Source organism: Schistocerca piceifrons, chromosome X, assembly GCF_021461385.2.
Source record: "Schistocerca piceifrons isolate TAMUIC-IGC-003096 chromosome X, iqSchPice1.1, whole genome shotgun sequence".
NCBI classification, from domain to species: domain Eukaryota; kingdom Metazoa; phylum Arthropoda; class Insecta; order Orthoptera; family Acrididae; genus Schistocerca; species Schistocerca piceifrons.
Window position 1 is genome coordinate 785,558,343 of NC_060149.1, and position 288,358 is coordinate 785,846,700.

General features: G+C 41.6%; 1 protein-coding gene across 3 annotated transcripts; it reads right to left on the bottom strand.

The window, feature by feature from the left end:
• Positions 1-650: 650 nt before the first annotated feature.
• Positions 651-238,038, bottom strand: LOC124721148 (cullin-5). 3 transcript variants are annotated; one of them, XR_007006279.1, is made up of 18 exons: positions 237,209-237,797; positions 236,461-236,670; positions 231,111-231,293; positions 206,885-207,026; positions 205,441-205,661; positions 159,427-159,520; positions 119,767-119,897; positions 105,111-105,278; positions 96,422-96,556; positions 66,160-66,284; positions 65,947-66,077; positions 51,395-51,567; positions 47,371-47,532; positions 41,145-41,263; positions 25,600-25,723; positions 9,245-9,453; positions 7,100-7,182; positions 651-2,028 (listed from the first exon to the last, which is right to left on the bottom strand). XR_007006279.1 is itself a non-coding variant. In XM_047245967.1 (17 exons), exons 1-16 carry the CDS (start codon positions 237,908-237,910, stop codon positions 9,259-9,261), a joined length of 2,322 nt encoding a protein of 773 aa, XP_047101923.1. In that variant the 5' UTR covers positions 237,911-238,038; the 3' UTR covers positions 651-2,028; positions 9,245-9,258. The 3 variants fall into 3 exon arrangements, 2 of the variants coding, with proteins under 2 accessions (XP_047101923.1, XP_047101922.1); XM_047245967.1 differs by lacking the exons at positions 7,100-7,182; positions 237,209-237,797 and adding an exon at positions 237,902-238,038; XM_047245966.1 differs by lacking the exon at positions 7,100-7,182.
• Between the last annotated feature and the right edge of the window lie 50,320 nt (positions 238,039-288,358).

Here is a 288,358-nt window from a genome sequence, read left to right on the forward strand (position 1 = left end):
TTATCAAATACTAAAACCTGCATCCATTTCAAATTCATACTGCTCACTGAGGAGTCAAACTGGTTTCTTGAATTTCGTAATATAAGACTTCAGTTTTCCAAAACATTTAACTGTCTGAAATTTTGAACTCTGCACAAAATCTAAGTTTTTCTTCAATGTTATGGACACTGTACCCTTCCTTTCATTGCATACATTTGAAATGACGAGTACAATTTTAAGCAGTGCATGATGTCTGTCTTACACTGATCCGTTCAATTATTATTTATTGGTAATAATGACTGGCATTCTTCTCAATATTTTTGTTTTGGAAAGTAATTGTACTTATATGGTGGCACCTGTGTGTGTGTGTGTGTGTGTGTGTGTGTGTGTGTGTGTGTGTGTGTGTGTGTGTGTGTGTGTGTGCGCGCGTTTCTTTCTCTGAAAAATGCTTTGGCCAAAAGCTCACTGTGAGTGTGTAACAGTCTTTTCATTGAACATGTGTGCAGCTCAATGTGTCATCTTTACAGTGAGTAGCAATCTATGCTTTTCATAATTATAGATATAAGAAAATTTATTTTGCTGCACATAGTAGGATTACAAAATAACAGTAAACAAATGATGAATAATGTTTACACATATTCTTTATTAAATAACAAATCAATACATGCAAACACTCACATAATGCTCACTTTCCAAATGACAAACATGGAACATTGTCTGATGAGACTCATTGTTCTTTGTAAAGATATTCTTATTCACACATACACAGTATCTAAATCGAGATAATGTAGAACATCCATCACGAAACAAACCAAAACAAAATTTTTGAGTAGTACCCAAAAATTTCATCCATTGCATATTTTTCAAATATATAGTGACTTCTTTTAAAGCTGAAGCCAGGATACCACAAATACAAATTTCAGTGCATGTGATCGATATTCACGACAATGGCAGACCCCTGATACCACTACTTTCACACAATATTTTAAAAGTATTTTTGGTAACTATTAACATTTAACAGAAGTATTTAATGACTGCAAATGTGTGGCAGGAAGCCATAGCACAAAAAATGGTTTTTGCATGCATCTTAAATCTCACATTAAAAACACAAAATAATATTAAATTACCCAAAAAATTATATAATGTAATAGCACCTGATGTCAAGCAATCAGAAACTTCTGAAATTTTGCCTTAAACATGTGGAAAAAACTCTGAAGAAATGACCAGCTACTACAGTGACACTTGTTGGACAAAGGAAAGACAGTTGAGAATGAATTATGTTCATGTAGGAATGGCAATATAAAGAAAGCCATGCTCGCAATAAAGATGTGAAGATTCTCTGGGTAACACAGAGTCTTCAGGTTAAATGTTACAGAGTTGCATTTCAGATTTGAATATTATGCATAAGGATTGGTAGTGGAAAAAGAAATGTATTATTTGCATATTGACACACAGTTACTACACAGTGACACATCGACTTAAGTTGCAAACAACCTGCACACTGACGCAGTCAATAAAGCAAGATGATTTTATTACATTATGACCCCTACTGATGTATTCATTGGCCATTATTTGGTACAGTACTTCCATACTTATGAATGCAAGCACAAACAGTCATAATTCAAGTTCATGAGAGATTCACAACACCCATGAAATATTGGGATGAGTGCAACAAAGGAGCGGAAAGGGTTAAGATCAAGGAGCAGCAACACCCTGTCTCCACTTCATTCATACAACCATAGCTCTTTATAATTATGTCTGACTGTTTTTACACATTTTCATGTATTTATTTCTCACTGAGTTCACAAATAAAGTCACAAATGAACAAAACACTGATTCACTATCACAGAGTCATGTAGTCACAGGATATGAGCTAATAAAAAGTACGAGTCTTCATTTTTAATGTTCCCACTGTTGAAGAAAGGGAGACTCCCTATGCAACTTTTTGCACACGTCTACTCTCATTTTGATGGGAGCTTAATTCAACTAATGATCCATATATTTGATATTTGTTTTTCAAAGTTACCACAGGATGCCTTCGGACAGCACCTGAAATAAACAGTGCAAAGCCATTCTTCAATTGATCACACCCTAACTTCTCCTGACATTTAGCATTTACTTTTTTTCTCCAGGTTTCTCCTAGGCACCCACACCAAATGCATGAAGTAACAGTGGAAATGTTTTTGACAGAAATTCATAATTCCATCACCTTTTTTGTTTCACAATGTCAAAGGAGGAAAATTTATTTGACCTATAGTTTTTCATCTTCTATTTTACACATATTAGCTCCTCCATTTTCAAGTAGAATTTTATTTTTCCTCTCCATTACAGTCACATTTTCTGACATTAATTTACAGTATTTAGTTTAAATTTAGCTGTTTTTTCAACTGTACTTTTATGTAAGTGTTATAAAAGAATAACCTGCTACTAGAGTTCGGTATTTTTGTGCTGTGAGGCACTTTTGTCAAATCTATTTTACTCATACAAAATGTTATATACAGCTACCAAATATATCAATCCTCAATCATTGTTAAGTTTTGTTTACGTCTATTTCACCGTAAATTTCATCTTTAGCTGTCACTTAGCTTCCAATGAGTGTGGTATAATGATCTCCAGATTTGGCTAATTTAAATATGCAAAACAAACAACATTTATTTATCTAAAATAAACATTAAATAAACGTAACTGGTTCCAAAGTCTCTCAAAGTTAGGACACAAATTCCATATTTGCTTTAGACCAAAGCTCTTGTGCAAGGTCAACTGGTACACTACTGTACATGTGTGATACACATAGCAAGACCCTTTACTTCTTTAGCATAACTATTGTGATAGAACTGGGTGTTGGACAATATATCACAGCAGAGTGTGAGGTTATAGAGGAAACTTATTAAAGACAAAACAGGGATTAAGAAGTCAAGTAGGGGGGAGTGCAAAGCATGTGGAACTTTTTCTATTCCTCTGTGGTGAGAGTTTTCAAAAAATATACTCAATTTCCAGAATGAATCTTTCATTCTGCAAAGAAGTTTATGGTGTTATGGAATTGCCTGACAATGTTGTAACAGTAGTATTTTTAGTAAACTTTTGAAATGGTTCAAATGGCTCTGAGCACTATGGGACTTAACATCTATGGTCATCAGTCCCCTAGAACTTAGAACTACTTAAACCTAACTAACCTAAGGACATCACACAACACCCAGCCATCACGAGGCAGAGAAAATCCCTGACCCCGCCGGGAATCGAACCCGGGAACCCGGGCGTGGGAAGCGAGAACACTACCGCACGACCACGAGATGCGGGCAGTAAACTTTTGAGTATTTGATAATGTAGGCGAACAATAATACTCTTTCAGGTCAACAGTTCTGTCAAAAGCGCGATTTTACGCACATTGGGTGCATTTTTTCTCCATGTTTCAGATCTGATAGCAATGCCTGACAGATATACTGTTTTTGAATATTTTCCTACAACCATTATAGGAACTACTGGTGATTTTAGTACCAGCATCGTTATTTCTTTAAGTAAACATACAAATTTTGCAAGTCAGTCATACATGAAACACAAAGGAAATGGCTTAATGACCAAGAGCTGTGGCCTTCTGTTTGGTATTTGCAACAGACTGGAAATACCTAATCTGTCCTACTGCATCTGGTATCTTACAGAATCTGTGTGCCATTTGCAATGATATATGTATTCAAATTTTATAGTCTTCACTCGTTAAATGATTCACTCATTAAAGAAAGGGTGTTAGACAGACAGAACCGAGAGGCCCCCATTTTTTACAATAAGTTTTTTTTTTGTTACAGAGAGATGGTGACCACACGTTTTGATGGTCATCATTTCAGTCCAATGATCTCCCAACCTACAAATAAGGGTACAGTTTTGACAAAAGTGCAAGCACATACTAACAAGTAAACAACTGAAACTGTAACTATGCAACAAGAAAATTGTTAGTTTCATGAGTTTCAAAACACATAAGCCTGTTTACTATTGAACATGCAGAAAGTCAGATGTAACTACAATCAGGTTAAATGTGACTGTTGCTCACAATGAAGTAGACGAGCCCCAACAAATAGTGCATTTACTGTAACCCACTACCCTGAAAACTGTACCCTCTCTTTAATTATTGCCATAGATTTCACTGATATTGTTTTCTATACATTATTTCAGTCACACACAGCATATCTGTCAGTACTGACAAATAAAATATTTACACCTGGGCCTAGAAAGACCCTATTTCTTCTCATTTATTTCTTCTCATTTATTTTTTCCCAAAACTTTCATTTATATAAATTTTTCCATCAGAAAGATAGACACTGATTATAATTAAAGTTAAACTTTCAAAACGCTGTAGAAATAACATCACTGGTCAGAATGACATCAAATTGCAATGGAATATTATCAGAGAAGGTGGAAACGTATAGCAGAAGAAAAAAAATAGTGTGAAAATTGATCAATAGATGGCACTGTATGTCAGAATATGTAAATGAAAACACCTGTCATGCGCATCACCCATTGAAGTTGATATAAACTCGCAAGGTACACGGCTTTTCCTCCTTTCGTGTCTGCGACATTTACCATGACTGTCTCAATGCAGGATCACGCTCTGCTTGTAAAGCTGTATTACAAGAATGATGACTGTGCATACATCGCTCTGCAGAAGTTCTGGCCACTGCAGGATTTGAAAAAAGGCGTTGGCTGATGACTGCCATGGGTCTGGAGAAAATGATTAAGAAATTCGAAAAGACAGGTTCCTTTGGTGCATAACCTGGTAGAGGGAGGAAATGAATTGATTCAACATCAGTGGCCACAGCAATGCAGGGGGAGACGAGTGGTGGTACGCAAACGTGTAGTGCACAGAGAATTGCCCGAACACTGGACACAACCGTGAGCACGGTGTGTAAAATCCTGCAAAACATCCTTCTTTGCTACCCATTCAAAATTCCCCATCACTACGCGCTTCCTGTTGACCTGCCAGCAAGAGACCTCTGCTTTAGAATTTCTTGCTCACATGGAAGTGGACAATGATTAGATGCGGAAGATTTTATGGACAGATGAAGCCCCACTTCCATCTGACAGGATATGTCAATACACAGAATTGCTGAATATGGGCAATGGAAAATCCATACGCAAATCAACCAGTACCACTTCATCCTGAAAAGGTCACTGTGTGATGCGGGTTTACAGCATCATTTATCATAGGGCCATATTTTCTCGAAGAGACAGGTGCTTCCGATCCTTTTACCTGTACTGCCACTGGTAAATGATATGAGTGTCTTTTGTGCAACCACGTCATCCAGCTCCCCAACAGTGTGGATGTGCGGGTGGGATCATTTTTATGCATGATCCAACTATGCAGCTGCTGAAGCGCCATTTCGGAAATGCTAGAATTATCAACTGCTATTTCCTTACAGCCTGGCCGTCCCGATCACCTGACCTTAACCTACGTGACTTCTGGCTGTGGGGCTATATGAAAGATGATGTGTTCAGTGTTCTGATTGCAAACTTAGCTGCACTGAAGGCATGCATTGCGCAACACATTCTGAACATCTCACTGGAAACGCTTTGATCAGTTGTGCAGCACGCTATTTCTTGATTTCAACTTGTTGCAGGAAACAGTGGACAGCGTACTGAACATGTTTTGCGCCAGTCACACGGAAATTAATAATCTGATTTGGCTTTGATTCATGCTTGTTTTTGGGCTCAGGACAATTAAAAACAGATTTTTTCCATCCAATGTGATACGACCTTGCTGTGGTGGATGGGCTTACGTAACTAACAGTATTACACCTGTGCACCCATGCACACTGAGTACTACAGTTTGTTTAACACCTTAGGCATCGTTGTATGATTCATTTATCATTTGTAGTCGACCACTATTAAATTGTGATGCTTACAGCGCCATCTACTGCTACATTTTGTAACTATTTATCTTTCTTCTGCCATACGCTTTCCCCCTTCTCCAGTAAAATTCCATTGCAATTTAACGTCATTCTGACCAGTGGTGTTATTTCTCCAGCGGTTTGAAAGTTCAACTTTAATTATAATCACCCCATACTTTTGAGTGACAACTGTGGCTAATTGCGTTAAACTTTGCAAGAACCTGGATTACTTTTTCAGTGCGACCCTTAGTCTGGTACATCTATTACTATTTTTGATACTGAAATGAAACCAAATTAGGCTCAAAAATAAATGTGAGTGGTGAAGAAACGAGAGTGTTGTGAGACGTGTGGCGGTTTTGTGAGCTATGGGAAAATTTATCTCCCACATTCACAATCATTTTTAAAATGCACACACGTGTAAGTCACATCCGTGAGGTATTTCGCCTTCCACTGTTTGGTTTACAGAAGACAATTGTGATTTGGAAAGTTGAAAAGCATTCACTGAAAATTTCCTGAGAAAATCATCATTTACAATAGCTTAGATCTGTATCAAGACTTAGATAACCTCTGAAGCCTTTAGCAATTACTTTTTACAGTCAGTTTGCTCTCTCATATTTTACATTACCACCAATAAATTGATACTCTGAGACCAACAAGACAACAATAAAATATACCTGCTAAGAATTAACTAATCTTGTACTGTTCACAAAACTGAAATGTACAATTTTTTCAGCTATTTCATAATTACATCTTTTGGATCAGCACTGATAGCTCAGTGCGTAAAATTTCCAAGGAAAAAAATTACTTTACAACATGCATTATGTTTAACTGCACCTGACTGTTAGTAAAATTATTGGTAAAAATTATTCTGGAAGCAGCTTTCCATTTCCTCTGCGGCAGCTAAACAACTTTTTGCATATTGTAACTTACATAATAGTCTCATTTCCTATCTGATTAGCACCTGTTGTCATGTTAGAACAGTGCAACTTGTTTGCTAGTGAGTGATCTCATGCAATGGATAAGCAGTTCTTCCAAGAAGTGATAACAACTTACGAGGTACATTTGAGAGTTGTCAATGATAAACATGAAAGGCACTTGGATTTGAAACCATCTGGTGAAAATACAGTTCTGCAACAAAATGCTGCCATGTGCTTTTGTATCTGCACGAGTCCCACTTTTACAAATGTGCCACTAACAAAAAGTGCTTGATAACACAAACCATACTTCTGAGTTGCTCGACACACCTTTCTTAGGAATCCGGATGAAGAAACTTCCTCTTCTGTTGAAATTTCTCCACTTTGCAGACAAATACTTCAATGGCATCAAACTATTCGAAACACAAACAATTATGAAGTATATAAGATTAAATACAGATCATTTCATATGCTACAATAAGTTCATGATCATTGCTGTGGCTCTGAAACAGACACCTTGAATGAAGCTAATCTATTCCTTTGAAGAGTAGAAGATACGGAATGAAATTTCATCAGTTATGGTAGTCAGTATTTTGAGAAGGAAATAACATGCCAAATTCTCAAGGAACATTCACACAACTTTCTTGGAAATGGTTTATGCAGTTAACTTGACAAGTGATACACTAGTCCAAAATTTGTCAACAAATAATATGCTGGTTTTGTCGGCACAATGCAGTTGCATACATTAGAGTTCCCTAATTTCAGAAAAACTGAAGAAGGGAGAATAAATAACAGCATGCAGATACAAGGTCGACTTTGAAACTGAATGACAAAGTATATCCCAGATCAGATTGATACTATCAGACTTTTATCACCATTTATTGTAGGTTGTGTGTTTCAACACATACCTCCTGTGTAAAAGAACATAGTCAGAAAATATCAGAAAATAAAGACCAATTAATTTCACCAAAAAGTTGCCTATGTCCTCTAATCTACAAGACACATCCAATTGACAAACACGGTGTAGACCGAAAGTGACACGTCTTACAGGCAAATATTTTCCAGACTTTTACAAACACAATACATAAAAGACGAACAGGAGGGGTCGAGTATGCAAATAAAGTGCCTGTTTGGTACCTGAAATGTAGAGTTTGTGTGCAACACAAACATTTAAATTTTTTCACACATAGTATCATCTGTAATTATGTCAAAATAAAACATTTTTCTTGAATTCACCATAACATTGGTTTGTAGATTAAGAAAGTTTTTTGCGCATGCGGGAGGTACTTCATGAGACGACACCGTTCTCCACTGAGGGAAAATATAAACTTGGTTATATTTTTGCACACAAAATATTCTTTTATGGGATAAGGAACCACACTGGCGTTTGCCTGAAGTGATTTTGGTACACCGATGAAAACTTAAATCACAATCAATAGACAGAGAGTTGCTCCTCGCCACTTTTATAGTGGAGTTTCGGAATGTGCTCTTAACAGTTTTGAAACGGCAAGACCTAAAATGAATAGTTTGAATAAACTGAAACTTCAACAATTTACAGGAAAACATATTGTCAATAAGTGATTACAACTGCAGAGAGACAGCTAGTAGCATCCTCTCTCGTGAAGCCAGAAAGGTCTGTGTTATAACAAGCTCTATTACTGACAAGCCACTGAACAATGTGGAAATGTGAAAGCAACATTAATGTCAAAGGATACAATACAAGCAGGTGAGTTCAAATGATACAGGATTATATGTCTATGGGAAGTAACATGACACACTGATTCGTACACGATGTGCTGCCATGTCAGGGATGCAAACACAGATCCAGTAGATAGCTGAAGTGTAGTGAAAAGATGGGACTGGATCACACAGTGTGATATGACTGTCACTTCATATGAACAGCCATCATAAATGGAACAGCTTTGCCCAGAGGTTGATCAAGTCTCGAGTACTGCAATGAGTACAAATCTCTCAGAGAGAGTTCAGCACTGTTTGCTGTAATCTTGACTGCTGACACATTTACCGCTGTGGTCCAAAACAGCAAATACTTCAAGACACATGAGTTCAAGAAGGTTGTCGGTGTGCTCATTAGCAAACAGCAAGCAGGTGTGTGTTTGCTTGCCAGTCACAATATATAACATAGCCAAACCAAAATCAGTAGTACTGCATTTAATGCACTATGCCCATTTTATTGACATTTCTTAATAATAAGTAACTTAAGACATCTACCGAGGATGGCACAGTTGTGCAGAAATGTTAGTATTAAATCAACAGCAGAAGAGTGATAGAGTGTGAAATAGACTGTGTTTCATTGGTAGAGAAATCACCCCTCAGCACTTATTTGGCAATAATAGGAACCAAATAAACTGCACAACTCCCTACTGCACTAGTACCAGACACAAGGACTGCTGTGAAACACAAGCACTTAGCAATTTTCTGCAATAGCCATTCGAAAACAAACTATGAAATACATACCATTACATTTTCTTTCATGCCATGTATATGAATGTGTTAATATCGTCTTCATCTCTTCTCATATATTTGTGTTCTATAAGCCATTCTATTTGCTCTTTGATCATCTTCTTGCTGGGTAGAAACATATTCTTCAAGATATCTACAAGTTCTGTTTGAAGTTGGACATTTGTAATTCGTTTACGCATTTTCAGAATTTTGATAACAGCCTCCTAGAATCAGAGTAATAATAGTTAACACTCAATAACTAAATGTGACTAGAAGGAGCAAAAACAAATAAGCCAGGGAATGTGATTACCATGCTGGCTTTGACTAACACTATTCACTATTCAATAACAATGATTAGCACAAGCTTCAGAAGTGAATAATTCACCACAAATGGAAAACAATATGATAATCAATCAATTAATTAAACAATGGGAAATTTGAGATGGAATAATGACAATATTATGAAAAGTATAGAATGCTGCTACCATATAGCAGAGATGCTGAGTCACAGATAGGCACAACAAAAAGACTGTCAAACAAGAAAGCTTTCGGCCAAAAAGGGCTTCATCAGAACTAGACAACAACCCCCCCCCCTCCCCCCCCCCCCCCACACACACACACCCCTCGCGTTGACAGTCTTTCTGTTGTGCCTACCTGTCAATCAGCATCTCTGCTATGTGGTGAGTAGTAATCTGTACTTTTCATAATCAATTAATTACCATTTCTCAATATTCCCACAATTCATTCCCAGTCCTCTACAAGAGTAGGATCAAAAGTTGTAACTGAAAATATGTCTAGCTTGCAATGCACAACATAGAGAACAATGAAATCATCATAGAAGCTTGTATAGCAACAGTTTCTTTGAATACTGGTATCATGGTTCAATGTGTTGATCAAATTTCTACTGGAACAATAGCTACATGATGCTCAGCATTTTATTTTCCTCTTCCTAGACTTCATTATCCATGATCTCGCATACAATAAAGAAAATTCAAAATCAACTTTTCAGTTATAACTAAACCTTTCTGAGACCATTAGTGATGAATGAGATCAGATATTAGACAACACTTCCAACAAAGTCTGGCTGCTACGTGACATGTACATTGGAGGGTTGAGATTCCAAGAAATAATGAGTCACTGAGACTGTTAGTTCTGCTTATTTGTAATATATTTTTTGTGTTTGCTTTAATATCAGCCAAGTATCTCTTAAGTAATGCTTCAAATTCATTCAGCTTCTCACTTTTTTGTTGTTGTTGTTACAATACTGTTATAACCTTTAATCACCAATAACTGCGTGGATCGTGGATGTTCAAACACTCTCACTTAGAAACAATAGCTGGTTTCATGATAACAACTCAGTATCCCTTATTTGACTGCCATGCCGTGACATGCGGCCGGCGCCGTTCGTAGCTAGGTGGCGCTCAGCCGAGTTGCGGAGCGCCTCTATCGCCGTTTGCGCATACTGTCATGGCGGCACTGTTAAATGTCGTGGCACTGTCACAACACTTTTCCCCCCCTTGAAGAAAAAAAAAAAAAAAAAAAAAAAAAAAAAAAAAACCTCTCACTTCCGTGGAGACATCGACAGTGCGGAGACATCCATGGCCGTGGAAAAATCACTACGGAATTTTTTCATCTGGCTTTTGAAAGTGCGGACAAGGTGCTCGACCTCCCCATTCGATTGCGGATGGAAGGGCGGTGCTGTAACATGATGAATCCCTTGTCCAGTACAAAAATCACGGAAGGCCTGCGAAGAGAACTGAGGGCCATTGTCCGTGACGATCGTGGATGGAAGACCTTCTAGTGCAAAGATTTTGGACAAAGCCAGCGTCATCGCCGCCGTGGTGGGCGACGGACATCGAACAACAAACGGAAACTTCGAGAAGGCGTCAATCAACAGTAGCCAATAAGTACCGAGGAAGGGGCCGGCAAAGTCGGCGTGCACCCCTTCCCATGGCTGCGCCAGATCAGGCCATGGAGAGGGCATTGTACGAGGTGCAGCCAGTTGTTGAGCACACTGACCACACGCAGCAACCATGTGGGCGATGTCCGAATCAATACCGGGCCAATAAATGTGCCTGCGGGCCAGGGACTTAGTCCAAGAAATACCCCAATGGCCTTCATGCAACAGTTTGAGAACATCTTTGCGAAGAGAGGCTGGCACCACGACCCGTGGAGATGCGCCATCCGTGGCCAAAAGAACACCACCATCACGAACAGACAGATGAAGGCGCAAGGCATGGTAGTTGCGAAGGGGATCTGATGCCCGGCCTTGGGTCCTGTCCGGCCAACCCCGTTGAACAAAACCGATCACCTGACGCAGGACCGGGTCCCGGGCAGTAGCCGACGCAACCTGCGAACATGTAAGTGGAAAACCCTTGACGACGTTCTTCCTCATCAATGTGGAAACAGTAGTTCATCACGATCGAAAATTGGGTCGGGGCCCATCAGCAATCACGACAATGCGTCAACGTTTGCATTGGCGTGCTGGGCCGTGGGGCAATAGTGAATCTCATAGTGAAAACGAGACAAGTATAAGGCCCAACGTTGCAGGGGGTGAGCTGCCTTATCCGGAAGTGACGCCGATGGGCTGAACAGAGAGACCAGCGGCTTGTGGTCGGTGATAAGGTGAAACTTAGAACAATACAAAAAAATGCTGAACTTTTTTAGAGCATAAATGATAGCGAGCACTTCCTTTTCGATTTGAGAGTAACGCCGTTGCACATTGTTGAGGGTCTTGGAAGCATAGGCGATGGGTCGTTCCGACTCATCCCCATACCGATGGGCGAGAACAGCCCCTGTGACGCGTCAGTCACCAGAACCAAGTGCTGACCCAAACGGAATGTGGCAAGACAAGGCGCCGACTGCAAATGAGCCTTCAGGCGGACAAAAACCTGCTCACACTCGTTGGACCAACAGAAAGGGACGTTTTTGCGTAACAGCTGATGCAGAGGATGAGCTACCGCCGCTGCGGATGGAATGAATTTGTGATAATAAGCAATCTTGCCTAGAAACGCGTGAAGTTCTTTGACCGTAGACGGCCGGGGTAGAGCATTAATGGCCGCAACGTGCTGACGTAGACGACGTATACCCTCACGGGACAAGTGGAAACCAAGATACACAATGGAGGGTTGGAAGAACTGTGACTTGTCCAAATTGCACCTCAACCCAGCCGAATGCAAAACCCGAAACAGTGAACGCAAATTGCGAAGGTGCTCCTCAGTGGAGGCCCCCGTGACGACAATGTCATCCAGATAGTTTATGCAGCCGGGAAAGGAAGTCGTGAGCTGTTCCAAAAACTGCTGAAAAATGGCTGGCGCGCTAGTGACGCCAAATGGTAACCGCTGGTACTGATACAACCCACAAGGAGTGTTGATGACGAAAAATTCCTTGGAAGAAGCATCCAACGGCAACTGATGGTACGCCTCCGATAAGTCAAGTTTGGAAAAGAACTGGCCCCCAGCGAGCTTGGTAAATAACTCCTCAGGACGGGGAAGAGGATAAGTGTCAATGAGGCTCTGAGTATTGACAGTGGCTTTAAACTCACCACACAATCGCAGACTCCCGTTTGGTTTAGAAACCACCACGATTGGCGATGCTCATTCACTGGAGGTAACAGGAAGGAGAATCCCTGAAGCTGTTAATCTGTCTATCTCAGCCTTGACAGGTGCACGCAACGCCACCGGAATAGGGCGCGCCCAGAAAAAACTTAGGGCGAGCTGTAGGTTTAAGAGTAATGTGGGCTTCAAAATCCTTGGCACAACTTAGACCAGCAGAGAACACGGACGAAAATTCAGAACACAATCCATCCAGCTGTTGATACGGAATATCCTCAGATATGAGGTGCACATCATCATCAATGGAGAACCCGAACAACTGGAAAGCATCATAACCGAACAGGTTTTCAGTGCCTGCATGATCCACCACATAAAACGTGAGGGGCCTAACAACAGACTTGTAGGCAGTGGAAGCATCAAACTGGCTAATGATAAGAATTTTCTGTTTATTATAAGTTCTCAGATTTCGCGTAACTGGAGACAAGGGAGGGGAGCCCAACTCCAAATACGTGCGAAAATTAATGCGAGTTACTGCAGAGCCAGTGTCCACTTGCATGCGAATGTCTTTATCCAGAACACGAACAGTAACAAACAACTTATTTGTTTGTGAAAGCATACAGTTAACATCCATGTCCGATGCCTCATCCTCGTCGACAGGAACTTTAGGGGACTGACACACAGAAGCAATGTGGCCTTTTTCCTACATGAATTACACGTGGCCCAATGTTTTGGACATGCGGCCCTGTCATGCTGTACGAAACAACGTGGACAAGAAGGAAGTGCGGAACGAACCTGCTCCTGTGGTTGCTGTTTTCGCTGCGAGCGTTGCGGCCCAACGCGACGTCGTTTACGCGAGTGAACCGCCGCCACATCTTCGTTCTCCTGTGAAACAGGCAAATTGTCCATGTCGAAAGTTTACTGTACAGCGCCTACATCACACCATGCGTCTATTTGCGCGCCAGCAGCATGAGACACTTCAAAGGATTGAGTAATGCTTAGAACTTCCGACAACGACGGGTTTGGCAGATGTAGGGCACGTTGCCGAACTACTTTATCGGGAGCAAGCCGTAGAATAGCATTCCTACCCATTGAATCAGCATAAGACTCGTGATGAGTGTCAGTGACAAACTGACATTTCCTACTCAGACCGTGTAGTTCCGCCGCCCAAGCCCGGTAAGATTGATGGGGCTGTTTACGACATCGGTAGAATGCCACACAGGCGGCAACGACGTGGGTGTTTTTTCAGTAATAGTTAGACAATAAGTCACAAATTTCTTGGAAGGACAGAGAGGCAGGTTCCCACAGAGGGGCTAACTGAGATAGCAGCTGATAGATCCGTGGGGAAAGCCAAGATAGAAATAACGACTTACACATAGGAGCGTCGACTACGCCGAAAGCCAAGAAGTGTTGCCGCAAACGCTTCTCATAATCCTCCCAGTCTTCAGCGGCCTCGTCGTAAGGAGGGAATGGAGGCGGAGAAGAGGAAGACAGATGATGAGTAAGCGACGTCGACAACACCTGAATAGCAGCAGTCAGCTGCGTTTGTTGTTCAATGAGCACTTGCATAAGCTGTTCCATGTCTGCCCCGTCACGAACACACAAATCCACAACGCAGTGAAAATATCCGACCTCGTCGCCAAAAAGTGTTATAACCTTTAATCACCAATAATTGCGTGGATGTTCAAACACACTCACTTAGAAACAATAGCTGGTTGCATAACAACAACTCAGTATCCCTTATTCGACTGCCGTGCCGTGACACGCGGCCGGCGCCGTTCGTAGCTAGGTGGCGCTCCCGCGCTCAGCGGAGTTGCGGAGCGCCTCTATCACCGTTTGCGCGTACTGTCGTGGCGGCACTGTTAAATGTCATGGCACTGTCACAACAAATACATCAAAGTCTACTTTCACACCTGTAAGTTGTGGAGGATGGTATGGTCATTTGCAAACATTTTTCCAGTAACACCAGGTACTAGCCTCCAACCTTCCACTAAAATAATTCAAGTTATGTTTTATTAAGATTTTCTTCTAGTTTGCTGTCTTCAAGAATTTCAAGAAACTCTACTTTTGATTGAATATCGATACCTGAAAATACAATGTGATTAAAAATGAAAGGGGGGGGGGGAGGTAAGTATTCCTATGACTACAGTACTGATTGTTTCAGATCAGGAAACACACATATAAACAGAAAGTTTAACTCTTAAGAGTTTCTACGGACATTCACAGATGTTCACTGTGGACTCAATTTTTGACACAGCAGATGTCTATCCGGTACTGCATTTCCAGCCAGACCCAATCCAATTTAGCCCGATCAATGGAGTTAATCACGCCGACGATCCACTGGCTTTGAGTCTGTAAATCCTGTTGAAATGGGGGGATGTAAACCATGTACTCACACATCACCCGAATGAAAAAATCAAGTGGTGTATGGTCAGGAGAAATGGGGTGCCGCAACAGGAATGGTACATCATTTGAGCCAGCATGACCAATCCAGCACTGTGGAAGATGCTCAATGAGATGGTTAGGTACAAAGTTATGCCACTGTGGTGGGGCTCTGTCCTGACGGAAAATGAAGTCTGGTACCTCTTCTTTCAACTAGGGTAACCAGCAGAGAGAGAGAATATCAAGATAGGTTATGCCTGTAACAGCATATTCTGTGAAGAAGAAAGGACCGAAGACTTTGCGGTTGGTTATGGCTCAGAAAACATTGTTTCAGAGTATCATGTCCATGTTCCAGACAGGCATGCTGGTTTTGTGTACATCTACAACTACACACATAATCTGCAAGCTACCGTACGGTGCGCAGTGGAGGGTACGCAGTCTCCTTTAGAGTGAACCACACTTTCCCAGAATTCTGATTATTTACTACCTTCGCACAACCCTCACATTCTCATTCCATTTCACATTGCTTTGCAACATTATGCCCAGATTTTTAAATGACATGAGTGTGTCGAGCAGGACACTACTAATGCTGTCTAACAGTGCAGGTTTGTTTTTCCTCCTCATCTGTATCAACTTACATTTTTATACATTTAGAGTTAGCTGCCATTCACCACAACAACTAGAAATTTTCTCCAAGGCATCTTGTATCCTCCTACAGTCACTCAACTCCACCACCTTCCTGCACACCACAGCATTACCAGCAAACAGCCGCAGATTGCTGCCCACCCTGTCCATCAGATCATTTATGTATATCGAACACAATAGTGGTCCTATCACATTCCCCCGTGGTACTGCTGATGATACCCTTGTCTCTGATGAACACACGTCATCGAGGACAACATACTGGCTTCTATTACTTAAGAAGCCTTCAAAGCCACTAGTGTATCTGTGAACCTTTTCCATATGCTCAGATCTTTCTTAAGAGTCTGAAGTGGGGCACCATGCCCAAAGTTTCTTGAAAATCTAGACGTATGGAGTCTGCCTGTTGCCCTTCATCCACTGTTCACCATATATCATGTGAGAAAAGAGCCAGCCGAGTTTTACAAGAGCGATGCTTTCTAAAACCATGCTGATTTGTGGACATAACCTTCTCAGACTCAAGGAAATTTATTATATTCATACTGAGAATATGTTCAAAAATTCTCCAGCAAACAGATGTTAAGGATACTGGTCTGTAATTTTGTGGGCCCATATTACTGAACTAAGTGATGTCAATTAATTCTCAAAGTGAGATGCTAACAACTGCTTATCTTCTCTTTCTCACAGAAACTTTTTCCTACCCTACTTGACTGATTTATTAACTTCCATAAGTAAAGTCACTATGATGGCATCACGATCACTTATCCCTGTCTCTATACTGAAGCTGCTGATAAGCTCTAGCCTGTTTGTAGCTACAAAGTATACAGTATTTCCATTGCCTGTGGGCTGCCAAACTAGTTGCTCAAGATAGTTTTCGGAAAACTACTTTCAAAAGTACTTTGCAAGGCTACAAGACTGACTGATTATAATGCCCCACCCCCTGCGATAAACCCATAGGCATCCCACTCTATATTTGGTAGCTTACAGTCACCTCCAGCTAGTAGTGCATGATCTGGGTATTTGCACACTACTGACCACAGGCTTCCTTTGAAGCTCCAGAACTGTCAAAGTGGAATCGGGTGGCTAGTAATAACACTCACCAATGAACTTGGTTCCACTTAGACCTGTTAATACACAACCAGGCAACTTCACTGTCACACTCAACTTCAACCTCAATTGTGAAAATATTTTTGTCAACTGTGATGAACACACCTCCTCCTATGGCATCTAATCTGTCTCTTAGATGTTCCATGAATCACTAAATATCTCAAAGCTTTCTACTTCAGGTTTCTGCTACTCTTGATCCAAAGAATAATTTGAGCATGAGACGTTTCCTGGAGGAGAATAAATTTGGGAACTTTGTTACGAATACTTTGACAATTTACTGATAAAATTTTGACAGTTAAAGTCTGACTACTCTGAACGTGGTCTGACTTTGCTGTCTTCAGATCAACGGGTGAGTGTTCATCAGAGTACCTCAAACTACTGCCTAGCCTAGAGAACATCCATGCGTACTCCACAAGTAGACTGCTACCTAAGCAACTGCTTCCTTTGTGTAGTGCACCCCTGACCTATCATGGTGATTCCTACAAACCCCACCTGACAATGCAGGTCTACAAATCTGCAGCCAAGATTGTCACACAGCCAATGAAGCCTCTGGTTGAGACCCTCCACTCAGTTCCACTCCAAAAGACCCTGATCATCTCTGAACAATACCGCAAATTTTGAGCTCTGCCTGCACTCACTCAGTGTGTGAGGCTAGTAGCCTTCACCACCTCCACCAGCCACCTGTAAAAACTGAGGATTGCCTCATAACCCGTGCGACAAGCATCATCGGTGCCGACGTGAGCCACAACTTGAAGATCTCTGCGCCCTGCAAACTTTATAGCCTCAGGCAAGGCCACCTCCACATTTTAGATGAGGTGCTCTGGCAGATGTACCAAGTACACATTGGCTTTCTTTCCAGCCTCGAATGGCACCTTCCTAAGGGGCTCCATAATGCGCCTAACATTGGATCAGCTGATAACTAGCAAACCCCCGCCGATGAGTGCCTGCTCGGATACTGCTGAATGGAAGGCCATCTGTTCACTCATAGTGTAAATATATGAGGCCAGAAAGTCAACCCCCACATTGGCCCTCTGCCTCTAGTAACACAAAAGTGTTACCACCTGCCAATCACCCTGCTGTGAGGGTTGATCTATCACGTCAGGAACACTGGGAGGAGACCTGGAAGCAGAACTTGTGGGTGAAACAAGCGACACCTGGCGGTGTTCCATATGATGTGTGTGATTCTCTGCAACCGCTACACCCTGAGGCAGCAGTGTGAAGGTGTCTGACCATAGCCAAAAATTCATTCAGTTGTTTGTGAACTGCAGCCAGGTACTCTGGTGTCCACACGCAGCATGCACGCATGCATCCTACACATGCTAGCAAGACTAACTGAAGCACTAATTATAAAAGCCTAGATACACAACTTGCTACCCTCCTGATATGTCACCAATGAACGCTGATGCAAAAATGAGTTGTGTAGCTGGCTGTTCTGAAAAAAATGAAAGCAACACTGCTGGCTGCCTGAATTTTCACACACAGTTAATCATGCATTATTAAACCTCTTAATTAGAAAAACACACATGAAATTTAAGAAATATACTACTAGTAAAACACAGGGATAGCTAAATATGTAACTCGCTACTCTGGAGATGTGAGCAGTCTCCATTTTGGTTTATCAACTAGTTTCAGCACCTGCAAGATTTGAACTGCATACCCTTGCTCAATGCATGCCATACTGTTCACTGCAAAACATTCACTTCTCTGTTGGCATGACATAGGTATTTTCTGGGGCATCACATTCATTGTCAATGGATGGTCCTCCCACAGTTTTCTTCTTGCATATGTACCCTGTCACCTTGAACTGCTTTGACCATCTAGCAGTATTGTGATGGTGTGGTGCCACTTTACAAAAGCTAGGTCTGAAAATGTCTTTGAACAATTATTATTGATGATGTTTATATGTATTCTATGACAATACGCCTTTTCTATCAGGGATGCCACCATTTTGAATACTAATGCAAGTGATTAACAACAACAGTGACTTTCCATTATTTCACTGTTGCCAACCTAAACTGTGAGAGCTAATCTTCCAGGTTATACATGTATTTCTGAACTAAAGTAATTACTGTAATCACAGGAATATTTTATTTTTGTCCCATTCAATTTGAACCACCCTGTATTCCTTTACCCCGTGTGGGGGATGCTGGTCCCCCATCAGGCGCCTCTCCAAGCGGCGGAGAGGAGAACGTTCTACAGATATGGAGGGTGCCAGGGAAATAAAATACCTTGAGCAGACCAAAATCAGCAGGTATGAGGGTCAATGGCTTGGAAGAAAGGAAGAGAAGCCCTCAACCATCAACTGTTGCCTTGCAGTCTGCAGAGGGGTTTTGAAAGGCTAAGGATGCTCCCTTGAAAATGGAGCCAGCTACCTGGCGAGCTGTAAGGGGGCAACCCCCCCCCCCCCCCCCTCAATGGTTGGGTGGAAGATCGCCAGTCTTCCCCTGTAAAAACCAGTTGCTGCGAATGTTAACAAATGAATAAGCCAGACAGATATTTTGATGACGACCCCAGCAAACAAAAAAAAGAGGATACGAGAAATGTACATAGGAACATGGAAAGTGTGGAATCTATACCAAGCTGGAGGCCCATGTCAGCTGCTAATGGAAGTAAACAATTACGGTATAAAAATATTGGCTCTCCAGGAAATTAGGTGGAAGGGGAGTGACATAATGAACTCGGGAAATTTCACTACCTTCTATAGTGGCAGGACAACAAATACCTTTGGAACAAGTTTTGTGGTCACTAAAGAACTGAAACATAGTGTTGGGCTTCAAACCAATCAATGAATGGATCTGCATGTTAAGATTAAGGGGAAAATTTTCAAACTTAACAGTAATAAATGTACATGCACCCACACAGGAGGCAGATGAACAACAGAAGGACGAGTTTTATAGCAAAGTTAGAGCAATTGTATGTTCAGGCTCCCAAACATGATAAGATGTTAATGGGAGACTTGAATGCAAAAATATTAAAAGGAGAGGCCCATCAGCCAACTTTAGGAGGACATAGCCTCCATATTTTGCTATAAGCAAAAACATGATTGTCAGCAGTACATGTTTCCCACACAAAAACATACACAAAGAAACAAAGATGCTTCCAGATGGACAAACTAGAAATCATATAGACCATACATTGCCTGATTGAAGACACAGATCAGACAATGTATTTTGGGAGCCAACATGGAGCTCACTGCAGTTCAAACCATAATCTAGTGAGAATTAAATTTAGGCAAAGGATTTCACTGTTGAGGAGACAAAAAGGTCACAAACAATAGAGTTTTAACACTAAGAAACTGAAGTTAAAAGAAATACGGAGAGTATATCAGACAAAAATAGAAGAGGTGATTAAGAATGGTACCAACATGTCAATTGAACTTACAGAAATAATGTGGAAATGTCAGACTGCAATCCTCGAGGCAGCTGGAGAAGTTTTGGGTTGCATACAGTCTCAAAGGAAGGCAGATTGGTTTGACGAAGAATGTACAAGAAGAACCGAGGAACATAACATAGAATGAATGGAATTATTTCATAGAAGCAGTAGAGCATATCTGAATGAATATAATGAGAAGCACCATGCAGCTGAGAGGGTTTGCAGACAGAAGAAAAAGAGCACGAGAAAAAAATTGGAAGTAGTTAAACAGCTAGGAGATGGGAAGCAAATACATGAAATGTACCAAAGGATTAAAGAAGGAAAGCCTGGGTTTCAAGCCAGAACAAATATGTGTAGGAGAAAAGAAGGGGATTTGATAGGGAAGAGTAATAAAATACTTGAAAGATGGTCAGAATACTTCCAAGAGTAACTGAATCCAGAAGTAGAAAGATTTGAATGATAAGAACTGGTGGAAATAACTTATTACGGACCAGAGGTCTTAACACCAGAACCCACACTGGAGAAAGTGATACACGCTATTAAGATGTTAAAAAACAATAAGGCACCTGGAGCAGATCAGATCCAGGCAGAACTTCTCAAATATGGTGGGGATACACTGAGTTTATGTGATCGCTCTAAACTTGTTGACACCAGTGCCTACCAATTTAAATTGTATATTACAGCACTGAGGATGGTCACTAAGTGACCGAAAATAGATTTTGCGGTTAATAAAACAAAAAAATACGACCAATGCTGTCTCTCCTTCTAAGTATATCCATTATCTGGTCGTGGTGCACAGGACACTCCATGTAGTTGCCAATCAATTTTTTTTACACAATCCAATCTAACCACTGTCACAAATGATGATGGGAATCTAACCCACGACCCTGTGATCCAGAGGCAGCAACGCTAGCCACTAGACCACGAGCTGCGGACTTGACATTGAGGTGCAAGCTAGAATAGCAACAGGCAACAGATGGTACCTTGCTGCACTACCCATGCTTAGGAGCTCACTTCTATAACTAAAAACTAAAATCCTCATTTACAAAACAATTATAAGACCGGCTGTTATGTATGGTGCTGAGATGCTGACCATGACTACAAATAAGTAAAGGATCCTTAGCATTTAGGAGAGAAACGTTCTGCGTAACATATACTGCCCAATATATGATCAAGAATGTTGGCTCATCCGTACAAATGTAGAACTAGATAACATTTTGAAGAAACTGACAATGTCATCACCATTAAAATAAGAAGACTGCGGTGGGCACAACACACGGTCAGAATTGAGTAAGACAGAACATGTAAGAGGATTTTTGATGGCAAGGCTGGAGGCAGATGATGGAAGGGATGTCCCAGAAAGAGATGGGTGGATGGAATTGAAGAAAACATGAAAAAGCCAAGTGTCAGAGGATGGAGACACCAAGCAACGGACCGGATAGCATGGCAGGACATTGTGTTGCAGGCCAAGGCTCTTCAAGGGATGTGGAGCTGAGTAGTAAGTAAGTATACAAGTATTCCTCTACACACTAGTGGTTTTACAATGGGATCTTCCCATTTCCTGCCGAGTATAGACTGGGGTGTCTATGGATTCATTGTGGGGGGAACAGACAGACAGTCATGTGAAACACTTTTGAACACATTTTCTGAAATCTGTCTTGAGCAGCTAGTTCAGCAGCCCACACACAATGAAAACATCTTAGACCTTGTAGCCACAAATAGGCTAGACCTTGTTGACAATGTCAGTACAGAAACGGGGATTAGCGATCATGATGTTAGTACAGCAACTGTGATTACTAAAGTTAAAAAGTCAATCAAGAAGGGTAGCAGAGTGTTTCTACTAGATAGAGCAGATGAACAGTTATTAACATCTCACTTAGACAGTGAATTGGCAGCACTTAGTTCCAGTAAGATGGATGTAGCGAAATTATGGGCAAAGTTTAAGCAGATCGCAAGTCGTGGTCTGGAGGGTTATGTGCCTAGTAAGTGCATAAAGGATGGAAAACACCCACCATGGTTTAACAATGAAATTCAGTGGATGCTGAAGAAACAGAGGATGCACAAATGATGACAAGCAAAGGTTAGCAGAGATTCGTGCATCTGTGAAAAGATCTATGCGCGAAGCATAAAACAATACCACTGTCACACCTTAGCAAAAGAACTGGCAGAGAACCCGAGAAAATTCTGGTCATGTGTAAAATTGCTAAGCGGGCCTAAGGCTTATATTCAATCCCTTGTTGACCAGTCATGTGTGGCAGTTGAAGATAGCAAAATGAAAGCCAAAGTTTTAAATTTCACATACAAGAAATCATTCACGCAGGAGAACCATGCAAACATACTGCCATTTGACCATTGGACATGCTCCCATATGGACGACATACAAATAAGCACAGCTGGCATAGAGAAACAACTGAAAGCTTTGAAAACAAATAAATCACCACGTCCGGATGGAATCCCAATTCAATTTTACAAAGAGTACTCTATGGCATTGGCCTTTTACCTAGCTTGCATTTATCGTGAATCTCTCACCCCGCAAAAAGTCCCAACTGACTGGAAAAAAGTGCAGGTGACTCCAGTATATAAGAAACATAAAAGAATGGACCCGCAAAATTACAGGCCAATATTCCTAACTTCTATTTACTGCACAATCCTTGAACATATTCTCAGTTTGGATATAATAAACTTTCTTGAGACTAAGAAGCTTACATCCATGAATCAGCATGGTTTTAGAAAGCATTGCTCATGCAAAACTCAGCTTGCCCTTTTCTCACATGATATACTGAGAACTATGGGTGAAAGGAACCAGGCAGATTCCACGTTTCTAGATTTCCAGAAAGCATCTGACACAGTGGCCCATTGCAGGCTGTTAATGAAGGTATGAGCATATGGAGTAAGTTCACATACATGTGGGTGGCTCAAAGACTTCTTAAATAACAGAAACCAGTACCTTGTCCTCGGCAGCGAGTGTTCATCAGAGATAAGGGTATCGCCAGGAGTGCTCTAGGGAAGTGTCATAGGACCTCTGTTGTTCTCTATATACATAAATTATTTGGCAGACAGGGAGGGCAGCAATCTGCAGTTGTTTTCTGATGATACCGTGGTGCAGTATGGTGTTGAAGTTTAGAGACTGAAGGAAGATAAAAGACGACTTAGACAAAATTTGCAGTTGGTGTGATGAATGGCGGCTAGCCCTAAATGTGGAAAAATATAAGTTAATGCAAATGAGTAGGAAGAACAAGCCTGTAATATTTGAATATAGTATTACTAGTGTCCTGCTTGACACAGCCAAGTTGTTTAAATATCTGGGTGTAACGTTGCAAGTTATCTGAGGTGGAATGAGCATGTGAAAACTGTGGTAGGGAAGGCAAATGGTCGACTTCGGCTTATTGGGAGAATTTTAGGAAAGTGCTGTTCACCTGTAAAAGAGACCCTGTATAGGATGCTGGTGCAAACTATTCTTGAGTACTGCTAGAGTGTTTGGGATCCATACCAGGTTGGATTGAAGGAAGACATCAAAACAATTCAGAGTGTATAGGGGAAGACATTATCCAGCTGTGGATATCAAATAATTGGTTATGCTGATACCAAATAATAAGAGTCATAACAACACTGGCAATAAAGATTATTTGATAAAAATAATTTTGAGTGGCCGCTACTCTCTAATTGAACCCTTTTCATTTTTACCCCTCAAAGGACAATTACCCCCATGTTGTGAATACTGTGCCAAATACTTACCACCTATGAAGGTTATGTGGTAACCGTATCTCAAATTAATAAACATGGAAGGAAAGATGTTTTCTAACGTTATGGAGACTGTTTGTTCTACTGCCCACGTGACATTTCCAAAATCACCAGACCAATCTTACTGTACTGTTATGATGCAACGATACGTCACAAACAGCTAAATTAATTTAGTATACCGCAGAAGTAAAGTTTATGCTAAGAAAGCAATTTTCTAACTTGCATTGTCACATGCAACAAGTCTTGAATAATTGCCAACCAAATAGGAATATGTTTAGTGAAACCTTCAGTATACTGAAGTAGGAATTTTCATCACTGCATATTCATATTTCACAAGTGGTCGGAGTATGTTGGGAGCGATTTTTTGGTGCAGAAGTGATAACAGCTGTCAAAATGCAGATCCTGTTGTTGTTTGGTGAGCTCAATATAGTCAGAAATATGGGTGGAGCTGTCACTGAGGCTGAGGTCAACATCTGGGAAGGTGGCATGTCAGGCCGAGGAGGACCAAATGAAACAAATGGGACAGAAGGAGTTGAGGTTACAGAGAAATGACAAAAAGGTGTCTCAGTCCAGGGTCCAGATCATGAAAATATCATCAGTAGACCTGAACTGGACAAAAGATCTGGGGTTTTGGGAGGCTAAGAAAGTTTCCTCTAAATGGTCCACTAACAGGTCGGCACAGAAGGGTGCCATGTGGGTGCTTGCAGCAGTACTGTGGATTCGAGAAGGTAGTGCACGATAGTGGCGAGGCCACAGGAATGGGGGACATTAGCATACAGGGAGTTGGCATCAATATTGAGGAGTAGGGATCTAAATGGTAACAGAATGTGGATGGTTGAGAGTCTGCGAAGGAAGTGGAGGCTAGGCAGACACTTGGTCACAGTTGTTGGTTGACAAAAGAGGAGACACTTTCAATGAAAGGATGGTATATGGCAGCACCGACTCAAACGACATGCGACATACCACCCGTACATGGAATTTTTCAAATTGCTAGATTCCTTACACCTGCCATCTGAAGCTCCATCAAGTAAACCACTTGCTTTCATAGTCTTGTATTGTGTGGCTGATGTAACACTCTTTACAGACTATGCTGATTTTTTTCAGAGATTATCCTGCTCATGACAAGTATTTCCATCGCTTTTGGCCTTTCCTATTCTACTTTCTTCTCCAGGCTCTGTATTTCAGGTCAGCATTGTAGTTCAGTCTCTATTTATTTGTTCCTTTCTTTATTTGTTTATAACTATAACTGAATTATTTAAAAATATATTGCAACAATGGGAAACGAGCACCGAACCAGACTAAATTTTTTGAAAAATTTTGTTGTATTTGCTAATCTATTTATACTTGTCAGATAACTAGTCCCTTCCCTTTTCTGTAGCCCTAACGACATCATCATTAAAAAATGTGAAAATTCAATAATATAAACTGCAAAATACAGCTGAAAACTGGTCTCTGTAACTTCATAAAATATTGCTCCAGTTTCAAATATAGACTGGGCTTCAAGAGTTTCTTTCTTTTTTTACCACTGCATTACTAAGAAGTAGAACTTTTTTTTAGAAATAATATGATATCCTTTACCTGTACACGAAGTATTCTCAGCTGCACTATACTTTCATTATCTTCCTCCTTGCTCCTCTCAGTGGAAAGCTGCAGCCGTCCAACGAGGTTGATTTTCCCCCGTTTCTGAAGCTTTCCATTCTTCCTATAGGATAATAGCAGACGGCAAATGGGGTAAGTGTGTGTTTACTGTAAATGACAAGTAGTTTTGGTTTAAGAAAATAAATGACAACACAGCCTTCAAAATAACTTCGTTACAGTGACTTATCTGCAGAAACTGCACTACATTTTGCGAAGTTTCTTCAACAACATATACACTGCATTTTCATATTCTGCAACCCATTTTATTACAAGATGTACAACTTTGCTTCCGCCGTTTGCTGATAGGTGGCGACAACAGTAAGTAGCGGTCGAAAGAAACAGATTGCAGATGTCAGGCAGTTAGCTTGGACCTCGGTCAACATAACCTCATTCAAACATCAGTCAATTTGTGTATGCATCATAAAGTTGTTCTTGATCGAAAATGTCAGTTTATGAGCCTAATTCTTGTCACTTGTGGGAGGTGTTACTGTTTTGTTTCAATATGAAGAAAACCGTGGCTGAATCTCATCGAATGCTCTCAAGTACATATAGTAAGGATACCATTAGTGAAAGAACATGTCATGAGTGATTTCACTGCTTCAAGAACAGTGATTTTAACGTCTTAGACCGGCATAGTGGTGGAATAGAGATTGTTTTCGAAGATGCAGAATTGGAGACATTGCTGAGTGAAGACTCACGTTAAACTCGATACGAACTGGCACAATTAGTGGGAGTGACACAGCAAGCCATTTCAAAATGTCTCAAGGCTATGGGCATGATTCAGAAAGAAGGAACTTGGGTCCTGTGTGAGCTGAAACTAAGAAGACGTTGAATGGCGTGTCTGTGTTTGTGAACAGTTGCTTCAGAGGCAAAAACGGAAGGGATTTCTGGATCGCATTGTGACCGAGGACGAAAAATTGGTTCATTGATATAACCCTAAACACAAAAAATCATGGAGATATCCTGGTCATGCTTCCACATTGACGGCCAAACCAAATATTCATGGCTCCAAGATCATGCTCTGCATTTGGTGGGACCAGCTCGGCGTTGAATACTACGAGGTGTTAAAACCAAATGAAACCATCCCAGGTGCTCGTTACTGAATGCAATTAGCCCTAATGCGTTTGAGCAGAGCATTAAAAGACAATATAGCAAGAGGCACGATAAAGTCATTTTGCATCACAACAACGCTCGACCCCATGTTGCAAAAGAGGTGTAAAAATGTACTTGGAAATGTTAAAATGGGAAGTCCTATCCCACCCGCCGTATTCTCCAGACATTGTTCCCTCTGACTATCGCCTGTTTAGATCAATGGCGCATAGCCTGGCTGACCAACACTTCCGATCTCATGAAGAAGTCACAAATTAGATCGATTCATGGATTGCTTCAAAAGATGAATAATTTTTTAGATGCGGGATTCGTACATTGCCCGAAAGATGGGAGAAAGCATCGGCCAGCAATGGAAAACACTTTGAATGATACGTGTGTAACCAATTTGTTTCCTTAAAGCCTCAAATGTTGGCGAAAAAATGGTGGAAGCAAAGTTGTACACCTTTTAGTTCTTTTAGGTGATTGGACTCCTTGTTTCGCAGTCTCTCAAACCTTCCACTAACCACTCAATAATCGAGGAGAGAAGTTAATGCAGAACAAGACATTCACTCAGTTTTTCAGCCTGAAAACTTTCCTGAGAATGATACTCGACATTGATCGAGTCATGTGATAAGAATGAAACTAGGCACCACTGCATGAAATGGCAATTTTCTAATGGCCTACTTTCCCTGTATTTGAAATGCCAGATTTCCTGGTAAGAAAGGTATCTGCATACAATTGTTTCAGAGTTAGTTGCAAATGAGGTAGGATTATTATTTTTGTTAGTGAAACAAACATTAAGTAACCTCAACAAATACCTTATAAATTTAAATATATTCTTTCCACACACATTATTATGAAGTACAGAAAATTTACCCTATTAATTGTCTGAAATGGCAAATTAAACAGTATATACACTACTTGATGAAAAAAGTGAATACGTGGTCAGATGTCAACATAACTTCATAAATTATACACCGTCAGTGGAGTGGGTACATGAATGATTACTGTTGCCCTTCTCTCGGACAGAGAGAACAGTCACCAAAGTGCTTCAGATTGTTTGTGTTTAGCAGTATTACTGAGCCTAGTAGGATATATGAAGGGTACAAGCAGCGTGAGATGTCAAGGGACCGCCAAAGGACACAAGGATGCCACACACTCGGGCAAGACGACCTTATCGGCACCTGACAGTCTTTTGAAAGAGGCCTCGTTCTGGTTGCCCATTTGGTCAGCTAGTTGAATCGCGCAATATCCAGATTTGTGGGGCATTCAGATGTGACAGTGACCCGATCTCAGACTGTATGGGAATGTGAGGGGATGCATACTCGTCGTCAAGTTTCCTGTCTACCACTCCAGGGGAGGATTACCCTGTCGTGCAAGTACATCTTAGCCCCTTCACATCTGAGAACAACTAATGGAATCCCTGCAAATTTTTCCACCACCTCACAACACTGGTCTGAGACTAGTAGTAGCTGGACTAAGGAATTACCATCCCATGCACAGGCTGCCATTACAACCACAACACAAACGGTTGCATTCAGACAGAAGCCATGACTGGGAAGTACAGACAGCCGATGAATGGCGATGCATCGTGTTCGGTGATGAATTGCGCTTTTGCACTACCCAGATGACTGTTGTCAGCAGGTACGGCAGTGAGCTGGAGAGAGATCCCATAAGTCCTATGTTTTGGAGAGGATCGGCAGTGTTACTCCCCCTCTCACGGTGTGGGGAGCCATCAGGTACTGCTTCAGATCACGGACGGTAGTGATTTGGGGAATTCTGATGGCGGAATATTATGTCACAGGCGTCCTGCACCTGCAGGTGTTACCTCTCACTTGACAGTATTGCGATCCCAGTTTTTGAAACGACAATGCTCAACCATACACGACATCTGTCCACAAACTGTCTGTGTGATCTGAGTTACTTTCATAGCCAGCAAGATCTCCAGATCTGCCCGACAGAATGCGTGGTACTGACTAGAATGTGAACTTTGTCGCAGTGCCAGTATCTGAGATATTGACGATCAACTGCAACGGTTGTGGGCCAGCTTGCCTCAGTAAAGGATAAAATGGTTTTAGACATCCTCCCCGACTGAATCGATGCATCCAGCCAGGCCATAGGGAGTGCAATGTCATAATGGTAAGTAGGCTCATACTAATGATGGTAAATTTGACATTACTTACCCTCTCATATCGTGAAGTTTCATATCATTTCTTTCCTCTTTCTTTTCTACATCTACATTTATACTCCGCAAGCCACCCAACAGTGTGTGGCGGAGGGCACTTTACGTGCCACTGTCATTACCTTCCTTTTCTGTTCCAGTCGCGTATGGTTCGCGGGAAGAACGACTGCCGGAAAGCCTCCGTGCGCGCTCGAATCTCTCTAATTTTACATTCGTGATCTCCTCGGGAGGTATAAGTAGGGGGAAGCAATATATTCGATACCTCATCCAGAAATGCACCCTCTCGAAACCTGGCGAGCAAGCTACACCGCGATGCAGAGCGCCTCTCTTGCAGAGTCTGCTACTTGAGTTTGCTAAACATCTCCGTAACGCTATCATGGTTACCAAATAATCATTCCACTTCAAATCGTTCCACACGCATATTCCCAGATATTTTACAGAAGTAACTGCTACCAGTGTTTGTTCTGCTATCACGTAATCATACAATAAAGGATCCTTCTTTCTATGTATTCGCAATACATTACATTTGTCTATGTTAAGGGTCAGTTGCCACTCCCTGCACCAAGTGCCTATCCGCTGCAGATCTTCCTGCATTTCGCTACAATTTTCTAATGCTGCAACTTCTCTGTATACTACAGCATCATCGGCAAAAAGCCGCATGGAACTTCCGACACTATCTACTAGGTCATTTATATATATTGTGAAAAGTAATGGTCCCATAACACTCCCCTGTGGTACGCCAGAGGTTACTTTAACGTCTGTAGACGTCTCTCCATTGATAACAACATGCTGTGTTCTGTTTGCTAAAAATTCTTCAATCCAGAAACACAGCTGGTCTGATATTCCATAGGCTCTTACTTTGTTTATCAGGCAGCAGTGCGGAACTGTATCGAACGCCTTCCGGAAGTCAAGGAAAATAGCATCTACCTGGGAGCCTGTATCTAATATTTTCTGGGTCTCATGAACAAATAAAGCGAGTTGGGTCTCACACGATCGCTGTTTCCGGAATCCATGTTGATTCCTACAGAGTAGATTCTGGGTTTCCAAAAACGACATGATACTCGAGCAAAAAACATGTTCTAAAATTCTACAACAGACTGATGTCAGAGATACAGGTCTATAGTTTGGCGCATCTGCTCGACGACCCTTCTTGAAGACTGGGACTACCTGTGCTCTTTTCCAATCATTTGGAACCTTCCGTTCCTCTAGAGACTTGCGGTACACGGCTGTTAGAAGGGGGGCAAGTTCTTTCGCATACTCTGTGTAGAATCGAATTGGTATCCCATTCCTTGGACACTTATTTCGATGTCAGCCATTTTTTCGTTTGTGCGAGGATTTAGAGAAGGAACTGCAGTGCGGTCTTCCTCTGTGAAACAGCTTTGGAAAAAGGTGTTTAGTATTTCAGCTTTACGCATGTCATCCTCTGTTTCAATGCCATCATCATCCCAGAGTGTCTGGATATGCTGTTTCGAGCCACTTACTGATTTAACGTAAGACCAGAACTTCCTAGGATTTTCTGTCAAGTCAGTACATAGAATTTTACTTTCGAATTCACTGAACGCTTCATGCATAGCCCTCCTTACGCTACTTTGACATCGTCTAGCTTCTGTTTGTCTGACAGGTTTTGGCTGCGTTTAAACTTGCAGTGAAGCTCTCTTTGCTTTCGCAGTAGTTTCCTAACTTTGTTGTTGAACCACGGTGGGTTTTTTCCCATCCCTCACAGTTTTACTCGGCACGTACCTGTCTAAGACACATTTTACGATTGCCTTGAATTTTTTCCATAAACACTCAACATTGTCAGTGTCGGAACAGAAATTTTCGTTTTGATCTCTTAGGTAGTTTGAAATCTGCCTTCTATTACTCTTGCTAAACAGATAAACCTTCCTCCTTTTTTTATATTCCTATTAACTTCCATATTCAGAGATGCTGCAACGGCCTTATGATCACTGATTCCCTGTTCTGCACTTACAGAGTCGAAAAGTTCGGGTCTGTTTGTTATCAGTAGGTCTGCGGCTTCACTATTTTTTAGGCTGTGTATTAAAATAAAGTAAATCTACAAGAGTGAGAGAGAAGAGGCCAACATTTTGAACTCTCTTCACCATAAAAACTAACTTTTCTTAAAAATCTCTCAAAAGAAATTAATATATTCTCCATATCTGAAAATGATTCTTTGCAGGAATACTTATATTCACAAACCGTGCACATGTGCTAAACTATTTTTGCTTACTGCTATCCCGGTGCCACTCGATACTGTCTCATCTACCAATATGTAACTATTACTTCCGAATATCCTCATTCTGTGTGACTTTACCCTTTATTTTTGAGTAATAATTGGACATTATTGGGAAAAAATATGATACCATTGCAGTGACACTGTGGAAACTAGATGCCTAAAAAAAGGCAGCAGCAAATATGAATAGTACTGCTATCGGTTTGGGCAGAGTAATTTAACTTTCACCATCTGATTCCTCTTGCTATACATTTCATCTGCAGGTCTACCATGTGATGTGTTTGTAAATGATAAATGCACATCTGAATTAAGTTCTTCAGACAAAACCCACTAAATTCTGTATTTAACAATTTCCACAAGTTTTATTTATTTACTTTTTTCTAAAGTCTCACTTTTTTTACTTTCTTTTTTTTCCCTTTGAGATTTCTGAAATAGCAGGGTAAAGGTGAAGTCTGTGGTGTAAGGCTGTGACTAGACTCTATAGTCCAGTCAACGAAGACCAAAAAAGGTTGATTAGGGGAAAATTTGTGTACTCACAATTTTTTGTACAGTGGTAGGATGACGTGCCTGAAACAACCTACTAAAAATCCTACCATTAGGGTGCAAGCATGGGGTTAGGGTCATTTAAAGGTCACTTTTTAACATTTTTCTTGAATAATTGGAAACCACGCATTCTAGAGGAAAGGACTTCTAGTACAATATTAAAGTACATTAAATTTCCCACAGAAAGTTCCTAGTCATTTTTTCTCTAGGACTAATAGTTCTGCGTTGCTGGGGATGAAAAAGTATCACAAATTATTGAACAGTGTTTCAGAGACATAAAATTAATGGTTACTGTTAAATGAAGTGGATTAAGAACAGATATTAAATGTGTGAACCACATTCAAATGCAGTAGAGTTGTATTAAGGGATAAATTGTGTTCTCGGAGTGTGACAGGCTGGAGAGGGTGGGAGGAGGGGAGCAATTGTAGACGTGTGAGGGATAGTGTGTCACTGGACTGTGATCATGCACTTCCCTCCTCCATGAGTCTACAAGCTGAAAAGTGAACAGACGAGTCCTTACTATGTACCCCACAATTCCACAAGAACCAACTAAAGGCTATTTCAGAAAGTTATATAGACCCTTCTGCAGTTTGGTTGATGAATCACTGGCAATGCAATGCACAGATATGCCTGGGAAGTGTGTGTGTTTTCCACAAAGTGCATTATCACTACATGGAATACAGATATGAGACAACAACAACAACAACAACCATAATAATAATAATAATAATAATAATAATAATAATAATAATAATAATAAAGCAACTAATACATATGGACAGACTAAGTAAATCTCTGCACACTCTTATATGCTGCCAGAGGGGAGGTCGATTCTTCGGTCATCCTGTATGGCAGTTTTAGTGTTGTTCTGGGAAAGGTTACTCACCAGAAACAATGCTCGCTTTCCAGTTTACAGACTATACCACCCCAGCACTTCTGGTTCAGTCATTGTATGCATGGAGACAACAAAAATTTCATTTAGCTGCTGTTTATATAGCAGAGTTATTTTCAGTTTATTGAGTACTTATTTGCATTTGTTAAGTAAGCTTTTATGTAAACAACCAAACAATGGAAAATGCAGGCATTTGCATTGTGCATGTCTGCCACTTGATGTCTTCTGTATGTGGTGAGCAACAATCTATCCTGTCAGAATATTCACATAGACAATGGCTAAGAAATTTTTAATTTGTACACGTGATGTTGTCAGTGACCTACAAAGTGTTTGTAGCACAGGGATTGGACTGGTAAATGTGGCACCATGCTTCTATCACTGGCAACATATTGTAAAGCCATGTAACCACATTGTAGGCAGTTGGTGATGAATTAATAAATGAAGAGAAAGTTACTGCACTTATTACATTATTAATTGTTTTACTGTTAGACTGCATAAATATTTTCCATTCAGGAATCGCTGGCACTTGCAGAGTGGATTGCACTGAGTGAAGCCACTTATCACATATCCACCGTATATCTTGCAATGAGGGTGTGAGTATGTATGATGTACTGCAACTAATCACAAGTCTAAAACAGTAATCTGCTGTAATGTAGTTTGACTTATGCCAAAATATTTGAAGTTCCATAACAATCTAACTGACTTACTTCTGTTACAGAGGGAACTAATTGAAGCCTCTGGGCTGCTTCTGATGTTGGGAGAGCTAAACTGGGGTGAAGTATTTGACACAGCTCATGTTGTGGAAAGTATTAAAGACATTGATAGTGGAGACAATGGAACTGACATTACTGAATACATACTGACAGCATTTTAAACATGGGGTGTGCTCTTCACTGTGGTAGACAGTTGATAGCTTCAACTGCAGAGTTTTTTTTTTTTTTTTTTTTTTTACATAATAAACCACTTAACAACTGAAAATAAGTACTCACGTAACAACTGAAAATAAGTACTCACTTAATAAACTAAAAATAACCCCACTATATAAACACAAGCTCAGAAATTTTTTGTACACTCATAAAAGATAACTAGACTGAAAACATTGGGAAGGTATAGTCAGTCTGTAAACTATAAAGTGAGCAGTGATCAAGGTGGTGGAATTCGCCTCTCCTGGAAGAACACTGCAACTGCCGTCCAGGTCTATTAAGAATCAATTTCGGCTGGGCAGCATAGACCAATGTGCAGAGATTTATGTAGATTCTGTCCACATGTGTTTCTTGCAAACAACCCCCCCCCCACATGTGTGCAGTGATTCATAACGCTTGCTGCAAAAAGGTCAGCATAACTTTGTGAAAAAAGTAAGTTTTACGATTTTGACTATGAAATTCCTGGAAACTAATTTATAGAACACACCAAAGATGTGTAGTAACTATCTGAGAATATGGCTGCCATCAGCAGGCCTACTGTGTGCACACAGCCGTGCATCAGTGAAAGAGATACAATTTTTAGAAGGGTATACATAGTCCTCCAGGCCCACATTTGTAAAATGTGTTCAAGACGTGCAAACTACTTTTACTGTAGATGACCTGTTCAAAAAATTCCAGATCATTGTCCACAAAATTTTTCTACGCTTACCTTTTACTTATTGAGCATGGTCCTCCTTTGAAATACTCTCCTCCGCAGTTGATACACCGCTCCCAATGTCATTTCCACTTCCAGAAGCAGTCTTGATATGCCTCTTGCTGGAGTGTGCGCAAAGTGCCAGCTGTGAATTTTCTTTTATCTTGTCTATCATTGCAAAATCTTCTTCCTTTCAATGGGATTTTCAATTTTGAAAATAAAAAAATAAAATAAAATAAAAAAACTCCGCAGGGGCCAGGTCTGGAGAGTACGGAGAATGAGGCACCACAGTGATTTCATTTTTTGTGGAAGTATCATCGATTAATAGTTTGTTCCTGTGGCACTAACACTTCAAAGACAAAGAAAACTATCAGCATGGCTTTGACATTTGACCTGACTTTTTTTTTGGTCTTTGAGAACCTTTCCACACACATTGTGAAGATTGAATCATGCTCTCAACAGGGGAGGGGGGAGCGGGGAGGGGGATGAGAGGGGGATGTCTCATTCTAAACAGATGGCATGTCCATTAGTCTTCTGGAGGAGAGGGGGGAGGAGAAGAGAGGGGGGAGAAGAGAGGGGAGGGGGTAGGGGAGAGGGTGAGGGGGAGCAGCGGGCGAGGGGGGAGGCGGGACTTGCGGGCGAGGGGGGAGGCGGGAGCAGCGGGGGTGGGGGAGGGAGCAGCGGGGGTGGGGTGGGGGGAGCAGCGAGGGGGGGGAGCAGCGAGGGGGGGAGCAGCGAGGGGGGGAGCAGCGAGGGGGGGAGCAGGGGGGGGGGGAGCAGCGGGGGTGGGGGAGGGGAGCAGCGGGGGTGGGGTGGGGGGAGCAGCGAGGGGGGGGGGAGCAGCGAGGGGGGGAGCAGCGAGGGGGGGGGGGAGCAGCGAGGGGGGGGGGAGCAGCGAGGGGGGGGGGAGCAGCGAGGGGGGGGGAGCAGCGAGGGGGGGGGAGCAGCGAGGGGGGGGGAGCAGCGAGGGGGGGGGGGGGAGCAGCGAGGGGGGGGGGGGGGAGCAGCGAGGGGGGGGGGGAGCAGCGAGGGGGGGAGCAGCGAGGGGGGGGAGCAGCGAGGGGGGGGGGAGCAGCGAGGGGGGGGGAGCAGCGAGGGGGGGGGGAGCAGCGAGGGGGGGGGAGCAGCGAGGGGGGGGGGAGCAGCGAGGGGGGGGGGAGCAGCGAGGGGGGGGGCAGCGAGGGGGGGCAGCGACGGGGGGGGGGCAGCGACGGGGGGGGAGAGCAGCGGGGGGGAGGAGCAGCGAGGTGGGGGGGAGAGCAGCGAGGTGGGGGGGAGAGCAGCGAGGTGGGGGGGAGAGCAGCGAGGTGGGGGGGAGAGCAGCGAGGTGGGGGGGAGAGCAGCGAGGTGGGGGGGGAGAGCAGCGAGGTGGGGGGGAGAGCAGCGAGGGGGGGGGGGGAAAGCAGCGAGGGGGGGGGAGAGCAGCGAGGGGGGGAAAGCAGCGAGGGGGGGGGAGAGCAGCGAGGGGGGGGGGGGAGAGCGAGGGGGGGGGGAGAGCGGCGAGGGGGGGGAGCGGCGAGGGGGGGGAGCGGCGAGGGGGGGGAGCGGCGAGGGGGGGGGAGCGGCGAGGGGGGGGGAGAGCAGCGAGGGGGGGGGAGAGCAGCGAGGGGGGGGAGAGCAGCGAGGGGGGGGGAGAGCAGCGAGGGGGGGGGAGAGCAGCGAGGGGGGGGCAGCGAGGGGGGGCAGCGAGGGGGGGCAGCGGGGGGGGGCAGCGAGGGGGGGCAGCGGGGGGGGGGGGCAGCGGGGGGGGGTAGCACCGAGGGGGTGGGTAGCAGCGAGGGGGTGGGTAGCAGCGAGGGGGTGGGTAGCAGCGAGGGGGGGGGGGCGTAGCAGCGAGGGGGGGGGAGTAGCGAGGGGGGGGAGTAGCGAGGGGGGGGGTAGCAGCGAGGGGGGGGGAGTAGCGAGGGGGGGTAGCAGCGAGGGGGGGGGGGGGAGTAGCGAGGGGGGGTAGCAGCGAGGGGGGGGAGTAGCGAGGGGGGGGGAGTAGCGAGGGGGGGGAGTAGCGAGGGGGGGGGGGAGTAGCGAGGGGGGGAGTAGCGAGGGGGGGGAGTAGCGAGGGGGGGAGTAGCGAGGGGGGGGAGTAGCGAGGGGGGGGGGAGTAGCGAGGGGGGGGGGAGTAGCGAGGGGGGGGGGAGTAGCGAGGGGGGGGTAGCAGCGAGGGGGGGGGTAGCAGCGAGGGGGGGGGGAGTAGCAGCGAGGGGGGGGGGGGAGTAGCGAGGGGGGGGGGGGGAGCGAGTGGGGGGGGGAGCGAGTGAGGGGGGGGGAGCGAGTGGGGGGGGGGGAGCGAGTGGGGGGGGAGCGAGTGGGGGGGGAGCGAGTGGGGGGGGGAGCGAGTGGGGGGGGGAGCGAGTGGGGGGGAGCGAGTGGGGGGGGGGGAGCGAGTGGGGGGGGGGGGGAGTGGGTGGGGGGAGCGAGTGGGGGGTGGGGAGCGAGTGGGGGGTGGGGAGCGAGTGGGGGGTGGGGAGCGAGTGGGGGGTGGGGAGCGAGTGGGGGGTGGGGAGCGAGTGGGGGGTGGGGAGCGAGTGGGGGGTGGGGAGCGAGTGGGGGGTGGGGAGCGAGTGGGGGGTGGGGAGCGAGTGGGGGGTGGGGAGCGAGTGGGGGGTGGGGAGCGAGTGGGGGGTGGGGAGCGAGTGGGGGGTGGGGAGCGAGTGGGGGGTGGGGAGCGAGTGGGGGGTGGGGAGCGAGTGGGGGGTGGGGAGCGAGTGGGGGGTGGGGAGCGAGTGGGGGGTGGGGAGCGAGTGGGGGGTGGGGAGCGAGTGGGGGGTGGGGAGCGAGTGGGGGGTGGGGAGCGAGTGGGGGGTGGGGAGCGAGTGGGGGGGAGCGAGTGGGGGGGAGCGAGTGGGGGGGGGAGCGAGTGGGGTGGGGCGAGTGGGGGGGGGGAGCGAGTGGGGGGGGCGAGTGGGGGGGGGCGAAGGGGTGAGCGCGGGGGGGGGGGAGCGGGAGGGGGGGTGCGCGGGTGACGGGGTGGGGGTGCGAGGGGGGAGAGGGGGGAGCGAGGGGGGAGAGGGGGGAGCGAGGGGGGAGAGGGGGGAGCGAGGGGGGAGAGGGGGGAGCGAGGGGGGGGAGAGGGGGGAGCGAGGGGGGGGAGAGGGGGGAGCGAGGGGGGGGAGAGGGGGGAGCGAGGGGGGGGAGAGGGGGGAGCGAGGGGGGAGAGGGGGGAGCGAGGGGGGAGAGGGGGGAGCGAGGGGGGAGCGAGGGGGGAGAGGGGGGAGCGAGGGGGGAGAGGGGGGAGCGAGGGGGGAGAGGGGGGGAGCGAGGGGGGAGAGGGGGGGAGCGAGGGAGGAGAGGGGGGAGCGAGGGAGGAGAGGGGGGAGCGAGGGAGGAGAGGGGGGAGCGAGGGAGGAGAGGGGGGAGCGAGGGAGGAGAGGGGGGAGCGAGGGAGGAGAGGGGGGAGCGAGGGAGGAGAGGGGGGAGCGAGGGAGGAGAGGGGGGAGCGAGGGAGGAGAGGGGGGAGCGAGGGAGGAGAGGGGGGAGCGAGGGAGGAGAGGGGGGAGCGAGGGAGGAGAGGGGGGAGCGAGGGAGGAGAGGGGGGAGCGAGGGAGGAGAGGGGGGAGCGAGGGAGGAGAGGGGGGAGCGAGGGAGGAGAGGGGGGAGCGAGGGAGGAGAGGGGGGAGCGAGGGAGGAGAGGGGGGAGCGAGGGAGGAGAGGGGGGAGCGAGGGAGGAGAGGGGGGAGCGAGGGAGGAGAGGGGGGAGCGAGGGAGGAGAGGGGGGAGCGAGGGAGGAGAGGGGGGAGCGAGGGAGGAGAGGGGGGAGCGAGGGAGGAGAGGGGGGGAGCGGTGAGAGAAACAGGGTGGTAGCCAGATGGAGGGCTTCATGCCAGCCTCTGGATAATGTGCCATCTGCCCACATGCGATTGTATGTCTGAAGGAGAAAGTGCTTGCCCACCAAAGAAAGCTGCTGCAACATCTGAATGTGAACATTGTCTGGCCCTGAGGTGGAAGTTCAGGATGAAGTGAGTGTGCAATCTAGCTCCCTCATAGTAAAGACGGCACTGTAGCATTCACGATTCAGAGAGGAAAGGGTATTACCTGAGCCACCTCCACTCGTTTCCAATGGAGAAAGACAAGATGACAGTGGTAAGAGCTCAAAACTCCCGCAAAATGGTGGCCCATGGTGTTGGAGATAGCCATAGGGTTCACGATAACATCGTCTGCTACTTCAGGCCATTAATTGGGGAATGCATCTTGGTCCCAGAGAGCCGTCGCAGGTTGGTCCACACAACAGAGGAACGGGTGGAACTGCTAAAAGAACTAGTGAATGAAATCCAACTAGCTTTTTTGCTATTCCTAAGAATGTAACAACACTTTGAATGCACCTGTTTAAAGTGAATGCAGTTTGTTATTGTACAATGACGCGAAGTGCGTAGCAGCATGCCTCAGTCCAGGAGGGGGCAAACATAGGCATCACCTGTTGTAACTTGGTGTACAGAACACATCAGCAGGACTTACGTTAGTCTGCACTGTTCTTGAGGAGCAACCTGTATATATCCCTTTCTGTAAACACATCAGGATGAGTCCCTGCTAGCTCTTGTGTAACTCAGTTACAAAAAAATGTACAGATGAGATCTGCTCCCCAGAATGGTCATAATGTGTAAGAATAAAACGTGTCTTATTACCATACAAGAGACAGAAATCAGCAAGAGAGACCTATAGTTACGAACACTTGTACTATCCTTTTTTTAAACAAGAATACCTGTGCCTTTTTCAAAAACTTAACACACTTCTTTGCTCCAGAAATCAAAGGTAGACTGCTGCTAGAAAGGGAATACTTTATTTTGTGTATTCTATACAGAATCTAAGAAGTATATCTTGTGTCTTTATTCTATACTCTGATTAAAATTACTTTGAGACTGATGTTTCAGCGACTCAAGCACAGTGACTCAAGCAGTTGGAATGAACCAAGGGCACAACGTCTGATGGTTTCAGACCCAATCACTCGGGCATATTGCGTTTTGCCCCATCCTGGATTTTTGAGGTGGTGGTAATGCCTTTTTAAAAGAAACATTTTTCTAACATTCTTCTTCTGCCTGTTGTGAGGGTCTGTTATCCTTTTCAAAATTAGGTTCTGCAACCAGCATTATTTCAATGGCAGGAAGGGTTGGTTATTGGACAAGTAGTACAAGCTTGCAGCTGCATTTAAAGGTGCAGGTTGATGTGCTCTGCTCAGCTGTCAAAGTCTGTGTGCCAGCACTAGCATTCTGTAGAGGCTGCTTCAATGCTGAGGCAAACAATTTTAGCAATGTGAGAGGCTCTATGACTTTAAATGCCTTCTTTGTGTCAGAGTACAACATGTGTTGGGTGACTTTAATTTCCTCTACATATACTCTACATTAAAACAACTGGTACAGTGGCAAATGAAATCTTTGGCGAGGAAACCAGCAAGCTTGTGAATAAAGCGAAGAGGTATAAATTGAGGCAGATATGAGAAAAACACTTAAGCACACTAGATTGCATCTCCAAACAAAGCTGATGATGCTCATGGCTACAGATCCACCGAAGTCTCTGTTCTCAGTCCTAGGATTGTGTTTCAACCCTAGGATGGTAATCACAAACTCTTAATTCTGACGTGGCAAAGAATCTCATGTATACCTGGCATGGCAACTCATAACAATATGGATATTCTGCAGGGATACATATCTCTTCTCCATTTAGCTGAATGACAGCTTTCAGCAAGAACTGTGGACATTGTCAAATGCCGGCAGGCAACTAAACTTGACAACCCATAATCCGCTGCAGTTGCACTGAAGGCAATTTGGAGTCCATGTTCAAACATAGAGTGGTTGTTTTCACAATATAATGAAAGTACTAAGAGACCAGCAGTGCAATTCCTCAGAAGGGAACTTAGAACTAAAGACAATTATTTCTTATGAAAAAGTGCCCATGGTGTACAGTTAAGTAATAATTTTTATTTGAGGAAATCAATTTGTTTAATATAAATGTTTACCTTTCTGTATTGTAACGTACATAATTGTGATGTTTCATGTCTAATAAATACAATATAATTGAGAGGCATATTTTGATTCTCAAGAAAGTACTGTATGTATGTATGTATGTATGTATTAAATCGGGGACCTAGAAATTACGGGGAGGCTCCGTCCTGCCATAGCCCTCAGTGGTTCACAACCCCACAACAGGTGACAGCAGTCCACCCACCCCAACGCTGCCCCACACCAAACCCAGGGTTATTGTGCAGTTGGCCCCTAGTGGACACTTCCCCCCTCCCCCTCCCCCAGGGTCGTCTCATACCAGACAAGTGAAACTCCAATGTTTGCGTGGTAGAATAATTACAGTGTCCGCGTGCATGGAAACGGTATTTGCGCAGCAATCGCCAACACAGTGTAACTGAGGTGGAAAAAGGGGAACCAGGCCGTGTTCACAGAGGTAAATGGAAAACCACCTTAAAAACCATCCACAGGCTGGCTGACACACCGAACCTTGACACTAATCTGCCAGGCGGATTAATGCCGGAGACCGGCACTTCTTCCCGCTCGGGAAGCAGTGCATTAGACCGTGCGGCTAGCCGGGCGGGCTAGTTTATAGTTAATTAGAAGTGTACCACTGTTATCATCGGCAGGCGCTATCTCAGGCATAAAGCTGCTCTCGTAGTGCACAAATGAAGTATGTTGCTGTGGTCCGACCCTCCCATAGACTATGGTACACCCAGACACACTGCAGCTTTCACGTTTGCCTTGCTTACTGCATTGTGTCTGTAAGTGATATGTCCATAGTTATTTTTGCATATCTTATCCATTTTGAAGACGACTTGGAAAGTGTGAAATATGTGGTTATAATATCATCTCCAATTTTTTACGCGCTTCTATTTGCAACGTATAAAAACATCTTACCTCATTTTTAAAATTATGTTACTTACAGAAATAAGCACTACACATAAACTTAGCCAGAAAAGTTAGATGACTAAATGCAATACTCACACCAGAGCAAATTCTTGATTAACCCAGAACATGGTGTTTTCCTCAAAGTCCTTTGGTGACTGCACTTCTGGTTCGTATGACAGAACTTGCCTTCTAAGCTTTGGGAATGCGACAAGAGACTGAAATAAGTGATAATTATCAATTATTAATTTGGCACAGGACAGAAAAAGAGTAAAACAAGATGCCATGGCACCTAAATATACATTAACATTCCCTGTAAGTAAGGAACTACTGAAATGAAACTATCTTTACTAGTACTTGGTTTCACCGATTTACTTTTCAATAAGTCTCACACAAACTTTGGTAACAGTGTGGCAACAAGAAACACAGGAAAGCAAAATTTGAATGTAAAACACAAGAAAGCCTTGGAGAGGGAAAAGATGGCAATGTGAATGCATTAACAATACTGAAAATAACTGTAGGAGTGCTTCATTTTATCAGTGACAAAGTAATGTTTTTCTTTATTCGCAGCAGTGGAAAGTGTACTGTATTTGTATCTGGCACTTGTCACCAAATAGTATTTTTGTGTTGATGTAAAACTTCAAGTGAATTTCTGGCCTTTTTGTTCAAAATTCGGCTTTTTAATTTCAAAAATCGCAAGAAAATAAAAAAGAACACTATACAAAATATCATTGCTCATTACAAATTGAAAAAGAAAATTACATTTTCAGTTATGCTCCACCATGACATTTGTGTGCTGCCTCAAACTGACCTCTCCCCACAATAGTGACAGTGATGGTATAGGAAAAGACAAATGTTCATTATATAGATAAGGTATTGAGCAGATGATGCCCACAAGATATTGCTTAATTAGGTCTGGTACGAATAATTTTGAGTGCTCAGACAAAAAGACACACAACCACATCCTTCTCATCCTCTCCTACCTGAAGCCAAATTTTACAAAAGTTTGGGTGTTTTCTAATTCCACTGCAATAAAGTGCAGCATTTTCTTATTAGTAAGGATGATAACATCACAATGAATAATCATTTTCACTACAAGGTTTGCATTTCAGAGTACCTAATGAATTTCAGAGTGTCAACAATACCACTCAACTTTTCTAGATAATGGACAGTGATGCTTTGTCACCTGTGCCCCATGCTCTCTTTTATGTCAAAAGCACATGCTGACATGCTTTTAGTATTATTTTTGTATTTTTACCACTTCTTAAGAGACAAACTAACTACATTTAGTAAGAAAATGACAGAAAAAGGTGCAAATCCCCAAGAAAAGCTAATCCAACGTCAATAGAGAATTTTTTTTAAACCTCGTTGAGGAACAAGAGTGGCAGGATGTTTATAATGCCAATAAACACAGATGACAAATATAATGCTTTCCTTGAGACATTTCTCATGCTCTTTGAGAGTTGCTTTCCATTAGAATGTTCTAAACAAGGTACTAGCAGTAAAGGCAGTCTGGGTGGCTGACTAGTGGGATAAGGATATCATGTTGAACAATGTGGGAATTATATCAAAATGTTAGATGTGGTCACAGTGAAGCTACAGCAACCCATTACAAACAGTATTGTAAGGGGCTTAAAATGTTATTAGAAAGGGAAAGAGCATGTGATATCCAAATACAATAGCTAATTCATAGTATAAAATTAAAACCATATAGTCAGTTGTGAAGAAAGTGTCTAGTTAGCAGCACAAGGCCGATGATATGAAGCCACTTCACAGTAAAAATATTTCTGTTACTGATAAGTCAGATATCTGTACAGTATTTAACAATCATTTTCTGAGCATCGCTGGCGAATTAAATAAAAACTTAGTTTCTACAGGGAATCATATAACACTCCTGAAATATGCCTTTCAGACATTGATGTCTGAAATACTCTTCTGTGATACCGACAAGATGGAGAGTGAGTCAATAATTAAATTACTGAAGATTAAGAACTCTCGCAGATATCATGGAATGCCTAGTAGAATATTGAAGTAATGTGCTGTACATATTAGCCCTGTACTTAGCCATATTTGTAATTTTTCCTCTAAGAATGGTCAGTTTCCTGAATGATTTAAGTACTTAGTAGTAAAGCCACTTTATAAAAAGGGAGAAAGGGATAATGTAGACAATTTTAGATCTATTTCTATGCCATCAGTGTTTGCTAAAGTTATTGAAAAGGCTGTATAGGTAAGGAAAATTGACCATTTTATATCACATAATTTGCTATCAAATGTACAGTTCAGTTTTAGGAGGGTTTAACCCTTTTAGTGCCAAATAAGATCTAATCGGATCGTGATGTATGCACAAAAAGTGCCACGTGTGATCTAATTGTACTGCCATTTTCACACACTTTTCTTTCAAACTAAGGCCAGATCGTGGTATATCAATGTCAGGAAGACAAACAAAGGTTGAAAGATAGTCGTCAAGTACTTTGTTTCAATCGTCAATGCCAATAATCGATATTTTCGAGTTCCAAACACAAGATTGTTTTTCGTTCGTTTCGAACGTACCATGGCGCCGCCAAGGAAGAAGTCTCATTTGAGTGCGATTTATACCGTGGAAAGTAGTGAAAGTGAGAATGATTTTGCAGGTTTTCCAGACAGTGGATCGACCTATGAGTGGTCTAGTGGCGACATCTCATCATGTGAGTCATCAACAGCCGAATCCGCACCCAGCAGCGATGAAGACTATGTTGAAGAATTGACTGCAGCCAGCGACACGTTTGCTGAATTTGGAACTGATGAGTTGGACAATCCTGCTCCTCACCGCTTCACGTTTTCGGGATTACCAGGCCCCAAACATGTACCAATAAATGCTACACCAATTGATTTTTTAACTTGTTTTTTTCAGTGCAACTGTTTACAATATATGGGACTCATAAAGAAACCAACAATTTTTAGTTAATGGTTCACAGATGAAAATATGGCAACTCCATGGTTTTCCCGTATGTTTTCGCGAAATAGATTTCAGTTGCTCCTAAAATTTTTCCACTTGACAGATAATACAAAATTGCACCCTCCTGGGCATCCACGTATGACCCCACTGCAAAGTTTGATATTATGCTGAACATTGCCAATAATGTGTTTCAACACCATTATACGCCTCATCAACAGCTGCGTGTTGATGAAAGTCTTGTTGTTATGCAGCCATAAAAAGTTTAACTACTAATAAAGTTCAGTTTAAGAGGCACCTGAAGGATTTATTTGTGGCCAAATCCTACTCCACTGACAAATTTGTTAGTAGAACTAACTGATGAGTATATGTTACTAATAATATCTAACATGATTACTCATAACTGTAGTTGCCCTACCTACAAGATCATCTGTAGTCAGTTCAGTAAGTAATGCAATCACTATAAATACGGCATTTAAAATTATTTTTCTAGATGATGATTCATAGCTACAATAGCCTAAGAATTATCATAGGCACCTCAGAGTATTGAACATTTACATGTTTTGCGACAACTTATTTATTGCCTTTTAGAAGAGAATATTTTTAAGATTTGTTTGGCTTATTACACATCCACTAGGACCATTTAACTTGAGATATGTGGAAGTTATATTAGTTTATTTGTTTTTATTTGTAAATAGTTATTGTGTATTCTCATTTTACTGATATGAATTACATCCTGGAAGATCTCCTCACTACGGATCTACAGAAAACAAAAGTACAACTAATCTGATCTATGGTGGAAGAAATCAGCTGTGTAAAATCACTGTATAACTGTTTAGTTGTTCTATAAAAAACTATGACTTTCTAATCTGTCTGTTGCAGTTCCTTGGATGCTACATACAGACTGCAGTTTGTTTCTTTGGATGTATGGATGAATCCAGAATTTTCTCTGTTTTCTCACTCATGTGTAACTGTAACAGAGACCCCCATGTTCCTCTGATCTCAAATCTGTACTTGACATGACAAGTGTAAACAAACGATGTTCAGGTGCAAGAAATAATATTACCTCTCCTCCTCCTCATTCGCACACAGCAACTACAGGTTCTCATTTCACAGTTGCGCTAAGTGAGGAACTGCGTTGCCAGCTACTCAGCAACCTGCTGCCATTTAAATCACATGCCTGTTGCATTTCTTTTCAGTTGCTCTGTGTGTGGATGGTCTTAGCATTTGCTTACTGTACTGGCAACAATGTAGGTTTCCAGATTGCAGTCATTATGGTAGCATCTAACATGTTTGTAGACATCACTGTATTTATTTTATTTTTGTTTATTTATGTAAAGTGATCTGGTTAGGGCCATCAGGCCCCCTCTTACATCGGACCTGGGTTTCATACATGCAGTACTTTTTTACATCATAGTTAACTAATAAATGACAATTATAATATGACAAATAGTATTAAAATGATTTGAGGGTCTGTAGAGACTATGTGAGTAAATAACACTACGAACTAATAAAGTTAATACTGGACTGACTTGTCCAAGCAGTGAGTCTTGCTTATCATTCACGGATTTCAAAGGCTCATTTCAGTCTCAAGAGTTTTGTAGCTTTCAAGCAATGGAAATCTACTCAATAACACCCAAGCACAAATTCAGCCTGCAGTAAGCAGCACCACTTTATCAGTGCAGGTATGTCTTATTGGTTGCAATGCTCCAATATCGAGCCGCTATTGTGGACAAACTTATACAGTCTGTTAACGCCCTTCAAACAAGACGGTAGTCATTTCACACTGCAGTCTCGCTGCGTGGTCTATTGAAGCTATGGAAGCAGAAGGTGAATAGGAGAGCCATTTGTATCTGGGCATGTCTCAAAGATAGTACTTTATCCATCTTCAACAACTATCTGTCTACTAGCTGAAAAATCAGAAACTAGTTATAGAAAAGGAATTTTATTTCTCTATTACTTTCAGGCACCCAGTGCCCTTCTTCAGAAGATTATAATTATGAGGCAGAATCCAAAATTTTCAGGACTGCTGCTGCCATCTGGAAAGTAGGAGTGGTAGATCTTTGCACCGCTAGGTGGTGAGAGCTGCATATCAGATGACTCAGTGTGCGGAGTAGCATTCAGCTGGGAGGACATGTTGCGTGTCCACAGTGATTTCCATAATACTGTGTGTGTGTGTGTGTGTGTGTGTGTGTGTGTGTGTGTGTGTGTGTGTGTGTCAAATTCTGCGTGAATCTTGGGAAAAGTGCTACGGAGACACTTGCAATGATTCAACAAGTGTTTGGGGGACAGAGCATGAGCTGTATGCATGTGTTTGAGTGGAAGAGCTCGGGCTCCCCAAGAGCCAAAAAAGCAAGACAGGTGAATGGCAAATTGAAGAGCATGATCATCGTTTTCTTTGTTACCACGGGAATTGTGCACAAAGAATTCGTCCCACCCAACCCAACAGTGAATTCCGCGTACTACTGTGATGTTTTGCGACGGCTCCGTGAAAACAGGCGGCGACGACGGCCTGAACTTTGGCATCAAGGGAACTGGCTGCTCCATCACGACAATGCACCCTGTCACAAGTCCTTGCTCACCAGAACCTTTTTGTCAAAAAACAACATGGCAGTTGTACCCCACCCATCATACTCACCAGATTTGGCACCTTGCGATTTCGTGCTATTCCCAAAACTGAAACAAGTTGAAAGGCCGTCGGCTCGACACACTAGAGAGGTTTCAAGAATCATCACTAGCGGTGTTAAACGCCCTCAAAAACCAGGACTTCCAGAAAACATTTGACCAATGGCACAAATGCTGGGACCGGTGTGTACGTGTGGATGGGAACTACTTCAAGGGTGATGGTGACCATTAGTCCAAAGGTAAGGTTTTCAACAGATGGCAGCAACAGCCCAAAAAATTTTGGATAGCACCTCGTATCACATTATTAGCAACTCTTGAAAACAAGCAGGTGTGTGCATAATATTACTGCAGTCATGTGGATCATAGTGCATGTACAAAAATAGCCTCAAAGAGCAGGTGTGATGGATGGATAGAGAATTATACCCCCAACCCTGACATTAAGTGTCTAAGAAGTCACAGTTTTTCCAAGCATCTGGAAATCATAATCTCTAATAACAGTGATGCAAAAAATGTAGCTGACAATGTAAGTATCTGCAAGAGTTACAGTGATTGCAATTCATTATACTATTCATCACTCAGTGTCTCACATATTGGATCAAAACAATGTTTCACAATATTTTGTCAAGTGGGTGTTGTCAGCTTCCTAAAGAACACAAGTAACATTTCCTTTAAAAGTCCACTACAAATGAGCTCAATAATGACTCTTCTTAGTACAAGGCAATCGCAATGTACACAGCAACAACATTTTAACTCTGTTTAACTTCTTACCCACAATGTTCTTCTAAGCTCTGGATCAGGTAACTCTGTGGCCAGCCTTAAATTTTCGTATGGTATTTTATCGTATGGACGCTGATTCCATGCAAAAAGAACTGCCATTTGGAAAGTGGTGACATCTACATCATATCTTCCAACATTATTTGCAAATGTTATCTGAAAAATTTAAGTTGATAACAAAGCATAAAATTTTAATTCAATAACAACACATAAGTGACACACCATTACATTTGCATTCCACAGCAATATGACACGAGCCTCTCCAAGTTTCACATCAAAGAAGTTTTGTCAACAATTGTCATATTCCATGAAATTCTCAGAGACTGTAGAATGTGTCACATTGTAAAATGGCAAACTGATGTTTCAGTAACTACTGCAACTGAACTTCACTTGTGTGACATGTGATCTACAACCCACAAGAATTTAATGAAAGTGACTCCAACTGCGAAAGCCTGCAAACATAAGATTATCAAACGATGGCGCGTGTGTGTGTGTGTGTGTGTGTGTGTGTGTGTGTGTGTGTGTGTGTTTCTGTGACTCAGTGTCTCCTCTATATGGTGAGTAACAATCTATCCTTTCCATATAAAATTAACTGATTAAAAACTCTTGGTCATCTACAGCACATACACAAAGTATCACTCATAAAATATTGGATTGTTTGGTGCCACCAAAATCAGATATGGTCCCAGTGATCCTACCAACAACGTCGTCTGCCAGTCTAAGATCAGCAACACCAAATCCACTTATGGGAATTTCAGGGGCAGCACACCTCAGTGGCACCAGAAATTACAAACGATGTAGAGTATGTGGCCTCAGTTCCAATGGGGACAGCATCCCGACAGGTGGTGCACACAGTCGGTATGTGCTGTTGACAGAAAAGTCTTTGTGCTGTCATTATGCTGTCAACTTCCACGAAGATATGCAACGCTGGTTGGCAATGCTTGTTTGCTCAAGACTTTAAGCCTTTTTGCAAAAATGGTTCAAATGGCTCTGAGCACTATGGGACTTAACATCTGAGGTCATCAGTCCCCTAGAACTGAGAACTACTTAAACCTATCTAACCTCAGGACATCACACACATCCATGCCCAAAGCAGGATTCAAACCTGTGACTGTAGCGGTTGTGCGGTTCCAGACTGAAGCGCCTAGAACCGCTCGGCCACTCCGGCCGGTGCCTCTTTGCAACATCAGGCCATTGTTAGTCTGTTTTCTACCAGTTTATGCTGAATGGATCTATCAGCTGACTACACTTGCTAAGTTTAGACCTCTAGTGGACTTTTACCGAGAATGGTTAGTAATGGATGGTTACTACCTCAGCTCTGATTGAGACTTGATTCAGCACGTAACCCTCTCCACTCACCACTAGCACAAGGCTATTGGGTATTCCAATGATCTTATGATGATCTCTATCTTCCACAGTTTAGTAAACATCTGCTTAGTTCTGACAGAAAAACCAAAATATTGATGGAATGCTGAACCTAAATCTTCCTTTTTCTTCTTCTTGCCCAATATAAAACACATTTACAAGTCAACTGAACAAATGAAGGAAAACCCAGGAATTAGATGAAGAACCATTTCACGAAACATTTGAAAAGACTGATGAGATGAAGGTACAAATAAACTGTCAATTGGAAGAATCATTAGTACAGTATGATGATGCAAAAGAGGGGAAGGTGAGAGTGAGAAGGAGGAGGGAAGGTGAGGGGGAAGGGAGAGAGCGTGAGGGGAGTAGGGAGCGAAACTATTGTGTATTCATTGGTTCATACTTTTATATTAGAAATTACTGCACCTGAAAACAAAACACACTCCAAGACAAAAAAAAATGAAGCACTACAAAGGAATTAACCAAATGGGACAGAAATCTGTAGCTGTGATGTACGTGTAAAGACAATTGAATGATTAAATTCCAGAAAAACTATCTGATTTATTCAAGAGAAAGAGTGTCACAAATTGAGCAAGTCAGTAACACATTGGCCCACCTCTGGCCCTTATGCAAGCAGTTATTCACTTGGTGTAGATTGATGGAGTCGTTGGGTATCCTCCCATGAGATATCATGCCAAATTCTGTCCAGTTAGTACATTAGATCATCCAAATCCAAAGCTGGTTTTAAGGCCCTCCCGATAAAGCTCCAAATGTTCTCAACTGGGGAGAGACTCACTGACCTTGCTCATCAAGATAGGGTTTGGCAAGCATGAAGACAAGCAGTAGAAACTCTTGCCATGTGCTGGTAGTCGTCGCCTTGCTGAAATTTAAGCCCAGGTCAGCCTGCTAGGAAGGGCAACAAAACGGGACATAGAATATCATCTATGCACTGCTGCGCTGCAAGAGTGCTGCAGACGACAACAAAAGTGGTCCTGCTACGAAATGAAATTGCATCCCAGACCATCATTCTTGGTTGTAGGACTGTATAGAAGGCGACAGTCAAGTTGATATCCAACCCCAGCCCAGGATGTCTTCAGACATGCCTTGGCTGGTCATTGTGATGCAATTCGAAGCAGGACTCATCACTGAAGACTATTATATTCCAGTCAATGATATTACAGACCAAATGTGTCTGACACCACTGAAAACGGGTTTTCTGGTGTACAGCTGTCAATGGTAGTTGGCACAAGCGGTGCAGACATCTCAGCCCCCTTTCTGTGACTCACCTATTAGTTGTCCTTGTGGTCACTGAAGCACCAGTTGCACATTGTATAGATGATGATGATGAATCAGGGGCTCTAAGTGCCTCTGACGGCTGCTCGGTCCTCATGTTCTGCCATCTCTCTAGGTTGGCTGCTTCCTTCTTCACACTGAGTTTTGTCATGGTTCACCAATTCCTACCAACATTACCGAATGGTGATATCGCTTCTGTTCAAATGCTGAGCATCTGGCAAATTACTCCAACTGGCTGCTTTGACCTCAAGTACACATTCTCTTTCAAATGTGGACATCTGTGTACATTGTTCACCCGCCTGTATGGAGGGCACAGTTACTGTCCAACCAACTGTGCAGAATGAAATTCGCAAATACTTCATGCCCTGTTATCGACATGTCCCCTGTTTACTGTCCTTTCCAGCTGCAGGTGAATTGTACTGCAGCATCACACATCCATTCATTAGCCACCAAAGTTTACAATTTTGCATTTTCCATTGATACTTGTATGAAAGTCAATTTGTAACCAATTTGCATAGCTCCTTCATGGTGCGTCATCTTTTTTGTCTTCCAGTGCACATAAGATTGTTTCGATTATTCATCTTTCATCTCTCAGATGCACAAATAAAAACATTCCATAAATTATTATATGGAGAAACACTGAATGATAAACATCAGATGATGATCTTACATTATGTTTAATAATTTTCTTCTTGGTCAGAACCCAACAGCAACAACTTCTGACAAAAGCATTTATATACATATACACACTTTGGGTGTCTCTCCTAAGAGTCATTGCGTGCAATTTCTCTGGAGTTTCGGCCGCTATTTGCAGTTTCACTTTTGCAATGTGTAGCCGGTAGCTGGAGACAGCCTGAATAAACACTAATCATCACATCTTTCATGCAACAACCAATGTCAACAGAGAGGGTGTGTGTGTGTGTGTGTGTGTGTGTGTGTGTGTGGGGGGGGGGGGGGGGGGGGGGGGCAAAATATTTTACTGTGTCTGTTAATACGTATTTATAGAACAAATATCACAGTAGACTAATTTGGGTATATTCTATTGAATGGGGGTATAAAAATCCGCTTTAAAAATAATTTTCTTCAGAACGGAAACAAACCAACACTTTCTGTCTACACTGGAGGACACATGAAAGATTTGGTGAGCAGAATTTCTTTGGGCTGATTCTAGCTACACACCACAAATACAAAACTGAAAATATCTCCCAAAACACCAGAGAAAATGCAACTGATGACTCACTGACTTATCTTATTCACACACACACACACACACACACACACACACTAGACATCGCATAACTTTTTATGAATTCAACAGGGGATGAACATAAAAAGTTTAATTCTTTGTAATTATTTTACATACCGTCCCATTAGACATATGATGGTACCATTGTAGTTTCCTCCCACTGTGTTTCTTTTTGTAGAAATCTTCTACTTCCGGAATGTAGTCTTCTAGCTCCAGAGGCAACGACACAGTTACACGTTCACTTCCACGTGCCCAAGCCCCGGCATTCAAGATCTTGATGTTGATTGAGTCTATTACAACATTGCAAAAATTTGCATTTTTTTAGTTCATATCTGAAATGAACCAGAACAAGAGGGAAAACCAGGTCTGGTTGTGTTTCATCAAAGTTACTATTTATCCCTCTTCAGAAATGACACAGCTATCATTATAGGGTCAAGTTTCCTGGAAGTTTACCATGTACAAAACATGCTTTTGGTGAAACTCTACCACATATGAATTATGTAAGGCAACAAGCACATTTCTGTCATCTCCAGATCACTCTCCTTATGCTTAAGTTCAAAATAACTGAAAAGTTGTCTCTAATGCTTCCTGCAAAATGTATTTGAAATTCTGTTATGTTAATACAGCACCATTAAGTCAAAGCAAAGCAGACTATCAAAACTTACACACCCACATCAGAGAGAGAGAGAGAGAGAGAGAGAGAGAGAGAGAGAGAGAGAGAGAGAGAGAGAGAGAGAGAAATTAACACACACAGTTTTGGAAAGTCAATATTTGCTACCTGTATATTTTCAATAGCAATAATAATAATAATAATAATAATAATAATAATAATGAATGCAGGGAAAGTATTTCATGTATATTTATATTTGCTGATGAACTACACTTTCAAATATTGAAATTTATTCCTGTAATTCAACTTAACTGTAATAGACACATATGAACTGCATAAAGCGATATTTGAAAATTTGTGCCGGACCGGGACTCGGACCCGGATTTCCCAATGATCATGAGATGTGCTAGTGTGGGCAATGAATTAATAATCTATGAGAAGAAATGGATTGGTGTATGACATACTAAAGCTTGGATTGATCTGGAGAGTACCACCAGATGGTGTAAGTAGTAAGGTGACCACTTGCGATAAGAGGGAAATCTGGCCTTGTGTCCCAGTTCAGTATAAACTTTCACATGTCACTTTAGGTAGGTCACTATACCTATTATAGTTAAATTTGATTTCATGAATAAATTTCAATATTTCATTACTTCTTCATTTGTTTCTCCCAAATTACATCTACTATCTTAACGATATTGTTGGAAATGTCCTGGGACTACACTTCACACGTTTCACACTGTCATATGGGTCTCTCAAGCATTTTCCAATTTCCAACTGATGATCCCTTTTAGTTCAGGGAATTTACACACATCTTCATAATTTACCCTTAGTGATCAAAAAGTGCTACGTAACTGTGAAGAATACTTTAGTATTTGACAGTGATTTGGACTTCCAGCCCTAGTATCAATATGGAGGACAGGTCAGAGATGCTCAGGCTTCATACTCTGGCCACAGCTGGCTCCCACGAGGGATGCTGCTGCAGGTGGAGACATATCACTTGGCCCCTTCCACTATTTCGAGCATGCTGGTAAATACCATGCCCTGACTTCTCAGTCATTCTCATCAGTTTCTTGAAGCCTATCATACACACTATCAATTAGTAGAATGCTTGGCCTTACATTTATTACATTGTGATTCAGACTGCTCCCTGGACTGTTCGTGCACATTTATGATGACTTTGCTATGCCCTGGATTTCGTTTCTGGCTAGCAGTTTACTTTGTGAACTCCACCGTCACCAACCTCAGGAACCGTCTGTTTGTTCCACCAGTCTCTGCATTATCGCCAGTGATCATTAACTGTGATCTACCCCCGTGTGTGTGTGTGTGTGTGTGTGTGTGTGTGTGTGTGTGTGTGTGTGTGTGTGTGTGCGCGCGTTTTTCTTCAGCATGAAGGTGCCACTGTGGGCAAAAATATGGATTTTTTTTGGGAATCCCAGGAACAGGTGTGTAAGTTACTAGCTGAAAATGTAGAATTGTAAGAACAGGTGCACAAACTTTTGGCTAAAAAATGTAGAGCTAGAAGACCAGTATAATAACCAACTCCGAAGACAGGCAACTGCACTGAGAGTAGACTTTAATGTTCAAGCTACTCTCCATGAAGCTAGAGGAGTTGAAGCTGGTGCAGCAGTGTCACCATCTGTTATTGTAAGCAGCTTCCCAGCAGTTAACTTTATTTCTTCATTCTCAGGAAACGTAGTGTGTCTTGATACATTTTTGCAAAATATCTGCAACTTTGGTCATATTTTCTCATGGCTAGATAGTTTTCTTCTATTTTTGGCAAGGCTAAAATTGTGTTGGGACACATGCACCCAAGTCAAGTCAGCTGATGCACTGAGGAGTGTAGATAGATTCGAGATTCTAGCAAAAATGTTAGCAGACTGCTCTTTTGGTAAGTGGAGTGTCAGTTACTACCATGACAAACTTTCCATACTTCCGGAAATATCAGGGGAAGATTCTGAACAATTTGCAAACTGTAAAACCTATAGCCTTTGCTGGGATACAACCTGTAATGATGTGCTTCTAGAAGAAGCAGAGGTGCATGCGATCGACGTTTTTTTATCTGTAATATTAACCCACAGAGGGGTGTAGAGGTTAAAGTCATTTCCCCCAGCATCACCCTACGAGGCAGCCCGTTTTGCACTGTTGCATGAAGAAGCAACATGCTTTGTTGCTGTACATATACAGAACAATGAGCCACACCGTGTGTTCACTAGTAACACGGTCTGTGTATGATGTAGGTGAGCCGGCCATACAGCTGTTAAGTGCTTTGTCTGTTACTGCCCTTACTGCTGGGAGTTCATGTATCTAGGACTGCACTGCCTGCAGTCCTGAAATAGTCAAATCCTTGGCCACAACAGCCCTACCCCTAACAGAGACCAAGGGTATTTTGATCATGTAAATGCCGAAGGTAAGCAAGCCATCAACCCTGCCACCCTGTAAGAACAGTAATCCCAGTAAACTATTGAGGTGGGAAGGAGGTGACAAGTGCGACTGTGAAAAGAAAGATGCAAGGTAAGCGAACATGAATTTTGGCGGACACGAGCACTTACATAAATTAAGTTTTTCTTTCTCCCACAGACAAGCAGTTGCTAAAATCACACTGCTGTCATTCCTGAAATTTGGCGATTTGCTACTGCGGGGACCGAAACCCACCTTCTGCCTGATCTATTCAGATGACATTACAGTGTTCTCTTGAACAAGTGAACAGCACAATAAGCACTCAAGAAATGTGTTAGTGAGGCTGTAGAATGTTCACTGAAGTTTGAAGCTGGAAAAATGTTCATTTGCTGAGTCACAAGTTCACTATTTGACACACATCATTACCCAGGGTAAAGCCAGAACAGTGGTTTCCAGAAGTCATAGAAAATTTTCCCGCTCTTTCGAATGTAAAAGAACTACAGAGTTTCCTGAGGCTGGTGAATTACTATTGTCGCTTTGTAAAAGACTATGCTACTGTGACTAAACCTTTAACAAGGATGTTAAATTAAGGAATAACTTCTGAATTGTCCACTGAGTGTGAAACTGCATTGAAAGAAGATAAAGTATTGAAAAATTCACCTTTGCTGGTACACCCTAACTTTATAAAGCCATTTATACCATCCTGCAACATATTTGATTTTGCTGTAGGTTGTATTCTGAACAAAGAGCTCAATAGTGAAGAAAACCGACTGTTATACTTCTTGCCACTCAATAAGGCTGAAATTAACTCCTATGGATTTTATAAAACCACTCTTGCAAACTGGTTAGTAAAACTGAAGGCACTTCAGCCTCATACTATTGCTCAATGCCATGAAGGTATACAAGCTTGCCACAATGGTAAACAGGCTACACACCCTCTTATTGCTACCTGCTATTGGTGAAAAGGCAGACTTTGAGATATAGATAAGTATTGACACAGGTGCCTGATGTGCACATAGTGGTCACAACAGAAGTGGCTGCAAATTTTGTTGTAGACTGTACCAGAAACATCTAGGCTTCTTGAAACTGTAGCTTTGGATATATCTTGTCGATTTTGATCACTTTCCCCAGTATCTAGCACTAGTAGTGCTTGCAAATATTACAGGAGAAACCAATTGGTATTACCTTTTGGCAGTCCTTATACTTTACTGATGGATCAGGTAACAAAATTTATGTCATTATTTGCACACATGTGCATAGTTCAAATGTTATCTTATTATGTGAATAAAACACAGTCCCACTGGGACTGTTATATCCAATACTTCTATGAGTTCGCCTTTTGAGATAGCAAAGCTACCACTGGGTGCAGACTCCATGAAAGTGAGAAGCTTGACACACCGACTTAAAATGATCTTTAATCGAGTTCAGCAAAATAATGTTAAAGTCACAACCAGACAAGTACAGAGGGGAAATAAAGCAGCAGTAATATCCCTATATCAGCCGGGTGACAGTACTACTGTGAGATCCTGCGACTGAGAAGAGAAGGGCAAAGAAATTCACTTCTGGAGAATACCACTTGCCAATCATGAAATGCCACCTAGTGTCAGCATGCACTTCTTTCTGTGTTTTATATGCTGATATGCCCTCAATTCCTGCCTAATCCTAAGAAGAGCACTAGTCAGATGTCCAGGGTATGAATTATTAGGTTTATGCATGTCTCCCTGGAAACCGAGACTTCCTTATTAAGCACATTATCTCACTTTGATCATGATGCTGTCCCTACCACTGTGTCTTACTGACCACAGACTGAACAGACCATCCACAAAACACAGCCTATTAGTTGCACACTTTCCACATTTGTAACTGTTGTCCTAGACAATACAACATTACCGTGCCTCATTTCGCACAAAAACCTTTACCCATTACATCCCACAGGCGCACATAACTATCTGGTATGTGGTTACTGGCAGGGAGTGACAATGTCGCGCACATAGTACAGCTGCTACCTAGTCGTCAAAACTGATTGACACTTGTGTGCAATAAACAAGACAGCCACCATTAAGAAAGAGGATTCGGAAATCATAATCCTCAAATGAGCAGGGCCATCATGACTCACATCTTTGGCAGTACAAGAGTAGGTGGGAATTGAAAAACTGGTCCCACATTGAAATAAGTGCTTCGATAGCTGTGGTAACTACATTGAAAAACAGAGTAAGGTACTGTAACTTTATTTACAAAATTTTGTGTTGATATGTTTTTATTTGGTTAAATCAGAATGTTCCTTGCTTTTTGGATGACTCTTTATTATGTTTGGAGTTGAAGCGGACTCCATAATTAATTATCGTTTTAAAAAGATCTGAAATCATCATTATACGCCCAAAATGTCCGGAGTAAAAGCTTGTTATATCATCACTCAGCAATGATTACAGAACTTATTTCATCTCTATTTCATGTTGCAAATAGTGCATGCCACTATCCTGTTACTTAAATGAATACAACTGCATTCAGAGTCATCGTTAAGGACAATTTTTGTAACACAAAATTAAGAAGCTTGTGGCTCTGAGGGAGCAACATACCTTACAGAATGTGACAGTAAATCTTACATAAATCAAATGTGGCAGGAAAGTATACAACAATGGAAACTATTCAACAATCATCCTACATCAAAAACATTATTCTAGCTTTAACTGTCAATCACATGCAGCAACTATTATTGCAATGAAGTGTTTTCTTTTATGTCTGCCAAGCTACAATTACTATTCTACACAGTTACTATCTAAATGAAAATGTCTGTACGACTGAGTAAAACTTTGCTCCCAAAAATCTGTTCAGTTTCATAATGAGGCAATAGCTCCGAAATCAAAACATTCCAACTATAATTTTAGTGGTCAAAACTTTTCAGATTGAACTGCTGCATAAGCTGCCATATGTTTACATTTACAGAAGGTCAGACAGTTGTAGAGGTGCGTAATTATAGAAACAATGTGACACTACAGATTCTGAGCTGTTCACTGCTATTTCTGAATAACAAAGGATGTTAAACACTTTAACATCCCATGAAGGAATTTCCTCAGATTTTGACAATGTACAAAGAGCCATAAAGTTGACACACAGTAAACCATTTATGTCCCATCAGAGCGTTTCCATATGATTTAGAACTGAAACTCTAATCTTTGGCAGTTCTAGTCAACTTGGTGGACAAATATGATACTGCTCTATTGGCAGAGTTTGCTTTGAGGTGAAGAATACAGAAATCAAATTTCATCTTGAGAAACTATGTTCTACGTCTACATCTCTACTCTGCCACCGTGTACTGTACTGTGAATGAAAGTTCATTTAGCAGCATCTGTAATCCCCCATACAAATTCAAATTTTCCTAACTACTGACACAGTACAGCCCGTATATACACTGGGTGTATCATAATTAATGGCATAAACACATATAGTTGAGAGTATATGATACTGGAAGCACAAAGGTCGAGTTAACATGGGTTCTAAAATGCATACCTGAAGAGCTAAGGGCACTACTACATCTTCAAGACACTGAAAAAATCTCTTCTACTGCAAGCTATATTTTGCTTTCCATATTTTGAGGAAAGTATGAACCAAAACAAGAAAAAAAATCTAGTAAGTGTGGCCTCTAAAATCATACCTGTGAGCTATGTGCTCTTGTTTCACAGTAGTTAAGATATACTTAAAAAAGCATAGGACTTGTGGAAGAAGAGATTTGTTTGACAGTATCGAAGATGAAGTGCCCGTAGCTCTTCAGGAATGAATTTTAAAGTCCATGCTTACTACATTTTTTTTGCTTCTGATACCATGATCATCAATTTAATAAGTCATGGCTGCAAAATACAAACACGAATTCTTTACAAACAAATGGACAAACTGGTAGAAGCTGACCTTGGGAAGATCAGTTTTCGATCTGTAGAAATTTTGGAACACGCAAGGCAATACTGACCCTACGACTTATCTTAGAAGATAGATTAAGGAAAGGCAAACCTACATGTATAGTATTTGTAGACTTATAGAAAGCTTTTGACAAGGTTGACTGGAATACTCTCTTTCAAATTCTGAAGGTGGCAGGGGTAAAATACACAGAGTGAAAATATATTTACAATTTGTACAGAATCCCGACTGCAGTTGTAAGAGTCGAGGGGACATGAAAGGGAAGCAGTGGTTGAGAGGGGAGTAAGACAGGCTTGTAGCCTATTTCCATTGTTATTTAATCTGTATATTTGTTTTGTTTTAGGGCGCAAAAACAACTGGGGTCATACGCTCCCAAGTCAAAACTACAGAACCTGAACACAGAGAGTAGTAAGAAAACGACTATACGTCAATCCCAACTGACGTAACAGAAGACAGCTAAAAACAGGCACGTGGAAAAAGAGCAGCTAAAGAAAAAGAGACACACCATATAGAAACAGAGGTCCAAAACTAAGAATTAAATGGCCTTCGCCATATTGCTTTGGCGGATAAAAAGTAAAACGCGATCAAGAAGCCACGTGTCATTTGCTAAAACGGCCAATAACTCAGATGGCATACACAAACGGAAACGTAAAAGGTCAAAAATGGACATTCCATCAGGAAGTGGCGAACATTTAAACTTGGGCGCAATGTGTACAAAGTGGAGGGATAGCACCACTTAGCAAATGACGATGGCTATAAAGGCAGTGCTCAATATGCAAACGAGATAAAATAAACTCCTCTCAGCGGGAGGGCCAAGAGGAGGTTGTCCAAGCTGCTGGGAGAGGCTTAATATGATGAAGCTTATTCCCGTGAAGGGTGGACCATTGGCAATGCCATAGGGACACCATCTCCTGACAGACAGCAACACAGAGATCATCAGAGAGAATATACGTACTGACAAGCTGAGGTACTAGAACCGCAGCTCTGGCAAAAGCGTCAGCAGCCTCGTTTCCTGGCAGACCGGCCTGACCATGAACCCACAGAAACATCACACTGGCTCCACCAAGTGTGAGCAGTTGACAGTTTTCCTGGACCCGCTGCACTAAGGGATGGGCAGGGTACAGCACACATGGACTGTAAGGGGCACTGAGTGAGTCTGCGCAGAGGGCACAGTTGAAAAGGCTGTGTCGCCGGATGTACTCCGTGGCTTAATACAAGGCGAAGAGCTCGGCCGTAAATACTGAGGAGTGTGTCGGAAGCCAATATTTAAAGACATGGGTTCCAATGATGACAGCACACCTGACACCACCATCAGTCAGAGAGCCATCAGTGTATACAAAGGTACTATCGCTAAATTCCATGCAAAGGTCTTGAAACTGAAGGCGACGGACCCAAGCTGGAGTAGTGTCCTTAGGAAGCAAATGAAGGCCAAGGTTAACATGGGCCCCTTCATGAAGCCAACGTGGTGAAGGGTTCACACCCACCGGGAAAGGTGCAGGTAGTGCGAAGTTAAGCCGCTGTATCAGGTGCTGAAAGCGGACTCCAGGAAGTAACAGAGAAGAAGGGCAAGCAACATACTGATGATCAAAGGAATCATCAAAGAAGGAGGCATAGAATGGGTGGCTATGCATGGCAGACAAACGGCACGGATACCTGCTGAGGAGAAAGCCATGGCGATAGGACAGTGGTAGTTCAGCAGCTTCAGCATAGAGACTCTCAACTGGGCTGGTGTAAAAGACGCCTGTGGCCAAACGGATAGAACATTGGTGGATAGTGTTGAGACAGCGTAAGAAGAATGGGCGTGCAGATGCATAAACAAAGCACCCACAGTTGAGTTTCAAATGGACAAGGGACCAGTACAAATGGAGGAGGGTGGTTCAATTGGCATTCCAGTAAGTATCACTGAGGACACGTAGGACATTGAGGAACTGCTTACAGTGGGCTACCAGGTAAGAGACATGGGAGGACCAAGAGTGTTTCCTATCGAGCATGAGCCCCAGGCATTTCATAGTTTCAATGAACGGAAGGGCAACAGGCCCAAGATGTAAAGATGGTGGGAGAAATCACTTGTGTCACCAGAAATTCATACAGATGGTTTTGTCAGTGGAAAAGCAAAAGCCACTGTCAATGCTCCAGGAGTAAAGATGATCAGGACACTGCTGAAGACACCGCTCAGTGAGACAGGTCCATGGACAACTGTAATAGATGGCAAAATTGTCGACGAAAAGGGAGCCAGAGATGCCAATTGGGAGACAGGCTATGATAGGATTAATGGTGACAGCAAGATGGACGACACTGAGGACATCGTTTTCCTGGATAACGGTGTCCAACTAGGCAGAACCCAGACGCACTTTGAAAACTCTATCTTTTAAAAATGCCTGAAGCAAACAGGGCAGGCGGCTATGGAAGCTCCATGTGTAAAGAGTGTGGAGGATACTAGTTCTCCAGCAGGTGTCATAGGCCTTCTACAAATCTAAAAACACCTACACAGTCTGGGATTTCCACAGACAACCATTCATGACATGGGTGGACAAATTAACGAGATGGTCAACTGCAAAACGCCACGCTCTAAATCCACACTGTGCATTCGTCAGTAAATTGCGAGGCTCTAGCCACCATACCAGCTGGGCACGAATCATGCATTCCATCATCTTGCCAACGCAGCTGGTAAGAGAAATGGGGCGGTAGCTAGAAGGAAGGTTTTTGTCCTTACCGTGCCTAAGTACTGGTATGACGGTGGCTTCACGCCAGCATCCGGGAAATGTGCCCTCTGCTCAGATGCGGTTGTATGTGTGAAGCAGAAAGTGCTTGCCCGCAAGAGAAAGGTGCTGCAACATCTGAATATGGATGGTGTCTGGCCCTGGGGCAGAGGATTGGAATGATCTGAGAGCATGATCTAGCTCCCTCATAGTAAAGGTGGCATTGTAGCACTCACGATACAGAGAGGAGAAGGGTATCACCCGAGCCTCCTCCACTTGTTTCCGATGGAGGGAGGCAGTGTGATAGAGGGAAGACCTCGAAACTACCGCAAAATGGTAGCTAAGATGTTGGAGAGAGCAATAGTGTCCACGATAACATTGTCTGCTACTGTGAGACCTGAAATGGGGGAATCGATCTTGGCCCCCGAGAGCCATCGGAGGTTGGTACACATGACAGAGTAATGGGTGGAACCGTTAAAAGAACTAGTGAATGAAAGCCAGCTAGCTCATTTGCTATCCCGAATAATGCGACAACACTTTGCATGCATGTGTTTATAATGAATGCAGTTTGCCACCGTAGGATGACAGTCAAAAATGCGGAGAGTACGTCTCCATGCATGAATCGCATCGCAGCATGCCTCAGTCTACCAAGGGACGGGGACATGATGTGGTAAAGAGGAAGTGCGAGGAACGGAATTTTCTGCAGTAGCAAGGATAATGTTTGTGAGCTATTCCATCTGGTCAGCCCAATAAGCTGAAGGAAATAGCTGCCCAATTAGCTGAAGGAAGTCTGCCCTGGTGACACTGAATGGCAGAGGGACATAAATTGTACAGAGAGAAAAAGTCAGGTGGGGAAGGAAAAGGCGAACTGCAACAGCTTGAAGATGGGTAATCAGGGGGATGGGAGATTGGTTGACAATGAATGTCATCCCTTATGAGCAGCATGACGCCCCTATGAGATGGAATGGTGACCTCAGGGGGAAGGTCAAAACGAATCACGAAATAATGCGAAAGCTCAAAGCATTCATGAGGGCCCAATTTCGTTTTCTGAATGCAGACTACAAGGGGATGCTGCAATGCTAAAAGCAGCTGTAAACCCTCTTTGTGGGACCAAAGGACACGAAGGTTCCATTGGAGGAGAGTCATGATAAGGAAGAGATGTAGGAGTGTCAACTCAGCGGGCACTGAGTGACAGCCGGTGTAGAGTCGCTACTACAGGGCACAGGAGGAGGATCCTGCTCCATGGGCGTCCACAGAAGCATCGGCATGCTTGTGCAGTCAGTCTGTGGAGTCCAACACTGAAAAATGGTTGCTGGTGTGCACCGGCGATACAGGGGCTGGCCGTTGTAGGGTACCACGTGGCCACACCTTCGAAGAGGGTCTTCGAGTTGGTGAAGCAGAAGACTGTTTGCCTTTGGTGGACTTCTTCGAGCCCTTCCAGTTAGAGGAAGATTCAGGTGGTGTTTGGCTGAAAGGATGGAGGAAGTGTTCACAGGAGGACTCCTGTCCTTTCCTGCCTAACGGTTGGGTAGTTGGTGGCTGCGCTCCTTGAAGCAAATGTTTAACAGCTTGTTGTACACCTGGACAGTGGAATGGTGATGCTACCTTGACAATGGGCGATTTCACAACCTCTGAGCTGAATTTTAGGTTGCATATCTGCGTGGCCATGTCCTTCATGGAGTGAGGGTGTAACAAGAACTTATCTATAGATACCAGATGGCAGAACGCAGGTTTTGCGACTAGCCAGTAACTTGCAAGCCACTGCGTAAGGCACCTTTTCCTTTACCTAGATCTGTTGAACAGCCCGCTCATCAAGATACACGGGACAATCCAGAGAGGAGGCTGCATGGTCGCCATTGCAGTTGATACAACGGGGAGAAGATGGCAGACAATCGCCCTCGTGCACATCCGTATCACAGGTGACACATCTGGCTGGGTGTCAACAAGACTTTCTGGTGTGGTTGAAACTATGACACTGGTAGCGACGCATCAGGTTCAGAATGTACATCCGGACTGTGATAATTTCATAGCCTGTTTCGATCTTGGATGGCAACACTACTCTATTACAGGTGAGAAAAAGAGTTCGGGTGGGCAGTAAGGAGAAATCTACCTTTTTCATTACACGATGGACAGCGATGACACCTTGATCAGAGAGGTAAGATTGGATTTCGGAATCAGTTAGACCGTCGAGCAGCCTGGTGTAAATTACACCACGGGAAGAATTCAAAGTTCTATGGGACTCGGCATGAATAAGGTAACTGTGGAGAAGCGAGACAGCAGGCAGTTGTTGTGCTTGGGCATCAGAAGCGGTCTCCAAAAGCAAAGTGCCATTCCATAAACGAGAACAGAATTTCACAGGGCCAGCGGCCAGCAATTGCATCACCTCCTTTCTGAATAATAAACAGATTTAGCGTGGCAAAGGACTGACCGTCTTCAGTACGTGAGACCACGAGTAACAGTGATGGAGCGGCAAGGGTCTTTGAGTCTTTAGCCTCATTATGTTTGCATTTTGTAGATGCTGAGTGGGAAGATGATTGACTCATTGCAAGGAAATCCCCCATGACTGCCAGCATCTCCGATGGCGCGCTGTTTTCATATGAGGGCCCCCTTCACTAGGGGGCGCACCCACCTTAGTTGATTGTTCACACCTCAGGTCACACCTCCTGAACACCTGACAGAGGGACCAATTGGCAGTTTGGGAAGGTTGCAGCTCAGGCAATCACCCCTCCCTGGGCCTGGCCTGTACCTGGGATACGTGTGAACCCTATCTGTCGACCCGGGGCTGGGAATTACCTGTTACCCAGCCACCTGTTACGCAGCAGACACATGGGCCGGCCTTCAGGAGCGCGCAGGGAGGAAGAAGCAAAAAGAAGATCCTTAAACGACGAATCGGAGGAGCGAGAGGAGAAGGGAAACGAAGAAAGGAAAAGGGAGCGAAAAACAATGGTGAGGCTGTTCTTAAGTCAGCGACAGAATGCAGAACATTCCCAATAATACTCCAGACATGCTCTCTCCAAGGGAGGGGAAAAAGATTAGCAAGAGGATAGACATGCAACACACAAGGGAAAAAATGCTGCAAAGGCTGGGGCCCCGTGGTAGCTAAGCACAAACCCTCCAAAGAGTGGCGAGCCCCCTGGGGGGAATCTGTATATTGAGCAAGCAGCAAAGGAAACAAAAGAAAAATTTGGAGTAGGAATTAAAATCCATGGAGCTGAAACAAAAAGGTTTGCTGACGACATTGTAATTCTGTCAGAGACACCAAACGACCTTGAAGAGCAGTTGAATGGAATGGACGGTGTCTTTGAAGAGGATATAAGATGAACATCAACAAAAACGAAACAGGGATAATGAAATGTAATCGAATTAAATCAGGTGACACAGAGAGAATTTGATTAGGAAATGAGACACTTAAAGTAGTAGACGAGTTTTGCTATATGGAGAGCAAAATAACTGACCATGGTCGAAGTAGAGGATATAAAATGTAGACTGGCTATGTAAAGGAAAGTGATTCTGAAGGGAAATTTGTTAACACTGAGGACAGATTTAGGTGTCGGGGAGTTTTTCTGAAAGTATTTGTATGGAGTGTGGCAGTGTATGGAAGTGACACATTGGCATTAATAGTTTAGACAAGAAGGGAATAGGTGCTTTTGAAATGTTGTGGTACAGAAGAATGCTGAAGGTTAGATGGATAGATCGAGTAACTAATGAGGAGGTACTAAATAGAATTGGGGAGAAGAGGAATCTGTGAAAAAACCTGACTAAAAGAAGGGATTGGTTGGTAGGACACATTCTGAGGCATCGAGGGATCATCAACTTAGTATAGGAGGGAAACATGGAGGGTAAAAATCGTAGAGGGAGACCACGAGTTGAATACACTAAGCAAATTCCAAAGGATATAAGTTGCAGTAGTTACTCTGAGGTGAAGCTTGCACAGGATACAGTAGCATGGAGAGCTGCATCAAACCAGTCTCTGGACTGAAGACCACAACAACATCAAGTACTTTCAACTGTATTCATTTATGCCATTAATTATGATATACCCTGTATATCTATATGAAATCAGGGTAACAAAGACTGGGATGAGCTGAGACTATCTTCAATGCAAATAAAAATTAGACTTTCTCATACATTTACATTATCTGAGATGAGTTTCACTTATTAAATCTTTTCACATTTAAAGCTTTCATACTTCACTGTGTTCTGTGTAATATTATATATAAGGATGAGTCAAATGAATACTTCTCGCCACTAAATATTTCAACATTGCAGTTCATAAGTCAGTTGCAAAGGCACCCATCTCTCAGACACTTTGCTAAATTGGAGCACACTGTGTAGAATGTAGTGCACTGAACTATGAATAATGTTTACTGTTGTTGCAACATCATCCAGTGTCACCAATTTCCCCATCATCAAGATTGGTTTCAATGGTGGCTGCGATTGCTGGACACTAACACAAAACATCTCTAATCCTGAACAAATGTCTCGAACTTATGACTTAACTATATACACACTGCAGTGACAATGACACATCATTATTCTGTTATGAATTTCAACAAAGTTCCTACCTTCAGTATGCAGAGATCAAGTAACAGAATGTTGTTTGTCAGTGCTGCAAGTTGCTAGTGCAGCAGTTACCTTTTACAATACTCCAGTGTTGGTGTTTGTGCATCTGGACAATGCAGCTACCTAATGAATGTATAGTACACTGCTGAGAGCAGGCTACTGTCACCTTTCGCGTCCCTCCCTTTTTTTGTTGACAGTTTTACTGTTTTCAGTTGACTCACCCTCACAACAAAGCCAAGATGCTAAATAAATGTCTTAGACAGTAGGTGTTATTTTGGATTTTATCTGGAAATCACAAAACAGCAGTTTCGAAATTCAATAAAAAATATCAACTGTTTCTCTGCCCTGTGAGCATACAAAATACTTTTGGAGCAATTTATGTGCAACTATACCCAAGAACAAGTAATGATGTCTGTAATTACAGTGACAGAATTGTTTATGATGAACAATGGAACTTATTAAAAGCATTTTATCCATGTGCAGTATCTTACCTGCTATGCTACCTCTAGTATTCCTGTACTGTTCCTTAAATTGTTGATTTAAATCTTCACTGACTTTTATGTCTTGAAACATTCTCGCTAATTTGTTTACATAATCTGCAGGCATTCCAACTTCTCGAAGCCTGAAATAATTTGGCTTTGTAATTACTGTTTTAGAATAACATGAACAGTAATCTAGAATTCAGATTTATTTCATTCTCTCACCATTCCACCATATTTTCTTCTTTTTCAGAGTCTGCTGATGTATCTAATATTAAACGTCTTGTGAGATGTGCTTTGTGGTATCTCATGAATACGTCTTTGTTCTGAACGTATTTTAGTACTAGCAACTGTAATAGGAGAAAAACAGAAATAATTAAACGAACAGCACAAATCTCTTTCTACTAGGCAGCCCAACAAAATAATATGTGAGACACACAACAATCTTACAGCAACTCCAACAAGGACCAAAGTTCAAGCTTTTCACTTACAAAACCACAAAGCCAATCTAAAATTGACACACGATGTGATACTAAGCTGTCCTGCAGTAGTAACCTCAGTTCCTTGGGAGACAGTCTCAGACATGCCTTAATGCTCAGAAAACACTTAAAAAACACAAAAGACTAAATACATGCACAATCCAACACTATTCAGTGTCCATTATCAACTGACTGAGGGGGAAAAATAAATGTTCTAATAATATGTTCTCTTTCCTTGAAGTATTTTATTGGAGAACACACGGGACTGGTGTGGTGCAATTCCTCCACGCCATTAAGTTGGACATCAGTACTTAGCATTAGTTAGTAGCTAACACCTACATAATTACAACAACTACACATCCCTGTTGTCACAGCACATCCCGAAATTCACCAGATGTTGTGAGACAACAGGACTGGGCGGAAGAAACCAACAAAAACAACAAAAAGCATGCGGTTGAAGATGACGAGAAGATGTCACTTGTAGTCAGATGAGAGATGTTTAATCATCTGACTGTGGATCCAATCTGGCCCAGGAGCTGTGTCAGGGCAATGTGCAAGGGCACTGAGGAGATCTCACTCTGTAAATGGGGCATTATAGGATTCACTGTGGCGTGTAGTGAATGAGAGGACTTTCCCTTCCAGCCAACGTTTCAGAGTGCAGAAGGCTACGGGTAATTCTCGACAAAGAGACTCAAACACAGTGCTCAGCAATTGTGTTTGCGTTGGTAGATAACATGCAATTTATGTAAACACCAGAAACACCTGTTGGTGTCTGGTACCCGAAAACACATTTGATCTTCACCCAAACCTGGGAAGGTGACGTAAGGCACCCAATGGTCAAGACGTATCTCTCCAAACATTCCTACTCTGAAGTTTGATAAGTTGGCCAACGCGGACACGGAGCCGTTTAAAGGCTATGAGGTGTTGAATGGAAGGGTGCTGCTTAAGCTGCTGTAGAGCTCGCTCACATTCCTTAATTGCATCAGCAACTTCCGGCGACCACCAAGGGACTGCCTTTCACCGGGGCACCCTAAAGAGCCCACATGGGGGGAGATTCAACGGTGACAGCAGAGGTGAAAGTTTCCCAGTCCACCTTGTTTAAAGCCCATCTAGGCAGGCATCTGTGGGCCTGATGCCAGGGCACTGAAAGGAAGATGGTGAAGTGGTCAATACCACACAGGTCATCATGTGCTCTCTAGTGGACAGATGGGAGAAGTCCTGGGCTGCAAACTGCTAAATCAATGGCTGAGTAGCTACCATGAGCAACACTGAAATGTGTGGTGGCCCCAGTATTTAAGAGACAGAGGTCGAACTGAGACAGCAACGTTTTGACATCTCTGCCTCGGTCAGTAATCACAGTGCCATCCCACAAGGGGTTATGGGCGTTACAAGTTCCCAAAAGTAGGAAAGGTTTAGGGAGTTGATCAATCATTGCAGCTAATACAGTCAGGGGTACTGCGCCATCTGGTGGAAGATATACGTTGCAGACAGTTATTTCCTGTGTCATCCTTATTCTGACAGCCACAGCTTCAAGAGGGGTTTGAAGGGGCACAGTTTCACTACAGATTGAGTTTAGGACATAAACGCAAACTCCACATGACTCTCGATTATAGTCGCTATGGTCCTGTAATATCCCTTATAGCCACAGAGGGCAGGGATCCGCATTGCTGGGAACCAGGTTTCCCAGAGAGCAATTCAGAAAGCAGGTGTAAAACAGCCAGGCGGTGGAAAAAAATCACTGCAATTACACTGGAGAATGACATCATCGCGAGAATGGGAAGGCATGGAACATTCAATGAGGCAGTTTACATGTCAGGGTCACCTGCTGTCACCGACTTGTTACCTGAACAATCTATACCCATTCGTCTGAGGGCCCAGCAAGATCTAGGTCCTCAGCAGATGCCAGAATTTCCACCTCATCCTCAGATGCAGAGCTTGTAGGTTCAAAATGGTTCAAATGGCTCTGAGCACTATGGCACTTAACATCTGTGGTCATCAGTCCCCAAGAACTTTGAACTACTTAAACCTAACTAACCTAAGGACATCACACACATCCATGCCCGAGGCAGGATTCGAACCTGCGACCGTAGTGGTCACGCGGTTCCAGACTGAAGCGCCTAGAACCGCATGGCCACACCGGCCGGCTAGAGCTTGTAGGCAGAGGTTGTGTGGGTACCACCGCAATTCCCTTGGTCTTGAGGATCTTCGTTTTGGATTTCTCTCGCCGATCCTAGGGTTTTCCTGGCTGGGAGGACTTTCTGATTCAGTTTCTGGGACTGAGGACGAGTGTGAAGCCCTAAAACCAGCTGCTTTTGGGCGCTTCAGCCACTGGCAGGTGTCATGTTTCCCACTAGCAGAAACCTGGGAAGGGAGTGACCCAAGCGACCCGTTCCTAGTGAGAGGAGCCCCGAAGAAGTTGTACGCTTCTCCGGCTTAGAAGTGGGGACGGACGTCTCAGATCGTTGGGGGAGGGGGGTGTTTCTCCTGAAGTAGGTGATGCAGGAGCAACAGGGAGGGAAGTGCCCTCCACCATCAAGGGGGCAGGTTCAGTCTTCTGTCTCTGAGAGGTGACTGGTGCTGGCGGAGCTGATGGTGCTAAAATTGTTGTAGTGGCAGCATAAGACGATGTCATGCATACAGGATGTAGGCTTCAAATTTCCTCTTAGCCTCAGTGTAGGTTAGTTGGTCCGGAGTCTTGTACTCCATGATTTTCCTTTCTTTCTGGAGAATCCTGCAGTCTGGCGAGCAAGGCGAATGGTGCTCTCCGCAGTTGACACAGATGGGTGGTGGGGCACATGGAGTATTGGGATAAGTGTCTGCAAGCTCCACATGTGACGCTGGAAGTGCAGCGTGAAGACATATGGCCGAACTTCCAGCATTTAAAGCACCGCATTGGGGGAGGGATATAGGGCTTTACATCACAGCAGCAGACCCTCACCCTGACCTCCTCATGTAATGTATCGCCCTCGAAGGCCAATATGAAGGCACCAGTGGCAAACTGATTATCCCTCAGACCCCAGTGGACACGCCGAACGAAATGTATACCTCGTTGTTCTGAATTGGCACACAGCTCATCGTCAGACTGCAAAAGAAGGTCCCTGTGAAACATGATACCCTGGACCATATTTAAGCTCTCATGGGTCGTGATAGATAGAGAAACATCCCCCAACTTGTCACAAGTGAGTAACGCCTGTGACTGGGCAGAGGATGCTGTTTTGATCAAGACTGACCCAGATCTCATTTTGGACAATCCCTCTACCTCCCCAAACTTGTCCTCTAAATGTTCAACAAAAAACTGAGGCTTTAACGTCATGAAAGATTCCCCATCAGCTCTCAATTACACAAGGTACCGGGGCAAATAAGAGCCACTGCCATCCTTAGCCTGACGTTCCTCCCATGGTGTGGCCAGGGAGGGGAACAATTTGGGGTCATACTTCTGTGCATTGAATTGACCCCGTGAATGCTTAGAGACTGCTGCTGATTGACCACCAGCAAGAGATGACGTACTACGCTTCACGGCGTGTCATCCTCCCTGATGCCACACACTCCGACCAGGGGCCATCCCCACAGGCACCACCCAGCCACAGCAAAGGCTACCTGGCAGGATGGCCATTGCCGGGAGTCCCGATGACCCAGGGGGATGGGCATCTACCCCTTGGCATACGTGGGGAGTTAATGGCGCAGGCATCAGCAGAGCTACCCCTGTGTGGTCAGGGGGCTACAACCAACAGGGTACATAGCGGCCCCACCACAACGGACTGGCTACCGTGCTGGATATCAGGTGCAAACAAGTCCATTACCATCATTAGCGCAAAAAAAGATACCACACAGTGCATGGAGAGTGACCTCATTCAACAGCTGGAGAATGAGCAGAAGTGCAGATCCACGTCGATGTAGGATGTGAAAGGTCTCGGCACACAATGGACACGATGCACCATGTAAGGCACTTTTTCCAAACTGACTCGCTGTCCGGGAAAATTTTGAAATATAGGGGCAAACCCTACAGGGGACCATCACATAAAGGCTGAATCATGTGAGACTCCTTTTAGTCGCCTCTTACGACAGGCAGGAATACCTCAGGCCTATTCAAACTCCTGGACCCGCAGGGGGCAAACCTGGTTGTATCCAATTTTTAAAAATCTAGTCAAATAAAATTTGTATAACTAAAACTACTCTTCTGGCCTTCCTGGCTACTTGGAAAACAGCAAGTGAATGATAAGTGGTTTGTTTGCACGCATGAACTCCAATTGTGAGTCAGATGACGACAGCATATGCCAGCCTGTTTGGACTTTTAGGTTCTAAAAATCTTAAATTAGGTACCTAAAATAGGTTCTATCACTTACAAAAATAGGTTATAAAAATTAGATAACAGGTGACCAAAATCTGATATTTTATTGTCTAGAAAGATAAATAGATTGACAAAAATCCACATTATATTAATGTCCATGCCCATAATTCCAGTCACGGTAAATAACTAACATTTTCTCCAGGTTTTCCGTTGAGAAACTGCATCTCTTGTCCGTTAATAGCATCTTATATGGTGAGAATGAGTGTTCTATGTCAACAGATGTCACCGGAGCATATTTAAATGATGGTATTAAGCGCAATGGAACCGCACACTCATGTTCTGTTTAACATGATTAGGTTCCAGACACTATGCAGAGGGTGGTCAGTCCTGTGTCTTTAGTTTCTCACAAACTCTCATACCAATACAACCTGCGTCCAAGCTGATTTTTTTCTGTCACCTCTCCTAGTGATCGCAGATGTGTGCACACTGGTTTCCCTGAACACACTAGAGCTTTAATAATAGGGACTAAAAATGAATAATGAGGTTTTATGTATGCAATGTTGTTGGAAATTGTTGAGTCCTTTATGAGATCTTGAGCTGAAGTAATGCTCACTGCCTTCTCCCAAATTTAAGAACAATGTTCTTAATGTCTTTCAAATGCTCGCTGTAATATTCCACGGCCTCTAGCCACATTCCCCAGCAAGTATGTCTGGGTTCTGGTGGAAGTGGTATGTTGGAAAGTTCCTCTCAAAATAACTGGATTCTTGAAGGTGCTTTAATAAAAAACCATTTTGATTGTTAAAACTAGCTTGTTTACATGTGGAAATTCGAGACTTTTGTCTCAGCTACATGATTCATGGCATGGGCAAGACGTGTCATATGGAGCAAGGTTGGGTAAAATACTTTCAACAATTGAACAGTAGCTATCATTTATGCGGCTGCATCAGTGTACATTACAAGTACTTTATTTTCATCTAGACTGTTGGGGAAAAGTAATTTGAGGGCTTTATTAGCAAAGTGAGCAATTGTTTCCTGGTTAGTCTTTTTTAGCTGCTTGCTACAGATCAGATGAGGTACAGAGTGAGTGTCAGGATCTAACTTTCCAACAATTAAATTAGCCATATATCGACATTGTCTGTCAGTTGTCTCATTGACAGAGACCCCACATGTATGATTCGCCTATATCTTCCCTTATCCTTTTCAATGTATTTTCACATAAAGTATGTAAATAGTTCTTTCTCAGTGTGGATTCTGATGGAATGCTGCAGTGACAGTATTTCTCCAGAAAACTTCTGAATTGGCTATTTTCAACTGCATTGAATGCTATGTTTGCTGCAATGATGGCTCCACACAGTTCACGACTAAATTGGTTTCTGTTTGTTGCAGTTGGTTTAGTCACAAACATTTGTTCAAGTTTGATTTATTTTAAAAAAAATTTCTGGTGTTTAATACCTGCAACATACTGACTTAAATGTGAGCTCTGTTCAGAACGTACCTACAAACAAAAAGAAATGAGAAATACTTTGTGGAAGAACTTATGTACAAGACCTACTTAGCAAAATTAACATACATTAAGGGTGTAGAAACAATATTTTTGCAAATGATTCAAATGGCTCTGAGCACTGTGGGACTTAACATCTGAGGTAATCAGACCCCTAGAACTTAGAACTACTTAAACCTAACTAACATCCATGCCCGAGGCAGGATTCGAAGCTGCGACCGTAGCGGTCGCGCGGTTCCAGACTTAAGCGCCTAGAACCACTCGGTCACTCTGGCCGGCTAATATTTTTGCATTCACATATTCACATGTGTCTGGTCCAAGTTAACTCAGGAAAAACAGTGGCACCACTGTTCTCTGAGGGGGTGTAGCAGATAAAAGGTTAACATTTTACTTTTGCCTTTGTTGCACACATTGCAGTGAATAACTCTGCCATCTGTAGAAAAATCAGGAAATTCTTGTAACCACTGGTGAATCAGAGATGATTTGGAGCTGGCTACTTTCGACATGCTCCACTTTCCACAAATACACTCGTTATGAAATATTTAACCACATCCAAGCAGCACACTGACCCACTGAATATAGACAGTGCAGGTGTTTTAAAACAGGCTGTTCCGACAGGGCAGGAAGGCACTGGAGGTAGATCACAAGGTCCTCCGTGCCCTATCGGCCCATTTGACGGTTCACAGCATGCGACAACGCTCTGTGGAGCAGGGTAGGTTGGAACAGCCTGGCGTATACTGTCGTCATCTGACTAATGATTGACGTTCACACATACAAACAAACCAGTTATCATTCGACTACTGTTTTCTTAGTGGCCGGGAAGACCAGAAGAGTAGTCCTCTCATCATACAAATTTTATTTGACTGAATTTTTAAAAATTAGATGCAGTCGGGTTCTAACATGAAATTAGGTATTTTAGGTGCTATAAAAGTACAATTTTCGATAAAATATTTGTGCAATTCTTAGCTGTTAAGACCACGAGAATAATGTTATATCATAAAAAATTTTACTCAATTGGACTTTTAAAATTTGGGTACAATCAGATACTAACCTGAAATTAGGTGCTATTAATTTTTAGGTGCTATAAAACTAGCATTTTCGCTCGTAAACTGACATAATTTGTGTATGTACTACTTTTATTGCCTTTATTTAAAGAGGAACAAAATAGTTTTTTACCTAAAATCCGAGGTCTAATCATAAGCATCCTAAAAAAGCCGAAGTTTTGTTGTCTGTGAACTTAATTTTTTGTGATAATTTATCTGTCACTGAATGCATGTATCCGTTGTTTGAAGCTGTAGATATAACGATATTAAGTTCTTTTTGCTGCATAACATATTCTAATGGAAATTTATGCTGATAGTTCAATAGGACCTAAAATACATCATCTTATGCTGATTTGGGTGGCAGAATGTGCTACTGATTCACAAATCGGTGACGGTTTGTTTTCTGTAAACATAAAAAAAGTTGTTTATGGCTTTTTCTGGAGATTTGTAAGCCCAAAAAGATAATGCTGTTTTTGTTCTCATGCTATACTGTGAATGAGCCACCCATCTGGAGGGAGTAGGGATGAAATATTTTATGATTTTTATCTTAAATCTTCTGTTTTCAATTGGCTGCGGTAAAGATCACTCACAGCCTGCCAATAGCTCCAGCATGTGGCCTAAGTATGATTCTCATGTCTGTGGACTGCGGACAGAAGGATGCCTTAGTAGAGCATCGGTCACACACTTCGACAGATAGGAGTGTAGGGAAGAATCATGTGGGGTCCTGGGAGCGAGTAGCCGAGGGCTGTGGCAGAGACAATTTGCTCTCTTAACTTCTGGCTTCCAATCTGCTAACACACTTCTCTCCTGCTCTCCTATGTTCTACTCAGGACTTTGGCCACAGCGGCCACCTCAAAACAGATGGCGACTTTCCTAGGTGCACAGTCGGTATCCCTTTACAGTGATAATGAATGGAAGTAAAATTAACTGCAAGACAGCTGTAATTGGTGATTTCTTTATTGTCACACCGGTTTCACTGCATTAAAACAGCATCTTCAGGCAAAACTTCATGAAACGGAACATACGGTCAGTAACCTATTCTACAATTTATCTATTTCACACTGCCAAGAAAAAGGTTTAATTCTCAACTTCCTTGAGGAGCTGGAAATCATGTGCTGTAAGAACACCCTCCCATTGCACAACCTGAAGAATCAAATGGAACTAAGGCACTGTAGTATTTTGAATAACTTTGTCATAAAAGTGTATTTTAATCTCATCTACTTTGTGATACGATTAATTTTTATGTGTGTTACTGTTTCAATAATTATATTTACGTTTCCTTGAATGAGCAATTGTTATCTTTAATTTTTTTATTATTTTATCTTTGGATACTTCTTTCACTGCAAGGATGCTCCCTGTATTCAAAAATCCTGCTGTGTTTACCTTACATGATGGTTTTACCATCACTCACTAATGCCTCCCATTGTAGGTCATCTTTCTGTGTTAGTACACATCTTACCACCTACCGTGCTGTACCTTTGCAACCACCACAGGGTATTTATACACTCCCGTTTTATGTTACTTCAAGTTATCTTAGTCAAACGGTTCAAATGGCTCTGAGCACTATGGGACTTCACTTCTAAGGTCATCAGTCCCCTAGAACTTAGAACTACTTAAACCAAACTAACCTAAGGACATCACACACATCCATGCCAGAGGCAGGATTCAAACCTGTGACCGTAGCCGTCGCACGGTTCCAGACTGTAGCACCCAGAACCCCTCAGCCACCCCAACTGGCTTATCTTAGTCCTTTACTCTCTTATTATCATAAATTTCTGTCATGTTAGGAGTTCTTTCATTTGATATAGACTGCCTGACACAAAAAAAGAATAATAAAAAATCAACAACTTGTCAGTACCTATGTCAGTATGTTGTGGTTTTAATTTAGTGTCCTCCATTTCGTGGATTCCGCATGGATACACTAATTGGCTTGTCACTCAATCAGTCTTAGGGTCTTGACATTCATTCATAATGGCGTGAGGGTGAGTAAGGGGGAGGGTTCAAATGGCTCTGAGCACTATAGGACTTAACAGCTGTGGTCATCAGTCCCCTAGAACTTAGAACTACTTAAACCTAACTAACCTAAGGACATCACACACATCCATGCCCGAGGCAGGATTCGAACCTGCGACCGTAGCAGTCGCGCGGTTCCGGACTGCGCGCCTAGAACCGCGAGACCACCGCGGCCGGCATAAGGGGGAGGGTGTGAGAAAGTGATGGAGGATGTGGGCTGTTGGTTATTTACCTCGCTGGAAGCCCCAATTTTGATCTTTCCTTATCAATATTTTTATTTTTCACTCACTGTACTTGTATATGGTTTTCTTCTCATAGTGCGCCACAGCACTATTTGCCCTGATGTACAGTTTTCTTTATCCTGATAACACCTGCCCTTCAGGGGTTTGATTTTTGACTACGAACATTGGGGGCCTCTTAGTGCACTAATGTGACACTGTTGTTAGTACATTTTAATTTTGATTTTTTTTGCCTGTTTACATATATTAAAAAGGATAAGTAAGAACATTTTTGAAAATCTTGCTTAAAAAAGTCTTGAAAAAATTTAATTTTTTTTAGAAATTTTAGAAAGATTCTTATAGTATTTTGATCGTATGTATTACATGGGATCCTTTCCTTCTTATGTAGTCCACCGGAGAATGCTACTTTAATGCAACAAAACTGGTTATGACAAAGAAATCACCAATTACAGCTGCCTTCAGTTCATAGCTGTAGCCGCCCACATTACAAAGTTCTATGTGAACTTTATAGCAAATAAATACACCAGATTTATCCTCACCACCAAACACATCCTGATGATGGTTGTCCGGTGCCAGCACACATGCTGGCCATAAGCACTCCTGCACCTGTCACTGCTACCACTGGCCATGCCAAGTTCCTGCCGGCAGCAGAGTGCTACCCCACAGTTCTGTCCCATGTCACCACCTGTTGTCACCATCTCAATGTCTAATGTCCGGTTCTATTTGTTGTCAATGCGCCCCTATAGCAGCACAGATCATTCCCCTACAGGATCAACCTGTTTAGTTTTGCTCTGGTTTTACTGATCTTAACTTTTTGATAGTCAGGCCTGTTTTTGGTATAACCACATCTTTCATGCAGACCGAATAAGAAACCCTATCATTTTCTCTGGGGTACAAAATGTGTCAAGTGTGAGAGCGACTGGCACTGTGCGAGGGAGACTGGTCCAAATTCTGGCAGCCAAAGGTTCACACACACGAGTTTAATTTTCCTGCCTCTTGGTTATGAGCAGGTGCTGAAGCCACCATGCTGCCATATTAGTGGTGTAGGAACTGAGATAATTAAACCGCTGGTAGTCTGTTATGTTGAATTGGTGTTTGATGGGAAAATATTTGGGTATGAAATGGAAGTTTTGAACAAGTGATGTCAATATTTTGAGGTCATCTTTGAAAATGATTTTCCTTGCCAGTTCCAGGGACTGATTGACTACCGGTCATTTACTATCAAATTCGGTGGAGTAGCCACCACTTTGGTGGTGACAGCACCTTCCAGGCATCCGTACCCTTGGGAAAGGCACCATTCCCCGAGATTACAACACACAGCGTATCTTGGCGTTAAATGCAACCAACCCTATAACAATAAAAGGTGGCACCAGAAAAATTCTCTGGGTGATGAGCAAAACCTAGCCCTAATAGAACTTCATTTTGGGTTGACCCACTCAAGACAGAATGAAGTTTTGGATGGACTTTAAGTCCATGTAACGTTAGGACTTTGCAGTGCTGAGTTTAGGAATGGGAGAGTTAGTGTCCCCATATGCCTGGATAATTTTAGTGTAAGAAATGTTACAATACCCCACGGAACACTACTGGTCAGTATGCATGAACCAATCAGTGAATAGAGAAACTCCATGAGAGAAAAATTCTGCAGAAGATATAACAGAGGTTCTTTCCCATCAGATGTGTACACAATCACATCACCCCTTAGACAGCAGTTTCAGGGAAAGCTGTCACATTCAGTGAGTCGGAACAGCATCTGTTGCATCTGGTCTTAAAGAAGTACACACGGATGTTCGATGAAAAACAAAATTTGCCAACTATTAACCTCATTTAGCATTAACAGCATTTTTTGTAGGGTAGGCTGAGAATTGCAAATTTTGAAGGAAGAAAAAAGAATCTTAAAAACAAAAACCTGTAAAATAGAAAGATTGTAAAAGTAAATTAATTACATGCTTCTACTAAGATAGCACAAAGCTATATAATCTTCATGACCTTTAAGAGCTGACTCCTGATGTACTAAAAAGCAAATAGTTGAAATAAGTCATAATTATACACTGATCAGCCAGAACATCATTACCACCTACCTAATAGCCCATCTGCCCACCTTTGGAATGGACAACAGCGGTGATGCTTCATGGCATGGGAGCTATGAGGCCTTGGTAGGTTGCTGCAGGGAGTTGGCACCACATCTGCACACACAAGTCACCTAATTCCCGCTAATTCTGGGAAGACGGGCCATGAGCTTTGATGCCACATTCAATCACATCCCAGATGTGTTTGTTTGGGTTCAGATCTGGTGAGTCAGGTTGCCAGCACATCAATTGGAACTTGTGACGTGGCACATTATCTTGTTGAAAAATGCTACTGCCATCGGGAAACACGATCGTCATGAAGCAGTGTATGTGGTTTGCAACCGGTGTATGATACTACTTCATCGTCATGGTGCCCTGCACGAGCTCCACTGCACCCATGGATGCCCATGTCAATGTTCCCCGGAGCATAATGGAGCTGCAGCCTGTTTGTCTCCATCACATGAAACAGGTGTCAAGAAGCTATTCCCCTAGAATACGACAGATTCGAGCCCTCCTATTGCCATGATGAACAAGATATTGGGATTCATCAGACCATGCAGTGCTTTGCCACTGCACCAACATCCAGTGCTGATGGTCACATGCCCATTTCAGACATCGATTGTCGATGTCATTGTGTTAACATTAGCACATGCATGGCTTGTCTGATACACAGGCCCAGCATTAGAATGTGTTCAGTGTACAGACACACTTGTACTCTGCCCTGCATTAAAGTCTGATGTTAGTTTCACCACAGTTCGCAGCCCATCCTGTTTTACCAGTCTGTCCAGCCCACGACATCTGACATCTGTAATGAGGGGTGGCTGCCCAAACCACAATATCTGGACGGTATTTCACCTTGGTTTCTCCACGTGTTGAAGACATCACCGCACTCCTTGAGTACCCAACAAGTCGTGCAGTTTCTGAAATGATTGTGACGAGCCTCTGAGTCATCACAATCTGCCCTTGGTCAAACTCACATAGATCATGCACCTTCCCCATTCTACACATGGACAGCATGCTAACTGATACTATATGCACCCGGCTTGCATCTGACTAGCAGTCATTCCTCACCAGGTAACGTTGTTATTGCTTGGATGGGTTTATATCAATAATAGGTTGGTGGTCATAATATTCTGGCTGATCAGTGTACTTCTGTTTCAATCCAACTTCTCGGTGTGTTTCAAAGCTGCCAGGTGCGATGCTTCTGAAAGAGCTTTGTTAAATGGTTCAAATGGCTCTGAGCACTATGCGACTTAACTTCTAAGGTCATCAGTCGCCTAGAACTTAGAACTAATTAAACCTAACTAACCTAAGGACATCACACACATCCATGCCCGAGGCAGGATTCGAACCTGCGACCGTAGCGGTCGCCCGGTTCCAGACTGTAGTGCCCAGAACTGCACGGCCACTCCGGCCAGCGAGCTTTGTTAATTTTTACGGTAACTTGCTGACCATATTATCACCTGCTGTGATGTGGGAAATGGAATGTTCATTCTTTCTAGCTTTCGAAAGGAAATTATGAAGGCACTCTTCACCTAACCCCCCCCCCCCCCCCCCCCCCCCCCCCTCACTTTCAACATTCAAAACCTTTAGCACCCATTTCAAATAGCACACAGTAAGAACAAAAAAGTTTGTTCCATACCATGCTGGCAAATAATCACGGTTTGGAAATGTCTTACAAATTTTCCACAAGTTTTTATTGGATAGACTGGGTGTCAGCTTTAATTCTTTTACCAGGAGTTTAACTCCCAAAGGAAGACAAGAGACGAGGGTAGGGTTTTCAAGTTTTAAAAAATCAGTGGATAGTGTGATGAATTAAACACACCCATGGCAGTTGGAAGTAGTCAGCAATAATACGAGTTACAAGATAATGATTTAGATATTAGGCTACTTAACGCTTTTCGTTTCAGCTACACAATGACTTAACGAATTGATGATAGCAACTCGCATGTGACAGGGCAAATCAAAATATATTTTACAAATCTGTTAATCACTACAAATATACACATTTTAACTACAAAATTTATGTTCCAGGTTCCTCCATAAGCATGTGTAGCACTGTCAATATGAATACCTACTGGCACACTACAGACAACCAAATATTTAAAATAAGTAAGGCATCTAAATTTTAATTTGAAGGACAGTGAAAATACATGGGCTATTTTCTATCACCTTGCAACAACAACCAGTCATGCATTCACATTTATTTTTGATGAGTTATGAATGTCATCTTGTTCTCTGTGTTTGAAACAAACATTTAAACCAAGGTAGGGATGACGAACAGGACAGTCCACTTAAGGGGAAGGGAAAACTGGCAACAAAAGAGGTAAAGGGCATGTTAGGGCAGCAGGAAGAAGAAAAGGAAGAGGACGGGGTGGGGGGGGGGGGGGGGAGGGGGGGGGGTGAGAGCAAGGTCATCTTAGAATCATGACGCACATTGGGGCACTAACACCAGTACTGGTGCTTCCCAATCCCCACACCATACCACGATCATGACAGAACAGAGACAACACCAGGGGAAGAAGACACAAGGAAAGGGGAAACAAAACGCCACAGAAGACCAGAAAAAAACACAGGGAAAAAGGGGGGGGCAGAAGCTGGCTGTTGTAGAGGCAAGGCCAAGGGCTCCATAACCAATGCCAACGCTAACCAAGAGACTCAAATTCCAGAGGGAAATTCAAGGACTTAAACGTGGTAGGACAAACGACTTTCATGAAGAAAACCAAGAACAGATGTAAACCTTGTGAGGGTCATCTGCCAACACTCGAAACAAGGGAGGTGGCAGGGCATACTCAGTGCGAAGGACCATAAGGCGGGGTAGTCCAGCAACATATGGATCACCATGAGGGGGAACATGCAACTACAAAGGGAGGCAGGAGTAGCTCACTGCGGAGTAAAAAAACCATGAGTCAACCTAGGATGGTAGATTCCCACCAGGAGAGGCAGAGAGAAGAACGCCACCTGATGGGAGTCTACTTGATTGCATGAAGTTTATTAGGCAGAGGGATAGCCCCCAAAAGTCAGCTCATGATTGAGCAAAAAGGGATTTGATGTAAAGTTTCAAATGCAGGGGTTATGGACAATGGGGGTAAGTGGTCCAAGAAACAGAACCGGGAGACCACTATCATGTGTTGGGCATCAAGGTAGAGCTCCGGATCTGGACAGATTGTAGTATGATGACAAATGAATCACTCTCCACTTAAGGTTGATAATTACAAACCATGTGAAAGTTTCCACATGGAGGCATGTCCGAGGCCCATCAAAAGGGGAATGGCAATGCCGGCAGTGTGACATATCTCGTCAGACGCATCACGAACGACTTGATCAATACAACTTGATAAAGAAGGTGTAAACACGAACTGGGAAGTATATAGAGGCCAATCAGCATGACGGAAAACCCCGTGGAGTAATCTAGCCATCAGGAAGCGGGGAAGTGAACAAGAGAATCAATGGGAAGGAGTCAGTATCACAGAGGTCGACATGTGACAACCAGTGTAAGTAAGCAAAAGGGGAGGGGAAGTGAATGAAACATCAATGGCAGAGAAAGTGCCATATGTGGCACTAAAATGAGTAGGGGAACCATCATCAGGAAGGCTCAGGTTATTGTCCACATGGAACTGGTCAAGAAGTCAAGGAAGAGCCCCTGACTAGACCAGAAAGCACTGCCCCATGAAGGGTGATAGGCATTAAAATTCCCAAGGAGGAGGGAGGGAGAGGGAGCTGCTGAAGGAGGGCAGTTAGGGCAGCAGGTGTAAGTGGCCTGTCAGGTGGGAGACAGACATTGTAATTCATGACCGCAGAGTCCAAGTGGACCCAGACGGCAACTGCTCCCAATGTGGTATGAAAGGAGATCCATGTACTAACAGCATCTGTATGAACCAACATGCAACCACCACCAGAACTCCTCAAAGGGCCGACCTGGTTCTGACAAAGCACAGAACCTATGAAGGGTTGGTGAGTGAGCATCAGTAAAATGAGATTCCTGGAGAACGACACAAGCTGCCAAATACAGGCTGGGGCCAATCACACTGCTGGGTCACCATCTGTCACAAATGACGATAGGATGACAATAAGAGGTCAGACTCAGGTTGTGAGGATGGACATGGCTCCTCCAAGGGCACCAGGAGAGTCTTGTCTTGCAACTTGTGTTTCTTCTCTTTTTCCTCTTTCATAGGATGAGGGGGGGGGGGGGGGGGGGGCAGGGCAGGCTTCTTCAAGATCCAGAACTGAAAGTGGGCAACCTTGGGGAACACAGACTGTTTTTGTCCCAAGGCTAACTTTGTTAGACGCAACTTGGGAGATGCAGGAGGGAGGGGTATCAGGAGAGAGCCCCAACACAAGTGGAAACTGAAGAAAGGGGCCGATTCTCCAGCTGGGGAGGGAGAGCGGCACCCAGAGGGACGAGCATGGGAAGCATAGGGAAGTGAGAGAGGAGAGGGCTGCGACTGGAGTAAGGAGGGAGGAGGGGGAGAGGACATAACAGGGGCAAAGTTAAATGTTACTGACACAGGGTGAAGTCCGTCATATTTTTGATGAGCCTCAGTGTAGGATAAACGATCAAGAGACTTATACTCCTGTATCTTAGGAGTATCTTCTTTTCCTTCTTATAAACCAAGCAATCTGGCGAGTGCAGAGAGTGACAATCTTGACAATTAACACACAAGGGTGGGGGACTTATGGGTTCCCCTCACGAAGTGAGTGTCCACATTCACCGCAGAGAGGGTTCGTTGTACAGAAAGCACTGAAAACATCCCATGGTTGGCAGATGGTATGACTCACGTCACACAAGTAACACATAGCCTTGACCTTCTCTGGGAAGGTAGCTCCCTCAAACCCCAAAATAAATGTGCCAGTATCAGCGCAATTGTCCTTATGACCTTCCTGCACATGTTGAACAATATGAATGCCCCATCATTACAGACTGGACCGGAGTTCCTCATCAGTTTTAAAGGATGAGGTCCCTATGAAAAGTCTCCCCGAACCATTTTCAAAAACTGGTGATGAGTAATGGACACCAGGATGTCGCCACGATTGTCATAAGCACAAAGGACTGTAACCTGGGCAGCAGAAGATGTTCTGATCAACAGCGAAACTGATCACATCTTACTGAGAGACTCCACTTTGCCAAACTTGCCTTCGATATTTTCCACAAAAAATAATGGCTTGGTGGCAATGAACATATCCCCGTCCATCCTAGTACAGACCAGGTGGTGGGGAACATGTTTCATCCCAAGCCCGTGAGCCTAGCCCTCCTACCAGGGTATAGTCAGGGAAGGGAAGGCCACAGGGTTGTTAGAAGCAGCATTAAATGATCCATTACCAACCAAAGAGAGGGCCATAAAAGAAAGACCAGGTTTTTGGAGCTCAATATGTTTCATACGCAAAGCATCCGCCCTGATACCACCCACTCCAATCAGGGGCTCTCCCCATGGGCACCACCCAGCCACAGGAAGGGCAGTCTGGCACAGCAGCTGTTGTTGGGAATTCCAAAGCTCTAGGATGACAAGCAACCACTCCTAAGTATACAAAGGGAAAGTTAGTAATGTCCAAATTTCTCCAAATTCTTATTACCCAATGCCATGATAGCATCCATGCTTGATGAAGCAACAAAAGGGCCACAAATGCTCAAATTGCTATATGCTATTGGCGACGCAATTTACAGCAGAATGTAGAAAGATACATATGCATGTGCTTGCAGCGTGAGCAGTGGGCGCAATATACATGGCTGCGAATTTCATTACTGACTTAGCCCGAAGCTTCTAGACTTTTTGAAATCATCGCTCTGGATATCCTGGGGCCCTTTCTCTGACACAGGAAGAAAACAAATATAGCCTGTCAATTATTGGCCACTTTTCCCAGTGCCTTGCACTAGTGGTCATTGACACTATGATGACAGAGACTGATGAAAGCATTTGTGTATCACTTGGTACTACCGTTTGGGAACCCTGATGCCATATAGGTGGAATAGTGAACAAATTTTACATGCTACTAACCTCCAGAATTCTGGAAGGCATAATTCAGCAAGTATTCTGGTTAATCAAATTATGCAATAAACTGCAGAGAACCGTCAAAGTTGCAATATTGATTTCCTTTATTACTTGAAGACTAGTTTCAAGCTTAAGCTCATTAGAACATCATCCAATAAGCTATGCAACCATGTACATTACACCAGCCACATGAATGTGCACTGTAGTTAAAGCAGTACAGGTTAACTTCATTAAATTAGATGAATGAAATTCCAGCCTGTACTTTCTTACACTAAAGATGTGTTTAACTACAATAAACATTAATGTGGCAATGAAATGTCATGTGACAAGGGCCTCCCGTCGGGTAAACCATTCGCCTGGTGCAAGTCTTCCGATTTGATGCCACTTTGGCGACTTGCGTGTCGATGGGGATGAAATGATGATGATTAGGACAACACAACACCCAGTCCCTGAGCAGAGAAAATCTCCGACCCAGCCGGGAATCAAACCCGGGCCTGTAGGACTGATAGTCCGACGCGCTGACCACTCCACTACCGGGGGTGGACAATGCGGCTATCATAATGTATGATATTGCATAGCTTCTTGGATGATTTGATAATAAGCTTAGGCTTGAAACTAATCAAGTAATAATGGAAATTAATACTGCAACTTTGACGGTTCCCTGCAATTTATTGTACAATTTTGTTAACAAATTTTATGACCACATTTTTTGTTCAAGTGTGTAACTGTTAAGAATCACAAAGTGGGTAGCCACCCCCTTCCATCTCACAGATAATAGCTATGTTGAACACATCGATAGGATGATTGTCTGAATGGTATCCTATTATGTGAGCTTAAAATAGCAGAATCCATGAGTCAACAGGGCATACATGTTATAAGGTAGTGTACGGCCGTCCTACGGGTTGACCTTTTGAAACAGATGCACTACCTTTGGGATGCTGACCCAACAGAAGTAAAACATTTGGCACATCAACTTAAAATGATTTGGAAAAAAATTCAATGGAACAATTTCAAAACAAATTCCAAACAGATACAAAAGGTCAATAAAGTAGCAGCACTATCCCCATATAGGCCAAGTGACTGGGTATTGTTGCGAAACCTGTCGATTAAAAAGGGAAAGAAAAATTCTCTCCATGTTAGGAATGGCAGTATAAGATTATATGTTTAATGTCTCCTGTCAATGCTGAAATACAGCTGGCCACCTGTCCAGTGCTGGAACACTGATAGATTAAAGTCCTATCAGGGAAATACTGTGCCGCCCTTGAGTGCCATATGTGGAGAATCATCAAGAGAGAAAGCTCACGCTGTAAGAGGAAAGCTGAAGAGGGCGAAGCCATTGCCCCATCACGGTCTAGGTATGCCCCAAATTTCAAGCTTCCTTACGCACTGCAGTCGTGTTGCTTGGAGCATTCTACTGCCTTAACTAAGAATGTTTTAGACCACTTACACCAGCAACTCTCACTTACGAAGCTCTAGTTCACCAGTTGGCGAACAGGATGTAACCCAGCCATTCGCAATAATCTTTTATTTCGATAGTCCTGTTGTGACTTTCCTTGCGGACTGCAAAACATTCTGACACTGTGTTAGCAGAGAGATAGAATTTAGGAAGCCTTCTCTGCTCGTACTTGCCATGTCCCCACCATTTGCCTAAAAGGATTGGCAACCCCTCAGACAATGGAGCATAATGGTTTGCACATGTACAAGGCATTGCCTCCCCAGACTCGTCAATCACAACAAAGATGACTGATGGCATGACAAGTGCCACCAGGGGACTTCTGTGTCAGGGACCTATTTCCTCCACCATGTCATGTGTGTGGAGCTGGATTGGCACAAATCTCTCTGCACCCCAGCTACAGAGGGCAGTGCAAGTCAACACATCAGCAGTTTGGTTCACCAGAACTCTGAGCCAATTCACCCATCAGCTCTTAGCAGCTCGTCAGTCAGAAGCCACTACAGAGTGAACTACAACCTCCCAGCGATATCCCAATACATACCTCTTGGCCAACTACGCCAAACAGTCAACCTCCATCATTAGGGATTAATCAGTGGCGTAGTCTTCACATCCCACTACATTTATTCACAATGTGTTCCAGTGTCTGAGAAGTTATTTTATTATTGAGAAGTTATATTATTTTATTATTGAGAAGAGTTTTCCATTTTTATTAAATCTCTCTACCGCAGCCATAGGAAATCCTTTTTGTTCTTTACCCGTGTCTTATTTCTTATCAAGCACCTACCCTCGTAGATGTAGCAGTTCCACCATAGCGATTTCTATACTAGGTTCACTAGTTACTGTTCTATACCCTTATGGACTACCACTGAACAGGCTCTTGCTCTGTGTTGTGCTGCCTACTGCTACAATGCTCCAATCAGTTTCCTGTCTTCCTCGTTTCAGGGATGAAGAGCTGGTATGCCATTTATTACCTTGTTTTTCTTTGTACTGTTGCATTTGCCTGCAGTTCTGTTTAAAAAAAATAAATGCCTATGTTCAATGTGCTCTTTTGTTGCAGTTACAGAGGTGGTGAAGAGAGATTTTCATATTCACTTTGCTGTGGTTTGCATGACAAGCAACTAAAATCACCTAATACTTACTGATAGAGTATGACAGAGTCTTTACATAGTGTGATACGTTCCCAGATTGGCTTTCCATCCCCTGAAATGCAATGGATGTCAACACTCCCAATAGGAAGGGATGCAACCTCTGATAAAAATCGTGTCACTTATGTGAACTAACCCCTTTAACCCCTTCTTATAAATATATTGTACTTGGGCTAGTAAGGACACACATGAGCCATGCTGTTACCTTCATTTGGTCCCATAAATACATTTTTAAGCATAATTAATGCAATATATTAATGATCTACTCATTAGTAACCATGTAGTGAGTAACAAAAGTTATCATTTCATTTATGAAGAGGTGTGTTATTAAGGTAAATATTAACGCTGAGATGTTAGGCACTGGGTGTGCTGGATATTTAACTGCATGTAAATAGTGGGCCATGAGGAGATAGTGTGGAGATGGTGCTTAGGTGGCAATATGATACCGACCAAGATGGCTGCCAGCGACAGTCACAACCTCTTGTGCTGAGATTGTACACAGCTGACAGGTATCTTAACATCTGCATAGATGCCAATGCAGCCCAACATGCTTTACATACACCCAATCTATTTTCTGATGGCCCACTGCTTTCAATGGCAAGCACTTCTATACTTTCTGGAGATGTGTTTAAATGTTCATCATTACTTGTCATATAAACATAGCATATTTTTAAATATTTTCCTTTCATCATTAAGAATAAACATGATTTGGAGTCCAGAATGAGATTTTCACTCTGCTGCGGAGTGTGCGCTGATATGAAACTTCCTGGCAGATTAAAACTGTGTGCCCGACCGAGACTCGAACTCGGGACCTTTGCCTTTCGCGGGCAAGTGCTCTACCATCTGAGCTACCGAAGCATGACTCACGCCCGGTCCTCACAGCTTTACTTCTGCAGGTATCTCTTCTCAGGAGTGCTAGTTCTGCAAGGTTCGCAGGAGAGCTTCTGTAAAGTTTGGAGGGTAGGAGACGAGATACTGACAGAAGTAAAGCTGTGAGGACCGGGCGTGAGTCGTGCTTTGGTAGTGCAGATGGTAGAGCACTTGCCCGCGAAAGGCAAAGGTCCCAAGTTCGAGTCTCGGTCGGGCACACAGTTTTAATCTGCCAGGAAGTTTCAAGATTTGGAGTAATGGGTTTACACAACAGCAAAGGTAGGGCCAAAAAGTAGCTCTGAACTTTATTAGGATGTTTGGAATTTCCCACCGGATTCTGTTGTCAGTTCTTGACACCACAGCTCTGGGACTGTAGTAGGGTTGAAGCATGCCTTTCATGTGCGAGCCATTTCAGCATGCTTAAATTGTGCAAGTTTTTGTTTACAAATGAAGAGAACGCTTTTTGTAGTATGTTAACTTTCAAGGTTGGAAATGTCACAATTAATAAAATACTCTTGGCTATCATGAGAAAAACATTACATAGTTGTTCTATATAAAATGTAATATTTTATTTTTATAATAGTCCATACCACCTTATAAAACAGTCACTAATTGCAATTACTAAATAAGCATATGAAGTACTAATTACATTAATGCTGAACAGTTTCAGTTCTTTTGAAATTCTTCCAATTCATATGTGGCATACAGCAAACCAGTGCTTAACAGTATTGGTTAAATACAGTCTTGGTTGCAATTTTAGTCTTTTATTTTTCAACGACGTGTTTTGCCTTATTTCGGCATCTTCAGGTTATCTTTTCTAGATGGACGTGAGAGGCGCCAAGATCTGCATAATGCGTTCCCGTTCACAGGAACAAATAACAGAGTAAGACGGGGGCTCATCTTACTCTGTTACTCGCTCCTGTGAACGAGAACACGTTATGCAGATCTTGGTGCCTCTCGCGTCCATTTAGAAAAGATAACCTGAAGATGCCCAAATAAGGCGAAACGCATCGTTGAAAAATAAAAAAACTAAGGCAAAGTTCCAGGCTCTGTAGCTAACTCTACAACTAACGTTAACTGAGCTTACATAAAAAGTAATGTGATGAGCCAACATCCACCCTTTAATGCCAGCATAAGACAATAAGATTAAAAATTACACAGAAACATTGTCCTATCATCATAAGGCAAATAAAAACATAAGGACCTGAAACTGGGAATAAAATGGAAGTGGAACAACAATATCTGCTGGAAGGAGGAACTAAGCCAAACCAAATAAAATACTGAAAAGAGCTTACACAATACGGGGCCAACAGCATTCCGCCATACACAGCATGGAGCATTGCATACAGCAGACAAAATGTAAAGATAATGCAATTGAGGACACAAGGTAAGTCACAGACCTCACAGCCAGCCACACAAACACAGCCATAAATACAATATTACACAACCACAGTAAGAGACATTAAGGGTAGATGGCATTGGTTAACCAACATATTTAAGAAAAGAGGTTGCATCGCTAAATTATGGATGTAGGAAACAATAAATTAGGTAAACAGTAAAATTATTAAAATTAAATTAGTGCAATTATAATGATAAAATAAGCAGAAACAATAACATTTAAAATGTAAGTAAAACATATGTCAGAACACACAAAAAAATAGTTAGAAGATAAAGGAATGACTAAAGTAGCATCACATTCACAATAAAGAACTACTGATGTGTTAGTATAGTGGGTACCATAATAAAACTGGTTTCTACTAACCAATTGATCATTCAATAATCTATTATTCTCTGCACCGGAATGCCTAAACATTAACATTTCCATTTCCTCTAGAAGATTTAGCTTTTCCCCTTTCAACATTGGGTCTGGTGACCACTAGATTTGATTGAAGTGTTCAGCAAAAGCCGAATGTTGTTTAATCCGTCTTTTTTTTTTTTTACGTTAAGTAAATGTTCACTAAATCTTGTTTGAAATTTCCTACCAGTCTGACCCACATATGAAGCTTCACAGTTGACACCCTCAATTCTATACACCCATAAATCCACATACTTGTCTTTTGTAGAAACCACATACTCATCTTCGGTAGGTAGTTAATTATGGATTAATCCAATATGTATTTTATTTGTTGACAAGAAGGTGATGTCCCAGCTTTGCAAGGTCATATGACAGCGTGCCTACAAAAGGGGTTTTGATACGTCTAGCATTAGTGGGTAACAGACCTAGTGGTAATTTAGATACATCAGGACTAGTTTTTTGTTGATAAAGATCATCTATAATATTAGGGTTGTATTCATTGCCCATTTTAACATATATAAGGTTAGGTAATCCTTTCTCAATGGAAGACTGACTTAGGGGAAGATCTGCGATAAGGTAAATCACTGATATGAAAAAGCTCATCTCACGATATGAATGACAAGAACAGGAACGAATAGTGGAATCGTTTGTTGTTTGTTTTCGAAAGATGACAAATTTGGCACAATCTCCTTCTAGTTATAATTGTAGATCTAAATAACTGAGAATCTCGTTGGCATCCATTAGCTTGTATGTGAGGGGCATCCAAGGGAGTAGCGAATTAAAATCTCCAACTAGTCCCAGGACATCTTCCACAAAACCATCAAAGATAGTTAAAATGTCATCAACATATTGCCTACAGATATGGATCTGCTTGGATCTGTCTGTGCGATTTCTAAAACAACCACATTCTAAGTGATTAACAAAAACAATTGCAATGCAACCTGCTAGAGCGCTACCCATGACTAGGCCCTTGTGTTGCTTATAAAACTGATTATCAAATGAAAAATAATTATATGAAGTGATTTATTTCAGTAGTGACATTGTTTCAGTGACCTTATCTACAGTGAGTTGATGCTGTCTACAGACACTGTTTTCAATAAGGATAATAGTCTCATTAATGGGGATATCTGTATATAGATTTTTAATATCTAAAGACACCAGAACATAGTTGGATTTGTCACACAATAAATTCACCACCTCTTCCCTGTTATGAATTGCAAAATTTTCTTCAAAAATCCGATTTTGTTTCAACAAATGTAGTAAATATCGGATCTCCTGTGTTCCCTATCCCATTGGAAATTTGGAGAATTGGACAGGCTGATTTACGAGTCTTCACTTGCACACATAGCGTAGGGGCTTTATGGTTCATCACTTTCATTTCTGCAACAACATTAGGGCCTACAATATTAGGGCCTACAATATTAGGGCCTACAATATTAGGGCCTACAATATTAGGGCCTACAATATTAGGGCCTACAATATTAGGGCCTACAATATTAGGGCCTACAATATTAGGGCCTACAATATTAGGGCCTACAATATTAGGGCCTACAATATTAGGGCCTACAATATTAGGGAAGGCCTTGAGACAAGTTTTTAACTCTTAAGCATATGACTCAGTCGTGTCAACATCTATTTATTGAATGTTATTGTCTTCAAAAAAGGACAGTGTTTTAGCTAAGTAGTCTTCTTTATGAAGAACAACTGAAGTATTACCCTTATCAGCACAAATTAACATTGCATCATCCAATCTTAGCTTATCATTCATGGTATTACGTAAGTACAAGATATTCTTTATTTTTAGGTCCAGTCTGACTAGCCTTTTGGGTTAATTCACTTTGTCTATGCTTTACTTTTACCTTGTTGGCCTTACCACATGGAGTGGCATCAAGAGCGATTTTCAAATCTGCAACTAAGGCTGTAGTGTCCTTTTCATTAGCCTCAGATGATTGCAATACTTTAAAGCTTTATTCAATAGCTCCATTTCTTGCATACTGAACTCTGTTTCAGTTAGGTTCACCACCCGCTCGGCAAAGGGAAACTCTTCTGCTGTAATGGCATATTGCTTCTTAGTGGGGTGGTACCCAGATTGTTTTAGCTTATGCAACTTCTGACCATGTGTTTGAGTGATCGATTGGCTAGAGTCTCGTAAAATATAATTAAGAATTTTCGGTAAATTATCTAAAAAGATCACAGGTTAATAACTTTACAGCAGTAGAATAGGCTTTGTACGATAAAAGATTGAGTTCGTCTTTCTCTTTATAAAATCGCACAATTTCACTGGAAATCCTTACTACAGTTCACGAAGTCTTTACTGGGGTGCTAATCCTTGCATCTGTTCAAATATTCACAAATGTATACAAGTAGTAAACTCCCATGGAGGCACCATTTGTCCAATTGTATATTAACAGAAGTCTTCATTAATGTTTTCCGCATATGTAATTTAGTTGTACGACCTCTTTTCGTAAGAAAGTGTATCCAACCCTTAATGTCCGTTACTACAGTTGCATAACTCGTCTTTATGGCTCTGTGTTTGCATGGCCGGCTGCAAGGTCTGCTATATCTTGTGTTCTCAATCACATTATATTTACATTTCATCCGCTGTACATAACATTCCATGCTGTGTATGGCGAAATGCAGTTGGCTCCATATTGTGTAAGCTCTTTTAAATATTTTTCTTGGTTTGCCACGATTCCTCTTTGCAACAGATATTGTAGTTATACTTGGCATTTTATTCAAAGTTTCAGGTCCCTTATGTTTTTATTTGCCTTATGATGATATGATGATGTTTCCTTATAATTTTTATCTTAATATCACATGTTGCAGAGATGGCTACACAGCCTGGAACTTTGTCTCATACTACTCCCATTCCCCATTCTTAATGCACCTACACTATGTGATCAAAAGTATCCAGACATCTGGCTGAAAATGACTTACACGTTCGTGGTGTCCTCCATCGGTAATGCTGGAATTCAATATGGGGTTGGTCCACCCTTTGCCTTTATGACAGCTTCCACTCTCACAGGCATACGTTCAGTCAGGTGCTGGAAGATTTCTTGGGGAACAGTAGCCCATTCTTCACGGAGAGCTGCACTGAGGAGAGGTATCGATGTCAGTCAGTGAGGCCTGGCACGAAGTCGGCGTTCCAAAACATCCCAAAGGTTTTCTATAGGATTCAGGTCAAGACTCTGTGCAGACCAGCCCATTACAAGGATGTTAATGTTGTGTAACCATTCCGCCACAGGCCACGCATTATGAACAGGTGCTCGATCATGTTGAAAGATGCAATCATCATCCCCGAATTGCTCTTCAACAGGAGGAAGTAAGAAGGTGCTTAAAACATCAATGTTGGCCTGTGCTGTGACAGCGCCACGCAAAATAACAAGGGGTGCAAGCCCCCTCCATGAAAAACACAACCACAGCATAACACCACCACCTCCGAATTTTACTGTTGGCACTACACAAGCTGGCAGATGACACTCACCTGGCATTTGCCGTAACTGTATCCTGCCGTCAGATCGCCACATTGTGTACCATGATTCGTCACTCTACACAATAATTTTCCACTGTTCAATCGCCCAATGTTTACACTCCTTATGTCCAATGTTTATACTCCATACACCAAGCGAGGCGTCGTTTGGTATGTGTGGCTTATGAGTAGCCGCTTGACCACGCAATACAAGTTTTGTCACCTCCCGCCTAACTGTAATAGGACTTGCAGTGGATCCTGATGCAGTTTGGAATTCCTGTGTGATGGTCTGGATAGATGTCTGCCTATTACACATTATGACTCTCTTCAACTGTCGGCAATCTCAGTCAGACAACGGACGAGGTTGGGCTGTACACCCAATCACCTGACAAAGTTCGAAGTCCGTGAGTTCCACGGAGCACCTCATTCTGTCCCCATGACTACTGAGGTCACTGGTATGGAGTACCTAGCAGTAGGTGACAGCACAATGCACATAATATGAAAAATGTTTGTTTTTGGGGGTGTCCGGATACTTTTGACCACATAGCGTATGTCTGATAATGTTATTTTACACCTCTAGGTTAATCTGCAGATGCTCCACAAGAGCAAAACGTGTCATTAGCAATAAATAGATAAAACAATTTGCCATCAAGACTGTCTTATTTCAAGAAATTCATAACTGCTTGCTGTACCAGGTGCCCTGCATGGAATGGAATCAGTTCTATAGTACATAAGTCTTGTCAAATGATTTTTCAATTTAGTACTTTTACCCTTTAAATGAAAAAAAGTTTTAAATTTTTTTGACTCATTCCACATCAATGTGTATTCTTGTTGTTCTGCTACAATCTGCATCTGGGAGGATCGCATCACTATGGATTAATTTGAACAAAAGTACATCTAATCTAATAGCAGACAGATAGCAGTGTGTTCCTAGTAAAGCTGTATCCATGGGTGGAGTGCATCTCTTCTGAGACAGTAGGACTGCATACCAATGCCCAACTGTGCACGTGAACGAAAGTGAATTCCTCTTCACTGAACTATTAATTCATACGTCAGAAACATTGTATCTAGAATGTGAGATGTAGTCTGTAATCCAACTATTGTTGTGCTTTGAGTAATTTTTTCTTTACTTAAAAGATTAGGGAAAGAGTATTTCTTGGGAGAGACAACTAGAGTGTAGATTTCTTTGGGAAGTAACTGAAGTTAAATTAAAAAATGCAAAAGGTAACAATTTACATACACTTAGTCATATTGATTGATTGTCAAACTCTAGTTTAGCAGACCTTCAGTCATACTGCACTATGTCATAACAACAAAGAACTAGAGGTAGATAAAGCTGTACTAGTTCCATTCTCTTACTTTTGGAGTAACATTCAAAATGTAACCGCTGAACAACTATGTGAGAGAGCTTTTGCTAAATGAGGCACCATATTTATTGTTTAAACATTTCCCCTAACCCCCACAGAAACCAGACAGAATGTTACAGTGCTTGTCTCTGACTATTTGTAAGGCGAGAGCAGTTTGTCGAGCACCATCTACTCTCAGTGGCCATGCATCCACCTCGCCAGTCACTGATCGCACTTCCCCAACATACTGCACTGTTCTGCCACTGCCTTTGTCGACCAAAACTTACTGTAAGGCAAGAACTTCAAGCAAAACTCCCCTGTAACTATAACCATCCACAAAACACTGAAATTGTAAAGAATGCCTGTGAACACACTTTATTATTAGCCAACAAAAACTACCTTCGCTTAGCCCATAAAGCCCCTTTCATTTGCACCACCTGTCCACAAGAGCTTTCAGTAAATCACGTTTGTAAAAGTCAATGCTCTACTGTGCAGAAGCGGGATGGGTTGTGCAGGAGCCATCCATTTGAAAGGAGTAGAAATGAATTATTGTAATATTTTTATTTTAAATCTTAGCTTCTTATCTCTGAAAAATTCTTTTTTATGGTGTAAGTAAAGAAACCAATAGTGTTAGGACCATTTACAATACAATAGTCCTTTCTCTTACATCTTTTATTTTATTTTATTTATTTATTTATTTATTTATTTATTTTTTTGTATGGCACCAGTCACCGAACTGGAGTAGGTGGTGGTGGTGGTGGTGGTGGTGGTGGTGGAGGAGGAAGAGGAATGTACAGGACCTACTGCAGTCGGGTCACTAGTGTCACCTATCCCATCAAAGACAGGCTACCTGTAAAACCATTCAAGTGATCTAAAGCTAAGCTGCAACCACTGTGCTGTGTTCTATGTGAGCATAACAACCAAGAAGCTGTCTGTCCTCATGAATAGCCACCACCAAACTGCAGCCAAGAAACAGCTGGACCATTCAGTTGCTGAGCACGTGGCCCAACACAACATTCTTCATTTTAATTATTGTTTCACAGCCTGTGCCCTTCTACCAGTACCTGATTTTCTCAACTGTGCAAGTGAGAACTCTCCCAGCAATATATTCTACTTTCCCACGACCCTCCTGGCCTCAACCTTTGTTACTCATTGTCTTTCCACCGACCTATCCTTTTCCCTATTCCCAATCGAGCACAACACAGCCCCACCAATGCAATCACAGTCTTTCTACATCTCCCCTTTTCAGGTAACCCCCCCCCCCCACCTCTAACCACCCAACTGCAGTTAACCTAGTTGCCACACCCTCTCTCCATCTCACCCCTGTATGGGGGGGGGGGGGGGGGGGTCATATTTCAGAAGGAGGCCTTTTGGCCAAAAGCTTAGTTGTCTGAAAGTCATTTTGTTGTGCCTATCTGGGTCTTTACACCTATCCTTTTCATAATAACGACGAAGTATTGCGTTGCATTGACACACAGAAGGAAACTAATGTATTCCATATAACCCCAAAATGCAAGCAACAGCCACTAGAATATCATACACATCACATGCCACAAAAGATAAACAGTGTCAATTTCTCACATTGTGGTACCCTGCTACTTGACAGGTATGTTTCTCTGACAAACTTCTTATAAAGGAGGAGGATAGTCCACACAACAACATATTACTACCTCACCGTGAAAAAACTTTTTTTCGTGAAAACCTTTCTGACAGCAGTAACTCAACCTGCTGCACGTAGGCCACAGCTTGTGCTTAATGAGTACTATAGCATCCTCCGTCTAAATACAATCCTCATTGGCAAGCATTTCCAAACTCATGAAGAACTGAGAGTAGTGGTGAGAGTCTATAAAAACTTGTTACACGCTTACTCTAGCACATGAAGGAGTGATTTGTGTAGCCAAACAACTCTGATCACCATGCTTGAGGATTAAGAGGCTCTGACAGACAAACTGTTATTTATCCACTTCACTGTTAAAGTTCACAGTATTTTCTTATATTGCAGTTCACACCAACTGACTTAAGAAATAACAACTTCTTACTGAAAATGAGTTTAATGCCTGTCAGCACATTTAATTCTTTGGCAAAATCTACCTCTCACCAGAATTTGTGAATACACAGGGTAGGCAAATTAAAATTGGTCTGGAAAATATTTCATGCATTTTAAGATCATCCACATCAGGTGCACAAGATGGAAGTTGGGTTGCCTATCTTAAGGTGCATAAAATATCTTACAGACCAGTTTGTGTGTGTGTGTGTGTGTGTGTGTGTGTGTGTGTGTGTGTGTGTGTGTGTGTGTGTTTTAACTTAGATTTAGTTAAATGCACAAGCCTAGTGAAAACATGTTGTTTGTGAACCATCTGGCACCTCTGACAATACAAATAATTATTGTAGACACAATTAATAGAATACACAGTCAACTAATTAATAAAAAAAATAACTAATGAAGTAACCCACATTGTACGGTTCAAACTGCCGAGTGTCTGCAGAAATTGAAAATAACCCAAACCAGTTTCAATACTAACATTTTAATTTTTATTTCTTGTTACATTAAACTGCCTCTGCAGGACAGTACTTATACCAATACTTGTGAGAAGGTTTCTGTGTGAAAACAAGTTTGGGACCACCCTTAAAAATTTTGAAAATCTAAGTTGTGGAAAATTGTTCTGTAGTGTTACAGCTTGTGTGTGTGTGTGCAGGAATTACACGTTTAGAATGTTTCATCACTAGAAAGACTTACTTCATATTTCATACCAGAACTAAGCATTAAGTAATGAGAAATTTATTATATCTTACCACATCCCGCAGCTTATTCTCGATCTCATCAGATGTCAGCTTTTTGCTCAAAGGTGTTTTCCTCAATAACATGTCACAATAATTTGCTAGAAGTTCAGGACACTTTGATTCTGGCTGGGACTTGAGGCCTGCACTCTACATTGATAAAAATACATTCACTGAACCAGTAGTAGTAGTAGTACACTCAAACAAAATTGTATTATAAATGGAGGGAAGTACAGTGAATTCTGGAAATATTAAGAAATGTCACTCTGATTCTGTATTTCTAAATTAAGCAAGCAATCCCTGTGGTAGCATCAAATAAGGTAGAAGCTACTCACAGGTATAAGTAAAATGTGTCACCAAGCTCAGTGGCTGTTTATTAATGTAAACTATTTAAGGCTGAAGAACAAACAAACAGCATTTTTGTTCTACTACTACTACCTCTTTATTTTGAACTGATTTTACATTTAGTGGGCCATTGTCAGGAAACAACTGATGATGGCTCAACAAGCCAAAAACCGATCTGATAGGAACAAATATTGGTAAAACAAAAACACAGTTTTACTTTTTCAACCTTAAATATGTAGTTATTCTACCATATGATGTAAGAATCCACAAATAAAGGAAACTGAATTAGATTCTGGTCATAACTAAATAACACAAAGTATAACACTTCAGCAAACAATTGCATTTACACAAGGGAGTGGGGAAGATATACAGTCTCTTTCATTCAAATGTTAATGACTACATATGTGTCATCGTTTTTGCTATCCAAGATATGCTGATACAAAGTGAATATGACATTACTTTGTATTTATGATGAAATTGCATGCAATTGGAGTCCTCACACCCAACATCAGCACAGAAGGGGACTGTTCCTCCAACAAATTCAGCGGTCCCATCCATGCTTTTAACAGTTCCTGGCCTGCATCAACCTCTGCTCAATTCTATCCCCGTTTCCAATTAAACTGCTCTGATACCCATCGGTTTTTCTTTGTATCTCTCATCAGACCTGGCCCTCAACAATTCTTGCTGTTCCTGCTTTTACTATTTACTTCTTTTTTATTTTATTCCTTGGATACCATTTCTTGCAAACTCTCCCCCTCCTCCTCCTCACTCCACCCTATTCCCTTCTAATCACATACTCACTGTGTAAGCAGGCTCTGTTCCACCTCTCCTTATTTGATAGGCCTATGTTCCTCCAACACTGCTACATACAGGTAGTGAAAGTCTGTTCTCTCATCAACTCTTGTCACACCTCAACATTCCAGTTTTAAGTGGACACGTGGCACTTTTGCAGTTCAAGATCATTTATTATGCATGTGAGTAACTGTACTGAAAGTTGGAGAGTGGACAATCCTGGGTCTCTATACATGTGATACACAATGGACTCATCATCAGGAAAAAGGACACTGCCAACTGCCTTCAACACAAGAATAAAACCTTTTAAGTAGCCCAATTGAGGAAAAAAAATTGTCGAGCAAGTTTAAGTAGCACCTGCTTTGCCCCAAGACTCCACTACCGTGACACTTTTAACACAGGGTGTTTAAAAATGAATATACAGGTTTTAATGCCTTGCAGCATTTATTGCAGTCAACTTACAATTATAAATAATACATCAAATGAAAGATTAACTAGTTTTTTCTTACAAGGCTTCAATGTGAGCACCATCAAGGTGTGTGTCACATAATCTACATCTACATGGTTACTCTGCAATTCACTCTTACGTGCCAGACAGAGGATTCACCGAACCATTTTCATACTAATACTCTACCATACCACTCCACTCTCGAATGGCGCGTGGGAAAAAGGAACACCTAAATCTTTCTGTTTGAGCTCTGGTTTCTCTTATTTTATTATGATGATCATTTCTCCCTACGTAGGCAGGTGTCAACAAAATATTTTCGCACTCGGAAGAGAAAGTTGGTGATTGAAATTTCGTAAAGAGGTCTCGGTGCAAAGAAAACTGCCTTCGTTTCAGTGACTGCCACCCCAACTTGTGTATCATATCAGTGACACTCTCACCCCTATTGTGCAATAACACGAAATGGGCTGCCCATCTTTGCACTTTTTTGTTATCCTCCGTCAATCCTACCTGGTAAGGATCCCACACTGTGCAGCAATATTCCAGCAGAGGATAGAAAAGTGTAATGTAGGCTGTCTCTTTAGTGGGTTTGTCGCATCTTCTAAGTGTTCTGCCAACAAAGCGCAGTCTTTGTTTCGCCTTCCCCACAATATTATCCATGTTTTCTTTCCAATTTAAGTTGCTCGTAATTGTAATTCCTAAGTATTTAGTCAAATTCACAGCCCTTAATTGTTGCAACAATGCTGTTTCTAAGTCAGGCAGATCATCTGGTAGCAGAAGCACATACATATGATCCTTTATGAGCCCCCAAATGTAAAAATTGCATGGCTTCAAATTGTGTGTGAATGTGGTGGTTATGTAAAATAAGCCTGTCATCTGGTGCCTAGTGGCAAATCCAGCAGTTGGGTATGTCATTGTTTAATCAATAACATACTAAATTATGCCAGTGAGGTGGTGCTCCATCTTGCAGCAAAACAAAGTTATGTGGTTAAACTTCTGCCAATTGAGGAAAGAACTGTAGTTCTAGTGCATCACGATAAAAACATCAGTTACAGTTGACAACAACAACAACAACAACAACAGGTAACCCCACAGTTAAAGTTCCAGACTTTCATCATTCAAGAACAGTGTAAGTACAGCTTAACAGATACTGGACTGAAGAAGGTATACAACAGGGAGAAGTGGGGCTTTTTCATTGACAGTATTGTAAATATGACTATGGTGATGTACAGCAGCAGAAACTTCCCTGGTAGAATCAAGAGTCTACACAAAGCATCCAATTAGGCACTCCACTGGACTGAATCTTCTGACATTCGTGTGCAGTCTGGGCCATTTGACATTTGTATATGTGAATACTGGCACATGTGTATTTTTTGTTTAAATGTGTATTGGATATGTTGTAATTGATGCACAATATCATAATAAACTGAAAAAGAAAGGCCCATAAAGCTTCTAACGGGATATGGCACAAAAATCATTCAATTTAAGAGTGTCTCATTGCAACTGTAGCATCTCGTGGGGATTTGCTGACCCCAAGACATGCACACTGTGTGTGTTCACATTTCCACTTAGGAGAAATGTCGATTCAGCACTGAAGCCACAATCCAGAAAATTTCCAGCAACATTTCATTTGCAAAGTTGGCATATAAACTGTAGTCTGCAGGCTTTAGAACTGGTACAAACTGCAAACAATATGGCTGTAGTTGTAAATGTCTCCTTGAAATTCTCCACACAGGCCTCACTGGAACTGCTACTTCACAACTAACTTTCCGAAATGATTTATTGGGGTTACACGTGAAAGACTCACTCATTAAACACATTCTTCAGTCACTCTTGGTCATTGAATGCTCTTCCCTTTGTGCAAATGTAGACACACAAAACAGAGTTTCTCTTTCGTTTTCTGTCTTTTTTTTGTAATTGTAAGCTTAATGTGCAGCAGTAATGCATTGACTGCACACCGACCAGGGCAGTGCCGTGAAACGACATCAAGAAGGTGTTGACTGTGTGCAAATGGAAAGAGTGGGCAGCGCAACATCTCCTGGAAGACAGAGTTCAGTGCCCCCTGACTCAACCAGCCACTCATCACTGGTCAGCCCAGTTCGGCCACTGACTTTGAGAGAGCATCAGTGCTGAGTAATAGGAAGATGTTACTTAGCCTGTGTACTGCAAGTAGTGATTGATTGTCAAAGTACTAGCACATAGGAGGCACAACAAGTAATGGTTCTTTTCTTTTTAGAAATAAAGTGTTATAGTAATCCTAATGTTTACTGTACAGATCATTTGGATTCTTGCTACCGACCACCACAAATTCTCTCCTTCCTTGTTTGTGTCAGTGCTGACTCCCACAGTAGCTGACAATACTCAATGCAATAAATGCGACAAACTGTTAAAAACCTCTTATATTAACCTTGAAACACCCTAGGCAATCAATTTACCAATGACCCCCACCTTGAGGTTCCACAAATGTGGGAGATAAGTTTAAATGATTTTCTTATAAATTGTTACATCTAGGAACTGCTATGAATGTGGAACAAAAAATTTTTCTTAAATGTAACATTGGTTAATAACAAATAAAATAGTTAAAACTGATATCAACTACAGTGTGTGTGTGTGTGTATATGTGTGTGTGTGTGTGTGTGTGTGATATGTAATTCAAATCAACTTCTATATACCTGGTACATGTGCCACCAGCTCAAATTTCAGTTTACATTCAATCCTAATAATCTGACACAGCCAATTACTTGTATGTCTTGGTTTTTGTGAATCACCTTAATCTGGTTGTATTTTGACTGTTTGGTTTGGAACTGCACCTTGCAAATTTTAGACATGTTCAGATTCAACCCGTGCTGCCAAAATCAAGTTTCTTAACTGTTATGAACGAACCTATAAGTCAGGATTTTTTTCTGAATCCTGATTTCCAACTTACGTACAAGTATCATCTGAAAACAAAATTGATGGTGAGCCAATTTCACTGGTAAATCATAGATAAAGAACAGAAATTTGACTGAGCACAGTATTAAGTCTTTTTGTGCATTTCTGGGATATTGTTTTTCTGTCAGAATAATAATCTGTTCCATTAGGGTGGTTCTTACATGGAACTTCAAAATTTTTGATATTTTTTTAGACTACCTACCCCATTTCATGGAAAAATGAGCTATGTGATAGTTTGGTGGAAGGGGTAATCCTTGGCCTTCCAAAATCAGACAACACTGCTGAATATTACTTATGCACAAGAAATTCATTATTTATCCAAGGCAGGTCCATTGCTTATTTCATTTTCCTTAACTGCATGTGTTATCAAACACTGGTCAGGTGACATAACAATTCAGTGGCCCAAAGGCAGGCACAGAGATGACAGAGCCAGATGAGCCATGCCTTTTTACGAACCATCTCCACCAGCCCCAATATCTTTCACTTTGGAGGGAACGTAACAGCCAAAGCAAGTGCAACATACCCACATTCATTTTATTTAGGAGAGATAATTAATTATCTCAATTATTACTTTAATGAAATAAATAGAAATAAACTTCAATCTGTTGAACAAACATATTGTTTTCTTTTACTGTTTGCAAATGTGCAAGTTAATTCTGCACTGAAGTGTAGTATTAGCTCTGCAGGAAGTGATGATTTATTGAAAAAGTACAAATTTGGACACAGCAGCTGAGAAACTGCATGTCAAAGTTAGAAGACACAAAGGAATGAAAGACATTGGCTGCCAGTGGACATTGATTTATATCAATGGGTAAGATAAAATTTGCCCCGGGCCAGATTTCAAACAAGGGTCTCCAGCTTACTAGACAGCTGTGCTGGCCATTACACCAACCGGACACAGTGCGCAACTGCCTAATAAGCAGAAGATCCAAGTTCAAAATCCTTAAAATCCATTGCGGCATGAATTTTCAACTTTTCCCATTGATGTAAATCAATGCCCACTTGTAGCTATTCTTTTTAATTCCTCCATGTCTTGACTGATAGTGGCTGCAGGATCATAACAGTATCTGTTCTTTAGGACATGTCAGAAAGAGCAGACAACACATCTACACAAAGTTAGAAGCTCTGCGTTGACATGTGTATTAAAAACTAGCTGAATAGGGTTTTCTGTTCTCTATTAGAGCATTAGTTTTGATTCTACAGCATTAAACACGGGCAGTTTTAGAGGTGCACGTATTTTGATTAAAAACTTATCAGAAAGAGATCTCTCATATTTATATTGCAGGCAGCAGATCTTAATGCTTTAAAAGAGTTTTTGAAGAAATCATTTTCTCTAAAAATGCAGGTTCACTTATTTGATTCATGAAAAGAATTAAAACTGCTTCATTTGCAATCTATGTCAATAAATTCTGAAGTGGAATATAACAAAGAAAGGTCAAAAAACACTTTGGTCCATATGTCTCAGATGTTCAATTTTATTTGATATAATTCACGAGCCTACTAAGGATTATATTGAATAGTTAGAAGAAACTATATTCTCTCTTGTCGCAGCACCATCTCGTGGAGCAACTTTCTGCACTCCAGCGCCTATGGTGCAAGGTAGATTGTGAAAGCTATTTATTGTTTGAAAATGTTTATTTTCCATGATGAATCTCAATTATCACAACAAGAAGAGTATGCAATTTGCGATATTTGTATTCTTCTTATCACTTTGTATGTCTAGACAAGATTCTTCAGAGGCTGAAGCACCTTATTTCTATTTCAGTATTATTTCAAAGTATATACGTAACAGATTGTTGATCATGCTATAACTCATGTGATTTTGCAAAAACTGGAAAATCACGGATGCTACTCGATTCCTTTTCTGTCGCCTCACCCAATTTTAATTTTAATCAATCATCTGAGTGGAAAAAAAGAGGAATATGTCAAAAATTGAAAATATTTACTTCTTTTCTGTGGTAATAATTCTTGTGCACCTCATGAGGAAGCCAAAATTGGGTGACCATTCTGGAAAGTATCAATACTTTATAATTTCTTTTCTGCACCAATTATAAGCCACAATATGTTCAAAAATTTTTTGCTCAACTTGCATCTCAGCAGCAATCTATTCCCTGACACCAGGGTAACTGTGACTCACTTTTCAAAATTAGTTACTTTTATTATCTACACTCCTGGAAATTGAAATAAGAACACCGTGAATTCATTGTCCCAGGAAGGGGAAACTTTATTGACACATTCCTGGGGTCAGATACATCACATGATCACACTGACAGAACCACAGGCACATAGACACAGGCAACAGAGCATGCACAATGTCGGCACTAGTACAGTGTATATCCACCTTTAGCAGCAATGCAGGCTGCTATTCTCCCATGGAGACGACCGTAGAGATGCTGGATGTAGTCCTGTGGAACGGCTTGCCATGCCATTTCCACCTGGCGCCTCAGCTGAACCAGCGTTCGTGCTGGACGTGCAGACCGCGTGAGACGACGCTTCATCCAGTCCCAAACATGCTCAATGGGGGACAGATCCGGAGATCTTGCTGGCCAGGGTAGTTGACTTACACCTTCTAGAGCACGTTGGGTGGCACGGGATACATGCGGACGTGCATTGTCCTGTTGGAACAGCAAGTTCCCTTGCCGGTCTAGGAATGGTAGAACGATGGGTTCGATGACGGTTTGGATGTACCGTGCACTATTCAGTGTCCCCTCGACGATCACCAGTGGTGTACGGCCAGTGTAGGAGATCGCTCCCCACACCATGATGCCGGGTGTTGGCCCTGTGTGCCTCGGTCGTATGCAGTCCTGATTGTGGCGCTCACCTGCACGGCGCCAAACACGCATACGACCATCATTGGCACCAAGGCAGAAGCGACTCTCATCGCTGAAGACGACACGTCTCCATTCGTCCCTCCATTCACGCCTGTCGCGACACCACTGGAGGCGGGCTGCACGATGTTGGGGCGTGAGCGGAAGACGGCCTAACGGTGTGCGGGACCGTAGCCCAGCTTCATGTAGACGGTTGCGAATGGTCCTCGCCGATACCCCAGGAGCAACAGTGTCCCTAATTTGCTGGGAAGTGGCGGTGCGGTCCCCTACGGCACTGCGTAGGATCCTACGGTCTTGGCGTGCATCCGTGCGTCGCTACGGTCCGGTCCCAGGTCGACGGGCACGTGCACCTTCCGCCGACCACTGGCGACAACATCGATGTACTGTGGAGACCTCACGCCCCACGTGTTGAGCAATTCGGCGGTACGTCCACCCGGCCTCCCGCATGCCCACTATACGCCCTCGCTCAAAGTCCGTCAACTGCACATAAGGTTCACGTCCACGCTGTCGCGGCATGCTACCAGTGTTAAAGACTGCGATGGAGCTCCGTATGCCACGGCAAACTGGCTGACACTGACGGCGGCGGTGCACAAATGCTGCGCAGCTAGCGCCATTCGACGGCCAACACCGCGGTTCCTGGTGTGTCCGCTGTGCCGTGCGTGTGATCATTGCTTGTACAGCCCTCTCGCAGTGTCCGGAGCAAGTATGGTGGGTCTGACACACCGGTGTCAATGTGTTCTTTTTTCCATTTCCAGGAGTGTATTTTCTTTGCATGTTCACATGCATATTTGACAGTTTTTTAAGGTGTGTGAAGTTCTCAACTCAGGCGGCAGTGGGCGGAGGGGCGGGGGTTGACAATATTGTGAGTTTGAAAATAAATTCTATGCGTGAAATTTATTGTTTACATCTTACACAGTCCTTGTAATGAGTACTGTTCAAATCAACATATAGAATTTTGAGTTGTTGCACTGTTTCAGTACATCATTCTCAGAACAACGTTTAGGGTTATCAATTGAGAAAACGATGACTATATATGGTAATTAATATTAAACAGTATTCACAATAAACTCAAAAATATCCTTTGTAGTATTTTATTCACTCAGTAATTAACAAGGACAGCAAGATTACACTTAATAGATGACACTGACAGCTAGAGTTTAAATGATACAAAACCATGGATATTCTTACATGAACTTCTGGAACCAACCACTCCTTCTTATAGATGTCACAGGTATATTAAAGAAAACCAATGTACTAAACAAGACAATAAGAACTCATAGTCAAAGAAGATGGAGAAATAATTTGATGCTAACAAAAAACTGGCAAGAAGTTATAAAAAGTTAAAAATGGCACATTAACTTACCTGTTTTGATGGCAGTTCTAGCCTGAACACCTGTGTATCATTAACAACATGCCTATATGCTTTATCCCGAGATGTCAGAAACCTTGGATCATCATTAAAAGCATCAGAAACTAAAACGCTGAACTGGTGAAAGAGTTCAAGAAGCCTTTCAACATATTTTTCCGAATCCTGCGAACAGAGATGTAAATTAGAAAAACAGTGATTATTATGACAGAATATAATAGTTATAAAACAACTGAAGTTAAAAACCATTAATTTTATGCCTAATATATGGCAACGTAGAGGTACTCATAAGAGGTAAAGTTTCCAATCAGCGAGGAGGAAAAAATCTACATTTCAGAAAATATAATGCAGATAAATAAGTTTGTCACATCAGGGGTTAGAAAAATTATTTTCTCAGTTAAGTTAAAACAATTAAACAATTGGTATCTGAAGAAGAAGAAGAAGTAGCTGCCACTGATTTTACACAATGGAAAAAGAAATGTGTTCATACATTACACACAAAACAACTACCTAATAGCAACACACACAAGCTGGAAAACTGATGGCTTGCTGATTTGTTTAAATGTGTGATTACACACATTACTTTCACTTTAAATTTCATAGTCTCAAAATGGATTACTACTACTACTACTACTACTACTACTACTGTGAAAGCAATGAAATCTCTTTCCATCATTTATTTACAAAGCAAGAATTTCATTGTGCCAAAACATCTTTCCAAATTAACTTGCAGAGTTTACAGGAGCTGTAATAAACAATGGCTGACATGAGAGGCCATGTATAGTCGTCAGTAAAACACAATTTCATATACATGTACCATAACTACTCAATTACAACTACACCTTAAATATTTGATAGTTTGGAAATGTATATTTTCTCTTTTCTGTCACATAATGCCCCCCTTCCCCATCAAATAATCTCTCCCCCCAATCCCCATCCCCCATCTCACACACACAAAATATTGCATCAAAAATATTTGAAAGCAGTCTATCTACACCCACATGCATGTTTTAGTTGTAGGAAATTTGTTGTCTTTCTTCTTGTTCAATAATAACTATCAATAACTGCTGCTGATTTACTATCGGAAATGTGATGCCATTTGTTCCAATCTCATATTTATTTCACATTAAGTTAACTCCAATAATGAAGGTGAACACATAATGTACATACGACATAAGAAGTTCGCAAAAATGGCAACAGGTAAAATAGTTGTTCAAAAGCCTGAGTCTAGGAATCAAACAAATTAAAACACGGGTCAGGCTCATTTTCGAGAAATCTGATAGTGTGAAGACTGTATTGAAGTCAGAAAATACTTGTCAACAGCATAAGATAAAGGATATTAAGGATGGGAAATGGACAAGTGAGAAATAAATTAAAATGTTTTAATGAAGCTAAATGGAAGTCTGAAGAAACAGACACAAAGGAAGTAAGAAAGTAGAAGCAAAAACACAAAAATAAAAAGTAAAGGAAATGCTGGCCACAAAAGTAGAAGGGGTGTTAATATAATAGGTGGAAGTATGAGGTAGAAAGAATCGGGCAATAGAGAACTGTTGATAGGCAATGTCGAAGAGATTAGCATATGGTAAAAGCTGGGAGCAATAAAAACAATACGGACTCCCAAGTCTCAGCCCCTCCCACGCACAATTCAGCTCCCATATGGAGAAGTAGCTCATGAGATTCGAATCCCATCTACACTTAACCAAAAATAATCTGCCGCTGCCACAAATTCAATGAGCTCGAATATTTTATTAACTCTCAGACAATATTCCCACAATATTTCCTTATTCTCCCTATTTTTAGAGTAGATACACCAAATAGCTGCTTTTAATGAGTAATCTTTACTTATGACAGACTCTCTCAGCTTTATCACCATTTTCAAGTACTTGCAATTACAATTTTGGTGAGAACAGGTATGGATGCCCATGTCATCTACATTAAAGTAGATGTATTGTACTCGTGTTTAGATTTATGTGATGTCCATATTACGTCATTAGTAGACTGTTTTATAACTGTCACTGTTTTAATAAGATGGTAAATGATGTCAAGATGTTGAAAATAAAATGTTAATTATGAGGTAAGAGCAGTTTGACAGTTCAACTCTTATGATATTGCTGTTCATGTGCACAATCTTTGTACAAATATAGTGTCATAAAAGTGGAACTGTCAAACTGCTGTCACATCATAATTAACATTTTATTATCGACATGTTGACATCATTTACCATTTTATTAAGGCAGTGACAGTTATAAAACAGTCTACTAATGACCTAATATGGATGTCATTGTTCTAGACGTGAGTACAGTACAGCTACATTCTCACCAAAATTGTAATTTCTGATACTTGAAAACGGCAATAAAGCCAAAACAGTCCATTGTAAATAAAGATTACTTATTATAAGCAGCTATTTGGTGTATCTACTCTAATAATCATGTCGTTATCAAACATATACTATACCGCCGGTCCTAAAGAATCAAAATTATTCTCCCTAATTACATACTGTGTTTCAGATTTGAGGACTCTACAGACAGCAAAAAGTTTTGTTTCCTCTCAGCACTCTGAATTTCTAGAATGCACACCTGCCCTCAATAAAGAGCAAGCCACTGTGTTCTCCCAATAAACAACCAACCTCCTGAGCTTTTGATGTAATGTCAGAATAAATAAATCTGTGATGCGGTGAAGCACAGTCACAAATTCTGTATTGAAGGCATTTACCTTTGTGACATATTGGCCTGTTACAATTTGCAGTTGCTTGCAAAATCAACTGGCCTGTGTCACTCTGTGTGAAATTTTCAATTAATATAATAAACTCAAAATGTTTTGATAGCAAAAACAGCTTTGTAAAAATATACCTACACCACTAGTTCAGTGCGCTGCAGTGTACTTATGTGACGCAAAATTTCAGTCAGTTTTGATGAATTCTTATTGGTCCTTGTTTTTTGCAAGGAACAGCATCTTCATCTCACGATCAGAAAACAAAGTAGTCCAACTTCAGAACATAATAAAAGGTGTAAGAAAGCCACCATGGAATAAATATCTGTACGTGTGTATGGAAATAACAGTTCCACACAACTAAACTGGAATCCACTGGATACACGTGTGAACAGTGACCGTTGACTATTTAAGTTTAAAGGAGGACAGCAGTCAGTTACAAAACACTGTAATTTTTTGCAGATCTAGAGTCTGACTATAAAATAGTCATCATTGGTGCTAATATATAAAAAGAGAGAGAATCAGAACAGCTTCAAAATATGTATACAACACAATTATACGAATCCATGTAAGTGGGGACACAGCAGTAATGTATGAACATCAGAAGAGTCATATACGTACCAACATGTGAGAGTGTCAGCTTGTGTCAAATAACACTAGCCTTTACATGGGAGAAACAAAACTGAGACAGTTGCTTACAACCAGTGCAGATGGCACAAATATGCGTCATGGAGGACTAGTAGTGCCTTCTACTGGAGTGCTCATCCAAGAAGCTACCATATATTATTCATTGAAGACTGTAAGTAGTAAATGAATCTTAAAATATGGCACAACTAGGATATGCAAATTAAATATTGAATATATAAATGTATAAAAGAAAGTAACAGAGTTTACATGCAAATAGAGTCAAAGGACATGTGGCATCTCCTGTGGGATTACAGTGTGACAAAAGTATTTTGAGTTTTATAATGAAACTAATAAATTAAAATCAATTTTAAAAAGTTTTATACAATGTATTTCATTTGTGTGTGTCAAAAGACATATAGATATATTGAATAAAACCTGAAAAATGCACAGTGAAATAAAACAACATAAAATCGTGTGATAAGAGTCACGATGTGCCCTCTCTGAACTTAAATTTAAACAAGGTAATAATGTAAAAAGCTTTATGTTAAAGAACCAAATATTTGGACAAACATTCATTTGCACAATTTCATATTTACATCTGTTACAAAAGGAGCCATTACAAACTTAAAATTTAAAAACAATTTCTTTTCTTTCAAAGATGATTTTCACGGTATGACAATACACAAACCGCAGACAAAAAGCTGAAGCACTTCCCACACCTGATAGAGATCCACCTCTCTGGTGGCATAATATCAAGTCATACTACTAATATGCAAAAACAGAATCATTAAGTGAATTATGAAAGCAGTTACATTGTTGTCATGTCAATTCATGTTAAAACCAGTAAAGGTTACCAGGGAACAACAATCTGGACCAAATAAAAATTGAAATAGATACAAACATCACACTTTTGTGATAAATTGCTGATCTGTTGTATAACCGACTGCCAATGCAGACATTGAACATATACATATTCCTTGTGGGTCAACACACCCTTTCTTTTTGACAAGGTAGTCTTCAAAATGATCTAAAAAGTGGATGTATTTTACCAACACCCGCCCATTAAGCTGGTGGGCATCAGAAGGTCTGTGATGGGATAATATCCCTAGCTCTTCTAGGTCCATAAACCAACCTTTCTCGGCATGATGCAGCAGTTTCACGTGCAATAGATGGAGGGCTGTGTCCACTCTCAGTTTGGGGGATGGAAAAATTAGATTCATCTGTGGTATTCTTCCCTTCCAGAGCCAGAGTATTTGCTGAAGTGGTGATCTGTTCTATGCCTGGTCTGTTCCACATTGCATGCATCGCAATCGGGACACTGGATTTTATTTACACCAGACTCGTGAAAGATATTTTCCTTGTTGAAACCATCAACCAAAATCAGCCTAGATTGTCTGTTGCCAAAAAAGAAATGTTAACTTTATGTTTTTTGAAGATTGCTGCAATGTTCATGCTAAATATTACATTATATGGCAAGGAAACGTATTTTTTTATTCTTGGCTTGCAAATTAATGTTCTCACTTGGTGCTGTGTCATTTTCATATTTACTAGTAATGTAAAATTTGTTTTCTTGTGCAGTTCATTAAATTTAATCATCACCTCTTTAATTTCATCACCACAACCATTTACTAGCAGGAGCAATCGTCAGCATACATAAAATAATACACTATTTTCTTAGCTAAGTTGATGTTCTCAATAAAATATCTATTCTCAAGGTGGTTACTCAAAATATCAGCCAGAAGGTATATTTCAAACTCAAAGACAGAAAATCAAGAAACTCATTTATTTCACTATCGCGATAATCTGTTCTGAGCTCCTAGATTATCTATAATGATTTAAATAGTATTATCACCTGGAATATTGGTATATAAATTCACAATATCGAGACACACACACACACACACACACACACACACACACACACACACACACACACACACACACACACTCTCTCTCTCTCTCTCTCTCTCTCTCTCTCTCTCTCTCTCTCCATGATGGTAGTTACTGAAATGTGACCGATATACTTGCCCAATTCATAACTGTTTTTTACTGTGTACTGATCACTGTAGAGTAACATAGTAGGAATCGATAGGGACTTACATGCAGAAGCACATAAAAAGTTAAATGATACACTCAAAATATGTTAGAAAATAATTTCATCCAGGGAAAAAACAACAGCAAAGGGTTATGAATCCACATAAACCCACTTTAAGAGCACAACTTAAGGTAAATGGTACTGGGGGACCTACAGTAAAGTTGCCTGAAAATGTTTAAATTTCTTGAAGACACATTACCTTTACAGTCAACCATGCACACAGCACAAAACACTTACGAATTGGACAAGTATATCTGTGATTTTCCGGGAACCACCAACATGAAGTTTGTGTGTCTGAATGTTGTGAATCTGTATACCAATATTCCCACTGAAGATAAAACTGAAATCATTAGAGGTAATCTAGTAGCTCACAACAGGCTACCATAAAGTGAAATAAAATCATTTCTCAATTTGCTGTCCTTGATCTTTTCAATTTAATAATGAAACTTGTCCTCAAAAAGATTGCCTAAGAATGAGATGTGCCATCTCAGTTCTTCTGGCCAATATTTTCATTAACCACCTTGGGAATAAATATTGACCACTTAGTTAGCAAAATTGTGCATTTTTTAGGTACACGGACAATATGGTTCTGTTAGTAAATGGTGGCGATGAAATTAAAGAGTTGGTGATTAAATTTAATGAATTGCACAAGACAATAAATTTCACATGTGAGGTGGAAAATGATTGTGCTATTAACTTCCTAAATTTAAATGTAAATAGCAAACACAGTTTTGGGATTTTCCATAAGAAAACCTACACAAACTGCATAGCCAACAATTCAAGTCACCCACATCGACATAAAAATGCAGTTTTTAATTTTGGTTTCCTTCTATTGTCTCAGAAAGCGTGAGAATTAGAAATGGACGCAGTTAACCAAATTGCTAGAGTGAATAACTACCAAACAAATCATGGGCTTAATATTTATTATAAAATTTCTAGGAAATATAATGATCACACAGCACCAAATGAGAATATTAATTTGGAAGCCAAAAATAATAAAAAATACAGCTCCTTATGATACTATGGAACATTGAACACAAAAATTGCAGTGGTCCTTAAAAAACAAAATTAATATTTCTTTTTGGACAACAATCAATCTAGGCTGATTTTGGCTAATGCTGTCAAGAAGAAAAATATTTTTCACAAGTCTGGCATATATAAAATCCAATGCCCCAACTGCGATGCATACTACTTGGGACAGATTGGGTATAGAACAGAAGTTCGCTTTAATGTACATGTGGCGCTGTAAAGGAGGGATACAGCATATAAATCTAATTGTGTCACCCACCTAGTTGAGAGTGGACACGGGGTTCCCTCTACCTCGCTGCATGTGAAGCTGCTGCATTGAGCTGAAAAGGAATGGTTTATGGACCTTCTGGAGGAGTTTGAGATATTTTGGTATCACATACCTTCTGTCATCTACCTTCTTCGTGAGCACGTGCTAGTAAAAACTATTCACTCTTGGGAGCATTTGGAAGACTACCTTGTAAAAAATAAAAAAATAAAAAAAGGCTTTTTGACCCATAAGGAATACATCCAACATCTGCATTGGCCATCCATCATACGACAGACCAGCAATTTCTCATACAAGTCCACTGCCCGTATTTATTTCAGTTTTGTTTGTCTTCCAAATGATTGTATACTCCGACAGAGGGCACTGCTGGTCCTCCATGACGCATACTCATTTCATCTGTGCTCGTAGTAAGTGATGACCTCATTCTTACTTCTGCCATGTAAAGGCTAGGGTCATTTATCACAAGCTGATGCTCTGAGATATTGGTACTGTATGATTCTTCTGATAAAGGTGTGTTGTTGTTCTATGTAGACTCCATTAACCAGGCTAATTGCTGTCATAACTCATTCAAATAACTGAAAATACAGATAGCTGACTGTATGAAGAAAAGCAAATTTTGTCTTATTAACTCTAGAAAGATAACCTGTGTCACCCATGTATTATTATCTATTATGTCTGTTATCATATGGTTATCTTTCTAGGGTTAATACATATTAGATGTTTATTCAAAACAATAAAAAAATTAAACTTATTAAAATCAACAAAAATCAGCATTCATTAAGAGATCAGAGACACAATTTCACAGGTACATACACATTTCCTTAACATTACTAAAATAGCGCAACCTTAATCTTGAAATACCTAATGAGAGTCATATAGGGCAGTCACTGCAGTTTAATTTTGTTTAAAATATTTGGAAATTGTCATTTTATATAAGCAATTTTTTTCTCTTCACTGCAGCTACATCACGAATTCATTTTAACAGTAGTTAACCTGCAATTCAAGACACTGTTTTTTGAACATTTCAAAGCTGTTTCCAGAGCTGGAAATGCTTCTATATTTTCTGCAGCTAATTTTTTCATCTGTTTTGTCTTCTTGCACTTCCTACTGTTAGTTAGCCTGCAATATGTTTTCAACAATTTTGTCATCAGACACGATCTCAAAACCTCTGTCATTATTGTCACAAATGAGTCATTCTTTCACACCATAAGCATTACATTCTTGGCATATGTGTATATTTGTCATTAGCTCATTTATATCCTCCTTAACAGATTCATCCATTATTGGTTATTGAATTTTCGTGCTCCATTTTAGTATTCTGTTCCTAGCTTTGTTCAAAGTTTTCCTTTCAATCAAATCCCATGATTATACTGTAGAAACAGGTAACAACACTTCTTTAAATTAGCAAACAAATAAGACAGTCGACCAGTTGCAATAAATGGTGGTGTTCAGTTAACAGTAACCATGGTTTCAACAGATTTAAACCCATCTTCTTCAGAAGGACAAGAAACAAACTTCACAAAAGAAGTGTTAGTAAAGTGATCTAAAACATCCACATGAAATTTGTCAGCAACGATCTGTACATCCTTTTGTGAAAGTTAAGGCCCCTAAAATTAAGGTGTTGTCACATCAGTAAAATCAATCATATAAAATGCCAGACCATGTTAACAGCTACTTGCTGGCAAGTAGCTCCTCTTCTTTAAATCTGCTGAAATCATGGTTAAGGTTAAATAAGTATCACCATTTATTGCAACTAGTCATCTGTCTTATTCACCTGATATTCTGTAACCATTGCTGAAGTGCAGCCATGTTCAAAATATTGAAGTTCCTTTAAATTATTTTGCTTGAAAAATGACAAAATGACTTATGTTACCTTCATCAATAGATAAGTCTAAGTTAAAGTTGTTTTCTACAAAGTCATTTTAATGTTTAAATAACACTGATTCATTGGTTGTAGCAGGGATGTTAATTAGGACGCAAAATGTTTACAATAAACATTCCATCTTCTCTAATAGTTCAGCTGAAGGACAGGTTGGTGCACTATCCAGCAAAAGTAGGACTTTTCCTTGTTTACCAATTTTGTTCTGAAATTTTTTACTTCATGAATAAAAGTGTTATCATACCAGTCAATGAATATTTCGGTTTTCATCCCTGCCCTTTTTTGGTTTTTATCATTTGCACAAACTAATATCGTTACTCACTCTTTACCAGTTCTATATCGTGGAGCTGAACTATCTTATCGAGAAGCTAAAGATATTGAAGTTAATGATTCCCAATTTAAACTGGTTTCACCTCCATTATGAGCTGACATTTTTCTCCTTGTATTTACAATTCATGAATGCCATTATGAGATTTAAATCTGTATCACCATCTGTTACTTGCCACAAATGGTTCACATCACCATTTTTTTAACTGTAATGCCTTTTCAAAGGGCAAACGACAACATATCAGTGGCCCAGTTGATCATTTTTGTAAGAAGCAACTATACAAAGCTTCTTCCAACAGTTCATTTTTCAGTTTCTTCATAATTTTTTGATGTTCACTCTGAAGTTCACTATCAAGCTGCAGGTGTACTACAAAACCGAACCAATATTCTTAATATTGCTTATCGTAGAAGTACCTATATGCTATTTATTGGCTAACATACAACCAGTTACTCCTTTTATTAAATGGCTCAATAATGTTTATTTTGTCTTTTGTGATAACACCACTCTCTTGCACTTTGACATTTTTAAGCACAGATGCAACACAGCACAATGGTGTAGTAATTGGCAACTGCTTCAGTTAGTGGTCATCACACTGCAGCCTGCACTAAGTACTCGTGGGGCGCGTGATTTTCAGTTTTATTTTATAATAATAATAATAATAATAATAATATGCAACTAACAGCTAACAGCCTAATCCAACAACATCAACTAACGCTAAGAGTGTGGTTTTCCTGCCCAATAATAAACAATAATTATGGAGAAAGTAATATTTTAAGACGTGTGTAATTTTAATTGACACTGGTGATATCAGTGGTGAGTTAAGTGAAGCTAGCTACTTACCTCTCAGGCCCAATTTTTCCCATTTCTACACAACAGCCAATTTTTAATGAATGCATGTGCTACAGTGCACAGCAGCTTCCCCCCTTACTGGTAAGGCCATGCGGTTTTCTCGGATTTGTGCAGAGGTTGTGCTATGCTGCCCGTGTCATCCATATCTCCATTACACAAAAATTCCAGGAACTTAATTTGTAATTGCAAGGTCCGGACAGGTAACTGGGAAAATGACTGATAAAATATTTTCCTTTGAAGACAAATTGCAGTTGTATATAACTGAACTTTGAGAAAAAGATTTCTTTAATTTTCCAACTGTGCAATGCTCCGACCAGATTTGACTGTAGCCAATAGTATTTACCAAGGCATGACGTCCTATTTGAAAGAATATCTGGTAGGGGGGAAAAAAAGAGAGAGAAAGAAAGAAAGAAAGAAAGAGAGGGAGAGAGATAGATAGATAGATAGATAGATAGATAGATAGATAGATAGATAGATTTGCAGACATTAGAAATATTCGAGGCTGTTGCATTCTTGTAGAGAACCCTTGGCATGCTGAACATGATGATCCCAATTCTGCCAATTTAGGCTTCATAAAGTTCATTTGACACATAAAATATTGTAGCTTCAACAAGACACACAGTTTAAGGCTCAATTTATAGTACATCATGATATCAGAGTGCCTGAACCTTGGAAATGCATCTAACAATTACAAGAGCAATTTACGAGACTGTGCATAGTTTATGTTAACACTATTTCCTCTTCAAGTCATCTTTGTGATAGTTCACTTTCAAAAATGAACAACTTGAAAAATAAATATAATCTGTAGTCGCATCACTTGGAAGAAGCAGTGAGGATTGCATGGGGTCCAAACAACACAAAAATAGAGAAAGTAGCAAAAAGAAAATCCATCACAAATCACACTAAGTTTGCTTTGGAATTAGAATGAATGAAAATCCAGATTCAAGAACAAACATGTATCTTTTTTACATAGCTTTTGGAATATGAAGGGTATTGGAAATGAAGGGTCTCAAGGGCATTTTTTCACTATGAAAGTTTGAGATTACAGGCATTAGAATAAAGTTTATGTGGCCATATGAATAATGTAACAATTTTTTTTAATGACAACAGGGTTATCTGACATAAAAGCACACTGAAATCCGCTTCAGGGACAAAATACACTGAGCTCAGACTGATTATGATAGTAACTCAAATTGATCAAAGTTCCAATCAGTCCCTCCCTATCTCACATCCTTCATACGAATCTGTTAGATGACATGAACATTATAAGATTACGCACTGCAATGAATTTCCTTTTCAAAGGGATAAAGGTGGATTGGATTCAGTTAAACAAATGGTGTGCATTCTTTCTTTCAGTTTATTAAAAATTGATCAGCAGCCCTTTATGTTATTTTCTATATTAGTAAACATGGTGGCAGTCATAAATGTGAAATTCTGTTAGTGGCGATTCTTCTTGTTCATCCATGCTATCACAACGATTATTCCAGTTAACAGCAACACACTACTCTCATGATTACATGTATCAAAATCTCAACTGTCGACAAACCAGTGTGCAGCTATTAAAAATTCTTATTCCCTATATTGGAGGACTTTGATATATAATGAACACTGCTGATCACAGTCAGCAAGTGCACAATAATTTTATTTGATGTAGGAGTCTGTATTTTTTTCTTCACCAGTTTCAAATACACATTTCTATTTGCAACAGGTGTTTAGTTTAATAGCTGCTCGAGGAGGATAGTATATTTATTTCCACAACTTATCTGCAACTGTTGGTTTTACCTCGTCCCATCTTTGACTCAGAAATATACTGGAGAATAAATTCCAAAAAGTAGCAACATGGATTTGTTAATATACTTAAGAGAGATGCTTGTTTACAAATTTCTTATATATTTGCAACAAGGAATATGAAATTGCATTAAGGGAGGTGTAACATAATGCAAAGGGCAGAAGAAACATGCATTTCCAACATTAACTGAACATTTTGGATTGTGTCTCATATTGCATAATGCCTCGCATAAGTAAAATTACTGTTATTAATATCTGTTCACACAGACAGCACAACACCACTTCAAGCAATTACAGTGTCCAAACTTTGAGGTCACTGAGGGTGGTAGCTACCAGAAATAGAACAGTCAACACTACGTGTCCTGATCTGTGCTAACTTTTTTCCATCAACACCTGGGGGGTTGGAGACCAACTTATCATGTTCTTACAACAGCTAGTCTATTGGGGAGGGGGAGGGGGAGGCTCATAACAAACTAATTATTGTAGGTTACCAATTAATAATAAGAATGGTTCATATATGGCCCGATGTGTTGCTCCATAACTCAGCATTGGCTCCTCAGTAAAGAAGTTTGATGACTGCTGCTGTAATTCCCACAATAACGAAAAGCGCACTGTAACTCACACGTGGGCAACCTGTTTTAATCCAGACCATTGAAGAAATTCTGGGTGAAGCTTAAATGAACTTTCTTAGAGACACAAGTTTTGGGGCATAAGTAGTTGGCATGGTGGGTCAGGAACAGGATGGGATTCATATTGGTGCATTATCCCAAAAATATTAAATTCACGGATGCTACAGTTTTCACTTCATGTGCTAGGAGAGTTGCTGACGCATTGTCACAATGTGGCCTGCGGGCTTAAGTAAGTTTTAAGGTTCCCCTTTTTCACATATAAGAGAACATTTTATTTTATTTCCAGTTCTGCTACTTCACAAATGTGAAGTGAATGTATTGCACTGCAGTACGCATGGAGTAAGGACCAAGTGATATGTTCCCAAGCTGGCTAGCAGAGGTGGCAGGCCATCTTCCACTTTCAGAGCCAGTGGGATGAGGTGCCGATGCAAAACTCACTCGTGACATCAGCAAAGATACGTAGGGAAAGTACATTTATTCTGGCACGAATCAAGTAATTATTATTAATAAATATTTGAGAACAAAAGTTGCCTTTTGTCACTCAGACATTATAAGAAGTATACGGGTCTAAATTCTATCTTCCAGTACTTTTACAATGCAAGGAAACGCTGATATTAATAAATAAAAGAATAACTTTGGCATAATCAAAGATGACACCAATTGTTCGCTCAAGTTACAGACTGGGCGCCATAGACAGCAGTCGTCGATAGGATGCCTTTTGATCTAGTCATGCAGTAGACCTTGCTCTCATACCATTTATTGTTCGCTTATAATCAGCGTGGACAAGTTCCTTTTAGGGTGTTTCTTAAACAACAAGATAATGGCATCCTGCGTAAAAATTATTTGCACAAAAAGCTTCTTCCTGCTTCATTATATAAAACATACAGTAGTGCTGCACTTTCAGAATCCATCGGTGCTGCTACAGCTCTGCAAGGGGGTCAAAACTACGAGAGCATCTCCACATAACAGGTAGGAAGAATTCCTATGTGGCGGCTCACCGAGTCAATTCAAGGACAAGCTGGTTTAACTATCGCAAAACTTGGGCAGGGAAGCATGGCCAGTTATACTGTATGCCCCTTATACCACCATTTATGAACTCACCAGCTAAACCGATACATTCCTGGAGGTTTAGTACAAGTGTGGGAGGGAGGGAGGGAGAGGGGGAGAGAGAGAGAGAGAGAGAGAGAGAGAGAGAGAGAGAGAGAGAGAGAGAGAGAGGGGGGGGGGGGGGGGGGGGGGGAAGGAATTCTTGCAAAGTATGTGAATGATGGCCACAGGCCACCAAAGGTCACCCATGCCTGGCCTTACACAAACAATAACGAAACATGTGCTGTCTAACTCATAGACTAACGAAACACAAGAAGAGCACAGGCAGTTAATGCCAGCACGGCATGTCTGTGCACGCACGGACTAGACCACAAACATATTTGCTCGAGGTTTACAATACAGATAATCACAAGTTCGTGCAACTGAGTTCCAGATAACTGAATCTCCACTGTATACGTATTTGTATAACAGCATTATATACATATTTTGTACCTGTTTTGCTTCTACCTATGTTTGTATTTTGACACCAATGATATCTATGTTATATTCAAAATCTAGATCTGCAATAAACCACACATTTTTGCAACTGACTGCTGTCCTTAAATTTGAATTCTATATGATTTTAAATGGTGCTCATATTTAGTGTTCTATCGTTATTGACAATGCTTTTTAACATGTCATGGCCTCCATGTTATAATCACTGTGCTTTTTTTTATAAAATGGTAACTTTTTGCACAAAGGCAACAGATTACAAGCGCCAGTATACAGTTACAAAGGAGCAGGAAATTTGGTAAGTCACATGAGCCTGAAACTGATACAAGAAGGTAATGATGGACACACACATTATGCCACTCACCATCTGTTGATTTCATTATCAGCTTAAATTACACTTATCTACATTCCAACTCTGATGCTACAGTTGATGCTAGTGGAAGTAAGGCCGCTTAACACGTATGTGGATTAGCATGTAACTCATGAACAAATGATCATGTGTTTTATCAACATTTGCCAGCTTTCATGTGTATCGGATTTCATTTAGTGATAGGTCTGTTTCATCATAAACATGCATAGGTAATAAATTTTTATCCTAAGTATATCATTGGCCAGAATTCACAGTGAATGCAATGTAACAACCATTAAATATATGACTTCCCAACAAGAACTATAAAACAGTTATTGGGACAAAGAAATAAGAATCAAGTGGCTATCAATCATGAATCCAGGTGATGAAAAGACATATTGCTTAATTCATTTATATAATGCATAAAGTATCTTCATAATGTAAGAGGTAATGTTTAGTGGTGAACTAATGGACCTCTAAAAAATCTATCAAAATGCAAAAATGGAAATGAAGTCAGTAATTTACAGACAGTATTTCAAATTATTATAGAAATTTTGGATGTTGTACCTGTGTAATTATATCAGCAGCAGCAACCATGTCAGCTAATCCAGCACTCATAATGTGATCCTCAAGATCTTTTAACATTGATGCTATTCCGTCGGGAACACGATCCATAAGCTTAAACATCAGCCGCAACTCTATTAATAAATCAGAAAATATCAGCAATTATTGTGAAAATGCATAAACGATATGAAAGCAGACAAATGAAATGAACAATATCTTCACCAATTATAGACAGTAACTAAAAACAGTATCCACTAAATATTCTGAAGGGGAGGAAGGAAGGGTTCAATGGCCCACTGGTGATGGAACTATCATGGGTAAGTATAATAGCCTTAATTGAGGGAAACCACAGAAAACCTAAATCAGGATGGTCAGATTACTGTTTGAACTCTTATCCTCTTGCACATGCATCAAGAGTGCTAATCAATGAACTCACAATCAGTAGCAACATACAGAAGATCATAATTTGTCCGAAACTAAAGGTTAAAAGGTGCCACCATCTTGCAAATCTAAGGTTACTCTGGCTCCATTTCGAGAGGGTGATGGGATTGGATTAACTACAAACTGATGTACAGGGGGTGGACAAAAATAAGTAAACACAAAAACCACCACATATTACCATGCCCAATATGGTGCAGGAAACCCACTGGCAGTCAAAATAGCTTTCAGTCATTTCGGAATGGATCAATACGGATTCTGTATGGTTTTAAATAGAATCTTATACTGTTCTTCCTGCAAAAACAGTGACAAGTGCACATAATGATGGTGGAGGTGGACAGCCATCACGCATCATCTTATCCAAAACAGATCACAAAGGCTTAACAATATTGAGATCTGGTGACTGATGACCAAGGGAGATGCGACATTATGTGAGCTTTGTGAACAGATGCCCTATTCACTTGGAACACAGCCTCAACATTGGAGGACAAATATTGTACTATAGGATGGACCTCATTGGCCCAAACAGTCACACAATCCTCAGTATTAATGTGACCTTGCAGAGTAACCATGGGGCTGACCAAATACCATGATACCATTGCCCAAATCATCAACAAATTCCCACAGTTCATCCTTGGGATGTGAACTAAGCCAGAAGTTGGAAGTACTGTGAAACAAGACTCAGCTGACCAAATGATTTGCTTCCATAGCTCCACAGCTCAGGTTGTAAGCCTTCACGACCAAGTTTTCCTGTTATGCACATTTGCATCACTAATTGGTTTTGGAATTCCAGCTTGCCTTATTTTCTTCTTATGGAGCTCCCTTTATGTTGTTTTGGTGCTAACAGAGTTTGAGAGTCCGACTCAATTCGACAGTGACCCTTGCTGTTTCGTCATCTAATTTTTTTTCAGAATCTTCTGTCACAATCTCTCAACACACACTTTCGTCAACATTGCGACTTAGCAGATGATGTTTCGCTGCTTTCCCAGTGTGCATTATAAAACACCAAACACTTCAGCTACCTTGGTTATAGAAGCACCCATCATACGAGTAACAATTTGCCCACATCCGAAATCACTTAGCTCTAACACAATGCTCTCAACAATTACACATATCATTCTGACTACGACTGACACTTGCAATGTATTCAGACATGTTACAGATCTGCCACTTGTAGGAAAATATACCAGTGCAATGTACAGGCTTTGCTAGCATCTGCATTTATGTTCAAGCACACATTATTCAGTGTTTCCAGTTTTTTGTCCAACCCCTGTATTTCAGTCAGAATAGGGGTATCTACTCACAACTGCCCAAAGATGACATACTTTAACATGATTGAGACAGCCACACAATAAAACATGTTTTAAAATTAGAATATCCCTTCATTAGAAGAATGATATGATAGGAGGAGGATAAGCTGTAAAGGGCTTCCAGAGTAGGAATTTGCTCCAAAGTATAGATCAAATTAGAAACTAGGTGCAATAGAGTCTTTATTAACAATGGAATAACAGCTTAGAAATAAGTACGGAGATTATGCTCTAAATGTTAATGGGCTGCAAGAAGAAATTTAAATGATTGAAGCTCAAAAGTAAAGAAGAGAGAAAGGGGAGGAGAGGCAAATTTGAAAAAAAAAAAAAAAGACAAACAGAATAATAATAATAATAATAATAATAATAATGATGATGATGAAAAATGGGGTGTCAATGTGCAGAATTTAAATGGAGAAGAGGAAGACAGGGTAACAGAGAAGCTAGGGGAAAGATATTAAAGTAAGCCAAGGCCCAGAGGATAGTGTGGATCAGGTACATGTCAGATAGCCAGTTCAAGTCTTACGGGTACTGGAACAGTACTGAAGACTCTGGAGATCCGTGTTTTTATTCACCTACTCTCCATTACAGTTACTAAATACCTGGAAAGTAATATCAAATGGGACAAATGTATACTATTAGTTGAGAGAGGAGGAGGAGATTAGTGTTTAACGTCCCGCCGACAACGAGGTCATTAGAGACTGAGCGCAAGCTCGGGTGAGGGAAGGATGGTGAAGGAAATCGGCCGTGCCCTTTCAAAGGAACCATCCTGGCATTTGCCTGAAGCGATTTAGGGAAATCACGGAAAACCTAAATCAGGATGGCCGGAGAAGGGATTGAACCATCGTCCTCCCGAATGCGAGTCCAGTGTGCTAACCACTGCGCCACCTCGCTCGGTTTAGTGGAGAGAGAACAAGTACATAACAGACTTATTGGGAGAGTGTAGCGCAGTTGCCAAAAAAGCAGACCACATATGAGACGCTCCTTCAGTCTGTATATGAGTACAGTGAAGCTGTAGTCAACCTGAATGTCGTTTTGAACACCATAGTGCTTTCTAGACAGTCCTGTCAGAGGTGATACGCACTTTTATTTCTCAGCCCTTCAAATTTACTTACCCAATCAGTTATAGGAGGACCTAAAGTTTAATGTGAGGTCCAAATCATGAAGCAACTTAGCATGGTTCACATTAAGAAATACTGCTAGAGGTGAAACAACTGGTCTGTGACAGACAAATATGCTAGAACTGAAAGTGATGAACGTCATGTCTATGAATCTATAATCTGACGTTTAACCTTGAGCCACTCTTCGTACCGCTGAAGTATTTTCTGTCCCAATTAGGTCAGATTAGAGCAGATTCGAAGAATTCATAAGCACTTTGCTACATATTGTAACTATCTGGTTCAACTAGTAGTAAAGGATCTTAAGAATGCAGTCGCTTGAAGAAGTAGTGTTCATTTCACAGTTTATAATAGATCTTGGCCTTTTTGATCATTACTGTCTGATGATGGAATTAAAGGCAGGCTCGGTAAAACCACCAAAACTGCAGGCCTTCAAAAGGATCTTCTCTGAATGTAAAATATGTACTTTTCTAGAGCATTGTCAAATCAAACCTGGGATGGAGGGAGTCTGGAAAACAATATAGATGAAAAGCTCTGATTTCTACACATGGTTTAAATTAATTTTTGAGGATACATTTGCAAAAGCAGACACTTCTTCAGCAGCAGCTAAGGAAAACAGACAGATAATTGCAGATATTAAAAAGCCCTCCAGACACTTTAAATATCTCAGTTCATTACAAAAGCACTACACTAACTCACAGTTCGTAGATTTCTATCACACGCATAAAAAAAAAAATATACCAGTGGATATTGCTTGCTGTAAAAAAAATTCAAAGACAAAACAATATATAATGCAGAAAACAAATGCAAAGTAGCGTGGGAACTCTTAAAACAGGAAACTGACAAAGTCTGACACACAAGTATACTAACAAACCAAAGAGGTGGCAAAATAACAGAAAATGGTAAGGTATTAGCAAACTTTATAAATGACTATTTCTCTGGTATAGCAGAGAAGTTGCAGCAAATATCTTCCTAAAACACATGTAGCACCCACAATGATTTACGCAGCAAGCACAATAATGTTGTTCCCCGCAACAGAACCTGAAGTCTGGGAGACAACACAGAAATTAAAAAAAAGTCAGCAGACATAGATGAGGTTCCAGTGATTGCTCTGAAGACAACAAGAGAAATGAGTCCTTTAGTTTTGGTACTTTCCCAGATTACCTAAAGCATGCACGAGTTCTGCCCTTATTAAAAGAAAGGTAATGCAGTAGGAATTGAGAATTTCAGGCTGGCTTCACTACTACCTCTACTACCTTCATTTTCAAAAATAATTGCAATTCATCATGAAATACTTATGAGTTACACGAATAAATAAAACCTTTATCATGAAGAACAGTTTGGTTTCCATAAGTGAGAGAAGTCTCTTGACAAAGATTACTTTTACAGGCATACTCTTAGACTTGTCCACAGCTTTTGACAATGTACACCACAAATTACTACTAAACAATGTGGAAGCACTATATGTAAGAGGAAAAGGAGTGGTTTCAGTCTGGAAAACAGTTTAACAGTTAGAGGTAGTACACAGATCTGCATATGACACATTTTTGGTAGAACAGTTGTCAAGTAAGAAACACATTAACATAAATGTTCATCAGGGAAGCGTATTTGGCTCTGTTCTTAATATATTTCAATGGCTCTCCAGGCAATGTAAGATGCAGAGGAAAGTTCACTTCGCTGACAACAGCAACTTCATAGCCATTGTTAAAACACCAGAACTTTTATCAGAGAAGGCAAACAAAACTCTAAATGATGCTTGCAACTTGGCAATATGTAATAAATTAAAACTGAATATAAAGGAAACGAACAGTATGCGCTTCAGCATAAAGAGGGAACACAATTTTATCACATTAAGCACAGATGATAAATTCATAAATTGTGTAACACATACAAAATTTTCAGGGATGAATATTGATCATAAATTAACAAGGAATGAACATACAAAGATACTGGGAAAGAAAGAAAAAAGAAAAGAATTTCATCAGCATGTTATGTTCTTAGAGTTTAATCATCAGTTTATAACAGCCAATGTGTCTTGTGGTGAAACACTGTTCCTAGGTACACCCAATTCACAGATCTGAAATTTTTTTCTGAGAGTGCAGGAGTGTGAATTGGAGGAGAGAGACATACCGATGCATTTCCAAAGTTTGCAATTCTCACAGAATCTGTCTCCGAATACACTGCTCTGCAAAGTTTGAGAAAGAGACATAAAACATAATGTAACATAAAAAAAACTACTCAGTGGAAATATGAGTTAGTTGAAGCTAAAAAAACCACACACACACACACACACACACACACACACACACACACACACACACACACACAGAGAGAGAGAGAGAGAGAGAGAGAGAGAGAGAGAGAGAGAGAGAGAGAGAGAGAGAGAGAGAGAGAGAGACAATTCAGCGAGCAGTTACGGTGCACTGTGTTTGCATTCTTCATTACAACATGTCCCAAAGACAACATGTATACAACTTCACATGGGATAGAATCATCGAGGAAATGGAAGGAGCTTTAAGTGTGATGAGTGCAGCCCAGGTGTTTTGTGTGGGGGGGCGGCGAGAGGCGGGGAGAGGCGAGAGGCGGCGAGAGGCGGCGAGAGGCGGCGAGAGGCGGCGAGAGGCGGCGAGAGGCGGCGAGAGGCGGCGAGAGGCGGCGAGAGGCGGCGAGAGGCGGCGAGAGGCGGCGAGAGGCGGCGAGAGGCGGCGAGAGGCGGCGAGAGGCGGCGAGAGGCGGGGAGAGGCGGGGAGAGGCGGGGAGAGGCGGGGAGAGGCGGGGAGAGGCGGGGAGAGGCGGGGAGAGGCGGGGAGAGGCGGGGAGAGGCGGGGAGAGGCGGGGAGAGGCGGGGAGAGGCGGGGAGAGGCGGGGAGAGGCGGGGAGAGGCGGGGAGAGGCGGGGAGAGGCGGGGAGAGGCGGGGAGAGGCGGGGTGAGGCGGGGTGAGGCGGGGTGAGGCGGGGTGAGGCGGGGAGGGGGTGAAAGGGGGTAGAGGGGGGAGAGGAACTGACCTATACCGAAATCACCACAGTACCAAACAAAATAGAAATAAACAACCAACATAACCAGTAACTTGGTTGAACTATTGGAAAAGATGGTTAATGCACAGAATTTTTGATGTTTTAAGTCTAAGAGATCTGTTGTCTCTATTCCAATGTGGATTCCGAAGATCTCTAACTACCACTGATATTGTATATGATTGAATTTCGTTATTAGAGAGGCCTTTGTGCATCACTGACATTTGATCACAGGATTTTTTGATTTATGCAAAGCATACAACATATTGCGGAAACATCACATTTCATCAACTCGGCGAGCAAGATTTTTGATGAAATTTCCCTGTGTTCATACCAAATTTATCACTTGGATGCTTTACAGTCACTGTGAGCACAACCATTAGTAACCAATATGTGGACGAAAATGGAGTCCCACAGGGATCAGTATTAAGTACGATTCTTTTTAAAATTTCAATAAATGACATAGTAGAGCTGTCTGTAGTACATAGTCACACCGGCATTATAAGTGGAGTTATGTACATAAGAACGCCAGCTGCAGAGAACTATACAGCAAACATTGAATGGGCAAAAAACCACGTATACAACTTCTCAGTTTTCTCACATGTTTTGCACTTTTGTAGGAGGAGGATGATGATGATTTTATTTGAGGGGTACTCAACAGCATGGTCATCATCGCCCTGACCAAAAGTTAGCATGCCAGTCTCATGGGTGGGGATGAAGGATGACTCCACATGTGGAGCAGTTGATTATGCATTAAAGTCTGCCTCCCTTTCCCACCAATTTAGGGATGAGGCCCGACTGTTCATAAAATTTCACAACTCTTGTAACACTGGAATCAGTGTTGGTTAAGATGGTGGGCAGTCTCCATTAAGATGGAGGGCTGCCCTGATATCAGTATATAAGACACATGTTGGCAAAATATGCTGAACTGCAAGCAGCAGACCACAAACCTCACAGTGTGGTGGATCCTCCTGCATGGAAGCTACGTGGAGGCAGCTGTGTGTTACAGGACTAGTCCAATGTGCAGTCTGATAAGCAGAACCTTGTTTCAATGGTGAGGCTGACATGAATTCCGTCATGCCTGTGTGGTTGATTTGAGGGACCGCAGTTTGTTTTCTGCCACCTTCAACCATTCAGTCTCCCAGAGACACAGAATGTGTGTCAGAAAACGAGATGATGGCATGCGTTGGGACAGGACAGTGATGGACATAACCATCCCAACATGCTTCCTTGGCTGCTTTGTTGGCCATATCATTTCCCTGTATCCTGATGTGGCCAGGTACCCAGCAAAAGACCACCACCTTGCCATGGTGTTGGAGCTGCTGTTAGGAGTCACGGATGAGCTGAATCAACTGGTCTACTTGATACATTTGGCACAGTGTTTGTAGTGCACTAAGCGAGTTGGAACAGACAAGAAACCTTGTACAGCGATGTCTGTCAATCCTCTCCAGTTCCATCATAATGCCACATAACTCTGCATCATAATTTGTATACTGTTCTGGAAGCTGCACTTTGAAAACCCTATCAGGGAAAACAGAGGGTCAACCGAGGACATTCTCTTGCTGGGATTTATATAAACAATGATAAAACTGTGGTACGTAAACAAAATTGAAGAAAACTAAGTAGTAAAAATGTAATCTGTAGTACAAGTTTTCTTATACCATGTCACGCTTAAAATCGCTTTGTGTCTCTGAAGACACTAAGGCGACAATGCATTCCATCTCTTGCTGTGTATTTGGAGGTCTGAAAAATTCAGATTCTTGAGACAGTCAGTAGCAGATATCCCTAACGACTTGGTCACATGGGGCCCGATTCCTGATTTGTTCAAAATTAGGTTGGATCACTGCACTAAATGCCAATGACTGAGGTGACACTGAGATTTTCAGTGCCTGTCAAGCCAAAAGGATATGTCGCCAAATCCTGAATTATGGTTCACCAGCCTCTCTGCACAAAGACACTGAACTCGTCTGGTCAAAAAGGCTCCAGTCAATATCCGAATGCCCTAATGGTGGCCACCGTCTAACACCTTGTGGTAGGAAATAAGGGCTGATCACAGGCTACGATGCCATAATATAAACATGATCAATCAAATGCCCTATAAAACAGCAGACAGCAGAACCTGTCAGCTCCCCATAATTTTCTGCTGAAGCATTTTAAAATATTCAATAACTGTTAACTCTTTGTTTGTAGTTCTTTCAAGTGTGGGAGGCAAGTTAATTTTGAGTCAAACAATGAACCCAGAAAGCACACAGTTTCCTGAAAACATAAAATATTGCCTCCCATTGCGAGCACTGGTTGGTTAAAACTTCAACAAGAACGGTTAAAACTGACGTATGTGGTCTTCTCTGGTGAGAACCGAAAACCAGTTGGTTTGGCCCAGGTTTCCAGCCTCCTGACGAGCAGTTGTAGCTGCCTCATTGTCATTGTAAGATCGGAGCAGGAGTAGAAGATTGCAGAGTCATCCACAAACAAAAAGGATTTCACAGGGCTCCTGACTGTGGAGAAAATGCCATTGACAGCAATGGCAAACAATGTGGCACTGAGTACACTGCCTTGACAGACCCCACACTCTCGAACACAGCAGTCAGATAAGGCATCACCAATGCGGTATCTAAAGTGCCAGTCCTCGAGGAACGATTGCACAAAAAGCAGCTAATGTCCACATACTCCATATCCACAAAGTTTGCACAGGATGTCGTACCTCTAAGTTGTGTCGTACACTGTTTTTGAGGTCAAAAAACACACAAACCAAATGGTTTCTGTGTAAGGAGGACTCCTGTATCATTGTCTCCAGCAAATTAAGTTGTCAAGGGTAGAACAGTAGCACCTGAAACCCCAATGGGAGTGGCTAAGGTGACCTTGGGATTTGAGCAGCCAGATGAGCCAGCAGTTAACCATGCAATCAAGAGTCTTACCCAAAGAACTGGTAAGGCCTACATTCCAGTAACTGTTAGCGGCACTATGGTCCTTGCCTGGTTTCCATAATGGAATTAATATTGCTTCCTTCGAAGTCGGGGCGTACTGTCAATCAAACCAGATGTGACTGAAACGAGAGGAGCTGTCCTTTCGCTTCAGGGCACAGATGATGGAGCATGGCATAATGAATCACATCAGGTCCCACGCAGTGTCTATGACCGCAGACAGAGCTGATTCCAGTTCCCACATGGAGAATGGAAAGTTGTAGGTTTCCTTATTATGCAAGAAGAAATTGAGCTCCCTCATCTCCGCAATCCTACGGAACACCTGAAATGCAGCAGCCTGCTTATGACACAGTGACTGTACAGAAGTGTTCAGCTAGAAGCTGAGCCATGTCTTCTGATGTGTCCACCACGATCCCATTTCCTCACAAGGCGGTAAGGGGACATGTAGCGCTCTTGCCTGAAATTCGCCTTATTGATTCACAAACTTGGGCAGTGGAAGTGGACCAACGGCTGTCGTGAATTCCTTACAGGAATCCCTCTTCCATTCTTTTATCACTTGCCTTGTATGTGCTCTCGTAGGTCTGAAGGCATGAGGGTTTTCTGTAGTTGGATGGTGTTTGAAGCGCCACACAGATGTTCATCTGGCTCTGATTACCAAGCAGCAGTCATCATTCCAACAAGGTACAGGTTGTCATTTGATGCGATTCCTAGACCAGGGGATGGACTCTGTAGCAACTTGTCGGATTTCAAAAGTGATATGGGCCAATCCTTTTCTGCAAAAACAGCGTGACGGCGTAAAGTCAGCACCGGCATGCCAGTCTGGAACGACAGAAAAGAGACGGCTGTGAGATATGGTCAACCCATCGCATGCTGACCAATGTCCCTCCAGGACGACAACACAACAGCAGCGGCCTATAGGTGAAGAGGATGTAAGCGCTGCCACCAACTGGTGACAGCCCACTTCAATAGCCGCTTCAACATTAGCCACTTCGTTAGCCAATGCGTTGTAGCTTCCATGATTAGCAAGCTCTATGTAGCACAGACTTGTGGTTGTTTATTCTGAAGGAGACTGATTATTTTGTATGTCACCCTTTGCTTGTGATGCATCTATCGTAGTTAAATATTTGTACTTGTTATAATAAAACTCATATTAATGAGTTGTTTGATTGATTGTCTAGAGAACTGAGTATGCAGGATTCCTACACAACAACAACATGGCGATGATGATGTCCAAATAACAGGGTGCCAACAATATAGGAGCAATAACATAGCAACAAGCTGCTAATGTTTCAAACCCAGAGTTATCAGCTGCCCCAGACTGTCTCTGTTTTGTTTTGTCATGGGCTTTTGTGTTTTGCTGGCGCCTTAATTCTACCTTGTCCTTTTTTTTTATTTTCTGGGGTGTGTTTACACGTTTCAGCAGTGTCTCTTATAGTGCCCCCCCTCCCACCCCCCCCCCTCTCCGCCCATGTTTTCAGGTTGTGATGTAGACGTTTTCTTTGCTTATGTGCTTATTTTTATAGCTTGCATTGTATATTTATTGCATTTGCCTATCCCACAATGAGCAACCCACCCCTCGTTCAGGCACCTCAGCTCCAAGCAATAGATGTATCGCAGCTAACACGTGTTTCAGTTTCAGGCACAGCAGATTGCAACCCTTCTAAACATGGTATAGCAGTTACTGGCCAACCAAGCTACAAATGCAGTGCGCCCAATGGACCAACATGCAGCAACTGTAGCTCTGTGTGCCATACTGCCTTTTTGCCAGATTAACGAAAAAGCAAAGGAATGGCTCGAGTGGTTGCAATAGTATGAAGCCCACATCATTGCTCACGAAGTGTCAGGTACTGTGAAACTACATTACTTTTTGTCAACGGTAGGAGGTGCAGTCTTTCGTCTCATTCAGAAATTGTCCCCTAACGCCACTCCAAGTGAACTTTCCTATGGTCAGGTTGTACATTCTCTAACTATTATGACCAACAAGTGAATGGGGTGGCAGCTACGTATCAATTCCTTCATTGCAGGAAAAGTCAGAAGAAACTTATTGTGAGTGGGTAATAGATTTGCAGAGTATGGCAAGGAAATGCAAATTCAAATATGCTTGTCGTGCTTTATATTCACACGTTATGTTGCATGATGTGATTGTGTACAATGTAGCTGACGTCAAACTTTGAGAACAGATTTTGAGACAATCAGATCAAGCATTTCATCACATAGTGCAAATTCTAGATCAGTACGATTCCAGTACTGTAGCGGCCGATAAATTTCAGCAGCCGCCAATTTGTCAGTGGTCCCTAGTTCATGATCGGCCCAATAGGCAGCAACAGCACGTGCTCGCCAAACTGTGTAAACAGTTTTCTAAACAGGCGGCTACGTCAATGAATAGAATAGAGTCATGCCATCGGTACTACTCATGGCACAAACGCCAAGATTGCCCGTCCAGACAAGCAGTGTTAATGCTTGTGGAAAGAAAGGTCACGTACAATCCATATGTTTGCAACAGAAAAAACATAAGAATGCTGCCCATTCACAAAATCTAGTCCCAAGGCCCATGTAATCAATGCAGTGTATTCAAAGCCTGCTGCAGGCATTAGCAACACTAGCAAGCCAACAGTTTCTTCAGTGTTACGCCAGTCAAACTAACTTTTTGTTCATTTGCATATTAGTGGAAAACTTGTGAAATTTCAGTTGGACACGTGTGCCTCTGTTACAATGGTGAATCTTAACATTTATGAACTGTTAGGGGACCCTGTCTGTCTAAAACTAGCATGCACCTGAATTCTTATAATGCAGACATACTTTCATGTCTTCTGATGGGTCCTGATACAGACTTTGACGCCTCTGCTGCATCTTATTGTCACATAGATGTTCATGATTCTGAGTAGCTTCAATCCTTTCCTATGAACTATAAGCACCCTACACAGGCCATGGAAGTTGATTCAGATTTGAACATTTTGCTAAAATACTTTAGCACGTATTGGCCTTGCTCATTGCATAACATAAAGAACTCTTAAATGTGCCAATACTTTGAACGTCAGCACAGCCTCACTATACAGCAAGGTGTGATTCTTGTTCAAAATGACTGTGGACAGTCGTGTGTCAATCCGAAAAGAAGTGTTGCAGTTACTTCACCAAAGACACTTGAGAATTGTTTGTATGAATCAGTGTATCAACACTGTACTTGGCAGGGTATGGACAACCAAACAGAACAGATGGCGACACATTGTCGCACATAGGCGGAAAATCAGTCCCCTCCACCTCAAAAATTCTCTGCTTGGCCTAAGTCGCAATCGCCATACCATCGTGTGCACAGACTTTGCAGGACCTTTTTGGAACATTTGTTGGTTGACTGTGGTAGACTTTTATAGCAAGTTTCCTTTTGCTGTGCCAATGAAGTCGACAATGTCACATAGCACAGTTCAGGCGTTGTCCTCTATTTTTTTGCCTCAAAGGTTTGCCTGAAGTTGTAATGTCTGACAACAGCCCCCAGTTCACATCAAATGAATCAAAAATTCTGTGAACACAATGGCAAAGAGCAGCTAACTAGTGCACCGTTCCATCCACAGTCAAACGGCAAAGAGGAACATTTTGTCAGAAACTTCCAGCAGCTGATAACCAAACTTCGCATCGCACACACCAGGGATCAAGCACTGCAGCTGTTTCTCATCTATCGTTCGCATTCACGAGACGGAACTTCGACGGCGGAACTACTTCATGGCCACCGCCATCGGACACTGTTCTACCCACTCCACCCTCCTCAGCATCCGGTGCCGAGGTGGGCCACAAGTATCACTTCGCACTGCATGATATTGTGTTTTACAGGGTTCTTAGCGGCAGCAGATGGTGGACGTGTTGCGAGATCCTCTGTCAACTTGGCACATGCATGTATCTCATTTCAGGCCCAGACAAGTTGCAGTGCCGACGTCACAATCTAATTTGCCACTGTCATGTGCACAGTGATTCTTCTGTATCTCTTCCCCCAGATTCATGGATCCTGAGGACAGGGCGGCCACAGCAGCCACCAGATGGTGTCATCAGGACACCGTGGGACAACCCCACGGAGATGGAGCATTCGCCTCCTCCGCCTCATCTCCTCCTACCAATGGCGCTAGATCTGACCACACTGCAGCAGCCAACAGCTTTTACATATTGGTATGGACCTCAGGAGGTGGATACATACCCTTGTGGGCATTTTCTGGGGCACATTTCCACCAGAGCGTAGGCCGGATTGTGGGGTATGACCGGAAGTCTGACGTCCCCTGCAGCCACAACTTCCGGTCCATCAGAGCATCCACACTCCTACCTCCACCCCCCCCCCCCCCCCTTTGTCTTGCTCCATATATGACGACAGTCCTTCACTTGGGGAGGGGGGGGGGGGGGAGGATGTTACAGCGCAAACTCAGTGCCAACACGCCAGTCGGGAACGACAGAGAAGAGGTGGCTGTGAGAAATGGTCAACCGACCACACGCTGACCAACCTCCCTCCAGGACGACAACGCAACAGCATCAGCCCATAGGTGAAGAGGACATAAGCACTGCCCCCAACTGGTGACAGCCTACTTTGATAGCTGCTTCAACATTAGCCACATTGTTAGCCGATGCATTGTAACCACTATCATTAGCAAGCTCTACATAGCACAGACTTGTGTTTGTATATTTTGAAGAGGACTGCTTATTTTGTATGTCGCCCTTTGCTCGCGACGCATCTATCATAGTTAAGTACTTGTACTTGTCTTGTTATAATAAAACTCAAATGTTTGATTGTTTGTCTAGTGGACTGTGTATGCAGGATTCCTAGACACAACAAATAGCCTGTTGACTGTACAGCAACCAATTTGCCTTTTGAATCATCCACCTTCATTGTCTCCTGTCAACCACCATCCAAGTCGGCAGACGGATCCACACTGGGAAGTGGTCACTAGAACATAAATCTGTAGCCAATTCCCATTAAACAGAGTCTGCAATAGCTGGGGAGCAAAAACAAAGGTCAGTAGCTGAAAAAGACCCTGTAGATGTGGAAAAGTGTGTCATCTGACCCGAGTTCAAAAGGAAGATATTCTCGGAATGGTCAAGTTGCTCAATAATTTGATCCCTGGAGCTTGTGATAGCCCAGCCCCAAAGCACATTGTGTACACTGATTTTTATTGTTTTAGCGCAAAAAACAACTAGGGTCATATGTGCCCACATCAGAACTGTAAAACCCGAAAACAAGGAAGTTAAAAACGACTACACATTAATGCCACTCGATGGAACAGAGAACAGCTAAAAAACAGGGACTTGGAGAAATGTCTAAAAAATATACCATAGAGAAATAGAGGTCCTGAACTAAAAATTAAATGTCCTTCTCCATTCTACTATAACAGATAAAAAGTAAAACGCGGTCGACAGCCCGAACTTTGTTTGCTAAAATGGCCAATAACTCAGACAGAAAACACAAATGAGAACGTAAGTGGTTAAAAAAGAGCATTCCATGAGGAAATGGTGGACTGTCAAAGGCTGAGCGCAAGGAGCACAGTTCCTTTGAAGGGAGGGCCAGTGGTGATGCCAAAGTGACATCACCCGCTGACAGACGGCGACACAGATATCATCGGAGGGAAAGGGAAAACTAGCTGGCTGAGGTATGAGGACAGCAGCCTTGTTTCTGTCATACAAATGTGACCAGGAACCCACATAAACATCATAGTGCCTCCATCATGAGTGAGCATGTGACAGCTTTCCTGGACAGGTTGCACTAAGGGATGGACAGTGTACAGCACACACAGGCTATAAAGGGCACTGAGAGAGTCGGAGCAGATGACACAATTGAATAGCCTGTGTCACTGGATGTACTGCATGGCCTGATACAGGGCGAAGAGCTCTTCTGTAAATATTGTGCACGGGTCTGGAAGCCGATACTCAAAAAATATCAGTGCCAATGATGAAGACTCACCCCAGCCATTGTCAGTCAGGGCCATCTGTGTACACGAAAGTACTGTCGCGAAGTTTCATGCGAAGGTCATGAAACTTAAGGGGATAGAGCGAGGTTGGATTAGTGTTCTTAGGAAGTGAATGAAGGCCAAGATGGACACACTGCCGCACGAAGCCAAGGTGGTGAAGGGTTTCACACCCATTGTCAAAGTGGCAGGTAGCATGAAGTTAAGTTGCCAGAGCTGAAAGCAAACTCCAGGAGGTAACGGAGAAGAGAGACATGCCACATACAGGTGATCAAAGGCATCGTCGAAGATAGAGGCATAGGATGGGTGACCACACATGGCAGACAAACGGCTTGGCATCTGCTGAGGAGAAAGTCGCAGCGGTAGGACAGTGGTAGTCTTGCAGCTTCTCTATATGGACTCTCAACCGGGCTAGTGTAAAAGGCGCCAGGGGCCAAATGGATGCCACAATGGTTGATACTATTGAGATGGCATAATAGAGATGGACATGTAGATGGATAAATGAAACACCCATAGTCTAGTTTCCACTGGACGGCCAGTACAAATAGAGAAGGGTGGTTCAATCTGCTCTCCATCAAGTGCCAATGAGGTCATGTAGGACATTCAGGGACCACATACAGTCAGCTGCCAGGTAAGACACGTGGGTGGACCAAGATAGTTTCCTATCGAGCATGAGCCCCAGGACTTTCATAGTTTCAATGAACGGAAGAGCAACATGCCCAAGATGTAAAGGTGGTGGAAGAAAGCAAAGACATTGGAAAAATGAAAGGCATTGTCGATGCTCCATTAGTAAAGATGATCAAGGCATCGCTAAAGATGCCATTCAATGAGACAAGTCCATGGAGAACTGCAATAGATGGCAAAATCTTCAACAAAAAGGGAGCCGTATATGCCTGGTGGGAGACAGGCCATTATATGGTTAATGGCAATAGCAAAGAGAATGATGCTCAGGATGGAACCCTGAAGTACACAGTTTTCCTGGCAGAACCCACACGTATCTTGAAAACTCTATCTTTTAAAAAGTCCTGAAGGAAATGGGGCACGCAGCCACACAAGCCCCACATTCTGAGAGTATGGAGGATACCAGTCCTCCAGCAGGTATCTTAAGCTTTCTCCAAATCGAGAAACACAGCCACAGTCTCGGATTTCCGCAGAAAACCATTCATGACATGCGTGGACAAAGTGATGAGATGGTCAACCGCAGAATGGCGCACTTGACATCCACACTTTGCAGTGGTTAGTAAATTGCGAGACTTGAGTCACCACACGAGCCGGGCAAGAATCTTGCATTCCGTCACCTTGCAAACACAGCTGGTGAGAGAAATGGAGCAGTAGGTTCAAGGAAGGTGTTTGTCCCTACCAGACTTTGGTGTGAAGCCACTGTCATCCTCATACCTGTGTCTGAGAAACGTGTCCTCTGCACAGACGCAGTTTTACATATGAAGCACAAAGTGCTAGCCCCCAAGAGAAAGGCGCTGCAACATTTGAATGTGAACATCGTCTGGTCCATGTGTGTTTGGATCTGATGGGCACCCAACGGCAAGGTCATCAGCGCCCTTACACTTATGAAAACAAAAGAATGTGGAAATGAACTAAAAGTGTTTGTACACGCATGCACTCGAATTGACCACACAGTCACACTGTATCACATGCACTAAAACTGATTAGTATGGAAGAGAGCTAATCAAGGAATAAAACACAGGAAACAAAGCACAGGAAACAAAGCACAGAAAACAAAGCACAGAAAACAAAGCACAGAAAACAAAGCACAGAAAACAAAGCACAGAAAACAAAGCACAGAAAACAAAGCACAGAAAACAAAGCACAGAAAACAAAGCACAGAAAACAAAGCACAGAAAACAAAGCACAGAAAACAAAGCACAGAAAACAAAGCACAGAAAACAAAACACAGAAGAACTAAAATAAAAGCACAGGGAAATGTGACTGGCTGACCACTTACAAAAAACTAGGGTGAGCCAGCCACCCTTTGACACATTAACAACATCTTCCTAATATCGTGTTAAAAACATTGGACATTTCACAAAACTTTAAAACCCTAACCACATTCATTTGATCATTAAATAAAACAGATGGCAAATGTGCCACAGTCCGTTGGTTGGCAAATAAAACACAGTCCAATAAAATGTGGCACACCGTAATCTGAACGCCAGAAGCATCACACATTGGAGGGTCCTCCTGCCAGAGTAAGAATCCGTGTGTCGTAGAGCTGTGGCCTATGTGAAGACGAGTAAGAAGGACCTTGTCTTGCCGACATGGCTGGAAGAAAGTACTCCACGGCCGAATTGTAGGCTTGATGACACAGAGCTTGTTATCATTCACTGCCAGCCACTCATCTTCCCATCTACAAATGGTTCTGTACCTCAACACTGAGGTGACAGCATGCAGGGGAATAGCACACCAAAATGCCAGAGGATCATGACACGCGTCCTTGGCTGCTCAATACCCCCTTTCATTACCTGCAATTCCAATGTGTCCCGGTACCCAGCAGAAAGTCACTTCCTTCCCCAGTCGTCGTAGTTGTAGGAGGACATCCTGGATGTTCTGGGCTACTGTATCTGCTGGGTACAAACGTTGAAGAGAATGAAGGGCGCTCAGAGAATCTGAGCAGATGAGAAATCTAACACCAGGAGAACGTGTGATCTGCTTCAGTGCTCGCAAGATTGCATATAATTCTGCGTCAAAGACAGTAAATTCCAGAGGCAGTCTGACCTTGACGACATGATCTGGGAAAACGACAGAGCAACCAACAAGAGTCCCCATGCTTAGACCCATCCGTAAGAACAGCTACATGGTCACAGTACTCAGATAAAATATCAGAGAATTGCCATGACCTTTTCTTACTCTTCCTAATGACACGTCGAGCCTTGGCCCTCGCAACTCCTAAGGCCCAAGATTGTCTGCCATTGGTCAGCATTTAAAATGTCAAAGAGCCGCATGCCATTTTTGGATCGCAGAACAGCACTCATCTGCTCACCACGGTACTGGTCGCCTCCTAAGATGAGCTGAGGACTGTGGTACGGGGGGGTCAGCTGCACAATGGATCACTCTTGTGATATGGTCCACCCATCCTTGGATGGTGCTGCAGTGTTTGAACACAGCCAGCTGGCTGAAACGTGTCCATTTAGCCCTGCTGACCATCCATTTTGGGGGCTTAACTTCAAGTGGCCATTTACTAGGTGAAGGAGGATTGGGAAGTGGTCACTGGAATGAAGGTCATCAATGACGTCCCACTTAACAGAGTCGGTGAGGGCAGGAGAACAGAAATAGAGACCGATGGCTGAGAATGACATAGTAGCAGTCAAGAAATGTGTGCGAGTACCCGTGTTGAGGATACACAGCTCGTGAAATGTCACAAGGGCCCTCAAAACCCAACCCTGAGGGCAAGTATTGGTCGCTCCCCACATGACATGATGGCATTGAAGTCTCCCAGGAGGAGGAATGGTCGCGGGAGTTGTGCGATAAGATCGAAGAGAGCCCCAGAGTTTAGTGCATCTTGCGGAGGTAAATACACACACGAATTTGAACTGCTTGCAGGTCAGTAGCTAAGGAGAGGGCAGAGAAGTGGTACGCATTAGTGACAAATACTGCGACAGCTCAGTTGGCCCTTTCCCCCGATAGGTAATTCTTGCGGTATAGCGTATATCCCCTAGCACTGGGACATCTGTATCTTTAAAATGTATTTCTTGTAAACAACAGCGCAAGGGACATGGCTGTGCTAGGAGTTTCAGTTCTTCCACGAGTCCTGAACCCATTCACGTTCCACTGTAGTATGGAAGCCATGTCATTAGTGCGGGTTTAATTTACCCCTCTCTTTGCACCGGGAGGTGAAGCATTTGAAGAGCGAGGGGAGTGTAGGGGCTGCCTGGATCCAATGCATCTAACTCCATGATACCCTCCTCATCAGTGAGATGGGAAAGAGTGACGTCTGACAGCGCTCGGGGCAGCTTTTGACCCGAACGTTGTGAGCCTTTCCCTACACCCTGTCCCTTCGAGGATGAAGGGGGCATTGAGAGACACACTGCTTTTCTTGTACTTTCTGGATGCTCACTGTGGAACTGTTGTTGGTCTTTTCTGGTGCAGCTACCTAGACTGCTTTGTCCCTACTCTTTTTCCCTTGATATGTACACATTCAAGTACAGGTGCTTGTGGTGGATACAGGCACACTAGGCATCGTCTGTGTCAAAGAGTCCACCTTGGTAATAGGTTTCTGCACCACAGAGGAATATGAGATGGCATGGAGGGGGGGTTTCATCATTTAATATTCTTTTTTGGTTTTGGCCTAGGGGATCTGCTTGGCCACTTATCTCCTGTACTTTGCATTCTTCAGCAAAAACAGGGCACTCTCAGCTCCAGACTGGGTGGCTCCGAGAGCAGTTAATGCAGATCATCGCGGGAGACGGGCAACCAGTCCGAGCATTATGAGCAGCTTTTCCGCAGTTCCCGCAAATCACTTCACCTCCACAACTCATGGTTGTATGGCCGAAATGCTGGCATTTCTAGCATCGCATAGGGTTTGGAATGTAAGGTCGAACATTAAGTCAAAGGAACTCAGCCATAAGATATTTAGGAAATGTCAGGGAATTGAATGTGACAATGAAAGAGGCAGTCTATTCAGTTCCTCCATTATTCCTGTGTGTTCACTGCTCCACATCGACTATTCCATGGGATGCCCGTTCTTGTTTCAGTTGTGCGATGCCTCTGATATCTCAGTATGTGACAACGCCTTTACTGGAGTTGAGAGAGGTGTGCTTCTCTACAATGATATTGTAGTCACCCAGTTTCTGCGATTTCTTAAGAAGGTCTACCTGCTTTGACCTGTTAGTTTCGACCAACAATGAGCCATTACGCTATCATTTTATAGATTTTAGTGTTCCAGCAAGACCTTCCAAACCCTTATGGATATAAAAGGGGAACACATTTTTAAATGTCACCTCCTTCCTCTTTATCACCAGAAACACATTGTTATTCATTACTCCATGAGCCCTGTTACTGCAGTCCAAAGTATTCTTATTATCAGGAGGATTAGCCTCTCTCATTCTTTCGGATGAATGAGTGTGAAAATTTCCTGGCGGTACACCCGTCCTGCTGGGAGGAGAAGAAAATGATTTCGAGGGTTCCATCTCGGTCCCACGAGCAGCTAGGGAAATAAGGGTCCACTGAAACAGAGCCTCGCATGCCTGAGTAAGCCTTATACAAGTGAGGTGCGGCAGGTTCCCCAGAGGTTGTCTTTTTTTTGTTTATCCCATCCTCACAATCCAGGCGGTCAAGCCAAGATCCCCATTCCCTGACACACACAACGTGCCACCTCCGCATCATGCCGTTGTCACTGAAGCATGCCCAGAGCTTACGGTGATGGGATTGGTGGCGTTTACCAGTCCCCAGCTCAGGAACCCTGGGGTTGCCATGCCCATACCCAGCAAATCAATGCTAAGCCCCTGAGGGCTCATCTGGTCCTGGGGTGGAGGATTGGGATGAAATGAGAGCATGATCTGGCTCCCTCATAGTAAAGGCGGCATTGTAGCACTCATGATTCTGAGAATAGAAAGGTATTTGTCAAACCTCCTCCACTCGTTTCTTATGGACGGAAGGCAGGATGATAGTGGAAGAAGCTTGAAATCTCCACTAAATCTACTGCCAGGCCAAAAATTGGGGAATGGATCTTGATCCCAGACAGCCAATAGAGGTTGGCCCACATGACGGAAGAGGGAGTCGAACAGTTAAAGGAACTAATGAATGAAATCTAGCCAGCTTATTTGCTGTCCCAAAGAATGTGACGACACTGTGCACCCAACTCTTTATAGTGAATGCAGTTGGCCATCATAGGTTGACGGTTAAAAATGTGGAGAGCATGTCTTCACATGCAAATTGCGTCTTGGCATGCTTTGGTCCACCGAGGGACCAGGACATCACATGGTAAAGAGGAAGTGCGAGGAATGGAACATTCTGCAGCTGTAAGGACAATGTTTATGAGATATTCTGCCTGGTCATCACACCTGGGGAAATGCTGCTCATCAAAGGTCGCCAGGGAGGAGTAAAGCCACCAGTGGGCCTTAGTAAGCTGCCATTTGAGTGTGCACATAGGTGAGGTAGGAGTCAGGAAACAGAGAGCACCCAGGAAATGGTAACTCAAGTATGTGTCAGGGAGAATGGACCACTCGAGATGATTGGCAAGTTGGGCAGTGCAGAAGGAGAGGTCCAAATGGAAATAGGTGTGCATGGAGTCTGAAAGGAATCTGGGTGCTCCTTTGTTATGGGAGGAGGAGGTTAAGTTTATTGAGAAGGTCAGCCAAGAGGGTACCTATCTGACAGGTTCTGGAAGAACCTCAAAGGGGATGGTGTACGTTAAAGTCACCAAACAGCAGAAAGGTGTGACGTAGCTGCCCAATAACCTGGAGGGTGTCTGCCCTGGTGACATTGAATAATGGAGGGATGTAAATGGTTCGAAGGGAAAAGGTCAAGTGAGGAAGGAAAAGGCAAATTGCAACAGCTTGAAGGCAGTTAGTCAGGGAGATGGGTTGACTATGAAAGTCCTCTCGTATGAGCAGCATTACTCCTCCACAAGATGGAATACCATCCTCAGGGGGGAAGGTCAAAACTGACCAAGAAGGAATGTGAGAGCCTAAAGTGATCAAGAGGACACAATTTTGTTTCCTGGAGGCAGAGAACAAGCGGAAGCTGCAATTTGAAGAGCAACCATAAATCTTCATTGTTTGATTGAAGGCCTTGAACATTCCATTGGGAGGAGAGTCATATCGAGGAAAGGGGAGGATGGAAAAAAATGACGGGGTGTTACCTCAGCAGCTGTATGGTTCCCGCCATGGTTTCAGCCTTCAAAGGCACACTGCTACAGGGTGCAGAGGCTGGAGGATCCTGCTGCATGATATCTAAAGAGGTATTGGCATTCTCCCCCTACAGATTCCAGGGCAGAAAAATGGTTAGTGGTGTGCACCGTCAACATGAAGGTCGGCCGGACAAGGGTATTATGTGGCAACACTGGTGAAGATCTGAGTCGGTGAAGGAGTACATTGTTCCCTTTGTTTGACTTCTTGGAGCCTTTCCAGTTGACAGAGGAAGACTCTGATTTTTTTGGCTGGAGGGATGTAGGAGTAATCCTTTCATTCTTTACGGTCGCCGGTTGTGTAACAGGTGACTTCGCCACCCCATCACAATTTATTAGTGATGGTTGTTCTTGTCTTTCTGCCTCTGAGGTGATGATTTACCCTGGAGGTCAGGGGGAATGTTAGCCAGCACCCGGCTCTACAGTTAATCTAATTAAAAATCCCTATCTGAGAGGGAGGGAGAGAGCTCACTGAACCAAAGGTTTAATTGTCACTTTCTTCATCTTTGAACTACTTTCTGAAGGACGTAGTTCCTTACTTATGAGATGAGTTGGTTGCTTGAGTTAACGGGACAGCTTAGTAGGCTTCTGATCGTGGGCAGCGGTATGTAGCTTCTGAATGATTTATGGTTCAAGTGTAGAGTTTTCCCCGCAGGCACGACAACTGCATGCAGTCATACAAGAATTTGTGGTCTGAGTTTCTTTGGAGGTATCACGCTTGGCAACTGGCTTCTGAAGTGCCGATGCCAAAGAAGTAGCAAAAACTGGAGGTTGCATAGCTTTGAAAGTTTTTTTTAGCTTCAAAACAGGGTATGCATCTATGACTTTCAACTCCTGAATTTTCCCTTCCTCGTACACCTCGCACTTTCTGCTCAATACTGGGTGATCCACACAGCAGTTTATACATTTTGGAGAAAGTGTACAAGAACTGCCCAATTCATGAGCTGAGCTTCCACAGTTTCCACACATATCCCTCCCATTGCATCCCATATTGGTATAGCCAAATCTTTGACATTTGAATCATTGTATTGGGATGGGAATGAATGGGCAAACCTTAAGACAGGTGTAGCCTACAAGGATGTGTTCAGGTAAATCTGGAGTGCTACATGTTAGAATAAATATTGTAGATTTTTCCCATGTGTCTCTCCTCATATAGTTCTGCACTTTCATGATGACCATATTTTTCCATTCTTCACATAACTCTTCAGGGCCCATCTCCATTATATCAAAGCAGACAATTACGCCTTTACAGAAATTAAGGGTGTAATGCAACTCAGCCTTGACTGGGTATTCACCTAAGGCCTTACATTCCAGAAGCTTAGGTACTTTGTTTGAATTAGCAGCTTCAACTAGAAGTGTTCCATTACAATGTCATTTGACTCTTGTAGAAACCCAGAAATATCTTCCAATAAATTGTGAATATAGAAAGGGGAGACCTTCCCAATGGCTGTTCTCTTGATTACAATGAAAGTATTATGGCACACTAATGCCCTGTTCATGTGATTCTGAAACTTCTTCTCGGGATGACTGACCAACTGAGATTTCTTTGATTAGTGGGTGTAGGTACTGCATGATGATACACCTGTCACGTCAGCAGCAGTAGTGGTTTGACAAGACCATTCAAAAGGGACCCCACGATATGCTCAGGAAATAAATGTCAACCCAGGCAGAGCCCTGAATGCCTGAGGAAGCCTTATAAAACTGGGGGATGGCTGGTGCCCCAGAAGTTACCTGCTAGAGACTGACTTTTGAGGTAAAACATTCACCTCATCAGCACATAGCATACTTCGAGGTTGAGGGGTTTTCTATAGAGGTCTTTACCTTGCTCGTGGTCCACGCAGTGAAGCCAAGGTCCCGTCCTCCAAAACACACAACATTCCACTGCCGCACTGCACAGTGGTCGCTGCGGCATGCCCAGAGCTTAAGGTAACAGAGGACTGGCCCAGTGCTTACGAGTCCCCAGCTCAGGAACCCGGAATCGCCAGGCCCATATCCAGCAAACAAATGCTGAGCCCCTTGGGGGACTGCTGTAGAATATGGTCTGCCCATCCTCATCCAGAACTGTACCTCAAAACCCAACTACTGAAACCAGTGGTCCAGTACTGATTTCTACAACTTTTTTTTTTTTTTTTTTTTTTTTTTTTTTTAAATAATAAACTTACATGGTTACCACATGCACCACAGTTTAAGACTTACTGCACAAATTAACTCTATACTCTCCTCGGTAAAGAGTTCATAAGGTGTGAATCAAATCGTTTTGTTAACACTTTAATAAGGAGCTCATTTTATCCCATTTGGACTATGGGAGTGCTGCTATGGGTCAGCAGCACCATTCACCTCGACATATTTGACCCTTTCCACCACAATTGATTCTGTTCGGGAAACACTGCCATTAAAAATAAGACACTAACAACATCTACTTAATCATACAATCACAATTAACCAAATGCAAAACCAGCCCTGTCATTGCATTTTATTTCAGAATCCTACAACCCGGTTAATCGTTAACTGCCTTAGAACAGAATGACCAAAGACCTTATGACCGGAAAATATGACGAGAACACAAACTTCCTCTGATTACCTGTATGCAGTACTCCCAATCGCGAATGCTTCCATCACACATTACGCAACCAGAAGTAAGGAGGTAATTACGAATCGACACCAAAGACAATATAGCTCCCAATTTTTATCACTGTGCATTTTCCATCATCCAAGAGTATCTGCATCTTAATCATCTTTACACAGACAAAACCTGAATTAAGAACGACATTCACTATGAAATGAAAGCAGTATTTATACTGTAGAGTTAAAAGCCATACCAGAAGCACTACAAAACAATGGCTTTCCTTCAACCGAATTTCATCATATGCAACAACTCCTTCAGTGTGTTGCTAGCAGTGGCCAACTGTATGCAAACAGCACAAGGGAGTGGGCACTGCGGGGGCTGTGTGCATTTCCAGCCTCAGAACTGGTCGAAAATGCCGAAGAAGTGACCATTAACAGCTGTCCACTGTACTGTATGCTATGCACCACAGGGTTAAGGACACTCATTGGACACCACATCCTGAAGAAATGGATAGACAGAAAGCAAAATAGTACACGGTTCATTAAATACGGACCACAAAACACACCACTGAGCTTGGGCATGCTTTGCTATGAGGCTCAAGAAGAGAAGGTTCAGCGTTATGATGTCTCGGAACTGGAGATACCAAGAGACACATGAATTTCAACCATGACAAGAACTACCCTCGTAGTGCGTCCATAGAGAAACATTGATGGGTTGCCGCATAATCAAATACTGCACAGCTACCCAGGATCTGAAGCATCAAATTGACCTAGGACACTACACAGCAGAGATGCAACAAATGTAGCGTGATGACTACATACGGGCATATTAGTGTGAGCCCGAGCAGTGTACATCACCTGTACTGATAGCAAGCAAGCACAGGAAGTTGTTCCATAATAACTTGCCGAGGCCGGCACATCGTCACGAGGCAGGTTAGCTTGCCAAAACGACAAACTCTGTGGTATTGCATAGAGTACTGCAGTTAGGGGCTCAGGCATAATGACAGTAGTGTTTCAGGGTACGTGACCGGCTGCAGTGTTTATGCAACTGACTGTAAGTAGCAGTCATTTTAGTAATAGAATTATTCAGAGTCTCGCAGCCCGACCAGGTTTGACAGGGCTGTGCCAGATCGAGGTGCCACATGGGCCATCAAGTAAGTCACCCATTTGAGCCACAGCAGAGCAAACACTCTTCGCACTCAATCCCTCCCCGGACTTAGTGCCGTGGTGCTGCGGCTCGCCCAGGTTATCTCCAGCAGTAAAGCTGACTCCTGTCCAGGGGACAGCCAGTCGCTCTCCATGCACACCAGCCCATTTACCACTGTCACAAGACAGGTGTTGTGTCAGAGGACGCCAACTGTGCTGAGACTCTCTGACCTCTGACAGCGGTACATGGCCAGTGTGCATGGGGAGTGACCGGCTGCCCACTGAGCAAGAGTTTACTGTGCTGCCGGAGATGACCTGGGACAGTTGCAACACCGTGACAGTAAGACTGGGGAGGGATTCAGTGAGGAGAGCGTTCGCACTGCTGTGGCCGCGAATGGGTGCCTTACTTGCAGGTCCACGTGGCACCTCTTTCTGGCACGGCCCCATCATCCCAGTCGCCCTGCGAGACTAAATTATTCTATTACTAAAATGACCAGTACTTACGGTCGGCAGTGGTGCACTCACCCATACGCATCACTGCCAGTCATGTATCTTAAAACACTACAGTCACTGACAGCGTGGAAACCTACCTCGCCCCTCGCCACTTTACTCTGTGCAGTATCACCAACTTTGCCATTTCAACATGCTAATGTGCCTCGCAACGTCATCCCAGTCGAATTATTATGAGATGGCATCCCGTGCTTGCCTGTTGTTGGCACTGCTGACATACACCGCTCGGGTTCACATTAATATGCCCTTATGTAGTCATTACGTTAAATCTGTTTCATCACCTGTCTAAAATCTGTCAGGTAGTGTCCTAGGTCAATTTGATGTCTCAGATCCTGGGTAGGTGTGCAGTCTTTGAGGATGTGGCAAGCCATAAATGTTTCTCCATGTAACCACTGCAGGAGTTGTTGCTGTCATAGTTTAAATTCATGAGTTTTTTGGTATGTCCAATTCTGAGACAGCGTAACACAATACCTTTTCCTCAAGCTTCGTAGAAAAACCTGCCCAGCCTCGGTGGTCATGGTCCATATTTATTGGAGCATGCACTATCTTGCTTTCTATCTTCACATTTCTTCAAGATGTAGTGTCAAATGAGTGTCCTTAACCCTGTGGTGCATAGCACACAGTAGAGTGGGCAGCTGTAAATGATCAGTGGGCACTCCCTTCTGCTGTTTGCATACAGTTGGTCACAGATGTACACAGAGCAATGGATGTTTTGGATAGCACTTTGCTACTGTTAGCAACACACTGAAGGAGCTATTGCATATAATGAAATTTTGTTGAGGAAAAGTCATTATGTTTTGTAGTGCTTCTGGTATGGCTTTTAACTCTACAGTATAAATACTGCTTTCCTTCCAGAGTAGAGAATGCATTTCTCAATTCAGGTTTTGTACTTACGGGTAGCCATCTGATTTATTGTCTTTGGAACTGTCTGTGTAAAGGCAATCAAGGTATGTATACTTTTGGATGACAGAAATGCACCAACAATAAAAATTGAGAGTTACATTGTCTTTAGTGGCACACCACAAGTCCATCCTTACTTCTGGTTGCATAACGTATCGTGGAAGCATTCATGATAGGGAGTAATGCGTGCAGGTAATCAGAGGAAGTTTATGTTATCATATTTTCAGGTCATAAGGTTGCTGGTCATCCCGTTCTAAGTCCGTTAATGATTAACCAGGACACAGGACTGTAAAATAAAATGTGCTGACAAGGGTGTTTTGGCATCTGGTTAATAGTGATTACACGATTAAATAAATGTTGTTAGTGTATTATTTTTACTGGCTGTATTTCCCGAACAGACTCCATTGTGGTGGAAAGGGTCAAATATTTCCAGATGAATGGTGCCGCTGACCCATAGGCAGCACTCCCATAGTCCAAATCAGATAAAATGAGCTACTTATTAAAGTGTTAACAAAACCATTCGATTCACATCCTAGGAACTCTTACCGAGGAGGGTATAAAACTTCTTTGTGTTGAAGTCTTAAATTGTGATACATATGGTAACCAAGTAAGTTTTTTTTATCAAAAATAGTCCAAGAAGACAGTACTGGGCTACTATTTCGAGTAGTATAGTTCTGGATGAGGATGGGCAGACCACATTCTACAAAAGTACAAAACACATGATTTAGTTGGTGACAAATAGTATGAATGGTTTTTTTGCCATTTTAATGTCTAATGTATAGTTGTCTGCAGTCCCCATTCTGATGTACATAGCAATATGGAACTATAATATAAACGAAGATCATTGACTTATAATGCTGGTGTGACAATGTACTACAGCTCTACAATGCCATTTATTGAAACTGCTAAAAGTATATCACTTAATACTGATCCCTGTGAGACACCATTTTCGTCCACGTATCGGTTACTGAAGGTTGTGCCCACAGTGGCAGTAAAGCATCCAAAGTAATTGTTCATTTGGTATGAAGCCATGCAAATTTCATCAAAAATTTCACTTGTGCAGAGCTAACGAAATGTGATACTTCCCCGAAGTGTTGTATGCTTTGCATAAATCAAAAAATACTGTTTGTTTTGTTTTAGAGTTCAAAAACAACTAAGGTCATACACACCCATGTCAGAACTGTAGAGCATGAAGACAAAGAGAGGAGTTAAAAATGACTACACATTAATCCCAATCGATGGGAGAGAGGACAGCTAAAAACAGAGATGTGGACAAAGGTCTATAAAATACACCATAGAGAAACTGAGGTCCTGAACTAAAGAGTAGAGTCCTTCACTATATTGCTACGATGAATAAACAGTAAAATGCAGTTGACACCCCGCGTGTCGTTCACTAAAACGGTCGATAACTCAGATGATAAACACAAATAATAATTTAAGTGGCTAAAGAAAGAGTAATTCCATCAGGAAATGGCAGAACGTCAATCGTTGAGGGTGATGAGCACAAAGTGGTGTGGGAGTATCACTTAAACAAATGACAGAGGCTAAAAAAAACAGTGCCCAATACGCAACCTAGCTAAAATGATCTCATGGCGAGAGGTGGTCATCCAAGCCACGGGGCTAGGCAAAAAAATACCATTGTGATCACATGTCAGTGGTGCACAAAGGCTTCTCTAATAATGAACTCCATTCATTCAAGATGTCAGTGGTATTTTGAGATCTTCAGAAAGAACAATCCTTTCCAATAATTTACCCAAGTTACTTGTTAGATTGATCAGTCTATAGCTGTTTCTATTTCTATTTTCTGGGTACTGTCATGGTTTCAGTATAGGTATTCTGATTGTGATTCTCTCTCTCTCTCTCTCTCTCTCTCTCTCTCTCTCTCTCTCTCTCTCTGTGTGTGTGTGTGTGTGTGTGTGTGTGTGTGTGTGTGTGTGTGTGTGTGTGTGTGTGTGTGTGTGTTTTCTAAAAATTTTCAGTAATCTAAGGGGCAGTCAAATGAAAACTGAACATTCACCACAATACACAGTACATGTGACAGGTGTTACATTTTGATACTGCCACCACCGTGGTAGTGGAATGGATTAATGCCACATAACAGGTACCTGCATATGTTGGGTTATGACCTTGGTTGTTGGCAAACTGATCTAGTGTGTTCACCAGGCTGTTGACGTGGAAGCCAGCAAAGAAGAGCCAAGAGGTATAGTCCATTTCCTGATGGCTGTGGGTGCTGGAGGACTTCAAATTTTTCATCGTATGACCACTGTGTATGGTGAACACTGCTTGTGCCAAACGCATGTGCACAAGAGGCAGAGGAGTTTCCGGAAAGAGCGCACATCACTGCAAGACGATTTGCACCCACCACAGGCCTACCAAGCCATTACCCATTATATGATGGGACAGATTGATGGCCTTATCCAGGATGACAGACGAATCACAGAGGGTGTGATTTGTGGTTCAGGTCGGCATTGGCGACAGCTCGATGCATGCCATCATCAAAGACTACTTTCCATACTGCAAAATTTGCGGTCAGTGGGTGCCACATCACCTGACGCAGAGTCATAAAGTCAGTCATCTGCCGTGGTTCCACAAATGATAAAACCCACCCTCATGAATAAAACATAAAAGTACATCAGCCAATGAGGCGTTGTCAGATATAATGAGCAGCAACAAGTCTGGTAATCCTAGATTTCATCGTTGCACAGTCAAAGTGGGACAGTGCATCAGAATATGGGCCACTGTCAACCGGGCACCGCACTGATATTGAGGCGGGTCTTGACACCGCAAGAGGTAACACTGGGTCACCCAAGCGTGGCCAAAGCGGAGCTGGCAGAGGACAACTGATTCCCTGCGAGAGGCCAGCATGGAAGACTTCCACACATTCGTAGTCTCCTTAATGACACGCAGCCTGTTGTGTGTACTGTTATGCCATTCCATCTCCCAAAGCAAAAAAAAAACTGCGGTCTATGTCAGAATGCAGGTCAGGTACAGAGATGCCCATCTCCAGCAGTAGTTTCTGCGTAGCCTGTTTGGCCAGCCTGTCGGCAAGTTGATTGCCTGGGATGCCTATGTGTCCTGGGGTCCACACAAACACCACTGAACGATGGGACCGGTCCACGGCATAGATGGACTCCTGGATGGTCCCCACCAAAGGATGACGAGAGCAGCACTGGTCGATAGCTTTTAGGCTGCTCAAGGACTCAGTACGCACACCAAACAGATCCTCGGGGCATGAACAGATGTGCTCAAGACCACGAGATATAGCCACCAGCTCGGCAGTGAAAACGATGCAGCCATCGAGTAAGGAATGCTGTTCAATACGTCCTCCATGGACATATGCAAAGCCGATGTGAGCATCAGCCATCGAGCCACTGGTGTAAACCACTTCGTGGCCTCGGTACTTGTCAAGAATCGAGAGGAAGTGGCAACCGAGAGCCACGAGATTAACTGTGTCCTTAGGGCCAAGTGAAACGTCCAGACAAAGCTGTGGCCTAGGTGTACACCATGGAGGTGTACGTGAATGGACCTCAAGTATAGGTGGTAAAGGCAAACACTCAAGTTCAGATAAAAGGGATCGAACGCGAACTGCAACTGGAAGCCCTGACCTGGGCTGCCGATGCGGGAGATGAACCGCTGTGTGTGGGGAAAGGAGACGGTGATTCGGATGCGCAGGAGAACTACGAATGTGTGCAACGTAACTGGCCAGCAGTTGTGCTCACCTAACCTGCAATGGAGGCACTCCGACTTCCACAAGGACACTGGTCACCAGACTCGTCCTAAAAGCTCCTGTCGCTAGGTGAACACCACAGTGGTGAACTGGGTTGAGTAAACGCAACGCTGAGTGCACCACCAAACCATAAACCACACTCCCATAGTCAAGGCGGAATTGAACAAGGGCTCTGTAGAGCTGCAGCAATATAGAGCTATCTGCACCCCAGTTGGTGTTGCTCAGGCATCAGAGGATACTGAGGTGCTGCCAGCACTTCCACTTATGCTGACGAAGGTGAGGAAGCCAAGTCAATCGGGCATCGAAAACCAGCCCTAAAAACCGATATGTCTCCAGTACAGTGAGGGGATTGTCCGTAAGGTAAAGTTCTGGTTCCGGATGAATGGTACGACGCCGACAGAAGTGCATAACACATGACTTTGTGGCCAAAAACTGGAAACTGTGGGCTAGAGCCCATAACTGCGCCTTGTGGATGGCTCCCTGTAGGCATCGCTCAGCAACACCAGTACTGGTGGAGTGGTATTAAATGCAGAAGTCGTCTGTATACAGAGAAGGTGAGACACCGGCCCTACAGCTGCTGCTAGACCATTAATGGCCACTAAAAATAGAGACACACTCAATACAGAGCCCTGCGGGATGCCATTCTCCTGGATATGGAGGGAACTACGAAAGGCACAAACTTTGACACAGAAAGTATGAAGCAATACGAAATTCTGGATAAAAATCGGGAGCGGGCCTCGGAGACTCCACTCGTATAATGTGTCAAGGATATGATGTCGCCAGGTCGTGTCATACGCTTTTCATAAATCAAAAAAGACGGCAACCAAGTGTTAGCCTCTGGAAAAGGCTGTTCGGATGGCAGACTCTCGGGACAAGATTATCAGTGGTAGAGTGACCCTGGCAGAAGCCGCCCTGACCTGGAGCCAGTAGGCCACGTGACTCTAGGACCCAACCCAACCGTCGACACACCATACATTCCAGTTGCTTACAGAGAACGTTGGTGAGGCTGATGGGTCAATAGCTATCCATATCAAGTGGGTTTTTTCTGGGTTTGAGCACTGGAATGATGGAGCTCTCCCGCCATTGCGATGGAACACCTGTTGGGGTCTGGTACATGAAAACACATTTGAATCTTTACCCAGACTTGGGAAAGTGACGTATAGCACCCAATGGTTGAGACATATCTCTCTAAACACTCCTGCATCTGTCGTTTGATAAGTTGGTGAACACGAGCACGGAGCTGTTTAAAGGCTATGAGGTGCTCCAGAAAAGGGTGCCGCTTATGCTGCTGTAGAGCTCGCCGGAGCTCCTTAATTGCTTCAGCAACTTCTGGCGACCACCAAGGGACTGTCTTTCGCCGGGGGCACACTAAAGAGTGAGGGATCGTGTTTTCTGCCGCAGAAACAATTGTTGTTGTCACCTGCTCAACCATCACATCGATGTTCCCGTGTGGATGCGATTCTATGGTGACAGCAGAGGTGAAAGTTTCCCAGTCCGCCTTGTTTACAGCCCATCTGGGCAGAAATCTGTGGGCTTGACACAAGGGCAGTGACAGGAAGATGAAGATGTGGTCACTACCACACAGGTTGTCATGTGCTCTCCAGTGGAAATATGGGAGAAGTCCTGGGCTGCAAATTGATAAATCAATGGCCGAGTAACTGCCTCGAGCCACGTTGAAATGTGTGGTGGCCCAGTATTTAAGAGGCAGAGGTCGAACTGAGACAGTAGTTTCAAAATCTCTGCCTCAGCCAGTAAGCATAGTACCACCCCACAAGGGGTTATGGGTGTCAAAATCTCCCAAAAGTAGGAAAGGTTTAGGGAGTTGATCAATCAGTGCAGCTAATACATTCAGGGGTACTACACCATCTGGAGGAAGATATACATTGCAGACCATTATTTCCTGTGTCATCCTTATTCTGACAGCCACAGCTTCAAGAGGGGTTTGAAGGAGCACAGGTTCACAATAGATTGAGTTTAGGACATAAATGCAAACTCCAACTGACACTCGATTATAGCCACCATGGTTCCTGTAATATCCCTTATAGCTGCGGAGGGCAGGGGTCCGCATTGCCGGCAACCAGGTGTCCTGGAGGGCAATGCAGATAGCAGGTGTAAAGCTTAACAGTTGCTGTAGCTCAGCCAGGCGGTGGAAAAGACCACCGCAGTTCCACTGGAGGATGACATCATCGTTAGACTGGGAAGGCATGGAAAATTCAATGAGGCAGTTTAAGTCTCAGGGTCACCCGCTGCCACTGACTTTTTGCCTGAGCAGTCTATATCCATTTTGTCTTGAGAGTGTGGCAAGATCTAAGTCCTCAGAAGACGTCAGAATCTCCACCTCATCCACAGACACTGAGCATGGAGGTAGCAATAGTGTGGGTGCCACTGCAGTTCCCTTGGTCTTTGAGACCTTCTTTTTGGATTTCTCTCACTGTTCCTTGTGTTTCCCTGGCTGGGAGGACTTCACTCATTCAGTGTCCGAAACTGAGGAAGAGCATGAAGCCCTGCGACCAGCTGCCTTTGGGCTCTTCAGCTACTGGTGGGTGTCACCTTTCCCACTAGCAGAAACATGGGATGGGAGTGACCCAAGGGACCCCTTCCTAGCGAGAGGAGCCCCGAAGAAGTTGTACGCTTCTCTGGCTTACAAGTGGGGACGGACGTCCTTGATGGCTGGGAGGGTGTTGCTCCTGAAGTAGGTGATGCACCAGCAATAGGGAGGGAAGTGCCGTCCAACATCAAGGGGGCCGGTGTAGTCTTCTGTCTCTGAGAGGTGATTGCGGTTGGCAGAGCTGATGGGGCTAGAACTGATACTAAAATGTAGACTTTCACGGCCGGAAATATCATGTCCATTATAATTATCCGGGCTGTTATGCCATGGTCGGTTGATGAATTCTGTGTCGATTCCCAACGTTTCGTCTCCGACTGCGGGAGACATCTTCAAGGGGGTCCACAGCTCAATGGAAGGTCCAACACACCCACTGGCTCGCTACTGACTGCCGCTAAATTCCGTGTCCACGCGCTCCCACGCCACGACATGACGTCACGTGTTTTGAAAACGTCAGTGCAATTGGCCGCTGTCCGTCGCTGTCGATCGCCATTGCCATCACCCAGTAGTGGGCGGGTGGTACACATCTTCTTTAACACTGGCATCCATATGCCGTTTAATTTCACACCCTCCTCCTTACGGTTGAAATTATTTGGGTGTTTAGCGATTTCGATTGCCTCCCTGCAGAGCCTTTCGTAATATCCGCTTGTGGCCGCTAGTACTAGCGTCTCCTCGAAACGAATATTGTGGTTCCCTGGCTGGAAAGCGTGCTCCGCAACAGCTGATAGTTCCGTTTCTCCTCTTCTGCAATTTCCCTTATGCTCTTCCAAACGTTTAGAAACAGTTCTTTTAGTGGTACCCACATAAACATCACCACAGCTGCATGGGATCCTATACACTCCAGCTTTTTCCAGTGGTTTGCGAGCGTCCTTGGCAGGCTTAAGGTATTCCTGTATCTTCCTGGTGGGCTTGTAAATTATGGTAATATTCCGCTTCATCAAGATCCTCCCTGTTCTTTCCGTTACATTTTTAACAAACGGCAGGAAAACCTTAGATTTTGCAGTAGTCTGTACGTCAGTATGATTTCTGCGTGGCTGCCTCAACGCACGTTTTATTTCGGCGGACGAATATCCGTTCTTCATTAGTGCATTATGGAGATGTTCCATCTCAGAGTCGAGCAACTCAGGTTCACAAATATTTCTAGCTCTGTCCGCTAACGTCTTGATAACACCCCACTTCTGTTGTGGGTGGTGGTTCGAATCCCGGTGCAAATAACGGTCGAGTGCGTGGGTTTGCGGTATACTGAGTGGCCCAAACTACCATTTTCATTTCTAAAAACAAGCACATCGAGGAAATGTAACTTGCCGTCTACCTCCTCCTCCTCCACTGTAAACTGAATTCTCGAGTTTATACTGTTCAGATGTTCGTGGAACCGGCTTAGTTCCTCCCTACCATGTCTCCACAGCACAAACGTGTCATCCACGTATCGGAACCATACATTTGGTTTTTTGCTGACAGTACCTAAGGCCTGTTCTTCGAGTTTCTCCATTAAGAAGTTTGCAATTACGGGACTTAGGGGGCTTCCCATAGCCACGCCATCCGTTTGCTCATAAAACTGTTCATTCAACTTGAAGTATGTGATCGTCAAACAACACTTAAACAGTTCTGAAATATCGGCAGGAAAAATTCGATCCAGCTGTTCCAATACATCATTAAGTGGAACCATGGTAAACAGCGATACCACATCGAAGTTGACCAATATGTCCTCCGGCTGGACCACTATGCCATTCAATCTGCTGATGAAATGTGTCGAATTCTTTTATATAAGAGTCCGAACAGCCCACATGTGGTTTTAGCAGCGTAGTCAAAAACTTGGCTAACGAGTAGGTGGGCGAACCAATGGCACTTAGTATTGGTCTTCACGGCACATTTTCTTTATGAATTGCACAAAAATTGCAACTTCCCTCAATCTGAGCAACTCTTTCCATTATGCATTAATGAACATGAGAATGTAACACCCAGAATTAATGACCAGAATGAATCTAATTTTGGAAGATATGTGGAACACATTAGTGATGAATTCAGAGTAATGGTGTACATATAGGCTCAGCAGTGCTGACTTGTGTGAGCGAAGCTCAGTCAGTGAAGATCTGTGTAACAAAATGCAAACAGAAGCATGGATGAGTATGCCTTCTTGACGTCAGAGGATGCAACATCAGTCTACTGGAGCTGAATGATCTGTCTTTGAAACTTATTTTTCATAAAGCAACCTTTCACTTTATACAAGGTGGAAAAAAACTGTGTCATGAAAATTTTACCTTCTATGGCTAATGCCAGTAAGAACCAAAATTACTAATGTTGTGTAGATCGACAATGCACCCTTTTTAAACTACGGAAACTTGGCACTACGTGCTCCGATTTACTGTGGGATTGCCCTGTTGCCATTCCTCAGTGACAGGCAACACTATGGTTGTCAGTTCACATGTACAAACATTCCTCACCCTATCACTTCCCCAATGTGATAGGAGGAGGAATTAATGGTTCACACTGAACAAGTTGCCAATCACATTAAGGCAATGCCAGTAATCTTTGAAAGAGTTCAGCAAAACACCGTTTGACGTTACCAAGCTCATGTCGCATCAGAGGGTCACCAGTTCGAGCACCTGCTTTAAATAAACAATGTCCTAGCTACAAAGAAGGCCCTTTTCAGGACCAACACAATTTGTAAACGACTTTCTGTATGCGAACTAACTGCTGTTGACAGGTTTGTTCCAGTACGTCTTATCACGAAACTACAATGGATGTGCCGAGACCCCAGCGGATTCGCTCCTGGGCCCCCAGAGTGGAAGGCTGGCGTGCTACCACCAAGGGTTGTGGGCCGCCTGGGATGCATCGCGATCTCCAACAGGCAAAGCATTCGCGGTCATGTGTTGTCCAGAGCATCTGGCAACAGGGCAACCCCACGGCCAATTGGGAGTGCGTGGAGGCAAGTTTCCATAGTTTAAAAATTGTGCATTGTCAACCTACAAAACATTAGTAATTTTGGTTCCTACTGGCATCAGCTATCCAACGTTAAAATTTTGTGACAATTTTCATTCACCCTGTATAGGGCACACTGCTACAGTGACGTTGCACATATGGATGGAACTTCTGGTTCAAAAAGGGTTGCTGCTGTGACAAGTCACTCCTACACTGTATAATGTAAACACAGTACAGGGTGAATTATCTTACAGTGTGGCAGCAAATGGCATGCAAGCACCATCATCGGCGTGATGAGATACAAATTTTAATGTTTTCAGATGACTTATGCTTTAACATGTTCTACAGTGATGGTCACAGACGTGTTAGGCAGCCTGCACCATTGAACAGCATAGAGGAAGAACACTACACGCTATAATCTGAGATAGACTTTGGGTACAGCACATGCTCTCGATTCCTATGTATGGAAGACAATATGAACAGCAACATTTATATCCAGAAAGTTTACGGCCCGCAGTGCTGATCATTCTTCCGGGAACTCTGTATGACCTTTCAGCCTTCTTTAACAAACAATAATTCTTTAATAAAAAACACCATCTTATTTTCAATTATTAATCACTGAAAATGCTACTATGTACAATAAATTAAAATCTGATACTAAAATGTGAAACAAATGCGAAATACTTTTTTATTTCTAGATGTTGAACAGTATTATATAAATATTTTCCTTCAGCATTTCTGCAACAGATTTTAATTTAATGATTTTGATGATAAATATAGAAATTAAATGAAAGTTTAAACTAAAGTTGATACTGGTAAGAACTTCTGTCACTTTCATAAATATCTTACCTTTGTAATGGTTTTAAAGCATTTTCATATGTGAAATGAAACAACTATTCTGATTGGAGTTAAATTATAAAAGTGGAAATGTGAACATATAAATGAGCCATCAAATATTTTGGATGCTTCTAGAACAATGTCTCTCAGAGATACTATGTAATTTTGGCACCAGAAAGAGTCACTAGTTTTTTGACTATGCTCAGGCTGAGTTCACAAAAGTCTCAGATACATATAGTGTGAACAAAGAGCAACTACACACTAAGTTTTTTTTATGAAAACTATGAATTTATTTGCTGTGGAAAATGTATGTGATATGTCTGTTGCATTGGAATAAGTGTAAATAAAATTGGATATATGAAAATTAATAATCAATACTTCAGTTATTTCTAGAGCAAGACCAAGGACCAGAATTCCACCCACTTTAAGGCTATGACAATGTCTGGATACTGATGCCAACTACAATATAAGTAGGTTAATTTTTATATAAATTTCTCCTCTTACTACTTTCCCATAAATAATGTATTAGAGTGTTGATCACTGAGTTGCATTCAATATGGACTGTTAATATACATCGATCTATGTTACGTGGGAACTTCCTGCATAGAGGTTGTTCATCAAATGACACAGGGAATGACTTGTTAGAGACAAAATGTTCGCTAATGTTTCCCAGTGATACTAGGTGTCTTTTATAAGTGGTTACACCACTGAGATGCCCGCTGGGCATAGGGTGCTACAGTGTTTGTATACTTTGTGTGCTGCCTATAATCCAACTGTCTGCTCCATGTGAAAGGGTATAACCCAAGCTTCTAAAATATCTTTCTCCACTTAGACACACTTATTCTCATGGTTTTCTTGTTGAAAATCACTATCAATATACTGGGGTAGGTAGTGTGCAGACACAGCACACCTTGTTAGCAGACCCTGCTGGTTTGGTGAAATCTCGTCATCCCAGGGCTGGAAAATTCAATAAAAAAATGCCTAGCATTGCCAGGAAGTGTGAAAAAGTTTTCTAAATGTTTGCATCATCATCCAACTAAGGCAGGACATGAGTACCAGCCTGGTGTTCACCTAGTCAGATGTGGGGTAAAGTCTGAAAACCACATCCAGGCTGACCAGCACAGCGAATTTCATTGTCAATCTGCTGGGCAGATTTGATTCGGGGCCTGCACACCTCCCTGTCCCAGAAGCAGCACTTTAACATGCACAGCTATCTGGGCAGATACTCAATACATTATCGTAATGCTACTGAAATGGGAAGGGGAGGGGGGGGGGGGCTGTGTGTAGTTCTCTGACTACAGGATATTCTCAAGGTATTTTATGCTTAAGGAGAATCACTAACTAAGCAACTGAATTTTCTGAAAGAATTTCCATAAATATTATATCAAACCACGCGTTCAGTGTTACAGCAACTTAGTGTATTAATTTCAAACAGACTCTCAGTACTACGTACATCATACCTGATCTGATATTTTCCTGGTATATTTCTAGTATGTCTGAACACAAGCTTTATCTGTTTGCTGCTGCATGCTGTTCTGGAGTAAACATTCTGAAGGAATGGATACAGCAACAAGGAGAATAAGGTGTGCATTCAGACAGGTTGTACCTAGGCCCAAATCAATAATGTTCATCCCATTTATCAGCAATACCTTCAGAAAAGTCAGCAGTCTCGGAGTGACAATGTCAAATTTGTATTTTGCCCACTCCCTAAGAGCTTCTCACTACTTGGTTCAATGAAGGGGATTTAGGCCTTCAGAAATCAGGGGTCTACCATAGCCCCTGCCAATGCATCAAGGCATTTGTTTGGGGAAACTGTACGCATGGTAAAAAGAGGTGCCATTAACATAACATTGCACTGAACCACGCCAGACGGCTGACTGTGGTATAAAAACTGGCTGTACTACAGAATACAAACAAAACAAACATACTTAGGCAGTCTCCCTCAAATACGGGATTGCGTGATTGCAGAGGTCACTAAAATTAGGGTCAAAGATGATCTAATTAACATAGATAGTGGCCTGCAACTGAGTCATGCATGGAAGAAAACGCAAAGTGTTCCTGTGCAGTGAGGTCTGCACCTGATGGTGATAGTGTAGAGTGTGGAGACCACAGTTAACAGTTTAGTGTTGCCACCGACACCACCCATTGCAATGGCTGCACGGATAGCAACAGGAGCAGAGTGATGGAGGGGTTAACGGCCATATGGAATGCCAGCACAAGCACGCCAGCAGTCATCAGGATCCCCCTAGATATGACAATGAGTCTCATTTGCGCTGGTCTATTCATTTCTGATAATGAATCACAGTTTGAAATTCTATACTTTTAATGCAATAATATAAATAATAACAAGCTACAATAATTTAACTATTATTAAAACATGACAGGGGTCCTATTAATAGTGAATCTGACCATTTGTACCCCCCTTCCAATTCTCAGCTCTTGTAACTATGGAACTAAAGTGTATTTCCTCCCCTATGAACATTAGTACCTCAACACACCTGATTTTATAGTCTATATTTACAACAATGCTCAACAATCACCTGCTTCTAGCCAAGTCACATTTATACTCAATAGGAGTTACTTTTGCTTATTCGTCATTATTCTGTACACTAAAACTTCCCGAGAGCCAAAGTGGATGCTGGACTGAGACTTTAGCCCAGTCCTTTGGTTTCAGTGGACAATGCTCTCACTGAATAGTCATCCAGACATCCGCAAGCCTGCCTCAAAGAACCAAGATTCCATCTACTAACCACTTAGTCATTTCAGTAACTGTTTCAGGTATGTGTTTGAAAACTTTTCTGGACTAACGTAAGTTCATTTACTTATGTAAGTAATATAAAAAAAATGAACAAAATCTGTCACTTACTTTCAGTTTCATTTGCCTTAATCATTCCAGCACATTCAGCAAGTATTGTGGTTTTGAACGTGGACACCAAAACTTTCACACAACAATCTGTCAGCTGGAAAGGAAGAAACAATATTAATGTGGAGAGTGAGCACAGCAAAGCTGGCTAACTGTAATCTTTAAGAAACAAATAAAAATCTTAACACATTAACTTCGCATCTCCTTAAGAAATAGGAGAAGTGCATTGATATAAACCCTGTACTTTTATTTAGTCTATAGTTTTATACACTGACATATACAATACACACAGTTTATAAATACTGCACACCACTGATGAATTTAGTTCACTGTTTGCATGACATTTCTATTTTAACTTACAAATCAATTTCTGCAATCTATAAACTTAGATACAAAACTAAGGTGATCAAAAATTTCCGTTTGAGGGCACTGCTGCAGCATATATGCAATGTAGCATGACTCCAATGTTGCTATATAAGCACTGACTTGAAGGCAAGGGATCAGTGTGGCATTCATGTCTTTCTGAAGTGCCTGCGGTATATGCAGAAATGTGAATTATGATGATGTTATTTCCAAATGCATCTAAACAACATTCTGTTGTTATTTTCTTGACTTCCGAAGGACAAACACCAGTAGACATCCATCATAGGATGAAGAATGTGTATGGGGCAGCATGTCTGACTAAAACCACTATTGTGGAATGGTATGTCAAGTTCTGTGCTGCTTCACAGCACTGCACCTCCCCATATCGAAAATGTCCTAAGGCAGAAATTACGCTAACTCTAGTGACTGACACTGACACCCGTCCAGTAGTCCTCACCTCTCCCCAAGCCTCGAAGGTACGAGGATTCCTGCTGGATGAGGATGCACAGCAGGCAGCTAGGGACATCTTCACACAGCAGAACACAGTGTTTTACCAAACCGATATCTTCAACCTGATGCATTGACCGAATGATTGTTTCAGTGTTCACGGAGATATTGCCTGACATATGGATTCTCAACTGTATCACCATCAAACAAAGTATTTGATTGCCTTTATATCTATGTCACAATATCTTTATGAACTCCAGAGTGGGGGTAGTCACAGCAGTGGCTGCTGAGTAACAGAATTTTAACATGCACTATGGCTAGTTTCAGATTCTGGAGGATCCTGGTCTATTAGTTCGACAGAAGTGTCTATATTTGCCTTCGGTTGGCCAGCAGACTGGTGTTGGCGCTGCATCCTGGTGAAACGGAGGTTGGCTGGGTGAGAGTACAGAATGGTGGCACCACTGAAGAATGTCCAGGTGGAGAAGGGGAAGATCATTTGCCTTTGTTTGAATGCTTAGAACCTGTGTGTCTGTCAGGTGCAGATCCAGACATTGGCTGGCTGGATTTGCACAGAAAGTCATCGCAGGAGTACTCCTTTTTGGATTTCCATGCTTCTGTTTGCAAGGCATGCAATTTTACTGGCAAAGGCGAAGGTTTGTTGGTATGGTGTTTACCCACTGCAGATGAAGATGAGGGTGTGACCTCAGAGCTGGACAATTTCACAGGTGTAGCACTAAACTGGAAGTCACAAGTCCACCCAGTCATGTCCTTCGTAGGTCGGGGTGTAGCAAGAACTGTACTATAATTGCCAGAGGGTGGTGTACAAGGGTTGCGGCTAGCAAACATTTTCTAACCAATGTGAGTACAACCCCATTACTTCACCCAGATCTCCTCAACAGTTCTCCCATTGAGGAAGATTGGACAATCACAGGAAAAAGGAGCACAATTATCCTTGCTGTTGATACAGTGAGGGGAATGAGGTGAACACACACCGTCATGAGCTACCCTGCCGCAGGTTATGCACTCCGCTGCATTTTCACACGATTCACGGGTGTGGCTGTAGTACAAACACTTATAGCAACACGTGAGATTTGAGATATATGGCCTGACAGTCTCATAGACAGTCTTAATTTTTTGATGGAAGTACCACAGGCCATCAAGCAGCCCAGTGTATATAACATCACGGGTGTGTGGTGGGTCTCTACTTTAACAGGAAAGCTGCGGAGAACTGTTGCATCAGACAGTTTCTGAGGCTGAAAAGCACTATCGATCTCCAAAAGCAAGGTCCCATTACACAACGATAGCAGGACTTCACAGGACTGGCAATGGCATCTACATCCTTTTGAGTAACAAATGGATTAACTGTCGTGAAATTGTGACCACCTTCCGAGCGTGACACCACGAGGTATCAGAGTGCAGCCAGGAGAGACGTTGATTGTTTCTTCTCAACCAATTTACATTTCTGAGTTGAGGAACTCGTCACAGAGAAATCCTCCACAATTGTCAGTTTCTCCGATGGCGTGCTACTTCCTGCTGGTGGCCCACCTCGGATAGGAGGGGAGGAGGCCTCACACACCTTAGGTGACTGGATAGCATTAGAAAGCTGCCAGCTGGTCTTGTACACAGATGGGACATGAGTTAGCAAATGTATTATGCATGGGAAACCCATCACTCGAGTATGTCTCTGAGAGGATGAACCACTCTAGACTGTGGGCAAGCTGTGCAGTACAGAACAAGAGATCCAGGTGCGAGAAAGTGTGTGTGGTATATGAAAAAATTTTGTTTCACCAGTGTTGAGAGAAATGAGAGTAACCTGATTGAGAATATGTACCAGGAGAGAGCCTCTCGGGCAGGTTCTCAGAGCCTGGAATGGGATGGTGGGCACTGAAGTTGTAAAGGAGCAGAAAGGGTTGAGGAAGCTGAGCAGTAAGCTGCAGCATGCCTGCCCGGGTGAAATCAGCGGATATGGGTAAAGGGAGAGAGACAGCAACAGCTTTTAGCAGTGCGTTCAGTGAAATGGCTTGGCTACGGATGTCATCCCAAATGAGTGTCTTGACTCCCCTGGTGAGCTGGAGTTCCTTTCTCGAAGGAAGATTGAAACATACTGGAGCAAAGTTTAAGAGGTCAAAGCGTTCTCGAGGGTTTGATTTCATTTCTCGGAGACATAAAACAACTGGGCATTTTGATGCAACAGTAGCTGTAAGTCTGCCCTGTGTGATCTGATGCCACGAATGTTCCGTTGGAGAATAGCCGTATTAGATGACAGGAGATATTTATCTTATGAGGGGCAATTACTTCATTGGCAGCTGAGTGTGCCAAATTTCAGCTGAGTACTACTACAGGATTCTGAAACTCGAGGATCCTGTTCCATTATTTCTTCAAAGGTACCACTAACCTCCTTGGGTTGTTCATTTGACTCCAGTGTGGAGAACTGTTTGGTGATTTGCACCAGTGAAACGGAAGACGACTGAACAGAGGTGCCCCATTGTGTCACTGTTGTAGAGGCTCTCCGAGATGGAGAAGGGCAAGAACGTTTGTCTCTGATCAACTTCTTTGTATCTTTGTGTTTTTCAGATTTGGACCCAGACATTTGCTGACTTGAGGGGCGCAAAAAATCATCTTGGAGGTATTTGTTTTTAAACTCCCATTCTTCAGGTTGCGTCACAAGTGATTTCGCCGGTGTGGGCAAAGGTTTTGTTGGTGGCAAGAGGAATGGTAGTGGGCAGGGTGAGGAAGTCATCTTAGCTCTACACAGTTTCACAACCATAGCACTGAACTGGAGGTTGCAGGATTCTGTAGCCATACCTTTCATGGGCTGTGACATAACAACAGTACTGTAACTACTGGATAATTGTATGCAAGGCTTTCGGTTAGTTAAAATTCTGGAAGTAACATTGAGGGGTACCTTTGTCTTCACCTGGATCTCCTGAACGGCTCGCTCATCGAGGTACACGGGGCATTCACGGGATGGGGTAGCATAGTTGCCACTGCAGCTGATGCAATGGGGAGAAGATGGTGGACCATCTCCCTCATGAACATCCTTGCCACAAGTTGCATACTTCGCTGTGTTTTTACAGGACATGTGAGTATGGTTAAAATGCCAACACTGGTAGCAATGTATTGGGTTCAGTATGTAGGATCTGATGATGAATTCATAGCCCACCTTGATCTTCAATGGGAGATACACTCAATCAAATGTTAAGAAAAGGGTGCTGGTAGGCACCAGTTCTGCATTAACCCTATTTATAACCTGATGGGCCGCAGTTACACCCTGATCAGATAGACAATGTTGTTTATCTCTCACAATCATACCATCAAGCATCTGAATGTGTATGACACCACGTGAAGAATTCAGTGTTCGATGAGCCTCTACATGAACAGTGTATCCATCAAAGAGCACAGCTTTAAGCAGTTTTTTGGGTTTGAAAGGCACTGTCTGTCTCTTAAAAGTTCCACTGTGTGAGTGAGTACAGGACTGTAGTAGGCCTACGGAGCAAGATGGCACAGTGATTAGTGTACTGGACTCACATTTGGGAGGACGATGGCTCAAACTTGTGTCGGGCCATCCAGATTTAGGTTTTCTGTTATTTCCCTGAACTGCTCTAGGCAAATGCCGGGATGGTTCCAATGAAAGGGCACAGCCAACCCTCCTTCCCCATCCTTTGCACAATCCGAGGTTGTGCTCCATCTCTAACGACGTCGATGTCAACAGGACGTCAAACCCAATATTCCTTGCTTAACTTTTTTAGTGGGACTGCAACTGTGTCCACACCTTTCCAAATGATGAACAGATTCACTGTAGAAAAGTTCTGACCTCCTCCTGGCAACCCGCAGAGCTTCCCAAAGCTGTGGAAGTGAGTATATCTGATGATTCATATAGCAACACATCAATGGAAGTGAACTAGTGTGCTAAAATTCAAGAAATTTGGCAAGCAGAGAAGTACTTTGAAGTAAAGATATCTCCTCTCAGCCCTCTAGTAATGTGATAAAGCACGGTATCCTGCAGAAGTATTACATGTTTCCCTGAAACACATCATCATGTACAGCTGAATGTTAACTTTGAGGGTAAATTTATTGCAAATTGGCCTATGGAGAGAGAGTTCTATAGATTGAAATGTTACCATTCTCCAAGCCGTAACACTGGCCCCGCTACCTCATGTTTTTCCAGCTAAGCTTTCATAGCCTTAATAGTCTGGATTTTCTCGACAGACGTGCAAACATCCACCTATCTTATGAAGCAGATAATATGAATTACCAGCAAACCGATTAACATTATCAAGCAAATTTCAGTCTTTTTCCATTGAGTGCAATTATTGTTGTCACCCTGATTTATCTGGACTGTGAGTTACTCCAATACAGTGTATCAGCTCATACATGTAGTTGCCAGATGCCTGTCACTAAAAGTAGGAAGACAGGTGTGAACATGAAAATGCAGTCAAATGTAGAACTACATAATGTGATCAGATATTTATATCTCAAGGGTATCTTACCACATACAACACAACACCAGCTTGCTGAAGTACATGGTACTAATGTCGTTTCACATAAACACATATGGCTTTGGTGCACATAATTTTCTAATACTAATGTAGAAGCACATAATGAATTTGATCTGCAAACCACATCAAACACAAATGACAACTTAGTCCCATGCTAAGAATCTGATTCATTATTATCATCACACATAACTTGGCAGCACTGGTAACTAAAGCAGTACTGTCACAGGCTGTGTGTGCACATCTTTGTTCAAGAGGCACTTCACTGTCTAACAAATGCTATGCTGGCTTAGGCTACTCACAAGAAGTCCCAAAGCCACTAACAGAAGATTAGGTTTCCATGCAATGAATTGCTACAAGAGATGAGATATGGGTGCATCTTGTGATACCACACACAAAACAGTAAAAATTCTTAAGCCTACACCACTTCAGATATTAGATTAATTCTATTAATGAAGGAGGTGACAGAAATAATCTTTTGGCATCGCAAAAGTATGTTTCTACTATATTTCACTGCAGAGTGAATATTACTGAATTTTACAAGTTATCATGACACTGTAGGGTTGTTGTGAAAGACAGTTATACGAAAACAAGGATTTGTTTCACCAAGCACTGTATTTCTGCACAATTAACACATGACAACTTTCAACTGACTAAATATGTACAGCTCAATCTGGCACCAATCCAATCTCTCTCTCTCTCTCTCTCTCTCTCTCTCTCTCTCTCTCTCTCTCTCTCTCTCTCTCTCTCTCTCTCTCCCCACCCCCCCCTCACCCCCCCCACCACCCCCTTCCAACCTACCACAGTAATGGTGTAACTGCTGCAGGAACTAAGTTTGTCGTAAGGTCCTTTCATTACCACACTTTAATTAATTACCCATTACTGTAATCTCTGTCAATGTGCTGAAAAGCCTGTCTACAGGTGGCCAACCACACAAATTTCATACCCTTCTTGCATGGCTGATTGAGTGGGTGTGCATTCTGCAACACTTGCAGAATGAACTTCATACAGTATGTGATAATTCCACTGACATGGTTGCATGCGGATATGGTGCACTTATCGCTAAAAATGTGCCCAAGATATCCGACACTAAGGGCAAAGAAACTGCATGTTTCCAACCGACAGCATGAACCATTGTCCTTGGCCCATCGAAAAATGAATTTGAGATTCTTGTAATATTTCACATGTCAACCCCCCCCCCTCCCCCCCCCCCCCCCCCACTGCCCCAACATTAAAGTTCCCAAATAATGAACACAGTGCAGTTATAAATACCTCCGGAAAGCAGCACACGCTCTCACAGCCCCAAACGATAAGCAACTGTACCGGAGTAAGCCGAATGATGTATTTAAGCCTAGCAGCTGACATGAAGTATCGAGAAGCATTTGGAGACAGGCATAATTTTATTCTGTCTTTGAATAGTACTGTCCCCCAGCCAGTTTAGACAACTTCTCCTGGTGAGGCATGGGATAAAGAGGACTGTTAGGCTGGGAATTAGTAGATGTAAAATAACCACTAATATCTAATAACCAGTTCAGTTTTTTCATGTCCACCATAGGCATTGCTCATCAACTGGTGCAAAGTGGGGGAAATAATGCCACAGTCACGGAGTCAGACAAGTTCCGCATAAACAGTCTTGTGTGTCACAAACAGAAGTGGGTGAGCTCAACAAAATTTAGGCACTGCAGAAAGCTATAGAGAAATGTGAGCCATAAATTATGTTCACACTAGAATGTTAATTCAAAAATCTCTCTATATGTCAGAAAAGGCACTGTCATTGACATTAAATTAAGTTGCTTATCCACTATGAGCTCGACATTGATAAACTGTCTGAAGCAAAAATGTTAATAGCAGCAGGGATGTGCATCACTGAAAAGGTTAGTACACTTTCAAACTTTTTCACCTTAGCTGCTAGTGACAGTTCTCCAAGGAGAGGAACGGCCTATCAGCAGTCAGATAGGACTCCATTACCACGGAGGCAAAGTCAGCCTGCTACGTGTGACCTTGTTGATTAAAGACACAGGTGCACTGGTGTCCAGCTGGAGATCCACAGACAGAGAGCAGAGTCGAGTCTGACACGAGCTCCTGTGGTGACAGGGAAAATTCTTTCACAAGACACCAACGATCCAAATGCCTCTGAACTCAGGTGAGACTTAAGAGACAGAATTACAGGCTGATGAGTCAGAACTGTCAGGTGCCTGCTGCTTGTGATTGTGGCTTAGAACTTGGGCAACTTTAACCTCATTTGTAAAAGCAGGCCGAGCTGCCAAAGAGAGTTTGAAAGATTTTGTAGTTATGCGCACAAGTGCACATCTGCATCTCAAATTGATGATTCCACACAGAACTTCACGGTTCTGGTATATAAAACTGCACTTGCATGCAAGACCCACCAAACTGGCCAACTGGGGCACATATGACTATCTTTGTTTTTCACGACACTGGTTACAACAAAGCGTAGCAACAGAAAGGTGCATCTGCTGACCATAGTACACGGTTAACAGAGCACAGAGATCACTGTAAAGCAATTCACTAGGGTCCTAGGTGGTTGCAATTTCTGCATCAATTTGTATAAACGACTACTGGAAGACAAACACACAGCACTCTGCTGTCTACCAGAAATGCCATAAGCAAAACAGTACAGTTCAGAATGGCCGAGGTAGATCTGCCGGCGCTCTGAATGCAGCAAACAGTGGTGGGGGTCATAGCCACGACCACAGATTTACACGGATGTTGCTATTGAGAAACAAGCTGCAGGAGAACAGCCTGTGTTTTCTGTTGCAGTTTTTGTTGCAGCGCCAGAATAGTTCGTCTGTCCAGTTTCACAAAGTACTGTACCAAGTCATTCAGCAGGTTTTCCTAGCAGGTGAAACAGTCCAGAACAGTGATGATGCACTTTTCCTGTTGCAGAAATAGACAAAAGTCTGTCATTTTGTTAGGTACCAAGCCATGTTGGAAGCAAAGAAAATGAAAATTAGTGCAGCAAGCTAGGTAAGTGGATTTAATTGTGTAAATCACTGGGCTTCCCCCTTACATTATAGTATCATTGTCAGAGACACATGCACAAATCCAGACTGAATGCCCCAAGGTAGCTGGCACTGAGCCACAGTCCCCATCTCTCTGTGGTGCCATGGCATATGTTCTTCCAACCACAGAGAGGGAAATAAATTAGGCTGCAAAGAGGGGACTACATTTTGACACTAGGCTGCTTCTGTTGATGGTAAGAGGACCCTTTTTGTTAGTGCTTTCAGTCTGCAGCTCTGAGTACACTATCTGTGTTTTATTTGTTTGCTGAAGGACATCCCTGTGTTGATTGTGGTTCCTGTTTAAATTGTGTGTGGTGTTGGGACACTCTCCTAAACAGTTGGGGCATATTTCTAATGTATGTCTGAGTGGCTGACTCTTCTACTTTTTCATTCACGGACAGCCAGCCACATTTATCTGAAAAAGTCTGTTCTTTTATATTATTCTGTTTGTTTAAGAAATATTACTCATGATTTAGCTTAAGTCATCCCATACCAATTTTGTAGGTTTCCTAATAACATAGCAGTTGAACATCCTAATCACAAACAAACAAATAAGTTACATTGCAAATTCAGTGTGCTGCATCGAGTATCACAGGTTTGCACCTATCCTACTATCCCTTAAGGATTATGCTATTTGCTGGAAATGAAAACTGAACACAAGTGAGCAAGTGATGGCATGTTCATAATGTCTTCAGAGTGTCACCTGTGTGGTGCAGGAATACCCCTCTTTAATAAAGGAAGTATACGAACAAAGAATAACAAATTATGCTTTTTAAGTTTGGAAAGGTTGTTAGGGTTCTGCAACTGTTTGTTAAATAAGGTTTCCCTGTCTTGATACAGACCATTTTGTGACTAGATAGTGTGCCTTTCCCAAATAGCCTAATTTACAAATGAATTACTCGATACACACTCAATGCAGTGACTCTGACAACATAACTCACCTCACTGACATTACCAATGCATGGTCTTTAAGATATATGACTTAATAGGCTGTTTTTGATCTACCTACATGAAGTGGTTAAATTCTCCTTGGTCATTGTTAAGCGTTAACTGAATGCAATCAAGTCAATTCCTCATTCTTGGTTGCACTGTTGGCTGTATTGTCATGGTGCTCAAGCCACTAAATAATGCAGGTCTGTTCACCCCACATATGCCACAATTTCTTTTTCATCAAAACCTTTGTGTATCCAGGTAATTTACTGTAACCTTTTTGTCAAAAATCTTTGCTGTAGAAAATGCCATTGATGCTAACAGGAAAAATCAATGACACTGCTAATATTTTTTTGACTATCCATCAGTCTACAAGGAGTTTGGTATAACTCACCTTTTCTTGTCCCCTACTGTAGGGAAGTCCATAAATAGAAACCCATAATAAACAGCTAAGGCATTTCAATGAATGATTCTGTGCTATACTTTTCTGTTTGTGTCCAAATTTAGAAATGAAAGCTGTCTTAATTTTTAATTTTATTTATTAATTTTTTGACTGTAATCTGAACATTTTAACAGGACTTGTTTACATAGCCTAATACACAGTGTGATAGCTTTTGAGATGGAAGGAGTTCAGCTACTGTTACTTTGATGTACTGGCCAGCTTAGGTGTGGTTTTAGGCAGTTTTGCTCACTCCTAGAGTCAAATATGCTGGACCAGTGTTGCATATCCCTCTCTCATAACACATGAAGAGCGAAAGTGTGAACACACACAGCAGGCAATGCACACAACTCACAGACTGGAGATAGTCTCCACACCTTTCCCTTAAAATAACTGATGGCAGTGATCATAAGAAGGTATGGCAGATTGAGGATTAAAATAAACACACTAATTGCTAAATGTGTGGATGATAGCTTGTCATCATGGGACCCTGTACTGATGAAGGAGAAAAGAAGGAGGAGGAGGAGATAAATTCAGCGTTATCACTGTTTTAAAATGAATCATTTATCCACACAAAATATTGTTATGCAAAGAATGCATGCCTTGTCCTAACATATTTAATGCACTGCACTTTGAGAACAGTTCACACTTCAGTTATTTTATAATTTGCAATGAAAAGACAGTATGTTCAGATTTTAAAACACCTACTTTTATCAGGCATTAAAATGTGGCTTCAGAAATGTGTAAACTGGCATCACTTCACAAATATCAATGACAGCTTTTTCTGCTACTTTGGTTTGAGCAAAGTGAACAGTTTAATTTATTAATGCTTCACTTCAATGATCAATTCAATTAAGTGGTTCTAGAACGCTACTGAGCAGGGTTTATTGCAGGATGGAAAGTTTGACTTGCACATCTCACTAAATGTGAATTGTAATTAATCAAATGAGTAGATTTTTTTTATCTATCCATTATATTATATAAATGTGAGTTTTGAATTAGACATCATTCAGTTTACTATTTCACCAACAATATGATGAAAATATTCTGTTGAGCAGGTGCATCCGTGCTGGCACGGAGTGTTCTCAATGCCAACACAGATGGGCCTGCTCCATGCCCTACTACCACCTAGGAATTTACAGATACCTGATGATGATCCCTGCAGTAGATTGAAGCTGGTCATCCACAAATAAAAAATACCAACTCTGTGTGTGTGTGTGTGTGTGTGTGTGTGTGTGTGTGTGTGTGTGTGTGTGTGAGGGGAAGGGGGAATCGGCAAATAATGTCTGAAAAATAATAATAATAATAATAATAATAATAATAATAATAATAATAATTTCATGTGGTTCAATGGCCTGGTGCAAGTCTTTCAACTGGAGACCACTCTGGTACCTCTCATGTCCCTAATATACCACAGTTACCCAACTGGGGTACAGGAACATACAGTTTAATGTAGAATCTGAACCATGTTTCTGGCAGATCACCACATCAGATAAGTGAATTCTAGGTTAAAACATGGATGATGGATTTTTTAACGCCAATGGTGTCAACAAAGCAGGAAAATATGGGGATTTTAATGCACTGTATTTAAAATGTAGGACTGTACTTGCCATACTCATTTCTTTTGTTTTCATCTCTCTCTTTAAAACCACAATTTATTTTTTTGAATATCTATATGGAAGCATTTCTTGGAAGTATTTTGTCCCATAAAATGGACTAATCACTCACCAATACAGTTAGTACTTCCCTGTCTACTTCCACCACTATGTAAATGAGTGACAACTGTTTGAACTAGTATAATTTCATACAAAAGGACACAGAAGCAATAAAGACTAGAAACACAGACTTCAAACATTACCAAATATGAATGCCAAAATGCCCTGCAGCCCCCAAACCACTGTCCAGCTCCATTTGATGTCAACGGCAACCAGTTGTGGCAGTGGGTCTCCCGTTTTCCCACAGCTGAGTTTTGTTAAACATGCCACAGCATTCGCCAGGCAAGTATGAAGTCTCTCACGCAATGTACCTCCTGACAATGTGTACTGCTGCCATTCATATGGCAGCCCTGTCAGTGTGAAATGACTTATTGGACAGATACACAGGATGAGGGAACAATGAGCAGTCAATTGTGCCTTCATGATAGAACCCATCAATGCAATTATCACCTCAAATAGTAAAAAATTTACGACTAAAAAACCGTCTGGAGTGACACTACTTCTACACTCCAGCAAACTTAAAGAAAGAAGGGACTGAACTTCTTCAACACCCAAAGAGAAAATCTTTTACAATCATCAGTCAAGATTTCTACGTTTCACAGCCAAAGGTACGCCAGATGCTGATCCTAAATAACTATGCACATTGAAGGCTGTTATGTGACAATAATTCTAAAATTGGGCGACTATGCAAGACCCAGCCAGTGACAGCTTCAGCGTCAACAGAGGCTGGACACGAGGTTTGTACTATTCCATATCCATAATCCAACAGGACTGGGGGCCGTAAAAAGTTTTATTAAAATTCCAATTTATGGGTCCGCACACACACACACACGCACACACACACACACACACACACACACACACACACACACACACACACACACACACACAAAGGAGTAAGTTTAATATAAAGTTAGCAATATATTCATTGTACATTTAAACAAAATCCAAATTTAAGTTTTCTTTGAATTTTCCACTGGTTTATCATTAAACAGCCTCAGTTTTCTTGTTTCAAGACTGTTCATGTAAATAAATTAGGTAATGTGACTGTATATCATGATACGATAATCCATTTATTACCAGAATATGCATGTGCGAGTTAAGTTTCCCCTCACTGCAGGAGAACATTATCTGTCAGAATAATGTCTCATTGAAACCACAATCAAGTCCAAATCAGAAGGTATGATTGTCAATGAAATACAATAATTAGAACTGAAAGCATATTTATTACTGACACCAAAGTACAGCCAGGAAAAGGACTTATCCCCTGGATGGAGAGTGCCGTTATTTATACGACCATGGAATATTGCAGAATGCTAGTACAGACAAACCCTTTTTTTAATATTTTCATGAGGTCCGGACTTAAAAAACGCAAAAGTGAGGAAAATGCAGAATCAAGGAAAGTATTAAAACTCCCCAAAATAGAAGCAAAATCACATGTATTTGGTATATATAATTAAAAATCGCAATCCTCTCCAATACTTTGTTCAAATCTGTGTAAGTGAAGGAAATTAAATGTACAATACAATGTTTATACAATAATTTGTGGTAATGGATTTCATCAGTTCTTACAAAATCACAGATGTATAACAGCAAGTAGAAACTCGCCAAAAAAACTGAAATTGGTATCTGGGTACAAGTTAATCGAGTTGTTTTCTGACATGCTAGGACCACAAATTACACATTCAAAACATGCGTTTTTGAGAGATCGTCTTTTGTGCTCACCCAGGAAAAAGCAAAAATTGATGAACATGTTGAATTAACCCAAAAACATTACAGCAGCTAAGTGTTTAAACCATAAGTGTAAATGCAGACATCTGCTTAATGACATTCTTTGTCACCATTCCTGTTACCATTTAATGCTTTTCTTACAAGCCACACTTTATATGTTCACCATTGTTAAAGTGTTATTTTAGCCATGATAAAAGAAACAGACATGAAAAAATGAGTTTACTTCCCCAATTGACGTTACGAGCTTATTAGAAGTTGGCTCAGTGAATTTCTGTACACTGTGTAAAATGTAAATATGAAAGAAAACTCAGGTGCTACAGTTCCACTTCATGCCATCTATCTCTGCTGCCAATCTTTACAATCTACAGTGTGTGGTGCAAAGTATATGCATGAGTAGCATATGTAGTTGTTGCAACTGTATCATGTCAGATTTGAACACAAAAGTCTTTAAAATGTGCTATTGCAAAACCCTTGTTCCACTTCCGGCCAAAATTTCTCATAGTACATCATCTGTGTGAAAAGTATGTTTCCAGCACTTGACAAAATGCTTTCACCCCTTCACCCCTACCAGCACTCTCAACACTGAAAGGCCACTTCCCCTCTCCATACACCCAGTAGGCAAGCTAATTTAATGTATGTGAGTGTGGTGTGGAGGCTGCACTGGCTATTGGGTGACTTCACAAGCCAATAAGAGTTCACTAGCTGGAAGTGGGCCACATTTTCCTCGATTATGACCGAGCATATTCTTTGAGATTCAGGGTCTGAATTTAAAAGGTTGACAATTGATGTTGTTGCTGAATACAGTACATTGGGAATACATTCACAAGATGAGACTGATAAGTTGCATACAAAAAGGTTGTGGCTTTGCCCCTTCATCACATATTGGCTTGGTCCAGAACACTTGGTCTTGACTGTCTTGTTTTTCCATTACCGTTGCAATGTTGGGTTGGGTTGTTTGTGGGAAAGAGACCAAACAGCAAGGCCCCCGGCCTCATCAGATTAGGGAAGGATCGGGAAGGAATTTGGCTGTGCCCTTTCAAAGGAACCATCCCGGCATTTGCCTGGAGCGATTTGGGGAAATCACGGAAAACGGAAAACGGAAATCAGGATGGCCGGTCACAGGATTGAACCGTCGTCCTCCCGAATGTGAGGGGTTGGGGTTGGCTTGTTTGGTGGAAGAGACCAAACAGCGAGGTCATCGGTATCATCAGATTAGGGAAGGATGGGGAAGGAAGTAGGCCGTGCCCTTTCACAGGAACCATGCTGGCATTTGCCTGGAGCGATTTAGGGAAATCATGGAAAACCTAAATCAGGATGGCCGGACACGGGATTCAACCGTCATCCTCCCGAGGTACCACTCTGTGAGGCCATTCCCCAGTAGGTGGTAGACAATTGTCATCCTATGGGTGATGTCATAACGTGAAACTACCTCTCGTATTAGTTTCAACCAGAAAACTGTTACATGATCAGCGATCACATGGGGTGCTCCACACTTCAAAATGTCGTCTTCCACAAGAAGTTTTGCAATTTCCAGGGCTTCAGCAGGTGGCAACAGCAAAGTGGGTGAGGTAGCTGGTGCATCCCTTGATTCCCATTTGTCAGCTTCGGAAACCTCCACCCCTTGATCAATTCCAGTTTGGTGGGATGGGGCTGCTGTTCGCGGGAATGGTACCAGATGCCCTGTAGGTAATTGTGGCACACGCTTCCATCACTGACATTCCTTATAGTGACTGACAATGTCTAACAGGTCGGTACAGACCTAGCCAGTGACACCTGCGTCTCATTCTGTCTGGAGTCGTCACGAATCTAATGTGGCCAAATGTCTGAGTATCAAGGAAATATTTCAAGATCACAGGCCACAGATGAGCTGGGATGATGAGCAACCATTTCTGCCCCCATTCATCACAGTTCCTTATACACAATGTTCTGTTAATTGGAATCTTCCTTTAGTCAGTTACTCACTTTTCAAGACTTATTTGGTTTTCAACAGTGTTGGATCTACCCACTGTTTAGCAGTAGTATCACTTAATGCAGCACTGACAGACTTTGTTCACACTGCTGTGTTCCACCAGCTTCGTTGCATATCTTGCCAGTCAACTTGACAGATCCTTAAAACTAGCCAGGAGGCATAGAGAATGGCATTCAATCACAACAGTGAATGGTTTGCCAAATAAATATGGCTGGAACTTGTTGTTGGCCTAAGCAACTGCAAGGAACTCTTATCAGAAGCACAGGATATCTTCTTGGCGTTTGAGAATCCTATAATGCTGTTGCTAATTTTGGGCATTACTGTGGGAAAAGCAGCTCCACTGCAACAGTATGGGAGGCAAACAGGCAGGTACAGATCCACTGTAACATGATTTCATAAACGGGCCTGTTTACCTATCACAAGTCAGCCAGGTCAAGTCATACGATCTTGGTGACATTGTGTGAAAATAGTGCAACTACAACTGACCTGAGGAGAGTTTGCACACCACTGGGCCACAAATGTGCGTATCTCTATGTGTCTGGAAGTAATGTATCAGCACAACAAATGTGTCACTAACCACTATAAATGCCCTTTGATTCTAGCACAGTAATGCACAGTCTGCCAACAACCTCTGTTACACTGAGGCCTTGCAAGTCTCCGCCATATTATGGGCCAGCAAGCAGCCAATGCTGGTCTAGGCAGCTACTTCCAACAAATCAGCTCATGGGGTTAAGTCTACACATGTGAAATTGAGAGCAGTGGAATGGATGAGCCATCTCCACACTCTACAGCAGCAGCATCCCAACGTTTGCCTCACAGGGCAGCAGATTGCAGCCACAGCGATACCATCACCATCCACCCACATTGTGCTGAGCTCTGTACTGGTAGCAGTGGACCTGTACACGAATCCAGGCAGACATTCACACCCTGGCACTTCTCGCTCACAGTCACACAGGGCTAACCAGTCCATGGGCTGCTGAATGAAGCAAACAGTGCTTGTAAAGCAGGACGTGACATCACATGGACAGCATGCCACCACAGCCTTCCACAGCTGCAGGGGCGTGTATGTGGTACTGCAGCATTTCGATCACTGTAGCGTAAGACTGAATAAAGATGTTTTACATTGCAGCTGAGTTTTTCTAGGCACCACTGGGCAGTGAAACTGCCCCAACAACTTGCTACCTCTACACCACAGCAGCCCCACTCACACTGTGTTGCTACAGTACTTTGCCAGCATACACTATCACTTTTTCAGCACCTTCTTGAATTTGTACTAGAACTACCCCAACCCCAAAACTGCTAGCATGATGTAAAGTTCAATTTTGGCATCCCTGACATACACTGCTAGAACTGGCAAAGATGTTTATGCCTGTGACTCTTCAAGCTTTCCCGGCAGATGTGATGTAAATAGTCTTCACAGGTTTGCCTTCTTAAAGGCAAGGAAAGATCTACCTTGCACCTTGTTCCAGCAAAATTACATGTCTCCCTGCAGTAGTTCTTGCAAGGGGCACGTCCTGGTACAGAAATCCTTTGGGAATCACCATTAACACGAGCTCATTCTGAGAAAACTTCTCACATCATCACTAATGTGTTGTGAAGACAAAAAATTTTAATGCTCTTATTTTCTGGATTGGGATGGACTCCATCACCATTCACAAAGTACCCCAATGTTTTTATTTCTTGGGTGCCAAAGAGGCACTTTTTCGGATTCAGATGGAGACTCGCAGTCTGAAAACACTTGACCCCATTCTTAGGTGCCATCGAAAAAACAAAATCTCTGATCTATTGTTCATTTAAGGTGATGAAGCAGGTTGTCCATCATACATTCAAAGGTGGCTGCAGCACTACACAGTTCAAATAAATTAACTTTGAGGTCACAGAGGCCATCAAGAGTTACGAAGGTGGTTTTGTCTGTCAACCTCATCAACCTCCATTTGCCAGTAGCCTGTCTCCATGTCAATATTTGAGAAATACATTGCTCATTTCAAGCCGTCCAGGGTGTCCAATGCACAAAGTGCATAGACACCTTTCTTTGTGATTTTGCTCAATCATCGGTAGCTGACGCAGAAACAAATTTGTCGTTCAGTCGGCAATGCTCTATATGAGGTTTGGATAATTGTGGGATAATCCATAATTGCGAAACGGTGTTTTCCCAATCGCCTCAGACTGTTTTTTCTTTCAATCTGGACTCAAAAGCATCCAAAAATTGGCACAATAGGTGTATTACAGACTGCTGTTGTTCCTCAGTCAAGTCAGATCCTATTTGTATTTCAATTGTAGCTTCCTGCCCCACATTGTATGTAGTGACAGTGAACCACAATTCATTGTTGGTGACACTAAGGTGCCCTTCCTGGACTCTTGCAGCTATCCCTACGCACATACCATTAGGGATAGGGATGAGTTGTGGCTGCCCATGACAGTGATCCAAAGTTCTCCTTGACCACCCACAATGCTTAAGATCATTGCTGGCATGTCGACTTCCTTTATGAGCCCGAGTAGCTTTATGCAGTCAACAAAGGGTTCACCATTCAATTATGCACCAAAATTAATGATTAGAACTTGACTCAATGGTGGAATGACGTGTCCAATGGCAAACAACTGCCCACAGCCGTCTTTGTTATGCGTGGTTGTAGGAATAGCTTCATCAATATGGAGCTCTGATCTTTCAAAATCTCTGACTGCTTGTGGTGCGTGCAAGGAGTCCCACCTGAAAATAACACCATGATTATATAATGTTAAAATGACAAATTCTAAGGGATATGTTCAGTCACTGATGATTATTTTCTTCCAATAGGTGTTCCTGTCAGCTGGACATATTCCCCATTGGTGACCTTCGCCACAAACGCTTTGGTATCACTGAACATAACCTTCTTAACTGACAACAATAAGCATTCGACATCACAGAAAAAAAAAAAAGCCCTGAGTCAACTAACACCAGCACTGGTTGGTCATCAATGACATTTCCTATCATTTTGGTAACTGTCATCCACAGAGGATTTCCATCTGTGGTGGATTCAACTCCAAAAGTGGTCATCTCGCTGAGGTTTCCTGAACAACTAAACAAGTGGCTGGTACCTCTATACTACGACAAGAAATGGCTACCTTGTGTCGGGCAGCAACCTCGTCCAGGGTATGGTGATGAGGTTTGGCCCACAGGCCAACTACAATCATCCACAGTTGACTGTCATGGATAACACTGTTGTGATGATTGACATCTTTCACTGTAATAGTCATTGAACACTTGTCTTCTTTCTCACGTCCACAGTGAAGACAGACTGGCGAATGGTCCTCCATCATCCAAATGTCTCCTCCTGCGAGTTGGGTATACCTGCGTCAGCCGGATGCCATGTTGTCATTTGACAGCAGCAACATCCCCAAGGCCATTCCTCACGGTGTGTTCGACTGGCATTGGAGATCGATGTCAAAGATTAATACACCTGTTAAACATTCTCTATAACCTCCTGATGAAAGGGATTGACATTAATGGCTGCTACTTCTTTTGTATTCAGTTTGACATTTCTGGCTGCCATACACTGCTGCATCTCTTATCTATTAGGCATAAAGAGAAGCAAGGTCATGGGGGTCTTCCACATCTGCAATAGGTATCACAGTCAGGAGTCAGTCACAGTTCTTTCGCCCAACTCTTTTCCTGTTGCATTTCTTCTGTGCGCTAGCACCACTTGAAAAATTCCTCATTAGTTGTGACATCCTTTACCACAAGAGCTCGGTAGAAGCCTTCTGTGACTTCTTTCATCAAATTTCAGCTTCTATCATATTTGGATTCACTATATTGCAGAGATCCAAAAGATTCTGCATGTACGATTGTGTCATTTCACCATGACCTTGAGACATTTTCTACAATTGTCGTTCTGCTAAGCGGACTTGCTGCTCATTATGACCAAATGTTTTCTTCAGTTTGGCCTGGCATTTGTCTCAGCCATTAAGCTTCTTTTCATTCACTATTGTCAAACCATTGTTGGGCTGCGCCATGCAACTAAAAGCACGCATTTGGCAAACATATCAATTCACTCATCAGTTGTATTTAACTACTTGGTGGAATCCTTTCACCTATTTTGTCAGATCCCACCCAGCATCTCTGGTAAATGCTGAGAAATGCTTGAAGTGCAGCTGACACTGCTGTTTTGGAATCCATACATATCCGTACATATCTTACAAACAATGTACTGTTCGTATTCCGGTTCTTGCTGTCTAGGCAAAAACTTTTACACTGCCTAATTGGAACCACTGTGATGTGGGTAGTTTTGAAGCACCCGGTATCTCCAGCTAACAACGTCACATGAGAACCACTATCAAGTCCAGATCCAAAGGCAGGATTGTCAATGAAGTACAACACTTACAAGGATATGACACAACGATTGGATTTTTGTAATTTGTTATATTTATGGCAAACAAAGTTCAGAGCTATATTACACCTCTCCAAAAGGAATACAATGCAACTCTTAAAAATCCACAAGAAAACTTACTTTTAAAGTTTTGCAACCACATTTCATATGTTGAAATATGGTAGATATAGTTCGAGAAGCAGTGTGTCACTGTGGTAGAGTGCCCACTGCATGAAGGGGGGTGGGGGTGGGAGGCAGGTTTGAATCCTTGTGGACTCAAATTTTTAAATAAAGGTACACATTCTATGAATATTTACATGAAGTGTAAAATATGAAAGATAGGAAAAAATTAATTTGTAATGTCTTTTAATTATACATTCTTAATTAACAATCTTTTATACAATATCAGTAATTATGAATTTTTTGTTTGTAATGAGCTCTGGATTTTTTTGATGATGTGCATTTTTTATAAAAATGGCTGTCAGGTGTGTTAATCAGCATATATTTAACTAATTTTATATTTAAATGATGTAAGTACTTGCACTGAATGACTAAAAGGAGACTTGACCATCGATTACCAGTCTCACACACCTTGTGTATTCTATACTTCACAGACATGCTCTTAGAACCTGGGCGTTTGTTTAAAAATCTGATTCCACCAGGATTTGGACCCAGGCCCCCCACACAGCAAGCAAGTGAGTACTCTACAACAGAACCACACTGCTTGTAAAAATCTATCCTCCTCATTTTAGCATATTAAATGTGGTCGGAAAACTTCCAAGTCGATTTTCTCACAAACTTTTGACAGTTACATGGAAATGCTGGGAGGGGTATATTTGAGCTCTGAACTTATGGTACCATAAATATAACAAATTACAAAAATACCATTGCTGTATGGTCCCCTTCAAGAACAGAACTCATGTTTATTACTGACACCGACATACAGTCAGAACAAAACTGAACTCCTTGACAGAGAGTGGACCGATACAAACACAGAATATTCCAGAATGCTAGTATTTATACAAGCATCAAATATTCCATATACACAAACACAATAAACTTAAGATATTCCAAGACTCTTCCAGCAATGATAAATACAAAATAACAAATAATTGCTGGTGGTCAGGTTTGAACCAGTTCACCACAGCACACTGGCCAGCAATGCTAACACTACATACTGCATGCACCACATTTTGTGGGAGTAGTATTACTCTGAATTACAAAGCATGGTAATTTGTAACTGACATTAAATTATAATGGGATAACAGCATCTGTAAATATCTTTTTCTGTAAGATTCCTTTACGAAATTTACACTGATATGTCTCTAAATAAATAAATGTTTCTTCATGCCAGAATATTATAGTATGAAAAACTTCTCATAAAAAATTTCACAATTATCCACTACAAAAACAAGAAGTTTTCTATTTTCTAATATGAAATCTAAAACATGTTTCTATATCGAGGGCCATACAGAATTTACTTATTTCTGTGTTTTTACAAAATTTATAATCTCTTTTTTATGGATGGGACAACACCTCCATCACACTTATTAGATACAACTAATTTACCCGCATTAGAATTTTCAATCCCTGTGGTTATTAAGTATTCAGAGACAAAAATCTGTTCCCTAGCACCTCTCGAGATCTTATAAATAAAGCAACTCACGATTTTCACTCCCTTAATATTACGATGAAGTGAGTTGATGTCATTTTTCCCCATCTCTTATGCAACGGGTTGGACGCAGTTGATACTTAAAACACTGTCCTCAAGGATGCCCTTCTCCTAAACTTGTATGTGTACCAATTCCAGATAATGTATCTAAAACAATAATGGTGCATGGAAGTATCAATATAAAATGGGGTGGTTGCCACACAGGAGGAATTGATGGTTTAGTTCTTCCAAGCACCACCTCAAGTCAAATGTGGTGTTGGCATAGGCAGGAGTCTTGAATGGTCACTTCGATGGACTTAGTAAATATAGAGTGGGTAAGTAACACCGCCGCAAGCCGGTCCCAAGCCCGGGCCCATCTAAAAACAAGAGGATGGGGAAGTGTGGAGGGGGAGGAGTAACAACCTCGTAAAAAAACCAGGGTCCATCCGGCTCCAGATGGTAGCACCCTGTCATAGGGCCCCTGCCTAGGGTTACTAGGTGAAACCCAGCCAACGGTCTCAATGGCGGAAGAGGAACAATTTCCCAACGGCAGAGAGAGCGGAAGAGCTAACTCCAGGGCTTACTACCTTGGTTTTAATTTCGGATTCGGGGCAACCCGATCCCCCAATTTATTATCCAACAATTACTGCAAAGCATGATGGGAACGTCGTCAAAGATAGACACTACTCCAAGAGGTAGACCGAATGGCAAATCCTCCGTTGTTCGTAGAAACAATGCAAAGGGGTCAAAGGATTTTGGAGGACCCCAACCAACATGTATGCAGCCCTCAACACTGAAATTTAAGAAAGCAACTATGTTTGCAACCCTAAATGTAAACTCTCTAATTAAAGTAGGAAAATTGAAATTATTGATTGAAAAGCTGAACCAGAAAGAAATTTTAATATGTGCATTACAAGAAACAAGGTTTTTAGATGAAACTGCTTTAGATTTTGAAAACTATCGTTTATTTAAAGGAAAACCAGGTAAAATCTTAATGAAACAAATGCCATACCTGGGAACAGCATTTCTGGTACATCACTCAATTTTAGATTCAGTTACTAACTTCTACTCGAGTTCTGAGAGACTATCCATTCTTGAGATTAAATGTAAAAACAAAGGATACTCTATAATCAACTGCCATGCACCCATAAACCAGGACAACAAAAATAACCCGGAGAAAGTTGAAGAATTTTGGGAGATACTTGAAATGGAACTGGATAGATGCTCAAAGAAGAACATAAAAATGCTAGTAGGCGATTTTAACACACAAATAGGAAGGGAGAAAAAATACCATGGAACAGTAGGCCTCTTCCCAGGTCACAAAAGAACTTCAAAAAATGGAGAAAGGCTTATAGAGGTATGTAGGCATTTCAACTTGAAAATAATGACAACACATTTCAAAAAGCTGAGCCGAAAAACTAAAACATGGAGATCACCAAATCCACTTCTCGGAGAATTCCAAATTGACCATGTGGCTATCTCACTTCATTGTCAAGAAGAAATTCAAAACACTAAAGTGCTGAAAAGCCTTGATGTTGATTCAGACCACTATTTGACTACGATTAAATTCAGACCACTCCCATTTCGAAAAGAGAAGAAAACCTTTTACAAAATTCCAAAATATAACACAGAAACGTTAAAAAATGAAGAAATTAAACAACGGTTTCAAAGAGCATTGCACAAAGATAGCGATGGCATATCCACAATAAATAAGGAAGCGGGATGGGAGGAGATCAAAAACGAAATAGTTGAAATAGCAAAAGAAAATTGTCTCGTGAAAAGAGTAAGAAGACATCCATGGTGGGACAATGAATGTGATGAGAACCTGGAGAAGAGACAGAAATTGTGGCAGAAATGGAACTCCACAAAAGATCCTCAAGATCTTGACAATTTTAAAATCCAGAGAAGAGAAACAGCTAAGCTTTTCCGTAATAAAAAAAGAAGACAATTTCAGGATAACCTAGAACAGATTGAGGAAGACTTTAAAAGAAATAATTCTAGAGATTTCTACAAAACTTTTAGAAAACAGCTAACCAAATACCAATCCCCAAATTTATGTTTTAAAGATGAAGAGAACAAGCTAGGTTTGACAAACAAGACTAATTGTGAAATATTAGCAAAATATTTCGAGAATCTACTAAATTGTGAACCACCCAAAGATAAAATGAGTTTTGAAAACCACCGAAATACTAATACCGAGTCAAAACCTCCAGACGCTGAAGAAATAAAACACATAATACACAGTCTAAAAAACAATAAAGCCCCAGGTGAAGACTCCATAGTACCAGAAATCCTAAAAATAATGGATACCAACCTCCCACAAGTTTTGGAACATATGTTTAAGAAGATCTGGGACGAAGAAAGAATTCCTGAAGACTGGCAGTGTGCCCTGATACACCCACTACACAAAAAGGGGGATAAGATGAATGTTAATAATTATAGAGGGATCTCGCTACTACCAGTAGGATACAAAATTTTGTCAAGGAAATTACTTCAAATCGTGGAGCCAGTTCTGGATAAAAAAATAGGTCAATATCAAGTAGGTTTTAGACAAGGTAGATCCTGTGTTGAACAAATATTTAACCTGAAAACACCAATTCGTTACAGAATCTCAAGAGGCCAGAGATTTGCAATAGTATTTGTAGATTTCAAAAAAGCATACGACTCGGTAGATAGAGAAACATTACTGAAAGTATTGGAAGAATTTGGGGTCGATACGAAAACAATTCAAATTATCAAGCAGACGCTAACAAACAGTAAGGCCAAAGTTAAATTTATGGGTGAAATTTCAAGGAAGTTCGAAATTAGAACAGGTGTTAGACAAGGTGATGGTTTATCCCCAATCCTCTTCAACTGCGTACTGGAAAAGATATTGAGAATATGGAAAGAAGAACTCAAAGGCACCAAGAATGACATCAGAATTGGAACAAAAAAAGAAAAAATAGAAGTGGACTGTTTAGCTTTTGCAGACGATCTGGCAATAATTACAGAAAACGAAGAAATAGCTCAGAACTACCTGGAGAAACTACAAGAAGTTTCGGCCAGAGCTGGACTGCAGATTTCATTTGAAAAAACCGTGTATATGTCTAATCATAGAAATAACAAGAAAAATCTTATTACTAAATACGGCAATATTAAGAGAGTAGAAAAATTTAAGTATTTAGGTGAAATAATTCAAGTGAATGCTTTAGACAAGAGTGCAAACCAGGCGAGAGCAAGGAAAATGGAATTTGCTTTTCAAAAAACCAAAGACATATATAACAAAAAAAACATTTCGATTCAAGCTAAATTAAGACATTATAAAACTGTCATTAGACCAGAATGCCTGTATGCATCGGAGTGCCTAACTCTTAACAAAAAGGGGGAAATAGAAGACATGGAAAAGAAAGAAAGGAAAATTTTGAGAAAAATATTAGGACCGAGAAAGATTGGAGAAGAGTACAAGCTAAAGAGTAATAAGGAAATATACAAAACTATTGAGAAAGTGAGTGAGGCAATGCGTAAACGCAGACTAACGTTTTATGGTCACCTGTCGAGGATGGATGGAAACAGACTAACAAGAAAAGTGTTTGAACATAGTAACAGGAACGAAAAAACCAACAATAAATGGATACAGATGGTGAAAAAGGATTTGGCCTATTTTAATGTCACCCGTGAGTCAATCAGGGACAGGGAAAAGTTTAGACAAATAGTGAACGAAATTAAGTGTTTTCCAGAAGAAACGAAACTAAAGAATAATAACAGGAAATGGTCGGAAGAGCGGAGGAGGAACCACTCGAAAATGATGAGGAAATATTGGGAAGAGAGAAAAAAAGATCAAAAAGCCGGGCAAGTGAATTGTTGAACGTGGTCCAAAGATGGCCGAAATCGAAAGAAGAAGAGTGGGTAAGTGTTTCCGAAACACTTTCTAGAAGTCACTAACAATATTTCTGGTTGTTAAAAGTCAGACTAAGTGGTAGTTAGCTGTGCACTCTAGTGTCTTTCCTAAACCATTTAATAATTAGTTGAGTGTTAGCCTTCTTTTCCTGGTTTTAAAGGGGTCACTACAGCAGTTCCCCACAATGTTAAATGCTGTCCTCAGGTAAATATTTTTCTAGAGGAGGGGGGGAGAATGGGGTTTGGGGTGGGTAGGAAGCGAGCAGAAAAATAATAATCAAGGAAGATCCCTTGAATATGTTGTACTGAACCAAATTTAGTCCAGGAGCTGTACTTGGGTGACAGTTCACTCGTGGCGAGTAGTCAGTGTTGCTAGAACTGAAATTAGAGTTCAACCTGTTCATTCCCTGTGTACAAGTCTAGGTTCTAGCTCCCTCTCATGATATTACATTATAATTGTTCTACAATTGTCAGTAATGCCCCTCTTCATGTTTTTGTAAGCTCCGAATTAATAAGACACTGAGTGAATTAACAGGCTTTTGCAAAATGTTCATTATGTCCACATTTCTGTGGATGAAGTGGGACAGCTCATTAATTTAAGGAATTTGGGCAGTAATCTTTTGTTCCATTCTTTGTTGATTCTTCATTCTTTATGCCTTGCTGCAGAACATATTCTAAATTTTTTGGTAGACGGAATGTTATTCTAGCTTCACTGAACTATCTGATAAGCAACAAAACTTATTCCACCAAGAGACAAGTGCCCCATTTTTCTAAGACTCTGATGTGCACATGTGGGTTTTTTAGGTTAGAGAATTCCCTCCCTAGGCCCGACAAGACGCCTCCTGAGACGCGGCAAGGTAGGAGTAGGCAAAATGCAACAGCGAATAACAATATTAATGTGCTAATAGTAAACTGCAGGAGTGTCTATAGAAAGGTCCCAGAACTGCTCTCATTAATAAATGGTCACAACGCCCATATAATACTAGGGACAGAAAGTTGGCTGAAACCAGACATAAACAGTAATGAAATCCTAAACTCAGATTGGAATGTATACTGCAGACACAGGCTGGACAGAGAAGGGGAGGCGTGTTTATAGCAATAAGAAGTGCAATACTATCGAAGGAAATTGACGGAGATCCGAAATGTGCAATAATTTGGGTGAAGGTCACGGTTAAAGCAGGCTCAGACATGGTAATTTGATGTCTCTAAAGGCCCCCTGGCTCAGCAGCTGTTGTGGCTGAGCACCTGAAGGATAATTCGGAAAATATTTCGAGTAGATTTCCCCACCATGTTATAGTTCTGGGTGGCGATTTTAATTTGCCAGATACAGACTGGGAGACTCCAACGTTCATAACAGGTGGCAGGGACAAAGAATCCAGTGAAATTTTTTTAGGTGCTTTATCTGAAAGCTATCTTGAGCAGTTAAACAGAGAACCGACTCGTGGTGATAACATATTAGACCTTCTGGTGACAAACAGACCCGAACTATTTGAAACAGTTAACGCAGAACAGGGAATCAGTGATCATAAAGTGGTCACTGCATCGATGATTTCAGCCGTAAATAGAAATATCAAAAAAGGTAGGAGGATTTTTCTGTTTAGCAAAAGTGACAAAAAGCAGATTACAGAGCACCTGACAGCTCAACACAAAAGTTTTGTCTCAAGTACAGATAGCGTTGAGGATCAGTGGACAAAGTTCAAAACCATCGTACAATATGCGTTAAATGAGTATGTGCCAAGCAAGATCGTAAGAGATGGAAAAGAGCCACCGTGGTACAACAACCGAGTTAGAAAACTACTGCGGAAGCAAAGGGAACTTCACAGCAAACATAAGCATAGCCAAAGCCTTGCAGACAAACAAAAATTACGCGAAGCGAAATGTAGTGTGAGGAGGGCTATGCGAGAGGCGTTCAGTGAATTCGAAAGTAAAGTTCTATGTACTGAATTGGCAGAAATTTTGGTCTTATGTCAAAGCGGTAGGTGGATCAAAACAAAATGTCCAGACACTCTTGTGACCAAAATGGTACTGAAACAGAGGATGACAGACTAAAGGCCAAAATACTAAATGTCTTTTTCCAAAGCTGTTTCACAGAGGAAGACTGCACTCTAGTTCCTTCTCGAGATTGTCGCGCAGATGACAAAATGGTAGATATTGAAATAGACGACAGAGGGATAGAGAAACAATTAAAATCGCTCAAAAGAGGAAAGGCTGCTGGACCTGACGGGATACCAGTTCCATTTTACACAGAGTACGCGAAGGAACTTGACCCCCTTCTTGCAGCGGTGTACCGTAGGTCTCTAGAAGAGCGTAGCGTTCCAAAAGATCGGAAAAGGGCACAGGTAATCCCCATTTTCAAGAAGGGACGTCTAACAGATATGCAGAACTATAGACCTATATCTCTAACGTCGATCAGTTGTAGAATTTTGGAACACGTATTATGTTCGAGCATAATAACTTTTCTGGAGACTAGAAATCTACTCTGTAGGAATCAGTATGGGTTTCGAAAAAGACGGTCGTGTGAAACCCAGCTCGCGCTATTCGTCCACGAGACTCAGAGGGCCATAGACACGGGTTCCCAGGTAGATGCCATGTTTCTTGACTTCCGCAAGGCGTTCGATACAGTTCCCCACAGTCGTTTAATGAACAAAGTAAGAGCATATGGACTATCAGACCAATTGTGTGATTGGATTGAAGACTTCCTAGATAACAGAAGGCAGCATGTCATTCTCAATGGAGAGAAGTCTTCCGAAGTAAGAGTGATTTCAGGTGTGCCGCAGGGGAGTGTCATAGGACCGTTGCTATTCACAATATACATAAATGACCTTGTCGATGACATCGGAAGTTCACTGAGGCTTTTTGCGGATGATGCTGTGGTATATCGAGAGGTTGTAACAATGGAAAATTGTACTGAAATGCAGGAGGATCTGCAGCGAATTGACGCATGGTGCAGGGAATGGCAATTGAATCTCAATGTAGACAAGTGTAATGTGCTGCGAATACATAGAAAGATAGATCCCTTATCATTTAGCTACAAAATAGCAGGTCAGCAACTGGAAGCAGTTAATTCCATAAATTATCTGGGAGTAGGCATTAGGAGTGATTTAAAATGGAATGATCATATAAAGTTGATCGTCGGTAAAGCAGATGCCAGACAGATTCACTGGAAGAATCCTAAACAATCCGAAAACAAAGGAAGTAGGTTACAGTACGCTTGTTCGCCCACTGCTTGAACACTGCTCAGCAGTGTGGGATCCGTACCAGATATGGTCGATAGAGAAGATCCAACGGAGAGCAGCGCGCTTCGTTACAGGATCATTTAGTAATCCCGAAAGTGTTACGGAGATGATAGATAAACTCCAGTGGAAGACTCTGCAGGAGAGGCGCTCAGTAGCTTGGTACAGGCTTTTGTTAAAGTTTCGAGAACATACCTTCACCGAAGAGTCAAGCAGTATATTGCTCCCTCCTACGTATATCTTGCGAAGAGACCATGAGGATAAGACCAGACACAGAAGCATATCGACAATCCTTCTTTCCACGAACAATACAAGACTGGAATAGAAGGGAGAACCGATAGAGGTACTCAAGGTACCCTCCGCCACACACCGTCAGGTGGCTTGCGGAGTATGGATGTAGATGTAGATGTGGGTACTGGTTTTTTTGGAACATGGGCCATGTTTTAGACACTTACATTTTGAATAATGTACAGGCAGCATGGTCTACAATCCAAAGTGTTGTGATTATGCGAACAGTCAAAGTCATTGCCAAGAACTATGACAATGCCTTTTGTCTTCCACCAAAGAGGAAATCTTTCCTGGGCAGATAAAAGCTTTCCAATGTGGGCACTTCAAAAAGATTACAGTAAATCTCTCAAGAAATGTACAGAAGGGCATTTCACACACTAGGAGCCATGATTCGTATATTGACAGACAAAACCACCTTTGTAACTCTTGATGGCCTCTGTCAGCTCAAAGTTAATTTATTTGAACTGTGTAGTGCTGCAGCCACCTTTGAATGTATGATGGACAACCTGCTTCATCACCTTAAATGGACAATAGATCAGAGATTTTGTTTTTTCGATGGCACCTAAGAATGGGGTCCAAGTGTTTTCAGACTGCAAGTCTCCATCTGAATCCAAAAAAGTGCCTCTTTGGCACCCAAGAAATAAAAACATTGGGGCACTTAGTGAATGGTGATGGAGTCCATCCCAATCCAGAAAATAAGAGCAATCAAATTTTTTGTCTTCACGACACATTAGTGATGATGTGAGGAGTTTCCTCAGAATGAGCTCGTGTTAATGGTGATTCCCATAGGACTTCTGTACCAGGAGGTGCCCCTTACAAGAACTACTGCAGGGAGACATGTAATTTTGCTGGAACAAGGCGCAAGGTAGATCTTTCCTTGCCTTTAAGAAGGCAAACCCGTGAAGACTATTTACATCACATCTGCCGGGAAAGCTTGAAGAGTCACAGGCATAAACATCTTTGCTCTGCATGTCCGACTGAACGACAGATGTGTTTCTGCGTCAGCTACCGATGATTGAGCAAAATCACAAAGAAAGGTGTCTATGCACTTTGTGCATTGGACACCCTGGATGGCTTGAAATGAGCAATGTATTCTCAAATATGGACATGGAGACAGGCTACTGGCAAATGGATGTTTTTTGAGTTTGTCTGGCTCGATCTAACTTCCTAATCGTCAGGACTTCCAATATTACCTTTCTCAAAGACTCCTAAACAGTTGTAGAACATAATAAAAGATGAAAGATTTAATTTGAAGGCCAGCGGAACATAGGTATGTTTAAAATGCACATCCACCATGTTTTTTAGGGCCATATATGCTCACATTGCAAAACCAAATCTAGCTTTTTTTATGTGGTTTACAACATTGTTTTTCTAATGAATGTGGTTTGCAAGACCATGTGGGTGCATAAAACTTATTAAAGTATCCTTCTGCTTAGTAGAAGTCTCACAGGTATTCCCAATCCACCACTCTTTCATAAATTCATGCAGCATTTGTCCTGGCTGGAGGTCTGATTTTAATATATCTCCTTCACTACTGTCACTAATTTTTGCCTGTTAAGTTTTCAGTTTCTTCCCTGCCAACAACAGATTTATGTCATTAATGTCCTTTTGCAGAAGCAAAACAGATCAGACGTCCAGCAAGGACAATATGCTGCATGCATTAATGAAAGAGTGGTGGACTGGAAATATCTGTGAGACTTCTGCTTAGCAGAAGGATGCTTTAATCAGACGTATGCACTCACATGGCCAAGTAAACTCATTTTATTGGCTATCAAGGAGTGACAAGTCCTGGGTTCCGTAACAGCACATTATTGCAGTTATTCCAGCATCCTCAGTGACATTGTCTAGCTGGCAGCATAGTTTTCCTCATGACATTCTACAATAAATTAATGAAACCTGCAAAAAATTCAAGTACCTATTGCAATGGTGTATGGTGGTTTTCTCACTTTAAAAGAAATCAGTTGTGGTTAAGTCACCATGGATCATAGCAACACATTTACACAATTTTTCATCAGTTCACATAAACGGCAAACTATGTAAACACATAATCTGTTTTATTTTAAACTGGAATGAAACTAGCATGTCAATAACTTTTCACAATAAAAAGACATACTCGAAATTCTGTCTAACGTCAATCCTTTCCAAAAAGTATCAGGAAGTGCGCTATGAACCTACCTAAATATTACGCATTATGACAGTTTATATGATGTGTGTTGCAGATCTTATGCAACAAGTTTACCACTACTATGTCCAGTGCCTTGGTAACAAACAATAAGATTTTACAGTTTATAACCAGTTTGATTCTGTAGTTATAGCAGAAAAACAGGCTGAAATATGTCATGATGAGTCGTGAAAAATCACCCCTTTTTCAAGTTGTTCTGACTATCCCACCTCCCAGCCATCCGAACTTTCAATATTACTTTCCCCAGAGACTACTGAACAGCTGTAGAACATAATAAAATATGTCAGATTTAATTTCAAGGCTAGCAGAAAATGGGTATATTTTAAATGCACATCCACCATGGCTTTTTCTTTTAATATACATCATCATCATTTAAGACTGATTATGCCTTTCAGCATTCAGTCTGGAGCATAGTCCCCTTATAAAATTCCCCCATGATCTGCTATTCAGTGCTTACATTGGTGCCTCTTCTGATGTTAAGCCTATTACTTCAAAATCATTCTTAACCGAATCCATGTACCTTCTCCTTGGTCTACCCTGAATCCTCCTACCCTCTAACGCTGAACCCACGAGTCTCTTTGGTAACCTTGCTTCTCCCATGCGTGTAAGATGACTCCACCACTAAGCCTGTTCACCGTGACTGCTACATCTATAGAGTTCACTCCCAGTTTTTCTTTGATTTCCTCATTGTGGACACCCTCCTGCCATTTCTCCCATCTACTAGTACCTGCAACCATCCTAACTACTTTCATATCCGTAACCTCAACCTTATTGATAAGGTAACCTGAATCCACCCAGCTTTCGCTCCCATACAACAAAGTTGCTCGAAAGATTCAACGGTGCACAGATAACTTAGTCTTGGTACTGACTTCCTTCTTGCAGAAGAGAGTAGATCGTAGCTGAGCGCTCACTGCTTTAGCTTTGCCACACCTCGCTTCCAGTTCTTTCACTATATTGCAATCCTGTGAGAATATGCATCCTAAGTACTTGAAACCGTCCACTTGTTCTAACCTTGTTCTTCCTATTTGGCACTCAATCCGTTTATATCTCTTTCCCACAGACATTACTTTAGTTTTGGAGATGCTAATCTTCATACCATAGTCCTTACATTTCTGATCTAGCTCTGAAATATTACTTTGCAAACTTTCAATCGGATCTGCCATCACAACTAAGTCATCTGCATATGCGAGACTGCTTATTTTGTGTTCACATATCTTAATCTCACCCAGCCAGTCTATTGTTTTCAACATATGATCCATAAATAATATGAACAACAGTGGAGATGGGTTGCAGCCTTAACTTACCCCTGAAACTACTCTGAACCATGAACTCAATTTACCATCAAGTCTAACTGCTGCCTGACTATCTATGTAAAGACCTTTAATTGCTTGCAAAAGTTTGCCTCCTATTCCATAATCTTGTGGAACAAACAATAACTTCCTCTTAGGAACCCGGTCATATGCCTTTTCTAGATCTATAAAGCATAGATACAATTCCCTGTTCCAATCTTAACACTTCTCCATTATTTGCCGTAAGCTAAAGATCTGGTCCTGACAACCTCTAAGAGGCCTAAACCCATACTGATTTTCATGTAATTTGTCCTCAACTCATACTCGCACTTTCCTTTCAACAATACCTGAGAAGATTTTACCCACAACTCTGATTAAAGAGATACCTCTATAGTTGTTACAATCTTTTCTGTTTCCATGTTTAAAGATTGGTGTGATTACTGCTTTCGTCCAGTCTGATGGAACCTGTCCCAACTCCCACGCCATTTCAATTATCCTGTGTAGCCATTTAAGACCTGACATTCCACTGTATTTGATGAGTTCCAACTTAATTTCATCCACCCCAGCCACTTTATTGCACTGCAATCTACTGACCATTTTCTCCACTTCCTCAAATGCGATCCTATTTCCATTATCATTCCTATCCCATTGTACAACGAAATTTGAAACATTACTGATCGTATTTTCACCTACATTGAGCAACTCTTCAAAATATTCCCTCCATCTGCCCAAGGCATCAACAGGACTCATCAGCAGTTTTCCTGACCTGTCCAAAATACTTGTCATTTCCTTCTTACCTCCCTTTCGAAGACTGCTAATAACACTCCAGAATGGTTTTCCAGTAGCTTGATCCAAAGTCTCCAACCTGTTTCCAAAGTCTTCTCAAGATTTCTTCTTGGATGCTGCAATTATCTATTTGGCTTTGTTTCTTTCTTCAATATAACTTTCTCTGTTTGGCTAGTATGTAGCCATTTTTGATACGCCTTCTTTTTCCTTTTATAGGCTGCCTTGACTGTGTCATTCCACCAAGCTGTTTGCTTCATCCTACTTTTACACACTACTGTTCCAAGACATTCTTTAGCCACTTCTAGTACTGTGTCCCTGTACCTTGTCCATTCCTTTTCCAATGACTGTAATTGACTACATTCAACTAACTGGTACCTTTCTGAGATCGCTGTTATGTACTTGTGCCTGATTTCCTTATCCTGAAGTTTCTCCACTCTTATCCTCCTGCATATGGACCTGACCTCCTGCACTTTCAGCCTCACAATACCAATTTCACTGCAGATTAAATAATGATCAGTGTCATCAAAGAATACCCTGAATACACGTGTGTCCCTAACAGTCTTCCTGAATTCCTGATCTGTTATTATATAGTCAATGACAGATCTGGTTCCCCTGCCTTCCCAAGTATACCGGTGAATGTTACTATGTTTAAGAAAAGGAGTTTATGATTACTAAGCCCATACTGGCGCAGAAATCCAAGAGTTGTTTCCCGTTCCTGTTGGCCTCCATATCCTCTCCAAATTTACCCATAACCTTTTCATACCCTTCTGTTCGATTTCCAATCCTGGTATTAAAATCACTCATGAGCAGAACACTGTCCTTGTCCTTTACTCTAACAACTACATCACTGAGTGTGTCATAAAAACTATCCATCTTATCTTGATCTGTCCCTTCACAATGCGAATATACTGACACAATCCTAATTTTCTTGCTAGACACTGTCAAATCTATGCACATCAGTCGTTCGTTTACATACGTTATTGCAACTACGCTGGGTTCCATTTCTTTCCTGATGTAAAGCCCTACACCCCATTGTGCTATTCCTGCTTTGACTCCTGACAGGTAGACCTTGTATTCTCTCACTTCCTCTTCTTTCTCACCCCTTACCCGAACGTCTAACACCTAAAACGTCCAACCCCATCTTACCTGCAGCCTCTGCCAGCTCTACCTTCTTCCCACAGTAGCCCCCATTTATATTAATAGCTCCCCATCTCATTACCATTTATTAGCCAAGTCGCATCTTAGGAGTCCCTGGTTTGTCAATTAGAGGTGGGACTCTGTCACCTCCAAAGGTCCGAGGCATTTTGGTCTGATTGTTGCCAGCATCATATTTAAAGTACCAGGGAAGCAGGGTGCTAGCCTTACTTGCCCCAGGTCCCACTGAGATTTACCCTTAACGGTTGAGGGACTAACTGGTGGATTTGGTAGTCTTTGCCGTCTGAGCACAAAGGTGACCATGACTCAGAATATGTCCGAGATGGCCAGCCTTATTCCAAAGTAACTAGTATCCCCGACTGTCAGGACCACTTACTTGGCCACTCATACGTTGCCCGTGGTTCATGAACTAGGACATGACAACAGGAACCCACACCATGAACCATATATGCTTGCATTGCAAAACCAAGTCTAGTTTTTAGATGGTTTAGAACTTTTTTTTTCTAGTAAAAATGGGCTAAAAATATTTGTTTCTGATGTTTTTACAAAAATCGTCAACTTTGCCCTCAATTTTTAAACTACTGGAAAGCAATAGGGGACTGAAACTGTGTATTCTAAAACTTTGTACTGCATGCACAGTTTCAGGTTTGTCCTGAAATTACTCCCAGAGATATAAAAAGCTGAACTTCACATTTTTCTCAAGTGTCTATTTTTTTGGCTGTCTCAACTTCACATTAGCCATATGGTAACTGATCAAGAAACTTTTTTTATTATTTCTGTTAAAAGACCTCAAAAATTTTACAAGATGGCCTAGTTTTGTTTCTTTCAAGAAAATATTGCCACATATATTATGTTTCAAATTTGTTGATAATTCAAGGATGCACTTGTGACAGCCGCACTATGGAGTCAAATAACTGACTATCTCAAAGTATTATAGTGATGAAATTGAAACTTTAGCACTGTTCATTGGGAACATTTGCGAATGTTCACACAAAATTTCAGCAAAATTCATTATGTTTATGAGGGAATTTTTTCCCAAATTAGACCATTTGGCATGGAATTGCCCAGATGACAGAATATCCATAGCACTTCCACTGGATAATCAAGTTAGGGTGTCCCGATTAAGCATAAACGGCACCAGGAGAACAAGTCGTGCCACAGAATCATTGTCTCCTACTGGTGGGGATGGAACAATGTCAATGAAGATTGGTTTACAGCCTAATGGCACGAGGAGATCTGGCACCTCCAGGGTCACTGGAGCAGCCTCCTCCCAAGATTTCTTCTTCATAATTTCTGGTAGTCGAGAATTTTGTGAAGGCTTATCTACTGTAGGTGTCTGAACGGATGAAGAGGGGCAGTCCTGGGACCCAAAGTACAGCACTGCATCAGTCACTGGCTTGTGTCATGTTGCTGATCTGTGTCTTTCAGGAGAGAGGGTTCCCAAAATAGAGCAACACCCAGTCCCCAGGCAGAGAAAATCCCCAACCCGGCCGAGAATCAGGCCCGGGATCCGATGATCCAGAGGCAGCAAGTTTTTGGAGAGGGTCTGCCCTGTGATTTGGTCGAGGCAGAACCTCTCCAGAAACAACTCTATTTGTCAGCAAACATGGACAGAAGAGCTTGAACCTCAAGATGATGATAACTGACTGCATTCAGGTGTCATGGACTCGGGAAGTTTCAGAACCAGTGACCTAAACGAAATGAAAATTATGTTTTGTTTTACAGAAATTACATCAATTTTGAACAACAAATGACACGAAATCCACCTCAACTGAGACCTACACTACTCTCACAGTAATGAGATGCATCCACGAAGGTCGCCTGGGCTGAGACCTACACTGGTCTCATAGTAATGAGATACATCAGGAAGCCCCCCACCCATCATTTCACACTAACAACTATTTCTCCTCAGCAAACAAGGATGTGGTGTGGGAGAGAGAAGAGTGAGAAAGGAATAAGAGCGCAGAGAATTTACATCTCACTAACAGAAAACATACCGTGTGTTTCCAAACCCTATCGCAGTTTTTGAACATTTTCCTGCTTGACCGTTTATGAAATTTTATGTGAACATTCACGCATTTCTCCAATGAACATAGGTAAAGTTTAATGATGGTGGAAGCAATATTAGCCAATACATAGTCATTTTTCCGACTCCGCACACAACTGGGCACAGAACAAGCATGAATCTCCGGTGATTTTGAGCTGTTATATCTTGGGCAATATTTTGCCATATTGTACAACTCTATGCATTCTCTTAAGAATTGAGTATATCTGACACTTCTTTTACAAATACAGTTTTCTACTAAAGCTTCAAAACTGGTTTCAATCAAAACAACATGTATTAACCCCCCACCCGCCATAACAGTAGGTTTAATTTCCAGCCTGGGATAATAGTACTACATAGATTGAAAAATCGAACTGTGAATCAAGTTTTAACTTTGGCTTCTTATATAGCGTTGATTAAAGGCATGATAAACATGAAACTTTGGACACAACAACTTAGGAATGTAAAGTTTTCTAATATAAAATGCCACTCGTGTACTGCTTTCCAAATTTACACATAATCAGTCCAAATCTTATTCCTCTAGAAATAGAGCTCATTCAATTTGGTTTTACATTTTTTTATAAGGAATAGACTGCCACTTGTGTGTGTATTTTTGTATGTTTCCTGTGTACAGTGTATATTTTTGTATATTTCCTGTGTACAATCTAGACTTCGACTTTCATGCCACTATCCAGTACAATGATCACACACCATTAACATATTTTTCTGTGTACTGTGCAGAATGATATAATGTTTAACATCTCATCTTTTTGCACGCATTTTCAATGTACTGTATTCAGCAACAATATCAATCGTCAACCTTTTAAATTCAAACACTGACTCACGAAGAATATGCTTGGTCACAATCAAGGAAACATTGCTCATTTCTGGCTAGTGAACTTTTATTGGCTTGTCAAGGCACTCAATGGCCAGTGCAACCACCACACCACACTAATACACATTAAATGAACTAGCTTACTGAATGTGTGGAGAGCTGAAGTGGTCCTTCAGCGACGGGAGTGCTGGTAGGGGTTAAAGCATTTTGTCAAGTGCTGGAAACATACTTTTCGCACAGATGACGTACTATGAGAGATTTTGGATGGAAATGGAACAAGGGTTTTGTGACAGCACATTTTGAAGGCTTCCGTGTTCAAATCTGACATGATACAGTTGCAACAACTACATATGCTACTCATGCATATACTTTGCACCACACATTGTAGATTGTAAAGATTGGCAGCAGAGATAGATGGCATGAAGTGAAACTGTAGCACCTGAGTTTTCTTTCATATTTACATTTTACACAGTGTACAGAAATTCACTGAGCTAATTTCTAATAAGCTTGTAATGTCAATTAGGGAAGTAAACTCATTTTTTCATGTCTCTGTTTCTCTTATCATGGCTAAAATAACACTTTAACAATGGTGAACATATAAAGTGTGGCTTGTAAGAAAAGCATTAAATAGTAACAGGAATGGTGACAAAGTATGTCATTAAGCAGATGTCTGCATTTACACTTATGGTTTAAACACTTAGCTGCTGTGATGTTTTTGGGTTAATTCCACATTTTCATCAATTTTTGCTTTTTCCTGGGTGAGCACAAAGGACGATCTCTCAAAAACACATGTTTTGAACGTATAATGTGTGGTCCTAGCACGTCAGAAAACAGCTCGATTAACTTGTACCCAGATACCAATTTCAGTTTCTTTGGCGAGTTTTTACTTGCTGTTACGCATCTGTGATTTTTTAAGAGCTGATGAAATTCATTACCACAAATTATTGTATAAACATTGTATTGCACATTTAATTTCCTTCACTTACACAGATTTAAACGAAGTATTGGAAAGGACTACGATTTTTAATTATATATGCCAAGTACATATGTTTTTGCTTATATTTTGGGGAGTTTTAATACTGTCTTCAATTCTGCATTTTCCTCACTTTTGCGTTTTTTAAGTCTGGACCTCATGCAAAAGTAAAAAAGGGGATTCACAGTACCTAGCATTGGATAATAAAATCCATTTTGTTTTGTGGTTCGAACTATGGCCTTTCTAATGAGCCCAGTTTGGATAGGTTTACAGAACAAAATTTTTTTTCAAAATCAGATCAAAAATACAGCACTTCTTACCTTTTCTCAAATCCTTCAACTTTTCACTTAATTTATTTAGTAGTGGAAAGTGGTGTATAAATGAAACTTAGTATTTGAGAACCTGATAGGGTTAGGTTACTACACATCATGTTTCATGATCATCTTAACTTTAGTCCCCAAGATATAAGAAGTCAAACTTTGACTTTTTTTTGGGCACCGATTTTTTCAGGCAATTTTTCCTACAAGTTTCTGGCAGCATATCCCTCAACATTCTTTTCATTAATATTTTTAAGAGAATGCACCATGTTGGACAAGATGACTAAATTTCATTTCTTTCAACAAACTATTGCCCAATACACAATAGCTCAAAATCACCAGAAATTCGTGCTCGCTACGCGCAAAGTCATGCATGGAGTCAAACAAATGACTGTATCTCAGCAAGTGTCGCTTCAACGAATGTTACACTTAACCAATGTTCACTGGGGACTCTTGAAAATGATCACACAAAACTTCAATGAAATCTGAGACAGTCAGACAGGGAGGTCTAGGTGAATAGACACGGAATGACCCAGCTATGTGATATAGGGACAAAGAATTCTAAAACAAAAGTGAATCAAAAAGTACAACTGAAAACAACAAAATTATGTTACATGTTGTTTACTCGTGACTGAGGGAACATTACAAGTACAACACGTGTATATTGAAATAAATGAATGTTAATTGTGTTTTGAAGTAAGACAATATGTTAGAAAGTTCCAACTACGTCAACACCAGTGTAAAATCTCACAAAATGCAATCAATCTGAGTGACAGTTGAAACAACACTGCATATATTGTTAATAAGGGTATGCAACATCACCATCAGTCTACTTGTGGAATGTTAACAAACAGCACTTCGAAATTCTCTAGTGTTCGTGGAGTATGCGAGTATGCATAAAGTCATCCAAAAACTAATAGTATCCTTGCCTCCTAATGCTCATATAATTTGTGTGTGGGAAGACACTACTGGCCACTTCATTCCTCAAATAATGTTCTCCTCAAAGTCTCAATTAAGCCTACATAGTCTGGCACACATCAAGCATATCATAGAAGCAGCAGCAATGGGGATTAACTTGCTCATATGATAAGCTTCAGCCACACACAGTTACCTTACAACACAACCTCGCCGTTAACAAAACTGAATTTATTGGCAATGAGAAAAAGAAAACATTGACATACAGACAGAAAAGGCGACAATGTTAAAGCTGAGAAAGTCAATCCCCTCTCTCTCTCTCTCTCTCTCTCTCTCTCTCTCTCTCTCTCTCTCTCTCTCTCTCTCTCTCTCTCTCTCTCTTTCTTTCGCTTTAGGACACAAAATTGCTAAGGTCATAAGCATCCGCATCATGATATAAGAGAAACATGTAATAAATAAAAACCTAAGGAAAAAAAAAAAAAACAACTTTAAAAGCAAGCAGCTAAGGACAAAGATGTCCCTTGCGAAAATTTCTTGAAACATGACAAACTAGACAGTAAACATAGACGTAAACACAAACAGTTAATAAATGGGCACTGGATCAGAAAGTGACTTACCGTCAAGGGTTGAGAGCAGTAGGTGCAGAGTGGGACAGGGTCACCACTTAATAAATGCCGGTGACTACAACAACAATGTCCTATATCCAGCTGGGCTAAAATGATCTCCTCATGGCGTGAGGACCATGAGGAAATCAACCATGCTATTCAGGAGATTTAACATCCTGGAGTTTGTGCTCCTGGAGAGAAGACCATTGGGCACTCCAACATGATACTACATGCCAACAAATAGTGAGACTAAGATCATTTGAGGGAAAAGAGTTATTAGCAGACCGAGAGAGGAGAGCTCCAGCCTCTGCAGCATCAGCAGCCACGTTCCCTGACACACCAACATGACCAGGAACCCATATGCACAAAACGTTGGCTCCCCCCATACTAAGCGATTCGAGGCATTCTTAGCTCAACTGTACTAAAGGGCAGACTGAGTAGAGCATGAGAAGAGTCTGAAGAGCACTGAGAGAATCTGAGCAGATGACACAATTTGGAAGACAGACGTAATGGGTGGCCTGATAAGGGGCGTAGAGCTCCACAGTAAAAATTGAGCACTGGTCAAGAAGCCAATACTGGAAAATATCATCTCCAAGTACAAAGGCCCAATTAATGCCATGGTTGGTCTTGGAACCATCGGTGTAGACAAAGACACAGTCCCAAACACTGTGCGAAGTGTGAGAAACTCGTTGCAATCCACCAGGATAGGGGTAGTGTCCACAGGAAGTGAATGGAGTCCAAAATGAACATATTCCTCGGTACGAAGCCAGTGCAGTGAAGAGCTCGCATCCAAGGGGAGTATGACATGGAGAGTAAAGCAAAGCTGTTGAAGCAATACAATTCAAACTCCGGGAGGCAACAGAGAAGACGGGTGCAGCCCGTACTTGCAGTCATCGAAATCGCCAAAAAAGGGCGCTTAGGATGGGTGACCAGGCATAGAAGACAGAGGACTCACAGAACAACTGACGACAACATCCTGCCAGAAGGACAATAGTAGGTCAGCAGCCTCAGCATAAAGAATCTCAACAGGATTAGGACAAAAGGCACTGGTGGCTAAATGTATCCTGCAATGGTGGATGGTGTCAAGACAACGTAAGATAGATTGATATGCAGATTAATATACAATACATCCGTAATACAGTTCTGAATGGACAAGGGATTGCTATAACCAGATGAGGATGGTCTGATCCACTCCCCACAAGGTACCGCATACAACATGTAGAACACTGAGGGAGCGGGTACAACGAGCTGCCAGGTAAGAGATGTGGGAAGACCAACAGAGTTTCCTATCAAACGTGAGTCCCAAGAATTTAATTGTGTCAACATACAGAAGAAGGAATGGGTTGAGATGTAAGGACACGGAAGGAAACTCTTGGCACTTCCATAAGCTCATATTGTCTTGTCAGCAGAAAAGCGGAAGCCATTGTTGATGCTGCACAAGTCAAGATGATCAAGACATCGCTGAAGACACCACTCAAGCAGACAGGTTCACTGAGAGCTGCAATAGATCACAAAATCATCAACGAAAATAGAGACCGAGATACTGGGTGGGAGACAATCCATAATGGGGTAAATGGCAAATAAGATGACGAGGCAAACCATTCTCTTGAATACAAGTGTCCGACAGAGCCAGGCCAACACATACCTTAAAGATACGGTCTTTTAAAAATTCCCACATAATCAAAAAACACAGCCACAGTTTGGCACTTCTGCAAAAAATTTTTCATAATATGAGTTGACAAGGTGACAAGATGATCAGCTGCAGAGCGGTGCCTACGGAATCCATATTGGGCGTTAGTGAGGAGATTCCGAGACTTGAGGCACCACGACAGCCTGCCATTACCTTGCAGCCGTTACTAGTGAGGGAAATTGGGTAGTAGCTGAAAAGGAGGTGTTCTTTGTTACCAGGCTCAGTTATGGGAACAACAATGGCCTCATACTCACAACTGGGAAATGTGTCATCTGTCCAAATGTGGTTGTATGTATGGACGAGAAAGCGTAAGCCCTCAGGAGATAGGCGTTGCAACATCAGACTGTGAACACCGTCCGTTCCTGCAGTGAGTAGCCTGGACAAAGACAGTGTTTAAGCTCCCTCATAGTAAAAGCAGTATTGTAACAGTCACAATTCTCAGAGGAAAAAGATATCGTTCTCACCTCCGCTGCCCATTTCAGAGGCAGCAAGGCAAGATGGTAGTGAGTGGAACTCAAAATGACTGCAAAGTATCAGCCCAAGGTGGTGGAGATATCAAGAGTGTCTGTAACAACACTGTTCACTACGGTCAGACCAGAAGTGGGGAACGAAAGCCGACAGAGATTACACCAGACAACAGAAGATGGAGTAAAACTGTTAAAATCCATTTGAAAAGAAAGGCAACTAACTTCTTTGGTATCCCTAAAATTGCAATGACACTGCCCACATAGCTGCTTATAACAGATACAGTTCGTCATCATGGGATGGCATTTAAGAATGTGGACATGTCATCTCTGGGCACAGACTGCATTGTGGTATGCTTCAGTCCACCAGAAGAAGGGGGCATATCGTGGAGATGAAGAGGTGTGAGGTATGGAACACACTGTGACAGTAAGGATAACGTTTGTAAGGTATTCTACCTGGTAATCAATGCAGGAGAAATGGCGTTCGTCGAAAGTGGCCAGTGAGGAGTAGAGCTGCCAGTCAGCTTTGGCAAGCTGCCAGTTGGTTGGACACACAGATGGGACAGAAATTAGCAAACAAATGACACAGGAGAAATGTTCACTCGAGTGTGCATCGGAACGGACCACTCGAGATGAAAAGCAAGCTGGGCAATACAGATTGAAAGATCCAAGTGGGAAAAGGAGTGCACGGAATCGGAAAGAAATGCGGGCGTACCCATGTTCTAACAGATTAGACTGAGCTAGCTAAAGAAATCTATTAGGAGAGAGGGTGTGGAGACCCCCAAAGGGGATGGAGTGCAATGAAGTCACCGAGCAGCAAAAGGGAAGGGGAAACTGGGCAATAAAATGCAAAATGTATACCCTGGTGACAGCAGAATATGAGGGCGAGAACCCGGAAAGGGAAAGATGAACAGCAACAGCTTGAAGCTGTGTGTGCAAGGAAAAAGTATGATTACAGACATCTTGAATGAGCAGCACGACCCCCCCCCCCCCCCCAATGAGCTGGAGTCCCCACCTCAGGAGGAAGGTCAAAATGGACTGAAGCGAAGAGTGGGAGGTGAAAGCTATCACGAGTGGACAATTTTGTTTCACAAGGCAGGAAACAACTGGACAGTATAATCAGAAGAGGAGCTGTAATTCAACCCTGTTGGATCCAATGCCGTGAAACTCCCATTGGAGAATAACTGTATCAGGTGACAAACAGGAGATGTGTCAAATAAGGAGGTAGTTAGTGCATAGGCTGCCAGGTGCCAGAATTTGAACGTGCACAATGTCCAGGTTCAGAGGCTGAAGGAGCCTGTTCCAATAGTTTGACAGAGGTGTCAGTATTCGCCTTCAACTGGCCAGCAGACTGGTTGTTGGCAGTTCGTCCTGGTGAAATGGAGGTCGGCAGGTGAGGATGACGTGGTGGCACCATTGAAGAACACCCAGGTGGAGAAGTGGAAGATCTTTTGCCTTTATCTGACTGCTTAGAACCCTGGTGTTTCTCGGGTGCAGACCCAGATGTTGGCTCGCTGGACGTGTGCTGAAAGTCATTACAGTACTCTTTTTTGGATTTCCATGCTTCTGTTTGCAAGGCATGCAATTTCACTAGCAAAAGTGAAGGTTTGTTCATATGGTGTGCATTCATAGTAGAAGATGAGGATGTGACATCGGAGCTGGACAATTTCACAACCGTAGCACTGAACTGGAAGTTACAAGTCTGCACAGTCAAGTCCTTCATTAGGTTGGAGTGTAGCGACAACTGTACTATAATTTCCAGACGGTGGTGTACAAGGTTTGCAGCTAGCCTTTTTCCGAGCAATGTGAGTAGGAATCTTATCCTTTTCTGGATTTCCTGAACAGTTCTCTCATTGGGATAGATTGGACAGTCACATAGGAAGTACTATGATCACTATTGCCATTGATACAGTGAGAGGAAGGACCCCTATCACAGATTATGCATTTGGCTGCATTTTTAAAGATTCAAGGGTGTGGTTGTAGCGCTGTCATTTATAGCAACACGTAGGATTTGGGATATATGGTCTGACAGCAATAGCTTCGTAGCCAGTCATAATTTTTGATGGAAGTACCACACAGTCAAATATGAGGAATAGAGTGCAGGTTGGCACGAATTCTGTACCAACCCTTTTCATGACTCAGTGACCTTCAGCCACTCCTACTTAGTGAGATAGGCTGATATTTCAGCCTCGGCCAGCCCATCAAGCAGCCCAGTGTATATTACATCACAGGAATGTGGTGGGTCTCTACTTTAACAGGACAGTTGTTGAGAAGAGTTACATTACACACTTTCTGTGCCTGAAGAGCACTATCCATCTTCAAAAGCAAGGTCCCATTATGCAATGAGAGCAGGACTTCACAGTACCGGCAATGGCACCTACACCCTTCTGAACAACAAATGGATTAACGGTCATGAAATTGCGACTACCTTCCTTGACACCACGAACTATCAGGATGCAGCCAGGAGGAGCGTCAACTTTTTCCATCTCAACCTATTTAAGTTTTTGTGGTGAATTCATGGCAGAGAAATCCCTCACAGCATCTTCGATGGTCTGCTCCTTCCTTCTGGAGTACGTACGAGCACCACTTATCGACCCGGGGCTGGAAATTGTGTGTTACCCAGTCACCTTTTACGTCTCAAACGTGCAGGCCAGCCTTCAGGAATGCACAAGGAGGAATAATAATAATAATAATAATAATAATAATAATAATAATAATAATAATAATAATAATAATAATACTACAACTTTGAACATGGTCGACGTTTGCAGCAACCACATACACAAATTTGAAAAATACATAAGAATCAGCCAACCAGTTGCATAGGTTTTCTATATACCTCGACCAGGTTTCGTCACCTCTAAGGGTCTAATGTCTGAAGTCTGATGAAGTCACCCTTAGAGGTGACAAAACCTGGTCAAGATATATAGAAAACCTATGCAACCGGTTGGCTGATTTTTACATATTTTTCAAAAAATAATAAGATGAAGAAGAAGATGATGATGAAAAAATGGAATAAGAGATACCTCAATAACCAAAGCAAAGGAAGGATAAGAAGCAAAGCACATGGAAAGGAAGACCAGCGGACAGTACAAATCCAAACACAGTTTTACTGAGAACTTCGGTTTCCCGAAGAAGGCATATCACTCGATCCACAAGGGAGGCGAAAAGAATAGCAGGAGGATAGACAAGCAGCATGGAAAGGGAAGTAGAGCTTCAAAGGCTCGGGCTCTGTGGTATCCAAGCAAGTACCCATCAAAGAGTGGTGAACCCCCACAGGAAGGAGGGAGGGAGGGAGGGGGTTGGGGAGGGGGGGGGGGGAGTGTCGATCCTATGTGAATTAGGGCCAAAGGGACACACTGCTGAGGGGAGTGAAATTGAAATATTTACCACAAAGAAAAAGCAGCTAAGTGCTCACGATAAATATCCTGTTGATATGGATGAATGTGTCAATACACAGCAAATTCTGTGATGTTACTAGCAGTACAAGAAATTAACTTTGAGCACTTCAGAGATTATATGATACTGCACTGGGCTTCAAAGCTAGCAGAGAAACTCTGTCAAAGGGAGTGCAGGCGATCGGGGATGAGGATCTGAGAACGGACTGAATGCTGGTGGTGTTTACAGTGCTCAGTATCTTACGATAAAACCGTTCATCCCAGTGATCCATCATTCAAGGGATGGTAACAATATAAATGTACTCACCATCCATTAAAATAACTACTGTCTGTGTAACAGCACCGAATCGTATTGCGCATTATGTGAGCTGATACGTGGAGGGTTGTAGGTTCGATGTCACTGTGAAGTAAATTTTGTTTCTCTTCTCATTTTTTCTTTGTTTTTGCCCTTTTGCCATTCACTTCTCATAACAGTTAATAACTGCCTTCATTACATTGGTTACAGAATAGATGAAAAAGAGATAAAATACAATGGACTTTACACTTGACATGAAGCCAGCGCATAGAAATTTATTTATTGGCAGTTGCAGTAGCTAATTACAGGAAATACTGTGAGGTCTTAAGAATAGTAAGTATAGTGGTTTGCCTCGGAAATAATCAAAATAATATGGAATAAAATCAGTAGATTGAGCACAGGTAACTATCATTTTAGAGAGGTGGTGGTGTGAGGCAGGTTAAGCACATAAAACAGGAGATATATCTACACACACACACACACACACACACACACACACACACACCATACACTAGTCTTCACAATTAAATCTTTAATTACCTGTAATTACATTTATAGATGAACTTACTACTTGCACTGATCCACTGCATGGCTCTAGGTACTTCTGTGCCCTGTGCTGTTCCTCCCTCAGTTTTGCATCAGCATACCTCATATAATTTTGAACACCATTTGCCTGGAGGTACTGAGGCGCTTTCATTCGATAAAATGCCTCTGTTGCTTCAATGTAGGCCTTTTCAAAATTTTCTCGGTATATTTGGAGTTTATCCTCAGGATTCGAACAGAGATTAACTGAAGCAAGGAAGCACTGATTAGAATTGTCCTGAATATAAAATACATTTCATACTTAAAGTTTTTCAATAAAAATGTTCTAGTTATATAGCTGGACAAGAACTGTGCTTACAATTACATGATGCTGCATTTTATCTTACTGTTATTTCTGCATATAAACTTGTGTTCATTTCTCCAACCTTACATCTGGTACAATTTTGCCCAAGAAAGTCTGTCTTAGGAACACCCAACCTCTATTCCTTTTTAGTATTCACTGCAAACACAACACTATCGCCATGATGGGAGAAGATACGTGTATAAAAGTGTTCAGTGCATAGGAGGGATCATCGAGTGAAATTGTGATTTGGCTGAGGGGAGAAAACATGCTTGGATACCCTAACGGTAAGGGGACTGTTTGAGGAAAGCAGTATGTTGAGGTTCATTAAAATGTAAGTTTACATTTTATGTGGTTTCTGCAATAAGTAATGATTCACAAGAAAATCTTCAATTTTCTGTTTCCAATATCTGTTTGATTACTGTCATGAATAATCACCAATGCTAACAAATGGTTCAAATGGCTCTGAGCACTATGGGACTTAACATCAGAGATTATAAGTCCCTAGACTTAGAACTACTTAAACCTAACTAACCTAAGGACATCACACACAGGATACGAACCTGCGACCGTAGCGGCCGTGCAGTTCCTGACGGAACCGCCTAGAACCGCTCGGCCACAGTGGCCGACCATCATCAGTGCTAACACATCTAAAGAGCGCATAGGGCCTTATCACTTTTTGTCTATTTTTAAGTCCAACAACAGGGTATACTTTAGGTTTCACTGTCTTACATTGCTGCAATTAAAGTCATGTGATGATTGGTCTTACTGTTTGCCATTTCTGCTAGTAAGACTTATAATGTAGTAATTTATTGGTGTCTTGCAAGTACTACTGATAAGTTTAATGTATGCTATCACAAGCAGTATTTATCAACAACTGAGTCAATAAGAAATCATTCTTGTTTCACTTCTTTATGATCATTGACTGTCACACATTTCGAGAAAGTGCCACTTGCTATCCAAGCAATTTAATCAAATTTTTAGTTGTGAATACTTTTGTCGTATCAGTTTGAGGGTAATGTGTTACTGCTTCTGGGAATTCACCATCTCAGTCTTTTATATGACTACATGGCACAGACATCTTCACTGTTTAAAATAAATTACTGATAAAACACAAGTCAGATCTTACCATACGATTCTCGAACGCCAATAACAAGCTGGGAATCAAAAGCTTCTCCATTTCGTTCTGCATGCACTAATTTCATGGCAGAATCCTGAAGACGTTGTTTAATGTCACAGAATATGCTCTGGTTCCAACTGTCCAGCATTAACTGCAAATAATGTAAAAAGACAACATTAATATATACACGCAAGCACACATAAAAAAGAGTATTTGGTTATCGTATAGTGTAAGGTACAATGAAACCAAGTTATTTAATTAACAAACTCTAATTGAATTTTATATTTTTAATGGGGCATCAGTTCATAATTCAGTGATTTTGAGTTTGCTATTGCTTCAGATATTATATTTGGAACAGCACCAATTGGTGTTAAATACGCATCAGTCTGTCAGTGTGCATCCTATAGGATTCTAAAAAACAATACTATTTTTATAGAGGTATCAGTCAACGACTCATCCCCTTTCAAAGGTAGCAGCACTGATGATGCCTCATATCATCTAAAACTTTCCACTTGCACCCCTATATAGCATTACCAGTAGTGTTCACAAGCAAACAATATGCAGCAATTGTTTTGCTGTTGTACAGCGTTATCTTTGTTATCCACACAGTTAAATGTAAAGTGCATTATACATTGGCAGTATTGTTTACCAATTATTTGTAATACAATGAGTAATTCCAAGATTATATCAAAATAATACATCATTTTTAATCTATTCTCAGATAACTGTTCAGCTCAGAATAAGAATAGCAGTCTCAGCAGATTTCTACATCTATATCTATACTCTGCAAACCACTGTGAAGCGCATGACAGAGAGTACATCCTACTGTACCAGTTATTAGAATTTCTTCCCATTCCATTCACGTATGGAGTGTAGGAAGAATGATTGTTTAAATGCCCCCCCCCCCCCCCCATGGGTCGCACAAACCTGTCACCATTCGTGCCACCCCCCTCTGTACACATGTAATATCCCCTGTTAGTCCTATTTGGTGTGGGTTGTATCTAACCATTTCTGGAAAATACAACAAAATTATAACATTAACTAGCAGTGATAGGACACTGTTTTTTTACCCCGTAATAGGGACTTTGCCATTAGAAAAAAGAAACTACGAAAACAGGTCATATTTTACTGTGGATGATGTCACAAAGGTGATTCTTACAAGTTTCAAACCAGTAAATTTCTAGTTAGAGATGTTGCTGTTACTGAAATACTAGACTTCAAGTCATGATGGCAGCCATATTACAAGAAGATCAGGATTTCTGAAGAAACTCAAAGTACTGTAAGACAAGGGAAGGTGACAATTTCTATAAGTAGTTTATGGAATTCCATTACAGATAGCAAAAAAAAAGGGGTTGTGTGACAATTTCTATCAGTAACTTTTGAAATTCCATTACACATAACAAAAAAAGGGGTTGCACTACATATTCTACATCTACATGACTACTAAGCAATTCACACTTATGTGCCTGGAGAGGGGTTCATCTAACCATCTTCAGACACTCTCTCTCTACTGTTTCACTATGTAAAAGCTCCAATTTCTCTTATTTTATTACAATGATCACTTTTCCCTACATAAGTTGGTAACAAAATATTTCACATTCAGAGGAGAAAGTTGGTGACTCCAATTTCATGGAAATGTATTGCTGCAATGAAAAACATACCTGTAACACACTCTCCTCTATTTTGTGTTAATACAAAATGACTTGTCCTTTGGAATTTTTTGATGTGCTCTTTCAACCCTATCCGGTAAGCATCCCATTCCACACAGCAGTACTCTAACAGAGGAGGGACAAGCATAGTGTGTCTTTATCAGACCTGTTGCATCTTCCAAATTTTCTGCAAATAAAATGCAGTCTTTGGTTTGCCTTGCCCACAACATTATCTATGTGATCATTCTAATTTATGTTGTTCATAATTTTAATTCCTAGGTATTTAATTGAATTGACAGCCTTTAGATTTGTGTGATTTATTGTGTAATGGAAATTTAATGAATTCCTTTCAGTACCCATGTGCATGAACTCACATGTTTCATTATTTTCAGTCCACTGCCACTCTTTGCACCATGCAGAAATCTTGTCTGCATCATTCTGCAGTTGGTTTTCATCTTCTGATGGCTTTACTAGATGGTAAATGGCATCATCGTCTACAAACAATCTAAGAGGTATTCTCGGCTTGCCTTGTAAGCTGTTTGTATAGATTAGGACAGTGTAGGGCCTATAACAACTCCTTGAGGGATGCAAGATATCCCTTTTGTCTTATTCAATGACTTTCTGTTGATTACTACTTACTGTAACCTTTCTGACAAAAAATCATGAATCCAGTCACACAGCTGTATGCAATTTGATTATAAGTCTCCTGTGAGGAACAGGGCCAAAAGTCTTCTGGAAATATAGAAATAGGGAATCGACTTGACGTACACGGTGTCAGAACTCACTACTTTGTTGAGAATGAAGAGCTGGCTGTGTTTCACAAGAACAATATTTTCTGAATCTGTGCTGACTATGTCAATACGTCATTTTGTTTGAGATAACTCATAACCATTCATGCTCCAAAATCCTACTGCAAATCGACATCAGTGACATTGGTCTGTAATTCATCAGATTACTCCTATTCCCTTCCTTGAGTATTGTGTAACCTATTTAACTTTCCAGTCTTTAGGTAACATCTTTCACTGAGTGAGCTGCTGTATATGACTATATTACAGCTAAATACAAAGCCTTATTGACATACAAACTTGACCGGAGGCCTTGCCTTCATTAAGTGATATACGCTACTTCACTGCACTGATGATCTCTACTAAGTTATTCATTTTGCAGCTGTTCTTGATTCAAATTGTGGGGGCAGGGGGGATGGGGGATGGGGGGAGGGGGGACAGGGAGGGGGAGCGGGAGGGGGAGGGGGATGGGGGGACGGGGAGAGAATGGGATGGTGAGGAGGGACGGGTGGGGGGGGAAGGGCCAGGGGCGAAAGGGATGGTCGGTTAGTTGGTTGGTTTGTGGGAGCAGACTACAAGGGCCATCGATCCCTTTTGCCACGAACTTTAAACACCCACAAAGAATAAAAACGAACATTGGAGATGACAAGGGACAACACAGGACAAGAAGGACACCAGACAAAAGGAATTAAAATCTCACTGAGTGTGACAGTGGTTCGCCAACCATGAAAACAAAAAGGAAAAGCCAACCACCAAGTGACACACTAAAAACTACAATAGAAAACCATAGGCCAATGGGCAGGCTCAACACAAAAAAAGGACCAACACTTAGATTAAGTGATAAAAACCCCCTGCACAAATAAAACTCAAAACTAAGTCTGCCATTGCAACATCATCCGATAAAAGTGCAAGAAGCGTATAGGCAGCGCAAATGTCTGCCTGAGCGGAGTTAAAAGCAGGCAGTCCAACAAAATGTGGACCACCATCAAAGTCGAACCACAACGACAGAGAGGTGGGTTCTCATTGCGCAATAAAAACCCTTGCATCATCCAGGTGTGGCCAATGTGCATCCATACAACAGGGTCCTCGAGACAGACGCGCAACGAGAAGCACCACACACTGGTAGTCTCCTTGACGGCCTGAAGTTTGTTGGGTGAAGGCAGGGTGCGCCATTCATCATCCCAGGTAACAAGGACCTTCTGCCGCAAAACTAACTGAAGATCGCACTCCAAAAGGCCGATCTCCAGGGCCAGTGCACTGACAGCCTGTTTGGCCAGCGTGTCAACACATTCACTTCCTGTGATGCCGACGTGACCCAGGGTCCAAAGATCACAGAGTGGCCGCAACGAGCAAGAGTGTGGAGGGACTCCTGGATAGCCATCACCAGACGAGAGCGAGAGAAACACTGGTCAATAGCTCGTAAACTCCTCAGGGAGTCACAACAGATAATGAAAGACACACCCGGGCAGGTGCGGATATACTCTAGGGACAGAGAGATGGCGACCAGCTTGGCAGTGAAAACATTGGAGCCTGCCGGCAATGAGTGTTCATAATGGTCCACTATAGTAAGAGCACAACCAACGTGTGTGTGTGGGGGGGAGGGAGCGGGGGGAGGGAGCGGGGGAGGGAGCGGGGGGAGGGAGCGGGGGGAGGGAGCGGGGGGAGGGAGCGGGGGGAGGGAGCGGGGGGAGGGAGCGGGGGGAGGGAGCGGGGGAGGGAGCGGGGGAGGGAGCGGGGGAGGGAGCGGGGGAGGGAGCGGGGGGGAGGGAGCGGGGGAGGGAGCGGGGGAGGGGGAATCAAAATCATACAGGGAGACCAAGAGATGGAAGCAGTTTATGATTTTAGATGTGGGATGTTCAATAGCACGGTCATCACAGCACCTTTATGAAGAGTCAGCATGCCATCCTTGGGAAACCCAAGCTGTCCCTATGAGCCAAGTTGTTTATAATGCATTGTAGTCCAGCTGACTCTCCAGCACTCTACGGATAAGGCCCTAAAGTTACAAAATTTCAGAACCCATGCGACACAAGTGTCAGTGAGGATGGCGAGTCAATTTCCAGCCCAAGCAAATGCCGCCCAGGTCAGAGTATAAAACACTACTGAAATATGCTGAACAGGAAATGGCACACTACAAACTTCACACAGGGGTGGATCCTCCCGCAGGAGTAGTAAACGGGTGATACGAATGCAGTGTGCCCGTGTGGTTGATGCAAATGACCCAAGTCTGTTGCCAGCTACATCCAACAATCCAATGTCCCTCCAACACATGATTCTTCTGTCAGATAATGAAATGACTGTGTGCAAGGGGACAGCACATTGACTTAAAACACCATTCTGACAAGCTTCTTTGGCTGCTTTGTCGGTTATATCATTTCTGTGTATCCCATTGTGTCCAGGTATCCAGCAAAAAACCTACTCCTTGCCTCTGTGTTGGAGCTGCTGTAAAATGTCATGTAAGAGCTGAGTCAACTGGTCTAGCTGGTACATTTGGTGGATTGTTTGTAGTGCACTGAGCGAGTCAGAAGAGATGAGAAACCTCCCACTGCGATGTGTCTGAATCCAATCCAGGATCATCATAATGCCATATATCAGCATCACAATTTGTAAATTGTTCTGGAAAGTGCTCTTTGAAACCTGTATAGGGGAAAAACAGCTGAACAACCAAGGGCATTCCCTTGCTTGGAGCCTTCTGTATAAATGATCAAAAAACTGGTAAATAAGGCGTAAGAATGAAATCTAATAAGTTTTCTTGTACTGCATCAAGCTTAAAATTATTTTGGGCCACCAAAGAGACCAAGGCATTTGTTTCATTCTTGGCTCTGTATTCTGAGGTCCGATATACTCAGATCCCCGAAGCAGTCGGTAGACTTATCCCAAAGGGTTTGGTAGCTTGGGGTTAACTCCTGAATACCCATTCAAAGTTAGGGTAGACTGCTGCACTAAATGTCAATGACTAAGGTGATAGATTTTTAGGACCCAGATCTGCAGCAGTGGTTCAACAGCCTCTGCACACAGACTCTGAACTGGACAGGTACGAATGCTGTCAAATTGGACAGTGTAGGCATCTTGAACTATAAGAAAAAGAAAAGAGAACTACAAGAAAAATAAACCACATTGCTGTAATTTAACTGTGATCTGACAAAAGCCTTATAAAACTGCAGGTGGTGGGACCTGTCAGCTCCCAACTCCTGTTTGCTGATGCATTTCAGAATATTCAATAATTTTAAGCCCTCTGTTCACAGGCCAGTGTAGGAGCCTGGTGAATTTATAGTCAAATAGTAAACCCAAAAAGTGCACACTGTCCCACCATGGAATCTGTTGGGTAAAGACTGCGACAAACATGGTTAAAGTTGACCTAAGTAGTCTTTCTCGAGTGAGAACCTAAAACCAGTTTTATTGACCCATATTTCCAACCTCCATATGGTCAGCTGACATGGTCTTGTCATCTTAAGATCATTCATAAACAAACAACATTTAACTGGGCTTCTCTCTGCAGAGGAGACACCACTGATAGTGACAGGGAACAGTGCGACAGTGAGTACACTGCCTCAAGGGGACCCTACTTTCCTGAACAAAGCAGTCAGACAGGGAATCATCCGTCTGAAAGCAGAAGCACCCATCTTTGAGGAATGATTAAGTGCAAAGTGGCAGACGTCCATCTAATCCCCATTTGTGAAGTTGGCAAAGGAAGTTGTACCTCCAAGTGGTGGTGTATGCTTTTTGAAGATCAAAAAACACTGACTGAATGGTTGTGGTATAAGAAAGATACTACATTTGAAGAGCACAGGTGACCCTGAGATTTGAAGGGTCAGATGAGGCAGCAGTTGACCAAAGATTCGAGAGTCTTAAGGCCCCCATACACAGGCAGATGAGACCACTGACCCATCTGCCCTGACCCATTTACCTGTGTGTGGGCAATGGGCCTGCAGTTGGGTCTGTGGTCCAAGTCCGTCCATTTGACCACTGGACCTCTACCTGCTAGCCCCGACTGCTACCTGCTGACCCACAATCCATCGGTGTAGGCCGGTAAAGTCTGCCAAGTAGTAGTCTGTGTCCACACATAGTGGGATGGGTTGGCAGATGAATTGGGCTTCGAACTGGTGTCTTTATCGTACAGCTGGTACGCGCTACAATCTGGTAACTACTAGGGCTTGCACAATCCTTGTCTGGTTCCATAAAAGAAGTACTATTGCTTCCTAACAAGTGGCGGGGTACAGTCCATCAAATCAGATCTGATCTGATCAAAACAAGATACAAACTTGTCTTTGGCTCCCGAGCCCAGATGGCAGAGCCTGGTACAACGAATCTGATTTAATTCTGGAGCAGTGTCTAGCTATAGACAGAGCTAATTGAAATTCCCACATGTAGAATGGAAGATTGTACACCACCTTATTACACAAGGAGAAGCAGAGACTCCGTATCTCCACAGTCCTACAAAATGTCAAACTTCGGAGTTTCTCCAGATGACACAGTGACAGTAAAAATGTGTTCAACTAAAACCTGAGCCATGTCTTTAAGCATGCCCACCAAGACTGTTTCTCAACAAGGCTATAATGGGTGATTTACTGCCCTTGTCTGCAATCCACCTTACCAAGTCGCAAAATTTTGAGGTAGAAGTGGGCAGACTATTGGAAATTGCAAATTCCTTCCCTGAGTTCCTCTGAACAACTGTATTTGTCTGCGCAGAGCTAAAGGCAAGGAGATTTTCTATACCTGGATGGTGCTTGAATTACCACAAAGCTGCACGTCTGGCTCTGATTGCCAAGCAACATTCTTCATTCCATCAAAGTACAGCCCGCTGTCTGAACTGGTTGCTAAACTTGGAATCGGCGGCAGCTTGTTGGATCATACAGGTGACATGGTCTCCCATTTCCTGACCACATTCCTGTTGTTCAAAGATGGCCTACTGATTGTATTGTGACCAATTTGCCCTCTGCAACATACATCTTTGCCATATCCAGTCTACCTCCACCCAAGTCAGCAAATTAATCAACCCAGAAAGTGGGCACTAGAATGCAAATTAGTGGGCACTTCTCACCGAACCGAGTTTCCATCAGCTGAGGAACAAAACCAAAGGTCAATGGCTGAAGATGACCCTGTAGCTGCAGAACAGTGTGTAATCTGACCAGAGTTCAAAAGGCAGACATACTCGACATGGACGAGGTGCTCAGTAAATCCAGTGGATTGTGAGGTGGAAGATACAAAAAACACCCTGTGATCTTAACTGGTTTGAGAACTTCCACCGTAACTGCTTATATGACATTGGTAAGAGAGACAGGTGAGGAGTGGCATCTGTCATCAACAAAAGCGGCCACCCTACCCTTAGCCATGTCTCCATTAAGGTCGTCCTTCCAGTACGAGTAGTAGGCCCTTAACCCAGGTACGTTGGAGACTTTACATTATTTTCTTGTAAGCAGATGCAGAATGAAGGACCGAGCAATACCCTCCAGTGCCTTGTGAATATAAAAAAAGAGAGACCTTCTCAAAGGTTCTCTCTGCTCTCTCAATTATGATGAATATGTTATGGCAGACTAGTGACCATTTACTCTAATTCTGAAACTACTTCTCTGGCAGGCAGACCAAACAAGCTCTCTTAGTCGGAGCGATGTAGGTCTACCTGATGTTACAATCGTCCTGTCGGGAGTAGATGTGAATTGAAGTCGCACCATCGGGATCCTGTGAGATGCTAGGCAAAAAAATAACCCAGGCAGAGCCCTGCATGCCTGAGCAAACCTCATACAACTGGGGAGTGGCAGGTGTCCCAGAGATTGCCCACTAATGTCAGTTTTCCTTGACAGCTCTTCACTACATGAAGCTGAGGTTTTTGTTTATAAAGGTATGTATCTTCTTCACTGTCCAGGCAGTGCAGCCTCTAAAAAACACAATGTTTCACTGCTGCACCAAACAAGCATCCCTGACGTATGCCCAGAGTTTACAGTAGAAGAGGTATGGGTGCTCTAGGAAATCTGGGTGCACCACGTCCATATGTAACCACTGCTGGCAGAGTTATGTGCAAAAAACACAGCCCTCCCTCTCCTAATCTGTGGTGCACTCTTCATCAGCCCTCCAGATGAGGCCTTCCGGCTCCAGTGGCCCTGCCAGTAACTATGCTACCACTGGTGTGGCCCTCAGCATCACTGAGGCATGCAGATCCTCCAGCCTGGCACTGAAGGTGGCTTTGATAAGGTGGTGTCCCCAGTGAGAGAAGACATGAATACAGTTAGTGTGGTCATATGAATATAGGTTGTGTTAGTTACTGGGAGATGAAGAGTCTTCACAGGGCAGATTAACATAGATAGCTGCATCAAAGCAGTCTTCAGATGGAAGATAATAGATGGAAGAGAATAATAATGATGATGATGATGATGATAACAACAACATAGCATTGAGAGTCACAAATACCAGTAGCTATATACAAGTAATTTCTAAATACCAGTAGCTATACACAAGTAATTTCTTTGTTTGGCAAAGAAATTCTGCGGCACTGAAAACAGTCACAAATGGGAAATTAGTACAAACATTTATCAAAGGGTGGACAATTACAGTTGTACATGAAGGACATTTGAGGAAATGTATTAGACTGATTTATATAAGAATATGGTAGAAAATCTATACTAGCTTTCAGAATGAATTTTCACAGTGCAGTCAAGCGAGTGTCGATTTGGAACTTCACGGCAGATTAAACTCAGGACTCTAAACTGGAACCTTTGCCTTTTGTGGGCAAATGCTCTACTGGCTTAGCTATTCAGACACGACTCATGACCTGGTTTTCTTCCAGCCCTACCTCTCTCCAATCTTCCATACTCGGCAGCAGTTTTACCTTACAGAACTAACAATTCCAGAAGAATGGATACTGCAGAGAAATTGATTCACAACGTACTAGGGGGATTGTTTCCTAAACAAATCTTCACACTGCAGCATTCACCAGAAATTAATTATACAACTCTTGCAAAACTTACACAACCTCAGCTGGAAGACTGTAATTAAATATGAGTCCAGTGTCATAACCATGTCTTCACTTCAGTCATTTTTTTCTGTCCCATACTAATACTACTGGAAACTGGTAAATAGCACAATTAGTCACTTTTTGCATTTTTGTCATAACTATCAAGTTATGTTGTATTTTCTTGCCAATGGCCAAATGGATGTTGTGTTTTAGGACTTACTACACTATGTTCGTCTCTCTACTGTTGAGGGTGGGCCTGTTACTCAGTTTAGCAGCCGAAGTCCACCTACACAATTTCAGTGGGTCTCTGAAGTTTCTGAGTTGGGATATCAGATCTTTCCCCCTGAAACTGGCGTGTATGGCCAGAAGCAGCCAGGATTCTGTTTCAGGTGGAGGACTGGTGGTGTGTTTGATGTCCTGACACTTAAAGCCTGCTGGATGGTGTGTGGAATTTAAAATGTTAGCATTGAGTTGGGTCACAGTGGTGTTGGTGTTGTTGGCTGCATCTATTGGTATTCCTGCTGGTTGTCTTGGGCACAGGTTGTATCTGTGTGGTTGCAGAACTGGTAATGGAGTGCATTCTGGTTCTGTGTATACCAGTGGTGGTGGCACTGATGTGATTAATAGGTGTGAAAAAAGTTGGTTTGTACGATGATGTTCCAAACCCTTCGACTAGTCGACCCAGGTGATGAGCTGTTCATTGGTGTCTACCGTGTGCCTTTCACTCTATAGATAGTTGTCCACAAAGCTGTTCCTGGCAGGTAGCACCCCAAATGCTGGGCCCTAGGTTCCTGGAGTTGCAGGGCTAGGAGATGAAGGAGCATTTGCAGGTGTGGCCCATGGAGAAGCTATGCTAGGCTGTGGTCCTGGATGGGTGTTGTCCTGTAAGATGGGTAGAATGTCAGACAGCAAAACTGCTGTTTGATATCCAAAATTCTTTGGAAGCAGTTCCTGTGAATTGGGGCCCCATTGCCAGTTTGGGGATGCCATCCATTGTTAAAATCTGGACATATGGATGCCATGCCTACCACATACAGATATTTGGAATAGGCATTCACCACCCATAACCACACAGAGCCTAAAGCTGGGCAAACAGATGTAGCTCCAAGGTTATCAGAGATTGGGGAGGGGGGGGGGGCAGAGGACAAATTATTGGATTGGATTGATGGGGTTAAAGGGACCAAACTACAAGGTCATCAGTCCCTCCATCCTACAAATGGCAAGCAGGGAAGAGTCCTCAGAGAGTCCTCACAGAAGACAAATCCTGACGAACCAGACTGTACGTGAGAATTAATAAAACCAAGAGAGACAAGCAAGTAGCACTGAAACAGGGGTAAGAGGGTGAAATGGGTGAGTTGCTCTGTACAGAAAGCAGCCAGAGGCCCCAGGGCATGTTAAGTGATGGGGGACACACTCTCTGCATCCGAGGAGGATTTCCTCACCCCTCCATTGCCGCAAGACAGCTAGCAACAGGGACAAGGAAAGGAAACCTCAGGAAAGAGAATGACAATGATAGGCCAGTAAACAAACAACATATAAAAAAGAATTTAAAAGGTGGGAAGGGCAGGAGCCATACCAGGTTACCGAGCTAGAGTAGGCAATGGGGCAACCCTCCAGTCTCCCAAGTGGCTGACGAGGCCAATGTCCCCCACCTCAGAGAGGAGTAGAAACAACCACGAGTAAAACTTAAGACCAGATCAGCCACTTTGGCATTGCCCACTAGCACCAGAGACAGTGTATCAGCAAGTTTAAGGTACTGCCACATAGTCATGGTCACCTTCATTGTTCGCAGTCTGAAGAAATCAGGACACACCATTCTGTGTTCCAAACCTCCAACAATTTATTGTGTACTGCCAACTGAAGGTCTTGTTTCAGTATCTCCACCTCCACAGTCGGTATCCTGGCAGTCAACCTGGCCAACCAGTCAGCATGTTCATTCCCTGGGATCCCAAAATGACCTGGGTCCATGCTAAGATGACGAACTGTCCTGCTTGGAGGTCATTAAGGAGATCCTGGATAGTCACAAGCAATGGTTGACAAGGGTAGCACTGGTTGATAGCCTGAAGACTACTCAGGGAGTCACTGCCAATTAAGAACATCTTGCCTGTGCAAGAATGAACATGGCTGGGGGCGTGGTGGTGGTGGTGGTGGTGGTGGTGGTGGTGGTGACGACAATTTTTGGGTGAGGGGCACTCAATGTCATGGTCATCAGCAACCTGATGAAAAGTCAGCATGTCAACCTCATGGTTGGGGCAACAGCTGTCCCCACATGTGGAGCAGTTTAAGATGGATTAAAGTCTGTCTTCCTTCCCAACCAATTTAGAGATGAGGCCTGACAGTTCACAAAATGTCACCACTCTTTTAACACTTGAATCAGTAATGGCAAGGATAGTGAGCCGATCTCGACTGAGACTGAAGGCTGCCCTGATATCAGTATATATGACACATGTTGGCAAAATATGCTGAACTGCAAGTGGCACACCACAAACCTCACAGTGTGGTGGATTCTCCCACTGGAGGAGGAAGCCAAGTGTTATAGTCCAATGTGCAGCCTGTTAAGTAGAACTTCCTTTCAGCGGTGAAGCTGACAGGAAGTCTGCGTGGTCAATTTGAACGACTGCAGTTTATTTCCTGTCACCTTCACAGATTTAGTCTCCCACTGATGTATGATGTGTCTGCAACAAAATGAGATGATAGTGTGCCACAGGATGGGACCCTGATTGACAACACCATCCTTACATCCTTCCTTGGCCACTTTGTCGGCCATGTAATTTCCCCCTCTATCCCGATGTGGCCTGGTACCCAGAAAAAGATCACCACCTTGCCACAGTGCTGGTGCCACTGTAAGGAGTCATGGAGGAGCTGAATCAACTGGTCTACAGGATACATTTGGTAAAGAGCTTGTAGTACACTAAGTAAGTCACAACAGATAAGAAACCTCATACAGTGAGGTCTGTGAATCCTCTCCAGTGCCATCATAATGCCATCTAACTCTGCATCATAATTTACAAACTGTTCTGGAAGACACTTTGCAAACGCTATCAGGGAAAACAGCGGAACAACCAAGGACATTCTATTGCTGGCACCCATCAGTAAAAACAATGGTAAAACTGAGGCATGTACTTGGCATGGAAGAAAACAAAGTTGTAAAAACGTAACCTGGAATAAAAGTATTCTCGTACCGTCTCAAGCTTAAAATAAATTTGAGCCTCTGAAGACACCAAGGCGGCAATGTGTTTTATCCCTGGTTGTGTATTTGGTTGGTTGGTTGGGGTTGAAGGGAACAAACAGCAAGGTCATTAGTCCCTTGTTTCAAATGTGGTCCATTCCGATAGTGTGACATCTCAGAAAACTCGGAACGATAAAAGGGAAAAGGCTAAAAAATGTAAAAGGGCAGTCTTGTTGTCAATGGTAAAAACAAAATGAGGTAAGTCAGCAAGAGAGAGAACACAACGCTATGATAGAGGCAGGAAATATCCAAATTCTGAAGCAGCAGAGGGAAGACCACCTGCGACTTAAAAGGTGCAACCGCTAGAATGTAGAAGTGCGTATGGGAAAAGGAGACTAACCAATCCTAAAAAATGATAAAAACAGAGTAAAAGGGGAGAAAAGAGGATCTCGGTCAGGGAGGGGAGTCGGGAATCTCCAAACACGGCTTACAGTGGGAGATACCCCAACACTCACTGCCCTGCCCCAACACCAGAGAGAGATTAAAAACCTTAAAACTGAGAATAAAAACCACTTTTCCGGAGGAAACCGAGAACCAGGTCGACCATCCGGGAATTGTCAGCCAACATCAAAGGTAAAGTGCGGGGGAGCCTGTACTTAGCACGCAGAGCCAAAACAAGGGGGCATTCAACCAAAATGTGGGCTACTGACTGGAAGGCTCCACAACCACAAAGTGGGGGTGGCTCATCATGCAAAAGAAAACCATGGGTCAGCCTGGTATGGCCAATGCGGAGACGACACAGTGTGGTCGAGTCCTTTCGGGAGAGGTAAAAGGAAGAACGCCATGGACCTGGTGTCACCTTAATCACACGAAGTTTATTAGACAGGAAAGTAGCCTCCCAAGAGTTGGCCCATGATTGTGCGAAGTGAGATTTGATGTGAAGCCGTAAATCTGCTGCAAGAGGGGCTACAGAAAACGAGGGGGGGGGGGGGGGGGGGAGTGACTGCTCCCCCAGCCAAACGATCAGCAAGCTCATTACCCGGGATACCCACATGGCCAGGGATGGTGCGAAAAACACCGGTCAATAGCCAGAAGGCCACTCATTGAGTCCGTATATAACAAAACATGGTTGTGTTGGGACTGTTTAATAAAGGTAAGGGCCTGGGAAATGGCCGTCAATTCAGCAGTAAACACCCCACATGTAGGTGGCAGCAGATGATTTTCCGTTCCAATAGAGGACGTGAAGGCATATCCCACATGATCAGCAGATTTAGAGCCATCAGTGTAAAAACAACAGCATCCCGAAACTCCCATAAAATTCGGCAGAAAAAGGAACGGAATACCATCGGGGGATGGAATCTTTCGGACCTCACGAGGAAGGAAAGACAAAGAAGGAAGCTGAAAATCATGGCAAAGAGATGCAAGGCAGAGCCCAACCGGTAAACCTGCCCGAGGGCGGGAATCAGGTGGGCGATGCCCATGGTCTTGGAACAGGAGAGAATAGGAAGGATGAGTGGGAGAGCAACGGACAGCGAGTGCATAAGACATCAGAAGCTGGGACCACCGAACAGAAAGGGGGGGGGGATCCCAACTTCAACCAGGAGACTATCAACAGAGCTAGTAGGGAAAGCACCAGTGGCCAAACGGATACCACGATGGTGGACTGGATCCAGCATGTGCAGTGTGGAAGGAGCAGCTGAACCATAACCTTCACAACCATAGTCCAAGTGAGACAGAACTAGAGCACGATAAAGACGGAGAAGGAGGGAGCGGTCCCCACCCGAAGAGGAGTGGAAGCAAAGGACACCGAGTTTACAGAAACATCCTACCTTCAGAAGTCTGATATGGGGCAGCCAAGTGAGCTTGTTGTCGAAAAGAAGACCTAGGAAACGAAACTGTGGGACCACAGGCAATCATTGTGCATCTAGATAGAGCTCTGGATCAGGGTGGATCATAGTACAGTGACAGAAGTGGACCACCCGCGATTTTAAAGGAGAGAATTGAAACCCGTGTGAGAGGGTTCATGCAGAGGCACACCGTATAGCTCCCTGGAGCTGCCGTTCTGCAGAGGCCATCGAAGAGGAACTAACCCAAATGCAGAAATCATCCACATACAGGGCAGGGGCGACCACAGGATGGACAGAGGCCACAAGTCCATCGATAGCAATGAGGAAAAGAAGTACACTCAAGACAGAAGCCTGTGGGATGCCCTTCTCCTGGGTCCATGGAGAACTAAAAACAGTACCAACCCGAACCCTGAATGACCGATGGAACAGGAACTGGCAGATAAAAATTGGGAGTGGGCCCTGAAGACCCCACTGATTAAGTGTAAGTAAGATGTGATGGCGCCAGGCCGTGTCATAGGCCTTGCGTAGGTCAAAAAATACTGCAACCAAATGGCGGTGCTGGGCAAAAGCCTGCCAAACTGCAGATTCCAAGCGAAGTAAATGATCGATCAGAGACTGTCCCTCTCGGAAGCCCCACTGGTAAGGGGGCAATAGATCCCGAGATTCGAGGACCCAATTGAGCCGACGGGCTACCATCCGTTCAAGTAACTTGCAAACAACATTAGTCAGACTAATTGGCCGATAGCTGTCAACAAATAGGGGGTTCTTACCAGGCTTAAGGACAGGAACCACGATGCTATCCCTCCACTGAGAAGGGAAGTCACCCTGGAGCCAGATACGGTTAAACACCCGGAGAAGATGTTGCCGTTGTGAAGCACTGAGATGTCGAAGCAGTTGGTTATGAATGGAGTCTGAGCCAGGGGCTGTATGATGAGAAGAATAAAGTGCGGAAAGAAATTCCCATTCAGTAAAAGGTTCGTTGTAAGATTCTGACTGACAAGGGGTAAAACGTAAGGTGGAAACTTCGGCCCACTGTTTCCGGCGAAGGAAAGTGGCCGGATAGGAGGCTGATACTGATGCTGATGCCATTGCAAAATGGGTCGCAAGATGTTCCGCAAGAATCAACGGGTCTGTACAAAGGCCATCTGGGAGGTGGAGGCCTGGGACGGTGGACTGCCGATGGCAACCTTCGAGAGAGCGAAGTGTAGCCCATACCCGTGACATAGGGACAGTAGAACCGAGGGAAGAAACAAATCATTCCCAACATATCCGTTTGCTCTGTTTGATTAAATAACGGGCTTTAGCGCGAAGGCGTTTAAAGGTAAGAAGGCTGGCAACGGACGGGTGCCTCTTAAGATGTTGCAAAGCTCAACGGCGATCACGGGTGGCAATGGCAATGGCCGTACTCCACCACGGGACTCGCCGGTGACAAAATGGTCCAGATGAGTGCTGTACAGCAAGGCTAGCAGCGCGAACAATCGTGTCAGACACGTCACGTAGGACGTCATCAATACAACCCAACAAACAGGGAGAAAACATGACCTGTGCAGAGTATAGAGGCCAATCGGCGCGTTGGAAAGACCAACAAGGTAACCTGTCCATCGGGGAGCGGGAAGGGAGAGAGAGAATCAACGGGAAATGGTCACTATCACAAAGGTCGTCGTGTGTCAACCAGTGTAATGAAGGGAGGAGAGAGGGAGAAGAAAAAAAAAGATCAATGGCAAAAAAGGTACCATGACCGGCATTGAAATGAGTAGAGGAGCCATCATTAAGAAGGCACAAGTCGTGGTCTGTAATAACTGATCTAAGAAAACTTTCACAGTGGAAGTGGACCAATTAATGGAAGTCATAAATTCCTTCCAGCAATCCCCCTCCCGTTCTTTTATGACTTGCCTCGCATATGCTCTCATAGAGCTGAAGGCATGAAGGTTTTCTGTAGTTGAATGGCGTCTGAAGTTCCGTAGAGCTGTTGTCTGGCTCAGATTGCGAATCGACAGTCGTCGTTCCACCAAAGTACAGGTCGTCGTCTGAGGTGGTTGCTACATGGGGATGGACTCTGCGGCAGCCCATCGGATCTCGCAAGTGAAAAGGGGCACCGTCTCCAGTGCACAATCCTTTTGTGCCAAAATAGCCTGTTGACTGTACCAATTTTTCCTCTGAATCATCCATCTTAGTGGTCTCCTATCAACCACCGTCCGAGTCAGCAGACGGATCCACACTGGGAAGTGGTCACAAGAATGTAAATCTGTAGTCACTTCCCACTGAACCAGGTCTGCAATAGCTGGGGAACAAAAACGAAGGTCAATGGCTGAAGAAGATACCGTTGCTGTGGAAAAGTATGTCATCTTAACCAAGTTCAAAAGGCAGATATTTTCAGAATGGACGAGCTGGTCGATAATTCGACCCCTGGAGCAAGAGACAGCCGAGCCCCACAGCACGTCGTGTGCAAGAGACTGTATTAGCTAAACAGCCATTCACCTCATCAGCACATAGTGCACTTTGAGGCTGCGTGTACCTTCCTTGCAGTCCAGGCAGTGAAGCCAAGGCCCCCATTCTCCGTAACACACAACATTCCACTGCCGCATCACACAGTGGTTGCTGAAGCATTTCTGAAGGTTACGGTAACAGAGGACTGATGCTGCTTATGAGTTCTCTACTTAGGTACCGGGGGTCGCCAACCCCCTACCCAGGAAACGAATGCTGAGTCTTTGGGGGGCTGAGAGCTCTAGTGAATACTCTGCATCCATTGAGCAGGGAGTGTATTTCACTATACCTTGCCTGTATGTAGGCAAAACCAGTTCATCTGTCGACCACAGAGGCACTGGCATACACCACTTCAGAAACCAGAAATGCATGAAGGTGGGGAAAAACTGTGGGGTCAAGCAAGTCCTTCGGTCAAAAAGATAGGTCACGGTCAGGACAGATCCAAGGATGGGTTACACGCCATGCAGCCACTCTCTGACAAGAAGTGACAGTGGGGGCAGTTGGTGTTCAGAGCAGACACACTGTACCTGAACTGCAATTGTGAATCCAGTCTTGTGCTGCTGTTGAATCAGGTGGACCTCCAAACCAGGAAAAAGGACATGGTAGTTTGAATGTTCAGGGTAGCAGCAAATGTATATCACACTGTTGAACAGCAATTGTTGGAGCCTGATCTGTAGTGGAGGCACCCCAGCCTGAAGGTAAGCTGTTCACAGGCCTGGTCTGAAAAGCACCTGTCAGAAGTCAGACCCCACAATGGTGTATCGGGTACAGCATTCGTAAGGCTGAAAGCGGTGCTGAGCCATATGCCACACATCCATAAAAAAGAAAGGGCACAATAAGAATTTTGTAATGCCGCAGAAGTGTAGAGCAGTCTGTGCTCCAGATGGACTTCGTTTAACATGGCAAAGCCACATCAAGCTGGCATCGAAGATCAGTCCCAGGAAGTGGTAAGACTCCACCACATAGAGCATCTGGTCATTGAGGAAGATGGTTGTTTGGTTGGAGGTGCGTAAAATGCAACAAGTTTATCAGTCCCTCCATCTAAGAGAGGTGCATCTAGAGGTAGAGACGTAAACAGAGATTGTTTTCTGATCTAGTCAGGAGATTCATAACAGTAAAAGCGAGAAGGCTAAAAATGTACTGGAAATCTTTTGTATCATCAATAATAAAAGCAAGAGGAGAGAAACAGCAAAGTCAGCAGATGGGTGTCCCCGGGGCTTTGCATGTCACAGAAATAGTCCCACCTACATCTGTCCCACTGCCCATCCATTACAATCAAGAATAACCACTATTCAATAGTGTATGACACCTAGAATAGAAAATTACGTGTGGCAGAAAGGATGCAAACCAAATCTAAAAGTGATTAAAACAAAGTAAAAGAGGAATGAAACAGTAGCCTGGTCAAGGAGGTAGGGTCGGGGAACCCCCAGATGTAGCATACAGTGGGAGATGTCCCATCCCCAACCACCCTGCCCCTGCTCGAGAGCAAGATTAATATCTTCTAAGCGAGAATAAAAACCACTGTCACAGAGAAAACTGAGAATCAGTTCAACCCTCCATGAATTATATGCCCTGCCTAATGTAAAACTGTGTGTCAAAATCTTATGCTTGAAAATTGTTTAAATGCGAAAATTGCGATGATAAAATAAAATTCTAACAGCTGAAAGCAAGATGAAAAGTTCTAAAAATTATCGGCGGCAATGAGTCCAGAAGTCCGTACTTAGCATGGAGAGCCAAAAGTAGGGGGCAGTCCACCAAGATATGAGCTACTGTCTGCAAGACCCCACAACACACACACACACACACACACACACACACACACACACACACAATAGGCTACCATGTTGGGTTTTGGGTCCAGAGAGGAAGGGTGCACAGATAGAAAAGCACTAAAGCTGGGATGTACACCACACCGGGCAGCCTTCTGCACACAATCGGCACTTCTGTAAAATTTGGAGAAGGAATGAGTGGTCAAACCCAGCAATGGGGACCATGCAGTGCAGGATGAAAAGTTGTATAAAGTGCCAGAAGTGGAAAGTGGGGGGAGGGAGGGAGAGGGGGAGAGAGAGAGAGAGAGAGAGAGAGAGAGAGAGAGAGCGTACATCCAAAATCATAAACCAAACCTAGCACAAACTCACAAAATAGATGTGAGGTGCTTGGGGTGGAGAGGACAAAAGATTTTGGTGTCTCCGGTAATCCATCGAGGACAGTGGGACTGCAGCTGGACAAGAAGTAGTTGAATAATGATAACTGAAATCAACAGCTGTATTGTAATCCAACATCACTTATTCAAACACACTACCAGTTTCAATGACAGTTGTTTTCAAGCCCCTGTATACAGAAACATACATAACACGGCAGTAAAGTAAGAGTACAGACAATAAAAATCACAGTTTGTGACTAGAAAGGGGATAAGTCACATCATAAAATTACATCATAAATATATACTACCATTATCTATACAAAACAAAATTCAGCAACTAATTTAGAATGATTAATTTTTTTATTTTCTCTGTTTTACATATTTTTTACTTTATTGTTTTTTAATCCACTAATCACATATTCCAATGACATAATGTACCCGAAGGACCCACACATACAACAAATTGCACCAGCAAAGGAATTTGAAGTCGCATGTATCCCTAATCATAAAACCTACGAGTATGGGATGGACCAATAACAAACAAATGAAACAAAGCAACAACACAATACCACACGGCTGGAGTAAGCAAACGCAACAAAAACCTAATGAACAAACGTTCATTGGACCAGTAAACTCACCAAAATAATGATATATACTCTAATTAGCTCTAATACACAAACAATGTAAAACACAGTCTAAAACCTCATATACAATTAGTGTTGAAGTCACAAAACATGACGCACACATGCAGTGACCTGTTATTTTTGGATGCTTCTGGGTTTGTGGTAGTATTGTGAGTGTCACAAAGTGCTAAGTTGTGGGTAGTTCCTCGAGCCAGGTGGTGTCACTTTACCTTCTGAATGTACTTTTGTGTTATTGCTTTGGTTGATTATGTGGATGTCACTTATTACTTTGTATGTGCTCAAATGTTTCATTAGTCTGTGATTTAAACATGTGCATATGTTTCCTCTGAATTGCCGTTCCCAGTGTGAATATGTATTCAGTTTTCTAAAGTTTTTATGTTTTTAAGGTTTATGTGGTGCTTGTCTAAAACTGCTCATTTTGGTGGCTGACACATGTTGTGGTTATTTCCAAGTGGCTACTGAGGTCATTTGTAGTTTATGGTTACTGGGTGTGTCACTACGAAGTTTCCCGGTGTGTAGTATTGGGATGGTTGTTTGAAACACTCGGTCTCTATATTTAACGACCACTTCCTATTTTTAAGGTGTGCAAGTATGTCACTTGTTTGCTCTTTTACTACTTTGTGCGTGCTTGTGCGGCGTTCAGTTGCGACTTTGTTGCAGTTTATGTTATGCTATATAATGGTCGACTTCAACTGCAATTTTTATTTTTGTTTTAAATGTATGGTTGAGTCTGATTCATTGGTAACTGGGAGTGGGTTCAGTGTTGATTTTCTCTGGTCGAAGTGCCTTTTGGGTGCACAATTTGGTTTTTCACTGGTGTTCTGCTATCATAGTGTAATTTAGGTGTGCAAAATTTGAATTGTGCATTTTGTCTAATATTACTTCATGCAGACTGCAAGTGGGTATGGGAGGTATGGCACCACATTTTTCTTGGTTTGCAAGGCCATATAAGGATGTGCTCAGTGATTGTCACATTTGTGTTAAGTTATTATCTGGGTTCCCTTTCTTACAGAATCTCCGGAGTTCACTTTCTTGCTCTTTTATGTTAATACACACATGTTCTTGGCTGTATTCTGCTGGATTTCCATGTGGACGTTTCTAAGTTCATGGTCCTGTATGCGCTTGTTATACATATGCAGTTTTTAGTTTTACTCTTGACTACTACGTTACTTTATAGGATATTTTTACATATAAATACAGCATTTGCCACATGAGCTGTTCTTCAGCAACTGTTTGTTGACACGTCTCGCATACGTTACTTTTAACCCTGTGGGTACATACTGATGGTGTAAGTTACTAATGTTGGCAATGCTGTTTGACCTCCAGTAAATTTCCTGGAATCAGTAAAAATATTGGTGACTTGTTTCATTGCTACTTTGGAGGGTCTTTTACTCACATAAGTTACATATTTGCTACACTAGTGTGGTCGTGGACCTTAAGGATAAAACTGGATTGCTGTATAGCAATATCAATGGAGCATGTGTTTATAGTTTTTTGTGAGTTGAATGCTAATTGTAAACTAGATCTGTGTTTTACATTGCTTATGTATTAGAGCTCATTAAAGTATATATTATTATTGCGGTTAATGCTAATTGTAAACTAGATCAGTGTTTTACATTGCTTATGTATTAGAGCTCATTAAAGTGTATATTATTATTGCGGTTGGTTTACATTATCCAACAAAAATTTGTCCATTAGTTTTTGTTGCATTTGTTTACTCCAGCCATTTGGTATTATGTTTTGGTTTGTTTCTTTCTTTTATTCTTGGTATATCCCATATTTATTGGTGTTACAGTTAGGAATATATGCAAATTCAATTGCTTTGCTGGTCTAATTCATTGTGCACATGGGTCCCTTTGGGTAAATTACATCACTGGATTTTTTAAATTATATTAAAAATAAAAAAATAAAAAACAGAAAAGAAAATAATTAAGCAATATAAGTTAGCTTCAGAATTTTGTTCTGTATGGATAATGATTGCGTATTTTTAATTACATAATTTTATGATGTTATTTATCCCCATTTTAGTCACAAACTGTGATTTTTGTTGTCTGTACTAAATACTTTATAATACTGCTATTTATGTTTCCATATACAGGGACCTGAAGATGACACTTTTGCGTGTTGAAATTGGTAGTGGGTTTTGAATAAACAATGCTGGATTACAATATAGTTGTCTGGTTGAATTATCATTCTTCAAGGATTATGGTGATGGTGGCTGACGTCGGGCACCATAATCCAATTAAAATTAGTTGATAGTTGACACTGCATGCATTGTATCTGGTTTCCTCCAAACAGTGTGCTCCACACACACACACACACACACACACACACACACACACACACACACACACAATGATGCCACCAAAATACACACTTTTCATATGCGGCACTAACCAAACACTACTGAATCCTGCACAATTCACTGTGATTTGTACAACTGTTATAACAACTGAGATTGCTTGCTTTAGATAAACTTCACACAACACTGCATGAAGTCAAATTTTTTAAGGCTGTCAATCATTGAGACTATAACACCAGAGTCAAAAATACAAAAGCCTTTTGCAGTGTAATGGCACAGCGTAGTGGTTAGCACATAAACATGATGTGTAGAAGGTTGAAGGTTTGAATATTGTAAAATGCAGTGAATTTCTATTATTTTTCTAAATCTAATCAAAAGAGTTAAATTATCATTTTTATTCAATTAATTGGCTTAGATGTAACCTTTTTTTATTTATAATACTTTGCCATATCAATTTCATAATTGTATTGACTTTTTATCTGCTCTTATTTTTCATTTTTTCTTTAATTTGGAATCTACATCTACATTCTACATTGATACTCCGCAAGCCACCCAACGGTGTGTGGCGGAGGGCACTTTACGTGCCACTGTCATTACCTCCCTTTCCTGTTCCAGTCGCGTATGGTTCGCGGGAAGAACGACTGTCTGAAAGCCTCCGTGCGCGCTCTAATCTCTCTAATTTTACATTCGTGATCTCCTCGGGAGGTATAAGTAGGGGGAAGCAATATATTCGATACCTCACCCAGAAACGCACCCTCTCGAAACCTGGCGAGCAAGCTACACCGCGATGCAGAGCGCCTCTCTTGCAGAGTCTGCCACTTGAGTTTATTAAACATCTCCGTAACGCTATCACGGTTACCAAATAACCCTGTGACGAAACGCGCCGCTCTTCTTTGGATCTTTTCTATCTCCTCCGTCAGACCGATCTGGTACGGATCCCACACTGATGAGCAATACTCAAGTATAGGTCGAACGAGTGTTTTGTAAGCCACCTCCTTTGTTGATGGACTACATTTTCTAAGCACTCTCCCAATGAATCTCAACCTGGTACCCGCCTTACCAACAATTAATTTTATATGATCATTCCACTTCAAATCGTTCCGCACGCATACTCCCAGATATTTTACAGAAGTAACTGCTACCAGTGTTTGTTCCGCTATCATATAATCATACAATAAAGGATCCTTCTTTCTATGTATTCGCAATACATTACATTTGTCTATGTTAAGGGTCAGTTGCCACTCCCTGCACCAAGTGCCTATCTGCTGCAGATCTTCCTGCATTTCGCTACAATTTTCTAATGCTGCAACTTCTCTGTATACTACAGCATCATCCGCGAAAAGCCGCATGGAACTTCCGACACTATCTACTAAGTCATTTATATATATTGTGAAAAGCAATGGTCCCATAACACTCCCCTGTGGCACGCCAGAGGTTACTTTAACGTCTGTAGATGTCTCTCCATCAGCTTGTGTTGCTATAATCTGCTCATCAGTTAGAAATGCAGCATCTCGTGTAGCAAGTATGCAGATAGTGTCAGGTTACCAATTACAGCGAGAAATTACAGGTTGTTTTTACCCCCAAACCGAAATTTTGCTGGAGAAGATGACTGCAAACAAATATATTATGAAAATTTTCTGCTTAAAGTTTGCTTGTACAGACTAGCATTAAATGCCACGACTAAGTGACTGTAATTTTAGTTCTGCCGTAGACTGGTTATCATCGTTTTCTCTGATAAATTGCACATTTAATGTAGATTGTGTAGTTACTGCCATTTGAGCCAAGAGAACATATTTGTAAGATGTAGGCAGTCGTTATTGGCTGCTGTCTAGCCCCACCTATTTTTCATTTTTAATTTCCCCCTTCATACACTACTGTTAAATTAGCTATTACGTGGTCAGTTGTTATCTGCACTCATTATTTACACAGCTGATAATTTTTTAACCAGTCCGAGCTTTAGCTGTGTGAGGGTGGCATATTTACTTTATATTTCTGTGTTAGTAATAACTTCATTTTTTTACTGTTTTAAACTTTTTTTTCCACAAAAAAAGCATTGGGATCCAAACTGATGACTGCACGTAAGCTTACACTTGATCATCGAAATTTCACCAGTCAAAGACGAACCTACTTCATGGTGAAGTAATCTAAGATGAACGTTCATATAATGCAAATTTTTGAATCGCCTTGATCTGAAGTAATTTTATGTGTTAATCAGGTCAAACTGCTTTGTTCAACTGCGCAGATGCAACAGAATATGAATTCTTACCTTCCTCACAATACTCTCGTCTGCTGTTGACTTTTTTTGGCCTGATGAACTTGCCTTTCCAGCTAAAGCAGTCTCAAGTTGTCTGAAGGGAGTTGGTAAATAATTGCATTGTGTGAAAAACTTCCTCCACTCAGCAATATATGCTTTCAACAGGGCCTGATCCTCCTGGTGTGCCAGTACTCTCTGGAAAAGAATTAAATACATTTAGAATAGGACAGTTTTACATCCTAAACAACACGACAAACTCAACTTAAATGTTAAACAATGGAAAATCCAGGATGGAATGTAACAATATTATGAGAAGGAAAGTTGCTACTCACCATATAGTGGAGATGCTGAGTCTCAAATAGGCACAACAAAAAGACTCTCACAATTATAGCTTTCAGCCATTAAGGCTATCTTCAACAATACAACCCCCCCCCCCCAAACACACACACACACACACACACACACCACACACACACACACACACACACACACACACACACACACACACTAATTGTGAGGCTTTTTGTTGTGCCTATCTGTGACGCAGCATCACTGCTGTATAGTGAGTATCAACTTTCCTTCTCATAATATTGTCAACTTAAATATTAATGCACACAATCGATGGCTTGACTTCGGGAAACTGATGATCGTTGATACACTGAAAACATTTATTCTTCTTTGTTTTGATTACTGCTTTCGATCTGGTGTGCAGATCGTCCTCAGATCTAAAACTAGTGCAGTCTATCCAAAAGAGTGAGGTACGCAACACTGATCGCATTGAAACTTCCTCGCAGATTAAAACTGTGCTTGACCGAGACTCGAACTTGGGACCTTTACCTTTCACGGGCAAGTGCTCTACCAACTGAGCTACCCAAGCACGACTCACGCCCCGTCCTCACAGCTTTACTTCTGCCAGTACCTCGTCTCCTACCTTCCAAACTTAACAGAAGCTCTCCTGCAAACCTTGCAGAACTAGCACTCCTGAAAGAAAGGATATTGCGGAGACATGGCTTAGCCACAGCCTGGGTGATGTTTCCAGAATGAGCCATGTCTCCGCAATATCCTTTCTTTCAGGAGTGATAGTTCTGCAAGGTTTGCAGGAGAGCTTCTGTTAAGTTTGGAAGGTAGGAGACGAGGTACTGGCAGAAGTAAAGCTGTGAGGACAGGGCGTGAGTCGTGCTTAGGTAGCTCAGTCGGTAGAGCACTTGCCTGTGAAAAGCAAAGGTCCTAAGTTCGAGTCTCGGTCCGGCACACTGCTTTAATCTGCCAGGAAGTGTCATATCAGCACACACTCCACTGCAGAGTGAAAATCTCATACTGAATGCATTCTTTTATCTCCTCACCCTTCTGGAAAAACTGCACTTTGCAGCACTAGTTTTAGAGCTGAAGATGATTTGTGTACCAGATGAAAACCAATAATCATTGTTAATGTAGAGTAATGAAATTTTGGGAATACATTTGTCTAGGTAACATTGCAAAGTCACAGGTTAATAATGTAAGCATGGGATAAGGCACTGCTAATGTGAAGTGCTGGTACATTAATAACTGGTGTACCCAACAGACAGTTAAATGTAAACAACACAAATTGTGTTATACAAGTGCCAGATATCAGTTTGTGGTAGGGAGTTCCAGCACTTGGTCGGTCAACACATGGATGGTTAATACTGTTTATGGACGAGGTTGGAGTTGTCATCTGATGATGTCCCATGTGTGCTCAACTGGAGACAGATCTGGTGATTGAGCAGGTGGAGATAACATGTCGACACACTGTAAAGCGTGCTGGGTTACAACAGCAGCATGTGGGTGAGTGTTATGCTGTTTAAAAGCACCCCCTGGAATGTTGTTCACGACGGCAACATAACAGGTCGAATCACCAGATTGACACGCAATTTTGTAGTCGAGCTGCATGGGATAACTACAAGAGTGCTCGGGCTCTCACAAAAAATTGCACCCCAGACCATAACTCCAAGTACAGGTCCAGTACACTTAGCACGAGGACAGGTTGGTTGGAGGACTTCAACTGGCCTCTTCTTAACCAACGCACGGCCATCACTGGCACCCAGGCAGAACTAGCTTTTATCAGAAATCCTTCCCCTCGAATGAGCTGTCACCTAACACGACTGAAGTCGCAAATGTACGCTACAGGGAGCCTGGCTCCGAGTTGTCCTTGAAGTAACTGATTTGTAACAGTTCATTGTGTCACTGCGGTGCCAACTGCTGGTCAAATTACTGCTGAAGATGCAGTATCATGCACCAGAGCCATATGTCTAACACAATGGTCTTCCCCTCTCGTGACTGTAAAAAGCCAGGTCGTCTTGTGACTGTACATTCTCCTGACCACTGTTGCCAGCAGTCATGTACAGTTGCTACATTCCTGCCGCATTTTTCTGCAATATCGCAGAAGGAACATCCAGCTTCTTGTAGCCCTATTACATGACCTTGTTCAAAATCAGTGAAGTGTTGATAATGGCATACTTGTCATGTTAAAGACATTCTTGACTAACATCAATAATACACTACATCCAATCTCAAAGGTGACTAACACTCATGACCGTTACAGTGTGTATTTAAAGCAAACCTGATTTGCATCCTCATAGTGGCACTACTGGCACCACTCTTATGCAAGTGGCATGAAATTTTAATAGACATCACCTTTCATATACAGAAACATAACATGCCTACCAACTTTTGTTTATGTAGCAGAATTCCTTCTTGCTGCTTTGTTTCTCTCCCCCCCCCCCCCCCCCCCCGGCCCCATATACCCACATCACAATTTCTGCCTAATGAACAAAGAATATTTTTTCGTCCAATAAATAGAGAATTCTAGTTTCACACCTGTTATGTTTTACAAGATGTAATAAAGAAAAAACAACGCAGAAGTCTTACCCTTTTGGTACCCAACTGAAACTTTGTTGCAAAGTGCTGCACAGTTTTTAAAATAATGCTTAAGGATGTAGTCTGTCTTTTATTCACTGTATGGATGGTCCTGCTCGCTAAAAAAAAAGTGTATATTGCTAACTACAAACCTCCTAAGCCAGCAGATGGACTACAAGGTCAGCGTTTAAAATGTCATTCTTCATTAAAACAGCTCTACGTGAAGTTCATGAATTAGTAACACATGTGGCCCCGATGGCTGACTTTTGGGCTGGAAATATTTTTTGTGCTTGAAATAAGATGACGTAAAACAGTGCATGAAATCAAAGAACAAAAGTGTGAAAAGTAAACTCTTTTCATTGTATTGCTGATGCCATTGTAAGCAATTGTCTAATTATAAATGTAGCTACATTCAGCTTCTGCAGGAGGTGGTGAATAAGTGCCTCCAACAAAACTCTACCATCTTGCTTCAGTCCCAAAAATTTTGGGTCTTCCAAGTTACTACAATATTTGTGCTACCATAACTGTACGTATATTTTGTTCCTTGCAAAGTGCTGGGAAAGATGAAAACATTAGCTGCTAAATATTTTATTACTGAGAATGAGAACTATTTACTCTATTCTATTATTACTTTATTTCTTTTTTTACTATATGTGACTGAACTGGAAGCATAAAAGGTTCAACTTCACATACATAATGTGAAGTCTCTGTTTCAAAATTTGCTGGTTGCAAACAAATATGGTTTTTTTACTCTCCATAATAAGAACTGTGTCTTGCAATCTTGTTATGTAGCAATTTATCACAAACTCAAGAACTAATGAACTGTACATAATTATTATGAACAAATTTCAGAATACAGGTCACAATTCCAAGTTCAAATACAACAAACTTCCTTGAGGCAGTAAAGCTTCCATAAAATCATCACAAGTTTAGAAAGCATTCCTCATGCAAAACTATGCTTGCCATTTCTCACACGATATGCTCTGAAACACAGACGAGGAACAATGAGGAGATTACTTACTTCCAAATTTCCAGAAAGTGGCACACTGCACTATGTTAATGAAGGTCTGTGCATAAGGAACATGTTGCCAGATGTGCAGGTAGCTTGAAGACTTTTTAAGTAATAGAACCATGTACGTTGTCCTGGATGACTTATGGCCATCACACACAAAGGTAGTGTCACAAGTGCCCCAGGGAAGTGTGCCAGGACTGCTGTTTTTTTTTTTTTTTTTCCAATATACATAAATGATATGATGGACAGGGTAAGCAGCAATCTCTGGCTGTTTGCTGATGATGCTGTCAGGGACAGGGAAGTGTTTCCATGTGACTAGGAGGATGAAAAACAGAATTCCTATTTTGTGTAATGAATGGTAGCTTGCACTAAATGGAAAAAAATTAAATTATTCCGGATGAGTAGGAAAACCAACCATGTAACATTCGAGTACAGTACTGGCAGTGGCCCACTTGACACAGCCATACCCATTAAATATTGAAAAGTGATATGAAATGGAACAAGCATGCAAAGTCCATATTAGACAGGTGAATGGTCAACTTCAGTTTATTAGGAGAATTTTGGGGACGTGTGGTTCACCTGTAAAGGATATTGCATGTAGGATGGTAGTGCAATCTATTCTTGAGTACTGCTCAAGTGTTTGGGATCCACACCACGTCAGATTAAAGGAAGACATCAAAGCAATACAAATGCAGTCTGCTGGGTTTTTTTTACCAGTAGCTTTGAACAACATGCAAGTATTATGGAGATGCTTTGGGAATTCAAATGGGAACCCCTGGAGAGAAGGCGATGTTCTTTTCAAGGAACACTATTGAGGAAATTTAGAGACTGGCATTTGATGCTGACTGCAGAACAAATCTGTTGCCTCCAACGTACATAGCGCATAAGGGCAGTGAAGATATGATATGGGCTCGTACGGAGGCATATAGAAGTCATTTCTCTCACCCTATTTGAGAGTGTAACAGGAAAGGAAATGACTAGTAGCAGTAAAGTGGTTTGCAGAATAGTAAGATGATATGCTGTGCTTCAAGCCATTTCCATGGACTAAATACCGCAGCAAATGAACTCCGGAAAAGAAGTGTACAACTACAAATAGGAATACAAAAATCTATATTTTGGTGCAGATGGTGACCTTGGGTCAAACTAGAAGAGAGGGCAGATCATTGAAATGTTATACCATCAATCACTAGGTCAGAGTTCAAAAATGTGAGAGAGATGCTGGTTTTTTTGTTCAATCAATTTATAGATGGTCACTTCTGTATCTGTTGATCAAGTGCTACTAGGAGGCAAATCACACAGCAACTTCAACAAGAGCAGACAGTATTGTAGTATGGAAGTTTTAAACATTTAAAGCAGTTCTTCATTAACAAATACCACTTTCCCTACCTATTGAAAGTGGAATATTTCACTAGCATTATCAAAGCTACAGCTTAATACCAATAATAACAATATTACAATAATTTTGGTTTATCTTACCTGTTGCGCTTGTTTGATGAAATCCATAATGTCATCCTTAAGTGCATCCTTAACCTTAGGTGGCCCTTTTTCATCCCACAAGCACACCAAATGAACAGAATAGAATAGATCTTGCCACTCATTTTGTGTAACAGGTTCCTGTTGAAGGAGTTTAAGAATAATTGGCCTCATAGATGGCCATTTATCCTCAAACATCAACTGATTTCTGTCCTGAAATGACGAATCATGATTAACATCCTATCCTTTGAGGTACTTTACCTTTGCAATATGATAAATATATGTAATTTGAATGATGTGCTGCTGGTGAAAGAAAGAAATCATGACTACTTAAGAAGTTTGTGCATGACACTATGCACATGTCCTGCTACATCCACAGTATACTTCTGGGAGAAAAGGATTGGAATGTAATGTGCTGTCAACAACGATGTCATTAAAGGCAAAGTCGGCATGGGAACATAAGGCGAAGGATAGTGGCTGTGTCCTTTTCAGAGAAATTATTCCAACATTTGCCTTAATTTTGGAAAAAAACAGAAAACTTTAATCTGGATGGCTGGAAGGGGACGTCAACATTATACTTCTGCCACAGATACAGCTGGGAGTGTTTTAATATTTTAGGTTGCAGCAACACGTTTTTGAAAGCTGAACGTTTTGGTTTAACAACCGAAACAGCATAAGCTCCTGCACGGCATGTCTGATACTTGCTACTGCACATTTTTGTTACTCTATGATAACACTTTGAACAACACACCTTCTGCAACAAGTTTTTATTGTAGAAATAGCTTTCAAGCAAAAAGGGATCTGCCATGTTTGATCCTCTCAACTTCGGTACAGTTTTCTCGAGTGCAAACAGTTCCACGCACAGGAGGGCAATCAATGCGGTTAGAATACGCTTAATATGATACACACTACTAAAAACCACTTGTGCACTCTGATGCCGGGCCTGGTGAGTACATCGACGCGCAGCGCTGTCATTCGTTTTATTTGTAAATAAGTTTCGGGCGTCCAACGAAATTGACTAGCAGTATATTTATACTTGCACTTCTGTCACTTGCTGCTGACAGCTGAAGATTACACTGCGAGCGTAAATATTCCTAACCGCAAAGCGGGTTTCATATTCTAAAGTGCGGTACTGTATTTTCGATGGACCACCACAACACTTTGTATACTTCCGCGGCCAAGTCCTACGTCCAACTATAAGTTCGCCAGTTTTCCTGAACACAGGTCTGGCAACTCTCCACAGTTATTAAACACGAGCTGATTCAATCACTTTAAATTTATGACATTTACGATTTCCTTCACACAAATTTCATTTCTCATACCGACTGACCGCACACACACATTCGACACCGAAAGGCTACTTTTTTTAAAAAAATTGCTTTTTTGTTTGACAGAATATTCACGACAAAAAGTAATTTACATTCTACCCGGAAAATTTTCATACCTTCAACATCACGGAGAACAAAATCTGTGTTCAGGTCATGCCGCACACGGAACCGTTGATTTTGTTGTCTAATATCATATACATCTCAGGATATAAACATCGGCGATTTGAAGCGTCGATCTATCCACGTATTACAGCGAAATACAAACATTATAAAGAGCTCAAATACATTTTAAGCAATATATTTTAAAATTATGAGAAAATTGTGCTAAATTGTAACGACTTGAATTAAAATGACAATTTTTATAGCATTTCTCAAGTTGCTTCCTATGTAATGTCATTAACAGCGTCTCATTAATCTTTAAACGATGTTTCGTTCAGGTTTTTTGTGATCAAACAATAAGAAAACTGTATACTTGATTTGCCAGCTTTATTTTCTTCATTAATTTCAAAGTTTTAAAGAATTCAATTCTTCCTATTACTGACGTACCAGCGACTCGTACATGAAGCATGTAACAGATTTTGTAACTACTTTGTTTGATTTATTTTATTTGTTTATTTATTCGACCTTCGACTATTCAACACAACGGTATGGGGCACATCATATACAAAAGATCGGATTAAGCCCATTTTACACAAGCAATTTTCTGGACAAAAGGCTGCAGCGCGGAGTCAGCAATGACTTTTCCCAAGCAACCATCCGAGCATTCACTTGGGGAAACAATGGAAAACTCAAATCAGTTTACGAATAAGCTACTGATACTCTCATATTTGAAGACTGCCATGTGTGTGAGAGTTGCAAATTATTTTCAGAATCATTTTTTGTAATAACAAACGCTAAAAAACCGTCGTTATCGTACATTTCACTTTTCCATTCATGCAACGACCATGAGAGAAATGTCACTTGTATGCTCATGATAGATATATTAGCACGAAGGGAATACGTTTTCTTAAATTGTTTACTGAAAGCTGAATTTTGAATGTTAGTGGTGTTCATGATAAATTCAATAACACTGCATACTTACTGTGGATATTCAACACGCTGCTACTGCCTTCATGCAATTTAAAGAACCATTCGGACATGTGAGCCACTTTGGTGCCATTCTTTATAATGCGTCGCCAAAATACATAAAGGGGTTGGAAACGGCCTTTAGATCAGAGTTAAAAAATCATTTCTTGTTGCGAAGTATATATATAGTTGTTTTCTTTGATTCTGTTAACTGATATCCTATCGATGCTGCGTTTATGTTTGCGAAGAACGTTTCTGCTGTTGGCTTTCTTTTTCCTGTTTCAGATGCGGTGCGACATACCTCTTCTGTGAAAGGATCTGGTGATAACTTATTTATGATGGTTATATTGTCGGGAGGTTTTATGTGCTCGGTGCTTTATAACTTTTAGCAGTAGTACAGAATGTTCTCAGGTGTTTTATTTTTTAAGGGCTGTTTTAAAGCAAAGTTTCAGGTTTTACCGACTCTATTGGTTGACTTTCCCGTTTTGTACTTTTCTGCTGTTTTGCTATAAACTGAGACAACTTCGCCAAGCAGGAAAACTTTGCCACTTTTTGAATAAGAATATCTTCCTCGTCCTACAAAGTTCCTGAACCATCGGATAGAGGGGCCAATGCTCTCACTGCACGAGGCAACAATGAAAGAATTAGCGCGCATTTTACATTTATTCATTGTTTCCTGGTCTTCGTCAGTGCTTTATATTTCAACTTGTAGAACGCGTGTTTTCTGGTAGTCTACAGCGTCTCGCCCTGCTTATGCATTCTAACGCAAGTGAAAACTATTTCTTTTGTTCAGTGCAGTACCTGATTACGTCTCAGAATCACTTTTAGAAATAAATTGTGTGACGTATATGAAGTAATAATATAGTTTGGCTGTGTTGCACCAGGAACCTTGGTAAAAATGGGAAAACTTCTCCAACCTGCTATTTTGCCTTTTTCTTACCACTTTCACGCTTTCTTTTCTTAATCGAGGATTTTTGGGTCTCTTTACAGGTCGTTAAAATGTCAAGAATCATTAGAACCAATCTCAGATCACACTGGTATCAAAAGTATGATGACACTATGCTACAGCTACCAGTCCCTCCAGCGATTAACAAGCAAATGGTCAGTGGAAAAGCAGTAAAAGAATTCAATATTCCTCGAAGAACAACTGAAAACAAATTGAAGTGTCTCCATTTAAAGAAACCAAGGCATCAGACTGCACTGAGTGGTGTAGAAGAAGAGATCCTCGAACAAGTCCTTGTGTGTGCAGATTGGGAAATGCCTCTTGATGCCCTTGTTTTACAGCTCATTACGGAAAATTTCTTGGATTTGATGTAAAACAGATTTTACAATTCAAAAATGACTTACCTGGTGATGACCAGTACCATTCTTTCGTGAAATGGCATAAACAAAGACTTTCTTCACATATGTACCAAAACGTTCCTCGTGCTAGAGCTAGCGTTAGAATAGATCAGCTTAAAGCAAGCTTTAGTCATATGAAAGACTTATTAGAAGGAATTCTTCCATCCCACATATTAAACTATTACGATACAAATTTGATTGATGATCCAAGGTAAAAAAAAAAGTGCTATTTCGTAGGGCATACAAGTATCCAGAAAGAGTTATATATTCTATCAAGTAAGTGTTTCTTGCATGTTTGCAGCTTCGGTGTCAGGTGAACTGCTTTCTCCTTTCGGAACTTATCGTTCAAAGCAGTTATGGGACACATGGATTTTAGGAGGACTTAAAGGAACAAAATATGACAATGCAACAAGTGGATGGCTTGATGTTCTGCGTTTTGGAAAGTGGTTTTTCCTTGCTGCTGTGCTGTGGACAAAAAACTGTCTGACCCCCAAATGTTTAACAAGTGATAATCTTAGTTATCATGTGAATGTAAATGTTATCAAGGCAAGTAGAACTCACAACATTCGCTTTGTGTTCTTGCCCCCAGCATCCATTCATCTGTTTGACCTCTGGATGTTTCAGTCTTTGCTTCCTGTAAAAGGAAATGGAGAGCCATACTAACAGGTTATAAGATGAGAAAATCATCTAGTTCCAAACCATTCAATAAAAGTGTATTTACCTAACAGTTGGCAAAAGTTTTCATTGCTCTTGATGAAGGAGACAAAATGAAATTGAAAATCATATCTGGGCTCAAGAAATGCGGCATTGTGCCACTAAACCCTGAAAAAGTTCGCTCTAGAATGTCAGATGCGGAGATTCACTCAAGAATTACCTTGAAGCCTGACATGGAAACAATGGCCAGAGTCCACAGAAGAGGAGAAGAAGGAGAATTGATGTGGCACCATGGGAAGTTGTTGATTAATCACACTTGATGAACCACTAATCTCTTCTGAGTATCTCTGTAAAGAAACAAACTGAGGAGACTAGTAGAAGGAAGAACACTCAGAAGAATAGCCATCACAGCAGCGATGGATCTGACTGTGCTTTTTCTTTACATGACACATCTGAACCTGAACAACATGCGGAACCTACCGAAGAATTATGTAATCAGGAATTAGCTGATCCTGTTGATCTCGCTTTTTGTTGCGAAGAGGATTGTAATACAGCCATTCGCAAACACAATAAAATTAATGCCAGAATGGTCCAGGATCTTACAAAACTAAAGCTTGGAATGTTTGTTGTTGTAAAATTCCTGACAAAAAAAATTGTCAAGCATTTTGTTGGTAAATCTGAATTTCTACGGAGTTGGTAGTTCGAGATGTACCTGCATACGAGATGCAGGGGGGAAAGATTTTACTTCTCAGATGTGCCAAATGAAGCATCCCTGAATGTGAGAGACATTGTGTACATAATTAGTAGTAGTAGTAGTACTAGTAGTAGTAGTAGTACTAGTAGTAGTAGTAGCTTCATTCATCTGTAGGTTTTTTTTTTTTTCAAGGATGTTGAACATGTCAAAGTATTTACAAGTTTAGACCAATTTAAAATAAGCTAATTGGTATACACATACATTTACAGACTTCCAATTAGAGACGATCATTAGCTTTACTCCTGGTATACAATACTTTTTTTTTTTTGCAAATAACTTATTAAATAATGTAATGCCACACTGTTCACTCACTTCTTATTATCAGTCACTGCACACGCTATACACACATTGCTTTGCACCCCTTCACTCACTACACACACACACACACACACACACACACACACACACACACACACACAAACACCGGTGATCTCTGGGCCATTTTCTCTACCATAACGTCCCATTTGCTATCCTGAAAAACTGAGTCAGCTTCCCTCTATTACGAGTGAGATGTAGAGCTCAGAAAGAGGAACAGGTGTTACTGTTGTGCTATGCATAGCTTGGGGGTAAGTATTTACGGAAAAGGAAAAAAGAATGAAAAAAAAACAGTGTGAAGGTGTTATGTGGAATTTTGGATGTTTTATAATCATTATTATTATTTATTTGTATAACTTTTTTTTACCAAACCCCTACTCTGTTTTATCTAAGCAATCCTACAAATGTATAAAGTGTATTGCATGACAGGTAATTTTTAGCTGCCTTTTTAAATAAGTGTATTTTTGTAATTTCTTTAATCTCTTTTGGTAATTTATTGCATAGTTTTCTTCCTTGGTAGAAAATGCTGTTTTGAGTTTTACGTTTAATTTTTACTTGATAAATGTAAGTTGAGTCTAGCTCTTGTTCCACGGTTATGGACAGAGCTGTTTGTGCCGTAATTACCAATATTATTTTTTATGTGTACAACTGACTGGTAAATGTATTCAAACGGTGCAGTTAAAACCCCAATGTTCTGAACAGATCTTTACAATGAGCTCAACTAGTATTTTTGGTTTTTATTTTTATGGCTCTTTTCTGGGGTTTAAAAATTGTGTTCATATTTTGTGCGTTTGTTCCCCAAAACAGACTGCCATAGCTGAGAATTGAGTGTACATATGAATAGTATGTAACTAAAAGACATTGCATGTTACACACTGATGATAGGATTCTAAGGGCATAACATTCTGATGACATTCTGTTTGCAACTACCTTTGTGTGTTCACACCACTCCAACAGAGAATCAATTCTCATTCCTAAAAATTTTGCATTTGTTACACAGTCTATAGAGGTGCCATCTATATTTAATTTAACATTGTCATTTTCCCTCTTCAAACTAAAATTCATGGCATTAGTTTTCTTTATGTTCAATGTCACTTTATTGCTTATTGACCAATCATAAACTTCCTTGAGAGTTTCACTTGCTTTCTCTCTGAGGAGTTCTCTTGTTTTCTCAGTGACTGTAATATTGCTGTCATCGGCGAGTTCACAGAATTTTTTCACCGTGAGTAACACTACTGGGAAAGTTATTGATGTATATCAGGAATAGTATTGCAACTAATATGCTACCTTGTGGAACCCTTATATTAATGTATTTTGGTTCTGATAAGTGTTTTACTAGGTGTTTAGATATATTTGAAGTATGTGTTATCTCTACTCTTTGTACCCTATCTGCTAGGTATGATCGAAACGAGTCATTAGCTAACGCTCTTATTCCTAATACTTCTAATTTATTTAATAGAATCTTGTGGTCGACTGTATCAAACGCCTTACAAAGATCCAAAAATATGCCTGTGAAACACTCATCTTTATCAAGAGCATCAAGTACAACTTTTGTGAATTCTACTATGGCTGACTCCATATATTTGCCACTTCGGACACCAAACTGTGATTTTAAAAGATTTTATTTATTCAGCTAATTAATTAATCTTTCTTTCATAATTGCTCCTATTATTTTTGAGAATGGTGACAGCAGGGAAATGGGCCAATAATTTTCTATTTCTTCTGCATTACCTCTCTTAAGCAAGAGTACAACTGTTACCTGTTTTAATTGCTCTGGAAATGTGCCTGATGTGAAGGATTCATTCATTATATTTGTTAAGGGGCCTTGTATAACGTGTATGCATTGTTTTAGTACACACATTGGTACTTCAGCTAAGCCTACTGACTTTTATTTTTTCGTTTTTGAACAGTTTTATTGACATTGACTTCATTCCGTGTAGTTGGTAGTAACATCACTGTATTTTGTGCAACATTATTTACAAGTGTTATATTTGTTTTGGGATATTTTTGACGTAACTTCACTGCAATACTTGAGAAATGCTCATTTACATAGTTTGGTAAATGTTGTGGATCATTTATTACCTTATCCCCCTCCTTTAGCATGATGGTATTCTGCATTCGTTTGCTTCTCCCTGTTTCCTTTTTTATAACATCCCAGACTGCTTTGCTTTGATTCTCTTCATTATATATTATTTTGTCATTAAAATGGCGTTTTTGCAGCAATCAACACCTTCCTATAGATCTTTTTGTATCTATGATAGAAATTTAAGAATTCTGGATCACTGTGACTCATTTTCATGGAACTGAGGTATTGAAGTGTTTGGGAGGACTCCTTAATGCCTGCTGTTATCATCTGTTTTTGTGTGATGTTGATACTGACATGCATAATTTTGGAAATACCTTTTCAAAGTTCAATTTAAGTAATATAGAGAATTTAGAGAATTTCTTATTCACATTGGTTTCCTTATACACTTCATCCCACCTTTGTTTTGCTAGTTCTTTTGAAAAAACTTTTATTTTGATTTCTGATAGATGTCGTTTGTAGGCTTGTTGTGTAGGGAATGATTCAATGCCTGATTTTACTGTTGTTATTTGACAGAGATGGTCTGATAGTCTGAGATCTTTTACAGCTACATCATATTTTTCCCTGTCCATATTTGTGGTTACATGGTCAATTCCCCCCCCATGAACCATGAACCTTGCCGTTGGTGGGGAGGCTTGCGTGCCTCAGCGATACAGATAGCCGTACCGTAGGTGCAACCACAACGGAGGGGTATCTGTTGAGAGGCCAGACAAACGTGTGGTTCCTGAAGAGGGGCAGCAGCCTTTTCAGTAGTTGCAAGGGCAACAGTCTGGATGATTGACTGATGTGGCCTTGTAACAATAACCAAAACGGCCTTGCTGTGCTGGTACTGCGAACGGCTGAAAGCAAGGGGAAACTACAGCCGTAATTTTTCCCGAGGACATGCAGCTTTACTGTATGATTACATGATGATGGCGTCCTCTTGGGAAAATATTCGGGAGGTAAAATAGTCCCCCATTCGGATCTCCGGGCGGGGACTACTCAAGAGGATGTCGTTATCAGGAGAAAGAAAACTGGCGTTCTACGGATCGGAGCGTGGAATGTCAGATCCCTTAATCGGACAGGTAGGTTAGAAAATTTAAAAAGGGAAATGGATAGGTTGAAGTTAGATATAGTGGGAATTAGTGAAGTTCGGTGGCAGGAGGAACAAGACTTCTGGTCAGGTGACTACAGGGTTATAAACACAAAATCAAATAGGGGTAATGCAGGAGTAGGTTTAATAATGAATAGGAAAATAGGAATGCGGGTAAGCTACTACAAACAGCATAGTGAACGCATTATTGTGGCCAAGATAGATACGAAGCCCACACCTACTACAGTAGTACAAGTTTATATGCCAACTAGCTCTGCAGATGACGAAGAAATTGGAGAAATGTATGATGAAATAAAAGAAATTATTCAGATTGTGAAGGGAGACGAAAATTTAATAGTCATGGGTGACTGGAATTCGAGTGTAGGAAAAGGGAGAGAAGGAAACATAGTAGGTGAATATGGATTGGGGGACAGAAATGAAAGAGGAAGCCGCCTGGTAGAACTTTGCACAGAGCACAACATAATCATAACTAACACTTGGTTTAAGAATCATGAAAGAAGGTTGTATACATGGAAGAACCCTGGAGATACTAAAAGGTATCAGATAGATTATATAATGGTAAGACAGAGATTTAGGAACCAGGTTTTAAATTGTAAGACATTTCCAGGGGCAGATGTGGACTCTGACCACAATCTATTGGTTATGACCTGTAGATTAAAATTGAAGAAACTGCAAAGAGGTGGGAATTTAAGGAGATGGGACCTGGATAAACTAAAAGAACCAGAGGTTGTACAGAGATTCAGGGAGAGCATAAGGGAGCAATTGACAGGAATGGGGGAAATAAATACAGTAGAAGAAGAATGGGTAGCTTTGAGGGATGAAGTAGTGAAGGCAGCAGAGGATCAAGTAGGTAAAAAGACGAGGGGTAGTAGAAATCCTTGGGTAACAGAAGAAATATTGAATTTAATTGATGAAAGGAGAAAATATAAAAATGCAGTAAGTGAAACAGGCAAAAAGGAATACAAACGTCTCAAAAATGAGATCGACAGGAAGTGCAAAATGGCTAAACAGGGATGGCTAGAGGACAAATGTAAGGATGTAGAGGCCTATCTCACTAGGGGTAGGATAGATACCGCCTACAGGAAAATTAAAGAGACCTTTGGAGATAAGAGAACGACTTGTATGAATATCAAGAGCTCAGATGGAAACCCAGTTCTAAGCAAAGAAGGGAAAGCAGAAAGGTGGAAGGAGTATATAGAGGGTCTATACAAGGGCGATGTACTTGAGGACAATATTATGGAAATGGAAGAGGATGTAGATGAAGATGAAATGGGAGATATGATACTGCGTGAAGAGTTTGACAGAGCACTGAAAGACCTGAGTCGAAACAAGGCCCCCGGAGTAGACAATATTCCATTGGAACTACTGACGGCAGTGGGAGAGCCAGTCCTGACAAAACTCTACCATCTGGTGAGCAAGATGTATGAAACAGGCGAAATATCCTCAGACTTCAAGAAGAATATAATAATTCCAATCCCAAAGGAAGCAGGTGTTGACAGATGTGAAAATTACCGAACTATCAGCTTAATAAGTCACAGCTGCAAAATACTAACACGAATTCTTTACAGACGAATGGAAAAACTAGTAGAAGCCAACCTCGGGGAAGATCAGTTTGGATTCCGTAGAAACACTGGAACACGTGAGGCAATACTGACCTTACGACTTATCTTAGAAGAAAGATTAAGGAAAGGCAAACCTACGTTTCTAGTATTTGTAGACTTAGAGAAAGCTTTTGACAATGTTGACTGGAATACTCTCTTTCAAATTTTAAAGGTGGCAGGGGTAAAACACAGGGAGCGAAAGGCTATTTACAATTTGTACAGAAACCAGATGGCAGTTATAAGAGTCGAGGGACATGAAAGGGAAGCAGTGGTTGGGAAGGGAGTAAGACAGGGTTGTAGCCTCTCCCCGATGTTGTTCAATCTGTATATTGAGCAAGCAGTAAAGGAAACAAAAGAAAAATTCGGAGTAGGTATTAAAATTCATGGAAAAGAAATAAAAACTTTGAGGTTCGCCGATGACATTGTAATTCTGTCAGAGACAGCAAAGGACTTGGAAGAGCAGTTGAATGGAATGGACAGTGTCTTGAAAGGAGGATATAAGATGAACATCAACAAAAGCAAAACAAGGATAATGGAATGTAGTCTGATTAAGTCGGGTGATGCTGAGGGAATTAGATTAGGAAATGAGGCACTTAAAGTAGTAAAGGAGTTTTGCTATTTGGGGAGCAAAATAACTGATGATGGTCGAAGTAGAGAGGATATAAAATGTAGGCTGGCAATGGCAAGGAAAGCGTTTCTGAAGAAGAGGAATTTGTTAACATCCAGTATTGATTTAAGTGTCAGGAAGTCATTTCTGAAAGTATTCGTATGGAGTGTAGCCATGTATGGAAGTGAAACATGGACGATAAATAGTTTGGACAAGAAGAGAATAGAAGCTTTTGAAATGTGGTGCTACAGAAGAATGCTGAAGATTAGATGGGTAGATCACATAACTAATGAGGAAGTATTGAATAGGATTGGGGAGAAGAGAAGTTTGTGGCACAACTTGACCAGAAGAAGGGATCGGTTGGTAGGACATGTTCTGAGGCATCAAGGGATCACCAATTTAGTATTGGAGGGCAGCGTGGAGGGTAAAAATCGTAGTGGGAGACCAAGAGATGAATACACTAAGCAGATTCAGAAGGATGTAGGTTGCAGTAGGTACTGGGAGATGAAAAAGCTTGCACAGGATAGAGTAGCATGGAGAGCTGCATGAAACCAGTCTCAGGACTGAAGACCACAACAACAACAATGGTCAATTACTGATGAAGTCATTGTAGTAACCCTTGTTGCACTAGTGACCGATAGGGACATGTCAAAACTTTGAAGGATATTTATGAGGGTGCTGCTGGATTCATTTATGATATTAGTGTTTATGTTAATGTCCCCACACAGAATTTTGCTGACTTTTGTACTTGAAACTTCATCTAGATCTTCTGTTAATTTATTGAAAAAAGTGTCCACACTACCACTGGGATATCTATACACACAAAATGAATAATTTCTGAGTGATATCAAGCCCTGTAAATTCAATAGCTGATATTTCAAAGTGTTTGTCTTCACTTACTGTACTGAGATCATGTCTTAATTTGAACTGTGTTCCTTTTCTGATATGAATGCACGATCCCCCACAACCTGAAGCAGTTCTGCAGTAAGAGTATGCCATTTTATACAATGATAATACTACATGTTGGATTTCTGTGTCTCTACACCAGTGCTCAGTAACACAAACTACTGTGCAGTTCAAAGATTGGAGCTCAACTTCCAATAGTTGTATTTTATTTTTTATTCATTGCATGTTTTGGTGGAGGACTGTTGAGTCTGTGAAATCCCCCATGTTACTCTTTCCAATGGTTTGTTTTTCTTTGTGACATCTGGTATGTGTGATATTTGAAGTCTTAAAATCTGTCTTGTGATTGCTTGTTTCAGTATTTTCTACACTGCTGGAGATACTCCTTTGGCAAGGGAACCTGTTGTCTGGAATTATCCAAAATAAGACCTAATTCTCCTACCCATGACAACAGGTATTTGGCCATGTGTAGCCCAAGATCCACCCCCTACACTTTCATGAATCAGCTGTACCAATCTTCCCTTCCCAGTACTGTTTAGGTGTAGGCCATGCCTAGTGAAACCCCATCTGTAGATAATCCCGACAGTCACCAGAGAAACATGAGCAAAGTTGGATGCCCTCAGAGCCATCCCTAACCCCACACTCATTCGCCTCACAGCTCCATCAAGGTGTGGTCTATCATGATGCCGGAACAGTTCAATAAAGTGTACGTTGGTGCCATGAGTCAAGGAAGCTATCTTGTCCAGGTCACCACCTATGTCATATGCCCCATACCTGTCCAAACTTTTTCCCGCCCCACCCATTATCAATACATGGTCCTCTTTTGTAAAGTCCTCACATAAAGACCCTAAGATCTCTATCACAGCAGCACTTTCTTCTTCCTAACATTTTGTATATTGCTATGCTTCTTGGCCTCGATAGAAGAGTACTGCACATTTCTTGCTCGACATTCTACTTGATGGTCTTCTCCACTTAACCCTGGCAGTGGTATATACCTGGTTTTGGTGTTGATGATAAAATCAGATTGCGTTGTCTTTCTTCCTATCCTCCTACCAGCTACCAGTTCCCAACCACACTCCCCCCACCCCCCATCTCCCTTGATCCTTATGAGTTCCTCCCTTGCTTCCTCCAACTGTGCCTGAAAGGCAAAGATTTTCCTTTCTTGTTCCCCAATCAAAATGTTCCTACTGCATACTCTGCAGTTCTAGGAGAGAGCTTCTTCTGTTCTCCCAACATTCTCCCCACAAACCCCCCCCCCCCACCCCCCAAGTGAAAATACTTCCTACGAGATTGTCAACAAATCCCTCTACTCACCACCCTACAACAGCTCCTACATTTCTCACTCATGGTCAGTTTCGAAAGAATAATTAAGTTTAAAGAATGTTTTAAATTTGTGAAGGATGCGAGATTGTAACCAAAAAACGTCACAAAGGTCTTATGTGCAGTTTTTGTTGTTTTTGTACTGATTTAGAGATACAATGACAGAAAAATGAATTAGTAATTACTTTGCTTTTAGAGAATTTACGTTACCAAGCGTGTTTGGTCAGGTTTTTAAACGTTTATAACTCGGAAAATGTAGGCCTAGATCGTGTCTATCTAACTAGTTAACAATACGAAGTGTGATAGTTAAATACGATTTAGAAACATTTAATTACACTTTTATTGCGACTGATGAAACTAGTAGCTGTCTTTCTTAAACGAATTTTTTGTGTTTATGTCACGCAAAATTTCGGGTTATATCGCGATTATCTGGACTTCAGATAACACGAAGTTTTTTCAAGAATAAGTTCTGCTGGGACGCTAATATGCAGTTGTATGACAAGAACGGGCACTACAGCAAATATACGAAACAAAGAAAATTTAAATTTGACACTATTTCCTCTTAAATAAGTTCTTTTATCAGACGAAGAAAATACCTGTGATCACACTCGGCGGCCATCTTGTCGTCATTAATAACACTTACAACCAAAACAGAGGCTAATTTTTCTTTTCTGATGAAAATATTACACTTTTCTTTTAACTTTTAACTTGAAGATTTGAATTTTGTTTGTATCTTTCTGTATGATTTCTTTGTAACTATCTTTGCATTAAAGTATTTAATACTAATGTGTAAACTGTTTTCAATGCTTTAAACTTGTTTTTCGGTAATTTTTTAGTGATTTCCACTTATTTTATCACAGATGGCAAAGTTGCCACGTAACTTTGCCAAACGGGTTTTTCACTTTTTTAATATATAAATACATAAGTTATCGTTCATTCACGGATTATGAAACTAAGTGATGAAGACTCATGTTTTAGGATGGTTTCAAAAACGATTTTTGCGTTATGAGGCAACAAACTATGCTGAAAAAAAAGAGAATTGGCAAAGTTGGCCCTGTTTGCGATATGTAATTCGCTCACGTGTTCTCACTTTTTCAGTAGTGCCTTTATTTTCAAAATTACCTTTTCATTTATTTCCTTACTGTGCATGTTGCACTCATTACATGGACAATGCATTTGTGATTCCGTTTCTAATCATGTATGGAGCGAGATGGCTACATGAGTTGCAATGTAATGGACTTGCATTTGGGAGGACCGAAGTTTATTCCCTGCCCAGCCATGCCAACTTGGGTTTCCATGGGTTCCCCTTCTCACTAAGATAAATGCTGGAATGATTCCTTTGATTACGCCATGGTCGACTTCCTGTCCTATCCTTACCTTATCCTATCCTATTTTGCTAATGTTTTGTATGTATATATTATTTCTGTATGTTTCTACTATTCTACCAGATGATCTATGGACAAATTAATAAGTAAATAAATGAATCAATGAAATGATGTACAGTTTTCTCTTTCTCGTGACATGCAATGGTAATCTAATCCAACAATACCACTTTGCAATACTAGATGTGGATGTCATTCCAATTGAGTCCACAGTCTTATGTCTTCTCCAGTCCAAGTTGAATGGGTATAGTTTCGATGTTTTTGCAAAGCCGATAATATTTATATACTAAGCAATGTTTGAGATAGTGTTGCACAGGGCTTCGGCAAGAATGGATGAATGATTTACTACATGCAACAGACCAGCTGTCGTTTGATGCAATGACATTACCATGTCATTAAAGAGTCGTACTCTCTACTTGCTAAGTGTGGGCAACAATAATGTACCTTAATTTATCCATAACCTAGCACTACCCAACACGAGAAAGTGGCAGTATTATGGACGTCTATGACGAGCTGCATTATACCAGTCTCTGGACTGAAGACCACAGCAACAACAACATGACATCTTGAAATGTGAGACAAACAGGAACATAAACTCAGAACAAGCAGGGATGCCACAGCATCTGTGCAGCCTCAGTCTTCAATACATTTTTTCTCACTATAGGTGAAAAAAAACAGGAAACTGTAATAAACCATCTCCCACAGAAGCCATACAGCTGCTTAATCACACCAAATGTAGCACTTCATTTCAAAAGTACAACTACTAAACTACAATAGAATTTTAAAAAATCATAAAATTACTTAAAAGCTATCAATCCTCTGGGTATAGTAGGTTTCTAAAGTGATGTTTGGGCTCAATCAGTCACATATTGTTCTATTTGCGTAACCAGTCAGTGAAAACTGGGTTATTTCCAGATAGACTGAAAAATGCGATTGTAATGCCAATCCACAAAAGTGGAATGAGGAATCTAATATCCAACCGTCAGCCCATCTCTCAACTGTTAGCGTTCTCAAAATGATTTGAAAGAATAGTGTATGACAGAATTTATAACCACAGTAAACGAAATGGCTTATTGACGCTCCATACAGTTTGGCCTTCATAAGGGATTCCCCACAGAGAGGGTTATAGTTAGCCTAACAGGTGAAATTCTAGGTGAACTAAATTTCAAGTTCTAATGGGGGTCTTTTGTGACCTTGCCAAGGCATTCAACTGTGTTGATCATAACACATTGCTAACGAAGTTTCCACACTATGGAATCAAAGACAAACCTTTGACCTAGTTAGAATCTTTCTTACACAACAGAAAACAAAGGGCTGTATTACAGGAGGCAGGTGTAAAAATAAACTCAGACTGTGGAAATGTAAAATACGGAGTCCCCCAGCACTAGATCTTTCGGCCACTGATTTTCTTGGGATACATTAATGATCTACTAATTACAATTAACGACAGGGCAAAAATAGTCATGTTTGCTGATAATACAAGTATTTGATCAAAGAGCCCGATTCCACAACGCAGGATACAGGGCTGATGGTCACTAAACGAGTACACAAATGGTTCACAGCTAATACCCTAATCCAAAATTTTTCAAAAACTAACATGATATAGTTTCAGTCAACAAATAAATAACTTCAAGCTCCTGAACTGGACATTAACAATCAGAAAGTTTATGAAACCACTTATACAAACTTCCTAGACATCCAGGCACACTGTCAGCTAAGATGGAAAGAGCCAATTGATGAGCTGGTCAAGAAACTTACCTCAACATGCTAGGCACTAAGTGCCATTTCTTACTTTGTTGACAGAAATAATGTGAATGCGATATTTTGCTTATTCCATTCTACAATCTCCTACTGTATAATCTTTGCTGGAAATGTTGCAGGTATTGAAAAAGTCTTCAAACTTCAGAAACAAGCAGTGAGATAAACAAATGGGGTTTCTAACAGAACGTCCTGCAGGGATCTCTTCAAGTGTCTAAGGATGTTCAGTGTTACAGGTTTATATATATACTGACTGATGATTTTTGAAGTCAGCAAGAGGAAATTATTTTAGTAAAATTGTGGCATTCATAACTACATAAAGCAGGTGAAAAATTTCCACCAAGGGTCTGCTGCTCTCACGAAAGTACACAGTGGGGTTACTGAGTCAGGTATAAAAGGATATAGTATGCTGCCCATCAATAAAAAAAGGGAAATTAAAATCTACAGGTATTTAAAACGAAATTAAAAACTTCCCTCATAGGACAAACTTTTTATGTTGTTGTTGTTGTGGTCTTCGGTCTAGAGACTGGTTTGATGCAGCTCTCCATGTTACTCTGTCCTATGCAAGCTTCTTCATCTCCCAGTACCTACTGCTACCTACATCCATCTGGATCTGTTTAGTGTATTCATCTCTTGGTCTCCCTCTACGATTTTTACCCTCTATGCTGCCCTCCAGTACTAAATTGGTGATCCCTTTATGCCTCAGAATATGTCATACCAACCGATCCCTTCTTCTAGTCAAGTTGTGCCACAAACTTCTCTTCTCCCCAATCCTATTCAATACCTCCTCATTAGCTATGTGATCTACCCATATAATCTTCAGCATCCTTCTGTAGCACCACATAAACTTTTTATATAATGAGTGAATTCGTAGAGTAATAAGGCGTTATTTAGTGTAACAGTAAATGAACTCACTTAGCTAAAACCACAGTCATAAAAGAAAAAAATGTGATATGTCATGAAAAAACGAACTTATGTTTTATCTCAAATTATCATTAAATTTTTTTATATAATTAGGATAAAAATATGTACCCTCATAAGAAATTTTGTATTTTAATATGAAAATGTACATTTATTTATTTACATATGTCATTAGGGTAAAAATGTGTACTTTCATTTATTTTACTATTTTCACCATTGACTTAAACCTACACCAGTAAACTGCAGTTTTTAATCTTAAGGCAACCAACAGTTTTTAGAAAATAAGTAAAATGGTATATAAGTTATCATGTAATAATGTATTATTTCACTTGTTCTGTCCCATGTTACTAGTATGCCACTTGAGCAATATGTAATCAACAAGGCCAAATAAAAAATCAAATCAGATCTTACATATGATTGCCATATTATGTTTCGGTAAAATCAAGACTTTTCAAAATATTGCACAAAAGAAACCAGGACAAGGGACTAAAGTCAGTAGCCTAGATAATTGTACTTTCAGTCATAGACAGATTCTACTAACCCATTTGGCCAGAATAGGAGATTACTAACGTTATTCAGAATACAGCTTAGATATCAACATAAATACTACATGTTCTGAAATGCAGTTATTGGAGTATGTTCATTACAAGAACTATGACATGTTTATCTGGTCAAACAGCAAGTAGATGATCCACCTTGAAATCTGCATAGCTGGAAGAGTCAACAGTTATGCTAACATAAACTATTTTTCTTTAAGATTGTTGATTGGGTGTCCTATAACACATTGTGTAGTTACATTTGAGTCAGCTCATTTCGTTTCAGTTCGATTGGATAGTAACTTCTGGCTGAAAATCGTTTTAATTGAATTAATGGTGTGCTCCATCAATGGTAGTCCATTACTGTATCACATGCAAATGAAGTTACTAATCTGGAAGCTTATTTTGAATGTCTGCTAGTCACATTGTTGAAAGGACAGCGACACCTACAAGTTTTTACTTACATTAATATTATGTATTAAACTCGATGCTCAACTCAGCTTAATTTTTTGAAAGAACAAAATATAATGTTATGATTCCTCAAATTCACCCCATAGTTAAACTACTGCAAAGGCATTTCGTCCAGTCAAACTAATTAATTTGAAAATAAAAAAGAAAAGCACACAAAACAATGCATTTGGAGTCACAAGAAAATTTGTTAAAATCAGGATTCCCAGAATACTGGAATGGCTGGAAACCCACACCATAAAGGGTGCGTCATCATATAACATGGATATCACCACATCGAAATACTCATAGGCATATCATTCAGTAAACTTGATGATGAAATGTATCTACTTACAACCATATCACATTGGCATTTCCATTATCCTCATCTTATGGCACTGTTTGAGAGTTTCCAGGCAGTTTCAAACTGTAGCATCATTACGAAATTGACTGTAAAGTGTGTTTGGATGGCTCAATGACATAATTGTCGCTAATAAAGACAAGATTCTTGGTTTAATAGCATCTAGGCGCTCAACTGAAATCTCTCACAGCTCTGTATCATTAATTATAATTCCACCAAAACATCATGCGTGAAGTTAAGATTTGAAGCACACAAAATACTATAACACTATCTTGGAAAGAGTGGTAATATTATCACATTCCTAGAAAAAAATCCATGTATACAGAATAAAAGATAATTCTCTAAGCCTCTAATTATTAATACATCAAATATAAAAATATGAACCTTTAAGATAAAATTATTAACGGCATTAATGTTATGCATTGTATTAAACATTTGATGTAATTATGAAAAAAATCATACATAGACCAAAGCAAGTTCTTATTTGTTAAAATGAATTCATGACATTGTTTTCCATACTGTTTTTTAAAAGAGTATTTATTCCAATGATACATGGTTTTCCATCTGTATCTTTGAAATAACCTGGTAAAACATCTTCCACCTTCTTCTTGTTGTTGTCATGCCAACTACGATAAATAATACCATTGTGTGTGTGTGTGTGTGTGTGTGTGTGTGTGTGTGTGTGCGGATATTTTATCATTGACTAGTCTTTGATGTCTGGAATATATAACTGTCTTCATTTCCTTATTCTTGTGTATGTTGGAAGTGCTTGTCACATAATTAGTTGTCATTTAGTATGATTAATGCAAATAAGTTTGTATTGTACTTCTATTGTGCTTTACGTGCCATGTACATGTTTGACATTGAGGCCGGGTGCAAACTACCCCTTAACTATTATCGTGAACTGAACTGTTTAGTGAAACTACATTCTGTTATTATTTTCAAGTGCGTCAGACAATGGGGGACTCATATTGACACAATGATCAAATAAGAGCAGACGAGTTTGCCTTGAGCACATAATGTGCTGCCATGGTTGCTTCAGCGAATAACAGTCAACATGTAGGCTGAAACTTCCTGGCAGATTAAAACTGTGTGCCTGACCGAGACTCGAACTCGGGACCTTTGCCTTTCGCGGGCAAGTGCTCTACCATCGGAGCTACCGAAGCACGTCTCACGCCCGGTACTCACAGCTTTACTTCTGCCAGTATCTCGTCTCCTACCTTCCAAACTTTACAGAAGCTCTCCTGCGAACCTTGCAGAACTAGCACTCCTGAAAGAAAGGATATAGCGGAGACATGGCTTAGCCACAGCCTGGGGGATGTTTCCAGAATGAGATTTTCACACTGCAGCGGAGTGTGCGCTGATATGAAACTTCCTGGCAGATTAAAACTGTGTGCCCGACCGAGACTCGAACTCGGGCTAAGCCATGTCTCCGCTATATCCTTTCTTTCAGGAGTGCTAGTTCTGCAAGGTTCGCAGGAGAGCTTCTGTAAAGTTTGGAAGGTAGGAGACGAGATACTGGCAGAAGTAAAGCTGTGAGTACCGGGCGTGAGTCGTGCTTCGGTAGCTCCGATGGTAGAGCACTTGCCCGTGAAAGGCAAAGGTCCCGAGTTCGAGTCTCGGTCGGGCACAGTTTTAATCTGCCAGGAAGTTTCATATCAGCGCACACTCCGCTGCAGAGTCAAAATCTCATTCTGGAAACATGTAGGCTGCTCACACAGGATCAAAAACGTGAAGAATCCAGCTTTCTGGCCCACCACAGCACAGCTTTGGCTCACACAGCTGGAAGACATTTTTCGCCTGCGTGAAATCAGTGCTGATTCAGATCAAGTTACAGTGGTTGCATCACAGTGGACCTTAATGTAATCGTGTAGATCGACGACACATTGCAACAACAATCATTTACAGTATTCAGAAAGACCGTGTTTCAGTGCTTGGTTATGCCACCAGAATCACATCTTTACAGAATTATAGAGGAGAAAGCATGTGTTGGTAGCTCCTGTTTTCAAGTTTTACCTTCACCTCGTGGCAACGAACTGTTATCTGAACCGTCACTGCAGATCTTCTGACTCTTCAGATCACCAGTGAATATTACGGTGATTATTTCTGCTTTCACCGACCTACCTCTGGACGAACTAGCACGCAAACTGATGCATCTGGAATCAGCAAAGGCACTGCATGTGCATGTGCATCATGGCTGGTGATCCCGAAACGAGCATATCCACGCACACGGATGTAACTGGCCAGGAATCACACATGGCATCACTGCCACAGCAGCTGGCAAACACACAGCCATCTGTTGGCCAACAGTCTAGCAAGATTCATTCTAGTCTGAAATGACACAAGAATGAGAGAAAAACCTGTGTTCCAAACAGTAATAGACATAAAACCTTCAGCTGGTATTGGTACCATAAACGTTTCGACACTGTTGCCACGGAATATACACTCCTGGAAATGGAAAAAAGAACACATTGACACCGGTGTGTCAGACCCACCATACTTGCTCCGGACACTGCGAGAGGGCTGTACAAGCAATGATCACACGCACGGCACAGCGGACACACCAGGAACCGCGGTGTTGGCCGTCGAATGGCGCTAGCTGCGCAGCATTTGTGCACCGCCGCCGTCAGTGTCAGCCAGTTTGCCGTGGCATACGGAGCTCCATCGCAGTCTTTAACACTGGTAGCATGCCGCGACAGCGTGGACGTGAACCGTATGTGCAGTTGACGGACTTTGAGCGAGGGCGTATAGTGGGCATGCGGGAGGCCGGGTGGACGTACCGCCGAATTGCTCAACACGTGGGGCGTGAGGTCTCCACAGTACATCGATGTTGTTGCCAGTGGTCGGCGGAAGGTGCACGTGCCCGTCGACCTGGGACCGGACCGCAGCGACCGTAGGATCCTACGCAGTGCCGTAGGGGACCGCACCGCCACTTCCCAGCAAATTAGGGACACTGTTGCTCCTGGGGTATCGGCGAGGACCATTCGCAACCGTCTCCACGAAGCTGGGCTACGGTCCCGCACACCGTTAGGCCGTCTTCCGCTCACGCCCCAACATCGTGCAGCCCGCCTCCAGTGGTGTCGCGACAGGCGTGAATGGAGGGACGAATGGAGACGTGTCGCCTTCAGCGATGAGAGTCGCTTCTGCCTTGGTGCCAATGATGGTCGTATGCGTGTTTGGCGCCGTGCAGGTGAGCGCCACAGTCAGGACTGCATACGACCGAGGCACACAGGGCCAACACCCGGCATCATGGTGTGGGGAGCGATCTCCTACACTGGCCGTACACCACTGGTGATCGTCGAGGGGACACTGAATAGTGCACGGTACATCCAAACCGTCATCGAACCCATCGTTCTACCATTCCTAGACCGGCAAGGGAACTTGCTGTTCCAACAGGACAATGCACGTCCGCATGTATCCCGTGCCACCCAACGTGCTCTAGAAGGTGTAAGTCAACTACCCTGGCCAGCAAGATCTCCGGATCTGTCCCCCATTGAGCATGTTTGGGACTGGATGAAGCGTCGTCTCACGCGGTCTGCACGTCCAGCACGAACGCTGGTCCAACTGAGGCGCCAGGTGGAAATGGCATGGCAAGCCGTTCCACAGGACTACATCCAGCATCTCTAGGATCGTCTCCATGGGAGAATAGTAGCCTGCATTGCTGCGAAAGGTGGATATACACTGTACTAGTGCCGACATTGTGCATGATCTGTTGCCTGTGTCTATATGCCTGTGGTTCTGTCAGTGTGATCATGTGATGTATCTGACCCCAGGAATGTGTCAATAAAGTTTCCCCTTCCTGGGACAATGAATTCACGGTGTTCTTATTTCAATTTCCAGGAGTGTACAATACGATGCCACTACCCAAACTTCAATGACAAATGGTACAATCTGCACATGCTCATCAAATGGAGGATAAGTACTTTACATGCTGCAAGAACACCACAGTCTCTGCAGTAAATAGTTAATGTCATCGTTTTGTACAGGAAATTATAACTGGTCAACAATTTCTTATCGACACAGGATCGGAAATTAGTGTGTACCTTAAGGGCCCAGATCAGCACACGACAAATCACAATGGCGAATAATTCTAGAATTACCGCACATGGGAAAGAAGTTTACTCTTCTTAGATGATGAGTTCCGCCCTATGTGGCCAACGTGAGCAGTGGTATTGTTGGCGCCGACTTCTCCGTCATTTTCGCCTAATACCAGATATAATAAACGGCTGTTTAGTGAAAACGACATACTCTCTACACCTCTCTTCCGCTTCGGGACGCGTTTTGTGCATTGGCTCTGTCTCGCATTGCATGAAGATATGCTGTTTAACTTTGGTACTGCAAAATTCGCTGCCGTTCTCGACAAAATGCGGAACACACATTTGTTCGTTATGCCAGAACAGCAGGGTTTGATGCCTGTTCAACACAAAGGAACTTTCAAAGTGCTCAACCATATTTCACTCACTTGAAGCAAATATATGTGATACCAACGTGAAACGTAAAGAAGTACAAATGTTAACAGCTAAACAGCATGAGGCAAATGGCGGGATTTAGAGCTCGAGTGGCTGCTATACAAGCTGTAGTGGACAATGCAAAACATATACTGCAACAGATGTGCCAGCCTTCCAGGTCTGATGACTACAGTTATAACGACTCAAAGATGCAGGCCGTGAAGGTCATGACAAACGTGGGTGATAAATTCTTTCAGCAGCTGCTTTAGGAACTCCCTGTGCTCACAGGCCCACACGTGGGAAAAAAACACGCTATGCTGTTCTATGCAATATCCCATCCAGACCACATAGGGGCAGCCTGTTGCTGCTCAGTAATGTCGTTTACTTCCAGATAAACTACTGACCGAACAGGTGGAGTTCAACAGAATGCGTACTGATGGTACTGTCACAAGAACTTGCAGTGTGTGGGTGTCACTGCTGCAAATGGTGAGAAAGGTGCCTGCACCATTCCTGATGGCAGTAGCTGGACAAAGTGAGCTCCACGCTACTTTTGACATTAAACTGATATTAAATTAATTATGCAAATTAATTAATTGATCAATTAATAATCCCCACTCACTGATGATGTCATGGGTTTTCCCCAGCTGGCAAGTGGGTTCCTCCTCAGGGAACTCTCAGACCCATCCCCTCTCCTTCCCATGATGTACTCCAAGATGGTGGTCTGGAAAAAATGGTGGGAAATTCGCTTGGTCCATGATGAGCTGCCGTACTGGGAGAACCTCACAACTGCAGCGTAATATAATGTGCATAAGGCACTGTTTAAACAATTTGTTTAAGAATATTGTTTCGGAAATCGCGATACACCTCGAAATTGATGCTGTTTAAAGAATTTTGCCGATGTTAAACAGCTGTAGTACTTTTTTTATTATGATAGTGAAAGGAACCATGTAATTACACTGTCACAAATCATGCTAAACATATCTGGAAAACTTTCTTGAATATGCTCCGCCTACTGAAGTCATGGCCGGTGGAAGGAGCCACGTGCTGGGTTCGAGGCACCAACCAGAATCTGAGATGCGGCAGCCACAAGACTGCACTAAATACTTCCTGTCGTGTTGGAAATGCTGCAACCTTCCTCCTCTCTGGAGCACTTTCTTTCTTTATGGCACGCCGATCACACCACCAGGAGCCAGCAGCAGTCCAGAAGCCACAAAGCCTTCCTCCCTAGGACACTTCAGGCACTTCTGTGGGAAATACCCCCACCTTTCTTTGTGGTATATTTTGCGTGCTATTAGCGGGAAATACCCCAGCCTTCCCCCCTGGCACATTTTCTTTATGGCGCACTTGCAGGAAAGAGCCTTCCCCTTATAACCGAACATGATCTACTTCAGGAGTTATTAAACCATGTGTTCAACCAGTGTGTGGAATATTGTCGCATATATATCTTGAAGATGTCACAAAACTTTGCAAGTGTTGCTTCAGAACATGTGCCACAGGAAATATTAATGAACGTTTAGTTTTACAAACCGAATATACAGGGCTACTCAAAACATGCTAGCACAAAAAACACTGTGAGAGAGCTGTACTTGGAATATGTAACAATGTGCAACGAAATTGTTTATGTAATATTGTATATTGTTTAAAAAATTTGGGCATTGTGTGGAATGTTTCACGCAGTTAATAAGCTGAAGATGTCACAGGAACTAAATGTAACACTTCATAAAGAGAGATAGAACTTTTCAGATGACGCCAGAATATTTAAACAATCTGTGATGTAATTACACTTTTTATTCCGAGGAATACCGTCACACTTGCACATAGACTCTATAAAGATCGCAGCAGGTTCTGGCACACTTGTGAAATGTCCAGTCTTTCACCAGCCTTCCTCCCTGACACACTTCACTCACTTTTGTAGGAAATACCACAGCCTTCCCTTGTCTTTGGCCAAACACCTCACAGTGGTAGCACTGGTTCCCGTCGAATGACCGAAGTTAAGCGCTGTTGGGCTGGCCCAGCACTTGGATGAGTAACCATCTGGTCTGCCAAGCGCTGTTGGCAAGCGGAGTGCTCTCAGCCTTTGTGAGGCAAACTGAGGAGCTACTTAATTGAGAAGTAGCAGTTCTGGTCTTGTAAATTGACAAATGGCCTGGAGGAAGTTGTGCTGACTACATGCCCCTCCATATCCGCATTCAGTGACAGGGCTGGCGATGACATGGCGCCCTGTCGGTAAAGTTGGGCCTTCGTGGCGTGTTTGAGCGGAGTTTAGTTTTTTCCCCTTGTCTTTGAGCACAAGCTACTTCAGGAGTTATTAAATCCCATTTAACGCTGTAAGTGACAGAACAAAGGGCAATACGATGACTATGGCGTGAATTGCACATTCAAACAAATGTACTGATCAGTGCGAATGACTGTGCAAGATGAGGCTTGTAGATCAGTTAATATATTAAATGATTGTGAATTTACCGTATACAGAGAGGCCTCCAATGGAAAATGGCAGCAGGCTACCATAGACTGGTTCGGTTTCCAACATCATATAAACGAAATCATAATTACCCGAAGCCTGTAAGTGAGGTGGTGGAAAAAATGTATTAATTGAATAAATAAATAAAAAGCTTTTTAAGAAAACCTTTTTTTATTGATAAATCAACTTAAAGGTATAAGTGTATTTGAGTTTTCGAATTGGAGGACTGTTGAATTCCTCAAGACAGTATACTGATGCACTCTTGAAGATATCATGCAGCCACAACACTTTTTCACAGCTTTTGACATAAACTATATTGTCTCTGTTATCATACGTTCAGAGTGATGTCACCATATATTCATACAGTGCCTGCTCACCATCCGACTGTTTTCCGTGACGACATTGGGTAAGCTATTCAGTGTATTGCACTAAATGATTTGGGCACAATTATTGTGGAATACTTTGTAATACTGGTCCAGTGTTGGAGAATGCAATGAATGCAACATCTTTAAACCCAAACTGTCCACACTTGCAGTAAAATCCCTGTAGTATCCACAATGAAGTTTGCACTCTGAGCCGTCATGGTGAGATATGATGCAATGGTGCATCTACATTTATACTACACATTGTATGATCCCTGTAAGAGGTGAGTAGTTTATGATAGCTATAATGCATGTACTGCAGTGACTGTAATGAAGTTTTGTAATTATCCAAATTCAATACAGATGTCCACAGTTACACTTTTAATTTCCTCATTTTGCTTGGAGCTATCAATCACCACTATTGGTGATAACTGTATGAACTCCTTAGGTCTTAATACGCATCCAAATTAATCGCTCTCATTGTAAGAAGACAAAAATCTTGCATACATAGTATACAGTAGACTGACATTGTCCAGTCAAGCTGTAAGTTATTGTGTGGAAAATACACTTTTCTTTTATATATTTAGGTACAGTTTCGTTTTGGTCAGTTTACAAATGTCAAAATACCTGAATCCTTTTTCCAATTCCCGCTCCTGTCCGTTTCCAGCACTAGAATAATAAATTGAGGCGTTTCTGGTTGAACAGATGTCTTTATTGTTTATAGATGTTTAGATGTTTCTGGAAAGATTTGATACTCATAAAGTTCCCATGAACGGAGAGTTAATGATAACTGGTTCCCTGCATTCAACACACATTAAAATTTCAGGTTTTCTTCATCTGATACTGATAAACAGGATACTTTCCACACCAATTTATCTAGCACAATTTTAGTCTCGCCATCTGGAGCTACTTGAATGTATGATTTATTATCCACAGCACTTCAAAATAGAACCAATTTCTGTTTAGCATTCATAATGACACATTTATTATCCTCAAAGACGCTCATTAATATTCTGAGTGGGATACAGACAATAAAGCAGCCATCTGGTGATCTATCTATAAACCGTTTTAAATTTTCTAATGCATTCAGGCCCAAAGTTGATGCAGAGGTGCGTGTTTTGAGAGTTGATGTGATTCCTACATTTGTTGTGCAGTCGAATTTGATACCATGAAGTTCATATCTTATTTCTTGAAATAGAAAGGCGGATGTATTACATGTGAATCATGATGTTGTTGTTGATAGAGTGTCTCCATCTTTCTTCATGGTCATAAAGATTAATAAATGAAAAGTGCTAATTTGCTTTGGTTCTACTGCATTACTTTTATTGAGTTAACCGGTTTTAGGCTTACAAGGCCATCTTTAGACGTTTACTGAGTATTGTCACCAAAGATGTCACAATGTTTGCAAACAACATTGGAAGAGAAGGTACACATCTAGACTGAAGAAGAAACGTACAATAAGTAACATCTTTCACAGTATGGCGGTATTGCAATGTAAAAAACTTGAACAGTAAATAAATAAAAACGGAGTAAACAGGAAAAACATTAGCACAAAATACGAACAGCAAGCCCACTTAACATTTTATGTTATTAAATAAAACTAATAAAATAAAATTATTACTTGACAAGGCCACTTGAGCAGATATAGAACATCGAGAGTGATTCACAAACTAATTAAAAGAAGAAAGAAATATCAGTGTAACTACATAATATATAAGGAACTTAAGCAATGTCAATATGATAAACAGAAACTGTTGTTATCTCGTCAAGTATTGTTTTTATTTTACTTGGTTCATTTATTTAATGCAAACTGTTACATAGTCACAGTTTTCAGTATAATGTTAATGTTTTACCTGATTTTCTGCTTTTGTATTTGTGTATTGTTCAGCTTTTTTCACCTTTTAAAATGCAATACCATTACACTCTCAAAGACTGCATATAGTGTATGTTTCCTCACACTCTTCCATTTTCTTGCATTTATTCACTTCTAAACAATTATTATAATTCATTTCATTATAATTTCATTTATTATAATGTTGTTGTACCAAGAACCGATGGAAGATTCAGTTAGCCATAAATATTCCTTCAAAATATAGGAAACTGTTGCTTGGAAGTGTTAAGTCATCTTGATGTTGAATAAAAATTCTTATCTCGTCATTATTGTTAAAAGTTGCTGATGCAAAAAGGTTTGTGGAAGAAATATCCCTGACAAACGATCCAATCATTATACTGTACTGGACTTGTATATTATCGAGTGTTGTGTTTGTGATGTTTCAGTACTATCAATTTAAGAAACTCGTAATTCTCACACGTTATCACATTCTACTTCCACTGCAAAATTGTCTCTGATGGTTGTGTGCATTGTATTTTTACTGTGTGCCAATGATACTCATTGAGATGAAGACATATTATAATTTCCTCATTATGAAAATGACTTATGATATTCAACTCGAGATGATCTAATGTCTGAACAGTTATGGGGGGGGGATATTGGATTGCTAGGCATTTTAACAGGTCTGTAAACTTGACCTACTGTGAGAGAATATCTGCAAATTGTGTGAATTAAGTAGTCTATCATTAAGGTACGAATTTGTGCGATGGTACACTCAATGTGGAACATGCTAACAGGTAGAATATCCACTTGTTGATTCAATTTGTAAATTTCATGAGACTTAGTCATCAACACTTTGTTCCTCGAGAGATAAAGTAGTGGTCCTTTTGAATCTTTGTGCCTAATGTCTATTGTCTGCTTTGTTGTTCTTATGTCTGTTTGTAAACGTATTAACGATTACACTTAACTTTTTACATGCATGAAAATCGTCAATTTTGCACGAACTGAGAGGTATTTTGACATCAATACTTTGTAGATGTATTTTATACTTCACCTTGGTGATGTTAGGCATGTTGTTATGTGTTTGCAGACCGATCAGTACCATATTCCCCTTTTCCTTGCTTCAATGTATTGGGGGAAATTAGTTCACTCTTGATATTGATGGGACTTTCGATGTAACAGTGTACAATAGCATATGTAAAGATCAACTTATCTAATGCCATGCATATTACATATTGCCTTGGCCATTTGTCAAAAGAAACATTACACAAAAATGAGCACAGAGATATCAATTGAAGTCTTGGTAGAAAATGTAGATCATCTGGTTCTTGTCAGTAAAGCATTGGCGCAATTCTTCAGGTGGTTTCAAATCACCATAGAAGTCAAAGTAGTTGATATTGCGTTTTTTTTAACATATGCAATCCAGGTGAGTGCCATATCATTCTATAATATCGAAATAGACAATTCTATATTCCTTGCATTTCCACAATATCTTTGACAATGTATCCCACGTAAACACTACACAAAACCTTGAGCTTTTGAGTTACTTGACAAATTTAAGCAGATATTTATTGGCTCTGTCCAGTACTATATTAAGTGGCTTTTTTTCATAAACACTCCATGTCGTTTCTTGTATGGTTTTAAATGTAGTCCGTTGTCGATAGTGATGGCCTTCATCATCCTACTATGTCTTTCAAATTACTCTACTTATTTCTCTGCATTTTGTGTACTCTTTACCGTTTGGGTTATTGCAGGAACTCCTCTGGCCAGAGAACCGATAGCGAATGCTGGAATTAGAAACTGGATGATTCTATCAGATGTCCTAGGTACTGGTAGACCCATTAGACTTTAACACTTTTTTACCCTTCCTTACTGATTTAAAGCACTTTCAGCCACTGCCACCACTGACTACAATTGTTGAAACACACTATAGGTTATTTCTTCTTTAGAGCTGCGTTCATAACCTGCTAGAAATTTGTTCAAGTAGCCGATTTAAGTTTGGCAAAAATTGCTTCATCTACTATAAATCCTGAAATATGTTGTCTTATGTCTACATCTTTCCTTCCACATGTTTACTTGGCTTTATCAGCTAATATTCGCTCTGCAGTGTGACGATCTTTATAGTATAGTAATTCCCTTATCGCCATGAGCTCGATGCTTTTTCAGCTTCAACACTTGTCTGCAGTAGTTGTATGTGGGGAAATCCAATTCAACTGGTAATTTATCAACAATGTCACAACCACCTCCAATGTGCTTCCTAACACACATGTTACATAACTGTACGGTTTGTGCTTCATGTACCAAATCATGCCTGTTCGCCCAGTTGCTGATGGGAAGCCTAGCCACTTAACTAAAGCCTTGTTCCCTTAGCGTCTTTCAACACATTCTAAATGAAGAACATGTGGTTCAGAGCTTATCTGTAACTCCTCTGTCTAAAACCTTCCCAGTATCTTCACTGTGACTGTCCTTTAAAATTTAAGTTCTTGGGTTTGTATGTTGCACTTTAGAAACTATGAATAGTTTTGTTGACCAATTCAGCAAGTGAGACTTCTCATGTGTAATTCTGGATTTCTAAATAAGTACCAAAACACCTACATTAAATTTTTGCTTGTAGAGATTCACAGTCTTAATAATATTATATACTGTATTTAGATGCCCATTATCATGTACATAACTAGGTTTTATTTTAATCATACTATGTCTAGTTCGATTATATTGCTCAGTTATATGTGGGAGAATGCCTAACCATTTTTATGACCTCCAAAGATTAAATTTCATCCTCATATGGATTTTTATCATGCTGTGCAAATGTTTCACAATATTTGCCTTCATGTTGTGAATGTTGAGGAGAGATTTATACCGTATCATTCCACTACCAACTTGTAAAGTCTGTTGTAAAACTGAAATCCATGTTCAGTTGGAAGATTGTCAGGACATCAATTCATCACTCCAGCAACTGCGCAAACACTTGCACAGCTTCCTTGCCTGTTTTTGCCTTTACAGGCAGGACCTAAGTGAATTTGAAACACATATCTACGACCATCAAAATATATTTGAACACAAATACTGATTCAAATCTATGATATTGGCTTGTCATAAATCATCTAAATCTCACGTTATTATGTATCTACAAGGGAATTTTTTGTATGCAGGTTAGTGAAGCTCGTGAATGACTGTCTGCATAATTACTGGATGATACATCTTTTTCAAATTTATGAAATGATTGATATGACTTCATTTGCGTTACATGTATTTCCTGCTGCAGCTGATGCATTGAGGAGTCATAATCATTCTATGATTTTGTTCAGGTGATCATAGTATATGTGCACCACATGTAGAGCGTTCAGTTTTTTATGCTGAATGTTAATGCCTTCAGCTATACCATATATACCTCTTAAGTTGCGGTCAATAATATTGTATTTCTTACTTTTATAGCCATTTATTCATACTTATAGGTCGTTGCATTAGTCATATGTCATATTTCAGTATATATTTGCTTCTCTTTTGATACATTCTTATCAGGACTTAGCTCTAATAAACCAGCTGTTCTCTCAAATATCATATTCTTGACTGCACTGCATCCTTTGTTAAATGTAGAGGCTAGCAAACCCAGTACATGCATACGTATTTCTCATCCTTGCTGACTCCAAATATGGTGTCTAACTATTTGTTACTGAATCTGTTAATGTAACTGGTAATTAATTTCCCTTCTTCTCCATCCTCTTCTTCTGCTGTCCTGCATCCATCCATGTTTTTCAAGAGCTTTTCCAGGCTTTCTGTTACTGGTTTATACGTTTCTGAGAGAGACTGTTCAAGTTCCAGCTGATTTAATGATAGCAACTCTTACTTCCGTTGGCTAATTTTTCATACTTCATTATCTTTACACTTTTTCATCGACATGCCGTTGTATACTAAGCCAGTTATGTGACGACATACAACTTATACCAGGTGTCTCTCCTCAGAGTCATCAGGTGCCTTTTCTCTGGTGTTTATGCAAATATTTGATTTCGTTTTTGTATTTTGTAGGTAGAGTCAGAACAAACAATTACTGCTCATCACATCTTTCATGTGATGCATTGTGTTAACACAAAGCGCCAGTTTGTTACCATTACAAACAAACTTATTTTTAACTCAGAATTTTACATGTCCCAGTGCTTCCAAACTACTCTAGCCTGATAGTCAGTTTATTGATTTACAGGGACAGTAAAACACGGAAAATAAACAGCAATTCAGCAATGACTCAACATAGCTCCAATCTTCGTGGTAACAGTCAGTGTGGGCCAGGGAAGTGCTGTCGCTGCTTGTGTGTGTTTCACCTTTTCTAGCTACTCACTTTCCAGTTCCATTACTTTTGTGTTGATCGTCTCGATTTTTCTGTCAATATGTAGATGGATGTGCTCCCCACCCTGAGAATGAGTGTACAACACACATGAAAATTTGTCTATAGTTTATCGACTATTACTCAATATCCTTATCTTATCAATCACAAGAAAGAAATAATGCATGTGATTCCAGTAATCAGCACATATGCTAACAAATTCATTGAATATCTTGTTGGTTCCTTTATGTGCTTGGTAAATATCTTTTTAAGGCATTGACTTTCATATGATGACGAAGACAAAAACCATTTTTGTATCGGATCCTGCCTTTACACTACAATGTCGTCAAATATAAATTAACTGTTTGGTTTTACTTTCTCAGGCGATAGAATATCACTGCTTTTGCTGAATGTCTGGTGGACTCATCCATGTGCCATGCAAAATTTCCTGTAACAGTTGATATTTAAGTTGAAAATATATGCACATGCTTGAAGCATATACTCTCAGGATATGAAAACAGTAGTAGAAACAGATGCCTCAACAATCAAAGCACGTATATTATCAGGAAGTATCGAACTGTTCTGATTCTTCTCCTTGTTTCTGGTATGAATCCAGGATCAGTCACTTACTACAAGACCCCTTTGATGAGGTTGTTTTGTCCACTGAATCATGGCGATAGTAGTTTGTTTACATTAGTTTACAGCAGGTTTTATAGAGAAACAAACAACACATATATTGCTCTTACACATTTTTTTAAATTTATAAATTCTTACATGTGGCAGGGAATATATAAAAATAATTCAGTAAGACCATAGTTCTGTGCTTACATCTGGCACAGTTGCTTCATGCATTTCCACTTGTACCAACACACAGCATGAGTTTTTGTAGAATTGAATGATGGTTTCTTCCGATGGTCAAGTTTTGATTGCTACCTCCAACAGATTGCTCCACAATTTCTTGTAGAACTGGTAGATACAGGGCTGCCAGCTTAGCCAACTCTATACGTTCTGCTGTGTTGTGTAGCTAGCAAGCATTTGGTTTTTAAATGCGTGTTCCTGTAGATGTGTGCATTTTCTGTCATTAATTACGTTAGCCATACATGGGAAGTCCCCTGTAGCGATTTTATGTTCACCCAGTATCACCAAGAGAGACTGAATATTTCCGTGGACAATGAAGAAATCAGCACTGAAGCACCATATAGACGAATCTGCAGTCTTACACTTCACTCAACTTTTCAATGCACAAATATTTTTGTAAATATTATTATTTTTGCTTCAAAAGCCAACGTGTTGAAGATTCTTGAGGTTGTGGCTCAGATGCAGCAACAATTGTGGAATTGGATTCTTCTGTCTTGGGAAACAGTATTATTGCTTTTGTTCTCCTATGTTAAATAATGTAGGTATTGCAGTCCATACACGTTTCTATGTTTCACATTCACTGATTTGACTGGGAGTAGAGAAGAAAATTTCACGTCTTTGAATGGATGTATGACGCCTTCATGAAAAAGTTCAGGTCTTCTACGGTTTACGAGAAATCTTTTTGTTCTTAAAGAACACAGTATTCTCCAGTAAATATCTGCAGGTTACAAGAAATCATAAATAAGCTGTTGTGTGATGTAGCGATTCACACTTCCTAGTGTAGCTAGGAAGCTTAAAACAGAGAAGTATGGCGTCTTCTTCTAGTTGTTGCTGCAGTTTACTGTGCTACAGACGCTCCCGTATGTAGAAACCATTTTACAAACAAATATAGACAATTATGGTTCGCTTTTGCTTTCACAATATCTCGCCGAACTATAACTGTCCACTTGATGGGCTGCAATCGCAGTGGGTGACAAAAAAAGGGACTGAGTGTAGTTATTGCTATGTTACACAACAGTATAATCAAGGAAGCGTCTACATACAGTGAAGTCCTTGCTCCCTACTTGCCGAGGGATAAGACGTCATCTCCCGCGACCTCATGATTTGGTTCAAGTTGTCAGGAGAGCTTGTTTGCACACATAACGTTAGCGACAGCTTTCGGACCAGTTTCATGACCTTTCTTCAGCGGTATCTTAAAAATCTGATAGTTGTTAATTGCAATAGGTGCCAATTACTGCCAGTTCGATTAGTATAATAAATTCTCTAGGGAAATATCTGTTGGCAGTAACGCTTAGGATACAGTCGATTATTTCAATTGTCTACATTCAATGTTTGCATTAACAAGATAAAATCGTTTTGTTTATTACTTGTGACTATCTCATCAAAATTAAAGAGTGATATAATGTAGAAATACACAATGAAAGCAGTCAGGCACTTCCATATATGACATACTTCATTAGTATTTGCATCTGTAATGGGGAATTTTTACATGTTAACTGTTATGCTTGCCTGCATATTTAAACACGAGATCACTTTACTTTGAGTTCTTCTTTAATATTTGAAAGATTTTTAGCTGCTGCTGTGTGATAAATTAGTGTTGTAGAATCTGTTGCAAAGTCTTTCCAAAGGCCTTAACAAATGCATGAGCTTATTTCCAAATTGTCTTAAACCCACGAAATAGAGAACTCCAGGAATGACGATTTTTATTTTCAGATAATTAATTTTGAAATAGATTTAGCATTATAAGGTATTTTATTTATATCTCCAACGCCGATATTGGCACTGATTTTCAAAAATCCTCCACCATTATAAGTGGTAGTAACAGTGTTGCATGCCATGAGTTAAGACATTTTAGAGCAAAAATATTTTAAGGATAGTTTGTGTTGGATGAACTAAAGGCTAATACACAATAACATATGCAGTTCATTAAGTCTGAATGTTGCTTGGTTGAAGGTAATACAATCTTTCAGAGCACATCATCAGAAGTGTCATTTCCTGTTTCGCTTTGTGACAATACTTTTGCCAGAATCGCATTCTTTGATGGTTCTCGGTAATGCCGAACTTACCTAAAAGTGACAATGTCTTTCAAATTCTGCTCCTTTATTGGGTGCCCGAAGGTTTCTTTAACTGGCTTTCGTGTTGACCAGTTTTTGCCTCTCTTCAATAGTGTTTGAGAGCGCATGTTAGAATACATTGTTTGGCAAGTTACTTTGCTGCAATCTATCTCAAAGCTTTTAACATGTGTGTTATTCAAACCCATTTTGGATTTTATATGTTTCCTGGAAGAAAGTTTCCAGTTATAGGAAAAGCCGGTCTTCACCTATAATGAATAAACGCCCAGCACTGTTGAAAATGTTGTGGTGCTCAGCTGGAAAAAAAAGCTTGCTCCATTTTACGCAATTTTTTCTCCATCATTCCAAAAACTCGGTCTATTGGTAATCAGCTGTGAGCCTGCACAGGGAATACAGTATTACTAGTGAGAGCAACAGATAAGTGAGCTTACTCAGCATCGCTAACACAATATAATTTTTGTTTTGTGCACTACAGCCATTATAAAAAAGGTTATTACCTTCAAGGAATAACCTACTCATTACTCTGATTGAAAAGGTGGATGGTAAATACTTTCTGTTCGGAGTCTGAAATGAAACAACAAATTCGCATTATAACATGGATAACTTTTAGTTACAGGAGTATGTACAACTAATAGCATTCATAACCAGACTTATTGGTCAAGAGTTGATAAATTTGTTTATCATAATAATAATAATAATAACAATAATAAATAGAAATGATCGTAAGGCATTGTTGGCTGGGAGGTCCCATGCGGGGAATTCGGCCGACGTATGGCAAGTGCTTTTTAGTTGACGCCACTTTGGCCCCTTGCGGGTCAATGATGATGAAATGATGATGAAGGACACACAACACCCAGTCCCCTGCCGGGAATGGGTGGTAGGCGGAAATGCCACCGTTACGCTACGGAGGTGGACATAGTAATAATAATAATAATAATAATAATAATATGCATGTAGACCTATTGCAAATAATGTATACAACAATAGTATCTGTATATACAAGTTTAACTTATTTTCTCTTGTAAGTAGTATGCAGAACAACATTTGAAACTCAGAATGTGTTGACAAATCAGCTCGTTGATGCCATCACACCCAATATTAATATGTTTCCTACCTCTAATGTCTGTTCTGGAAGAACAGTTTTTGAAATAGTACGCAGCAAGTGGTTTAACACGTTTGTAATTCACTCCCAAAATGCTGCAGAGACTTGATGAACACAGTTTTGACTCCACTTTCTCTCTGAATGAAGTACGAAATAGAAAATTCCCGTTTTCGTTCGATCTGTTTCCCTCAGTACTTCGTATTTTCTGTACTCGTACAGATTTTGTAGTAAAGGAATCTTGTTCCACCTTTCTTTGTGGATCTAAAATACTGTATGGAAACGCTTAGAGTCTGCGATAGAAAGCGCAGAAGCTTTACGAAGGCCATTATTGTGTTTAAACGCCCCTTTCGGTACGTTACCATCACTAGCTTTGTTTTAGCCCGCTCTGAAAGTACTACTGATCTATTCCTCCTAGTAGGGAAGATATGTTGTTTTTTATAGTGAGTTACAGTAACCAAAAATGTTCCTTTAATAGAAAGCCAGATACAGAACAATAAGAACCCAATATATTCTGTTTTGTTGAAAATTAATGATTATAAAGAAATTCTTGGCACAGCATTACTAAAAGGTATCTCGCGGCTCTTTTCGTATATGCGTTATTACGCGAGCAATAACAAAAACAAAACCAAAATAAATAGAAAAGAGTAATTTACAAGTTACGCGAAATTGGCGCCCAATGTGGGGCGCGAATTTGCAGTGGCCACGAAAATAAGAATATTTTATGTACTTTCTTTCAGTGTTTATTGTTATATATATGTATGTATTTAGTGATAAATGTATGTATGTGTATCATGATTAATGCTATGTATTAATGAATGTACAAAAATTTTTTCATGAAAAACCGCACCACTGCAAGCAAGTTAGAGGAAACGATCCTGATAGTACTGAGAAAGTGTAACGACTACATAATCCGGGGGCAGCCGATCCCCGAGATCAGATAAATTAAAGGTAAGACTACAGTGTAGTTATCCTGTTTGTAGAAGCTTAACTCCAGTGAAGTGATCTCATATCGCTAGTGGTGTGTAGTTTGATGTTAGTGTTTATGACAGAACAAAGTTGATTGTAGATAGCAATTTTTAGTGTGCAGTGTATTGTAGATAAACTAACATATTTTGTGTGCAAGTGAAAAAACTGTTAGGTCTTGTGTTCGAGTAGGTAATTTATGAATATGGTTAAATTGCGTAGTCAACGTCCGAGCAATATGGATACTGAGGAACAGCCATTAGTTAGTGCAGGAAATGTAGAAACGGGTGCATTAAGCAGTACAAGTACTCTCTTTGAGGATATACCATGCGAAAATGTGGGGGCAGGGGCACAGGAAGTGGTGCCACCGCCCACCAGTGCTCAAGGAGAGGTAGATAAAGAAATTGCACCACCCCCAGAAAAGCAGGAACCAGAAAGTGGTAATCTGCCTGGTGGGTATTCACTTCAGGCGATATTAGAGCGCGTGCTGGATTACCAGGCAAAATTTGCGCAACAACAAGCTGAAAAAGACGAAAAAATTGAAATCTTTCTCGCACAGCAAGCCGAGCGAGATCGCCAGCAAGCTGAGCGAGATCGCCAGCAAGCTGAGCGAGATCGCCAATTAACAGAAAATTTACTTGCCCAGCAAGCTGAGCGAGATCGCCAGCAAGCTGAGCGGGACCAGCAACTTGTGCAGTCGTTAGAAAATATGAAAAAAGAGATTGCCTGTATGAAACAGAATTATGAGTCGATACCTAAGGCTGTGCAGGAGTTGACGGTACACGTCAACAACCTGCAAGTAGCAAACACTAACATGGTAGACGAGATAGGTGTCTTAGCCAACCGGTTAGAAAAGCTAGAGGTAGATTCCACACAGCTTGTAGAGCAGAAGTGGAACGAACAAGCGACTAAAATTGAAACCGAATTCAACTCATGGCTAGAAGTGAAGGAGAGTGAGATCGAAAAAAATATTAATTCTAAGGTACAAGCAGCCATAGCAGATAGAGATTCCGAATCGTTCAGTACCACAGTAAATAGTCAGGTACAGAACGACGTGCAAACCATCAAACAAATACTCAGTGAGGATATTCCGCAGTGGCAAGTGAATATTAACAAACGGATATCCGACTTGGAAAAGGGTTTAGCACAAAGTAGCAAACATCTTGAACATGAAACTATGTCGCCAACAGCCAATGATTCTGGCAACGCACAAACTTATACGCGACGCAACAATGGTGAATCTTTAGGCGATAATGCGAAGAGCTGTAGCTTCGGTTCGGAGCACACAGCCTATGTCCCAGGAGCAAACCAGTATAGCCCAAAAATATTAATTGAAGAAAGTTTGATAAAAAATAGGCAGTTTCAAACGTTTACTACTGAACGGAAGTCAGTACACCCAGTAGTATTCATAAAAAGCTTTAAAAATATCTTGCCTAGTGTGTGGAACGAAGCACAGAAAATTCAATACGTAATGTCATACATTCAGGGTGATGCAGCGTTGTGGGCTACGGAAGTAGCAGACAGCTGCATGACATACGAACAGTTCGAGAGGGCGTTTTTGTCGAAATACTGGTCGCCTTGTATACAAGAGCGGCTAAGAAAATAAGTATACAATCCCGAACCGTACTCACCCCGTCTTGGGAATCTGAGACGGTATTTCGAGAAGTACATAAACAAACGCGTTACTGGGACGAGCCTATCTCGCCAAGAGACATAATAAGACTCCTAAAATCACGTTTACCCCTTCATATCAAAGAGAAATTAATACACGTACCAGAAAGCGACATGGAACATTTCCTGTCTGTTCTAGATTCAATAGACTTAATCCAGGAAGACGCAAAAGCAGCGTGTGATCACTCGCGGAATAATGGATCAGGATGTAAACATGACAGAAATAATAGTGCACAAAACCACAACCATGGAAATGGTGGGGGTGGTAACAAGCGGCAAGAGCATTCGCAAAATTGTAATAATGGTAGAAGTCAGAACGGGTATGGGCAGCCGTCCCATAATAAAAAGCGTCGATTTGACGACCGGTACGATTCCGGACTGCCAGGGACCAACCGCTGGAAAAACGCGCGAGGTCAGTGGCATAGCAATTACAATGACGGTAATCGTAATTGGAATCAGAATCAGCGACCAAGCCCACAGCGGCAGGGTAATGACCGGTACGATAACAGAACACCACTGCAGAACGCGCCTATTGCGCAGTCGTGGCGGCCCACAAACCAAAGCGTAAACATAGTAGAGGTCGCGGACAATAGCCGTCCAAGTACCTCGCAAGCAAGCCATCCAACAAACTAGAATCGGCCTCGATATGCTCTCCATCGCTGGCCGAGGGGTGGAGTGAGAGCAACACGAATAACAATAATATCCCTGGAATACATATGCTGCGATACAACGACGGTATCAGTATGGATAAAGATCTACTGACCGAACCGCATGAATGTAAGAAAGATAGCAACGAAAATGTGCAAGCCATAATAGAAGCGAAAATCAATGATGTTGCAGTGAATGTAATCATTGACACAGGTGCCTCAGTGAGTGTAATGAGTACAAAGTTGTTTAAAGCGCTAGGGAAGGGACGTAGCATACCGACTTTCCCGGTTAATAATTGCAAGGTGTCTGGAGCTATAAGTGCACAGAGTCAGTTAGTTAAGTACCAGGCGCAGGTGGAGATTTGTAAGGAGGGCGAAGCCATAGTGAGCTCGTTCCTCATTGTTAAAGGGTTAAAGGTGGCCTGCATTCTGGGAGTAGATTTTCTCCGTGAGAGGGACGCAGTGATCGACCTCTCCTCGGGAAAACTAAGCATAGTGAATAAAGGCAGGAGGATTGAGTTGTCTATGATGAAATCGAAGGAGGTACTTGTGCCATGTTGCAATCGAGTTAATATCAAATGTAGGAACCCCTGGGTACTACACTTCAATGATTATTCACCTGTGACGGATCTCTACTATCCGAATGTAGTACATAGAAATTTTGAACCAAATGTTGATGAATTTCGAACCAAAGTACAGGAATCTGAAAGTTTAAGCAACATACAAAAGCAACAGTTGACGCAGCTGTTAGCGGAATATACCATGGTATTTACCGACCGACCAGGAATAGTCAAAGGGTACCACTATCACATAGAGGTGATGCCTCACAAAACATACTGTCGCGCATCTTACTCCATCCCTTGGTCGAGGAGGGAGGTAGTGGCTAAAGAGATTTGAAATATGTTAGAATGGTATAGTAAAATTATTTATTCAGTGACATGTCTGATGTAAATAGTAGTGGTAAGAAGATTTCAACTGTGTTTTAGAGTATAAGTATGTTAGTTTTAAGAAAGAATTTATGTATAGTTACAATTTTGAGGAAGTAGAATCAGTAAACTGAGCAATAATATGCAAATGGAAGACTTTGTTTACAGACAGTTAGTGTCATTAAAATACTACATGCTCTTCAAGCAATGAATAATCTTTTGTTGATAAAATAATGATTAATTTCTTGAATCATTTTGTAGTAAGTAAGTACAATTAATGATGAAATCGCATATAAATATGTAGCAGATGTAATTGTGTTAGAATTAAGGAACCCTGAGAGAGAGTCTATACTAGCCAAAAATTGACTTTGTAGTACGAAATAATTATGTGATGTAATGTTTACGGCCAATAGTGATCTGAGAACGACACTGGAGTAGAATTCAATCAAAAACAAACCCGTTCCGTGTAACCTATGCTTTGTATGTATTAATGCTTCAATTGAAGCCTGTGTACTTGGTACACGTTCTTGAATATTAATTACGCGGTACGCGAATCAAGTTACGCGGAAACTACACTGTAGTCCTGTAGGACAGACCGTTAAAAATAATACTAGTACTAAATGAAGTATTTATTGAACAATATGCCCAAGTCAAGCTGTCATGCACATGGTAAAATCTGTTTGCTAGATGGGTGATAACCTGGCAAGCTACACTAAAAGAGGAAGAGAAATCTATGTAAAAAAAAAAAAAAAAAAAAATCACACACCTTTAAATAATGACAAAAAAACAATATATGCCTAGTAATAGTATTAAAAGTGTGTAATGAGAAGGTAACACAATGGACTCAATGTAGATGAGAGTGATTATGCTAAGAACAGTTGTTATGCATTAAAAATAAACTGTGTGCATAAACAGTCTAGGAAAGGATGGAATATTGTGTGTAGTAGGGACAGAAAATGACTGTTGTATCTGCACCAATATATACGTCGGTATAAGTTAAGTGTTGAGTGACTAACTGTCATAGTGCAGTGCTCAACGAACAGTACACTGTGAGTAAAAACGGTAGTTAGTGATCCGTTCGGAGTCGATTCATCGCTCGACGGAGACATTTAGTATGTGTGTACCGAAACATTTTCACGTGTTGAAAGACGCTCTGGCAGTGTATCAACCGTGAGAACAAGTGAAAGTGTGTAGTACAATGTGCGTGTGACGAACCCTGAATACCAGTGTCACAATGCCACAAGAAACCTGTTATCACGCCAAAACATCCTGTGCATACCAGCGAAGCGACGGCGTAATGAACAATAAACGCTTTTAACCAAAGTGCATTTTCTTCCACAGCTAATAAGTTGTATCCTTAAAGACAGTACACCGTTGTGGAATATTTGTTTCATGCGTTACGACGGGGAGCCATGCGGAGAAGCAGAGACGGGTGCAGTGCCGCCAGCCAGCCGGTCGCAGGAAACCACTGCAACACGCCGACATTGGTGAATGGTTCGGCGCGGTTCGCGACTGCTCGGGCGCCACCGCAGCACGCCGTCGCTGTTACTGCTAGCAGGTCGTCGACCTCAGCGGTCGTTGGCACGCCGCGCTCCAGACGACGCTACGCAACAATTGCTTCGCGCCGCCCGCTCCGTACGACATTGTTGACGTTCAACAGAACATTACCAACTACGTTGTTCATGTACTAATATGAAAATGATTTATTGAACACGAAATTACGTGACAAACATTTTTTTTCCTTTAGTTTACTGAGTATAACTCAAAACATTCACTTGTTCGATGATATATGTCATATGTTTTCGTCATATTAGTGAAACAAACTGACACGAATGCCATACAACGGTAGAACATTTGTCGTGAGTAAGTGTAGAGACAATCCATTACATTGCTATCGAACTGTTTAATGATTGACCTTAATTGTGACACAGAACACAAATGTGAAAAAGTGTAGAAGGTACATTTTTAATAGAGAGACTAAAAGGTTTAACATTTTGACATAAATAATCATTGTTATCTGTGAACATTGGATAAAGTCCACCCTTGTTTGATGAACAAAACCGTGTGTTAAGACAAACCAGGCGAGATGACCATGGCTCCGGCGCAGTTTTCCCAGGTTTTCTGATCGCACGTAGCCCAAATGGGGGAGCCAGAAAACTGTAATGGCCCTGGGACTAGGTTTACGGTCACCTCGCAAAGTGTGAAAAACTATAAAAAGTGTAATTAAAACTATAATGTAAAAGAGGAAAGAAGTGAACAGTGAATATTCCAAACAAGGTGATAGACAATGACAAAACGGACGTTAGTGGCAGCATATTGCCGAACATTCTTAACGTTAGTCAATTGCTGGCAGGGGGCATTGTAACGTCCCTTAGCAAAAGACATATTTTGTAGTAAAGAGAAAATATTGTGCATCGTATTCTGTTATTGTATGGAATTATGTATTTTTTTTATTATTATTTATTTTAGATAATATCTGTGTCGGCGAGTACTGAAACCGCACAGACGATAAATATCATACAAAGATGAAAAATATCACTAGTATAAATAATACAGAACGAACATTAATTTCTTTGTCTTCTTCTTGGAGTTACGGGAGTAAGATAGCCTGTGTCGCAGTTGTACATGCTAACGTAGTCTTCTTTTGTCATGGTTAATCGATGTACGCCATTACGTACTCATTAAAAAAAAAAGGTGTGTATTGTAGATAAGTTAACATATTTGAATGTTTTGAATAGAGTTATTTAATGAAACCTTGCATTATTATTTGTAGTAGCTTGCTTAAAATATTATCCCATCCTTTTAAGACATTTTCAGTTATTTAAATATTATCCGTGGTGCAGAGCTGCGCTACGAACGAACAAGCCGCTGCCGCGGCGCATTCAAACTGCATTAAAAGAAATCGATCATACCGCAAAGAAGCGGGAAGGTTGACGCGGGCTGCTGATAATATATTGCCAACAGTACAAAAGAGATAATTTACCTTCGTAACATAATAGGAATTTTGCTGTGCTTAGTTCTGGTCTGGCAAACCTTATAGTGAAAACGTATTTTTCTCCGACAATAGTCTCATGTTCTTGTGCTAGTCGTGGTAATTATTGGTGTTTTACGCTTAACAAAAATCCACTGCAAAATGTTGAACAATCTTTGCGAACTGTAACATCAGTATTTCATAACAAAGTAATTTTCATTTTCAGTAACTATAAAGTAGGGAAGATATGTTGTTTTTTATAGTGAATTACAGTAACCAAAAATGTTCCTTTAATAGAAAGCCAGATACAGAACAATAAGAACCCAATATATTCTGTTTTGTTGAAAATTAATGATTATAAAGAAATTCTTGGCACAGCATTACTAAAAGGTATTTCGCGGCTCTTTTCGTATATGCGTTATTACGCGAGCAATAACAAAAACAAAACCAAAATAAATAGAAAAGAGTAATTTACGAGTTACGCGAAAAGACCAATATTTGTATGTAATTTGGTCGGTGTCATTCCAACTCATTTTATGGTACTTCAGACAGCATGAAACAAATGGTACATGGTGTTTCATGGCCATAAAGTACGTTCTTGATGTGTTGCTAAATTCTCTTTCCAGCCTTAAAACTTTGCAGCAAAACTTAAAATTGTGTTAAACACATACGCAGACAGCTTGGTTGGCACTTGCAACAATACAGTGATTTGGCTCACGTGTAGAACGTCAGCGAAAATCTGTATTTTGTCACACATTGCGTCTGAATTCTGAAATTTACGTCTCAGCTAGACGATGGTTCCACTTTCTCTTAATCTCATCCAATTATTCTTTTTTTCCACTTTCTGCCGTTCATTAGTTGCTTCAAAATTCACGTAGGTATGTATTGTCTATGCAGTTCGTTTTCTCCCATATGTCTTTCGCTTCTTTTACTTACAAAGCATCTTTTATGGCCTCTAATACATGTTTCTTTTTACACAGATTATAAATGTATTGTGTGGGAGTTACCACATGTTACAATGTTACATTTTGTCATATTTTTCTCTTATTTTTCAAATTAGAAACATGAGAAAGTGTAACATAGTAACACATTGTAAGTACCACACGATACATTCGCTATATGTATAAAAGGAAATATGTATTATAGGCCACAGATGATGCTTCATAAATAAAAGAAGCGAACGAATATGACAAAGAAACAAACTACTTCTTATTTATTTGCATAGACTGAACATACCTCCACGAATTTCTTTGCTGGTTGAGCAATAAAATATGCCCCTGCACTCAGGTTACATTTTTCAACTTTTGCTTTTTCTAACACCAAGGTCAACTTCTCCCTAGGCTGTTCACCGAATTACTGAGTACTCGTATTTAAAGAATCTGGTGCGAGTTTAGGTGCTGTCATCTTATGTTTTCTGTAGAACTGACACAGCTGAGACCAATTCAACAAGTATTGAGCTTTTTAATATCTGTCTTCCAATTTTGTTTAAAAGCAAAGGATACTTATTTGATGCTCACTACTGAAATTTCTTAAATTCTTATGTACTCTTACATGACCATTAAATGTACTGTAACTGCACAACTTTCACTTGAAACCCACCTTTTTCAATCTGAAGATACTACTAAACTGCACAGGTATATTTCACTGCAGTTTGTATAAACAAGCACTTAACTTTTTTATTGTTAGTTAACAATCACGGCTGTGGTACAAGTGCGTCTACAGAGCATCAAGTAAAGTGTTTATCCTTTTCTGTGTTTTCCACGTAGTATATTTATTAAATTTAGTGCGTATTTCTCTGATTAACAGGGTTGATCCCGCATTTTTGTACGGGCAAATTCATTCAGTCTTTAGTGCAATAGTTGCTCACTGAACAGCCAGCTACGTTGCTCTTTAACACATCAGTCTCCATTCGTGACACATCAGGAGGGTAGCAAGTTGCATATCTAGGATTGTGTCCTTTTATAGTTCACTTCTTCAACTAGGCTTGCTAGGATGGGTAGGATGTGAGCATGCTGTATGCAGATGTAGGAGGAGCTGGCCACAGTTCGCGAACAGCTGAACGTGCTGTTTGGCCAATTACCTTCAGGCTGCTGCCTAGGGATGTGGCGGTGGCGGAGAACCTGGCGCGTCGCACGAGACACCTTGGGTGTCACTTGTTACCCATGGGCTCTACTTGCGAGGCATCTCCTAGTGCATGTGAAGCAGTGGATGCGCCCTCAACCAGGGCAAGTGATGATGGTAACACGTTTGCGTCTCTCGAGGCGGAGGGCCAATGTGGAGATTGGCCACCTGGCCTCACTCCTTCATCCTGGGGGTGGACAGGTGGCCACTCCTTCAGCAGTGTCCGAGCAGGCACACAGGGAGGAGGGGTTTACTGGTTATTGGGAGCTGCAATGTTAGGAACGTTATTGAGTCCCTCAGGCAAATAGCGTTCAGGACTGGAACGAAAGCCAATGTTCACTCAGTATGGCTGCTGGGGGGGGGGGGGGGGGGGGGGGGCGGCTCATGTGAGATGTGGAGGTGGCCTTGCTGGTGGCTAGCGAGTGTGCAGGGAACAGTCTTCTGCAGGTTGTGGCCCACGTCGGCAGCAACGACGTCTGTCGCATAGGTTCTGAGGCGATCCTCACTTCGTACAGGTGGCTGGTGGAGGTGGTGTTAGCAGAGCTCGTAATTTTCAGCATCGTTCCCAGAGGTGATCAGGATCGTATGGTTTGGAGTCGAGAGGACGGCCTCAGTCAAAAACTTCGTCGACTCTATGACGGTCTTGGCTGCAGATTTCTGGACTTGCATTACCTTGTGGGGATTTTTAGGACTCCTCTTGATATGTTAGGGTGCACTACACAAAGGAAACAGCTACTCGGGTAGCAGAGGACTGAGGTGCACTTGAGGATGTTTTAGTCTAGGCAGTACTTTGCGGTGATCTAGTGAACATTCGCCAGTCGATTCATAGCAAGGGAAGTCAAACGGCGGTCTAGAATAAAGACAAAGTAACAGTCACAATTTTATGAGTAAACTGTCGAAGTATTCAATAAAGTTCCCGAATTTACTGGGCCCCCAGGGAAGTTCTCACACTGAAATTATTCTTGGGACTGAGAGCTGGCTACAACCTGAAGTGGAAAGCTCTAAGACGTTTAGCGAGTCGTGGAACGTATATCACAAAGACAGTTTAGGGGCCACAGGAGAGGGAGTTTCCATTGCAGTTGACAAAAATATTGTCTCCATTGGGGTCGAAGTTGAGCGTCACAGTAAAGTCGTCTGGTCACGTATAACAGGTGTAGGTGAAACTAAGTTAATTGTTGGATATTTTTACCGGCCACCCGGTTCCGCTGTGGCAGTTGTGGAGTCATTCAAAGAAAGGTCTGTAGTTAACAGCACGCAAAACTCAGATCATGCAGTACTACTTGGAGGCGACTTTATCCTGCTGAGTATAGACTGGGATATCTATGGATTCATTGCGGGGGGCTACAGACAGAGTCTTGTGAAATACTTTCGAACACGTCATCTGAAAATTGTCTTGAGCAGCTAGTTCGGCAGCCCACATGCAATGGAAATGTCTTAGACCTTGTAGCTACAAATACATGGGACCCTATCGACAATGTGTGTGTAGAAACAGGGATTAGCGATCATGATGTCATTATTGTAACTATGATTACGAAAGTTAATAAATCAGTCAAGAAGGCTAGGAGAGTGTTTCTGCTAGATACAGCAGATAAGCAATTATTAATATCTTACTTAGACAGTGAATTGTCATTAAAAATGGTTCAATGGCTCTAAGCACTATGGGACATCTGAGGTCATCAGTCCCCTAGACGTAGAACTACTTAAACCTAACTAATCTAAGGACATCACACACATCCATGCCCGAGGCAGGATTCGAACCTGCGACCGTAGCAGCAGCGCGGTTCCGAACTGAAGCGCCTAGAACCGCTCGGCCACAGCGGCCGGCAATTGTCATTACTTAGGACCAGTAAGATGGATGTAGAGGAATTATGGGCATAGTTTAAGCAGATTATCACTCGAGGTCTGGAGAGTTACGTTCCTAGTAAGCGGATGAAGGATGGAAAAGACCCACCACGATTTAATAACGAAATTCGGAAAATGCTGAGGAAGCAGAGGCTGTTGCACTCTAGGTTCGAAAAGGGACGTATAAAGGACGACAAGAGAAGGTTAGTAGAGATTCGTGCGTCTGTGAAAAGATCTATGCGCGAAGAATACAACTACCACTGTCACACCTTAGCAAAAGATCTGGCAGAGAACCCGGGAAAATTTTGGTCGTATGTAAAATAGTTAAGCGGATCGAAGACTTCCATTCAGTCCCTTGTTGACCAAACTGGTGAGGCAGTTTAATATAGCGAAACGAAAGCCGAAGTTTTAAATTTCACGTTCAAGAACACGTTCACGCAGGAGAACCGTACAAATATACCGTCATTTGACCATCGGACATAACCCATATGGACAACATAGACATAAGCATACCTGGCGTAGAGAAGCAACTTAAAGATTTGAGAACAAATAAATCACCAAGTCCAGATGGAATCCCAGTTTGATTTTACGAAGAGTACTCTACAGCACTGGCCCCTTACCTAGCTTTTTCGAGAATCACTCGCCCAGCACTAAGTCCCAAGCGACTGAAAAAAAGCGCAGGTGACTCAAGTATATAGGTAAAAGAACGGACCCGCAAAATTACAGACCAATATTCCTAACTTCTGTTTGCTGCATAATCCTTGAACACATTCTCAGTTCGAATAATAAACTTTCTTGAGGCTAGGCAGCTTATATCCAGAATCATCGAGGTTTTACAAAGGATCGCTCGTGTGAAACTCAGCTTGTTGCCCTTTTCTCAAATTATATGCTGAGAAATGTGGATGAAGGGCAACAGAGAGATTCCATATTTCTAAATTTCAGGAAAGCATTTGACACGGTGCCCCATTGCGGGCTGTTAACGAATTGGTACAAGCATATGGAATAAGTTCACAGATACGTGAGTGGCTCAAAGACTTCGTAAATAATAGCACCCAGTACGTTGTCCCTCGATGGCGAGTGTTCATCAGAGACACAAGGGTATCGTCAGGAAGTGTGATAGGGCCGCTGTTCTCTATATATACATAAGTGATTTGGCAGACAGGGTGGGCAGCAGTCTGTGGTTATTTGCTGATGATGCCATGATTTACGATAAGGTGTCGTCGTTGAGTGGCTGTAGGAAGATACAATACGACTTAGATAAAATTTCCAGTTAGTGTGATGAATGGCAGCTATCCCTAAACGTGGAAAAATGTAAGTTAATGCGGATGCGTAGGAAGAACAACCTGTAATGGTTGGATACAGTCAGGTCGTTTAAATAGCTGGGCATAATGTTGCAAAGCGATATGAGATGGAACGAGAATGCGAAAACTGTGGTAGGGAAGGCAAATGATCGACTTCAGTTTTATTGCGAGAATTTTATAAAAGAGTGGTTCACCTGTAAAGGAGTCAGCATATAGGACGCTGTGCGACCTATTCTTGAGTACTGCTCGAGTGCTAGGGATCTGTACCAGGTCGGATTTGAAGGAAGACATCGAACCAATTCAGAGAAGGGTTGTTAGATTTGCTAACGGTTCTAGCAAAACTTCAGTGTTACAGAGATGCTTTGGGAACGCAAATGGGAATCCATGGAGGGAAGGCGGCGTTCTAGTTCCAGAAACACTATTGAGAAAATTTAGAAAACTGCCATTTGAAGCTGAATGCCGAACCATTATGCTCCCGCCAACATACATCGCGCGTGAAGACCACGAAATGAGATACGAGAAATTAGGACTCATACAGAGGCGTACAAACAGTTGTTTTTCCCTTGCTGTAATTGCGAGTGGAGCTGGAGGGGAAATGACAAGTAGAGGTACAGGGTACTCTCCACCACGCACCTTACGGTGGCTTGCGGAGTATCTTTGTAGATGTAGATGTAGACGTAGATATAGTGTTAGTAATTGCCACTGTGTGTTCTGTGATTGTACACTCCATTGTCAAGTAGTAAAGGGTATCCTTTACCACCGGAAATTAATACAGTTGCTGAGCACATCTCTTCCACATGGAATCAAAACCTTATAGTTTCATCGTATTGCAGTGAGAAATCCTATTAATTGTAAGTTGATCTTTGCGTAAATGAATAAATAAATCAAACATTGCAGTCATATAAATAGACTGCTGCATTTGAGAAAACAGTTTCACATAAATGTACTGACTGTGCAGATGAAAATGGAAGTGGCACACACTAGCATGTTATTCTATGAAAGTCACAAGGGGACAACACACTGAAATTAATATAGGTTCCACTGCACCCGAGACCACCTTAATTTGACTGTTTGCCGATGACAGTCTGGAGTAGGAAGGAAAGGGTTAACTGGGGCAACTGAGGCCACGTTGCATATTTATGTAAAGGCATAATAGTTTATCTTCCATTAGTAGAGGGTTCCATTGCTGTATCTATTTACAGCCACAATTCTATTCATTTATCTTTAGATGTGTATGTAAATTTTTAGTTGCACCTTTGCAGACCTGCAGTTTCCACAGGGTGGTCATATACCTTCACTGATTGGTAGTTTTTCCCCCTCTTACCAGAATGACTGTAGAAAATGTGTAACCAATAAGAGATGTTTAACTTGAAAGGTTTTCTTTTGTGTTCTGTACATAAAATGACCCATTAATGTCCTTCTCATTACATTCCTCACAGAATCGAGGCAAATACTTCCCTGCCCCCCTCCCCCAAATGATCTAAAATTATCTGCTGAATGCTAATTTTAGTTGAATGTCAACCTTTTCCCACATTAAAGCTACCACTTTGGAAACAGGTGCTGACTTTTCAGGTACCCTGTTTCAGATGATGTTAATGTATGATACTAAGAGATCTGGGCTGTATGAATAGCTGTAAATGCGCAAGTGGATGCACCCAAAGTATGTGGGTTCAAGGTTTTCATTGTTACATGAGCTGGAAGTTTATTGTGACACAATAGAAACACAACCCTGTAACTTTTATACAGGTAGGAAGTCTGTGTACTCATGTATTGTAACTTGTGTCATGCTTATGAATCTCACAATGTACCTGTATTTTATTGTAAATGACAGATGCAAATATCATTCTTTTAATGTTTGATATGCAGCTGTTTAATTGTCTCTCACTGCACTACCAGTTTCAGTAATTTTCGATCATCACGATATAAAAGGCCAATTATTTGTTACATGTCATAGCATCTATCCATTGGCAAACCATATGATACCTGAGTCATCTGCACTGGTAAACATATATAGAGAACAAAACTAGTATCTTTGCACAAAAGGTGGTGTGCCATTAGAAATCACAGTTGTAACACAAAGTCTGGCATGAAACTAGCAATACTGATCATTTTATACCATGGTGGTGGTATAATAACAAATATTTAAAAAAATGTATTTTTCAATTGCCTTGAGATAAAATCGTTCACACTGCAGCAGATTATGAGCTGTTTTTTTAATCATGACCAAAAACAAAGTATTATGCCAACTAGGGAACACACTGAAACCATAACAGTATATAACACATTGTATCACAGAAAAACTATTTACTTCAGAATGTTAGAAATATGGGCTCTATTATAGATGTGTGTGAATGATGACCATAGGATGCATAAAAGAAGTCTTCTAAAAGAATGTTGTCAAGAACATCCATCAATATTTATGAAAACTCTGGACGTGGTCAAAGTAGTTAATGAATGTAATTTACTGTGGAATCAACAAACATAGCAAAATACCGCACTACTTCTCACACTAATGCTGGGGGAGAGAGTGCTCAGTTGCTGTGGTGAATGGGTGGGGACTTGATACAGGTCTGGATGCTGTCGCTAATGTTTACACAAATTCATGCGGTGCTTAGAGTGGTGGAGGAGCGAGTGCTAATTTGCTGGGTGGGAGGGGTGAATGGGTTGAACTTGTTTCAGGTCCGAAAGCTGTCGCTAACGTTTCCTTGTTTACAGCCCGAAATGAGGTAAGGAAGTGACGTCAAACAGACGTAGCTAAACGTTCGCAAAGTATGTCGATATATTGATCGGCGAGGTAAAACACCTTCTGATGAACAGGCCTTACGGCGCAACTGTAACGACAACGTCGCTAGGCTGTCGCTGCAAAACAGGATCGTGCTAGAGCGTGTACTTCTTACGTGACAGTGTAACAGAATCACACGACTTAGTTCTTGACTATCAGTCTGTGTGTCATTTACAAAGAAATTGTGCCATTCCCGCATGCTGTAGCGCAAAATGCATCTTACGCTGGTTACAATATACTGTGAGTTTCTTCTAATGTGTCTGAGATTATATGCAAAATTTTACTACTTGTTAAGAAAAACGTTGCGACAGAAACCTACATACACACAGCCTGTAAATTACACTAATAGAGGTTTGCTGTGATAGAGATACTTACAGTAGAAGTTAGTAGACAGGAATACTTAATTATTATCATGATCATAAGTTTAATTACTTTGACAAAAATGAAGTTAACTGGAATATAAATGACTCGCCACAGAATCGAATCGATATTGTCGCCAGAAACAGTTTAATTATAAATGCTCATCTAACCAATTTTTAACCAACAAAGCAAAAAGAGACATTTTATAAATCTGATATCTTTGCCTGTCTATTTCATCAGAACTATCAAGTATGTACCAGAATACTGCTTTAGTGAAATAAAGTCTTTGTAAATAAAATGCAGGTCTAGTTTTATGCACATTCAGTGTTAACAATGCAGTTACACATATTGAGAAGAGAAAAGTAGGAATGAGAAGAAAATGACATATGCTTATTA

What these genes read in the sequence shown, in the direction of transcription:
- LOC124721148 (XM_047245966.1), bottom strand. Translation starts at nt 237,265, where the DNA reads ATGGCAGATCCCTTTTTGCTTGAAAGCTATTTCTACAATAAAAACTTG. An exon ending in AGAATAAGCTGCGGGATGTG is followed by an intron (nt 66,285 to 96,421) that starts GTAAGATATAAT and finishes CTCCTATTACAG; the next exon opens with TTGCTAGTACTAAAATACGT. An exon ending in ATCATATGTCTAATGGGACG is followed by an intron (nt 47,533 to 51,394) that starts GTATGTAAAATA and finishes TAAATTTTTCAG; the next exon opens with ATAACATTTGCAAATAATGT.